The sequence below is a fragment of the Oculina patagonica genome, chromosome 4 (assembly GCF_052425735.1).
Source record: "Oculina patagonica isolate OP01 chromosome 4, crgOcupat, whole genome shotgun sequence".
In the NCBI taxonomy this organism is placed as follows: Eukaryota; Metazoa; Cnidaria; class Anthozoa; order Scleractinia; family Oculinidae; genus Oculina; species Oculina patagonica.
In genome coordinates this window covers 21,822,419-22,110,776 of record NC_135761.1, presented here as the reverse complement: position 1 = coordinate 22,110,776, position 288,358 = coordinate 21,822,419, and the positions used below count along the sequence as shown (strand labels likewise).

Here is a 288,358-nt window from a genome sequence, read left to right as displayed (position 1 = left end):
TAAATGTACCCTATAAGATACCCCTTTTCTCTTTCAAACTATTAAACGAACAATATTTAACTACATTTATCAATAAATAACTAAATAGATATCTATATATTACATTATTTGCCTATGTTTAAATTACTTTATAAATTTATGAATAATTATGTTACTAGATTTAGTCCGTCGTGGCACGGACTCCCTGGGTTTCGACAACTTTTCTTCTTCCATCTAATGTGCCCTCGATAAAAGCATCTTCCGTCCTTTCAACAAGAATATTCCCCCAATGGAGATCGCGGTGTTAGAATTCAAGACTGTCCTCGGCCACGGCCAGTGCAAGGGCTGTTTGTTCTAATGTACTCCACGCTTCTGAGATTGATCTAAACTGAAATTTTTCTAGTTCAATTCCAGCCTTGTTGTTTTCACTCATTAGAGGGTTAAAGAAGCTGTTTATGTTCCAGTTATCATAAAAAAATGTTACTTCCAGATTTTTAAAAGCATAGTTTATGTTTCATGTTTTGCTATTCTCCATTTTAGCCATAATCACAGTTCCGCTCCCTGAATCTTGCTCCTACTTACTTTCCGATGCACTTACTTTGTGTGCCCACAGTTTTCAATCCACAACCCAATTCAGAAACTTAGCTACATGGGCTATGCCGTACCACATTTTTTTCAAATGCTCTTTCTCTGTTGTGCAGACATTGTGTAGACATAGTGTGATATATATTTTGGACAACACACGTTTCATTTAGAGTCCATTTTCTCTGTCAAGCACATTGCAAGATAATCAAGAAAGTCAAGGGTTTTTTGCCATGCAACCACTTAATAGACCAACTGTATGGATCAAATTGTTTATTGTGTTGCATGTTTGATAAAAAAGCAAAAACAATCACTACAGTGTTCGTACTGGTCATGGAAAACCTGAAAAGTCATGAAATTTTAGACCTTCATTTTCCAGCCCTGGAAAGTCATGGAATTTCAAAAGCTCAGTAAGCAGTAAGCAGTCATTGGCACAAACATGATAGACAACCGCTGGAACAAGAAAAGGCTTAATTATGCTGTAAGCGTCTTGGTAAGAAGTTGGCATAAGGTTTCCCTCGGTTAGAATTGCCTCTTTACCCAATGATGGGTGGAAGGAGTACATGTCAAACAAGTAAACAATTGCCCAAAAATAATGTAATGATACGGCTACTATGAAGAGGAGGAGGACTTTCTGCCATGGCCTCGACAATATCAAGTGACAAGTTTCCTGACAAAATGGCAGCAGTTATGTCTGCAGCTTCTGCACTTGTTTCAACTTTCATAAAAGTCTCATTATCATCCTTCAATTTAATTGGAATGATAATTAACCTTTGAACGGTCTCATAATTTGAAAATTTGACTGGTATCAAATTGTTTAAGTACTGTACATAAGTGTACGTTGTTTAAATTTGTTAGAAGAATGCATTGATATATTTAAAAAAAAAAAGTTTATTGCTGCTGTTGCAAACTGCACATACTTTTATGCTCAGCAGTCTTTTACATTTGTAACTTAAGCGTTGAATTTATGAAGAATACATGTGCTCGGTATGGCAAGAACAGAGCATGTACATTTATAAATGTACCCTATAAGATACCCCTTTTCTCTTTCAAACTATTAAACGAACAATATTTAACTACATTTATCAATAAATAACTAAATAGATATCTATATATTACATTATTTGCCTATGTTTAAATTACTTTATAAATTTATGAATAATTATGTTACTAGATTTAACAATATATATCTAAAGTAACTATTATATATTACAATATTTCCTTAAACAATAAATGTATAAATAAACAAATAAATATGCTAATAAATAAATAAAATAAATAAATAAATATGTGTAAGGAGTACACTTGAAGTGAAATCTTGAAAAAGGTTTATAGAGCAAAATGGAAAAACTTTACTGCTGCGGCAAACAGGAACACATATACAGTGGATATAGGCACGAAGGAAAAACACATACCGTGCACCATTTTGTAGAAGACAATGCGTCTAACACTAATTAGACCAATCATGGTGAGAAAAACTGTTCAACAACTTGTATGGCAGAAGTAAAATCCGTGCCACTTGATTTAAACTCCTCCAATTTTTTTAAAAATTTCTATTGTTTCTTCTATATCTCTTTGTTTCTAATATCTTTTTCGCAAGATAATGAAGCCATAGTACGTTTGTGTACGCTTTAAATGGTTTCCAGCTATCTCTGTCAACAAAATACAAAAAAACATTTTAAAATAAACAGAGCACTTCATACTTTACAGCAAGTACCTTTCTTTATCCGTGAGTGGGTGAAGTTGATGATCGTGGCACGCCGACTCCCTGGGTTTCGACAACTTTTCTTCTTCCATCTAATGTGCCCTCGATAAAAGCATCTTCCGTCCTTTCAACAAGAATATTCCCCCAATGGAGATCGCGGTGTTCGAATTCAAGACTGTCCTCGGCCACGGCCAGTGCAAGGGCTGTTTGTTCTAATGTACTCCACGCTTCTGAGATTGATCTAAACTGAAATTTTTCTAGTTCAATTCCAGCCTTGTTGTTTTCACTCATTAGAGGGTTAAAGAAGCTGTTTATGTTCCAGTTATCATAAAAAATGTTACTTCGAGATTTTTAAAAGCATAGTTTATGTTTCATGTTTTGCTATTCTCCATTTTAGCCATAATCACAGCCTTCTACACTTTCCGCTCCCTGAATCTTGCTCCTACTTACTTTCCGATGCACTAACTTTGTGTGCCCACAGTTTTCAATCCACAACCCAATTCAGAAACTTAGCTACATGGGCTATGCCGTACCACATTTTTTTCAAATGCTCTTTCTCTGTTGTTCAGACATTGTGTAGACATAGTGTGATATTTATTTTGGACAACACACGTTTCATTTAGAGTCCATTTTCTCTGTCAAGCACATTGCAAGATAATCAAGAAAGTCAAGGGTTTTTTGCCATGCAACCACTTAATAGACCAACTGTATGGATCAAATTGTTTATTGTGTTGCATGTTTGATAAAAAAGCAAAAACAATCACTACAGTGTTCGTACTGGTCATGGAAAACCTGAAAAGTCATGAAATTTTAGACCTTCATTTTCCAGCCCTGGAAAGTCATGGAATTTCAAAAGCTCAGTAAGCAGTAAGCAGTCATTGGCACAAACATGATAGACAACCGCTGGAACAAGAAAAGGCTTAATTATGCTGTAAGCGTCTTGGTAAGAAGTTGGCATAAGGTTTCCCTCGGTTAGAATTGCCTCTTTACCCAATGATGGGTGGAAGGAGAACATGTCAAACAAGTAAACAATTGCCCAAAAATAATGTAATGATACGGCTACTATGAAGAGGAGGAGGACTTTCTGCCATGGCCTCGACAATATCAAGTGACAGGTTTCCTGACAAAATGGCAGCAGTTATGTCTGCAGCTTCTGCACTTGTTTCAACTTTCATAAAAGTCTCATTATCATCCTTCAATTTAATTGGGATGATAATTAAGCTTTGAACGGTCTTATAATTTGAAAATTTGACTGGTATCAAATTGTGTAAGTACATAAGTGTACGTTGTTTAAATTTTGTTAGAAGAATGCATTGATATATTAAAAAAAAATAGTTTATTGCTGCTGTTGCAACTGCACATACTTTTATGCTAAGCAGTCTTTTACATTTGTAACTTAAGCGTTGAATTTATGAAGAATACATGTGCTCAGTATGGCAAGAATAGAGCATGTGTTTAGACGGGTCTTCGAGACGGGTGCAACTTGATTTAACGACGACGAAACGGTTAACTTGAAATTACAAAACATCAACAACACGAGTTCAAAGCGATTGCAAAGGTCATTGCGTGACACGCAGATCACGTGTTAATATGTTCAGTTTTGGCGCGAACATCCTCCCCCCGTGTTCGACGGCGGGGCGAGGCGACGAACACTACTGTGCACCTTCTAGTAAACACAGTTTGACTGTGTATGTAGGTCCCACTCTTGGTACGGACTTCAGCTGCTCTGACTCTTCCGTCGTCTCCGGGAAGCACTCTTAGTACACGAGCTAGTGGCCAACACCTGCGAGGGGAATTCTCATCGACGACGAGGACGAGGTCTCCTTCACGAACATTGCGGGCGTCATTTGTCCACTTTCGGCTGGAAGCGCTGGAAGATATTCGTGGAGCCAGCGTTTCCAGAAGTGCTGGGTCATTACTTGCGCGTGCTTCCACCTCTTACCACTACACAAGTCCCTATCATTGACGACATCTGGCGGGACGTTAGGGTTTCCTTGGCCGAGCAAAAAGTGACGTTTCATCATTGACATCATCATCAGTAACGTTTCATCATTGACACACTTCTTTCCTGCCACCACCTTTAGCGCTCTTTTGGCAGATTGAACGAGGCGCTCCCAAACGCCTCCAAAGTGTGGCGAGGACGGGGGATTAAAGTGCCACTGCACGCCGTCGGCAGAGAGTTGGTCACCAATTTGCTCGCTATCTAGGCGCTTGACAGCTTCTCGAAGCTCTTTCTCGGCCCCAACGAAGTTGGTACCGTTATCCGACCAAATATTGGCTGGCTTTCCACGTTTGACCTTCATCCTTCTTAAAGCCATCAGGCAAGAGTTAGTGTCTAGTGAATGAGCGATTTCAAGATGTACCGCACGGGTGGTTAAACACGTAAAAAGCACTCCGTAGCGCTTTTCCGTCTTCCATGGCATACGAGCATGGGGCTAAAGTAATCAACACCAGTGTTCGTGAACAGCGGTTGCTGATAACCCAGTCTCGAACTGGGAAGGTCAGCCATGACGGGCGGTTCCGGTTTTGCCCGTAGTCTTCGACACGATGGGCAACTGGACGAAATCTTCTGAACTGTGGCTAGCCCTTTCAGGATCCAGTATTTCTGTCTCAGCTCATTCAAGACATGCTTGTTACTTGTGCAGTACAATCGAAGATGGTGGTGCATCACAATAAGGCGAGTTATTTCGTGCTTCGGGTCCAGTATCAAAGGATGTCGTGTCTCTCCAGGAACGGGAGCTTTACGAAGACGACCACCTACCCTCAAGCATTCTGCTTCGTCAATGTATGGCCTGAGCGCACTGAGTCGGCTCTTAACTGACAGATGCTTGTTTGCCTTTAAGGCTTCAAAGTCTAGACCAAAAGAGTCTCTTTGACTTTTCCGTACGGCAATCAACTCTGCGTTGCTGATTTCTGCAGTGGTTAGAGACGAGAGGATGCGGTCCCTTTCTTTTACAGTTTTTTACAAATCGACATATCCATGCAAGGACGCGACGGAATCTTGTCCAAGAGGAGAACTTCTCTGGGTCTGGAAAGTATGCCCTTGGATCAGTAACAGATGCATGGCCTGACCACTTCGTGTTCTTCACTTCGTCATCATTTTCACGGAGAGGACCAGTAAACGTGTCTTGAGGCCACTGTTCTTCGGGTTTGGACAAGAAGGCGGGGCCGTTAAGCCATCGGCAGTGTTTATCCAAATCTGCCGCCCGAAGGCCTCGGGTGTAATCATCAGCAGGGTTCAAATGGCCAGGGACGTGTCTCCACTGCGTCGGGTCGGCTCCATTATGAATCTCTGACACCCGGTTTGCTACAAATGTGTGAAAGCGTCGGCTTTCATTAGATATGTATTGCAACACAGTTTTTGAGTCACTCCAAAAGATGGTGTCTTTGACAGTAACAGACAACTCTTGCTTGACCAGGTTGTATAATCTTACGGCTAGGACTGCAGCTTGAAGGTCTAGACGAGGGATGCTTAACTGCTTTAAGGGCGCAACACGATTCCTTGCCATAACAAATGAAACCTTAATCGTACCATCGAGAAGCGAGTATCTAGCGTAACACAGCACCAAACCCCATTTCAGAGGCTTCAGCAAATACATGAAGTTGTATCGACGCTTCAGGACATGTGTCAACAGAGAAACAGCGGGGCAGCTCAAATTCACTCAGTTTCACCAGATCACCAAGCCAATCTTCCCAAATTCTCCGGTCTTGTTCATCTAAGGGCTCATCCCAGCCTTTGCTCTTAAGACATTTTGCAGGCAGCATGTATGGAGCCAACAGTCCTAGTGGGTTGAACAGGGTTGAAACACGGCTTAGGACGCCTCGCTTGGTTGGCTCATACATCTGACTTGAGCAAACAGAGAAACGGAAACAATAAGTTTCAGTGTTCCATTTCAAACCCAGTGTGCGCTCAATTGGAAGTTCATCAGTTAACATCAACCAACGGGCTAGCTTTCTCTTCAGGAGGGATCTGTGACAGGACTTCACGCGAGGAGCTGATCCACTTGGTCAACCTGAAACCTCCCCGGGACAAGAGAGAAGTCATTTCATGGAACATTTGCACTGCTGTGGCTTCGTCACATACGGATTTTAGAAAGTCATCCATGTAGAAATTCTTCTCTACTGATTTGATCGTATCTTCAGAAAACAAGACGTCTTCTCGGTTGTCAAGTGCTCTCTTTCTCAATACAAAGTTTGCAGTGCACGGGGAGGACGCAGCTCCGAAAATCATGACGAGCATCTGATACACATCAGGTGGGCGTTGCAGTTCCAAGTTCCACCACAGAAACCTCAGAGCAGGCCGATCTTCTTCTATGATTTGAACTTGGTGAAACATGGCCTCGATGTCGGCGGCTAGGCCAACACGCTGTTCTCTGAATCGCAACAGCACACCCACAAGGCTATTCAGGAGGTCGGGCCCGATGTGAAGTCAATCATTTAAAGACACTCCATCATGTTTGGCAGCAGCATCCATGACAATGCGGACTTTGTCGGGCTTATTGGGGTTACGGACTGGATGATGCGGCAGAAACCACTGTTTTGGGGTCGGGACGGCTGCCTCTTCAGGGCTAAGTTTTCTAGCGTAACCCTTGTCAACATAGTCCTCAATAATGGCACAATACTTTTTCGCCAGGTCTTCGTCACGCTTTAGTTTCCTTTTGGTGGACTCCAGTCGCTTTACAGCCATGAGGCAGTTGTCAGGAAACTCTACTTCTTACTCTCTCCATAACATTCCGGCTTCGTATCTGCCCAACACATGCTTCACTGTTCTTTCTAATGTCTCAATAGCTCTTTTATCTTCAAGAGAACGGGGTGTTACGTCTTCATACTTCGTGCCAAAGGATTCCGTCCGCCACCAGTCTTCTACTTGCTTGTTTAATGATTCTTCAGCGTTTAGGACACGGTGAACATGCGTGACATGTACACGCTCAGGTTTGACAACCGATTTAACTGAACCGGCGAGGGTCCAGCCAAAGGCTGTGAGAATTGCAACAGGCTGCCCTGGACGAATTGCGGTTGTTTCGCCTACGAGTTGTTTCGCTAACGACCAGTTCGCTAACGAGTTAGGTCGATTCGCTAACGTCTAAAGTCGTTTCGCTAACGAGCTGTAGGTCGTTTCGCTAACGTATAAAGTTAATACCCTGACGTCTCTTTTAGTTATTTTTCATCAACAGATTAAGACAATCAATGTAAAAACAAAAAGAAAATATCACACTTTTCAAGGGCGAGGCACTAATTTGCTTTCTTTATCCAGAAAGTCACAAGTATAAACAATAGAAAAGTCGATAACTTACATGTAAACTGTGAACAAAATGAAATTATGGTGCCTGGCAAACTTTACTTTATGTTAACATTAAACTTGTTCGCCTGGACGAAACCTAATATCAACAACACACACAAGAGGTCTGTCAATTCAAAAAAAATAAACGCACTCAACTCTTATTGCACGCGCTCGATTAAATACTCACTAAACATTTCAATGAGAAAAACGTTTAATCGTTTTATATGAAGACGCCTACAATCATTGACAAAAGTGTTGACACATTGTCAATTTACGCCCTTTTTTATTGTAATATGGACCAATTTCATCCTTTTGCCCCACCTTTCCAACCCCCTCCCCCAATCAATGTTGTAGTTTGTTTCTAAGAGTCCTTTGCTACCATTTTACAACATTGGATGGGGGGAGGGGGTATTTTAGCAGAGAGTCATGAAATTTATAAACTAGTGGTAAATTTGTCATAAAAACCGCAGATCGAAGTCAATGTGTCAACTACTTTTGTCAAAGATTGTCTGAGGTCTATTTGAGTGAAAAGAAAGAATACCCGTTACCTATCTTAGCTCTAACAGGATTATTTCTAGAAAGCACGCTAAATGTGTGGTGTTAGAGTAGTTTTGATTATTTGAAGTTAAAAATAATGTCTTCAGTTGAGAAAATAAAGACAAAACGGGTTCAGATCCCGTGCATGGTTCTTAGCGCGTGACTATCTAGGGTCGTATTATTTCTTTTCTTGTTTAAAAGTGTTAAGCGGGGCCTCCGCAGTGATATTCCAGTTAACTATGTTCGTTTCATTGTTACAAAGCAGCCGGCTCATTTTAAGAAAAAGCAGCAATACACGTTCTCTCTAGCGCGAAACAAAATTCCCGGGCGGTTGAGATTAATGTTTAACAAGATCTACGATATCGTGAGGCTAGAAAATACTCCCATTTGTCGCTGAAATTCCCTAAGAAAACCAGAGGTAAATGACTTTTTGTCAAAATTATCTCGCTAGAATGTTTCTTGGCCACACAATTCGCGAAAATGTGTAAATTTGAATGATTAACCACGGTTAACCACGGTTAACCATCAGTCTAGAAAGGATTAGGAATGTTCTTTGTTTACTGATGGTTAACTGTGGTTAACCGTGGTTAACCGTGAATTTTCAAAAGGTAGACACCTTTTGGGCTTGCTGAAGGCTGTTTATAGTAGAAAAAGAGACAATGAAGACTTTCGTATCTTAAGTTAGCTTTTCATGTTTAAAGAAATGCTTAAAACAAGCGTCAATAAAACATGAAGTAACAACAATTGGAGCTGTCACGCGCACTTGTCACGCTTCATCCAACTGCGTTGGATATGTCACAAGGTATATTACATTGCATAAGCGCATTGTTACTTTGACATAACAGTTATTCGCCTAACGGTGAAATTTCTTTCATTATTCCATAAAATGGCATTTGGAAATGAAATGGGCAGTAAACACGGGCTTTATATTTCTTTGCTCGTCTCGAACGATGATTTGCGTGCGTGACCTCCTCGCAGTTTAATGTCTTCAGACACCTCTATGCTATATGCCAAAGGCTAGGAAACGTGTCATTAGTTCAACATAATTTCCTTCTTTTTCAACCATTTTCACATCAGAAATAAGCAGGTAAATGCAGGAGTTTCTTCATCAATTACAGCAGCGGTAAACATTTTGCCTCAGTTTATTCCATTTTTGACCCTTTGATTGCGTTATCGTCAAATTCGTTAATGACCTCTAATTAGAAACCAATGAATACAGCATCAATGCCGATTGGACAATTGAAAACAACCGATGGTAGAAATAAATTTATGTCATAACCGATTAATCATTATGCGCTGTTCTTAAAATATATTCCGTTTTCCACCTCAGACAATCATTGACAAAAGTGTTGACACATTGTCAATTTACGCCCTTTTTTATTGTTATATGGACCAATTTCATCCTTTTGCCCCACCTTTCCAACCCCCCTCCCCCCAATCAATGTTGTAGTTTGTTTCTAAGAGTCCTTTGCTACCATTTTACAACATTGGATGGGGGGAGGGGGGTATTTTAGCAGAGAGTCATGAAATTTATAAACTAGTGGTAAATTTGTCATAAAAACCGCAGAGCGAAGTCAATGTGTCAACTACTTTTGTCAAAGATTGTAGCTTTTATTCGAAAACCTTGCCAAACTTTAATTAGTTATGGAGTCGCTTTGATTACAAAACCTCGCTAAACATTCAATCGATTGTGAAGATGCTTAGCTTCGATTACAAAACCTCGCCAAACTTTTATTCAATTATGAAGACGCTTTGATTACAAAACATCGCTAAATTACTGATGATCATACTGTGATGTCGCTTTGCTTATAAAACTTCACTAAACTTTAAGTCTTTGTAATTTGCATATGTTCAGTTAGCCGGCCCGAATTGTTCGATTGTTGAAGAAAAGCTGGGTGAAATAAACTTTTGATCACGTATACTTGTCTACAAACATGTTGATCAGTCTTTTATGTTACGCGGAGGACTGGGACTTGACTTCTAGCCCTTTTTTGGACAAACAATGGAGACATATTTAGCTATGGTATGTTTTAAACTGTCGTGTTTACGTCGCTGAATGTGATGTCATCGTCAAACTCAACGGGTTTTTAATGCGGATTGATTTGTTATTGTTATGTTCTATTTAACAATTAGACTACGAGCCCAAGTTTTCTATGAGCAAATAGTCAACGAGGCGCAGCCGAGTTGACTATCGCTCATAGAAAACGAGGGCGAGTAGTCTAATTGTTTTAGTAGAAACTCTAAAGGATTGCAGTCCAAAACCTACAATTTGTGCACTTTGAAGACAAAAATCAAGAAAATTTACCCGCTTAAAGAGCTACGCGAGCGCGCGACTGTTTTCTATCGGCGAATAGAAATCAGTGGGAGAACCAATCAGATTCGCGGATTTCCATTAGAACACAGCTGAGTTTCTACTAATAGTACATATAAAATATGAATCTTCATAATACGTTAGCGAAACGACCTACAGCTCGTTAGCGAAACGACTTCAGACTTAGGCGAATCGACCTAACTCGTAGGCGAAACAACTGGTTACCCCCTGGACGACCTCTTCGCACATCATGCTGTAATATCGCATCCAAAACGTTTGCTCCCAGCAGAACTGTCACGTCTTCGGAGTTTACTTCAAGAACACTCAGATTGTTCAGGTGCGGGAAGTCCTGTATCATGGCACGAGTAACCTTTTGTGGGGGCAGGTTTAACTGTGGAACAGTCCAAGCTTCTTCTACGGCTATCTGGGCACTGGCTTCTGACCCCCCGGTGGCACCAACATGAAACGACACCTTTCTCGAACGTACGGGTTTGCCAGACGAGTTTATGGTACCAAGCTGTAACGGGCCATTCTCACCATCAAGGCCAATAGCATCAGCAAAGTTTTTTCAGGATAAGCGAAGTTTGGCTGCCGGAGTCTAGCAGCGCAAAAGTACTTATTTTAACCCCTTTGGGGGTCGCAACTACTATCGGTACGATCTGCAGCAAGACAGCAGTGGGGACGCAGTTAACGGATGAAGCTCCAACAAAGACAGGTGCTGCTGCATTCAAAGACGGGACGGGAGACGGATTGTTCACAGATGGCATTCCGACGAAAATCAGGAGCTGCACCATGGATTAGTGGGTGGTGGTATTTGTCACAGCCTTCCATGTCGCATCATTTCTTGCGTGTACAGTCACGAGACTGGTGGTCCGTTGACTCAAAACAAGAAAAGCACAACCTCTTTTCTTTACCTAGTTGCGCTCTTTGGTTGACATCCATTGCCAGGAATTTCTCACACTTCTCAATTGCATGCTTGCTGTTGCACACCAGACAGTTCTTACTTGTGGGTTGGGACTGTTGGCCTGTTGTGGCACCCATGGCCAAGGTGGAAAATCTGTGAGGCTAACGAATGCTATCGCCATGTCGCTCTTCCTTTCGCGGTGGTCTACTAAAGCGAGCTCTTCCACCTCTCGATGGCTTACCAAAGCTGGGTAAGGGTTCACAGACTGTGGTCTTTGCACGAAGCCTGGCACGGAGCCATTCATCAAGATCGGTAAGAGTGGGAATGGCCGGTTGCATCTCAATCTTTCTTTCACCCCACTTTTCCTTTAAAGGTTCAGGTAATTTCTGTAACACAGCACGAGTGTTGGTTGAAGACATCAAATCGTGTGAGTATCCCAAGCCCTTCAGTGTGGCGACTGCATTATGTAGGGTGTTGTAGAATGAACGAAGTTGAGCTATGTCTCCCTCAACGACAATCGGGTGATCAAGTACAGTTTTCATAAAGGCTCCAGCAACAATTTCTTTGTTTCCGAATTGTTCCTCAAGTTCTGTTAGGGCTGCTTTAAAGAGATGACCATGGTTGAGCATCCCTCCAACCGCTTTCTTTGCATCTCCCGTCAAAGCTCTTTGGAGGTAGGTCATTCTCTGCGTATCGGTGAGTGGTTGGTCATGAATTAAACACTTAAACAGGGATACAAACTGAGGCCACTCAAGCGGATCCCCAGAAAAACGCGGCAATTCTAGACGTGGTATCGATTTAAAAAACGCTAGTACCTCTACTTTTCCTGCACTATTTGTCAGACTCTGCTTAGCTGAGATTTCCTTGATCCAAGAAACATCAAGGCGCTCCTCCGTGTCACAATAAGCTTGGTCAGACTTAGGAGACTGCTTGTTTAACCTAGATGATTTAATCGGGGGTGGCAACTTTACATTTTGCAGAGGTACACGTAAAGAGTCATCATGATTATTATCGCCACCAACACTGTCCTTTACTTTGGGTTTAATGTCACGGTAAACAGTTTCAATTTCAACATCTTCAAAGTCACGTAAACGGTTCTCTATATCCTCTGGATCTCCTTTAATTTTATCAGGAATGACAAGCTGAGCTTCTAACCGCAATCTTTCAACCTCATATTCAAGTTCTCTTATACGGCGATGTTCTTGTAATTGTCTTTCCTGTTCGAGGTTTTCGGCTCGCTTACGTTCCTCCTTTAGTCGGCGTTGAGCCTCTTTCTTTGCTTGTTCCATTTGCAGATCCATCACGCGTGCACGCCTCTCGCTTTCACTCGCGCGCGAGGGTGAGCTTTGACCGCTGGCCGCCTCAAATTGGAGCGAAGGCGCGTATTCACTACTAGCTTCTGAGGGCGGTTCGTTTTCCCTTTCGTTTAGCGAAATTTCAATGCTTTCCAGGCATAGATTTGCTCTTTCAATGGCCTTTTCCGTTAGCTCCAGGTGTTCCTGTAATCCTTCAAGTTCCAAAAACGATTCATATTCTTCTCTGACACGCTCAAGTTCTCTCAACGCTTCCTCAATTTTGCCAGCCAGCTCGCGTAATTTTCTTCGACTTCCATGTGACTTCAAAAGACTCTCAGCCACGTTAATATGCCTCGTAAGCATCGCTTTGCGACGAGGTAACTTGCTTTTGGCCTTCTCCTTTCGTAAGCTGAAGTTTTCATAGCGGCTAGGCCCAACGGCGACCCGCATTTCTTCTTCATTTACATACTGCAACTGCACGTGGTCGGCTTCACTTTCTTTCGACATTTTCAAAACACTTCATTTCAAGCTTTCAAAACACTTCATTTCAGCAAAACACACAATGTTTACGTACCGCAAAAGCCTCACTCTGCTACCAGATGTTTAGACGGGTCTTCGAGACGGGTGCGACTTGATTTAACGAAGACGAAACAGTTAACTTGAAATTACAAAACATCAACAACACGAGTTCAAAGCGATTGCAAAGGTCGTTGCGTGACACGCAGATCACATTCATGTTCAATATGTTCAGTTTTGGCGCGAACACCAGCCATTACTTTATGAAGGAAAACGTATATCGTTAGGAGTTTCAGTCTTTCGGTGTTGATGATATTCCCCTCGAAAACTTCTAACTGTCCATTTTAATCTAACTTAGGTGAAATAATGAAAAAAAAGGCTTACCTTCAATCTTTAATCGACTGGCTGCCTCTTTGTCTAAAACTGCATCGTAATGTTCACCAATTTTGCAGAGATAGATTGTTCCTCTAGGTGTCGCCGGTGGGATTAGCAGGGTACGGACTTGACCTTCAAGAACTGAAAACACCAATACGCATACGTGTAGCATCAAGTCAACCACACAGGAATTGTATTTATTGGAGATGATGTAAGAATCGAGTTCTGCAACAAAGTCCACGTCACCCACAAACAGAGAATAGAAATCAATATCTCCCAAGAGCTCCTCTCTGATCTTAGGTAAAAGCGATGTTACTTTGTTGTCACTGTGATCCTCTATCTCTCTAAGTCCGAGGCTAAATGCGTGTAATATGCAGTGCCCATCGCCTGGGACTGGTTTTCTCTGTTTCCCCCAGTTGCTGACATGGATGTCGATAAGTTTTCTTTGCTGGATGAGAGCTTGCTGGTCATTCATGGAATCCTCTACAGCACACACAAAACACTCACTTTTCTTTACTTTAGCTTTTCCCAGGGAATGTCTGAAGGAACAAAACCAGAAGGAAATAAATGCAAATAATAGGAGCCGCTTGGGTCTGGAACGATTTATCGTCAAATATCGACAAAATAACGCGCCTAGATTATGAAACGGCTTCGAACAGTTAATAAGTGTCAGATCATATAACTTTACCTTATACAGTATGTTTTGCTGTCGTCCAATGGCTCAAATTTACTTGCAGTTGCGCGGCCACTAAAAGTATATAAACGTACATGCGTTAGATGTTAGCTAACTGAAGACAGCTGGCGTTGGTGCTTTTATTACTCTTTCAATTCAAATTGACAAATGAAATTGAAACAGTTCTTAAACTGATTCAGCGAAACTGGTTTTACATAAAAAATGAAACATGTCCAGCCGTAATTAAAAAGGCGAACACAATTGTGTGGGTTCACATTATTAAACATGTACAACTAGATGTTAAGACATTGGAATTATTTTACCTGGATATGGTCAAAGAAAACGCAAAGGTATAACGTAGGTGGAGTTATGAGTTCTGGGCTTATACAATTTCGTAAGGGGTTTTGAGTGGGCTTATAAACAGAGGGGCGCTTATATGGGGGGAGCTTATAACCAGAATTTTACGGTATTCATGCAGGGAAAAAAATAAGCATCTGGAGGCCAACACTTGGGATGAAGCATTCTTCGTAGTGGGATATGTGCCTTCCATCCTAAATAGAACATCAAAATTTACCTAATTTAGTCCTCCTTTGTGGAGTTCATTGTATCTTCATCCTCAGCACTGGAAATAACGATCACTTCATCGGCAGGTGTTGATGGCCTCTGTGGCTTTTCGTTTTGTCTTTGGATTAAAAAGAAAGTTGGGAGCCGTTGCCCCACATACTTCCCGTTTTTGCAATCTTCAGTTTAATACCGCAAACAAAACGTTACAAAGTAAGATGACCACCTTTCGGTTTTCTTTAGAAATACAGAACGCTTGGCATTTTTTTGGAGAAACAAACTAAACAGTATGTAACCCTTACCTTTTTCGCTTTCTTGAGTTGTCATTTTCTTCATATTCTATCAAAAAGGAATACAGGTTACCGTGAGTCCAAATCCTACGTTAACGTCATCACGCTGATTATAAAATATAGTATAGTAAGATTCATATTTTACGTTAAAACGTTTGCCAAATAAACGTATACTGCCAAACCATTTTTAAATTTACTAGACATTCTGACAGTAGACAACATCTATCGTCCCCCGGGTAGGGGGGGGGAGTTACTCCCGTTCTTAAACCCCTACCCTATTTAAGGAAAGAGAGAGCGAAAATTGATACCCTCTGTAAGGCCCAAAACCGAGAAATGACCTCGAAGTGTTGAAATTCGTAAATTCATTGCATAATTATGGCCTTCTTATTATTATTTATATTATTTTATTTACTGCGCAGCAAGTACTTTGGGAGAAAATATAAGTTGTCCATGTCATTACTTAATCCAACGATGGTTATTTTTGTATACAGCAACTAACACAGTTCTATTTACTCGAATATACTGATGACTTATAACATGCGGCTCTTGTATTCCTGGCCAATTTTTTCAAATTAGTGTCGGTCAAAAGTAAGTTTTAGTCAAACGCTATCAAAAGAGCTTAAAGATTAGATATTCGTATGATCGTTGTCAGGGCTATCGCTAAGACGTCGTAAAAATAGTGATAGTTAACAAATTGTGACGATCGGGCGATCGCAGAGATCACATTGAAACCAGGAGTAACACACGGTCGCTGTTATGCATAATTAATGTCTTATAAATGATGAAAGTAAAACAGCCCTTACCATAACACTGACGGTTGCCCTTCATCCGCGAACGTAAATACAGGCCGCGAACGTAAATAGCCGGCAAAAGAATATTAATGATGAAAGTAAAACAGTGCTCACCATTACACTGATTGCTGCATACCGGCCGGAGTTTCTATTTTTCCCACACCTTGTAAAACCGCAAACCGCAAAATAGTACACGCGCACGTGCAGGCCGCTTCTTGCGTCTGGGAAAATCCAAATCCGTTTTCTTGAACCTGAAAACCCTTAAAATGGATTATCAAAGCAAAGAATCTGCACTTTAGGTGGACTCCAACTCTTAATCTGCATTTCAAGAATTCGTGATTCGTCCGATTCTTGAGAAAGTATTTAAAAAATGACCAATTGCCCTACGGTAATGGCTCTGATAATAGTACACTGGAGAGCGCCGATTATATAAAGAGAAAAAACATTACTATGATACATTTTCGATCAAGGATTATATTTGTACGTGTTCACATTCACAGAAAAACATGAAGTGTGAAGTTTTATTTTTTTCTAGAACAAGCGCTGTAGAAAACACTCTTTTTCAAGTCTGATGTTTGCTCTACTACTCCGATATAGATAAAAGAAAAACAAAATAAATAAGCCCAAAAAGTCAATCACACCCGATGTGTTCGAAGAGGTTATTTTTTGGGCAACTTCAAATTTATTTGTTAACACCTACATTTTAATTTTTTTTTGTTGTTGTTGTTGTTTTGCATATGTTGACCAAAGATTATCTTGTATTAGTTATTATTCCGTGTTTAGCGTAAATCGTTCTAGCGTCATCAAAAGAAATAAAGTACCTAAAAATCAAAGCGTAGTTTAATTTTTTCTTTCTTAACTGTTTGGCCATTCCGCGTTTTAGGATATTCCGTCATTCCGCCGTGCCGTTACGCCATTCCGCCATTCCGCCATTCCGCCGAATAGGGTCATCCCCCCAAACGAGGTCAATATATATAACTTACCAACCAAGTAAGACAATAATCCAGTAGAAGGTCAATAGGCTGCTGTCAGCTATTATGAGTTCCATAAGGAACTCACCAACCCAATAGGACAGAACAATCCAGTACGAGGTCTATAGGCTGCTGTCAGTTTTTATGAGTTCCATAAGGAACTCACCAACAAAATAAGACAGAATAATCCCTAACGAGGGATCCCTTACCAGGTTAATATATATAACTCACCAACCAAGTAAGACAGAATAATCCAGTACTAGGTGAATAGGCTGCTGTCAGTTACTATGAGTTCCATAAGGAACTCACCAACCAAATAAGACAGAATAATCCGTTACGAGGTCAATATTCTGCTGTCAGTTATTATGACTTCCATAAGGAACTCACCAACCAAATAAGACAGAATAATCCAGTACGAGGACAATAGGCTGCTGTCAGTTAATATGAGTTCCATAAAGAACTTACCAACCAAATATGACAGAATTATCCAGTACGAGGTCAATCGGCTGGCGTCAAATAACATGGGTTCCATAAGGATGTTACAAACCAAATAAGACAGAATTATCCAGTTCGAGCCAATAGCCTGCTGTCAGTTATTATGAGTTCCATAAGTAAACTCACCAACCAAATGAGACAGAATAATCTAGTACGAGTTCAATAGGCTGCCGTCAGATAACATGGGTTCAATAAGGAAGTTACAAACCCAATAAGACAGAATTATCCAGTTCGAGCCAATAGGATACTGTCAGTTATTATGAGTTCCATAAGGAACTTACCAACTAAATAAGACAAAATAATCCGGTACGAGGTCAGCTATTATGAGTTATTGTGAATCAGTTATTATAAGGTCAGTTACTATGAGTTCCATAAGGAACTCACCAATCGAATAAGAGAAAATAATCCACTGCGAGGTCAATAGCCTTCTGTCAGTTACTATTAGTTCCATAAGGAACTCACCAACCAAATAAGACACAATAATCCGGTACGAGATCAATAATGCTGACAGAATAATCTGTTACGAGGTCAATAGTCTGCTGTGAGTTATTATGAGTTCCATAAAGAACTCACCAACCAAATAAGACACAATAATCCCGTACGAGGTCAATAGGCTGCTGTCAGTTATTATGAGTTCCATAAGGAACTCACCAACCAAATAAGACAGAATAATCCCTTACGAGGGATCCCTTACCAGGTTAATATATATAACTCACCAACCAAGTAAGACAGAATAATCCAGTACGACGTGAATAGTCTGCTGTCAGTTATTATTAGTTCCATAAGGAACTCACCAACCAAATAAGACAGAATAATCCAGTACGAGGGCAATAGGCTGCTGTCAGTTATTTTGAGTTCCATAAGAAACTCACCAACCAAATAAGACACAATAATACAGTACGAGGTCAATAATGCTGACAGAATAATCCGTTACCAGGTCAATAGTCTGCTGTCAGTTATTATGAGTTCCATAAGGAACTCACCAACCAAATAAGACAGAATAATCCCTTACGAGGGATCCCTAGACTGCAAAACAGTCGTATCTTTTGCGAACGCGCTCGGTGTTGAAACGAGAGCGAGAGGTCTGGAGCCAATATCAAAACTATTGGTGAGACTGGGGAGAGACCCAATAATCCAGTACGAGGTTAATAGGCCGCTTTTAATTATTATGAGTTCCATAAGGAACTCACCAACCAAGTAAGACAGAATAATCCAGTACGACGTGAATAGGCTTCTGTCAGTTACTATGAGTTCCATAAGGAACTCACCAACCAAAAAAGATAGAATTATCCAGTAAGAGGTCAATAGGCTGCTGTCAGTTATTATGAGTTCCATAAGGAACTCACCAACCAAATAAGACAGAAAAATCGAGTACGAGGTCAATAGGCTGCGGTCAGTTAATATGAGTTCCATAAGGAACTTACCAACCAAATAAGACAGATTAATCCAGTACGAGGTCAGTTATCATGAGTTTTTTTTATTTTTTTTATTAATGCTTACAACAATGCTTACAACAATACAATACACACAAGGAAGAAAAAAAAAATACAATGTAATAAAGTAAAGAAACAAAACGAAATGATGTATTACAAATCTCTACACTAATTAACCGAAGGAAAATAATAAGCACAAGAACGATAAAGGGGCAGGAAAAAGAGGACGAAATCAATATGGTGGCAGAAATTAAAAATGCAGGGCTGTTGGTGGCATTGCCAAGGCAAGTGGGGGTAGAAAATGGAATGTCAGGGGATACAGGGGTTTTCTTTGGTTATTTGACCTTTTTAAATGAAATTTTTCAAAAGTTCCCATTTCTTCGGAGTAGTGGTTTTTGTTATCTGTTCTGTTTCATATGCAAGTTTAAGATATCGCCGAAAACCATCTATGTGGGGGGTAGTTTCTTTTGTATGGCAAAGCCAAATAAAGTGTCTGGCAAGCAGGCAACAGAAATTGATTTGATTGTAGTATGGAGATGAATCTGGTGTTAAACCGATAGCAACATTACACTCCATTGAGTTGTTATTTGGATTAATTTTGCACTGCGTCATCCTTGATGTCACATCGGCCCAGAAGGATTCCGTTTTAGGGCATTTCCAGAAAAGATGAATTAATGTTTCTGGCACCTCACGGCAGAAGGAGCACTTAGAGTCATCTTTAATTCCTATTTTATACAAGAAATCGTTTGTTGAAATTCTTCGGTGCAAAAATTTAAATTGAAACTCTTTCAGTCTGGTGCAGTTATCATGAGTTATTATGAGTCAGTTATTATAAGGTGAGTTACTATGCATTCCATAAGGAGTTCACCAATCAAATGAGGCAGAATAATCCAGTAGAGGTTAATAGGCTGCTGTTATTTATTATGAGTTCCATGAGGAACTCACCTACCAAAAAAAACAGAGTAATCCCATTCGAATTGTAAATTTTAGTTTCTAACAACAAGAAATAGGCAACACCGATATTTGTCTTAAAAGGGATTTTCTACATACAAGAGTCTGTTTATGCCATATGTTTTAGCCATGGCCTGAGTCCAGTGCTTTTCTACTCGTCTTCACCTTCGTCGTCGTCATTAACATCGTCATCTCCATCTTTAAAGTCTGTTGCATTGTTCATGCAATTTTCAGAGCAAGTACAAGCTTCTGTGGAAGGCAACCCTTAACCGACACATGAACATCGCCTCGTTTGGCGAATGCCGCGGCACCCACAGCAAACTGTTTCCATCACAACCTGTGGAGATGGCGCCAGGTCTGTCCAAACGATCTCATGGCGTCCTTCCTTCAGTTTCCATCCATGGCTTACCGGTTCTTGCTCAATTCCTGGCTGTAAGGCTTTTTTCCACAGAAAAACTTGATAGTTGGCTCGCTTAAGGTGGTATCGGAGGGCAGCGCTTGTTGGCGGGAGTTGGTGAGACTGCACGTTTTTGCCCTTGCAAAACATTTTGTTACGGAGGTCATTGACCAGCTTGCACCGAGTATCGTTGTACAACATGCAAACCACTTCTTGCAACCTGGTAATGCTCTGCCCGCTCATGGTAAGGTTCTCTCCAATAACTTGGGCACTGTCAGTCATGCCTTGGCTGTCTCTGACCGTTTCAAACGCTCTTTTTTTACCCTTGCCTGCAAATGAAGTCATAGCATCACAACCATTAACGCATGCAAACTAGGGAGGACTCAGCATACCCTGGGACCCAGCTTCTCCCACGTTAACATCTGTATCCGGTTAGACTATGGCGACCCATGTGAAGAAGCGTGTTTCGCATGGAGGAACATCCGTGTATCAGATTCCTCCTGATCGGTATGCAGTTCTGTTTCGTCAGTCACTGTCATATATATGTCCATCTATGACTACAAGGTTGGTGCAGTGATTGCCATGGGTAACATACATTACACGGCTGCCGATCCTTTCAGCATATTCTTCCTTCGACCTGTACTCAGAAAGGAGCCTGAGAAGACGCACTTTGTTGCCACCGCATAACAAGTACTTCTTCCACTGGCTTAGACAGAACTGCTGGGAGCTAGTTATGACGACGGCTAGTTGACCGGTATTGCTTCTTCTTTCCCTCTCTATGTTTTTTTATGGAGATGCATGGGTTCTGATCTCAAACAAAGTGAACTCTTCTTGTTTCCCCTGCCTGCATCAGTACTCTCTTGAAAATCATAACTGCCAAGTCGGAGAATCTCTGTGGTATCTTCCTCACCGTTTGAAACATTGCCATTGCGTCGATAATGACTGCTGGTGTTTGAGCTGGCAAGCCCTGACGACTCTCTACCCCAACCTCTAGAAGTTTGCCGCTTTGTTGGTTTTCACTAGCGCGCCAGCGACCGTGGAAGCGAGCCCAGCTCGTGGACTGGCAACTGTCGAAGATCCATTTGCCTGCTTTGACCAATAACGAGTAATCATAATAATAAAGATATTTTAGCAGGGAGCCCACGTCACAAAAAGGTGGTTTTCAGTGGGGCCCTGCATAAAATAAATAACAAATATGATAAAAATGGTTAAAAAGTGAATATTAAAAATAGAAGATGAGAAAGATTTATTTTCTGTTGTTATAATGGCATTACTTCCTCCCTTTAACACGGTTGTCTTCCTTTGAACATCACGGAACGTACCAAGCTTCAACTTGAAGAGTGTCTCAAAGAAACCTACAGAATCACTCAGCAGTCTGTCCTCACAAACGCTGTCAGAGTTACTGTTCCTTTCCTTTTTGGGGCAAGTAAATCTAACTTGTTGGTTTCAGTCGCTACACAGCCAGAACTAAGACTGGCGAGTTCCTCTGATGGTTTAAATGGATCCGTCCAAATGCCGACAACCTCCATTACTTTTCTTACATGATGATCGCGTTTCATCCGAGAGTTCCCAGCTTTCTTGTAAAGACGATCTTCTTCTTTCTTGCCTGTCAGCCTACGACACTTGTCAACAAACAGGCACGGAAAATCGCAGGTAAGATTCATCGCTGTACCGCATTCTTTTTGAGACTGAAGCCAACTATTCCACCTTTTATTTTCGTACTTCTGTTTAAAGTCTGTTTTATGGTCTGGTCAACGGAAAGTTGAGCAAATCCATGTTTAGTGTTCCTCTGGACGCCAAAGTCTCCATTCTCTGACATCATTTGAGCTTCAAGGTGGGTTTCTGGTAGCTGGATCAGGTAAACAGGTAGGTAACGAACACAATTTACATGGTCGTAGGCGAAATACCATGGCAGTATTTCCCTAATGCACTCAAGATGGAGGGGCCAGTTGCCTTCTCTGGTTGCTCTGATAACTGTCAGTAGCAACGAGATCAAGTACGATCTCCAGAACTTTTTCACTAAAATTATAACTTGAAAATATCAAGAATCTCTTTTCTAATAATAGATAATATCCACTATGGCATTAGTGAGTTTTAAGTAGTTGGTTGGGTGACCGTTGTTCTGAAGCCACGACTTGAATCCTCTCCACTGTAGCCGCTGTAGTGCTTAAAATAAGTGATTGCCCTATTACATGTTGCAAATTGTTTTAAAAATGTCTCACAAATACCAGGATGGTTATAAGACAAACTACTACACTAGAAACTGATTAAAAGATATTTGGAGACTATTTTGCGAAATTGAGGCAATTTCTTGCCTTCTGCTGATTCAGCAAATTTCTAAGATGGCGGACCCTGCCATGTGGTTGCTAAGTGCATGACGGGACGGGGGCTCGAAATGCTTTGTGGTACAAACAAGGCAAGGAGATTGAAAGGGGAAAACATGAAAACAATTTATTTTTTCATGATAATTGGGTTGTAAACATAAGACAACGACATTTGTAATCAAGAAAATAGCAGGAATGAGTTTATTTACGGTTTCCATGGCAACGGGTGGAAAGCAACAAACATAAAAAGTGTGAAATGTGACAAAATACTAATTTTAAATATGTTTGTAAAAAACTTTATTAACTTTGGGCGCGTATTTTGCGATTTGTATTAGAGATTTGACATCACTTGTATTTACAAAGCAAAACTTATCTCCACTTTCCCCCCGTAAAAAGCATGTCATATCTCCCTTATGCACCACTTACCGTCCTGGTAACAACTGGATTGAGAAAATTCAGGCTTTCAGCTTTAATTTGATACCAATTTCACTAGGTATTAAGGGGGGTGCTACGAAAACCTATTTTTAGGCCCCTTTTGAAATTTGGCTCATGGACTATTATTATAAGTTCCATAAGGAATCCACCAACCAAATAAAATTAAATGAAATTTTTCAAAAGTTCCCATTTCTTCGGAGTAGTGGTTTTTGTTATCTGTTCTGTTTCATATGCAAGTTTAAGATATCGCCGAAAACCATCTATGTGGGGGGTTCGAGCGGCACCGAATATTGTTCTGCCTTTTTTATAAGCATATTGGTCAGTGCTGATTATATGCGGTAGAACCTTTTCAAGGCGTAAAGCAATAGCTCTTGAGGCAATTTTGACGTCAACATTCAACAGTGAAATGGGTCTCCAGTTCTTTATATATCTCCGGTCCCTTTCTTTCTTTTCTATCAGTTTTATTATGGCCTGTTTTTGGGTGTTTGAGAGTTCCCCGTGCAGGTATGAATAGTTTAATGTGTCGGTCAACTGTTGCCCTAGGAGATCCCAGAAAGTTTTATAAAACTCTGCGGTTAGCCCATCATTTCCAGGTGACTTGCCGTTAGAAAAAGTTTGCAGAGCATTGTAACATTCTTGAGTGGACAGAACACCTTCACAGAGCAATTTTGTGTCTTCCATCACTTTCGGCAAAGTTGTATTATTAAAAAAATCAGCATAAATGTCGTCAATATCTTGGTAATCTTGATTTCTGTACAAATTTTGATAAAAGCTTCTAAGTTCGTCCAATATAAGCTGCGAATTGACTATTATTTTCCCTTGACTATCGAACAGTCGGCGAACACAAGTTTTACCACTTCTATTGCTCTCAAGATTAAGAAAGAATTTAGAATTTTTTTCCCCTTTCTCGTACCAGGTTGCTTTAGATCGAATGATTCTACCCTGAATAATATAGTCATAAAGAGACTCATTAATGCTCCCAACCCATGACATGAAAACAAGACAACAAGTTCAGTGGGAGAAAAGGGGTAAGGGGTGAAGTGCTCGAGTTGCCAATAGGAATCATGCAGAGTATTACAGGTAAGTTGGTTGGCAACGAGAGGTTGGGAACAAACACAACAACATTCCCTGGTTCCCAAGCAACTGGGGTCCTAAGACCCTTGGGAACAAACACAACAACACTCCCTGGTTCCCAAGCAACTGGGGTCCAAAGACCCTTGGGAACAAACACAACCACATTTCTGGTTCCCAAGCAACTGGGGTCCTAAGACCCTTGGGAAGAAACACAACCACATTCCCTGGTTCCCAAGCAACTGGGGTCCTAAGACCCTTGGGAACAGTTCCCAAGCAACTGGGGTCCTAAGACCCTTGGGAACAAACGCAACCACATTCCCTGGTTCCCAAGAAACTGGGGTCCTAAGACCCTTGGGAACAAACACAACCACATTCCCTGGTTCCCAAGAAACTGGGGTCCTAATCTCCAGGACCCTTGGGAACAAACACAACAGCCAACAACAGCAACACTGGGGGCCCACTCTACAGGGAAAGCTGACCCTGTGAGGCTATGGGGCAAAAGGGCGAATTGTATGGAGCACTTCACCCCTTCCCGTGGTTTATTTACTTTAACAAAAAACAACACTTAGGTAAGATGTTCTTAACCTATCGAAGAAGATCATAAATAAAAGTCAGTAAACGAATAACAGAATGGTTGAGTTAGTATGTGCCAGCTTGACACTTAATGAAACAGTTATATCAATGTCTCGAGAAGAAGAGATATTGCTCAAGGTAGGCCAACAGCTGTAAGCTTGAGTTGGCATACAAAATGTTAACAATAGTAACATCTTAATAAGCAGACATGCTGCTTCAGTCCATAAGCTTTAAGCCTGAGTTAGCATACAAAATGGAAACAATATAAAACCAATGTCTCTATAAGCAGACATGCTGCTTCAGTCCATAAGCTCTAAGCCTGAGTTAGCATACAAAATGGTAACAATATAAAACCAATGTCTCTATAAGCAGACATGCTGCTTCAGTCCATAAGCTCTAAGCCTGAGTTAGCATACAAAACGGTAACAATATAAAACCAATGTCTCTATAAGCAGACATGCTGCTTCAGTCCATAAGCTCTAAGCCTGAGTTAGCATACAAAATGGTAACAATATAAACACAATGTCTCTATAAGCAGGCATGCTGCTTAAGTCCATTAGTTCTACTGAAACTTGAGTAGCATGCGAAAGGTAACAATTATAATAGTGTCTATATAAGCAGACTTTCTGCTTTAGTCTATTGGCTCTGGCTAATGTGTGAAAATAATAATAATCATAATCATAATAAAGGACAACCCTCTACATGGCAGTATTTGTGTGTAGAATTTTAACATTGCCTAGATGTCTACAAGTACTATGCTAGAAGAAAACCAAAGAGGGTTGGGTGGGTGGGAATTATTGTCAGAACCATTCTAGAGCTCAGAGAATTTGAAGTAAAATTAATGATGTCTAGATGAAACCGCATGGTCTTGATTGACATGATAGAATAGGGGCAATATGATTGGCCAGCCCGAAATTGCACAACGTACTGGTGCAGAGGTGACTTTGACCTTTGAATGTAATGCAAGAGTGTTAGTCTTGCAGCCTATTGCGTGACAGATCTGTATATTTGACTGGGGTGCTCTTTTTACTTCTCTGATCTCACATTCATGGTTGTGGCATTAACTTAAATTTATATTACACATAAATTGGCATTAATATTCCATATAAATTCGCTTATTCCTGTTTCGACCGCTCTAATTCTGCAGAGGTATCTTCAGAAGGCGATGCGGTATACTTCATTTCACAATTTTTTACTTTTTCTTCTGCTTCAGCCAAGCGAGCTTTACGTTTTTTGCTTTTACTCTTACTATAGCGAATTGTTACTTGTCTTATTCTGTACTTAATTAGGTCCCATAAGACACGTTTGTCAATGACATCCGCAAATTCAGCAAGCCAAATAGGATATTGTGATGTTATCATACTAACATATTCCTCATCGTTGAGAAGACTGCAGTTGAATTTCCAGTACGATGGCCCAAAAGGGCGATCTTTGAAGCTGTTTAGATTAAGGATTATGGCTGAATGGTCTGACTTAATTGCAGGAATAATATTAGTTTTAGAGATGTAATCTTGAATAGAGTCACTTATAAGCCAGTAGTCTAGGCGACGCTTAATGGGAGGGTTTTTTTGAGACCAAGTGTATTGCTTGGTTTCGGGGTTTTGTAGTCGCCATATATAGACCAGATCATGTGCGAGCATGAGTTCTTTAATGTTTTGGACTGAAGATTTGGCAACCATCCTTCCTCCTAGATTATCGAGAGCCGAATTAAAATGAACGTTAAAATCACCACCCAATATGATATTGTAACTGGAATCTGTATTCATATCTTCCAGAACTGATGATATTATTTCGAAAAAGTCGCATTGCTCTGAGCATTTTGTAGGCGCGTATAAATTAAGCAATAAGAAGGGCGCTTCCTGAATAAGAGCTTGTATAGCGACAAAACGGCCGTTGATATCTTCTTTCAAACATATTAGATCAAATTGAAGTGTCTCACTAATAAGTACAAGAACTCCTCTACTATGGTTAGAGCCGTGAGAGTAAAACATTTGTCCTCTGTACTGAAATTTCCATTCGTTGACAACTTCCGGTGTGCTGTACGTTTCTTGTAGGAACGCAATATCTGCTTTTTGTTTTTCAATCCAAGTAAAAATTGATTTTCGCTTATAAAAGTCACGAATCCCTCGAGCATTCAAAGAAACCATCTTAAAATCTACCTCCGCCGCTTCGAAGTTTTGACAATAATACAATAGAATAGAGTGGCAACGACTGAGAACATTATAAGCGAGTAAAGGCAAAAGGGAACATACCTATGCGCATTTCGAGTTAAAATAACAAGGTCAGAGTCAACAAATATTCCCCAAAGGGAGGAACATAAATAAAGATTCAAAAAGTAATTACAACACAAAGAAACACATATAATATACTTGGACATTCTACTCACCAACAGCCCCAAAGCGCGATGTGTGGGTATCCTATTAACTCTTACCGAGTGGCGTGCTAGATGGTATGCTCCATCGAGGTGGCTTCTTATTTACAAAAGAATATTTCGCCTAGCCTATTAATTAACATTATCATTTTTACGAGGTGTGTTCTATTAGGTGCTATCTAATTTGAATTGAAACAAAAATTGTTTCTGGCAAAATTAAGAAATTACCATAGCAGAAAGGAAAACAAAACACAGTAAAGTCAGAAAATCTATGAAATAGGATCGTCCGGAGCAATATATTTACCATTTACAAAAAGTTTGTCCGGTTGAGACTTGCTGAAGCGAGCAGAGAAACCATTCTTCTTTGCTTGTTTGAACTTTTCTAATTGCTTCTTCCTCAGGTCGTACAGATCTTTTGGCAGGTCATCGTACACATACAAATCTTTCTCTTTCAATCCCGGATTCGCGCGGGCTTGACTCAAAACTTCTTCCCGGTCGCTGAACCTCAAAAATCTGGCGATGATGAGTCGCGGACCCTTCCAACTCGGCTTCCCCAGCCGGTGAATTCTCTGAAATTCAATACGGTCTCGCGGATTGGCAATTTTTAGTTCTTTCTCCAGGAACTCGTATACTAACTCTTTAGTGTTTTCCATCTGTTGACCTTCAGGAATATTTTCCTGTATTCCAGCAAACTTCAAATTCTCTCGCCTACTATAGGCCTCCAGATACAAAACTTGCTTTCTTAGTTCTTCAGTATCGAACTGGGCTTTCTTAGTGTCGCGCTTGATGTCAGAAAGTTCTGTTTCATTAAATTGTGCACCTTCCTCGAGTTCGTTGACCCTCTTCTCGGTCTTACTGGTCTTCTTCTTCAAAGTTGAAACGTCTTTATCGAGACGGCCGACAGTTTCTTCGATGCTGGAGATAGAGGCAATCACGCTGTCCAGGCGTGTCAAGAGCGGTGAGCACTTCGTCGTTCTCACTAACTTCGCCGAATTCTTCTTCTCGTGTCCTTTTTTCCTCCGGAGAAGACTTAACCCCGTTAGGTGAAATCAAACTGACTTTTCTTTTACCAGATAGTGAAGGGCTGTCCATAGGCTAGGATAATTTGAGCGATAAATTTCGAGAAACCCGAGGAGCTTTAAAGTCGCGTCTACTCGGTAGCCATTCCTCACCAGTCTCTCTTTGGAACTCACCAACCAAATAAGACAGAATAATCCCTTACGAGGGATCCCTAGACTGCAAAACAGTCGTATCTTTTGCGAACGCGCTCGGTGCTAAAACGAGAGCGAGAGGTCTGGAGCCAATATCAAAACTATTGGTGAGACTGGGGAGAGACCCAATAATCCAGTACGAGGTTAATAGGCCGCTTTTAATTATTATGAGTTCCATAAGGAACTCACCAACCAAGTAAGACAGAATAATCCAGTACGACGTGAATAGGCTTCTGTCAGTTACTATGAGTTCCATAAGGAACTCACCAACCAAAAAAGATAGAATTATCCAGTAACAGGTCAATAGGCTGCTGTCAGTTATTATGAGAATAATCCGATTATTCTGACAGAATAATCCGTTACGAGGTCAATAGTCTGCTGTCAGTTATTATGAGTTCCATAAGGAACTCACCAACCAAATAAGACAGAATAATCCCTTACGAGGGATCCCTAGACTGCAAAACAGTCGTATCTTTTGCGAACGCGCTCGGTGTTGAAACGAGAGCGAGTTGTCTGGAGCCAATATCAAAACTATTGGTGAGACTGGGGAGAGACCCAATAATCCAGTACGAGGTTAATAGGCCGCTTTTAATTATTATGAGTTCCATAAGGAACTCACCAACCAAAAAAGATAGAATTATCCAGTAAGAGGTCAATAGGCTGCTGTCAGTTATTATGAGTTCCATGAGGAACTCACCAACCAAATAAGACAGAAAAATCGAGTATGAGGTCAATAGGCTGCGGTCAGTTAATATGAGTTCCATAAGGAACTTACCAACCAAATAAGACAGATTAATCCAGTACGAGGTCAGTTATCATGAGTTTTGTTTTTATTTTTTATTTTTTTTTATTAATGCTTACAACAATGCTTACAACAATACAATACACACAAGGAAGAAAAAAAATTACAATGTAATAAAGTAAAGAAACAAAACGAAATGATGTATTACAAATCTCTACACTAATTAACCGAAGGAAAATAATAAGCACAAGAACGATAAAGGGGCAGGAAAAAGAGGACGAAATCAATATGGTGGCAGAAATTAAAAATGCAGGGCTGTTGGTGGCATTGCCAAGGCAAGTGGGGGTAGAAAATGGAATGTCAGGGGATACAGGGGTTTTCTTTGGTTATTTGACCTTTTTAAATGAAATTTTTCAAAAGTTCCCATTTCTTCGGAGTAGTGGTTTTTGTTATCTGTTCTGTTTCATATGCAAGTTTAAGATATCGCCGAAAACCATCTATGTGGGGGGTAGTTTCTTTTGTATGGCAAAGCCAAATAAAGTGTCTGGCAAGCAGGCAACAGAAATTGATTTGATTGTAGTATTGAGATGAATCTGGTGTTAAACCCATAGCAACAGTACACTCCAATGAGTTGTTATTTGGATTAATTTTGCACTGCGTCATCCTTGATGTCACATCGGCCCAGAAGGATTCCGTTTTAGGGCATTTCCAGAAAAGATGAATTAATGTTTCTGGCACCTCACGGCAGAAGGAGCACTTAGAGTCATCTTAAATTCCTATTTTATACAAGAAATCATTTGTTGAAATTCTTCGGTGCAAAAATTTAAATTGAAACTCTTTCAGTCTGGTGCAGTTATCATGAGTTATTATGAGTCAGTTATTATAAGGTGAGTTACTATGCATTCCATAAGGAGTTCACCAATCAAATGAGGCAGAAAAATCCAGTAGAGGTTAATAGGCTGCTGTTATTTATTATGAGTTCCATAAGGAACTCACCAACCAAAAAAAAAACAGAGTAATCCCATTCGAGTGATCCAAAACGAGGTCTATATATATAACTCACCAACTAAGTAAGACAGAATAATCCAGTACGAGGGCAATAGGCTGCTGTCAGTTATTTTGAGTTACATAAGAAACTCACCAACCAAATAAGACACAATAATCCTTTACGAGGTCAATAGTCTGCTGTCAGTTATAATGAGTTCCATAAGGAACTCACCAACCAAACAAGACACAATAATACAGTACGAGGTCAATAATGCTGACAGAATAATCCGTTACCAGGTCAATAGTCTGCTGTCAGTTATTATGAGTTCCATAAGGAACTCGCCAAACAAATAAGACAGAATAATCCCTTACGAGGGATCCGCTACCAGGTTAATATATAACTCACCAAGAAAGACAGAATAATCCAGTACGACGTGAATAGGCTGCTGTCAGTTATTATAAGTTCCATAAGGAATCCACCAACCAAATAAGACACAATAATCCAGTACGAGGTTAATAGGCTGCTGTCAATTATTATGAGTTCCATAAGGAACTCACCAACCAAAATAAGACAGAATAATCCCATACGAGGGATCTGAAACTAGGTCTATATATATAACTCACCAACTAAATAAGACAGAATAATCCAGTACGAGGTCAATAGGGTGCTGTCAGTTATTCTGAGTTCCATAAGGAACTCACCAACCAAATAAGACAGAATAATCCTTTACGAGGTCAATAGTCTGCTGTCAGTTATTATGAGTTCCATAAGGAACTCACCAACCAAATAACACACAATAATCCAGTACGAGGTCAATAATGCTGACAGAATAATCCGTTACGAGGTCAATAGTCTGCTGTCAGTTATTATGAATTCCATAAGAAACTCACCAACCAAATGAGACAGAATAATCCAGTACGAGTTCAATAGGCTGCTGTCAGTTACTATGAGTTCCATAAGGAACTCACCAACAAAATAAGACAGAATAATCCTTTACGAGGTCAATAGTCTGCTGTCAGTTATTATGAGTTCCATAAGGAACTCACCAACCAAATAAGACACAATAATCCAGTACGAGGTCAATAATGCTGACAGAATAATCCGTTACGACGTCAATAGTCTTCTGTCAGTTATTATTAGTTTTATAAGGAACTCACCAACCAAATAAGACAGAATAGTCCCTTACGAGGGATCCGTTACCAGGTTAATATATATAACTCACCAACCAAGTAAGACAGAATAATCCAGTACGGCGTGAATAGGCTGCTGTCAGTTACTATGAGTTCCATAAGGAAACTCACCAACCAAATAAGACAGAATTATCCAGTACGAGGTCAATAGGCTGCTGTCAGTTATTATGATTTCCATAAGAAACTCACGAACAAAATGAGACAGAATAATCCAGTACGAGTTCAATAGGCTGCTGTCAGTTACTATGAGTTCGATAAGGAACTCACCAACCAAATAAGACAGAATTATCCAGTACGAGGTCAATAGGCTGCTGTCAGTTATTATGATTTCCATAAGAAACTCACGAACAAAATGAGACAGAATAATCCAGTACGAGTTCAATAGGCTGCTGTCAGTTACTATGAGTTCCATAAGGAACTCACCAACAAAATAAGACAGAATAATCCTTTACGAGGTCAATAATAATGACAGAATAATCCGTTACGAGGTCAATATCTGCGGACACTCGACATCATTTAGACTCATATACATCCGCAGTTCAATATGAAAGTTATATACGTTACATCAGTCTGCTGTCAGTTATTATGAATTCCATAAGAAACTCACCAACCAAATGAGACAGAATAATCCAGTACGAGTTCAATAGGCTGCTGTCAGTTACTATGAGTTCCATAAGGAACTCACCAACAAAATAAGACAGAATAATCCTTTACGAGGTCAATAGTCTGCTGTCAGTTATTATGAGTTCCATAAGGAACTCACCAACCAAATAAGACACAATAATCCAGTACGAGGTCAATAATGCTGACAGAATAATCCGTTACGAGGTCAATAGTCTGCTGTCAGTTATTATGAATTCCATAAGAAACTCACCAACCAAATGAGACAGAATAATCCGTTACGAGGTCAATAGTCTGCTGTCAGTTATTATGAGTTTTATAAGGAACTCACCAACTAAATAAGACAGAATAGTGCCTTACGAGGGATCCGTTACCAGGTTAATATATATAACTCACCAACCAAGTAGACAGAATAATCTAGTACGGCGTGAATAGGCTGCTGTCAGTTACTATGAGTTCCATAAGGAACTCACCAACCAAATAAGACAGATATCCTTTACGAGGTCAATAGTCTGCTGTCAGTTACTATGAGTTCCATAAGGAACTCACCAACCAAATAAGACAGAATTATCCAGTACGAGGTCAATAGGCTGCTGTCAGTTATTATGATTTCCATAAGAAACTCACGAACCAAATGAGACAGAATAATCCAGTACGAGTTCAATAGGCTGCTGTCAGTTACTATGAGTTCCATAAGGAACTCACCAACCAAATAAGACAGAATAATCCTTTACGAGGTCAATAGTCTGCTGTCAGTTATTATGAGTTCCATAAGGAACTCACCAACCAAATAAGACACAATAATCCAGTACGAGGTCAATAATGCTGACAGAATAATCCGTTACGAGGTCAATAGTCGCTGCTGTCAGTTATTATGAATTCCATAAGAAACTCACCAACCAAATGAGACAGAATAGTCCAGTACGAGTTCAATAGGCTGTCTGTCAGTTACTATGAGTTCCATAAGGAACTCACCAACAAAATAAGACAGAATAATCCTTTACGAGGTCAATAGTCTGCTGTCAGTTATTATGAGTTCCATAAGGAACTCACCAACCAAATAAGACACAATAATCCAGTACGAGGTCAATAATGCTGACAGAATAATCCGTTACGAGGTCAATAGTCTGCTGTCAGTTATTATGAATTCCATAAGAAACTCACCAACCAAATGAGACAGAATAATCCAGTACGAGTTCAATAGGCTGCTGTCAGTTACTATGAGTTCCATAAGGAACTCACCAACAAAATAAGACAGAATAATCCTTTACGAGGTCAATAGTCTGCTGTCAGTTATTATGAGTTCCATAAGGAACTCACCAACCAAATAAGACACAATAATCCAGTACGAGGTCAATAATGCTGACAGAATAATCCGTTACGAGGTCAATAGTCTGCTGTCAGTTATTATGAGTTTTATAAGGAACTCACCAACCAAATAAGACAGAATAGTCCCTTACGAGGGATCCGTTACCAGGTTAATATATATAACTCACCAACCAAGTAAGACAGAATAATCCAGTACGGCGTGAATAGGCTGCTGTCAGTTACTAACTATGAGTTCCATAAGGAACTCACCAACCAAATAGGACAGAATTATCCAGTACGAGGTCAATAGGCTGCTGTCAGTTATTATGATTTCCATAAAAACTACGAAAAATTAGACAGAATAATCCAGTACGAGGTCAATAGGCTGCTGTCAGTTACTATGAGTTCCATAAGGAACTCACCAACCAAATAAGACAGAATAGTCCCTTACGAGGGATCCGTTACCAGGTTAATATATATAACTCACCAACCAAGTAAGACAGAATAATCCAGTACGGCGTGAATAGGCTGCTGTCACTTACTAACTATGAGTTCCATAAGGAACTCACCAACCAAATAAGACAGAATTATCCAGTACGAGGTCAATAGGCTGCTGTCAGTTATTATGATTTCCATAAGAAACTCACGAACCAAATGAGACAGAATAATCCAGTACGAGTTCAATAGGCTGCTGTCAGTTACTATGAGTTCCATAAGGAACTCACCAACAAAATAAGACAGAATAATCCTTTACGAGGTCAATAGTCTGCTGTCAGTTATTATGAGTTCCATAAGGAACTCACCAACCAAATAAGACACAATAATCCAGTACGAGGTCAATAATGCTGACAGAATAATCCGTTACGAGGTCAATAGTCTGCTGTCAGTTATTATGTATTCCATAGGAAACTCACCAACCAAATGAGACAGAATAATCCAGTACGAGTTCAATAGGCTGCTGTCAGTTACTATGAGTTCCATAAGGAACTAGCCAACAAAATAAGACAGAATAATCCTTTACGAGGTCAATAGTCTGCTGTCAGTTATTATGAGTTCCATAAGGAACTCACCAACCAAATAAGACACAATAATCCAGTACGAGGTCAATAATGCTGACAGAATAATCCGTTACGAGGTCAATAGTCTGCTGTCAGTTATTATGAATTCCATAAGAAACTCACCAACCAAATGAGACAGAATAATCCAGTACGAGTTCAATAGGCTGCTGTCAGTTACTATGAGTTCCATAAGGAACTCACCAACAAAATAAGACAGAATAATCCTTTACGAGGTCAATAGTCTGCTGTCAGTTATTATGAGTTCCATAAGGAACTCACCAACCAAATAAGACACAATAATCCAGTACGAGGTCAATAATGCTGACAGAATAATCCGTTACGAGGTCAATAGTCTGCTGTCAGTTATTATGAGTTTTATAAGGAACTCACCAACCAAATAAGACAGAATAGTGCCTTACGAGGGATCCGTTACCAGGTTAATATATATAACTCACCAACCAAGTAAGACAGAATAATCCAGTACGGCGTGAATAGGCTGCTGTCAGTTACTAACTATGAGTTCCATAAGGAACTCACCAACCAAATAAGACAGAATTATCCAGTACGAGGTCAATAGGCTGCTGTCAGTTTTATGATTTCCATAAGAAACTCACGAACAAATGAGACAGAATAATCCAGTACGAGTTCAATAGGCTGCTGTCAGTTACTATGAGTTCCATAAGGAACTCACCAACAAAATAAGACAGAATAATCCTTTACGAGGTCAATAGTCTGGTGTCAGTTATTATGAGTTCCATAAGGAACTCACCAACCAAATAAGACACAATAATCCAGTACGAGGTCAATAATGCTGACAGAATAATCCGTTACGAGGTCAATAGTCTGCTGTCAGTTATTATGAGTTTTATAAGGAACTCACCAACCAAATAAGACAGATGCCTTACGGGGATCCGTACCAGGTTAATCTCCAGTAAAAGTTATCGTACGGCGTGAATAGGCTGCTGTCAGTTACTTATGAGTTCATAAGGAACTCCAAAAAAGAAGAATTTCCAGTACGAGGTAATAGGCTGCTGTCAGTTATTATGATTTCCATAAGAAACTCACCAACCAAATGAGACAGAATAATCCAGTACGGGGTGATAGGCTGCGGTCAGTTACTATGAGTTCATAAGGAACTCACCAACCAAATAAGACAGAATAATCTTTTACGAGGTCAATAGTCTGCTGTCATTTTTATGAGTTCCATAAGGAACTCACCAACCAAATAAGACACAATAATCCAGTACGAGGTCAATAATGCTGACAGAATAATCCGTTACGAGGTTAATAGTCTGCTGTCAGTTATTATGATCAAAGGGCGCTGCTAGTGAGTTTTATAAGGAATACCAAATAAAAGTAGGCTTACGGGGCGTTACAGTATATTACTCACCAACCAAGTAAGACAGAATAATCCAGTACGGCGTAATAGGCTGCTGTCAGTTACTATGAGTTCCATAAGGAACTCACCAACGAAATAGGACAGAATTATCCATTACGAGGTAATAGGCTGCTGTCAGTTATTATGATTTCCATAAGAAACTCACGAACCAAATGAGACAGAATAATCCAGTACGAGTTCAATAGGCTGCTGTCAGTTACTATGAGTTCCATAAGGAACTCACCAACAAAATAAGACAGAATAATCCTTTACGAGGTCAATAGTCTGCTGTCAGTTATTATGAGTTCCATAAGGAACTCACCAACCAAATAAGACACAATAATCCAGTACGAGGTAATAATGCTACAGAATAATCCGTTACGAGGTCAATAGTCTGCTGTCAGTTATTATGAGTTTTATAAGGAACTCACCAACCAAATAAGACAGATATCCCTTACGAGGGATCCTACCAGGTTATATATACTCCCAACCAGTAAGACAGTAATCCAGTACGGCGTGAATAGGCTGCTGTCACTTACTACTTGAGTTCCATAAGGAACTCACCAACCAAATAAGACAGAATTATCCATTACGAGGTCAATAGGCTGCTGTCAGTTATTATAGTTTAAGAAACTACGAAAAATTAACAATAATCCAGTACGAGTTCTAGGCTGCGCGTTATATGAGTTCTATAAGGAACTCACCAACCAAATAAGACAGAATAGTCCCTTACGAGGGATCCGTTACCAGGTTAATATATATAACTCACCAACCAAGTAAGACAGAATAATCCAGTACGGCGTGAATAGGCTGCTGTCACTTACTAACTATGAGTTCCATAAGGAACTCACCAACCAAATAAGACAGAATTATCCAGTACGAGGTCAATAGGCTGCTGTCAGTTATTATGATTTCCATAAGAAACTCACGAACCAAATGAGACAGAATAATCCAGTACGAGTTCAATAGGCTGCTGTCAGTTACTATGAGTTCCATAAGGAACTCACCAACAAAATAAGACAGAATAATCCTTTACGAGGTCAATAGTCTGCTGTCAGTTATTATGAGTTCCATAAGGAACTCACCAACCAAATAAGACACAATAATCCAGTACGAGGTCAATAATGCTGACAGAATAATCCGTTACGAGGTCAATAGTCTGCTGTCAGTTATTATGTATTCCATAGGAAACTAACCAACCAAATGAGACAGAATAATCCAGTACGAGTTCAATAGGCTGCTGTCAGTTACTATGAGTTCCATAAGGAACTCGCCAACAAAATAAGACAGAATAATCCTTTACGAGGTCAATAGTCTGCTGTCAGTTATTATGAGTTCCATAAGGAACTCACCAACCAAATAAGACACAATAATCCAGTACGAGGTCAATAATGCTGACAGAATAATCCGTTACGAGGTCAATAGTCTGCTGTCAGTTATTTTGAATTCCATAAGAAACTCACCAACCAAATGAGACAGAATAATCCAGTACGAGTTCAATAGGCTGCTGTCAGTTATTATGAGTTCCATAAGGAACTCACCAACAAAATAAGACAGAATAATCCTTTACGAGGTCAATAGTCTGCTGTCAGTTATTATGAGTTCCATAAGGAACTCACCAACCAAATAAGACACAATAATCCAGTACGAGGTCAATAATGCTGACAGAATAATCCGTTACGAGGTCAATAGTCTGCTGTCAGTTATTATGAGTTTTATAAGGAACTCACCAACCAAATAAGACAGAATAGTGCCTTACGAGGGATCCGTTACCAGGTTAATATATATAACTCACCAACCAAGTAAGACAGTATAATCCAGTACGGCGTGAATAGGCTGCTGTCAGTTACATATGAGTTCCATAAGGAACTCACCAACCATAAGACAGAATTATCCAGTACGAGGTCAATAGGCTGCTGTCAGTTTTTATGATTTCCATAAGAAACTCACGAACCAAATGAGACAGAATAATCCAGTACGAGTTCAATAGGCTGCTGTCAGTTACTATGAGTTCCATAAGGAACTCACCAACAAAATAAGACAGAATAATCCTTTACGAGGTCAATAGTCTGCTGTCAGTTATTATGAGTTCCATAAGGACTCACCAACCAAATAAGACACAATAATCCAGTACGAGGTCAATAATGCTGAAGAATAATCCGTTACGAGGTCAATAGTCTGCTGTCAGTTATTATGAGTTTTATAAGGAACTCACCAACCAAATAAGACAGAATAGTGCCTTACGAGGGATCCGTTACCAGGTTAATATATATAACTCACCAACCAAGTAAGACAGTATAATCCAGTATGGCGTGAATAGGCTGCTGTCAGTTACTAACTATGAGTTCCATAAGGAACTCACCAACCAAATAAGACAGAATTGTCCAGTACGAGGTCAATAGTCTGCTGTCAGTTATTATGATTTCCATAAGAAACTCACCAACCAAATGAGACAGAATAATCCAGTACGGCGTGAATAGGCTGCGGTCAGTTACTATGAGTTCCATAAGGAACTCACCAACCAAATAAGACAGAATAATCCTTTACGAGGTCAATAGTCTGCTGTCAGTTTTTATGAGTTCCATAAGGAACTCACCAACCAAATAAGACACAATAATCCAGTACGAGGTCAATAATGCTGACAGAATAATCCGTTACGAGGTTAATAGTCTGCTGTCAGTTATTATGAATTCCATAAGAAACTCACCAACCAAATGAGACAGAATAATCCGTTACGAGGTCAATAGTCTGCTGTCAGACATTATGAGTTTTATAAGGAAGTCACCAACCAAATAAGACAGAATAGTGCCTTACGAGGGATCCGTTACCAGGTTAATATATATAACTCACCAACCAAGTAAGACAGAATAATCCAGTACGGCGTGAATAGGCTGCTGTCAGTTACTATGAGTTCCATAAGGAACTCACCAACGAAATAGGACAGAATTATCCATTACGAGGTCAATAGGCTGCTGTCAGTTATTATGATTTCCATAAGAAACTCACGAACCAAATGAGACAGAATAATCCAGTACGAGTTCAATAGGCTGCTGTCAGTTACTATGAGTTCCATAAGGAACTCACCAACCAAATAAGACAGAATAGTCCCTTACAAGGGATCCGTTACCAGGTTATATATATATAACTCACCAACCAAGTAAGACAGAATAATCCAGTACGGCGTGAATAGGCTGCTGTCACTTACTAACTATGAGTTCCATAAGGAACTCACCAACCAAATAAGACAGAATTATCCAGTACGAGGTCAATAGGATGCTGCCAGTTATTATGATTTCCATAAGAAACTCACCAACCAAATGAGACAGAATAATCCAGTACGAGTTCAATAGGCTGCTGTCAGTTACTATGAGTTCCATAAGGAACTAGCCAACAAAATAAGACAGAATAATCCTTTACGAGGTCAATAGTCTGCTGTCAGTTATTATGAGTTCCATAAGGAACTCACCAAAAATAAGACACAATAATCCAGTACGAGGTCAATAATGCTGACAGAATAATCCGTTACGAGGTCAATAGTCTGCTGTCAGTTATTTTGTATTCCATAAGAAACTCACCAACCAAATGAGACAGAATAATCCAGTACGAGTTCAATAGGCTGCTGTCAGTTACTATGAGTTCCATAAGGAACTCACCAAAAAATAAGAAGAATAATCCTTTACGAGGTCAATAGTCTGCTGTCAGTTATTATGAGTTCCATAAGGAACTCACCAACCAAATAAGACACAATAATCCAGTACGAGGTCAATAATGCTGACAGAATAATCCGTTACGAGGTCAATAGTCTGCTGTCAGTTTTTATGAGTTTTATAAGGAACTCACCAACCAAATAAGACAGAATAGTCCCTTACGAGGGATCCGTTACCAGGTTATATATATATAACTCACCAACCAAGTAAGACAGAATAATCCAGTACGGGTGAATAGGCTGCTGAACTTTGAGTTCCATAAGGAACTCACCAACAATAGGACGATTATCCAGTACGAGGCCAATAGGCTGCTGTCAGTTATTTTGAATTCCATAAGAAACTCACCAACCAAATGAGACAGAATAATCCAGTACGAGTTCAATAGGCTGCTGTCAGTTACTATGAGTTCCATAAGGAACTCACCAACAAAATAAGACAGAATAATCCTTTACGAGGTCAATAGTCTGCTGTCAGTTATTATGAGTTCCATAAGGAACTCACCAACCAAATAAGACACAATAATCCAGTACGAGGTCAATAATGCTGACAGAATAATCCGTTACAAGGTCAATAGTCTGCTGTCAGTTATTATGAATTCCATAACAAACTCACCAACCAAATGAGACAGAATAATCCAGTACTAGTTCAATAGGCTGCTGTCAGTTACTATGAGTTCCATAAGGAACTCACCAACAAAATAAGACAGAATAATCCTTTACGAGGTCAATAGTCTGCTGTCAGTTATTATGAGTTCCATAAGGAACTCACCAACCAAATAAGACACAATAATCCAGTACGAGGTCAATAATGCTGACAGAATAATCCGTTACGAGGTCAATAGTCTGCTGTCAGTTATTATGAGTTTTATAAGGAACTCACCAACCAAATAAGACAGAATAGTCCCTTACGAGGGATCCGTTACCAGGTTATATATATATAACTCACCAACCAAGTAAGACAGAATAATCCAGTACGGCGTGAATAGGCTGCTGTCACTTACTAACTATGAGTTCCATAAGGAACTCACCAACCAAATAAGACAGAATTATCCAGTACGAGGTCAATAGTCTGCTGTCAGTTATTATGAGTTTTATAAAGAACTCACCAACCAAATAAGACAGAATAGTCCCTTACGAGGGATCCGTTACCAGGTTATATATATATAACTCACCAACCAAGTAAGACAGAATAATCCAGTACGGCGTGAATAGGCTGCTGTCACTTACTAACTATGAGTTCCATAAGGAACTCACCAACCAAATAAGACAGAATTATCCAGTACGAGGTCAATAGGCTGCTGTCAGTTTTTATGATTTCCATAAGAAACTCACGAACCAAATCAGACAGAATAATCCAGTACGAGTTCAATAGGCTGCTGTCAGTTACTATGAGTTCCATAAGGAACTCACCAACAAAATAAGACAGAATAATCCTTTACGAGGTCAATAGTCTGCTGTCAGTTTTTATGAGTTCCATAAGGAACTCACCAACCAAATAAGACACAATAATCCAGTACGAGGTCAATAATGCTGACAGAATAATCCGTTACGAGGTTAATAGTCTGCTGTCAGTTATTATGAATTCCATAAGAAACACACCAACCAAATGAGACAGAATAATCCGTTACGAGGTCAATAGTCTGCTGTCAGACATTATGAGTTTTATAAGGAAGTCACCAACCAAATAAGACAGAATAGTGCCTTACGAGGGATCCGTTACCAGGTTAATATATATAACTCACCAACCAAGTAAGACAGAATAATCCAGTACGGCGTGAATATGCTGCTGTCAGTTACTATGAGTTCCATAAGGAACTCACCAACGAAATAGGACAGAATTATCCATTACGAGGTCAATAGGCTGCTGTCAGTTATTATGATTTCCATAAGAAACTCACGAACCAAATGAGACAGAATAATCCAGTACGAGTTCAATAGGCTGCTGTCAGTTACTATGAGTTCCATAAGGAACTCACCAACCAAATAAGACAGAATAGTCCCTTACAAGGGATCCGTTACCAGGTTATATATATATAACTCACCAACCAAGTAAGACAGAATAATCCAGTACGGCGTGAATAGGCTGCTGTCACTTACTAACTATGAGTTCCATAAGGAACTCACCAACCAAATAAGACAGAATTATCCAGTACGAGGTCAATAGTCTGCTGTCAGTTATTATGAGTTTTATAAGGAACTCACCAACCAAATAAGACAGAATAGTTCCTTACGAGGGATCCGTTACCAGGTTATATATATATAACTCACCAACCAAGTAAGACAGAATAATCCAGTACGGCGTGCATAGGCTGCTGTCACTTACTAACTATGAGTTCCATAAGGAACTCACCAACCAAATAAGACAGAATTATCCAGTACGAGGTCAATAGGATGCTGCCAGTTATTATGATTTCCATAAGAAACTCACGAACCAAATGAGACAGAATAATCCAGTACGAGTTCAATAGGCTGCTGTCAGTTACTATGAGTTCCATAAGGAACTCACCAACAAAATAAGACAGAATAATCCTTTACGAGGTCAATAGTCTGCTGTCAGTTATTATGAGTTCCATAAGGAACTCACCAACCAAATAAGACACAATAATCCAGTACGAGGTCAATAATGCTGACAGAATAATCCGTTACGAGGTCAATAGTCCGCTGTCAGTTATTATGTATTCCATAGGAAACTAACCAACCAAATGAGACAGAATAATCCAGTACGAGTTCAATAGGCTGCTGTCAGTTATATGATTCATAAGAACTAAAAAAAATAAAAGAATAATCTGTACGAGGTCAATAGGCTGCTGTCAGTTAGTATGAGTTCCATAAGGAACTCACCAACCAAATAAGACACAATAATCCAGTACGAGGTCAATAATGCTGACAGAATAATCCGTTACGAGGTCAATAGTCTGCTGTCAGTTATTATGAGTTTTATAAGGAACTCACCAACCAAATAAGACAGAATAGTCCCTTACGAGGGATCCGTTACCAGGTTATATATATATAACTCACCAACCAAGTAAGACAGAATAATCCAGTACGAGTTCAATAGGCTGCTGTCAGTTACTATGAGTTCCATAAGGAACTCACCAACAAAATAAGACAGAATAATCCTTTACGAGGTCAATAGTCTGCTGTCAGTTATTATGAGTTCCATAAGGAACTCACCAACCAAATAAGACACAATAATCCAGTACGAGGTCAATAATGCTGACAGAATAATCCGTTACGAGGTTAATAGTCTGCTGTCAGTTATTATGTATTCCATAGGAAACTAACCAACCAAATGAGACAGAATAATCCAGTACGAGTTCAATAGGCTGCTGTCAGTTACTATGAGTTCCATAAGGAACTCACCAACAAAATAAGACAGAATAATCCTTTACGAGGTCAATAGTCTGCTGTCAGTTATTATGAGTTCCATAAGGAACTCACCAACCAAATAAGACACAATAATCCAGTACGAGGTCAATAATGCTGACAGAATAATCCGTTACGAGGTCAATAGTCTGCTGTCAGTTATTATGAATTCCATAACAAACTCACCAACCAAATGAGACAGAATAATCCAGTACGAGTTCAATAGGCTGCTGTCAGTTACTATGAGTTCCATAAGGAACTCACCAACAAAATAAGACAGAATAATCCTTTACGAGGTCAATAGTCTGCTGTCAGTTATTATGAGTTCCATAAGGAACTCACCAACCAAATAAGACACAATAATCCAGTACGAGGTCAATAATGCTGACAGAATAATCCGTTACGAGGTCAATAGTCTGCTGTCAGTTATTATGAGTTTTATAAGGAACTCACCAACCAAATAAGACAGAATAGTCCCTTACGAGGGATCCGTTACCAGGTTATATATATATAACTCACCAACCAAGTAAGACAGAATAATCCAGTACGGCGTGAATAGGCTGCTGTCACTTACTACTATGAGTTCCATAAGGAACTCACCAACCAAATAAGACAGAATTATCCAGTACGAGGTCAATAGTCTGCTGTCAGTTATTATGAGTTTTATAAGGAACTCACCAACCAAATAAGACAGAATAGTCCCTTACGAGGGATCCGTTACCAGGTTATATATATATAACTCACCAACCAAGTAAGACAGAATAATCCAGTACGGCGTGAATAGGCTGCTGTCACTTACTAACTATGAGTTCCATAAGGAACTCACCAACCAAATAAGACAGAATTATCCAGTACGAGGTCAATAGGCTGCTGTCAGTTATTATGATTTCCATAAGAAACTCACGAACCAAATCAGACAGAATAATCCAGTACGAGTTCAATAGGCTGCTGTCAGTTACTATGAGTTCCATAAGGAACTCACCAACAAAATAAGACAGAATAATCCTTTACGAGGTCAATAGTCTGCTGTCAGTTATTATGAGTTCCATAAGGAACTCACCAACCAAATAAGACACAATAATCCAGTACGAGGTCAATAATGCTGACAGAATAATCCGTTACGAGGTTAATAGTCTGCTGTCAGTTATTATGTATTCCATAAGAAACTAACCAACCAAATGAGACAGAATAATCCAGTACGAGTTCAATAGGCTGCTGTCAGTTACTATGAGTTCCATAAGGAACTCACCAACAAAATAAGACAGAATAATCCTTTACGAGGTCAATAGTCTGCTGTCAGTTATTATGAGTTCCATAAGGAACTCACCAACCAAATAAGACACAATAATCCAGTACGAGGTCAATAATGCTGACAGAATAATCCGTTACGAGGTCAATAGTCTGCTGTCAGTTATTATGAATTCCATAAGAAACTCACCAACCAAATGAGACAGAATAATCCAGTACGAGTTCAATAGGCTGCTGTCAGTTAGTATGAGTTCCATAAGGAACTCACCAACCAAATAAGACACAATAATCCAGTACGAGGTCAATAATGCTGACAGAATAATCCGTTACGAGGTCAATAGTCTGCTGTCAGTTATTATGAGTTTTATAAGGAACTCACCAACCAAATAAGACAGAATAGTCCCTTACGAGGGATCCGTTACCAGGTTATATATATATAACTCACCAACCAAGTAAGACAGAATAATCCAGTACGGCGTGAATAGGCTGCTGTCACTTACTAACTATGAGTTCCATAAGGAACTCACCAACCAAATAAGACAGAATTGTCCAGTACGAGGTCAATAGGCTGCTGTCAGTTAGTATGAGTTCCATAAGGAACTCACCAACCAAATAAGACACAATAATCCAGTACGAGGTCAATAATGCTGACAGAATAATCCGTTACGAGGTCAATAGTCTGCTGTCAGTTATTATGAGTTTTATAAGGAAGTCACCAACCAAATAAGACAGAATAGTGCCTTACGAGGGATCCGTTACCAGGTTAATATATATAACTCACCAACCAAGTAAGACAGAATAATCCAGTACGGCGTGAATAGGCTGCTGTCAGTTACTATGAGTTCCTAAGGAACTCACAGAAATAGAAGAATTATCAGTACGAGGTCATAGGCTGTGTCAGTTATTATGATTTCATAAGAAACTCACGAACCAAATGAGACAGAATAATCCAGTACGAGGTCAATAGGCTGCTGTCAGTTACTATGAGTTCCATAAGGAACTCACCAACAAATAAGACAGAATTTGTACGGGTCATGGCTGCTGGGAGGGGGGATGTGTAGTTATTTGAGTTCCATAGGAACTCACCAACTAAATAAGAAGAATAATCAGTACGAGGTCGGATTTGGGTTGGTAGTTATTATGAGTTCCATAAGGAACTCACCAACAAAATAAGACAGAATAATCCTTTACGAGGTCAATAGTCTGCTGTCAGTTATTATGAGTTCCATAAGGAACTCACCAACCAAATAAGACACAATAATCCAGTACGAGGTCAATAATGCTGACAGAATAATCCGTTACGAGGTCAATAGTCTGCTGTCAGTTATTATGAATTCCATAAGAAACTCACCAACCAAATGAGACAGAATAATCCAGTACGAGTTCAATAGGCTGCTGTCAGTTACTATGAGTTCCATAAGGAACTCACCAACAAAATAAGACAGAATAATCCATTACGAGGTCAATAGGCTGCTGTCAGTTATTATGAGTTCCATAAGGAACTCACCAACCAAATAAGACACAATAATCCAGTACGAGGTCAATAATGCTGACAGAATAATCCGTTACGAGGTTAATAGTCTGCTGTCAGTTATTATGAATTCCATAAGAAACTCACCAACCAAATGAGACAGAATAATCCGTTACGAGGTCAATAGTCTGCTGTCAGACATTATGAGTTTTATAAGGAAGTCACCAACCAAATAAGACAGAATAGTGCCTTACGAGGGATCCGTTACCAGGTTAATATATATAACTCACCAACCAAGTAAGACAGAATAATCCAGTACGGCGTGAATAGGCTGCTGTCAGTTACTATGAGTTCCATAAGGAACTCACCAACGAAATAAGACAGAATTATCCAGTACGAGGTCAATAGGCTGCTGTCAGTTACTATGAGTTCCATAAGGAACTCACCAACAAAATAAGACAGAATAATCCTTTACGAGGTCAATAGTCTGCTGTCAGTTATTATGAGTTCCATAAGAAACTCACCAACCAAATGAGACAGAATAATCCAGTACGAGTTCAATAGGCTGCTGTCAGTTACTATGAGTTCCATAAGGAACTCACCAACAAAATAAGACAGAATAATCCTTTACGAGGTCAATAGTCTGCTGTCAGTTATTATGAGTTCCATAAGGAACTCACCAACCAAATAAGACACAATAATCCAGTACGAGGTCAATAATGCTGACAGAATAATCCGTTACGAGGTCAATAGTCTGCTGTCAGTTATTATGAATTCCATAACAAACTCACCAACCAAATGAGACAGAATAATCCAGTACGAGTTCAATAGGCTGCTGTCAGTTACTATGAGTTCCATAAGGAACTCACCAACAAAATAAGACAGAATAATCCTTTACGAGGTCAATAGTCTGCTGTCAGTTATTATGAGTTCCATAAGGAACTCACCAACCAAATAAGACACAATAATCCAGTACGAGGTCAATAATGCTGACAGAATAATCCGTTACGAGGTCAATAGTCTGCTGTCAGTTATTATGAGTTTTATAAGGAACTCACCAACCAAATAAGACAGAATAGTCCCTTACGAGGGATCCGTTACCAGGTTATATATATATAACTCACCAACCAAGTAAGACAGAATAATCCAGTACGGCGTGAATAGGCTGCTGTCACTTACTAACTATGAGTTCCATAAGGAACTCACCAACCAAATAGGACAGAATTATCCAGTACGAGGTCAATAGGCTGCTGTCAGTTATTATGATTTCCATAAGAAACTCACGAACCAAATTAGACAGAATAATCCAGTACGAGTTCAATAGGCTGCTGTCAGTTACTATGAGTTCCATAAGGAACTCACCAACCAAATAAGACAGAATAGTCCCTTACGAGGGATCCGTTACCAGGTTATATATATATAACTCACCAACCAAGTAAGACAGAATAATCCAGTACGGCGTGAATAGGCTGCTGTCACTTACTAACTATGAGTTCCATAAGGAACTCACCAACCAAATAAGACAGAATTATCCAGTACGAGGTCAATAGGCTGCTGTCAGTTATTATGATTTCCATAAGAAACTCACGAACCAAATGAGACAGAATAATCCAGTACGAGTTCAATAGGCTGCTGTCAGTTACTATGAGTTCCATAAGGAACTCACCAACAAAATAAGACAGAATAATCCTTTACGAGGTCAATAGTCTGCTGTCAGTTATTATGAGTTCCATAAGGAACTCACCAACCAAATAAGACACAATAATCCAGTACGAGGTCAATAATGCTGACAGAATAATCCGTTACGAGGTCAATAGTCCGCTGTCAGTTATTATGTATTCCATAGGAAACTAACCAACCAAATGAGACAGAATAATCCAGTACGAGTTCAATAGGCTGCTGTCAGTTACTATGAGTTCCATAAGGAACTAGCCAACAAAATAAGACAGAATAATCCTTTACGAGGTCAATAGCCTGCTGTCAGTTATTATGAGTTCCATAAGGAACTCACCAACCAAATAAGACACAATAATCCAGTACGAGGTCAATAATGCTGACAGAATAATCCGTTACGAGGTCAATAGTCTGCTGTCAGTTATTATGAATTCCATAAGAAACTCACCAACCAAATGAGACAGAATAATCCAGTACGAGTTCAATAGGCTGCTGTCAGTTATTTTGAGTTCCATAAGGAACTCACCAACCAAATAAGACAGAATAATCCAGTACGAGGTCAATAGGCTGCTGCTTGTTCCATAAGGAACTCACCAACCAAATAAGACAGAATAATCCAGTACGAGGTCAATAGTCTGCTGTCAGTTATTATGAGTTTTATAAGGAACTCACCAACCAAATAAGACAGAATAGTCCCTTACGAGGGATCCGTTACCAGGTTATATATATATAACTCACCAACCAAGTAAGACAGAATAATCCAGTACGGCGTGAATAGGCTGCTGTCACTTACTAACTATGAGTTCCATAAGGAACTCACCAACCAAATAGGACAGAATTATCCAGTACGAGGTCAATAGGCTGCTGTCAGTTATTATGATTTCCATAAGAAACTCACGAACCAAATTAGACAGAATAATCCAGTACGAGTTCAATAGGCTGCTGTCAGTTACTATGAGTTCCATAAGGAACTCACCAACCAAATAAGACAGAATAGTCCCTTACGAGGGATCCGTTACCAGGTTAATATATATAACTCACCAACCAAGTAAGACAGAATAATCCAGTACGGCGTGAATAGGCTGCTGTCACTTACTAACTATGAGTTCCATAAGGAACTCACCAACCAAATAAGACAGAATTATCCAGTACGAGGTCAATAGGCTGCTGTCAGTTATTATGATTTCCATAAGAAACTCACGAACCAAATGAGACAGAATAATCCAGTACGAGTTCAATAGGCTGCTGTCAGTTACTATGAGTTCCATAAGGAACTCACCAACAAAATAAGACAGAATAATCCTTTACGAGGTCAATAGTCTGCTGTCAGTTATTATGAGTTCCATAAGGAACTCACCAACCAAATAAGACACAATAATCCAGTACGAGGTCAATAATGCTGACAGAATAATCCGTTACGAGGTCAATAGTCCGCTGTCAGTTATTATGTATTCCATAGGAAACTAACCAACCAAATGAGACAGAATAATCCAGTACGAGTTCAATAGGCTGCTGTCAGTTACTATGAGTTCCATAAGGAACTCACCAACAAAATAAGACAGAATAATCCTTTACGAGGTCAATAGCCTGCTGTCAGTTATTATGAGTTCCATAAGGAACTCACCAACCAAATAAGACACAATAATCCAGTACGAGGTCAATAATGCTGACAGAATAATCCGTTACGAGGTCAATAGTCTGCTGTCAGTTATTTTGAATTCCATAAGAAACTCACCAACCAAATGAGACAGAATAATCCAGTACGAGTTCAATAGGCTGCTGTCAGTTACTATGAGTTCCATAAGGAACTCACCAACAAAATAAGACAGAATAATCCTTTACGAGGTCAATAGTCTGCTGTCAGTTATTATGAGTTCCATAAGGAACTCACCAACCAAATAAGACACAATAATCCAGTACGAGGTCAATAATGCTGACAGAATAATCCGTTACGAGGTCAATAGTCTGCTGTCAGTTATTATGAGTTTTATAAGGAACTCACCAACCAAATAAGACAGAATAGTCCCTTACGAGGGATCCGTTACCAGGTTATATATATATAACTCACCAACCAAGTAAGACAGAATAATCCAGTACGGCGTGAATAGGCTGCTGTCACTTACTAACTATGAGTTCCATAAGGAACTCACCAACCAAATAAGACAGAATTATCCAGTACGAGGTCAATAGGCTGCTGTCAGTTATTATGATTTCCATAAGAAACTCACGAACCAAATGAGACAGAATAATCCAGTACGAGTTCAATAGGCTGCTGTCAGTTACTATGAGTTCCATAAGGAACTCACCAACAAAATAAGACAGAATAATCCTTTACGAGGTCAATAGTCTGCTGTCAGTTATTATGAGTTCCATAAGGAACTCACCAACCAAATAAGACACAATAATCCAGTACGAGGTCAATAATGCTGACAGAATAATCCGTTACGAGGTTAATAGTCTGCTGTCAGTTATTATGAATTCCATAGGAAACTCACCAACCAAATGAGACAGAATAATCCAGTACGAGGTCAATAGGCTGCTGTCAGGTACTATGAGTTCCATAAGGAACTCACCAACAAAATAAGACAGAATAATCCTTTACGAGGTCAATAGTCTGCTGTCAGTTATTATGAGTTCCATAAGGAACTCACCAACCAAATAAGACACAATAATCCAGTACGAGGTCAATAATGCTGACAGAATAATCCGTTACGAGGTCAATAGTCTGCTGTCAGTTATTATGAATTCCATAAGAAACTCACCAACCAAATGAGACAGAATAATCCAGTACGAGTTCAATAGGCTGCTGTCAGTTACTATGAGTTCCATAAGGAACTCACCAACAAAATAAGACAGAATAATCCTTTACGAGGTCAATAGTCTGCTGTCAGTTATTATGAGTTCCATAAGGAACTCACCAACCAAATAAGACACAATAATCCAGTACGAGGTCAATAATGCTGACAGAATAATCCGTTACGAGGTCAATAGTCTGCTGTCAGTTATTATGAGTTCCATAAGGAACTCACCAACCAAATGAGACAGAATAATCCAGTACGAGTTCAATAGGCTGCTGTCAGTTACTATGAGTTCCATAAGGAACTCACCAACAAAATAAGACAGAATAATCCTTTACGAGGTCAATAGTCTGCTGTCAGTTATTATGAGTTCCATAAGGAACTCACCAACCAAATAAGACACAATAATCCAGTACGAGGTCAATAATGCTGACAGAATAATCCGTTACGAGGTCAATAGTCTGCTGTCAGTTATTATGAGTTTTATAAGGAACTCACCAACCAAATAAGACAGAATAGTGCCTTACGAGGGATCCGTTACCAGGTTAATATATATAACTCACCAACCAAGTAAGACAGTATAATCCAGTACGGCGTGAATAGGCTGCTGTCAGTTACTAACTATGAGTTCCATAAGGAACTCACCAACCAAATAAGACAGAATTGTCCAGTACGAGGTCAATAGTCTGCTGTCAGTTATTATGATTTCCATAAGAAACTCACCAACCAAATGAGACAGAATAATCCAGTACGGGGTCAATAGGCTGCGGTCAGTTACTATGAGTTCCATAAGGAACTCACCAACCAAATAAGACAGAATAATCCTTTACGAGGTCAATAGTCTGCTGTCAGTTTTTATGAGTTCCATAAGGAACTCACCAACCAAATAAGACACAATAATCCAGTACGAGGTCAATAATGCTGACAGAATAATCCGTTACGAGGTTAATAGTCTGCTGTCAGTTATTATGAATTCCATAAGAAACTCACCAACCAAATGAGACAGAATAATCCGTTACGAGGTCAATAGTCTGCTGTCAGACATTATGAGTTTTATAAGGAAGTCACCAACCAAATAAGACAGAATAGTGCCTTACGAGGGATCCGTTACCAGGTTAATATATATAACTCACCAACCAAGTAAGACAGAATAATCCAGTACGGCGTGAATAGGCTGCTGTCAGTTACTATGAGTTCCATAAGGAACTCACCAACGAAATAGGACAGAATTATCCATTACGAGGTCAATAGGCTGCTGTCAGTTATTATGATTTCCATAAGAAACTCACGAACCAAATGAGACAGAATAATCCAGTACGAGTTCAATAGGCTGCTGTCAGTTACTATGAGTTCCATAAGGAACTCACCAACCAAATAAGACAGAATAGTCCCTTACGAGGGATCCGTTACCAGGTTATATATATATATACTCACCAACCAAGTAAGACAGAATAATCCAGTACGGCGTGAATAGGCTGCTGTCACTTACTAACTATGAGTTCCATAAGGAACTCACCAACCAAATAAGACAGAATTATCCAGTACGAGGTCAATAGGATGCTGCCAGTTATTATGATTTCCATAAGAAACTCACGAACCAAATGAGACAGAATAATCCAGTACGAGTTCAATAGGCTGCTGTCAGTTACTATGAGTTCCATAAGGAACTCACCAACAAAATAAGACAGAATAATCCTTTACGAGGTCAATAGTCTGCTGTCAGTTATTATGAGTTCCATAAGGAACTCACCAACCAAATAAGACACAATAATCCAGTACGAGGTCAATAATGCTGACAGAATAATCCGTTACGAGGTCAATAGTCCGCTGTCAGTTATTATGTATTCCATAGGAAACTCACCAACCAAATGAGACAGAATAATCCAGTACGAGTTCAATAGGCTGCTGTCAGTTACTATGAGTTCCATAAGGAACTCACCAACCAAATAAGACAGAATAATCCTTTACGAGGTCAATAGTCTGCTGTCAGTTATTATGAGTTCCATAAGGAACTCACCAACCAAATAAGACACAATAATCCAGTACGAGGTCAATAATGCTGACAGAATAATCCGTTACGAGGTTAATAGTCTGCTGTCAGTTATTATGAATTCCATAAGAAACTCACCAACCAAATGAGACAGAATAATCCGTTACGAGGTCAATAGTCTGCTGTCAGTCATTATGAGTTTTATAAGGAAGTCACCAACCAAATAAGACAGAATAGTGCCTTACGAGGGATCCGTTACCAGGTTAATATATATAACTCACCAACCAAGTAAGACAGAATAATCCAGTACGGCGTGAATAGGCTGCTGTCAGTTACTATGAGTTCCATAAGGAACTCACCAACGAAATAGGACAGAATTATCCAGTACGAGGTCAATAGGCTGCTGTCAGTTATTATGATTTCCATAAGAAACTCACGAACCAAATGAGACAGAATAATCCAGTACGAGTTCAATAGGCTGCTGTCAGTTACTATGAGTTCCATAAGGAACTCACCAACCAAATAAGACAGAATAGTCCCTTACGAGGGATCCGTTACCAGGTTATATATATATAACTCACCAACCAAGTAAGACAGAATAATCCAGTACGGCGTGAATAGGCTGCTGTCACTTACTAACTATGAGTTCCATAAGGAACTCACCAACCAAATAAGACAGAATTATCCAGTACGAGGTCAATAGGATGCTGTCAGTTATTATGATTTCCATAAGAAACTCACGAACCAAATGAGACAGAATAATCCAGTACGAGTTCAATAGGCTGCTGTCAGTTACTATGAGTTCCATAAGGAACTCACCAACAAAATAAGACAGAATAATCCTTTACGAGGTCAATAGTCTGCTGTCAGTTATTATGAGTTCCATAAGGAACTCACCAACCAAATAAGACACAATAATCCAGTACGAGGTCAATAATGCTGACAGAATAATCCGTTACGAGGTCAATAGTCTGCTGTCAGTTATTATGTATTCCATAGGAAACTAACCAACCAAATGAGACAGAATAATCCAGTACGAGTTCAATAGGCTGCTGTCAGTTACTATGAGTTCCATAAGGAACTCACCAACAAAATAAGACAGAATAATCCTTTACGAGGTCAATAGTCTGCTGTCAGTTATTATGAGTTCCATAAGGAACTCACCAACCAAATAAGACACAATAATCCAGTACGAGGTCAATAATGCTGACAGAATAATCCGTTACGAGGTCAATAGTCTGCTGTCAGTTATTATGTATTCCATAGGAAACTAACCAACCAAATGAGACAGAATAATCCAGTACGAGTTCAATAGGCTGCTGTCAGTTACTATGAGTTCCATAAGGAACTCACCAACAAAATAAGACAGAATAATCCTTTACGAGGTCAATAGTCTGCTGTCAGTTATTATGAGTTCCATAAGGAACTCACCAACCAAATAAGACACAATAATCCAGTACGAGGTCAATAATGCTGACAGAATAATCCGTTACGAGGTCAATAGTCTGCTGTCAGTTATTATGGTTTTATAGGAAACTCACCAACCAAATAAGACAGAATAATCCAGTACGAGTGGCTGCTGTCAGTTATTATGTATTCCATAGGAACTCACCAACCAAGTGAGACAGAATAATCCAGTACGAGGTCAATAGGCTGCTGTCAGTTACTATGAGTTCCATAAGGAACTCACCAACAAAATAAGACAGAATAATCCTTTACGAGGTCAATAGTCTGCTGTCAGTTATTATGAGTTCCATAAGGAACTCACCAACCAAATAAGACACAATAATCCAGTACGAGGTCAATAATGCTGACAGAATAATCCGTTACGAGGTCAATAGTCTGCTGTCAGTTATTATGAGTTCCATAAGAAACTCACCAACCAAATGAGACAGAATAATCCAGTACGAGGTCGATAGGCTGCTGTCAGTTAGTATGAGTTCCATAAGGAACTCACCAACCAAATAAGACACAATAATCCAGTACGAGGTCAATAATGCTGACAGAATAATCCGTTACGAGGTCAATAGTCTGCTGTCAGTTATTATGAGTTTTATAAGGAACTCACCAACCAAATAAGACAGAATAGTCCCTTACGAGGGATCCGTTACCAGGTTATATATATATATTACTCACCAACCAAGTAAGACAGAATAATCCAGTACGGCGTGAATAGGCTGCTGTCACTTACTAACTATGAGTTCCATAAGGAACTCACCAACCAAATAAGACAGAATTATCCAGTACGAGGTCAATAGGCTGCTGTCAGTTTTTATGATTTCCATAAGAAACTCACGAACCAAATCAGACAGAATAATCCAGTACGAGTTCAATAGGCTGCTGTCAGTTACTATGAGTTCCATAAGGAACTCACCAACAAAATAAGACAGAATAATCCTTTACGAGGTCAATAGTCTGCTGTCAGTTATTATGAGTTCCATAAGGAACTCACCAACCAAATAAGACACAATAATCCAGTACGAGGTCAATAATGCTGACAGAATAATCCGTTACGAGGTCAATAGTCTGCTGTCAGTTATTATGAATTCCATAAGAAACTCACCAACCAAATGAGACAGAATAATCCAGTACGAGTTCAATAGGCTGCTGTCAGTTACTATGAGTTCCATAAGGAACTCACCAACAAAATAAGACAGAATAATCCGTTACGAGGCAATAGTCTGGTCAGTTATTATGACTAAGTCACCAACCAATAAACAGTACGAGGTCATCTTGTTACGAGGTCAATAGTCTGCTGTCAGTTATTATGAGTTTTATAAGGAACTCACCAACCAAATAAGACAGAATAGTCCCTTACGAGGGTCCGTTACCAGGTTAATATATAACTCACAACCAAGTAAGACAGAATAATCCAGTACGGCGTGAATAGGCTGCTGTCAGTTACTATGAGTTCCATAAGGAACTCACCAACCAAATAAGACAGAATATCCGTTACGAGGTCAATAGGCTGCTGTCAGTTTTAGGTTACTGGACAGAATAATCCAGTACGGGTAATAGGCTGCGAGTGTTAGAATGAAGAATAATGAGTACGAGTTCAATAGGCTGCTGTCAGTTACTATGAGTTCCATAAGGAACTCACCAACAAAATAAGACAGAATAATCCTTTACGAGGTCAATAGTCTGCTGTCAGTTATTATGAGTTCCATAAGGAACTCACCAACCAAATAAGACAGAATAATCCAGTACGAGGTCAATAATGCTGACAGAATAATCCGTTACGAGGTCAATAGTCTGCTGTCAGTTATTATGAATTCCATAAGAAACTCACCAACCAAATGAGACAGAATAATCCAGTACGAGTTCAATAGGCTGCTGTCAGTTACTATGAGTTCCATAAGGAACTCACCAACAAAATAAGACAGAATAATCCGTTACGAGGTCAATAGTCTGCTGTCAGTTATTATGAGTTCCATAAGGAACTCACCAACCAAATAAGACACAATAATCCAGTACGAGGTCAATAATGCTGACAGAATAATCCGTTACGAGGTCAATAGTCTGCTGTCAGTTATTATGAGTTTTATAAGGAACTCACCAACCAAATAAGACAGAATAGTGCCTTACGAGGGATCCGTTACCAGGTTAATATATATAACTCACCAACCAAGTAAGACAGAATAATCCAGTACGGCGTGAATAGGCTGCTGTCAGTTACTAATATGAGTTCCATAAGGAACTCACCAACCAAATAAGACAGAATTATCCAGTACGAGGTCAATAGGCTGCTGTCAGTTATTATGATTTCCATAAGAAACTCACGAACCAAATGAGACAGAATAATCCAGTACGAGTTCAATAGGCTGCTGTCAGTTACTATGAGTTCCATAAGGAACTCACCAACAAAATAAGACAGAATAATCCTTTACGAGGTCAATAGTCTGCTGTCAGTTATTATGAGTTCCATAAGGAACTCACCAACCAAATAAGACACAATTATCCAGTAGGAGGTCAATAATGTGACAGAATAATCCGTTACGAGGTCAATAGTCTGCTGTCAGTTATTATGAGTTCCATAAGGAACTCACCAACCAAATAAGACAGAATAATCCAGTACGAGGTCAATAATGCTGACAGAATAATCCGTTACGAGGTCAATAGTCTGCTGTCAGTTATTATGATTTCCATAAGAAACTCACCAACCAAATGAGACAGAATAATCCAGTACGAGTTCAATAGGCTGCTGTCAGTTACTATGAGTTCCATAAGGAACTCACCAACAAAATAAGACAGAATAATCCTTTACGAGGTCAATAGTCTGCTGTCAGTTATTATGAGTTCCATAAGGAACTCACCAACCAAATAAGACACAATAATCCAGTACGAGGTCAATAATGCTGACAGAATAATCCGTTACGAGGTCAATAGTCTGCTGTCAGTTATTATGAGTTCCATAAGGAACTCACCAACCAAATAAGACAGAATAATCAGTACGAGGTCTTGAATAATCCGTTACGAGGTCAATAGTCTGCTGTCAGTTATTATGAGTTCTATAAGGAACTCACCAACCAAATGAGACAGAATAATCCAGTACGAGGTCAATAGGCTGCTGTCAGTTATTATGAGTTCATAAGGAACTCACCAACCAAATAAGACAGAATAATCCTTTACGAGGTTAATAGTCTGCTGTCAGTTATTATGAATTCCATAAGAAACTCACCAACCAAATGAGACAGAATAATCCGTTACGAAGTCAATAGTCTGCTGTCAGTCATTATGAGTTTTATAAGGAAGTCACCAACCAAATAAGACAGAATAGTGCCTTACGAGGGATCCGTTACCAGGTTAATATATATAACTCACCAACCAAGTAAGACAGAATAATCCAGTACGGCGTGAATAGGCTGCTGTCAGTTACTATGAGTTCCATAAGGAACTCACCAACGAAATAGGACAGAATTATCCAGTACGAGGTCAATAGGCTGCTGTCAGTTATTATGATTTCCATAAGAAACTCACGAACCAAATGAGACAGAATAATCCAGTACGAGTTCAATAGGCTGCTGTCAGTTACTATGAGTTCCATAAGGAACTCACCAACCAAATAAGACAGAATAGTCCCTTACAAGGGATCCGTTACCAGGTTATATATATATAACTCACCAACCAAGTAAGACAGAATAATCCAGTACGGCGTGAATAGGCTGCTGTCACTTACTAACTATGAGTTCCATAAGGAACTCACCAACCAAATAAGACAGAATTATCCAGTACGAGGTCAATAGGATGCTGCCAGTTATTATGATTTCCATAAGAAACTCACGAACCAAATGAGACAGAATAATCCAGTACGAGTTCAATAGGCTGCTGTCAGTTACTATGAGTTCCATAAGGAACTCACCAACAAAATAAGACAGAATAATCCTTTACGAGGTCAATAGTCTGCTGTCAGTTATTATGAGTTCCATAAGGAACTCACCAACCAAATAAGACACAATAATCCAGTACGAGGTCAATAATGCTGACAGAATAATCCGTTACGAGGTCAATAGTCCGCTGTCAGTTATTATGTATTCCATAGGAAACTAACCAACCAAATGAGACAGAATAATCCAGTACGAGTTCAATAGGCTGCTGTCAGTTACTATGAGTTCCATAAGGAACTCGCCAACAAAATAAGACAGAATAATCCTTTACGAGGTCAATAGTCTGCTGTCAGTTATTATGAGTTCCATAAGGAACTCACCAACCAAATAAGACACAATAATCCAGTACGAGGTCAATAATGCTGACAGAATAATCCGTTACGAGGTCAATAGTCCGCTGTCAGTTATTATGAATTCCATAGGAAACTCACCAACCAAATGAGACAGAATAATCCAGTACGAGTTCAATAGGCTGCTGTCAGTTACTATGAGTTCCATAAGGAACTCACCAACAAAATAAGACAGAATAATCCTTTACGAGGTCAATAGTCTGCTGTCAGTTATTATGAGTTCCATAAGGAACTCACCAACCAAATAAGACAGAATAATCCTTTACGAGGTCAATAGTCTGTGTCAGTTTTTATGAGTTCCATAAGGAACTCACCAACCAAATAAGACACAATAATCCAGTACGAGGTCAATAATGCTGACAGAATAATCCGTTACGAGGTTAATAGTCTGCTGTCAGTTATTATGAATTCCATAAGAAACTCACCAACCAAATGAGACAGAATAATCGTTACGAGGTCAATATCTGCTGTCAGACATTATGAGTTTTATAAGGAAGTCACCAACCAAATAAGACAGAATAGTGCCTTACGAGGGATCCGTTACCAGGTTAATATATAAACTCACCAACCAAGTAAGACAGAATAATCCAGTACGGCGTGAATAGGCTGCTGTCAGTTACTATGAGTTCCATAAGGAACTCACCAACGAAATAGGACAGAATTATCCATTACGAGGTCAATAGGCTGCTGTCAGTTATTATGATTTCTAAAACTCACGAACCAAATGAGACAGAATAATCCAGTACGAGTTCAATAGGCTGCTGTCAGTTACTATGAGTTTCATAAGGAACTCACCAACCAAATAAGACAGAATAGTCCCTTACAAGGGATCCGTTACCAGGTTATATATATATAACTCACCAACCAAGTAAGACAGAATAATCCAGTACGGCGTGAATAGGCTGCTGTCACTTACTAACTATGAGTTCCATAAGGAACTCACCAACCAAATAAGACAGAATTATCCAGTACGAGGTCAATAGGATGCTGCCAGTTATTATGATTTCCATAAGAAACTCACGAACCAAATGAGACAGAATAATCCAGTACGAGTTCAATAGGCTGCTGTCAGTTACTATGAGTTCCATAAGGAACTCACCAACAAAATAAGACAGAATAATCCTTTACGAGGTCAATAGTCTGCTGTCAGTTATTATGAGTTCCATAAGGAACTCACCAACCAAATAAGACAGAATAATCCAGTACGAGGTCAATAGGCTGCTGTCAGTTATTATGAGTTCCATAAGGAACTCACCAACCAAATAAGACACAATAATCCAGTACGAGGTCAATAATGCTGACAGAATAATCCGTTACGAGGTCAATAGTCTGCTGTCAGTTATTATGAGTTTTATAAGGAACTCACTAACCAAATAAGACAGAATATCCCTGGTCCGTTTACTCACGAAGCAAGTAAGACAGAATAATCCAGTACGAGTTCAATAGGCTGCTGTCAGTTACTATGAGTTCCATAAGGAACTCACCAACAAAATAAGACAGAATAATCCTTTACGAGGTCAATAGTCTGCTGTCAGTTATTATGAGTTCCATAAGGAACTCACCAACCAAATAAGACACAATAATCCAGTACGAGGTCAATAATGCTGACAGAATAATCCGTTACGAGGTCAATAGTCTGCTGTCAGTTATTATGAATTCCATAAGAAACTCACCAACCAAATGAGACAGAATAATCCAGTACGAGTTCAATAGGCTGCTGTCAGTTACTATGAGTTCCATAAGGAACTCACCAACAAAATAAGACAGAATAATCCTTTACGAGGTCAATAGTCTGCTGTCAGTTATTATGAGTTCCATAAGGAACTCACCAACCAAATAAGACACAATAATCCAGTACGAGGTCAATAATGCTGACAGAATAATCCGTTACGAGGTCAATAGTCTGCTGTCAGTTATTATGAGTTTTATAAGGAACTCACCAACCAAATAAGACAGAATAGTGCCTTACGAGGGATCCGTTACCAGGTTAATATATATAACTCACCAACCAAGTAAGACAGAATAATCCAGTACGGCGTGAATAGGCTGCTGTCAGTTACTATGAGTTCCATAAGGAACTCACCAACCAAATAGGACAGAATTATCCAGTACGAGGTCAATAGGCTGCTGTCAGTTATTATGATTTCCATAAGAAACTCACGAACCAAATGAGACAGAATAATCCAGTACGAGTTCAATAGGCTGCTGTCAGTTACTATGAGTTCCATAAGGAACTCACCAACAAAATAAGACAGAATAATCCTTTACGAGGTCAATAGTCTGCTGTCAGTTATTATGAGTTCCATAAGGAACTCACCAACCAAATAAGACAGAATAGTCCCTTACGAGGGATCCGTTACCAGGTTAATATATATAACTCACCAACCAAGTAAGACAGTATAATCCAGTACGGCGTGAATAGGCTGCTGTCACTTATTATGAGTTCCATAAGGAACTCACCAACCAAATAAGACAGAATAATCCAGTACGAGGTCAATAGGCTGCTGTCAGTTACTATGAGTTCCATAAGGAACTCACCAACAAAATAAGACAGAATAATCCTTTACGAGGTCAATAGTCTGCTGTCAGTTATTATGAGTTCCATAAGGAACTCACCAACCAAATAAGACACAATAATCCAGTACGAGGTCAATAATGCTGACAGAATAATCCGTTACGAGGTCAATAGTCTGCTGTCAGTTATTATGTATTCCATAAGAAACTCACCAACCAAATGAGACAGAATAATCCAGTACGAGTTCAATAGGCTGCTGTCAGTTACTATGAGTTCCATAAGGAACTCACCAACAAAATAAGACAGAATAATCCTTTACGAGGTCAATAGTCTGCTGTCAGTTATTATGAGTTCCATAAGGAACTCACCAACCAAATAAGACACAATAATCCAGTACGAGGTCAATAATGCTGACAGAATAATCCGTTACGAGGTCAATAGTCTGCTGTCAGTTATTATGAGTTCCATAAGGAACTCACCAACCAAATAAGACACAATATTCCAGTACGAGGTGTTAATCGTTACGAGGTCAATAGTCTGTTGTCAGTTATTATGAGTTCCATAACAAACTCACCAACCAAATAAGGGAGAATAATCCAGTACGAGGTGAATAGGCTGCTGTCAGTTACTATGAGTTCCATAAGGAACTCACCATCCAAATAAGACAGAATAATCCTTTACGAGGTCAATAGTCTGCTGTCAGTTATTATGAATTCCATAACAAACTCACCAACCAAATGAGACAGAATAATCCAGTACGAGTTCAATAGGCTGCTGTCAGTTACTATGAGTTCCATAAGGAACTCACCAACAAAATAAGACAGAATAATCCTTTACGAGGTCAATAGTCTGCTGTCAGTTATTATGAGTTCCATAAGGAACTCACCAACCAAATAAGACACAATAATCCAGTACGAGGTCAATAATGCTGACAGAATAATCCGTTACGAGGTCAATAGTCTGCTGTCAGTTATTATGAGTTTTATAAGGAACTCACCAACCAAATAAGACAGAATAGTCCCTTACGAGGGATCCGTTACCAGGTTAATATATATAACTCACCAACCAAGTAAGACAGAATAATCCAGTACGAGTTCAATAGGCTGCTGTCAGTTACTATGAGTTCCATAAGGAACTCACCAACAAAATAAGACAGAATAATCCTTTACGAGGTCAATAGGCTGCTGTCAGTTACTATGAGTTCCATAAGGAACTCACCAACCAAATAAGACACAATAATCCAGTACGAGGTCAATAATGCTGACAGAATAATCCGTTACGAGGTTAATAGTCTGCTGTCAGTTATTATGAATTCCATAAGAAACTCACCAACCAAATGAGACAGAATAATCCAGTACGAGTTCAATAGGCTGCTGTCAGTTACTATGAGTTCCATAAGGAACTCACCAACAAAATAAGACAGAATAATCCTTTACGAGGTCAATAGTCTGCTGTCAGTTATTATGAGTTCCATAAGGAACTCACCAACCAAATAAGACACAATAATCCAGTACGAGGTCAATAATGCTGACAGAATAATCCGTTACGAGGTCAATAGTCTGCTGTCAGTTATTATGAATTCCATAACAAACTCACCAACCAAATGAGACAGAATAATCCAGTACGAGTTCAATAGGCTGCTGTCAGTTACTATGAGTTCCATAAGGAACTCACCAACAAAATAAGACAGAATAATCCTTTACGAGGTCAATAGTCTGCTGTCAGTTATTATGAGTTCCATAAGGAACTCACCAACCAAATAAGACACAATAATCCAGTACGAGGTCAATAATGCTGACAGAATAATCCGTTACGAGGTCAATAGTCTGCTGTCAGTTATTATGAATTCCATAACAAACTCACCAACCAAATGAGACAGAATAATCCAGTACGAGTTCAATAGGCTGCTGTCAGTTACTATGAGTTCCATAAGGAACTCACCAACAAAATAAGACAGAATAATCCTTTACGAGGTCAATAGTCTGCTGTCAGTTATTATGAGTTCCATAAGGAACTCACCAACCAAATAAGACACAATAATCCAGTACGAGGTCAATAATGCTGACAGAATAATCCGTTACGAGGTCAATAGTCTGCTGTCAGTTATTATGAGTTCCATAAGGAACTCACCAACCAAATAAGACACAATAATCCCGTACGAGGTCAATAATGCTTACAGAATAATCCGTTACGAGGTCAATAGTCTGCTGTCAGTTATTATGAATTCCATAAGAAACTCACCAACCAAATGAGACAGAATAATCCAGTACGAGTTCAATAGGCTGCTGTCAGTTACTATGAGTTCCATAAGGAACTCACCAACAAAATAAGACAGAATAATCCTTTACGAGGTCAATAGTCTGCTGTCAGTTATTATGAGTTCCATAAGGAACTTGTTACGTTACCGTTGCGTTACTCGCGTTATGATTACATCATCTGATCCCGAGTTCCCGGATGAACTCGTGCTCGTGTAATTCCTAGAGAATAAAATAGTCAACATGGCCGCCGGCGTGTCCTCATTTATTCATCGATAGAACCGAGCATAACATGGTGTCAGAAGCGGTTTAGCTTAGCATCTAGTCTCAACTCTTCTTTTTCTTTTCTACCGAGCGAGCTACTCGTCGAAAGCGCTCCAACAAATACGTCAAGAACAACTGAAAGCTTCAACAGCATTGCATCACTCGCGCCATGCCAAAACACGACAAGCCCATCCTCGATGTACAAGCCGTGCGATCTAATCGTGACCACTACCGACACTGGGAAACCCGGTTCCACGACTACTGCTTACTTGAAGGGTACAGAAACCCTGCTAAAGACAGACTCACCGAAACGACCGATCATTACATCCCCGCGAAGAGACCCTTCGAACTAGCTGTCCTTCGTAGTGCAATTCCTGCCGCTGAATGGAACACTCTAGACGACGTTATCGCGTCCAAGATACCAGCCGACGACGCTGGAAAACCCTGGGTCTGGCTCCAAAAAATCAAGGAGCATTATGTTGGCGCTAGCACCTTGATGCAGGATCGTTACCACTTCTGGACGAAAATGTCACAAGCACAGCAAACCTCCATTTCAGAGTGGGAAACCGCAGTACGTACCGCCGCAGGCCGCTGTTCTTTCGGTGCACACGCAGACCAATTCATGAGGGACAAGTTTCTTTTCGGCCTCAACGAATCTTTTAGCCGTTTCCGAGAAGATATCTTTTACAGAGATGGCCAGCGGAAACCTGAGGACCCACCTTTCACCCTGGCATTTGTGGTGAGTCAAGCCATCTCATTTGAAGCCGCACAACACACAAACACGCTGTTGGCTAGCTCAACCATAGAAGAACAGGTCCACTACACCACATCCACGTTCCTTAACAAAGGCACCCACAGCTATCCTAGCAGATCTACTAAACCTCCCAACAGGCCCTGTTTTTTCTGTGGCAGCAAACAACCACACTCCCGTAACATGTGCCCAGCTTCAGGACAAACCTGCAACTACTGCCGCAAAACAGGCCACTTCGCAAACGTCTGCCAACAGGCTGCCAAAGACCACCGGAGCTCGAAACCAACCTCCCAAAAGCCTATTCCACCGGACCCCAGGCAAGCGCACATTCGGATGATTGATCAAGAGGAAAGCTCCTACGCTCCTTCTGAGGAAGGCATTCAATATGAGAACTGCTTCACCCTCTCAGACCAGCAACCAGGTTCTAATGCTGACACCACTCCATCGGCACCGCCCCCTCTCCACCGGGCCCAGGCTGACAAAGGCCATTTCGTTTTACTAGACTTGACAAGCCCAGACTCTGGCCATAGCACACAGGTCCCCTTCCAGATAGATTCAGCAGCTTCCTGCAACACACTGCCATCCAGCCATCTCCCAAACATGCCCTGGGCTAAAGTTCTGCCAACCAAAACTGTGATACTACCCTATGCCAGTCCACCAATCAAGCCTGTTGGTCAGGTCACTCTTAAAACCAGTAAGGGCAGCAAAACATGCATCCTCACCTTCCAAATCATCAACACAGACCAACCAGCCCTACTCAGTACAGAGGCCAGCAAAACACTTGGCGTGCTTACTCTAAATGCTGAATTCATAAGGAAATGCTCCACAAGCACCACTCCACTTCCCCCAATGACTGGCCCTGAAACGTCTCAAGAATCGGCAGCTGGGCCACCCCCGGCGCCCCCCAACACTTCAATGCGGATCTGGCCTAAGCTAGGAACTTTAACACTGGATTTCATTTCAAAGAACTGCACCTCGCTCTTTCAGGGACTTGGCTACCTCGGCCCACCTGTTGATTTTGACCTGGATCCAAATGTCAAACCCTCTCATGCCCCTATCCACCGCCAACCCATCTCAAAGCTGAACGCTATCAAAACGGCACTGGATAACTACGAGGCCACCGGCCAGCTAGTACGAGTCTCCCAGCCAACAGACTGGATCTCCAACATGGTCATAAGAGAGCGAGAACCAACCCCTACCAAGCCGGGGAAAATTCGGATCTGTTTGGACCCATCACAGACCCTGAACAAAGCCATACGACGCCCCAAATACATCATCCCAACCTTGGAAGAAAACCTTCACAAACTGCATGGGGTAAAATACATGTCAGTGATCGATGTCAAGGAAGCCTTTCAAAACATCCCGTTGACATTGCGATCTTCCCTGATGACCACCATGTTCACACCATGGGGCCGCTACAGATGGACAAGACTTCCATTTGGCATATCGTCTGCATCCGAAGAATGGCAGCGTCGCATCCATATGGTCCTTGAAGGACTCCAAGTAATCAGCATTGCCGATGACATTCTCATCCCGGGCTGCGGCGCCACCGACACCGAAGCCAGAATGGACCACGACCGTAACCTCATTGCAGTACTTGAGCGGTTCGAACAGCATCATGTCAAGCTGAATGTGCACAAAATGAAATTTCTCGTCCGTGAAGCAACCTTCATGGGTCATGTTATCACCACAGATGGTCTTCAGCCCAACCCGGTCACCGTTCAAGCTATAGTCTCCATGCCCACTCCAACCGACAAACACGGAATCCGCAGATTCCTAGGAGCTATCAACTACCTCAGTAAGTTCTGTCCGCAGCTCAGCAGCGTCACCCAACCCCTACGCAACCTCACCAGGGAAGACACGCCATTTTTATGGTCAACAAAACACCAACAAGCCTTTGACGAAGCCAAAGCTCTCGCCACCTCTGCACCATGCCTGGCATACTATGACGTAAATGCACCAGTTGTCCTTAAAGTGGACGCTTCAGATTATGGTCTTGGAGCAGCACTCCTGCAGCCCAGTACACAACATGGTGACAGCATCCTTGACGAGTCTTCTCTACAACCCATCGCATACAGCTCCAAGAGCCTAACCCCGACCGAGCAGCGTTATGCACAGATTGAAAAAGAGTGCCTGGCCATAGTTGAAGCTTTTAACAAATTTGACCAGTGGCTTCTGGGAAAATCAAACATCACCGTCCACACTGACCACCAACCCCTTCAGTCAATCTTTCAGAAGGACCTCGCCTCAGCGCCGAAACGCCTGCAGAAAATGATGCTTTTCCTACAGCGTTACAATTTTACTGTGGTGTACCGAAAAGGTTCTTCTTTACACTTAGCAGACACCCTGTCCAGAGCCCCGTGTCAAGACAACCCCGCCACCCCCTCCATACCGGAAACCTTTCAAGTCTTTCGAGTGCATCTTTCTCACTTGGACCCCACCTCGCCAGCCCTAACTGACATAACTCGCGAACAGCTACGCAAAGCCACAGCATCATGCCGAGACATGCTACTGCTAGAACAGTACATCGTACATGGTTGGCCACCAACTAAAGAACACCTACCCCACCAACTTCAGGCTTTCTGGCATTTTCGTGAAGAGCTCAGTGTTTCAAATGGTATCCTCCTCAAGTCTACTCGTGCCATTGTACCTACTGCCCTACGGCCAAGCATGCTGAAAAAGATCCATCAGTCCCACAGATCAGCTGAATACTGCCTTCGTTTTGCTAGAGAAGCAGTTTTTTGGCCAAACATGTCCAAAGACATAGAAACATTTTGCCAGATGTGCCCTACTTGTGCCCAGTATGGAAAGCAAGCCACCACTGAGCCTATGCTCTCACATCCTACCCCCACACTACCTTGGCAATTTGTCTCACAAGACATATTCGAATTTGAGCAAAAGCAGTATTTGGTCACTGTGGACCATTTCAGCGATTTCTATGAATTGGATCCGCTGATCAACACTCAATCCACCACCATTGTTGAGATCACCAAAGCCCACTTTGCCCGTCACGGCATACCTCTGCGTTGTCTCACAGACAATGGCCCCCAGTTCATCTCAAACGACTACAAGAAATTTGCCCAGACGTATGGGTTCGAACACATTACCTCGTCACCCTACTGGTCCCGCAGCAACGGCAAAGCTGAGGCAGCTGTACATGATGCCAAATCTACTCTTAAGAAGTCCCACGATGTTTACCTGGCTCTACTCAACATACGAAATACGCCTCCTCGTGGCTATTCCTTCTCCCCAGCCCAGAGGTTAATGGGCAGACGTACTCGCTCCACACTCCCAACTTCAGAAAACCTGCTCAAACCCGAGCCTGCAGATCCTTCGACAGTCAGCTCCGAAATCACTCTCCGCAGAGAAGCCTCTAAATCTCAATATGACAAGTACGCACATCCTCCTCTACCGCCACTACCATTAGGCTCCCATGCCTATGCAAAGCCTCGCCCATCTCAACGGGGGGCTCCTTGGCTCTATGGTCGGATCATCGACAATCCATCGCCACGTTCGTACAACATAGACACAGGCAACGTCATCCTCCGCCGAAACCGGGCTCAATTGCGACCAGCGGCGTCTCCACGAAATATCCCTCAGCAGTCTCCAGCATTGCCGTCCTTCCAGCCTATCCTGCCAGAAACACCGATCACTCCTGCTGCCCCCACTCCGCATATGCCAGATCAGCCAACAGCAGCAATCTCCCCTCAAGCTCAATGCCACACCCCTCCGCCCGTCACGGAGTCTACCCCTCAGCACCAAGAGCAGCAACCAAGTGAGAGCTCTCCCAGTCCTGGCCCACAGACCCAAGAGATGCAGCAAACTACTAGATCAGGAAGGCCAATTCGAAAGCCAAAGAAATTTGAGGACTTTAGTCTTTACTAGAAAACATAGTAACTGATTTGTTCCACACAAAAACAGTGCTTAAGCTACCTCACAGGAGGAACATTTTTATTACCTCACAGGAGGAACATTTTTATTACGAGTGTTTCCTTTTCATATCTCTGAGACACTGGTTTGCATTCGTGTCAGATTCCAGAGACGTTCTTTGTATTGATTTTTTTATTCGGAGAGGGGGGGGGGGGTGTTACGTTACCGTTGCGTTACTCGCGTTATGATTACATCATCTGATCCCGAGTTCCCGGATGAACTCGTGCTCGTGTAATTCCTAGAGAATAAAATAGTCAACATGGCCGCCGGCGTGTCCTCATTTATTCATCGATAGAACCGAGCATAACAAACTCACCAACCAAATAAGACACAATAATCCAGTACGAGGTCAATAATGCTGACAGAATAATCCGTTACGAGGTCAATAGTCTGCTGTCAGTTATTATGAATTCCATGACAAACTCACCAACCAAATGAGACAGAATAATCCAGTACGAGTTCAATAGGCTGCTGTCAGTTACTATGAGTTCCATAAGGAACTCACCAACAAAATAAGACAGAATAATCCTTTACGAGGTCAATAGTCTGCTGTCAGTTATTATGAGTTCCATAAGGAACTCACCAACCAAATAAGACACAATAATCCAGTACGAGGTCAATAATGCTGACAGAATAATCCGTTACGAGGTCAATAGTCTGCTGTCAGTTATTATGAGTTCCATAAGGAACTCACCAACCAAATAAGACACAATATTCCAGTACGAGGTCAATAATGCTGACAGAATAATCCGTTACGAGGTCAATAGTCTGCTGTAAGATATTATGAATTCCATAACAAACTCACCACCCAAATGAGAGAGAATAATCCAGTACGAGTTCAATAGGCTGCTGTCAGTTACTATGAGTTCCATAAGGAACTCACCAACAAAATAAGACAGAATAATCCTTTACGAGGTCAATAGTCTGCTGTCAGTTATTATGAGTTCCATAAGGAACTCACTAACCAAATAAGACACAATAATCCAGTACGAGGTCAATAATGCTGACAGAATAATCCGTTACGAGGTCAATAGTCTGCTGTCAGTTATTATGAATTCCATAACAAACTCACCAACCAAATAAGACACAATATTCCAGTACGAGGTCAATAATGCTGAAAGAATAATCCGTTACGAGGTCAATAGTCTGCTGTCAGTTATTATGAATTCCATAACAAACTCACCAACCAAATGAGAGAGAATAATCCAGTACGAGTTCAATAGGCTGCTGTCAGTTACTATGAGTTCCATAAGGAACTCACCAACAAAATAAGACAGAATAATCCTTTACGAGTTCAATAGGCTGCTGTCAGTTACTATGAGTTCCATAAGGAACTAACCAACAAAATAAGACAGAATAATCCTTTACGAGGTCAATAGTCTGCTGTCAGTTATTATAGTTCCATAAGGACCTCACCAACCAAATAAGACACAATAATCCAGTACGAGGTCAATAATGCTGACAGAATAATCCGTTACGAGGTCAATAGTCTTCTGTCATGTATTAATAGTTTTATAAGGAACTCACCAACCAAGTAAGACAGAATAATCCAGTACGGCCTGAATAGGCTGCTGTCAGTTACTAAGAGTTCCATAAGGAACTCACCAACCAAATAGGACAGAATTATCCAGTACGAGGTCAATAGGCTGCTGTCAGTTATTATGATTTCCATAAGAAACTCACGAACCAAATGAGACAGAATAATCCAGTACGAGTTCAATAGGCTGCTGTCAGGTACTATGAGTTCCATAAGGAACTCCCCAACCAAATAAGACAGAATTATCTAGTACGAGTTCAATAGGCTGCCTTCAGATAAAATGGGTTCAATAAGGAAGTTACAAACCCAATAAGCAGAATTATCAAGTTCGAGCGAATAGGCTGCTGTCAGTTATTATGAGTTCCATAAGGAACTCACCAACCAAATGAGACAGAATAATCCTTTACGAGGTCAATAGTCTGCTGTCAGTTATTATGAGTTCCATAAGAAACTCACTAACCAAATAAGACACAATAATCCAGTACGAGGTCAATAATGCTGACAGAATAATCCGTTACGAGGTCAATTGTCTGCTGTCAGTTATTATGAATTCCATAAGAAACTCACCAACCAAATAGGACAGAATAATCCAGTACGAGTTCAATAGGCTGCTGTCAGTTACTATGAGTTCCATAAGGAACTCACCAACAAAATAAGACAGAATAATCCTTTACGAGGTCAATAGTCTGCTGTCAGTTATTATGAGTTCCATAAGGAACTCACTAACCAAATAAGACACAATAATCCAGTACGAGGTCAATAATGCTGACAGAATAATCCGTTTCGAGGTCAATAGTCTGCTGTCAGTTATTATGAATTCCATAACAAACTCACCAACCAAATGAGAGAGAATAATCCAGTACGAGTTCAATAGGCTGCTGTCAGTTACTATGAGTTCCATAAGGAACTCACCAACAAAATAAGACAGAATAATCCTTTACGAGGTCAATAGTCTGCTGTCAGTTATTATGAGTTCCATAAGGAACTCACCAACCAAATAAGACACTAATCCAGTACGAGGTCAATAATGCTGACAGAATAATCCGTTACGAGGTCAATAGTCTGCTGTCAGTTATTATGAATTCCATAACAATTTCACCAACCAAATGAGACAGAATAATCCAGTACGAGTTCAATAGGCTGCTGTCAGTTACTATGAGTTCCATAAGGAACTCACCAACAAAATAAGACCGAATAATCCTATGATTCTGTCAGCATTATTGACCTCGTACTGGATTATTGTGTCTTATTTGGTTGGTGAGTTCCTTATGGAACTCATAATAACTGACAGCAGACTATGGACCTCGTAAAGGATTATTCTGTCTTATTTTGTTGGTGAGTTCCTTATGGAACTCCATAAGAAACTCACCAACCAAATGAGACAGAATAATCCAGTACGAGTTCAATAGGCTGCTGTCAGTTACTATGAGTTCCATAAGGAACTCACCAACAAAAATAAGACAGAATAATCCTTTACGAGGTCAATAGTCTGCTGTCAGTTATTATAGTTCCATAAGGACCTCACCAACCAAATAAGACACAATAATCCAGTACGAGGTCAATAATGCTGACAGAATAATCCGTTACGAGGTCAATAGTCTGCTGTCAGTTATTATGAATTCCATAAGAAACTCACCAACCAAATAAGACAGAATAATCCAGTACGAGTTCAATAGGCTGCTGTCAGTTACTATGAGTTCCATAAGGAACTCACCAACAAAATAAGACAGAATAATCCTTTACGAGGTCAATAGTCTGCTGTCAGTTATTATGAGTTCCATAAGGATCTCACCAACCAAATATGACACAATAATCCAGTACGAGGTCAATAATGCTGACAGAATAATCCGTTACGAGGTCAATAGTCTGCTGTCAGTTATTATAGTTCCATAAGGACCTCACCAACCAAATAAGACACAATAATCCAGTACGAGGTCAATAATGCTGACAGAATATTCCGTTACGAGGTCAATAGTCTTCTGTCATGTATTAATAGTTTTATAAGGAACTCACCAACCAAATAAGACAGAATAGTCCCTTACGAGGGATCCGTTACCAGGTTAATATATATAACTCACCAACCAAGTAAGACAGAATAATCCAGTACGGCCTGAATAGGCTGCTGTCAGTTACTATGAGTTCCATAAGGAACTCACCAACCAAATAGGACAGAATTATCCAGTAGGAGGTCAATAGGCTGCTGTCAGTTATTATGATTTCCATAAGAAACTCACGAACCAAATGAGACAGAATAATCCAGTACGAGTTCAATAGGCTGCTGTCAGTTACTATGAGTTCCATAAGGAACTCCCCAACCAAATAAGACAGAATTATCTAGTACGAGTTCAATAGGCTGCCTTCAGATAAAATGGGTTCAATAAGGAAGTTACAAACCCAATAAGCAGAATTATCAAGTTCGAGCGAATAGGCTGCTGTCAGTTATTATGAGTTCCATAAGGAACTCACCAACCAAATAAGACAGAATTATCCTTTACGAGGTCAATAGTCTGCTGTCAGTTATTATGAGTTCCATAATTAAGGAACTCACTAACCAAATAAGACACAATAATCCAGTACGAGGTCAATAATGCTGACAGAATAATCCGTTACGAGGTCAATAGTCTTCTGTCATGTATTAATAGTTTTATAAGGAACTCACCAACCAAGTAAGACAGAATAATCCAGTACGGCCTGAATAGGCTGCTGTCAGTTACTATGAGTTCCATAAGGAACTCACCAACCAAATAGGACAGAATTATCCAGTACGAGGTCAATAGGCTGCTGTCAGTTATTATGATTTCCATAAGAAACTCACGAACCAAATGAGACAGAATAATCCAGTACGAGTTCAATAGGCTGCTGTCAGTTACTATGAGTTCCATAAGGAACTCCCCAACCAAATAAGACAGAATTATCTAGTACGAGTTCAATAGGCTGCCTTCAGATAAAATGGGTTCAATAAGGAAGTTACAAACCCAATAAGCACAATTATCAAGTTCGAGCGAATAGGCTGCTGTCAGTTATTATGAGTTCCATAAGGAACTCACCAACCAAATAAGACAGAATTATCCTTTACGAGGTCAATAGTCTGCTGTCAGTTATTATGAGTTCCATAAGGAACTCACTAACCAAATAAGACACAATAATCCAGTACGAGGTCAATAATGCTGACAGAAAAATCCGTTACGAGGTCAATAGTCTGCTGTCAGTTATTATGAATTCCATGACAAACTCACCAACCAAATGAGACAGAATAATCCAGTACGAGTTCAATAGGCTGCTGTCAGTTACTATGAGTTCCATAAGGAACTCACCAACAAAATAAGACAGAATAATCCTTTACGAGGTCAATAGTCTGCTGTCAGTTATTATGAGTTTCATAAGGAACTCACCAACCAAATAAGACACAATAATCCAGTACGAGGTCAATAATGCTGACAGAATAATCCGTTACGAGGTCAATAGTCTGCTGTCAGTTATTATGAGTTCCATAAGGAACTCACCAACCAAATAAGACACAATATTCCAGTACGAGGTCAATAATGCTGACAGAATAATCCGTTACGAGGTCAATAGTCTGCTGTAAGTTATTATGAATTCCATAACAAACTCACCACCCAAATGAGAGAGAATAATCCAGTACGAGTTCAATAGGCTGCTGTCAGTTACTATGAGTTCCATAAGGAACTCACCAACAAAATAAGACAGAATAATCCTTTACGAGGTCAATAGTCTGCTGTCAGTTATTATGAGTTCCATAAGGAACTCACTAACCAAATAAGACACAATAATCCAGTACGAGGTCAATAATGCTGACAGAATAATCCGTTACGAGGTCAATAGTCTGCTGTCAGTTATTATGAATTCCATAACAAACTCACCAACCAAATAAGACACAATATTCCAGTACGAGGTCAATAATGCTGAAAGAATAATCCGTTACGAGGTCAATAGTCTGCTGTCAGTTATTATGAATTCCATAACAAACTCACCAACCAAATGAGAGAGAATAATCCAGTACGAGTTCAATAGGCTGCTGTCAGTTACTATGAGTTCCATAAGGAACTCACCAACAAAATAAGACAGAATAATCCTTTACGAGTTCAATAGGCTGCTGTCAGTTACTATGAGTTCCATAAGGAACTAACCAACAAAATAAGACAGAATAATCCTTTACGAGGTCAATAGTCTGCTGTCAGTTATTATAGTTCCATAAGGACCTCACCAACCAAATAAGACACAATAATCCAGTACGAGGTCAATAATGCTGACAGAATAATCCGTTACGAGGTCAATAGTCTTCTGTCATGTATTAATAGTTTTATAAGGAACTCACCAACCAAGTAAGACAGAATAATCCAGTACGGCCTGAATAGGCTGCTGTCAGTTACTAAGAGTTCCATAAGGAACTCACCAACCAAATAGGACAGAATTATCCAGTACGAGGTCAATAGGCTGCTGTCAGTTATTATGATTTCCATAAGAAACTCACGAACCAAATGAGACAGAATAATCCAGTACGAGTTCAATAGGCTGCTGTCAGGTACTATGAGTTCCATAAGGAACTCCCCAACCAAATAAGACAGAATTATCTAGTACGAGTTCAATAGGCTGCCTTCAGATAAAATGGGTTCAATAAGGAAGTTACAAACCCAATAAGCAGAATTATCAAGTTCGAGCGAATAGGCTGCTGTCAGTTATTATGAGTTCCATAAGGAACTCACCAACCAAATGAGACAGAATAATCCTTTACGAGGTCAATAGTCTGCTGTCAGTTATTATGAGTTCCATAAGAAACTCACTAACCAAATAAGACACAATAATCCAGTACGAGGTCAATAATGCTGACAGAATAATCCGTTACGAGGTCAATTGTCTGCTGTCAGTTATTATGAATTCCATAAGAAACTCACCAACCAAATAGGACAGAATAATCCAGTACGAGTTCAATAGGCTGCTGTCAGTTACTATGAGTTCCATAAGGAACTCACCAACAAAATAAGACAGAATAATCCTTTACGAGGTCAATAGTCTGCTGTCAGTTATTATGAGTTCCATAAGGAACTCACTAACCAAATAAGACACAATAATCCAGTACGAGGTCAATAATGCTGACAGAATAATCCGTTTCGAGGTCAATAGTCTGCTGTCAGTTATTATGAATTCCATAACAAACTCACCAACCAAATGAGAGAGAATAATCCAGTACGAGTTCAATAGGCTGCTGTCAGTTACTATGAGTTCCATAAGGAACTCACCAACAAAATAAGACAGAATAATCCTTTACGAGGTCAATAGTCTGCTGTCAGTTATTATGAGTTCCATAAGGAACTCACCAACCAAATAAGACACTAATCCAGTACGAGGTCAATAATGCTGACAGAATAATCCGTTACGAGGTCAATAGTCTGCTGTCAGTTATTATGAATTCCATAACAATTTCACCAACCAAATGAGACAGAATAATCCAGTACGAGTTCAATAGGCTGCTGTCAGTTACTATGAGTTCCATAAGGAACTCACCAACAAAATAAGACCGAATAATCCTATGATTCTGTCAGCATTATTGACCTCGTACTGGATTATTGTGTCTTATTTGGTTGGTGAGTTCCTTATGGAACTCATAATAACTGACAGCAGACTATGGACCTCGTAAAGGATTATTCTGTCTTATTTTGTTGGTGAGTTCCTTATGGAACTCCATAAGAAACTCACCAACCAAATGAGACAGAATAATCCAGTACGAGTTCAATAGGCTGCTGTCAGTTACTATGAGTTCCATAAGGAACTCACCAACAAAAATAAGACAGAATAATCCTTTACGAGGTCAATAGTCTGCTGTCAGTTATTATAGTTCCATAAGGACCTCACCAACCAAATAAGACACAATAATCCAGTACGAGGTCAATAATGCTGACAGAATAATCCGTTACGAGGTCAATAGTCTGCTGTCAGTTATTATGAATTCCATAAGAAACTCACCAACCAAATAAGACAGAATAATCCAGTACGAGTTCAATAGGCTGCTGTCAGTTACTATGAGTTCCATAAGGAACTCACCAACAAAATAAGACAGAATAATCCTTTACGAGGTCAATAGTCTGCTGTCAGTTATTATGAGTTCCATAAGGATCTCACCAACCAAATATGACACAATAATCCAGTACGAGGTCAATAATGCTGACAGAATAATCCGTTACGAGGTCAATAGTCTGCTGTCAGTTATTATAGTTCCATAAGGACCTCACCAACCAAATAAGACACAATAATCCAGTACGAGGTCAATAATGCTGACAGAATATTCCGTTACGAGGTCAATAGTCTTCTGTCATGTATTAATAGTTTTATAAGGAACTCACCAACCAAATAAGACAGAATAGTCCCTTACGAGGGATCCGTTACCAGGTTAATATATATAACTCACCAACCAAGTAAGACAGAATAATCCAGTACGGCCTGAATAGGCTGCTGTCAGTTACTATGAGTTCCATAAGGAACTCACCAACCAAATAGGACAGAATTATCCAGTAGGAGGTCAATAGGCTGCTGTCAGTTATTATGATTTCCATAAGAAACTCACGAACCAAATGAGACAGAATAATCCAGTACGAGTTCAATAGGCTGCTGTCAGTTACTATGAGTTCCATAAGGAACTCCCCAACCAAATAAGACAGAATTATCTAGTACGAGTTCAATAGGCTGCCTTCAGATAAAATGGGTTCAATAAGGAAGTTACAAACCCAATAAGCAGAATTATCAAGTTCGAGCGAATAGGCTGCTGTCAGTTATTATGAGTTCCATAAGGAACTCACCAACCAAATAAGACAGAATTATCCTTTACGAGGTCAATAGTCTGCTGTCAGTTATTATGAGTTCCATAATTAAGGAACTCACTAACCAAATAAGACACAATAATCCAGTACGAGGTCAATAATGCTGACAGAATAATCCGTTACGAGGTCAATAGTCTTCTGTCATGTATTAATAGTTTTATAAGGAACTCACCAACCAAGTAAGACAGAATAATCCAGTACGGCCTGAATAGGCTGCTGTCAGTTACTATGAGTTCCATAAGGAACTCACCAACCAAATAGGACAGAATTATCCAGTACGAGGTCAATAGGCTGCTGTCAGTTATTATGATTTCCATAAGAAACTCACGAACCAAATGAGACAGAATAATCCAGTACGAGTTCAATAGGCTGCTGTCAGTTACTATGAGTTCCATAAGGAACTCCCCAACCAAATAAGACAGAATTATCTAGTACGAGTTCAATAGGCTGCCTTCAGATAAAATGGGTTCAATAAGGAAGTTACAAACCCAATAAGCACAATTATCAAGTTCGAGCGAATAGGCTGCTGTCAGTTATTATGAGTTCCATAAGGAACTCACCAACCAAATAAGACAGAATTATCCTTTACGAGGTCAATAGTCTGCTGTCAGTTATTATGAGTTCCATAAGGAACTCACTAACCAAATAAGACACAATAATCCAGTACGAGGTCAATAATGCTGACAGAAAAATCCGTTACGAGGTCAATAGTCTGCTGTCAGTTATTATGAATTCCATGACAAACTCACCAACCAAATGAGACAGAATAATCCAGTACGAGTTCAATAGGCTGCTGTCAGTTACTATGAGTTCCATAAGGAACTCACCAACAAAATAAGACAGAATAATCCTTTACGAGGTCAATAGTCTGCTGTCAGTTATTATGAGTTTCATAAGGAACTCACCAACCAAATAAGACACAATAATCCAGTACGAGGTCAATAATGCTGACAGAATAATCCGTTACGAGGTCAATAGTCTGCTGTCAGTTATTATGAGTTCCATAAGGAACTCACCAACCAAATAAGACACAATATTCCAGTACGAGGTCAATAATGCTGACAGAATAATCCGTTACGAGGTCAATAGTCTGCTGTAAGTTATTATGAATTCCATAACAAACTCACCACCCAAATGAGAGAGAATAATCCAGTACGAGTTCAATAGGCTGCTGTCAGTTACTATGAGTTCCATAAGGAACTCACCAACAAAATAAGACAGAATAATCCTTTACGAGGTCAATAGTCTGCTGTCAGTTATTATGAGTTCCATAAGGAACTCACTAACCAAATAAGACACAATAATCCAGTACGAGGTCAATAATGCTGACAGAATAATCCGTTACGAGGTCAATAGTCTGCTGTCAGTTATTATGAATTCCATAACAAACTCACCAACCAAATAAGACACAATATTCCAGTACGAGGTCAATAATGCTGAAAGAATAATCCGTTACGAGGTCAATAGTCTGCTGTCAGTTATTATGAATTCCATAACAAACTCACCAACCAAATGAGAGAGAATAATCCAGTACGAGTTCAATAGGCTGCTGTCAGTTACTATGAGTTCCATAAGGAACTCACCAACAAAATAAGACAGAATAATCCTTTACGAGTTCAATAGGCTGCTGTCAGTTACTATGAGTTCCATAAGGAACTAACCAACAAAATAAGACAGAATAATCCTTTACGAGGTCAATAGTCTGCTGTCAGTTATTATAGTTCCATAAGGACCTCACCAACCAAATAAGACACAATAATCCAGTACGAGGTCAATAATGCTGACAGAATAATCCGTTACGAGGTCAATAGTCTTCTGTCATGTATTAATAGTTTTATAAGGAACTCACCAACCAAGTAAGACAGAATAATCCAGTACGGCCTGAATAGGCTGCTGTCAGTTACTATGAGTTCCATAAGGAACTCACCAACCAAATAGGACAGAATTATCCAGTACGAGGTCAATAGGCTGCTGTCAGTTATTATGATTTCCATAAGAAACTCACGAACCAAATGAGACAGAATAATCCAGTACGAGTTCAATAGGCTGCTGTCAGGTACTATGAGTTCCATAAGGAACTCCCCAACCAAATAAGACAGAATTATCTAGTACGAGTTCAATAGGCTGCCTTCAGATAAAATGGGTTCAATAAGGAAGTTACAAACCCAATAAGCAGAATTATCAAGTTCGAGCGAATAGGCTGCTGTCAGTTATTATGAGTTCCATAAGGAACTCACCAACCAAATGAGACAGAATAATCCTTTACGAGGTCAATAGTCTGCTGTCAGTTATTATGAGTTCCATAAGAAACTCACTAACCAAATAAGACACAATAATCCAGTACGAGGTCAATAATGCTGACAGAATAATCCGTTACGAGGTCAATTGTCTGCTGTCAGTTATTATGAATTCCATAAGAAACTCACCAACCAAATAGGACAGAATAATCCAGTACGAGTTCAATAGGCTGCTGTCAGTTACTATGAGTTCCATAAGGAACTCACCAACAAAATAAGACAGAATAATCCTTTACGAGGTCAATAGTCTGCTGTCAGTTATTATGAGTTCCATAAGGAACTCACTAACCAAATAAGACACAATAATCCAGTACGAGGTCAATAATGCTGACAGAATAATCCGTTACGAGGTCAATAGTCTGCTGTCAGTTATTATGAATTCCATAACAAACTCACCAACCAAATGAGAGAGAATAATCCAGTACGAGTTCAATAGGCTGCTGTCAGTTACTATGAGTTCCATAAGGAACTCACCAACAAAATAAGACAGAATAATCCTTTACGAGGTCAATAGTCTGCTGTCAGTTATTATGAGTTCCATAAGGAACTCACCAACCAAATAAGACACTAATCCAGTACGAGGTCAATAATGCTGACAGAATAATCCGTTACGAGGTCAATAGTCTGCTGTCAGTTATTATGAATTCCATAACAATTTCACCAACCAAATGAGACAGAATAATCCAGTACGAGTTCAATAGGCTGCTGTCAGTTACTATGAGTTCCATAAGGAACTCACCAACAAAATAAGACCGAATAATCCTATGATTCTGTCAGCATTATTGACCTCGTACTGGATTATTGTGTCTTATTTGGTTGGTGAGTTCCTTATGGAACTCATAATAACTGACAGCAGACTATGGACCTCGTAAAGGATTATTCTGTCTTATTTTGTTGGTGAGTTCCTTATGGAACTCCATAAGAAACTCACCAACCAAATGAGACAGAATAATCCAGTACGAGTTCAATAGGCTGCTGTCAGTTACTATGAGTTCCATAAGGAACTCACCAACAAAAATAAGACAGAATAATCCTTTACGAGGTCAATAGTCTGCTGTCAGTTATTATAGTTCCATAAGGACCTCACCAACCAAATAAGACACAATAATCCAGTACGAGGTCAATAATGCTGACAGAATAATCCGTTACGAGGTCAATAGTCTGCTGTCAGTTATTATGAATTCCATAAGAAACTCACCAACCAAATAAGACAGAATAATCCAGTACGAGTTCAATAGGCTGCTGTCAGTTACTATGAGTTCCATAAGGAACTCACCAACAAAATAAGACAGAATAATCCTTTACGAGGTCAATAGTCTGCTGTCAGTTATTATGAGTTCCATAAGGAACTCAGCAACCAAATAAGACACAATAATCCAGTACGAGGTCAATAATGCTGACAGAATAATCCATTACGAGGTCAATAGTCTGCTGTCAGTTATTATGAGTTCCATAAGGATCTCACCAACCAAATATGACACAATAATCCAGTACGAGGTCAATAATGCTGACAGAATAATCCGTTACGAGGTCAATAGTCTGCTGTCAGTTATTATAGTTCCATAAGGACCTCACCAACCAAATAAGACACAATAATCCAGTACGAGGTCAATAATGCTGACAGAATATTCCGTTACGAGGTCAATAGTCTTCTGTCATGTATTAATAGTTTTATAAGGAACTCACCAACCAAATAAGACAGAATAGTCCCTTACGAGGGATCCGTTACCAGGTTAATATATATAACTCACCAACCAAGTAAGACAGAATAATCCAGTACGGCCTGAATAGGCTGCTGTCAGTTACTATGAGTTCCATAAGGAACTCACCAACCAAATAGGACAGAATTATCCAGTAGGAGGTCAATAGGCTGCTGTCAGTTATTATGATTTCCATAAGAAACTCACGAACCAAATGAGACAGAATAATCCAGTACGAGTTCAATAGGCTGCTGTCAGTTACTATGAGTTCCATAAGGAACTCCCCAACCAAATAAGACAGAATTATCTAGTACGAGTTCAATAGGCTGCCTTCAGATAAAATGGGTTCAATAAGGAAGTTACAAACCCAATAAGCAGAATTATCAAGTTCGAGCGAATAGGCTGCTGTCAGTTATTATGAGTTCCATAAGGAACTCACCAACCAAATAAGACAGAATTATCCTTTACGAGGTCAATAGTCTGCTGTCAGTTATTATGAGTTCCATAATTAAGGAACTCACTAACCAAATAAGACACAATAATCCAGTACGAGGTCAATAATGCTGACAGAATAATCCGTTACGAGGTCAATAGTCTTCTGTCATGTATTAATAGTTTTATAAGGAACTCACCAGCCAAGTAAGACAGAATAATCCAGTACGGCCTGAATAGGCTGCTGTCAGTTACTATGAGTTCCATAAGGAACTCACCAACCAAATAGGACAGAATTATCCAGTAGGAGGTCAATAGGCTGCTGTCAGTTATTATGATTTCCATAAGAAACTCACGAACCAAATGAGACAGAATAATCCAGTACGAGTTCAATAGGCTGCTGTCAGTTACTATGAGTTCCATAAGGAACTCCCCAACCAAATAAGACAGAATTATCTAGTACGAGTTCAATAGGCTGCCTTCAGATAAAATGGGTTCAATAAGGAAGTTACAAACCCAATAAGCACAATTATCAAGTTCGAGCGAATAGGCTGCTGTCAGTTATTATGAGTTCCATAAGGAACTCACCAACCAAATAAGACAGAATTATCCTTTACGAGGTCAATAGTCTGCTGTCAGTTATTATGAGTTCCATAAGGAACTCACTAACCAAATAAGACACAATAATCCAGTACGAGGTCAATAATGCTGACAGAATAATCCGTAACGAGGTCAATAGTCTGCTGTCAGTTATTATGAGTTCCATAAGGAACTCAGCAACCAAATAAGACACAATAATCCAGTACGAGGTCAATAATGCTGACAGAATAATCCATTACCAGGTCAATAGTCTGCTGTCAGTTATTATGAGTTCCATAAGGATCTCACCAACCAAATGAGACACAATAATTCAGTACGAGGTCAATAATGCTGACAGAATAATCCGTTACGAGGTCAATAGTCTGCTGTCAGTTATTATAAATTCCATAACAAACTCACCAACCAAATGAGACAGAATAATCCAGTACGAGTTCAATAGGCTGCTGTCAGTTACTATGAGTTCCATTAGGAACTCACCAACAAAATAAGACAGAATAATCCTTTACGAGGTCAATAGTCTGCTGTCAGTTATTATGAGTTCCATAAGGAACTCACTAACCAAATAAGACACAATAATCCAGTACGAGGTCAATAATGCTGAGAGAATAATCCGTTACGAGGTCAATAGTCTGCTGTCAGTTATTATGAGTTCCATAAGGATCTCACCAACCAAATAAGACACAATAATCCAGTACGAGGTCAATAATGCTGACAGAATAATCCGTTACGAGGTCAATAGTCTGCTTTCAGTTATTATGAATTCCATAAGAAACTCACCAACCAAATGAGACAGAATAATCCAGTACGAGTTCAATAGGCTGCTGTCAGTTATTATGAGTTCCATAAGGAACTCACCAACAAAATAAGACAGAATAATCCTTTACGAGGTCAATAGTCTGCTGTCAGTTATTATGAGTTCCATAAGGAACTCACCAACCAAATAAGACACAATAATCCAGTACGAGGTCAATAATGCTGACAGAATAATCCGTTACGAGGTCAATAGTCTGCTGTCAGTTATTATGAGTTTTATAAGGAACTCATTAACCAAATAAGACAGAATAGTCCCTTACGAGGGATCCGTTACCAGGTTAATATATATATAACTCACGAAGCAAGTAAGACAGAATAATCCATTACGAGGTCAATAGTCTGCTGTCAGTTATTATGAGTTCCATAAGGATCTCACCAACCAAATAAGACACAATAATCCAGTACGAGGTCAATAATGCTGACAGAATAATCCGTTACGAGGTCAATAGTCTGCTGTCAGTTATTATGAGTTCCATAAGGATCTCACCAACCAAATAAGACACAATAATCCAGTACGAGGTCAATAATGCTGACAGAATAATCCGTTACGAGGTCAATAGTCTGTTTTCAGTTATTATGAATTCCATAAGAAACTCACCAACCAAATGAGACAGAATAATCCAGTACGAGTTCAATAGGCTGCTGTCAGTTATTATGAGTTCCATAAGGAACTCACCAACAAAATAAGACAGAATAATCCTTTACGAGGTCAATAGTCTGCTGTCAGTTATTATGAGTTCCATAAGGAACTCACCAACCAAATAAGACACAATAATCCAGTACGAGGTCAATAATGCTGACAGAATAATCCGTTACGAGGTCAATAGTCTGCTGTCAGTTATTATGAGTTTTATAAGGAACTCATTAACCAAATAAGACAGAATAGTCCCTTACGAGGGATCCGTTACCAGGTTAATATATATATAACTCACGAAGCAAGTAAGACAGAATAATCCATTACGAGGTCAATAGTCTGCTGTCAGTTATTATGAGTTCCATAAGAAACTCACCAACCAAATGAGACAGAATAATCCAGTACGAGTTCAATAGGCTGCTGTCAGTTATTATGAGTTCCATAAGGAACTCACCAACAAAATAAGACAGAATAATCTTTTACGAGGTCAATAGTCTGCTGTCAGTTATTATGAGTTCCATAAGGAACTCACCAACCAAATAAGACACAATAATCCAGTACGAGGTCAATAATGCTGACAGAATAATCCGTTACGAGGTCAATAGTCTCCTTTCAGTTATTATGAATTCCATAAGAAACTCACCAACCAAATGAGACAGAATAATCCAGTACGAGTTCAATAGGCTGCTGTCAGTTATTATGAGTTCCATAAGGAACTCACCAACAAAATAAGACAGAATAATCCTTTACGAGGTCAATAGTCTGCTGTCAGTTATTATGAGTTCCATAAGGAACTCACCAACCAAATAAGACACAATAATCCAGCTGTACGAGGTCAATAATGCTGACAGAATAATCCGTTACGAGGTCAATAGTCTGCTGTCAGTTATTATGAGTTTTACAAGGAACTCACCAACCAAATAAGACAGAATTATCCAGTACGAGGTCAATAGGCTGCTGTCAGTTATTATGATTTCCGTAAGAAACTCACGAACCAAATGAGACAGAATAATCCAGTACGAGTTCAATAGGCTGCTGTCAATTACTATGAGTTCCATAAGGAACTCACCAACCAAATAAGACAGAATTATCCAGTACGAGGTCAATAGTCTGCTGTCAGTTATTATGATTTCCATAAGAAACTCACGAACCAAATAAGACACAATAATCCAGTACGAGGTCAATAATGCTGACAGAATAATCCGTTACGAGGTCAATAGTCTGCTGTCAGTTATAATGAATTCCATAAGAAACTCACCAACCAAATGAGACAGAATAATCCAGTACGAGTTCAATAGGCTGCTGTCAGTTACTATGAGTTCCATAAGGAACTCACCAACAAAATAAGACAGAATAATCCTTTACGAGGTCAATAGTCTGCTGTCAGTTATTATAGTTCCATAAGGACCTCGCCAACCAAATAAGACATAATAATCCAGTACGAGGTCAATAATGCTGACAGAATAATCCGTTACAAGGTCAATAGTCTTCTGTCATGTATTAATAGTTTTATAAGGTACTCACCAACCAAATAAGACAGAATAGTCCCTTACGAGGGATCCGTTACCAGGTTAATATATATAACTCACCAACCAAGTAAGACAGAATAATCCAGTACGGCCTGAATAGGCTGCTGTCAGTTACTATGAGTTCCATAAGGAACTCACCAACCAAATAGGACAGAATAATCCTTTACGAGGTCAATAGTCTGCTGTCAGTTATTATGAGTTCCATAAGGAACTCACCAACCAAATAAGACACAATAATCCAGTACGAGGTCAATAATGCTGACAGAATAATCCGTTACGAGGTCAATAGTCTGCTGTCAGTTATTATGAGTTTTATAAGGAACTCATTAACCAAATAAGACAGAATAGTCCCTTACGAGGGATCCGTTACCAGGTTAATATTTATAACTCACGAAGCAAGTAAGACAGAATAATCCAGTACGAGTGCAATAGGCTGCTGTCAGTTACTATGAGTTCCATAAGGAACTCACCAACAAAATAAGACAGAATAATCCTTTACGAGGTCAATAGTCTGCTGTCAGTTATTATGAGTTCCATAAGGAACTCGCCAACCAAATAAGACACAATAATCCAGTACGAGGTCAATAATGCTGACAGAATAATCCATTACGAGGTCAGTAGTCTGCTGTCAGTTATTATGAGTTCCATAAGGATCTCACCAACCAAATGAGACACAACAATTCGGTACGAGGTCAATAATGCTGACAGAATAATCCGTTACGAGGTCAATAGTCTGCTGTCAGTTATTATAAATTCCATAACAAACTCACCAACCAAATGAGACAGAATAATCCAGTACGAGTTCAATAGGCTGCTGTCAGTTACTATGAGTTCCATTAGGAACTCACCAACAAAATAAGACAGAATAATCCTTTACGAGGTCAATAGTCTGCTGTCAGTTATTATGAGTTCCATAAGGAACTCACCAACCAAATAAGACACAATAATCCAGTACGAGGTCAATAATGCTGACAGAATAATCCGTTACGAGGTCAATAGTCTGCTGTCAGTTATTATGAGTTTTATAAGGAACTCATTAACCAAATAAGACAGAATAGTCCCTTACGAGGGATCCGTTACCAGGTTAATATATATAACTCAAGAAGCAAGTAAGACAGAATAATCCAGTACGAGTTCAATAGGCTGCTGTCAGTTACTATGAGTTCCATAAGGAACTCACCAACAAAATAAGACAGAATAATCCTTTACGAGGTCAATAGTCTGCTGTCAGTTATTATGAGTTCCATAAGGAACTCGCCAACCAAATAAGACACAATAATCCAGTACGAGGTCAATAATGCTGACAGAATAATCCGTTACGAGGTCAATAGTCTGCTGTAAGTTATTATGAATTCCATAAGAAACTCACCAACCAAATAAGACAGAATAATCCAGTACGAGTTCAATAGGCTGCTGTCAGTTACTTATGAGTTCCATAAGGAACTCACCAACAAAATAAGACAGAATAATCCTTTACGAGGTCAATAGTCTGCTGTCAGTTATTTTGAGTTCCATAAGGAACTCACCAACCAAATAAGACACAATAATCCAGTACGAGGTCAATAATGCTGACAGAATAATCCGTTACGAGGTCAATAGTCTGCTGTCAGTTATTATGAGTTCCATAAGGATCTCACCAATCAAATAAGACACAATAATCCAGTACGAGGTCAATAATGCTGACAGAATAATCCGTTACGAGGTCAATAGTCTGCTTTCAGTTATTATGAATTCCATAAGAAACTCACCAACCAAATGAGACAGAATAATCCAGTACGAGTTCAATAGGCTGCTGTCAGTTATTATGAGTTCCATAAGGAACTCACCAACAAAATAAGACAGAATAATCCTTTACGAGGTCAATAGTCTGCTGTCAGTTATTATGAGTTCCATAAGGATCTCACCAACCAAATAAGACACAATAATCCAGTACGAGGTCAATAATGCTGACAGAATAATCCGTTACGAGGTCAATAGTCTGCTTTCAGTTATTATGAATTCCATAAGAAACTCACCAACCAAATGAGACAGAATAATCCAGTACGAGTTCAATAGGCTGCTGTCAGTTATTATGAGTTCCATAAGGAACTCACCAACAAAATAAGACAGAATAATCCTTTACGAGGTCAATAGTCTGCTGTCAGTTATTATGAGTTCCATAAGGAACTCGCCAACCAAATAAGACACAATAATCCAGTACGAGGTCAATAATGCTGACAGAATAATCCGTTACGAGGTCAATAGTCTGCTGTCAGTTATTATGAGTTCCATAAGAAACTCACCAACCAAATGAGACAGAATAATCCAGTACGAGTTCAATAGGCTGCTGTCAGTTATTATGAGTTCCATAAGGAACTCACCAACAAAATAAGACAGAATAATCTTTTACGAGGTCAATAGTCTGCTGTCAGTTATTATGAGTTCCATAAGGAACTCACCAACCAAATAAGACACAATAATCCAGTACGAGGTCAATAATGCTGACAGAATAATCCATTACGAGGTCAATAGTCTGCTGTCAGTTATTATGAGTTCCATAAGGATCTCACCAACCAAATAAGACACAATAATCCAGTACGAGGTCAATAATGCTGACAGAATAATCCGTTACGAGGTCAATAGTCTGCTTTCAGTTATTATGAATTCCATAAGAAACTCACCAACCAAATGAGACAGAATAATCCAGTACGAGTTCAATAGGCTGCTGTCAGTTATTATGAGTTCCATAAGGAACTCACCAACAAAATAAGACAGAATAATCCTTTACGAGGTCAATAGTCTGCTGTCAGTTATTATGAGTTCCATAAGGAACTCACCAACCAAATAAGACACAATAATCCAGCTGTACGAGGTCAAAATTGCTGACAGAATAATCCGTTACGAGGTCAATAGTCTGCTGTCAGTTATTATGAGTTTTACAAGGAACTCACCAACCAAATAAGACAGAATTATCCAGTACGAGGTCAATAGGCTGCTGTCAGTTATTATGATTTCCGTAAGAAACTCACGAACCAAATGAGACAGAATAATCCAGTACGAGTTCAATAGGCTGCTGTCAATTACTATGAGTTCCATAAGGAACTCACCAACCAAATAAGACAGAATTATCCAGTACGAGGTCAATAGTCTGCTGTCAGTTATTATGATTTCCATAAAAAACTCACGAACCAAATAAGACACAATAATCCAGTACGAGGTCAATAATGCTGACAGAATAATCCGTTACGAGGTCAATAGTCTGCTGTCAGTTATAATGAATTCCAAAAGAAACTCACCAACCAAATGAGACAGAATAATCCAGTACGAGTTCAATAGGCTGCTGTCAGTTACTATGAGTTCCATAAGGAACTCACCAACAAAATAAGACAGAATAATCCTTTACGAGGTCAATAGTCTGCTGTCAGTTATTATAGTTCCATAAGGACCTCGCCAACCAAATAAGACATAATAATCCAGTACGAGGTCAATAATGCTGACAGAATAATCCGTTACAAGGTCAATAGTCTTCTGTCATGTATTAATAGTTTTATAAGGTACTCACCAACCAAATAAGACAGAATAGTCCCTTACGAGGGATCCGTTACCAGGTTAATATATATAACTCACCAACCAAGTAAGACAGAATAATCCAGTACGGCCTGAATAGGCTGCTGTCAGTTACTATGAGTTCCATAAGAAACTCACCAACCAAATAGGACAGAATAATCCTTTACGAGGTCAATAGTCTGCTGTCAGTTATTATGAGTTCCATAAGGAACTCACCAACCAAATAAGACACAATAATCCAGTACGAGGTCAATAATGCTGACAGAATAATCCGTTACGAGGTCAATAGTCTGCTGTCAGTTATTATGAGTTTTATAAGGAACTCATTAACCAAATAAGACAGAATAGTCCCTTACGAGGGATCCGTTACCACGTTAATATATATAACTCACGAAGCAAGTAAGACAGAATAATCCAGTACGAGTTCAATAGGCTGCTGTCAGTTACTATGAGTTCCATAAGGAACTCACCAACAAAATAAGACAGAATAATCCTTTACGAGGTCAATAGTCTGCTGTCAGTTATTATGAGTTCCATAAGGAACTCGCCAACCAAATAAGACACAATAATCCAGTACGAGGTCAATAATGCTGACAGAATAATCCATTACGAGGTCAGTAGTCTGCTGTCAGTTATTATGAGTTCCATAAGGATCTCACCAACCAAATGAGACACAACAATTCGGTACGAGGTCAATAATGCTGACAGAATAATCCGTTACGAGGTCAATAGTCTGCTGTCAGTTATTATAAATTCCATAACAAACTCACCAACCAAATGAGACAGAATAATCCAGTACGAGTTCAATAGGCTGCTGTCAGTTACTATGAGTTCCATTAGGAACTCACCAACAAAATAAGACAGAATAATCCTTTACGAGGTCAATAGTCTGCTGTCAGTTATTATGAGTTCCATAAGGAACTCACCAACCAAATAAGACACAATAATCCAGTACGAGGTCAATAATGCTGACAGAATAATCCGTTACGAGGTCAATAGTCTGCTGTCAGTTATTATGAGTTTTATAAGGAACTCATTAACCAAATAAGACAGAATAGTCCCTTACGAGGGATCCGTTACCAGGTTAATATATATAACTCACGAAGCAAGTAAGACAGAATAATCCAGTACGAGTTCAATAGGCTGCTGTCAGTTACTATGAGTTCCATAAGGAACTCACCAACAAAATAAGACAGAATAATCCTTTACGAGGTCAATAGTCTGCTGTCAGTTATTATGAGTTCCATAAGGAACTCGCCAACCAAATAAGACACAATAATCCAGTACGAGGTCAATAATGCTGACAGAATAATCCGTTACGAGGTCAATAGTCTGCTGTCAGTTATTATGAATTCCATAAGAAACTCACCAACCAAATAAGACAGAATAATCCAGTACGAGTTCAATAGGCTGCTGTCAGTTACTTATGAGTTCCATAAGGAACTCACCAACAAAATAAGACAGAATAATCCTTTACGAGGTCAATAGTCTGCTGTCAGTTATTTTGAGTTCCATAAGGAACTCACCAACCAAATAAGACACAATAATCCAGTACGAGGTCAATAATGCTGACAGAATAATCCGTTACGAGGTCAATAGTCTGCTGTCAGTTATTATGAGTTCCATAAGGATCTCACCAACCAAATAAGACACAATAATCCAGTACGAGGTCAATAATGCTGACAGAATAATCCGTTACGAGGTCAATAGTCTGCTTTCAGTTATTATGAATTCCATAAGAAACTCACCAACCAAATGAGACAGAATAATCCAGTACGAGTTCAATAGGCTGCTGTCAGTTATTATGAGTTCCATAAGGAACTCACCAACAAAATAAGACAGAATAATCCTTTACGAGGTCAATAGTCTGCTGTCAGTTATTATGAGTTCCATAAGGAACTCACCAACCAAATAAGACACAATAATCCAGTACGAGGTCAATAATGCTGACAGAATAATCCGTTACGAGGTCAATAGTCTGCTGTCAGTTATTATGAGTTCCATAAGGAACTCACCAACCAAATAAGACACAATAATCCAGTACGAGGTCAAAAATGCTGATAAAATAATCCGTTACGAGGTCAATAGTCTGCTGTCAGTTATTATGAATTCCATAACAAACTCACCAACCAAATGAGACAGAATAATCCAGTACGAGTTCAATAGGCTGCTGTCAGTTATTATGAGTTCCATTAGGAACTCACCAACAAAATAAGACAGAATAATCCTTTACGAGGTCAATAGTCTGCTGTCAGTTATTATGAGTTCCATAAGGAACTCACCAACCAAATAAGACACAATAATCCAGTACGAGGTCAATAATGCTGACAGAATAATCCGTTACGAGGTCAATAGTCTGCTGTCAGTTATTATGAGTTTTATAAGGAACTCATTAACCAAATAAGACAGAATAGTCCCTTACGAGGGATCCGTTACCAGGTTAATATATATATAACTCACGAAGCAAGTAAGACAGAATAATCCATTACGAGGTCAATAATCTGCTGTCAGTTATTATGAGTTCCATAAGGAACTCACCAACAAAATAAGACAGAATAATCTTTTACGAGGTCAATAGTCTGCTGTCAGTTATTATGAGTTCCATAAGGAACTCACCAACCAAATAAGACACAATAATCCAGTACGAGGTCAATAATGCTGACAGAATAATCCATTACGAGGTCAATAGTCTGCTGTCAGTTATTATGAGTTCCATAAGGATCTCACCAACCAAATAAGACACAATAATCCAGTACGAGGTCAATAATGCTGACAGAATAATCCGTTACGAGGTCAATAGTCTGCTTTCAGTTATTATGAATTCCATAAGAAACTCACCAACCAAATGAGACAGAATAATCCAGTACGAGTTCAATAGGCTGCTGTCAGTTATTATGAGTTCCATAAGGAACTCACCAACAAAATAAGACAGAATAATCCTTTACGAGGTCAATAGTCTGCTGTCAGTTATTATGAGTTCCATAAGGAACTCACCAACCAAATAAGACACAATAATCCAGCTGTACGAGGTCAATAATGCTGACAGAATAATCCGTTACGAGGTCAATAGTCTGCTGTCAGTTATTATGAGTTTTATAAGGAACTCACCAACCAAATAAGACAGAATTATCCAGTACGAGGTCAATAGGCTGCTGTCAGTTATTATGATTTCCGTAAGAAACTCACGAACAAAATGAGACAGAATAATCCAGTACGAGTTCAATAGGCTGCTGTCAATTACTATGAGTTCCATAAGGAACTCACCAACCAAATAAGACAGAATTATCCAGTACGAGGTCAATAGTCTGCTGTCAGTTATTATGATTTCCATAAGAAACTCACGAACCAAATAAGACACAATAATCCAGTACGAGGTCAATAATGCTGACAGAATAATCCGTTACGAGGTCAATAGTCTGCTGTCAGTTATAATGAATTCCATAAGAAACTCACCAACCAAATGAGACAGAATAATCCAGTACGAGTTCAATAGGCTGCTGTCAGTTACTATGAGTTCCATAAGGAACTCACCAACAAAATAAGACAGAATAATCCTTTACGAGGTCAATAGTCTGCTGTCAGTTATTATAGTTCCATAAGGACCTCGCCAACCAAATAAGACATAATAATCCAGTACGAGGTCAATAATGCTGACAGAATAATCCGTTACAAGGTCAATAGTCTTCTGTCATGTATTAATAGTTTTATAAGGTACTCACCAACCAAATAAGACAGAATAGTCCCTTACGAGGGATCCGTTACCAGGTTAATATATATAACTCACCAACCAAGTAAGACAGAATAGTCCCTTACGAGGGATCCGTTACCAGGTTAATATATATAACTCACCAACCAAGTAAGACAGAATAATCCAGTACGGCCTGAATAGGCTGCTGTCAGTTACTATGAGTTCCATAAGGAACTCACCAACCAAATAGGACAGAATAATCCTTTACGAGGTCAATAGTCTGCTGTCAGTTATTATGAGTTCCATAAGGAACTCACCAACCAAATAAGACACAATAATCCAGTACGAGGTCAATAATGCTGACAGAATAATCCGTTACGAGGTCAATAGTCTGCTGTCAGTTATTATGAGTTTTATAAGGAACTCATTAACCAAATAAGACAGAATAGTCCCTTACGAGGGATCCGTTACCAGGTTAATATATATAACTCACGAAGCAAGTAAGACAGAATAATCCAGTACGAGTTCAATAGGCTGCTGTCAGTTACTATGAGTTCCATAAGGAACTCACCAACAAAATAAGACAGAATAATCCTTTACGAGGTCAATAGTCTGCTGTCAGTTATTATGAGTTCCATAAGGAACTCGCCAACCAAATAAGACACAATAATCCAGTACGAGGTCAATAATGCTGACAGAATAATCCGTTACGAGGTCAATAGTCTGCTGTCAGTTATTATGAATTCCATAAGAAACTCACCAACCAAATAAGGGCATGTACTAAAACCCGAAACAACGAAACGAAACCACCGAAACGAAACGACCGAAACTAGCGAAACCACCGAAACCACCGAAACGAAACCGCCGAAACAACCGAAACGGCCAAAACGAGCGAAACGAGACGAAATCACCGAAACAAGCAAAACCCATTACAATTATTGAGAGCTAACCGAAAACAGGCTAACCGGAGTGCATAGTAGGCTAAACTATGTGAAACGTAGGCTAACCGGAGTGTGTAGTAGGCTAACCGGGGTTTATAGTAGACTAATCAGAGTGTATAGTAGGCTAAACGGGGTGTATAGTACGGTAAGTGGCGAAAATCTTGAAGTTTTGCTTGTTTCGGTGGTTTCGCTCGTTTCGGCCGTTTCGGCGGTTTCGTTTCGCTCGTTTCGGTGGTTTCGGTCGTTTCGTTTCGGTGGTTTCGTTTCGTTGTTTCGGGTTTTAGTATATGCCCCAAATAAGACAGAATAATCCAGTACGAGTTCAATAGGCTGCTGTCAGTTACTATGAGTTCCATAAGGAACTCACCAACAAAATAAGACAGAATAATCCTTTACGAGGTCAATAGTCTGCTGTCAGTTATTTTGAGTTCCATAAGGAACTCACCAACCAAATAAGACACAATAATCCAGTACGAGGTCAATAATGCTGACAGAATAATCCGTTACGAGGTCAATAGTCTGCTGTCAGTTATTATGAGTTCCATAAGGATCTCACCAACCAAATAAGACACAATAATCCAGTACGAGGTCAATAATGCTGACAGAATAATCCGTTACGAGGTCAATAGTCTGCTTTCAGTTATTATGAATTCCATAAGAAACTCACCAACCAAATGAGACAGAATAATCCAGTACGAGTTCAATAGGCTGCTGTCAGTTATTATGAGTTCCATAAGGAACTCACCAACAAAATAAGACAGAATAATCCTTTACGAGGTCAATAGTCTGCTGTCAGTTATTATGAGTTCCATAAGGAACTCACCAACCAAATAAGACACAATAATCCAGCTGTAAGAGGTCAATAATGCTGACAGAATAATCCGTTACGAGGTCAATAGTCTGCTGTCAGTTATTATGAGTTCCATTAGGAACTCACCAACAAAATAAGACAGAATAATCCTTTACGAGGTCAATAGTCTGCTGTCAGTTATTATGAGTTCCATAAGGAACTCACCAACCAAATAAGACACAATAATCCAGTACGAGGTCAATAATGCTGACAGAATAATCCGTTACGAGGTCAATAGTCTGCTGTCAGTTATTATGAGTTTTATAAGGAACTCATTAACCAAATAAGACAGAATAGTCCCTTACGAGGGATCCGTTACCAGGTTAATCTATATATAACTCACGAAGCAAGTAAGACAGAATAATCCATTACGAGGTCAATAGTCTGCTTTCAGTTATTATGAATTCCATAAGAAACTCACCAACCAAATGAGACAGAATAATCCAGTACGAGTTCAATAGGCTGCTGTCAGTTATTATGAGTTCCATAAGGAACTCACCAACAAAATAAGACAGAATAATCTTTTACGAGGTCAATAGTCTGCTGTCAGTTATTATGAGTTCCATAAGGAACTCACCAACCAAATAAGACACAATAATCCAGTACGAGGTCAATAATGCTGACAGAATAATCCGTTACGAGGTCAATAGTCTGCTGTCAGTTATTATGAGTTTTATAAGGAACTCATTAACCAAATAAGACAGAATAGTCCCTTACGAGGGATCCGTTACCAGGTTAATATATATATAACTCACGAAGCAAGTAAGACAGAATAATCCATTACGAGGTCAATAGTCTGCTTTCAGTTATTATGAATTCCATAAGAAACTCACCAACCAAATGAGACAGAATAATCCAGTACGAGTTCAATAGGCTGCTGTCAGTTATTATGAGTTCCATAAGGAACTCACCAACAAAATAAAACAGAATAATCTTTTACGAGGTCAATAGTCTGCTGTCAGTTATTATGAGTTCCATAAGGAACTCACCAACCAAATAAGACACAATAATCCAGTACGAGGTCAATAATGCTGACAGAATAATCCATTACGAGGTCAATAGTCTGCTGTCAGTTATTATGAGTTCCATAAGGATCTCACCAACCAAATAAGACACAATAATCCAGTACGAGGTCAATAATGCTGACAGAATAATCCGTTACGAGGTCAATAGTCTGCTTTCAGTTATTATGAATTCCATAAGAAACTTACCAACCAAATGAGACAGAATAATCCAGTACGAGTTCAATAGGCTGCTGTCAGTTATTATGAGTTCCATAAGGAACTCACCAACAAAATAAGACAGAATAATCCTTTACGAGGTCAATAGTCTGCTGTCAGTTATTATGAGTTCCATAAGGAACTCACCAACCAAATAAGACACAATAATCCAGCTGTACGAGGTCAATAATGCTGACAGAATAATCCGTTACGAGGTCAATAGTCTGCTGTCAGTTATTATGAGTTTTATAAGGAACTCACCAACCAAATAAGACAGAATTATCCAGTACGAGGTCAATAGGCTGCTGTCAGTTATTATGATTTCCGTAAGAAACTCACGAACCAAATGAGACAGAATAATCCAGTACGAGTTCAATAGGCTGCTGTCAATTACTATGAGTTCCATAAGGAACTCACCAACCAAATAAGACAGAATTATCCAGTACGAGGTCAATAGTCTGCTGTCAGTTATTATGATTTCCATAAGAAACTCACGAACCAAATAAGACACAATAATCCAGTACGAGGTCAATAATGCTGACAGAATAATCCGTTACGAGGTCAATAGTCTGCTGTCAGTTATAATGAATTCCATAAGAAACTCACCAACCAAATGAGACAGAATAATCCAGTACGAGTTCAATAGGCTGCTGTCAGTTACTATGAGTTCCATAAGGAACTCACCAACAAAATAAGACAGAATAATCCTTTACGAGGTCAATAGTCTGCTGTCAGTTATTATAGTTCCATAAGGACCTCGCCAACCAAATAAGACATAATAATCCAGTACGAGGTCAATAATGCTGACAGAATAATCCGTTACAAGGTCAATAGTCTTCTGTCATGTATTAATAGTTTTATAAGGTACTCACCAACCAAATAAGACAGAATAGTCCCTTACGAGGGATCCGTTACCAGGTTAATATATATAACTCACCAACCAAGTAAGACAGAATAATCCAGTACGGCCTGAATAGGCTGCTGTCAGTTACTATGAGTTCCATAAGGAACTCACCAACCAAATAGGACAGAATTATCCAGTACGAGGTCAATAGGCTGCTGTCAGTTATTATGATTTCCATAAGAAACTCACGAACCAAATGAGACAGAATAATCCAGTACGAGTTCAATAGGCTGCTGTCAGTTACTATGAGTTCCATAAGGAACTCACCAACCAAATAAGACAGAATTATCTAGTACGAGTTCAATAGGCTGCCTTCAGATAAAATGGGTTCAATAAGGAAGTTACAAACCCAATAAGCAGAATTATCAAGTTCGAGCGAATAGGCTGCTGTCAGTTATTATGAGTTCCATAAGGATCTCACCAACCAAATAAGACAGAATAATCCTTTACGAGGTCAATAGTCTGCTGTCAGTTATTATGAGTTCCATAAGGAACTCACTAACCAAATAAGACACAATAATCCAGTACGAGGTCAATAATGCTGACAGAATAATCCGTTACGAGGTCAATTGTCTGCTGTCAGTTATTATGAATTCCATAAGAAACTCACCAACCACATGAGACAGAATAATCCAGTACGAGTTCAATAGGCTGCTGTCAGTTACTATGAGTTCCATAAGGAACTCACCAACAAAATAAGACAGAATAATCCTTTACGAGGTCAATAGTCTGCTGTCAGTTATGTGACCGAGGCAGGTTCTGGTGTTTCATGTAGATATAATGTTTCAGAAACTACATATGCAATGTTCTTCTGGATACAATTTGGATATGAATCAACAGAGGATTCAAACAAAGACTAGACAATTGGCTTAAGATAAGTACATGTTGACTGAAGTATTGAACTAATAAACCTAAACTGTAAACATAATAACAAGGTCAAACGTGACATACCAAAATCCTGAGTGAAATGAATCACTGACTTAGGTCACAAGGAATAGTACTGTACTTGACCAAGGGGTCCTCAGCTTGTAAGTGGCAGGTCTTGAACACTTTGAACTACTGAATTAAACTAACTAACTGCACTTCTTTTATAAGGAAACAAACAATAGAAGGAAATTCTTATAATTCTAATACAAGGTGTGGTGGTGTGACATATGGGAAATTCATGATGTAAATCCTGTGTGGTTAGATTATGTGGGTTGATTCAGTAAAGAAAGGAAATAGTTTCTACTAAACTGTAATTCTAAATTTATACTAAAAATGCAGTGTCACGTTTTTGTGAACCTGGTCACACACTCCCCTGCTTAACACTGTCGTCCACGACATGTGTGCTAATGGTTAATAATTACGTACTAAATTCTAAATATATAGTCCATACAGAATTAATAAAGTCGATATTACTAAATATATTGAAAGTTCATTGACTGTAATAGTTATGGAACTGGTTACTGCAGTTTTTGGTTCCTTAAACTTGTTCTTGTGTTTTCCAGCTGTTTTCCTCTTTGTTCGTCTCGGTGGTATAGGTATAGTTTCTGGAACGGGGACTTCTGCTGAAGGTAACGGCTCTGTATCATTTTGGACGGTAGGTACTCTCTCCTCTGGGGAGGCTGGGTCTGCATTGGTTTGGTCTGTAGGCTCTGGTCCATCAGGAGGTATTGGGGCTGTCTCTGTGCATTCTTTGGGTAGAATTAACACAAGCTCCTCATCTGAATCATCCTCCTCAACAGCTGCATTGCTAGGATATAGGGATTTAGATTTACTCACAGGTTTGGGTACTGGGTCCTTCTGTTCCATGTGTGGATTGTTCGTACTCAATCTTAGATTGCTTCTGTGCACCTTCTTGGTCTGGCCAGGGGCACTGACAAGTTCCACTGTGTAAACTGAACCGTAAAGGTCTGCTGGAACATCAACAACTTTATGTGGGGTAAAATCCCAAGCATCTTGTATCTTGTTACGTCCACGTACATGGTTTCTTAGGTACACTATCTGACCTTTCTGGATCGGGATATCATACTCTTTCTCATTGTGGTGTTCACGTCGCTTCTCAGCTTGGAGCTGGAGATGCTCCCCTGCTCTTTGGTAAGCATCTCTCAACCTCGTCTGATGGGCTGCTAACCAATCAATTGGACTGTCGTCAACATCTTCATCCTCTCCAAGGAGTAAATCAATTGGAAGTCGAGCTTCTCTTCCAAACATTAGATAATGGGGGCTGTACGTTGTTGATGAATGTGGCGTGGCATTGTAAACATACAATAACTCTGGTAGGTGTTCTGGCCACTTGCGCTTCTTAGATGGAGGGAGAGTTCTTAGCAGATCATGCATCGTTCTGTTAAACCTCTCACATTGTGCATTACCTTGGGGGTGATAAGGTGTAGTACGAGATTTCTTGATCCCACAGAGTCTGCAAAGTTCTGAAATAACTTCACCTTCAAAATTTCTTCCTTGGTCCGAGTGAATTCTAAGGGGAATTCCGTACCTGAAGAACCATTCTTTCACTAGGACTTTAGCTGTTGTAGTAGCTTTCTGGTCTCTTGTTGGGACTGCACAAGTAAACTTTGTGAAGACATCCGTCATAACAAGAACATTCTCTCTCCCATCAGTTGCTGGCTCAAGGACTGTGAAATCTATTGCTAGTATTTCAAGTGGTTTAGTTGCCAATAGATTTCCCATGGGTGGTCGGATCCTGGGGTTTGGCATCTTTGATAAGGTACACCTTTCACAGTTCTTGATCCAGCTCTCTACATCTGAGTACATTCTAGGCCAATAACATCGTTCACGGATCAGCTGAAGGCTTCTTTCTAATCCTTGATGTCCCATATCATCATGCAGGCTAGTGATAACTTTGTTCTTCAGAGTGGCTGATAACAGAAGCTGTTTCAGTTCTCCAAGTTTGGGATCCTGGACAATTCTGTACATTAGGCCTTGTTCTCTGGTGATTCTATCCCACTGTCGTAACAGGGTGACACACTGGTGGGAAAGCTGCTTTCTTTCTGCAAAGGTAGGTTTCTTATCTCTCTCCCAGAACTTAAGAAATTCTTTAATTGTAGGATCAGCCTTCTGCATGTTGATAAGTTCTTCTTTCGTGTGAGTGGGGAATGATGTAGTGGCAATTACTGGCTCGTCTGTTGTTGGTTTCTTATTGGCATCGTTAGTTGACTGGTCAGTTGCTGGTCATTACGGATGGGCGCCAATTGAAACGCGTCGCCCGGGAAAAGTGGGGTACCCATGACGTTTTGCGGGCACCGAGCCTTGGAAAAGAGACTGCAAAAGCTGCCGACAGTTTCGGTTTCTTTAGATCTTTAAGTGACAAATTCCCAAAAGGGAGTTGAACGCTATGCCCCTGAGTCCTTTAGAGGACAATGCCGATTGTTTGGAAGTGTCGGCAAGCTCTTTTTATCGAACAGTTTATGCAAAACCTCGAAAGTAATATTTCACGACCAAAATTCGAAGCGCCGTACACATTGTGCGAATTTTGGAAATCCAGTCTGTTATCAGCAACTTTCCAAGTCAATCTTGTTGTTTAAAGCTCGGATTTCTGTGAAGAAGGCAGTTTTTATGTCAACAAGAGAAAGCGGTTCTAAACCGAATGAAATTTGCCACGCGATACGCAGGTCATATTTTAACACGAGTTTTGTATAAAGTTGTTTATATTTTAGCGGCCGATTACGCGTGAATATCGTGAACGTACATTCCAAGTTTTGTTTGAGGTTTGCTCGCTAAAAGCCATGAAAATATCTTTGTTGTAGCGAAAATTTCGACGAGAATTATTGTTTAGTTTAAAGCGAAACAATTTCGAAAGAAGGCAACCGAATATTTCGTGGCTCTCGCCGCTTTGGCACGCGTTGTAAACAATTTGCCGCTTTAATTTGCTGCATGTGTTATTTACTTTCATTTTATCGGGAAACCTTATTTAAACCGATTAGAAATCATTTTCACAAGAAAGATAACAACTTTTTAGAGAAAGGGCAATCAAAAGAGTGAAAATTCCACCGAGCAAACGTGTAAACAACAAATTTCTATTAAATTGCTAAATTTTCTAGCCTCCCGGGACTAGCCACAAATTACCGTCTATTATTTCCGCCGTCTTAGCAAAAACAATGGTTAAGAAATCGACCTACACAAGGGATTACTTGATTGACAGTAAGTTACGCATGCTCTGTGTTTCATTTTAAGCTTATTTGCATTTTCCCGTGCGACGCTTTTCAATGGGCGCGTTTCCGTAATGAAATCGTGGTCTGATTCGTGTGCTGCCATTCGTCTTACTTCAATTGGGATATGCGTCTTCACAATAGCATGGCTCAGGTCAGGTGGTACAGGAGTTGCTAGGGTAACTATAGACTCGATGTGTAATAATTCATCTTCCTTTGAATCTTCTACTTCAGGTGTCACTGATTCATGAGGCTGGCGTGATAAAGCATCAGCATTTGCATTAGATCGTCCGCTTCTGTAGCTGATTGAGAAGTCAAATAAGGCCAACTGAGCTGCCCATCGCTGCTCCAAGGCACCAAGCTTGGCAGTGGTCTGTAAGTACTTCAATGGGTTGTTGTCGGTGAAAACTTCACATTTAGAACCAAGAAGATAGGTTCTGAATTTCTCAGTTACTGCCCACTTCAATGCTAACAGTTCAAGCTTCATGGAGCTGTAATTTCTTGGGTTCTTTTCACTTGGTCTCAATCTTCTACTGGCATAAGCAATGACTTAGCGCTGGCCATCCTGATCTTGTGATAAGACTGCTCCAAGTCCTACATGACTGGCATCTGTTTCTACGATAAATGGCTTGCTGTAGTCTGCAAATCCAAGTACTGGGGGATGGGTCAATTTCATCTTCAATGCATCAAATGCGGTTTGACATTCTGAATTCCACCTCTTCACAAATGGGACTTTAAGCTTCTTTTCCACTTTCAGCTCATGCAGGCAGTTGTTAACTAGTTGGTGTAATGGTCCGGCAATCCTTGCAAAGTCTTTGACAAATCTGCGATAGTAACTGCAGAATCCAAGGAATGATCTCAGTTCTTTAACAGTTGTTGGCAGTTTCCATTCTGACACAGCTTGAGTCTTCTCAGGGTCTGTCGTGATACCATCAGAAGAGATCTGATGACCAACGTACGTGACTTTACGCTGAAGGAAGTGACACTTCCCTGGTTTGAGTTTTAACCCATGTTCTCGGAGTCGTGTAAAGACTCTGTCAAGTCTCTCAATGTGCTCATCATAGGTATTGGAATACACAATGATGTCGTCAAGGTACACGAGCAGTATTTGAAAGATGTAATCGCTCAAACAGGTTTGCATAAGCCTCTGAAAGGTCCCGGGACTGTTGGTTAAGCCCATTGGCATTCTGTTGTACTCGAAGATTCCGAACGGCGTAGTGAAGGCGGTCTTGTGCCTGTCTTCCTCGTCCATGGCAACCTGGTTGAACCCACTCGCGAGGTCCATCGTTGAAAACCATTTTGCACCTCCAATAGCATCAATGGACTCTTCAATTCTTGGTAAAGGGAACTGGTCTCTTACTGTCTTGGTGTTAAGACGTCTGTAATCAACGCATAGCCTCAGGGATCCATCCTTTTTTCTGACAAGTACAATAGGTGCGGCGTAAGGACTACGGCTTTCTCGAATAATGCCACCATCCAGGAGCTTTCGTATATGGTCCTTTGCCTCTTGAAACTGGTTTGGTGGGATTCTTCTGTACGGCTGTGCAACTGGTACTTGGTCAATAGTCGGGATCTTGTGCTTGATTGTTTCTGTGTATCCAAGGTCATTCTCATTCTCTGTAAAGACACTTGCATGTTTCTGGAACAGAGTCTCAAGCTTCTCTCTTTGCTCAGGTGTACACTCTACAGCTGACAGATCAATTGGACAGGCTGAGGGCTGTGTTCGCTCTTGTTCTGTTGTGGATTCTCTGACAAACACCATCTCTTCATTAATTGAAACTCTCTTGAAGTCAACAGTGTTTTTAGTATCCATAACATCATTAATCTCATGAAGTACTCCTATTCTTGTATGGGGTTGAAGCCAGACATCTTCACCAGTAATGTTTGCAACTCTTACATGAAGTTGTCCATTAACTACACAGGTAACTGTATTTATGACAATCAAGTTTCCCGGAGTTTGTCCACTTAATGGCTCCACAAGCGCAGCTGTGTTGCTCGTTTGGGGTCCATGCCATCCAGTTATTCGGACAACAGAAACAGATCCGGCTGGAATTCTAACCTGGGATTTGCCGGCTACTTTCGCAAAACCACGTACTGAAATAGGTTTGGCACAGGAAACAATCTTCAGTACTTTACTCCATTCGGGGGAAATTTCCGTTTTTCCATTTTTGTATGGTCCTTGCAGTTGGGAAATAATGTTCATTCCAATTAATCCAGGGGTTATCTTCTTACGTTGCCTGGCCTCTTCACTCGCTGGACTCTTAACAACTAAAATTCCTCTTTGTGGGATCATGACTCCCAAGGCTTCAACGTCCAGTTCTACGTATCCGACATATGGAATCTCCAATCCATTCGCTGCTGTCAATCTTAACCAATCGCCGGTAGGTAAAAGTGTTTTTCCTTGAGGGCGAAAGTGTTCATTGAAAAACTCTTCTGTGATTGAGAGTGATAAATGATCGTCGCAGTGAATTTCCAATTTAAGCAATTGGAATAAAGAAGCCTGAAAAAAAAAATTCAGGGCTTCAACGGGATTCGAACCCGTGACCTCCGCGTTACCGGTGCGATGCTCTACCAACTGAGCTATTGAAGCCACACATGGGAGCGAGGTCAATTGTGAGTTCATATTTTCCCGTGAGAGGAGTGAAATGATGTAATGTATATGAAATGATTCATATATGAACTGCGGATGTATATGAGAGTGATAAATGATCGTCGCAGTGAATTTCCAATTTAAGCAATTGGAATAAAGAAGCCTGAAAAAAAAAAAATTCAGGGCTTCAACGGGATTCGAACCCGTGACCTCCGCGTTACCGGTGCGATGCTCTACCAACTGAGCTATTGAAGCCACACATGGCTTCAATAGCTCAGTTGGTAGAGCATCGCACCGGTAACGCGGAGGTCACGGGTTCGAATCCCGTTGAAGCCCTGAATTTTTTTTTTCAGGCTTCTTTATTCCAATTGCTTAAATTGGAAATTCACTGCGACGATCATTTATCACTCTCATATACATCCGCAGTTCATATATGAATCATTTCATATACATTACATCTCTTCTGTGATTGTGGATACTTCAGATCCTGAGTCCAAGAGGCAAGGTACGTCTACTCCATCCAGTCGTACTGAGGTCACTGGGCACTCTCCAACTGCTTTCTCGTACATTCTTGACATATCCATATTTGAGCCATTGTTGTCCCCTGCTGTCACTTGGCTCCTTGTGGCAGAGGGAGTTAGTTTGACGACTTGTCAGGGCGCTGTCTTCCTTGTGGTGGTCCTCTCCTGACAAAACGGTCATCATTCACCTGGCAGTTTCTGGCAATGTGTCCCTTCTTGTTGCAATTGAAACAAACAATATCAGGGCGCCGTCCACTCCATTCCTTGGGCGGGATATGGGTCCTTGGCTACTTGATATCTCTAATCGAACTCGTCAGTTCTTCTAGGGACTTCTGCTGCTTGAGCAGGACCTCCAATACCTTATCCATGGGGGTGGCGGTGGAGCTAGCACTACACTAAGAACTCTCATCTGGGATGTCAGCCGCTACTTCCTGTGATGATTGGGGCCTGGGCATGATACGCTGTCGTCTTTCCTCCTCTTCTGACCAACGTAATGCTTCCTCCCTCAAATGTAAGAATGGGGGTTGACGCTCTCTGATGAACTTCTTCAGTTCCTTCCTAAGAAAGGGATCCCTCACATTGTCTGCAAATTGGTCCCGTAGAGTCTTCTCTGGGTCGGGGACTGCCTTTGGATCTGCTTTAGTGGCGCGCTTGAGTAGTTCATTCAATCTGTACGAGTACCCTCGAAGTGTTTCGTTTTCTTTCTGCTTGCGCTCATAGAACATCTTCAGGAGTTGGGAGCTGGACCTTTTCTCTCCAAATGCTTGTGCCAGAACATCTAGAAGAAAGTCTGGGTTGCTTCGCTCCTTCTTGCTGTACATTCGTATCTCTTCTTTAGCTGGTCCATCCAGGTGAGACATTATGAAGTCCACTTTCTCAGGTGAGGTCATTTCTCTCGCTTCGAAGGTTGTCCTGAGTTCTTCTATAAAGTCTTCAACTGGTTGGTCGCCTTCTGTCTTTTTCCCAGTGAAGTTCTTAATCTTCTTGTCCCGGGGAAAGACAACAATTTGTTTCTGCTTTGTGCCACTTCCTGTTGCTGGTTTTGAGGATGACACTTGAGTCGGGTTGGTAGATTCCTTCTGGGCCTTTAGTTCTTCCATTGCCTCTTTGTACATCTTAGTCAACTCATCCACTTTGGTTGATAACTCCTCTGTAGTCATGGTGATTTGATCCTTGTGTTGTTATTGCAACCACCCTTTTTTTAAAATTGCTGATTTTTTTAAATTGGTTTCTTTTTGTATCCTGCTCGCAGCGCCAAATGTGACCGAGGCAGGTTCTGGTGTTGTTAGTGAACAACGAATCAGACTTATAGCCACAATAAAATTTATTTATGCAGGAATACAGATTACAAAAAGAAAAAGGGTGATTGCAAACTGAAAAGAATAAATTACAATAACAAATCACTAAAAATATTACAATAAAATAATCAAAATATAATACAGAAATAATAGTACAACTAGAGTCTTGCAAATGATCATTCACTAAATTCCTACAAAGTATTGCATGACGAAACAATAAACATTGCATGACACTAAGTAAAATATTAATCCTCTTATCTAGAAATAAAACTGACACTTATTAGAGAGCTATTCTTAGAACTAAATGTGAATGAACTAAAAACAAGTGTTATATACCGAATAATAGCTCAACATAGCAAAACAATGAAATAAACTAATCTTGATGGTGATTTAAATGATTCTTTGACACAAAACTAAGAAAAACTGTAAACTTGTGACAGGACAACATCTGTCGTCATAGCTGGATTAAACAAAGCTAGACTAACAGTGAAATATCTAATTTCAACAATGAACTCTTGCAGTATTGTGTAACAAAATGAGTTTCATGTAGATATAATGTTTTAGAAACTACATATGCAATGTTCTTCTGGATACAATTTGGATATGAATCAACAGAGGATTCACACAAAGACTAGACAATTGGCTTAAGATAAGTACATGTTGACTGTAGTATTGAACTAATAAACCTAAACTGTAAACATAATAACAAGGTCAAACGTGACATACCAAAATCCTTAGTGAAATGAATCACTGACTTAGGTCACAAGCAATAGTACTGAACTTGACCAAGGGGTCCTCAGCTTGTAAGTGCAGGTCTAGCTTGAACACTTTGAACTATTGAATTAAACTAACTAACTGCACTTCTTTTATAAGGAAACAAACAATAGAAGGAAATTCTTATGATTCTAATACAAGGTGTGGTGGTGTGACATATAGGAAATTCATGATGTAAATCCTGTGTGGTTAGATTATGTGGGTTGATTCAGTAAAGAAAGGAAATAGTTTCTACTAAACTGTAATTCTAAATTTATACTCAAAATGCAGTGTCACGTCCCGGGGGGGGACTCCCATATGAAACGGACGGGGATGCTCGTCGGAGATTTTGAAAAGAACCCCTAAAAGAGACCAATCTGGGTGTGGCTCAAGCCTTTCTTGACCCCTAAAAGATACCAAAAAAATAAGAAAGAAGTTTATATTTGTATATTTCTTCGTGTGTAACCCTAAACGAGACAATTATGGCTAAAAATATTGGCGTTTTGGGCGATTTTTCCCAAGACACCCTAAGCGAGACCAAAAGTCCGTAATTTACACCCCTAAGCGAGACGACGAGCATCCCCGTCACTTTCATATGCGAGTCCCCCCCCCGGGTGTCACGTTTTTGTGAACCTGGTCACATAAGACAGAGTAATCCCATACGAGGGATCCGAAACGAGGTTTATATATTTAACTTACCAACCAAATGAGACAGAATAATCCAGTACGAGGACAATAGGCTGCCGTCAGATAACATGGGTTCAATAAGGAACTCACCAACCAAATAAGACAGAATAATCCTTTACGAGGTCAATAGTCTGCTGTCAATTATTATAAGTTCTATAAAGAACTAACCAAGCAAATAAGACACAATAATCCAGTACGAGGTCAATAATGCTGACAGAATAATCTGTTACGAGGTCAATAATCTGCTGTCAATTATTATCAGTTCCATAAGGAACTCACCAACTAAATAAGTCAGAATAATCTAGTGCGAGGTCAGTTATTATGAGTTATTGTGAATAAGTTATTATAAAGTCAGTTGCTATGAGTTCCATAAGGAACTCACCAACCAAATAAGACAGAATAATCCACTACGAGGTCAATAGCCTTTTGCCAGTTACTATGAGTTCCATAAGGAACTCACCAACCAAATAAGACAGAATAATCCAGTACGAGGTCAGTTATTATGAGTCAGTTATTATAAGGTGAACTACTATGCATTCCATAAGGAACTCACCAACCAAATAAGGCAGAGTAATCCCATACGAGGGATCCCAAACCAGGTCTATATATATAACTCAACAACTAAGTAAGACACAAAAATCCAGTACGAGGGCAATAGGCTGCTGTCAGTTATTTAGAGTTCAATAGGAAACTCACCAACCAAATAAGACAGAATAATCCTTTACGAGGTCAATAGTCTGCTGTCAGTTACTATGAGTTCCATAAGGAACTCACCAACCAAATAAGACACAATAATACAGTACGAGGTCAATAATGCTGACAGAATAATCCGTTACCAGGTCAAAAGTCTGCTGTCAGTTATTATGAGCTCCATAAGGAAGTCACCAACCAAATAAGACAGAAAAACCCCTTACGAGGGATCCCTAGACTGCAAAACAGTCGTATCTTTTGCGAACGCGAACGGTGTTGAAACGAGAGCGAGAGGTCTGGAGCCAATGTCAAAACTATTGGTGATACTGGGGAGAGACCCAATAATCCAGCACGAGGTTAATAGGCCGATTTTAATTATTATGAGTTCCATAAGGAACTCAGCAACCAAATAAGACAGCATAATCCCTTACGAGGGATCCCTTACTAGGTTAATATATATAACTCACCAACTAAGTAAGACAGAATAATCCAGTACGACGTGAATAGGCTGCTGTCAGTTACTATGAGTTCCATAATGAACTCACCAACCAAAAAAGATAGAATTATCCAGCAAGAGGTCAATAGGCTGCTGTCAGTTATTATGAGTTCCATAAGGAACTCACCAACCAAATAAGACAGAAAAATCGAGTACGAGGTCAATAGGCTGCGGTCAGTTAATATGAGTTCCATAAGGAACTTACCAATCAAATAAGACAGATTAATCCAGTACCAGGTCAGTTATTATGAGTTATTATTAGTCAGTTATTATAAGGTGAGTTACTATGCATTCCATAAGGAGTTCACCAACCAAATGAGACAGAATAATCCAATAGAGGTTAATAGGCTGCTGTTATTTATTATGAGTTCCATGAGGAGCTCACCTACAAAAAAAAAAAACAGAGTAATCCCATTCGAGTGATCCAAAACGAGGTCTATATATATAACTCACCAACTAGGTAGGACAGAATAATCCAGTACGAGGGCAATAGGCTGCTGTCAGTTATTTTGAGTTCCATAAGAAACTCGCCAACCAAATAAGACAGAATAATCCTTTACGAGGTCAATAGTGTGTTGTCAGTTACTATGAGTTTCATAACGAACTTACCAACCAAATGAGACAGAATAATCCAGTACGAGGACAATAGGCTGCCGTCAGATAACATGGGTTCAATAAGGAACTAACCAACCAAATAAGACACAATAATCCTTTACGAGGTCAATACTCCTTTGTCACGCAAGTGTTTATTAAAGTCTACAAGACCTCAGCTTCTACGTTCGCAATTAGAAAGATCAACTAAACGGATCCAGTGTTTCTGTGATCAGGAGTATATTAAGCCCAATTAATGCGAAGTCGGCAGAAAACATTTTTTGCGCGACTGTTAAATTAGGGCTGGTTTAAACTGATCATATGTAAATTTCCTTCAAGTTGTAACTTAACGCTTTATTGATTTTGTGATTGTTGTTTGATTGAAGGAAGTTTAGCGCTGACAAGAATGTCCTTGAGAGATTTTTCCTTCTTATAAGATACAATCGGTTGCTGGTTAAAGATTTGTTTGAGTTTAGGCTGTTGTTGAATAATGTGCCAGTGTTTCATAAGGATCTTTTTAAGATTCGGTGCGGCCGGGTTGTAAGTCGTGACAAACGGTAGAATCTCTTTAGTTTGTTTTGTTTTGTTTCGAAGCGCCTCTTTCCTGTCGGTGAACTGTATTTCAGTCAAGATTTTATGAACGAGTGTTAAAGGGTAGCCTCTTTCGCAGAGTCTTTGTTCGAAGTCTCGTTTGCTTGTTTCAAAGTTTTCTTTGACTGAGTTTGTTCTCAAAAGACGCAATGCTTCTCCTTTGATAAAACCCTTGTTAGTGTTAAAAGGGTGGCAAGATGAGAAGTCCGTATATTGAAACGTTTCAGTGGGCTTAAAATGTGTTTTTAAGTCAAGGATTTTGAGAGTTGTGAGTCGAGGTCCTTTAAAAACCTCGGTGTCAAGGAAAACCGCGTGCTCGGATGACATTTCGCAAGTGAATTTAATTGTAGGGTGGAAGGAGTTTGCGAAGTTAACGAAATCGGTAACTTCTTTCATGGGAATCTTCCACAGAGAAAATATGTCATCAATAAATCGTTTCCAGACAAGAGGTTGAATAGGGCTAGCCTGAAGGAGTCGCTTTTCAAGATCTGCCATAAAAATGACAGAAAAAGCGACCGCCATCTTAGTTCCCATAGCAACGCCGTGAGTTTGTATGAAATGTCTTTCGTTGAATTTGAAAGAATTTTCTTCGAGTATGAGCCGCATGAGTTCCCGTAAGTCGTTTGTGGGAATCGGTAGGTTGTGCTCATAGTGTTTTTCATAGTAACGGCAAATCACTTCGATTCCTTCTGATTGAGGAATGTTAGTATAAAGAGAACTTACGTCGAGTGTGGCTAGAATCACATCGTCTGGAATGTGCGTGTTTTCAATGAAATTGATAAAATGGGTAGTGTCTTTTAAATATGACTCTTGTTTCACGGCGATGGATTGTAAAAGTGAGTCAACAAAACTTGAAATGCGCTCTGTAGGACCGCTACTACCAGAGACAATTGGTCTGCCGACTGGAATTTTCTTATGTATTTTAGTCATCGTGTAAAATTCTGGTATGCGTCGGTTGTCTAAGACCGATTGTCAACCATTTGTGAGTCATTTGATCGATGTTGCCTGAACGAAATAGTTTGTTAACTATGTCGTTTACTTTTTTGGCGGTTTCAAGCACAATAGGGGATGTTAGAGGCTTGTAAAAGTTATCATCAGATAATTGTTTTAAGCCTTCTTCTATTTTTTGTGCCGTGTCCATAATGACTGTTGTCGTTCCTTTATCAGCTCGTTTGAGGTTGAATTCGCTGTTGCGTTTGAGTGAGAAAATAGCTTTTCTTTCGTTCGCTGAAATATTATCGTTTTGAGAGCGGAAAACTACTGAGTCTAGTTCTAGTTTTGTCTCTTCCAGGTATTTTTCACGAGCAACCGAGTTTTGAATAGGTGGTTGCCATGTAGATTTGACATGGAAGGGATGAGGAGTAGTTTTCTTTTTGTCTGCGAACATGTATTTTAAACGCATTGTTCGAGCGAAATTATTAAAATCCTTTAGTAAGGATTTATTAGAGCTAGGAACTGGAGGGGTTGGTATGAATTTGAGACCTCTAGAAAGAAGTTTAACCTCGTCGTCTGAAAGAGCTTTATAAGAGAAATTTTTGATGTATTTCTCGTTCTTAGCTCTAGTGTTGTAGGTTAATGAGGTTTTGAGGTGTTTGCGTCTTTGAGAGCGTTTCTTATGACCCTTTGTAATATTTCGCGTGGAACCCTTGGAGTCAGAGAGATTTGACACACCAATATACTGTTCAACTCTGCCTTTATTTACATTGTTTGCCTCACTTATTTTACATAACATTTTCTGTAGCTCAGGAAGCTGAGCTTGTACGGAAGCGAGATCACGATTACAATTTTTTTGTTGAACATTGTTCTGTAATGTCTTTGACTTAGGCCTGGGTCTAGGTCTGGCTCTGGCAGCGTGATTTCTGTAAGCCTGGGAACTGCTTGGCTGGTCTGGGCACAGGTTCTGGAGCAGCTGCTGTTGTTTCAGGATTGCCTGGTTGTCTGCAGCTAGGTTAGTTTCCTGTTGTTGGATCATAAGCGCGAGTAGTTCCGCCTGGGCGTTACGGCTGATCTGGTCCAAGGCTGTCTGGAAGGTCTGGTCGAACCGTATGTGTGGTCTCGGTCTGTACTGGAGTCCGTAGGGACACGTAGAGTTCTTTGCGTGTTCTTTTAGGACTTGGAGTGACCGTTTAACTTTGGCTCGTCTGGTTTCCAGTGCTGTGAGGCGATTCCGGATGGTTTTGGCGCCCTCAGATTCTGGTCTCTGCTTTTTGTGGGCCGGTTGTGGTTCAGGAATCTCTGGACTTTCAGCGTCACGTGTTCGTTTAGGTGACTTGACTGGTGATATTGCGGGAGGTGAACTGTCCGCCATGTCTGCTAAAATGGCAACCATCTCCTGGTCGGAAACTGCTGTCGCCATGGTAGAGTTCTGAAGAGAACTGTTTTTAAGCTTGTAGTGCAAGACCGGTTTCGGAACCAAACAATGGGATCCTTCGTCAGTTGCTTTTTAGCTTTTTTCGAATAGCTCTCGATGGGAGCTTGTTCATAGTGGCAGGTATGGAGTCAGGTCTCTTTATATAGCATACTTGATCCAGCAAGTTGTTTCTGATTGGTCGTTAAAGAGCGAAGCTGATTGGCCGAAATTAATTGACCACTCGTGTGAAGGTGAATTTGGATCCTGTTAGGTGTGAAGCTAACACGTTCAATGTGCCGTGTAATTAGCGTGAAAATATGCAAACAGAACTTTTATGTGTTTTTCTGATTCCTTCGATAAAACACTCAAAAAAGTGTTGTAAAGGAATTTTTTCGAGAGGTTTAGCAGTTCTGTTTTGCATTAGTTGATCAGAAAGTGACGTTGGATAAAGATCCGTTGTCTTTGTTGAAACGTAGAGATGGCCTCGAGGCTAGCCGTGCATCATTTGAATTTCCAAGATGGAGCACTATCATTGTTGTGTTCCTTTGTGTAACAACGACCAACGTAAATCATCTGCTACCGGAAAAAATTTGAAGTTTTTTAATTTCCCGAAGGATGGACAGCTAAGAAAGGCTTGGATAATTGCCATACGACGTGATGAAGGCCCTTTGTTCAAGGTAAAAATCGTGCATAAACAGCATACAAATTAAATAGGTTGTTTACGATTGATCGCTGTTCTTGACTTTGCTTGACTTAGACCTAAACATAAGCTCAATAAACGTTGATTTTTGCAGCAATAGTGAATTATGTAATTATGATTAGTTTCCTTTGTGGAGTTTTTCACAGTATAAACAATCAATTTAACATTGGATCGATCGGCGATTGTTTACAGATAGAAAAAGACTCCACGTTGGTTTGCTCAGAGCATTTTAAAACAGATGAAATTCAAACCACGTTGGCTGGAAGGAAGCGGTTAAGGGATCAAGCAGTGCCGTCAGTTTTTGCATGGACCAAAACAACACAGCAGCGGCCAGAGAATGTGTTCCAACGACGTAAAAAACTTCGGTTTGAGAAGAATGCATCCAGTTCGGTAAACTCAGAACCAACCGCTGAAGAACAGTTGAAGAATCATATAGCACAACTGGAGGAACAGAAAAGGAAAAAAGATCGAAAGCTGGTCATCACGGTGAGATGACGAAGATTTGTAGCCGTCTGGACGAAGTGCTCAAGGATTATCGCCATGCTGGCGAAGTAATGGAGCTTAGTCGTCGATTGAAGGATCAATGGTCAAAGTATTGTTTTGTACACGAGCAACTGTACTTATGAAGCATTTGCCTGGTGAGAGAGAAAAGGCGAATGAAAGCGATCGTTTTGATGATCGAGCTCGAGCTTACGAAAGATACAGTTTTCTGATCGAACAATTCATGACTCGTACTAACTTTACGAATAGAGGAACGGAAACAGTTGTTACTAAAGACCGTTCTAATCGTGTGGAAGATGCACGGAGTTCTGTTTCGGGCGGTTCTCGGAAATCCAGGCGTTCAAGTCGTAGTTCAAGTTCAAGGTTACGTGAAAACGCTGCAATTGAAAGCGTAATGGCCGAAGTGAGATTGGCGCAATTAAGGAGAGCAAAAGAGAGAAGATTGGAACAGCAAATGTTGCAGTTGGAGAATGAAATAGCTGACGCTGAAGACGAGGCCGAGTTAGCCCGAGTAAAAACCCGATTTTATGAGCAATTGGATTCATAAACGTCGAGCATCGATGATCCACTCGCTGAGCTTGAGGTAGAGAAGGGAAGGCAGCATCTCGATCAAAGAAAGGATATGCCTGAGCCTCAGCCGCGCGTCTTTGCCCCAAAACCAATACCCCCTGAAAAGATCTCAAGTTCGACTAAGGATCCCAATGTCCGCCCTCTTGCTCAGCCTAAAAGGGAGTATGGTGGATCGTCTGAGAAAGTTACAAACACGTATTCTTCAGAGTGTTGTCACCAATATGAACTTGATTGCGACCGGGGCGACCCTACCCCCACTGGAGGTAGTTAAGTTTTCCGGAGATCCAAGCGAGTTCTTCAAATTCAAGGCGCGTTTCCATCAAATGGTGGACTCTCAGAATCTGTCTGATTCGCAAAAGATGTCTCGTTTATTGCAGTTCCTCGAAGGCAAAGCGAGAAAAGCAGTGGAAGGGTTTGAAGGCATGCCCGGTGGAGTTAGGAAGGCCGTGCGATTACTTGAGGTACGTTTTGGCCAGCCTCACATGATAGTGAAAGCATGCGTTGATGGTTTAATTGAAGGACCAAACATTTCGAACAGTGACAAAGAAGGCTTAAGAGAGTTTGCGGATCGTAGCAGGACCTTGTATGAGACTTTGGTTGCAATGAATGCTTTGTCTGAGATGAATCTCACCAATCTGGGAAAAATGGCGGGAAAGCTTCCTACTGCGCATCAAGCTAAATGGAGGGACGAGGCTCAGCGGATCCGTGAGCGAGGGACACTACCAAGTTTCAAAGATCTGTTGGAGTTCATTGAGAAACGCGCAGATGCTATAAACGATCCAATCTTTGGTCGAATTGGAGAAACAAGCAGAGCTCCGATCAAACCTGGCAGGAAAAATCCCAAAGTACCTAGCGCGCCTGGAGCCGAAGGTAAAGTGACAACGCTAGCAACGCAGCTCACATCTGGTTCACCTCAGCAGAAGGATCCACGCAATACAGGTCGATCAGCAAAATGTATGAACTACCAGGAATCCCACTACTTGGAGGATTGCGGTAAATTTAAGAAACTAACTCTGAGACAAAGAAAGATTTTCGTTCGAGGAAGAGGGCTTTGTTTGAATTGCCTGAGGAAAGGACATTTGGTTACTCAATGTGTTTTCAAATCGAAGTGTAACCTGTGCTCACAGAAACATCATGTCCTCTTACACAACGCTGCGTCGGATTGTGTTGATTCCCCTTGCCAAAGCCAGGAACAAGTATCTGCCAGCGTAATGACGGGCGATGGTAGAACCTCAGGTTCTCCTAGTCAAAACCATGATCAAGTTAAAGTGTCTGCGAACGTAATGACAGCTGAAAGTGGTACATCCAGTGTCCCCACCTTTGACCAAGCTGCCAGCGGCATCGCAACGGTCAGCGTGGTGAACTTTGCTAAGTCTGCATCTTACAAAGCATGCAGCCAGACAGCCTTTAAGTCGCATAAAGTTGCCCTGCAAGTGGTACCTGTGAGACTGGAGGGGGAGAATGGGCAAACGGTGAACACATGGGCATTGCTCGACACGGGAAGCGAGGATTCGTTTATTGCCAAACCTACCGCTGACCAGCTAAGTTTGAGAATAAAGAGTTTCGAGTCGTTGGTGGTGTGTACCTTGACTGGCGAGACAACTGTGCGTGTAGGCAAAGTGGACCTAGTAGTCTTACCAATAGAAGATTCAGAAGGCCACCGAATTCAGATTCACGACGTCAAGGTTGTTGAGAATCTCAATGTGAGCTCGTCCAGACCACAGGACTTGTCGAAATGGGAACACCTAAATGGGATAGCAATGCCAGAGATTGACGAGGAAGAAGTTACCTTGCTTATAGGAGCAAACGTCCCTGAAGTTCAGATACACGAAGAAGTTCGCGTTGGAAGAGCCGGAGAACCGTATGCTGTCCGGACCCTTTTGGGGTGGTCCATTCTGGGACCGCTTAACAGCAGCATTGGAATAACATCTGACAAAGTAAACGTGAACTTTCTAAAGTATGGTAGCCAGATGTTGGACCAACAGATGAATCATTTTCTTGGATTTGAAAACATTGAATGCATTAGTAGCAGTAAGAAGGGGATGTCAGTCGAAGATCGAGAATCTTTACACAAGCTGAACAGTTCTGTTCGCCTAGTAGACGGCCGTTATGAGGTCAGAATGCTCTGGAAGTACGAAAATCCGTGGTTGCCAAACAACAAAATGACCGCCGAAGCTAGACTTCGCTCTCTGAAAAGAAAGTTGTGCAAAGAGGAGCAGTTGCTATGCAAATACCGGGACTTTATGGACGACCTTTTGGTAAAAGGCTATGCTAGAAAGCTGACCGAGGTGGAGGCGGAGGCTCGAAGTCCCAGGACGTGGTATCTACCGCACCACGGTGTCTTTCACCCGCAAAAACCGGGGAAAATTCGAGTAGTATTTGATGCAGCAGCAAATCATGATGGAGTCTCCCTCAACAGCCAGTTGAATCGAGGGCCTGATTTAACGAACAGTCTGTTTGGTGTGTTGCTGAGATTCAGACAGGAACGCATCGCTCTTGTTGCAGACATACAATCCATGTTTCTTCAAGTGAAAGTACCTGCTGAAGACGCTGACGCTCTCCGTTTCTTGTGGTGGGAGGAAGGCGATCTAAATAGACCTCCTGGGGAGTACCAGATGGTCCGTCACATCTTTGGCGCTAAAGATTCTCCGAGCTGTGTAAACTTTTGCCTGAAAAGAACCGCTGAAGATAACAAGAACGACTTTAGCGAAGAAGCCGTTAGGGCTGTCCAAGAAGATTTCTACGTTGACGATTTGCTGAAGGCTGTGGAGACGACCAGTAAGGCAATTTCACTGGCGCACGAATTGATGTCTCTTCTCGAGAGGGGCGGATTTCGTCTGACTAAATGGACAAGTAATTCTCGTGAGCTGTTAGCCAACATACCTGAAGATAAACGAGCACAGCCAACTCTCAACCTGGATTTGGATCAGCTGCCGATCGAGAGAGCGTTGGCAGTCCTGTGGAATATCGAAACAGATGTTTTCCAGTTTAAAGTCTTAAAGCCAGACAAACCAGCTACGAAACGAGGTATCCTGTCGACTATTAGTTCCCTTTACGATCCTGTGGGTTTCGTTTGTCCAGTGGTGCTAGAAGCAAAGAAGATTATACAGCGGCTGTGGAAACTGCAGTTGGATTGGGACGATCCTGTCCCAGAGTTTGAGCTGGCCCACTGGGAACGTTGGAAGTCTGAATTATCAGCTTTATCGCAAGTTCAAATACCAAGATGCTATCTCCAGCTACAAGGAGAAGTAAAGGAAATCTCTCTCCACCAGTACTCAGACGCGTCAGACGAGGGTTACGGCATGTGCTCCTATCTGCGGTTCGTTTATGAAGATGGGTCCATTCAGTGCTCGTTTCTGGTTGGTAAATCAAAGACGATGCCAGTGAGAGCTATTTCAATCCCAAGGCTCGAGTTACAAGCTGCAACGTTATCTGCCAAGATTTATCAAGTTTGCAGGGATGAGTTAACCTACAAGATTGACAGAGTCGTATTCTGGACCGATTCTCAAACTACCTTGCAGTACATCAAGAATGAAACAAAGCGTTTCAACACCTACGTAGCTAACAGAATTGCTGAAATTCGTGAGATTACCAGGCCGGACCAATGGAGACACTGTCCTGGAAGGTTGAACCCAGCCGACGACGCCTCGCGTGGCTTAAAGCCTAAAAGGTTATCAAGTCAGCATCGCTGGTGGAAAGGACCAGAGTACTTGTGGCAATCGGAGAACAACTGGCCCAAAACTGAGATTGGCGAAGTTCCACATGACGATCCTGAAGTTCGAAATGAAGCACAAATTCATTCAATCAGGACTGTAAACCCTCACGTTAGAGTTCACTCAGATGCTCGTTGCGCGAGCAAACCGACCGTTTACGAGATGATATCGCACTACAGCTCTTGGTTTAAGTTGCAACGTTACGTTGCTTGCTTGGCTAGTGCGATTCTGCTACTGGCTAAGGTCCCGGGAAGTCTCCCCAACGACACGAACACTAACCACGGAAGAGTTAGAAGAGGTAACACTGTTTCTCATGCGGTTGGTTCAGGCTGAAAGCTTTGCAGAAGAACTGAGAGACCTCAAGGCCGGCAGGGAAGTAAAGACGTCGTCCAAACTTGTAAAGTTGAAACCGGTACTGACGGAAGGAATTCTTCGTGTCGGAGGTCGCTTAGAGGAGGCAGTAGTGCTGTCGTATAACGAAAGACATCCCGTAATACTTCCAAGGAACCATCACATCAGTCAGCTGATCGTCCGTCATTGCCACGAAAGTTTAGCCCATGCCGGCAAGGAGCAGACCCTGGCTCAAACAAGGAAAATGTTCTGGAGGCAGAGGTTTAGCAAAGAGCACCATTAGAAATTGTGTGAAGTGTCGCAGATTGAACGAGAGGCCTATGAAGCAGATTATGGCTCCCCTTCCTAGAGAGAGATTAGAACCGTACAATCCGCCCTTCACGTTCTCTGGTGTCGACTTTTTCGGTCCACTAATGGTTACGTGGGGCCGCGGTTTAGCAAAGCGCTGGGATGCATTTTCACTTGTCTGTCCACGCGAGCTGTTTTCCTCGAACTTGTGCCCTCACTGGAAACTGACGATTTCATCATGGCCTTGCGACAGTTCATTAGCCGAAGGGGTCCTCCCAAGGAAATTAGATCAGATAGATAGAGGCACTAACTTTGTTGGCGCGGAGCGCGAACTCAACGAAGCCATCGATAGGTGGAACCACGTAAAAATTTGCCAAGAATTGCAACAAAGAGAAGTCAAGTGGACCCTTCATCCCCCAGCAGCACCTCACATGTCCGGGGTCTGGGAGCGACTAGAGCAGACTACCAAAAAGCATCTGAAGGCTGTCGCAGGAGATAGATTGCTCGGTGAATTTGCGTTGCGAACACTGCTAACTGAAGTGGAATCCATTATGAATAATCGTCCAATCGTAGAAGCATCAGATGACTCTGCCGATTTGGAAGCATTGGCCCCCAATCACTTCTTGCTGCAAAGGAAGGTGTCTGGGTTGCCACCAGGGCTTTTCGTCAAGGAAGACCATTTGGGCAGGAAACAGTGGAGAAAGGTCCAATACCTAGCCGACGTCTTCTGGAAGAGGTGGATTAATGAATATCTACCGAGTCTGAGTGAAAGAGGAAAGTGGTTAAGAGACCAAAGGAAGGTTAGAGTGGGCGACCTGGTGCTCGTTTTGGAAGAGAATGTCCCTCGCAACAAGTGGACTGTGGGTCGTGTAACTGAGGTCTTTGAGGGAAGAGATTCAAAGGTGCGATCCGCTAAGGTGAAGACTTCAAGCAAGGAGTTGCTTCGTCCAATCGTAAAGCTGTGCCTATTAGATGGACAGGAATGAAAGACACTTACGAGGATTAACAAACGCTTAAACTTTGACGTTTGTGGGGCCGCTGTCGTGTCTTTCGTGCTTAAATGCACGTGGGCGCGATTGGCAACGTAACTCTGAATAATTCCGTGTTTTGCATGCACGTGACATTTTTTGATTGTGGGAACGAGTATTTTTGACTTTGTAGTTAGATTGGGAGCGGTTAGTTAGTTCGCGAAGTTCGCGAAGAAAGTTACGAATTTTCAGAGAATTTCGAAGCGAAACGTAGGACGAAATAATAATAATAATAGTAATAATAATACTTAATTGACCACTCCCCCAATGGGGCTTTTCAGGGCCAATATGAAACAAATATATTAAATGAACATAACATAACATGGTTAAAAATCCCAACTGGCAGGAGGCAGACCAGTTGGCTACTTACAAGCGTGGCCGAGGAGTTGAACTCGGGACTACCGAGAACAAATCCAGCTAGTGGTCAGAACGGGACTTGAACCCGCGACCTCCGGATTACAAGTCCGGCGCTCTAACCACTCGGCCACGCTGCCTCCACCAAATGTAGGGCTGCGTAGACACGCATGGCTTAGAGATGTACGTTGGCTAAGAAACTCTGATACGGACTGGACTGGCCGTGAAATTCACACCTACCAAATAAGACAGAGTAATCCCATACGAGGGATCCGAAACGAGGTTTATATATATAACTCACCAACTAAGTAAGACAGAATAATCCAGTACGAGGGCAATAGGCTGCTGTCAGTTATTTTGAGTTCCATAAGAAACTCACCAACCAAATAAGACAGAATAATCCTTTACGAGGTCAATAGTCTGCTGTCAGTTATTATGAGTTCCATAAAGAACTCACCAAGCAAATAAGAAACAATAATCCAGTACGAGGTCAATAATGCTGACAGAATAATCTGTTACGAGGTCAATAGTCTGCTGTCAATTATTATGAGTTCCATAAGGAACTCACCTACCAAATAAGACAGAGTAATCCCATACGAGGGATCCGAAACGAGGTCTATATATATAACTCAACAACTAAGTAAGACAGAATAATCCAGTACGAGGGCAATAGGGTGCTGTCAGTTATTCTGAGTTCAATAAGAAACTCACCAACCAAATAAGACAGAATAATCCTTTACGAGGTCAATAGTCTGCTCTCAGTTATTATGAGTTCCATAAGGAACTCACCTAGCAAATAAGACGCAATAATCCAGCACGAGGTCAATAATGTTGACAGAATTATCTGTTACGAGGTCAATAGTCTGCTGTCAATTATTATGAGTTCCATAAGGAACTCAGCAACTAAATAAGTCAGAATAATCCAGTACGAGGTCAGTTATTATGAGTTATTGTGAATAAGTTATTATAAGGTCAGTTGCTATGAGTTCCATAAGGTACTCACCAACCTAATAAGGCAGAATAATCCACTACGAGGTCAATAGCCTTCTGTCAGTTACTATGAGTTCCATAAGGAACTCACCAACAAAATAAGACAGAATAATCCAGTTCGAGGTCAGTTATTATGAGTCAGTTATTATAAGGTGAACTACTATGCATTCCATAAGGAACTCACAAACCAAATAAGGCAGAACAATCCAGTAGAGGTTAATCGGCGGCTATTATTTATTATGAGTTCCATTAGGAACTCACCTACCAAATAGAACAGAGTAATCCCATACGAGGGATCACAAACCAGGTCTAACTCAACAACTAAGTAAGACACAAAAATCCAGTACGAGGGCAATAGGCTGCTGTCAGTTATTAAGAGTTCAATAGGAAACTCACCAACCAAATAAGACAGAATAATCCTTTACGAGGTCAATAGTCTGCTGTCAGTTATTATGAGTTCCATAAGGAACTCACCAACCAAATAAGACACAATAATACAGTACGAGGTCAATAATGCTGACAGAATAATCTGTTTCCAGGTCAATAGTCTGCTGTCAGTTATTATGAGTTCCATAAGGAACTCACCAACCAAATAAGACAGAATAATCCCTTACGAGGGATCCCTAGACTGCAAAACAGTCGTATCTTTTGCGAACGCGCTCGGTGTTGAAACGAGAGCGAGAGGTCTGGAGCCAATGTCAAAACTATTGGTGAGACTGGGAAGAGAGCCAATAATCCAGTACGAGGTTAATAGGCCGCTTTTAATTATTATGAGTTCCATAAGGCACTCAGCAACCAAATAAGACAGCATAATCCCTTACGAGGGATCCCTTACTAGGTTAATATATATATATAACTAATCAACCAAGTAAGACAGAATAATCCAGTACGACGTGAATAAGCTGCTGTCAGTTACTATGAGTTCCATAAAGAACTCACCAACCAAAAAAGATAGAATTATCCAGTAAGAGGTCAAAAGGCTGCTGTCAGTTATTATGAGTTCCATAAGGAACTCACCAACCAAATAAGACAAAAAAATCGAGTATGAGGTCAACAGGCTGCGGTCAGTTAATATGAGTTCCATAGGGAACTTACCAACCAAATAAGACAGATTAATCCAGTACGAGGTCAGTTATCATGAGTTATTATGAGTCAGTTATTATAAGGTGAGTTACTATGCATTCTATAAGGAGTTCACCAATCCAATGAGGCAGAATAATCCAGTAGAGGTTAATAGGCTGCTGTTATTTATCATGAGTTCCATGAGGAACTCACCTACCAAAAAAAAAGTAATCCCATTCGAGTGATCCAAAACGAGGTCTATATATATAAGTCACCAACTAGGTAGGACAGAATAATCCAGTACGAGGGCAATAGGCTGCTGTCAGTTATTTTGAGATCCATACGAAACTCACCAACCAAATAAGACACAATAATCCTTTACGAGGTCAATAGTGTGCTGTCAGTTATTATGAGTTCCATAACGAACTTACTAACCAAATAAGACACAATAATCCAGTACGAGGTCAATAGGCTGCTGTCAGTTATTATGAGTTCTATAAGGAACTAACCAACCAAATAAGACAGAATAATCCTTTACGAGGTCAATAGTCTGCTGTCAGTTATTATGAGTTCCATAAGGAACTCACCAACCAAATAAGACACAATAATACAGTACGAGGTCAATAGTGTGCTGTCAGTTATTTTGAGTTCCATAACGAACTTACCAACCAAATAAGACACAATAATCCAGTACGAGGTCATTAGGCTGCTGTCAGTTATTATGAGTTCTATAAGGAACTAAACAACCAAATAAGACAGAATAATCCTTTACGAGGTCAATAGCCTACTGTCAGTTATTATGAGTTTCATAAGGAACTCACCAACCAAATAAGGTGCAATAATACAGTTCGAGGTCAATAATGCTGACAGACTAATCCGTTACCAGGTCAATAGTCTGCTGTCAGTTATTATGAGTTCCATAAGGAACTAACCAAACAATTAAGACAGAATAATCACTTACGAGGGATCCCCTACCAGGTTAATATATAACTCACCAAGAAAGACTAAAGTTACTGCAGTCGTGTACCTAGACATGAGCAAGGCCTTCGACAGTATCAAGCATGAAATTCTAATAAAGAAACTCAAGAACATTGGCATCTCCTCATCTGCGTTAACATGGTTTTCTAGCTATCTGTCCCAAAGATCTCAGGTAGTTCGCATAAACTCAACGCTATGAGACGCTTTACCCGTTACTTGTGGCGTCCCTCAAGACAGCGTACTCGGGGCTATGCTGTTTAGTATCTATGTAAATGACCTTCCAGCAACCAGCCAAACTTCATTTGTCTTTCAAAGTTGGTGATGCTGACGAAGCAAAGGACACTATTCAAAAAGATTTACATCTAATCCGTAACTGGTGTTTTGATAATTGTCTTCTGCTTAACCCTGAAAAGACAAAGCTCATGATCTTTGGCAGCCGCCCGATGATCCGTAGACTATCTGATTTCAAGCTTTCGCTGCTCGGAAAGGAACTCTTGCCGTCAGAGTCCATCAAAGATCTTGGTGTAACATTCGACCCCACTCTGTCATTTGAAAACCACATTTTAGCGACAGTTTCATCCTGTATGAGTAAATTAGCTCAGATTAATCGGGCAAAGCACGCATTTAACTCCGACCTATTAGTGACTATCATCAACGCGCTCGTTTTCAGTAAGTTGTACTATTGTTCTACTGTATGGTCCAGCACCACTGCCTGCAATGTGCAAAAACTTCAACTCGTTCAGAATTTCGCTGCTCGGATAATTAGTGGTACATTCAAATTTGAGCATATAACTCCATCACTCAAGAATTTGAGGTGGCTTCCCGTAAAAAAGCAGCTTTACCTCCGAGACGCTGTTTTCGCATTTAAGTGCATGACGGGCTGTGCCCCGACCTATCTGACTTCGCAATTTGTCAAAAGGCAACAAATATAAAGCAGAACCACAAGAAATTCACAACAACTGAATATTCCCCTGTGCAAAACCACTGCTGGCCAGAAGTCATTTTATTACAGAATAGTAAAGCTATGGAACTCTTTAGACAAAGACTTAAAACTATGCAAGAGTCATACAATTTTTAAGAAAGCTCTGAAGACAAAGCTTCTCAGCGAGTTTTTAAATTAATTTTTTTCTTATTTCTTTCATTTTTCTTTCTGTTTCTTTTTATTTTGTTTTTATAATATATAACTAGTGTACACATCTTAAATTTTACATTTTATTCAACTTCATGTATTGTTCACTGAAAAACCTCTTTAGGAGTGTTCAATAAAATTTTATCTTATCTTTATCTTAAAGACAGAATAATCCAGTACGACGTGAATAGGCTGCTGTCAGTTATTATAAGTTCCATAAGGAATCCACCAACCAAATAAGACACAATAATCCAGTACGAGGTTAATAGGCCGCTGTCAATTATTAAGAGTTCCATAAGGAACTCACCTACCAAATAAGACAGAGTTATCCCATACGAGGGATCCGAAACGAGGTCTATATATATAACTCACCAACTAAGTAAGACAGAATAATCCAGTACGAGGGCAATAGGGTGCTGTCAGTTATTCTGAGTTCCATAAGAAACTCACCAACCAAATAAGACAGAATAATCCTTTACGAGGTCAATAGTCTGCTGTCAGTTATTTTGGGTTTCATAAGGAACTCGCCAACCAAATAAGACACAATAATACAGTACGAGGTCAATAATGCTGACAGAATAATCCGTTACCAGGTCAATAGTCTGCTGTCAGTTATTATGAGTTCCATAAGGAACTCACCAAACAATTAAGACAGAATAATCCCTTACGAGGGATCCCCTACCAGGTTAATATATACTCACCAAGAAAGACAGAATAATCCAGTACGACGTTAATAGGCTGCTGTCAGTTATTATAAGTTCCATAAGGAATCCACCAACCAAATAAGACACAATAATCCAGTACGAGGTTAATAGGCCGCTGTCAATTATTATGAGTTCCATAAGGAACTCACCTACCAAATAAGACAGAGTAATCCCATACGAGGGATCCGAAACGAGGTCTATATATATAACTCACCAACTAAGTAAGACAGAATAATCCAATACGAGGGCAATAGGGTGCTGTCAGTTATTCTGAGTTCCATAAGAAACTCACCAACCAAATAAGACAGAATAATCCTTTACGAGGTCAATAGTCTGCTGTCAGTTATTATGAGTTCCATAAGGAACTCACCAACCAAATAAGACACAATAATACAGTACGAGGTCAATAATGCTGACAGAATAATCTGTTACCAGGTCAATAGTCTGCTGTCAGTTATCATGAGTTCCATAAGGAACTCACCAACCAAATAAGACAGAATAATCCCTTACGAGGGATCCCTAGACTGCAAAACAGTCGTATCTTTTGCGAACGCGCTCGGTGTTGAAACCAGAGCGAGAGGTCTGGAGCCAATGTCAAAACTATTGGTGAGACTGGGGAGAGACCCAATAATCCAGTACGAGGTTAATAGGCCGCTTTTAATTATTATGAGTTCCATAAGGAACTCAGCAACCAAATAAGACAGCATAATCCCTTACGAGGGATCCCTTACTAGGTTAATATATATAACTCACCAACCAAGTAAGACAGAATAATCCAGTATGACGTGAATAGGCTGCTGTCAGTTACTATGAGTTCCATAAGGAACTCACCAACCAAAAAAGATAGAATTATCCAGTAAGAGGTCAATAGGCTGCTGTCAGTTATTATGAGTTCCATAAGGAACTCACCAACCAAATAAGACAGATTAATCCAGTACGACGTCAGTTATCATGAGCTATTATGAGTCAGTTATTATAAGGTGAGTTACTATGCATTCCATAAGGAGTTCACCAACCAAATGAGGCAAAATAATCCAGTAGAGGTTAATAGGCTGCTGTTATTTATTATGAGTTCCATGAGGAACTCACCTACCAAAAAAAAAACAGAGTAATCCCATTCGAGTGAACCAAAACGAGGTCTATATATTTAACTCACCAACTAGGTAGGACAGAATAATCCAGTACGAGGGCAATAGGCTGCTGTCAGTTATTTTGATTTCCATAAGAAACTCACCAACCAAATAAGACACAATAATCCTTTACGTGGTCAATAGTGTGCTGTCAGTTATTATGAGTTCCATAACGAACTTACCAACCAAATAAGACACAATAATCCAGTACGAGGTCAATAGGCTGCTGTCAGTTAATATGATTTCTATAAGGAACTAACCAACCAAATAAGACACAATAATACAGTACGAGGTCAATAATGCTGACAGAATAATCCGTTACCAGGTCAATAGTCTGCTGTCAGTTATTATGAGTTCCATAAGGAACTCACCAACCAAATAAGACAGAATAATCCCTTACGAGGGATCCCTAGACTGCAAAGCAGTCGTATCTTTTGCGAACGCGCTCGGTGTTGAAACCAGAGCGAGAGGTCTGGAGCCAATGTCAAAACTATTGGTGAGACTGGGGAGAGACCCAATAATCCAGTACGAGGTTAATAGGCCGCTTTTAATTATTATGAGTTCCATAAGGAACTCAGCAACCAAATAAGACAGCATAATCCCTTACGAGGGATCCCTTACTAGGTTAATATATATAACTCACCAACCAAGTAAGACAGAATAATCCAGTACGACGTGAATAGGCTGCTGTCAGTTACTATGAGTTCCATAAGGAACTCACCAACCAAAAAAGATAGAATTATCCAGTAAGAGGTCAATAGGCTGCTGTCAGTTATTATGAGTTCCATAAGGAACTCACCAACCAAATAAGACAGAAAAATCGATTACGAGGTCAATAGGCTGCGGTCAGTTAATATGAGTTCCATAAGGAACTTACCAACCAAATAAGACAGATTAATCCAGTACGAGGTCAGTTATCATGAGCTATTATGAGTCAGTTATTATAAGGTGAGTTACTATGCATTCCATAAGGAGTTCACCAACCAAATGAGGCAGAATAATCCAGTAGAGGTTAATAGGCTGCTGTTATTTATTATGAGTTCCATGAGGAACTCACCTACCAAAAAAAACAGAGTAATCCCATTCGAGTGATCCAAAATGAGGTCTATATATTTAACTCACCAACTAGGTAGGACAGAATAATCCAGTACGAGGGCAATAGGCTGCTGTCAGTTATTCTGAGTTCCATAAGAAACTCACTAACCAAATAAGACAGAATAATCCTATACGAGGTCAATAGTCTGCTGTCAGTTATTATGAGTTCCATAAGGAACTCACCAACCAAATAAGACACAATAATACAGTACGAGGTCAATAATGCTGACAGAATAATCCGTTACAAGGTCAATAGTCTGCTGTCAGTTATCATGAGTTCCATAAGGAACTCACCAACCAAATAAGACAGAATAATCCCTTACGAGGGATCCCTAGACTGCAAAACAGTCGTATCTTTTGCGAACGCGCTCGGTGTTGAAACGAGAGCGAGAGGTCTGGAGCCAATGTCAAAACTATTGTTGAGACTGGGGAGAGACCCAATAATCCAGTACGAGGTTAATAGGCCGCTTTTAATTATTATGAGTTCCATAAGGAACTCAGCAACCAAATAAGACAGCATAATCCCTTACGTGGGATCCCTTACTAGGTTAATATATATAACTCACCAACATAGTAAGACAGAATAATCCAGTACGACGTGTATAGGCTGCTGTCAGTTACTATGAGTTCCATAATGAACTCACCAACCAAAAAAGATAGAATTATCCACTAAGAGGTCAATAGGCTGCTGTCAGTTAATATGAGTTCCATAAGGAACTTACCAACCAAATAAGACAGATTAATCCAGTACGAGGTCAGTTATCATGAGTTATTATGAGTCAGTTATCATAAGGTGAGTTACTATGCATTCCATAAGGAGTTCACCAACCAAATGAGGCAGAATAATCCAGTAGAGGTTAATAGGCTGCTGTTATTTATTATGAGTTCCATGAGGAACTTACCTACCAAAAAAAACAGTAGAGATTAATAGGCTGCTGTTGGTTATTATGAGCTCCATAACGAACTTACCAATCAAATAAGACAAAATAATTCCATACGAGCGATCCCAAACGTTAGTTGGTGAGTTATATATATATATTTTTTTTTTTTTTTTGTTTGCAAACATTTATTGAACAGTTCAAAAAATAATTTACATTTAGTTACTATTTACAACCACGAATAAACAAAAGGACGGCTTAGATTACATTGACTTGTAAGTTACAGACTAAAATAAAGAAAAGGAAAAAAATTCAATACAAGAATGCAAAAGTCAAATAAGGGCTTCTATCTGGTAAGATTTTTTTTTTTTTTTTTTTTTTGTGATAACATGGTTTGCCGGACAAATTGTAATACAAGTTTGTTTTTTACTTAGTTACATTTGTAGGAAATGGTTAGCTTACGTTTTATTTAAAGAATGATTTGTGATTTGCACGTACTCTTTTCAATAGATAGTTTACTTTTGAGGAAAGCAAGGAAGGCTTCGAAATAGTACTGTTCTTGTTCTCTTGAAGCAGAGTAGATGTAATACTTGGCGATTATCAGGCAGAGGTTTAAACCAAGTTGTTGGCCAAAGTTGTTTGTGAAGCCGTATATTATGGTTTTGTCGTTCAAGTCAATAAAATCGTCGTTTTTAACATTCCACCAGTGGGAAAAGGTTTGCCAGAAAGATTGCACGTCCGGGCAAGAAACAAAAAGATGTTGTAAGGTTTGTTTTTGCTCGCAGACATGACATTTATCATGTTGAATGATCTTATCTCTGAAAAGGGTTGCATTAGTTGGCAAGATATAATGTATAATTTTGAATTGGAATATAGCGAGCCTAATATCCTTGGTCACTTTAAAAGGAATGCTGTATATAGTTTTAATAGTTTTCTTATCAAAGTTTGCTTGCCACATTCTTTGTTCTGCTGTGGGAGGTATGAATTTCAGCCCGATTAGAAGTTTCGAAGCTGATTTACATGAAAGCTTGTCTAAAGGAATTTTCTCTGCATATTCTAAACAAGTGGGTGCGTCGGTGTCAAGTTCTTTTAACAAGCGGATCCAGTTTTGGGGGATAGAGTTGCATAAGCCATAATAAGTAAGAAAATTTGTTTTGATGGCGAACTTGCGGCAAAATTTATCAAATGTCAGGAAGTTGTTTTCGTAGAAAATGTCTTTGATTTTGGTTATTCCTGCAGCATGCCAACTATGGTAATAAACAGAGAAGCCTTCGATCTTAATAAACCGATTGTTCCACAGAATTTCATTGAGAATCTGTTCTTTGTTTGCTGGAGTATGATTATTTATGATTTGCCAAATGCTTAAGGCATCCTTATAAAATTGTATAGGTATATCTAGTTTGAGGTACTTTAAATCATAGTTGCATTCTAGTAGGAAAATACCTCCTACCTGTTTTAATAGTGTGAGAGGTATATGGCACCAGCTTGCATTTTCATTGCTTTCGTGCAGCCTTCTTACCCAAGTGACTTTCAGAGCGTTGTTCATTATTTCGAAATCTGGCAGATCTAAGCCACCCTTAACTTTCGGGCCTATCATGGTGGTATGTTTAATTTTAGGTTTGTTGTTCCAAACAAACTGAGTAATGGTTGCTTGAACTGAAGATTCAAATTCTCGGGGAAAAGTAAGTACCGATGTATTATAGACTAGCTTCGAGAGAGCGAGGCTTTTAAGAATGGTTATTTTACCGTACAACGTGAGGTTTCTTGATTGCCAAAGATTAAGAAGGTTCTTCATAGACAGTAGTTTTTGTTCAAAATTTTTTTTGAAAGCTTCAGCTTCGTCATAAGAGAAATAGATTCCTAGTGCATATATCGGCTCTGAAGGCCAAGCTATATCAAAAGGTGTCGAGGCGTCCTTTCTCCGTGACCCTATCCACATTCCTTCAGTTTTGGACTTATTTATTTCTAGTCCTGAAATCTCTTGAAAGGCGCGTAATGTTTCGAACAAGTTCTGCGCTGACAACGCGTCGGATACAAATGCAGTAGTGTCATCTGCATATTGTGATATTTTGTATTCTTTGTTATAAATTTGTATTCCTCTAATATTCTTATTATTCCTAACTGCGTTCGCTAAGATTTCTGCACAAAGTACAAACAAGATTCCAGATAAGGGACAGCCTTGTCTGACTCCTCTTTGTAAGCTGAAAAATTCGGAGGCATGTCCATTGTTGATAACACAGCTAGTAATGTCGGTATAGAAAGTTTTAATCCAGTCGCGAATTTGTGGCCCAAAGTTAAACGCTTCTAGAACTTTGGATAAAAACTGCCAATCAACCGAATCAAAGGCTTTTTTAAAATCGACGAATATTGCCATGCCTGGTATATTTTCTAAAGATGTTATTTTCATTATGTCTTGTATCAGCCTAATATTTTGGCCAATGTATCGCCCCTTGACGTAACCGGTTTGGTCGTCATGGATAAGTTTGGGGAGAAAGTTGGCGATTCTGCTTGCTATGGCCTTTGTTATTATTTTATAGTCAGTGTTTAATAAAGATATTGGTCTCCAGTTTTCTAAGTATAGCTTGTTTTTCCGCTTTTTTGGCACAACTTTGATAATTCCTTGTCTCTGAGTTATATTTAGACATTTGTGTATTAGAGCATAATTAAAACTTTCAACCATTTCATCTCCTAAGACGGACCAAAAATGTAAATAGAATTCTACAGTGAATCCGTCGCTTCCTGGGCATTTGCCTTTGGCACTTATTTTAAGCGTTTCAAAACATTCTTGCTTGGTGAGTGGCAATTCTAGCTTCTCTAGGTCAGCGTCGTTTAATTTTGGGAGGTTTGGGTCTTCAAAAAATAATTTATCGTGCCGGTTCTTTCGAGGTACCTCTGTGTAGAGGTTTAGTTATAGAGTTATATATATTGACCTCGTAAGGGAGCCCTCGTGAAAGATTATTCTGTCTTATAATACTGTACGAGGTCAGTTATTTTGAGTCAGTTATTTTGAGTTTCATAAGGAACTCACCAATCAAATAAGACAGAATAATCCGTTACGAGGTCAACAATCTACTGTCAGTTGTTATGAGTTCCATAAGTAACTCACCAACCAAATAAGTCAGAATAATCCATTACAAGGTCAGTTATTTTGAGTTATTATGAGTCAGTTATTATAAGGTCAGTTACTATGAGTTCCATAAGGAACTCACCAACCAAGTAAGACAGAATAATCCAGTAGGTGGTCAATAGGCTGCCGTCAGATAACATTGGTTCAATAAGGAATTTACAAACCCAATAAGACAGAATTATCTAGTTCGAGCCAATAGGCTGCTGTCAGTTATTATGAGTTCCATAAGGAACTCACCAACCAAATAATAATAATAATAATAATAATAATAATAATAATTTTTTTTTTAATTTTTTTTTAAAAAAAAAAAAAATAAAAAAAAACACTTTATTTACCAATTTATTTACTTTATTTTCCTTGAGGAACGCCGACTTGGATCGGTCTCAGCAAAGCACGTTTTAAACCTCTATTATCTTCATTAATAAGAAGTCATGCAAATTGCTTATAAGGATAAATACATCAATAAGAATAAGTATAGATACATTAAATCAATGATAAATAGTGAAAGCAAAACATGAAAATGTGAGAATTAAAAAATAAATTTAGATCAATATGGTGTAATTGATGGTAAGGTAGATCTGTTTGAATATGAATAGATTAAAAGCTGAGAGAGGCGTGATGTAAAAATTGATATGAAAGCAACCGATTAAACACTAGCTTAAGGAGCGACAATGTTTAAAATTCTGTAGATGCTTGAAATATGAGAGCCTTTATCACGTGTGGAAAAATGTCGGGTTGTTTCGCTGACATAACAGGCTTCAAAGCTCGAACATGCAAACTTACAAACTACACATGCACGCGAGCGAAGCCAACCGTGATTCGGGTCTTTCGATTCACGCCAAACAAACTACAACTTATTACAACTGGGCAGTAGATAGTGGGGGCTGACAATGATGCTTTTTTGGAAAAACAACCCCTTTCCATAAGATCTTGCTGAAAATAGAAAAGAAATAAATGAAATAAAAATAAAATCAAGAAGACTGCCACTAAATTCAAGTTCATTAACATTGCAAGAAATTAAATAACCATTTTCCCTTCATTATGTTGTGTTGCCACTTTTTTTTCATTGGCGTTCATTAAATTATTTTTCTCGAAAGAACCCCAACATAACCCTCGAGGGAGGGGGAGTGACAGAGAAAGCATTCAATCATAAATAATAAAAAAGTCCGAGAAAATAAAAACATTTCTGGAACGCTCTGTCATTATAAAAATCCGGACGAAAAAGGTTTTTTTCTTTCAACTTAGCCTCAACGAGGAAAATGAGAGACGTGTTTATTGATGGGCAATTTCTAACCTGACCCTTACGCCGAGAGAAAAATGACGCCTCATTGCAGGTGAGGAAATTTTCAAACCTGTGATCTGAAAAATGCAACCAACAGTAATTCTTGTGAGCGATATTTAATGAGACGAACAGGGTAGTATCGACAACAAAACAATCTTACGCTTTAAAGTGAATATTTGGTGCTATCATCTCGAATTTACCTAAACTTTATCAAAAAGCTCTTTTTCACAATGCAGCAAAATTTTGATAAAGGTTTCATGCAAAAATGTACAATATTTCACATAGGTGAAGGCGCATAAGCCAACATTTGTTTTATGTTTTTTCTTGTACCGATCCGATTATTTTTCTTGCTCCATTTTGTCTTACTGCTCTTCATATCCTTACTTTTGTCAGAATAAGATTTGACTTAACCATTGGAAAACCCTGAGAAAGGGAACCTTGATCAATTGCAGGTGTATTGGCTTGTTTAAGCACGGGTTTTACAACAAAAAAGGATCGTTTTTCATAAGGAACTAATCTTATCTAAGACCAGAATAAAAGCTTTTACTAGATTACTGAGTCTTACATTTCATGTGGAACTCCCTCTATCATATACCAGTATATTAACCACGTGCTAGATTATTTTGTGTTACTTTTTTGCCGAGTAGGTTTCTTTTTTCTTTCTAACGTCGTGAGTTCCTTGTGGAACTCATGTTATATAAGGGCAGTATATTGACCTTATGCTAGATTATCCTGTCTTACTTACTCGCGTGCTTTGATCATTCGTTCTTACTTGGTTGGCGAGTTCCATCAGATATGGAACTCACTTTATCATAGATCAGAATATTAACCTCGTGCTAGATTATTTTTGTGTTACTTTTTTGCCGGGTAAGGTTTCTTTTTTTCTTACGTAGTGAGTTCCATATGAAACTCATGTTATATGAGGGCAGTATATTGACCTTATGCTAGATTTTTATTTTCTTACTTATTGGATTATTCGGTATTTCTAGGTTTGCGAGTTTCTTATGGAAGTCACGTAAACTGACGGCAGGCTGTTAACAGAAGGCAGCCTAATGACCTCGTACTTGATAATTCTCTCTTATTTGGTTGGTGAGTTCCTTATACTTATGTTATCTCACGACAGCCCATTGACGTCGTACTGGAATTTTCTGTCGTGGTTGGTTAGTGAGTTCCTTATGGAACTTGTTATCTGACGGCAGCCTATTGACCCCGTAATGGATTATTCTGTCTTATTTGGTTCGTGAGTTCCATATACTCACGTTATCTCAAGACAACCTATTGACCTTGTACTGAAATTTTCTGTCTTATTTGCTTGGTGAGTTCCTTATTGAACTCACATTATCTGACGGCAGACAATTGACGTCGTACTCGATTATTCTGTCTTACTTGGTTGGTTAGTTCCTTATGGTACTCATGTTATCTGACGACAGCCTATTGACCTTGAACTGGATTATTCTGCCTTACTTGGTTTGTGAGGTCCTTACGAAAGTCATGTTAACTGACGGCAGGCTGTTAACTGAAGGCAGCCTAATCACATCGTACTTGATAATTCTCTCTAATTTGGTTGGTGAGTTCCTTATGGAACTCATGTTATCTGTCGGCAGCCTATTGACCTCGAACTGGATTGTTCTGTCTTGTTTGGTTGGTAAGTTTCTTATGGAACTCATGTTAATTGACGGCAGCCTATTGACCTCGTACTGGATTATTCTGTCTTATTTGGTTTGTGAGTTCGTTATACTCATCTCACGACAGCCTATTGACCTATTGGCCTATTGACCTTGCACTGGAAGTTTCTGTCATTTTTGGTTAGTGTGTTCCTCATGGAACTCATGTTATCTGAGGGCAGGCTATTGACCTCGTACTGGATTATTCTGTCTTATTTTGGTTGGTGAGTTTCTTATGGAACTCATGTTATCTGATGGCAGCTTATGACAACAGCTTATGTGGTTTGTGAGTTGCTTATGCACATGCTATTGACCTCGTACTGAATTATTCTGTCTTAATTGGTTGGTGATATCCTTATAAATCTCATGTTATCTGACAGGGGCACCCATCGAGAATATAGTTCAAAACCACTTAAAGATAGCACCGTTGAACGTATTTTAGTATTTAAACGGTAGATATAGGCATATTTTTATCCCCTAAAAAAATTTTATCTGTTCGGATTTCCTAGCTGAAAGTCTAGTGATCCGAAAGTTATAGGGATCAAAACTTACCTTTTCGAAAATTCCAGCCAGAGAAAGGCTCCCGAAAATTCTAGGTGACCTTTTTAAGTAAAAAATCCGTTAAAAATGAACAATTATACCATTTTTTAGATATTCGAAAATCCTAGGAAAGGCAGGCAAGCAAAAAAAATTACAATGAATGTTCCGAAAATTCTAGATCTCAAATCGTCTTCCGAACAGATATTTTAACGAAATATTCCGTTGGGTGCCCCTGATCTGACGACAGCGTATTGATCCCGTACTGGATTATTCTGTCTTAGTTGGTTGCTGAGATCGTTATTGAACTCATGTTAACTGACGGCAGCCTATTGACTTCGCACTGAATTATTTTGTCTTATTTGGTTGGTGAGATCCTTATACTTATGTTATATCACGACAGCCTATTGACCTCGTGCGGAATGTTCTGTCTGGTTTGGTTGGTGAGATCCGTATGGAACTCATGCTATGTGACGGCAGCCTATAGACCGCGTACTGGATTACTCTGCCTTATTTGGTTGCATGGTGAGTTTCTTATACTCGTGTTAACTCAGGACAGCCTATTGACCTCGTACTGGGATTTTCTGTCTAATTTGGTTGGCGAGTTCCTTATGGAACTCATGTTATCTGACGTCAGACAATTGACGTCGTACTGGATTATTTTTTTTTTATTTTGTTGGTGAGTTCTGTATGCTCCTCAAGTTATCTGACCATGAAGACAGCCTATTGGTATCGTACAGGAATATTCTGTCTAATTTAGTTGGTGAGTTCCTTATTGAACTCATGTTATGTGACGACAACATATTGACCTCGTACCGGATAATTCTGTCTTATTAATTTTGGTTTGTGAGTTTCTTATGGAACTTATGTTATCTTAGGACAGGCTATTAACCTTGTACTAAAATATTCTGTTTTAATTCGCTTTTTAGCTTTTTTTATAACTTATGTTATCTGACAACAGCCTATTGATTTAGCACCAGATTATTCTGTCTTGTAGGGTTGGTGAGTTCATTATGGAACTCATGTTATCTCAGGACAGCCTATTGAACTCGTACTGGAATTCTCTGTCTTATTTGGTTGACGAGTTTCTTATGAAACTGAAACTCATGTTATCTGACGGCAGACAATTGACGTCGCACTGGATTTTTTGTCTCATTTAGTTGGTGAGTTCCTTATTAAACTCATGGTTAGTTACTATAGCATATTGACCTCGTAATAGATAATTCTGTCTTACTTGGTTTGTGAGTTTCTTATGGAACTCATGTTATCTTAGGACAGACTATTAACCTCGTACTGAATTATTCGGTCTTAATTCTCTCCTCAGTTCCTTATAAAACTAATGTTATCTGACAACATCCTATTGACTTCGCACTGGATTATTCTGTCTTGCTTGGTTGGTGAGTTCCTTATAAAAATCATGTTATCTAAGGACAGGCTGTTGACCTCGTACTGAATGATTAATCAAAGGAATTCAAGTAAGCAGTTCTTGAACCCAAGGAGCTCCATTGCTGGGCTATTTCCTGCTACATTCCTCTACAAATATAGAAGGATGCATTCCTGTACAAGTTTTATCTACTTGATACAATAAAATCACATTACTTTTTTTGCCTATTGTTGTTATTTGGTTGCCTGAATTATGGTGTAGGGGAAAATAAAAATTAAGCTTTTTTTTTAAATGTTAAATTGAAGAAAAATTCAGAATATAACATTATTATAAAACAGATTTAAAACCAACATGCAACCTGGGCATGCAATATTGTTTTCTCACCAGGAAAATATAACAAGCTTTATCAGCTAAAAAATATTGTGTCCGAAAGTCAAAGGGTCATTACAATTTATCCATGTTTACCTGCTCAAGGGAGAAGTGAATGATGAGGGGTAAAGTGCAACAAAATATGGTGTATGCACCAAATTTAGCACAATGCCCCATACTATCGTGGCGTCCATCTCCGGCTATGACCAGTGGCTGACCCAACTCCTTTAACTTGTTGATAAGTTTCTCTTGGTATGACTTCCAGTACAAGTGCACGGCTGGAAACAGTTTTTCCTGGATTTGGATAATAATAATTCCTGGTTTGATTGTAAAACTAGTTGTCGATCTGCATCACAATACTATCACTCACATTATCCTCTTTCACTAAAATAACTAAATAAACGGGGAATCCCCTCCTTGGCCATTTCATCTAGGTGGCCTGACAGTGGGGGCAATACTGTGGTTACTTCTTGAAAGTAGACATTGACAGAGATTATAAATTGGCATTGGGATTGCATCCTATTATCTTTATATGAATAACTTACACGTTGGTGCTTGAAGAATGTCTTCAGGGAAAAACAAGCTACTCCCATGTGCTGAAACAGCTGCAATACTTTTGAAGCCGAGCTGCCAGATAGTAGGATTGCCATGCATAAAAGGAAATTTCCAGCAGGCATCTTAGTACCAGGCATGTTTGGCTGGCTTTTCCAAACTGTGTCCTTTCTGCCGCAGCTTGTGTTTGTACAGGTGGAGGTAACCACAGCCATTGTGCCAACTTGCCTTGTTTCTACGAGTGGATTATGTGACTTGCAAGAATGGCAAAACTTGAAGAGGAGAAGAAGCTGAGACAGGAATACTATAAATTTGGGTTGCTTGCGCAGATTGGTGTCATTGATATTCACTCTGCAAGGGGATGGAAAAGTGACAAAACAGACATTTTTAAAACAGAATATTTCGAAAATTTACTCATGATCCCTTACCTCAATGTGTTTTTTTTTATTCTATTAAAGGGGGGAGGTGGTGATTTCATTCTCTCAACTACATTGTATTTAATGTGTGAAAGCAGAATATAATACACTTGGGTAAACAGTTAGAATTGTATACTTATTTTTGAAAACCATCGCTGAAAGGAAAACAAAAATAGAAAACAAATAAATTCACCTGTCGCCTGCAGAATCCAGGTCTTCTTCATGCTCCGAGGCAGTGTCCATGTCAGTTTCTGGTTCATAGTATCCATCAGAAGAAAAGTCAGGTTCTTCTTCTGTTGTTTCATCCGGTAAACTTTCAGTGTCCTCATGTTCGTTTTCTTCATCATTATGTTGTTCATTGTCATCAAAAATTTTCTCAGGTGGGACATCTATTCCTGATTAATAAAAAATTGTAAAAGGAATACTATTGTAGCTATTTTTCACATAAGCTTAAACTTTTAATCAGCATGATGAAAAATAATAATACATGACAAAAAAATACCTGGTCTGTTTTCCTCCAATTGTTTCTTAAGTTTCTTTATTTCCAGTCTGCAGTTGTTTAGTTTGGTTTTTGCAGTAATAAGGTGGTTTTTCAGCACCCGGTTTCGTTTGTCCAACTTCTTGCATTCAACACATTCTGGCATGGAAGCTGTAACTGTTGATTGTTCTTGATTCTATATGTATAAAAAATACACACTAATATTATTATACAAGCTTACGCTAAGTAAGAAAACAGACTGTGAAACACAAGTTCGAAACGAAATATCCACAAACTTTTACATGTAAATGATATACTCAACCTTGATTGCATGCCCTAGTAGTCGGCATAAATCCTAGAAAGTACCCATAGGCGAATTTCTCGGCGTCCGATTGTAATACACGGGCAAAAAGTAGCAGATTGGCCTTAAAACACTGCAAAGTTACTTACCGAATACTGAAACTCAGTCACACTATTTGCGTCGCATTGTTCGACTGCTATGAAGCTGTTGTCAACAAGCGCTTCTGGACTTTCTAGGACTTCTGGCTCTTCCGGTTGTACTGCCGGTAATTCGCCGCTACACGTGGAAGATGCCGACTGATCATGAGTTGTTGTAAAACTCTCCATACGCCTTTTTGCATTCTTGAGCGTCTAAAGAAATTAAAGACTTGATTAATGCTTTTAGGAAATTTCAGTGGCTGTACAAATGAATCGAGAAGTTAAAAACAATTGACAGAAACATTGCTTAACAGTCTGTTGCCCAGTTTCCGGCCGGTACCAGTTTCCGGCCAAAAAATACATTCGTCGGTTATTTTCGTAGTTATCTTTTATTTTCGTCCACCGAAGCTTTCCTACAGAAAAAGGAACATTTCCGCTACAAATTGATGGTTCTGGCAGGCTTTTTGGTCAAGAAACGGACGAGCAAGGTCGATCTTTGTTTACGCGAGTAAACGTTAGGCGACTAATTTTTGCGCTTTTCACTGCACATCAAAGCTACCGTACATAAACAAAGAGCTCGTTTCGTAGGAAACTTTTCGAGAAGCTTCGTAATTTTTTGACAGAATTTAGATTAAAGATGAAAGTGATTAGGGGTTCTGTCATTACAAGCCAGAATTCAGCTGTTTCTGAATTTCAGAAGTCAGAGTTTTAACAAAGATTTGGACTCGCTGTGCCAGTTTCCGGCCACCAAGTAGCACATTGTTCAAAAGCATTTTTATTAAGTGAAATAACTGAATTTTAGTATCTCCTGCTCGAGAAATTTATGAAATGAATATCTAGCAAAGAGTACAAAAGCGGCTAAAGCAAGCATAGCGTGATAAACTACAACATTTATATGTATACACTGCCAATGCATCCTAATAAGCGAAACTGGCGAAAGAAAAGGTAACGGGTCATTGACGAGGAAATATTCCATAAAACGGCAGGCGAGAAAGCAAATTAGAATAAACTGATATTGAAACTTACTTTTCGTTTGTCAAGGGACTTACAAGTCGGTTTAAGTCGAGCGGTTGTAGGGGAAAATGTGTTTTAGTTCGACGGCCGGAAACTGGACCACCTGGCCGGAAACTGGGCAACTTACTACTTCTGCAAAAAATGGCATAATTTCTTTAATACTTGTCGTGCACAACCAATTTTTGTACATTTTTAAGGTAAGTAAATGAACTGTCTTTGAACAAAAAATGAGTAACTTTCCGTGCATAAATGAGAAGTTATAGCGATTACAAACTAAAGTGGCCGGAAACTGGGCAAGATACTGTACCGCTCGCTCAAGACGACGTTTGGCACTCTCACTCACAACTGGCTTTTTTACCACTGCTTCGGCATGAACGGTTGGATATGCAGTTGGACCTAAATCGTCCCGTTTTAACCTTGGCATGATCGGTTTGTTTGACAAACTGTCTGCGAAGGTGAAGCGACGCATATAGTCATCTTAGGTAAAGTGCTTTGAGCAAATGGAAGAGTTGGGAGTCGGGTTCCATTTGGCTCGCTTTTCCTTCACAAAATCGACCCATTTCTTTCTTCTTTTTTTAGCTTCAGCTCTTTCATCGCCTAAGAACGGTATAGCATGTAGAACTATACCGTTTTTAACATCTGGAACTGAGGAGCAACCACCTACCACACATCTACCCGGCATATTTTCCCTTGTTTTACTACAGTAAATCGAGTGATGAATCGTGAATGAGATACCGGGTCGACGTCACAAGCAAGTTAGTACCCAGTCTCCCAATTGCTCCCTTCTTTGTTAAATATGGCGGAAAATAGGCTTAAAATGAGGATTTTGCTCGGCTGATAAAAAAATGAAGAAACACAGAATACGATTTATTTTTTCGTAAAATGCTTAAAAAATACAAAGACTTTCGAAAAATAATATTACTGGATAAGGGTGATAGGCACTTTAAGGTTTGCACACAACTATTTAAATGCCGTTTTTGTCGTCCATTTTATAGCGGAGCTCCTTAGCGGCCCGTAAGGGCCGCAGAGCGGAGCACCATACCCATAAAAAAAACACATGAAAAAAAAAAAACACATGAAATAAAATAGGTAACCTATGCATCCGAGTTTTCATGGTCATCATGGCTAGCGGCATGCCTCGCGGGCGCGTACGGCGTACGGTGTTGCGCACATCCGGGATCTTGAAAGGTCTTGACAACTCGCGCAGTACTGGCGCGAAATAATTTTGCAGTGTGAGGTCTCTTGGCAAAGAAATTTTCAAAATTACTACGTATTTTTAAATCCTATTCAGCTAGTCTGAAAGTTAGAACTTGAGACAAACATATTTATTTTGGCTCCTTGTTATGCCGATGACTACAAACGAGAGCAGGGTAAACTTAACTTCGAGGAAACAGGGTTTAAGCGATTTGCGACGGGAAAGAGATCGCGAGAGATCCAGAAAACCCGGACAGAAAGGTAAATATACTGTAAATAATTTTACGTTCTAATTCGCTACGCTCAAACGAACGTAAATTATTTTCTTCTTCAATACTGCAAAAAATGCACACCAAGGGAATGATGGTTGGATGCTCAGGCAATCCAAGCTGACATTTATTGATACATTTCATACAGTGAAAAAGGAACGTTTAGAGCTAATGTTGACGCCTACCAGAAAAAATAGAAGTACCAAAATACTTATTAAATCAGTTAGGATAAGGTGAGCAGTTATTTCAAAATAATTATATGTACAATGTAATAAAAGTAATCGTTGTGATAAATTGGCGCTACTTCTAACCACGGATGTAGCTTCTTCGAGCTTATGCTATCAATGACAATAAAATTCTCAGAGCAAGATCCTTTACAGTTCTTCAACAGCTCGCTACATCTTGCGCACAACAGCTTAGTACCATTCTGCTAGACGGTATTGAAAAACCACAAAAAACTTATTGATCCAATAATGTTAAGCGGTTGTTGAGACGAGATAATATAGTTACATAACCTCTTAATTTAAACATTAGTCCCTTCACTGTAAACATCAGTAGATTTCCACATGTACGTAAGGAACAAATAACTAGAATGAACAGCCAAAATGCCAAAAGCTAAGCTTAAGGTAACAAACTATTCAATACATCATTTCGAAGAATCTTTCGCTACCTAACAAACATATGCAAGCTAAGCGCAAGTCCTTCAGGCTTGTTGATGGAGCAGCAAACTTATCGATGATTTTATTAGCAGAGATAAACACCCTAACAAACGCTGAACCGCTATTAAAAAACTATTTCAAATTGAGCTACCCGGCCAAATAATTAATGATAATGCGGACATGAATAAAAATAAAAGCAGCATAAGACTTGAAACTACGTAAGATGCGCATGCGGCTTGTAAAGCGATACAACCTAAACTGAGACAGTATGAGGACAAGATACCGCATCTTATAAAGAACTTGACGATTTTTTTTTTTTTTTTTTTTTGAATATCTTTTTGCTGTGAAGTAACCTTCATAAACAACTTCAGGACGTCCTTCGTGCTTGGTTTCTTGCTAGCTGGGGGCTCCTCTGATAACCTTGAATAGTTAACATCTATAATGAAGAAAAAAGAGAAGTGACAGGCATTTTTATCCATATAAACCTACATGGAAGCGAGCGATCACATAAACTGAAATAAATTAACATAAGCTGAATGCAGGCAAATTGCTCTGCAAAATCAGGCCAGCGCCTCCTTTCTGAAAGGTGAACGGACAAGTGACCCAAAATGAGGCCAGCGCCTCCTTGCTGATGAGTGAATGGACAACCGTCCAAAAAACAGGCCAGCGCCTCCTTCTGATCGATGAGTGAATGGACAAGCGTCCCAAAGTCAGGCCAGCGCCTCCTTTCTGATAACGTCAATCAATCTTAACCAAACATAAATAGAAACTGGCCCAGCGGTCTTGTAATCAGCGAAAACTTTATACAAACAGCTACCAATGTTGAAATGAAAGAATCTGCTCGAAGTAAAACAGTATTTCGCCGATGTTCCAGTACACTCTTGCTATAAAGACTATAAACAGCTTGCCATCTATTGCAAAACGAGCAATTATTCTGAAAGCTTAGGTAAAAACGAGACGAGGTCCAGAACAGGACGATAAATGTGGTAATGGCCTCGCATGTATACGAGCAGTGAATACCTAGTGAATTAATAAATCCACTCCGTAAGTCCTGCATGGATTTCAAAAACTAAAGTGAAAACATACCTAGTTGTTGCCAAACTGACAAAGTAGACCACTATATGGGATTCCCACCCATATTCAATGCTTGAAAACATGATGAGTTGTAATTAGTCAACCATTTATGTATAAATAATGCGACTTTATAATCCTCACAACGAGCTCCGTACGGGAAACCATAGCATACAATTTGACACCGCTGTCAATAGGAGCTGAAAATTTTGGGCTCTATAACATGTAAACTTCAACTTCGTGCTACTCGAATGTAATGCTCTGCAAACGAACAACTATCTAAAACCAACTTAACATAAGAGCCTTGCTGAAATGACAAAAACTTTTCCAGACAAGTCATACCACAAACGTGTATACATGCACCCAGTTATCATTATGGCGCACTTGTTCACTGTTACCTAAATGGACGCCACATTCTGTGGCACTAGCATCTGAGCTAACAATACAATAAGACGGGCCAATCCATAATGACTTTTCAAATTCATCCTGTCCAGTCCACTTCAATACTCAACATGTTTTCTTAGAGAATAAATTGGGCCAAAGTAAACGTCTAGTGAAATCGTAATCCTGCGCAGCCTCAATGTCCTTGTTGTAATAACTAGTCATAATTCGGGAAATGTCCTCAAATACTACACTAATGGAAACAAATTTCCTCCAAGCCAGGCTAAACAATTCCCCATAAACTTTTTTCTGAAACAATTATGAAGACATACAGAAATGCGAAGTAAAAATAACCGTCTATCCAAAATAGGAATTGTTCTATAGATAGTGTTCTATACTATACCATTCGAAAATTAACAAGGGTCTACTAAAACTTCCCGCCATAGCTAAAAAATAAATCTGAACTTCCGTAAACTGAATCTAAGACTGCACAAGAGTAATAATCAATATGGATCAACTTCTCCTCGTCCAGGAATAGAACAATGTTGACCCCCTTAAAATCCTTCAATATTCAGTTCGAGCGACTTGAGGCATGGAATAAAGATCCAACCCAAATGGAAATACAGTAAACAGAAAAACACCTAAACTAAGCGTCACCTAACGAAAAGCAAGCGAAAACCTAACAATATAAATGTGCGATGATCAGGGTGTGAATAGCTATATAGGTGATAGGTAATAGCCACTTGGACCAAACAAAACCATAAATACTCCCTTTTAGAATAGGGCAAAGTGATATTCCCGTTTCCCCCCCAAATCCTTGTTCATAAAAATGTTTATCTCTTCTTCCATAGGGTTAATTCGAAACACTAAAGGGTAAACCATATAAGAAGGAGCCTTAACTTCTGCCAACCCGGTAAAATGTAAAGGCCATAAATAGCTTATCTACAAATACAGAATGATGCAAAGATGACACATAGCTTTTGAAAAATTTCTGAGGGAATCTTCTTGAAAGGAAGACGAAACCCATCTAAAACAACTGATACAATAATCTCTGAGACGCCTAAAAATAACAGAAATGAATATTTCTTCCCAGACTGCCCTTTAATAACTTGCAACACACCTGGTCTAGTAGAAACTTCACGCTCATATCTGATTTTTGTGTTACCTCATTCAATTCGTCAAACAGATCGACATTACCAATATCATTTCGATGCCCCATCATTGCGTGCTCCTGATGCCGGCGGGCTTAGTGGAAGCGGCGCTGCTCCAGTAATTAATGGGAAGTTCAACTACTTTAGTTTTACTGCAGTCTGCAAAAGTTTCCGAACCTGCAGTCCTTAGCCCACTGTCCGCTGTTTGAAATAAAAACTAACACCTGCAACACATTCTGTTCGGACAAAAAAACATGTATAAAATTGACAAGCAATCAATAAGACAAGATAACAAAAAAAAAAAAAAAAAAAAAAACGAAATGGGCGGGCGGGCGGGCGGGTTTACAACTTCAATGTCAGCATGGAATGCGAAAGCGAGAGGACTGAACAACTCTGAACAGTCTATAAATACCTTATCAAACCAATCAGAGATACCCAAGGAACACGCCCAAGCGGCGTGTCATACACAGCGAAATAAATAACCAAAAACCTGTTAATAAACTGTATTGACTGCATACCAGTAGAAAATACATTTACGTTCTAATTCGCTACGCTCAAACGAACGTAAATTATTTTCTTCTTCAATACTGCAAAAAATGCACACCAAGGGAATGATGGTTGGATGCTCAGGCAATCCAACCTACGCGAGACATCACAAAGTAAAAAATATAAGATCTTACCGCGAGAAGGCTAAATTGCTAGTTGGTTAGAACCTCTTGAGAATACTGCGAAATTAGCGTCCGAATCCGCCTTCTTCTTTTCGGCCGACAGTCAATTCTCTTTGCATCTTCTGACAAGCAAGCTCGTCCGACTCGTACACATGTAGAGCCGACCACTCGTCTTTGCTTCTATCCGCGAGATTTATCGCCTTCTGCCGCGTCGTTGTGAGCTGTCCTCCTTCCGTTACCAGCTTGCAGACTTCTGACGGTTTATCCAGGCTGATCTCTAGCTGAGCGAACGTTCAACTCAAACAGCTTATAATTACTATGAATTTAAACTACAATGCTTCAATGTCGATTTTCGACTTTCCTCTGAATTCTAATTGACTATCCGAACTAGGACGACAGGTAATTCTTGAACAGGGAGGACACTTAATTGACTAACTCTGGATTTGAAGACTCTTGCTGCAACCATAGGATTACTCACAACTTCGGGTTTACAACTTCAATGTCAGCATGGAATGCGAAAGCGAGAGGACTGAACAACTCTGAACAGTCTATAAATACCTTATCAAACCAATCAGAGATACCCAAGGGACACGCCCAAGCGGCGTGTCATACACAGCGAAATAAATAACCAAAAACCTGTTAATAAACTGTATTGACTGCATACCAGTAGAAAATACATACTGTCGCGGGTTCAGCATTGGTGCTCGGTTTTCGTCAGTTAACCTGAGTTCCATAAGGAACTCAGCAACCAAATAAGAGAGAATTATGAAGAACGGGGTGATTAGGCTGTCTTCAGTTAACAGCCTGCTGTCAGTTAACATGACTTCCATAAGGAACTTACCAACCAAGTAAGACAGAATAATCCAGTACGACGTAAATTGTCTGCCGTCACATAACGTGAGTTCCATAAGGAACTCACCAACCAAATAAGACAGAAAATTTCAGTACGAGGTCGAAAGGCTGCCGTCAGATAACATGACTTCCATAAGGAACTCACTAACCAACCACGACAGAAAATTCCAGTACGACGTCAATGGGCTATTGTGAGATAACACGAGAATAAAGAACTCACCAACCAAATAAGGCAGAGTAAACCAGTGTGCGGTCTATAGGCTGCCGTCAGAGAACATGAGTTCAATACGGAACTCACTAACAAAACAAGACAGAAAATTCCAGTACAAAGTTGGTAGGCTGTCGCGACATAACATGAGTATAAGGAACTTACCAACCAAATAAGACAAAATAATCAAGTACGAGGTCAATAGGCTGCCGTCAGTTAACATGATTTCCATTAGGACCTCACAAACCAAGTAAGACAGAATAATTTAGTACGAGGTCAGTAGCCTGTTCTAAGATAACATGAGTTCAATAAGGAACTCACCAATCAAAAATGACAGAACAATCCAGTACGAGGTCAATAGACTGCCGTCAGATAACATGAGTTCCATTAGGAACTCACCAACCAAATAAGAGAGAATTATCAAGTAACTCACAAGTCGTAAAATAAGGAAAAAGACTCCCGCCTGGCAAAAAAAAAAGTAACACAAAAATAATCTGGCACAAGGTAAATATACTGGACTATGATAGTAAAAAGACGACACATCGGCAAAATAGTAACACAAAATAATCGGGCAAAAGGTTAATAAATATTATTCTGATCTATGATAAAGTGAGTTCCACATGGAACTTACAAACCAAGTGAGACCGAGTAATCCAAACACGCAAATAAGTAAGAAAATGAAAATCTAGCATAAGGTCGATATACTGCCCTAATATAACATGAGTTCCATATGGAACTCACTACTTAACAAAGAAGTAACCTTACCCGGCAAAAAAGTAACACAAAATAATCTAGCACGAAGTTAATATTCTGATCTATGTTAACTTGAAAGTGAGTTCCATATGGAGCTCACCAACCAAGTAAGAACGAATAATCCAAACACGCAAGTAAGTTAGGATAATCTAGCACAAGGTCAATATACTGCCCTTACATAACACGAGTTCCACAAGGAACTCACGACGTTAGAAAGAAAAAAAGAAACCTACGCGGCAAAAAAGTAACACGTAATAATCTAGCACGTGGTTAATATACTGCTATATGATAAAGTGAGTTCCATATGAAATGTAATCTAGTAAAAGCTTAATATGCTGGTCTTAGATAAGATTAGTTCCTAAAAACACGATCCGTTTTTGTTGCAAAACCTGTGCGTAAAGAAGCCAATAAACCTGTAATTGATTAAGGTCCCCTTTTCAGGTTTTTCCAATGATTAAGTCAAAACGTATTCTAACAAAAGTAAGGATATGAAGAGCAGGAAGAAAAATAATCGGATCGGTTCAGGAAAAAGTATAAAACAAGTCCAAATGTTGGCTTATGCGCCTTCACCCATGTGAAATATTGTACATTTTTGCATTAAACATTTAGCAAAATGTTGCTGCACTGTGGAAAAGTGCTCTTTTGATAAAGTTTAGGTAAATTCAAGATGATAGCACCAAATTTCACTTTAAATCGTAAGATTGTTTTGTTGTCGAGACTACGCTGTTCGTCTCATTATACATCGCTCACAAGAATTACTGTTGGTTGCATTTTCCAAATCACAGGTTTGGAAATTTCCTCACTTGCAATAAGGCGTCATTTTTCTCGCGGCGTAAGGGTCAGGTTAGAAATTGCCCATCAATAAACACGTCTCTCATTTTCCTCGTTGAGGCTAAGTTGAAAGGAAGAAAAAACGTTTTTCGTCCGGATTTTTATAATGACAGAGCGTTTGAGAAATATTTTTATTTCTCGGACTTTTTTATTATTTTTGATTGAATGCTTTTTCTGTTACTCTCCCTCCTTCGAGGGTTACGTTGGGGTTCTTTCGTGAAAAATAATTTAATGAACGCCAATGATAATAAAGTGGCAAAACTTAACATAATGAAGGGAAAATGGTTATTTAATTGCTTGCAATGTCAATAAAATTTAGTGGCAGTCTTGTTGATTTTATTTTTATTTCATTGATTTCTTTTCTATTTTCAGCAAGATCTTATGGAAAGGGGTTGTTTTGCTAAAAAAAAAAGGCATCATTGTCAGCCCACACTATCTACTACCCAGTTGTAATAAGTTGTAGTTGTTTGGCGTGAATCGAAAGACCCGAATCACGGCTGGCTTTGCTCGCGTGCATGTGTAGTTTGTAAGTTTGCATGTGCGAGCTTTGAAGCCTGTTATGTCAGCGAAACAACCCGACATTTTTCCACACGTGATAAAGCCTATCATATTTTCAAGCATCTACTGAATTTTAAACATTGTCGCTCCTTAAGCTTGTGTTTAATCGATTGCTTTCATATCAATTTTTTACATCACGCCTCTTCCAGCTTTTAAGCTATTTATATTCAAACAGATCTACCTCACCATCAATTACACCATATTGATCTAAAATGATTTTTTAATTCTCACATTTTCATGTTTTGCTTTCACTATTTATCCTGGATTTAATGTATCTATCCTTATTCTTATTGATGTATTTATCCTTATTAGCAATTTGCATGACTACTTATTAATGAAGATAATAGAGGTTTAAAACGTGCTTTACAAGTTTTGTCGTATGATTGAAAATGATAACTCGTCTTCTATTTAACATAAAGGCGTATTGCTTATGACTCTTCTCTTCAGATCTTTGCAAAACCTTCTTCTTACTGCTTTGAGAACATTCTCCAGTACTTTCTTTGGAAGAATTTCTCTTGTACCATGCTAAAATAAAGAATTCTGTTCTTTACTTGAAAATATTTTTTTCCAGAAGATCAAACCTCCAGAGCACGGTGGTTGATAGGCTCTCGCGCTTTTCCGTGTAACATTAAAAAAAACACACACACACAAATAGCTTGTCCCGGCCATTGTTCGTTAATACAGTAAGAAGTTTTTAGATCTTTGATAAACATAAAGAGTTAAGAGAAGTTTGTATGTGCAGAGAAAAATGTGCCAGGCCAAGGCAAAGTGCTAGTGTTTATACTCGTTATGTTTGACTCCCATTATTTTACTCTCTAATGACCTCGTCGTGTGGACAAAGGGACCAAGGGAGTCATGCAATTTCTGAACATGTCTGCCATGATATTAACATTTACATAACTGTCATCTGCCTCTGAATCGCTCTCAGGGTCTCCTGAGGTACATAGCGAGTTGTTCGGGTACCCAGAGCCCTGGTAAAAAAAACTCCGCAGTGATTCCTCTGGCAAGACGTCTCTCGTTGGGGAAGGGACGCCCCTGGGGAAGTAAGACTGCAGGGGTTTCATCGGAGGGAGATTGTTCCGATGGATGGGATCAAATCCATCTTCTATGACCGCGTTGGGAACATCGCTGTTTGGACGTGACATAGGATTCCCGTTTCGAGTGCCGCGTTTAAAGTGGTGTTCGTCTATTACAACTTTCACGTTTTTGGGACGCGAATGGCGAAATCGTCGCCACCATTTCTGCTAGACCTGTCAGACAAAAGTACATGAAAAAAAGTTAAGACAGAGTCCATCAGGACCCAGTTGTACAAATGACGCAATCCACCGGATAAATCACTATCCATAATTGTTATACAAAACCTTTTTTGTTATAGACAAGAGAGTGATCTATCCGGTGGATAGCGTTATCAACCCTTTGAACAACTGACGCCAGGATACAACAACAATTTTAGTCATACTTCGCTATTTTCTACTTTTTTTAAAGCAAAAGATTGAAGTAAGTAGTGAGGAAAGGACCGAATTAGCCGTTTATTTGTGGAATTAATTATTTTTTTGTGGAATTAATTAAGTGAGTGACGTCATAGAGGCGTCAGTGACGTCATCAAAAATGGGGCGTAAATGACGTCATAAAATGGGGTGTAATCTAAAAATAGAAAAATTACGTCATTGGGGTGTAATCTAAAAATAGAAAAATTACGTCATTGGGGTGTAATCTAAAAATAAAAATTACATCATATCGGAGGGTAACCCCGCCTTGACCAATAGCCATAAAAGAAGCTGCTTGTAGTTCAGTCTATTCTCAGAGTTTACACCGTTCAGATCACAATGTACAGCAGTTATAATCAATTCTTTCAAGAGGGTTATGGAAATATCATATTACCCGATGACAGTGGAGATGAAAGCGATGATGAGAGCTCACAGGAAAGTGAACAGTCATTTAGTCAAGATTCTCAATCGAGCGAAGAAATAGACTCTTCCCAAGAACAAATGGAGCATATAGATCCCTGGTCGCGCATTCAAGATGAAGTCACTAGTCGTCACGAAGCCAAGCTCGAAACTCTGATAAACGAGTATGAACAACATGGAGATGTGTCTGAAGTGGCCCGTGTTAAGGCTGAAAATGCTCTGCTACCAGTATACAGGAAGGAGCTGAGAAAAGTTCTTTTGGAGTATTTACAGTGGATGCATGCAATGAGGAAAGATTCGACCTTCCGTAAAGTGATAGAGACCAAAAATGAATTGAAAGATACAGAGGGATATGATTGGTTAGAATCGACAGAACTCGCTATCGATAAGCGAAAATTCTTACTCAATCGGTTGTTTGTCAAACAAACTGTTCCCGAACACTAAGTGAACTGTGCCTGTTAATCTTTTCTGGTGACACCTCTGTCAATGTTTTTAATAATCAATAAACGTATTTTAAAAGAGAAAAAACCTTCCTTCTTGTGTCTCGCGGTGCGCAACTTGTCTATATAAACGCCTATAGATGCTAATTTCTTAAGCAAACTCCACCAAGTTTATACCGTAATTCGCTTAAATGCTCATACGCGTTCTCTACCGTTTGAATTAAGATAAAACCAAACATGTGAAACATAGGTTTACAAGTCAAAAAAGTTGTACATTGATCAAATTTTTTTCACAAAATCGGTTCACTGAGCTGGTCTTACAATTTATTTTACTCGTAACTGCTCAATAACTCCATATTGCCAATGTAGTATTGCCGTATTGGCCGCTACGAATTTTTTGCTGTTTGTAATAATTGCTATTTGATTTTCTTGGTTGCTCTTTGTCACTCAACTGGTTAAATGATTTATTGATCTTATGAACTTAACGTAATAAGAAATTTTGAAATGGAAAACTTTTAGAAAGTTTTGACAGTAAGAAAGTTTACTTTAAAGAAATGTAAATGAACTGTTGACAGGTTTGAGTGTGAATTTTTCGCTCCGATAATAACCCTTGGGAAAAGCATGTTAGTAATGCCTTTGTGTTAAGCGAAACCCCTAATTCTGGAAAAGTTTAATGAATTTTTATGAAGTAAATAATAAGAGTTTTTTAAAGGAAATAAACTGAAGAAAATCACTTAATTTCCTCTTTTAATACACTGTTATTTATACAATAGCCGTTGACATTACATTCTTTTAAACAAAGATTGCAAAAACAGACTTAAACCTATATGTCCGTGTCATCCAACAGCAAATGTTTATGCAAAAACATTACAGAGAAAGCCACCGTGGATGTTGACGTGTTGTTATTTTAGACCGTTTGCTAGTCTTGTCTGTTTTTCGAATGCTTTTACTTCTGTTTTTCAATAAATCCTTTGATTTTCTTGGTGTGGATAACTGGTAGTTAATGTCAATGCCTTGTTGTTGAATAGACGGAGGTATGGTACACGCTTTAAGTTTTTGGCTGTTCTCAGTGTTTTGATAGATGATTACTTTAACTTTAGGTTGTAGTTTTGCTTCTTGTAGCCACTTTCTTCTTTGATTGTGATCCAGCTGATGAACATTAGTAAGATGGTTAGATAATTTCACGAGATATTTTGCTCCACATCCCGGAACCGGACAGTCTCGGCAAACTCTTCTAACCATGTTAACGGCATGAAATATTGACGCAAATGAGAGAGTTTTGTTAATATCCTTGTGTTATATAGACGCTACTGAAGGTCAAAAAGGACAAAATGAGGTCAAAAAGGACAAAATAAGGACAACAAGGACAAAACAAGGACTAAAAGGACAAAAGGAGACACGAGGGACATTTAAGCTATATGTTTCGCTGCAAACGCGCGTGGAGAACGCGCGTGGAGAGAGCGCGCGCGTGTCATTTGAGAGATTTTTTTTTTCTTATCTATGTAAAAATCACTGAAAAATAAGTTAATAATTTCACGATAAAGGAAATCTCTAATTTCTCATTTCCAGAAAGATAGAACGATGTTCGCTCTTGTTTTCCTAACGTTCATATTATTTCACTATTCTAACGCCTGTTTAGAGGGAAACTGTCGCTGCTATGAAGCTATGGAAGTAATCGACTGCTCACACAGAGATCTATATTCATTACCATACCCAAAGTTTGCCCTGGTGAACTATACCTCGATTTTACTGCGTGACAACAACCTTCGACACCTGAATTTAACCCATCTATTCAAAGTGTTTCCACGAGTGATGGTTTTGGATTTGCGTGACAATGATCCGGTGTTGTGTGATGATATAGAAAGGTACCACAACTCCAAGTCGATTATTATAATCTCTGATTGTAATTCTACTAATACCGGCACAGAGATTACGACAGCCGTCCTCTCAACAAATTCGCCCACCCATCGTCAAAACAATCTCACTTATACTTCAAGCACTGGGAGTTATCAAAAGCCTTCAGATCGCAAACAGACCATGAAAATGAGGGATTATCATCGCACAATACCGGATCATTGTCACGCAAATCCAAAACCATCACTCGTGGAAACACTTTGAATAGATGGGTTAAATTCAGGTGTCGAAGGTTGTTGTCACGCAGTAAAATCGAGGTATAGTTCACCAGGGCAAACTTTGGGTATGGTAATGAATATAGATCTCTGTGTGAACAGTCGATTACTTCCATAGCTTCATAGCAGCGACAGTTTCCCTCTAAACAGGCGTTAGAATAGTGAAATAATATGAACGTTAGGAAAACAAGAGCGAACATCGTTCTATCTTTCTGGAAATGAGAAATTAGAGATTTCCTTTATCGTGAAATTATTAACTTATTTTTCAGTGATTTTTACATAGATAAGAAAAAAAAAATCTCTCAAATGACACGCGCGCGCTCTCTCCACGCGCGTTCTCCACGCGCGTTTGCAGCGAAACATATAGCTTAAATGTCCCTCGTGTCTCCTTTTGTCCTTTTAGTCCTTGTTTTGTCCTTGTTGTCCTTATTTTGTCCTTTTTGACCTCATTTTGTCCTTTTTGACCTTCAGTAGCGTCTATATAACACAAGGATATTAACAAAACTCTCTCATTTGCGTCAATATTTCATGCCGTTAACATGGTTAGAAGAGTTTGCCGAGACTGTCCGGTTCCGGGATGTGGAGCAAAATATCTCGTGAAATTATCTAACCATCTTACTAATGTTCATCAGCTGGATCACAATCAAAGAAGAAAGTGGCTACAAGAAGCAAAACTACAACCTAAAGTTAAAGTAATCATCTATCAAAACACTGAGAACAGCCAAAAACTTAAAGCGTGTACCATACCTCCGTCTATTCAACAACAAGGCATTGACATTAACTACCAGTTATCCACACCAAGAAAATCAAAGGATTTATTGAAAAACAGAAGTAAAAGCATTCGAAAAACAGACAAGACTAGCAAACGGTCTAAAATAACAACACGTCAACATCCACGGTGGCTTTCTCTGTAATGTTTTTGCATAAACATTTGCTGTTGGATGACACGGACATATAGGTTTAAGTCTGTTTTTGCAATCTTTGTTTAAAAGAATGTAATGTCAACGGCTATTGTATAAATAACAGTGTATTAAAAGAGGAAATTAAGTGATTTTCTTCAGTTTATTTCCTTTAAAAAACTCTTATTATTTACTTCATAAAAATTCATTAAACTTTTCCAGAATTAGGGGTTTCGCTTAACACAAAGGCATTACTAACATGCTTTTCCCAAGGGTTATTATCGGAGCGAAAAATTCACACTCAAACCTGTCAACAGTTCATTTACATTTCTTTAAAGTAAACTTTCTTACTGTCAAAACTTTCTAAAAGTTTTCCATTTCAAAATTTCTTATTACGTTAAGTTCATAAGATCAATAAATCATTTAACCAGTTGAGTGACAAAGAGCAACCAAGAAAATCAAATAGCAATTATTACAAACAGCAAAAAATTCGTAGCGGCCAATACGGCAATACTACATTGGCAATATGGAGTTATTGAGCAGTTACGAGTAAAATAAATTGTAAGACCAGCTCAGTGAACCGATTTTGTGAAAAAAATTTGATCGATGTACAACTTTTTTGACTTGTAAACCTATGTTTCACATGTTTGGTTTTATCTTAATTCAAACGGTAGAGAACGCGTATGAGCATTTAAGCGAATTACGGTATAAACTTGGTGGAGTTTGCTTAAGAAATTAGCATCTATAGGCGTTTATATAGACAAGTTGCGCACCGCGAGACACAAGAAGGAAGGTTTTTTCTCTTTTAAAATACGTTTATTGATTATTAAAAACATTGACAGAGGTGTCACCAGAAAAGATTAACAGGCACAGTTCACTTAGTGTTCGGGAACAGTTTGTTTGACAAACAACCGATTGAGTAAGAATTTTCGCTTATTTTTTTTATCGATAGCGAGTTCTGTCGATTCTAACCAATCATATCCCTCTGTATCTTTCAATTCATTTTTGGTCTCTATCACTTTACGGAAGGTCGAATCTTTCCTCATTGCATGCATCCACTGTAAATACTCCAAAAGAACTTTTCTCAGCTCCTTCCTGTATACTGGTAGCAGAGCATTTTCAGCCTTAACACGGGCCACTTCAGACACATCTCCATGTTGTTCATACTCGTTTATCAGAGTTTCGAGCTTGGCTTCGTGACGACTAGTGACTTCATCTTGAATGCGCGACCAGGGATCTATATGCTCCATTTGTTCTTGGGAAGAGTCTATTTCTTCGCTCGATTGAGAATCTTGACTAAATGACTGTTCACTTTCCTGTGAGCTCTCATCATCGCTTTCATCTCCACTGTCATCGGGTAATATGATATTTCCATAACCCTCTTGAAAGAATTGATTATAACTGCTGTACATTGTGATCTGAACGGTGTAAACTCTGAGAATAGACTGAACTGCAAGCAGCTTCTTTTATGGCTATTGGTCAAGGCGGGGTTACCCTCCGATATGATGTAATTTTTATTTTTAGATTACACCCCAATGACGTAATTTTTCTATTTTTAGATTACACCCCAATGACGTAATTTTTCTATTTTTAGATTACACCCCATTTTATGACGTCATTTACGCCCCATTTTTGATGACGTCACTGACGCCTCTATGACGTCACTCACTTAATTAATTCCACAAAAAAATAATTAATTCCACAAATAAACGGCTAATTCGGTCCTTTCCTCACTACTGAAGTATAGTTATTCATGATTGCACCAACATAATTTCTTATCAGTGCCCTATAACATGATTTCCAAATTCCATAAGAACTACGAGAACGTACATTTTCAGATGAAGATTGTTTGGTTAAATTTTCTTTTAAGCGTTCAGTGCACCTCGACGTTTGGTAAAATGATATCTTTTCATAAGTTTTTTCAAACAGTGACACAGAAGTTTCTGAATAAGATGTAAATAATTTTGTTACAAAACCGTGTCCTTTTAATACTCGAAGTCCTGCCTGATTCCGTCTTAAATTTAATAAAAAGACGACACGTTTCACAACATAAGGTAAGTTAGCCGTCTTCTTCTTCCTCCGTGCAGAACAAAACAAAATAAGTGACCGCTGTGCGCATGCTGAAGGTAAGTACGAAAGTAAGGCGTCACTTAAGGCGAAAAAAAAATTAAAAAAACGTATATTGAAACAGTGAAAACCTGTACCGTACCTATGGATTGTGCAATGGCCGTTAAATCTCACATACAGCCAACCAAGACAGGAGGGTTCAATTCCCCAATAAACGTTCTTGTAGCGTCCAATGCAACAGACAGCTCTGTAGAAGTTAAAGGTAGTTTGTATCACTAGAGGCGAAAAATATGTATGAAGATTTAGAAACAGAGACAACCCAGACCATCCTACACAATACCTGTGAATCTTGCGATGGCCGTTAATCTCACATACAGCTAGCCAAGGCTGGAGGGCTCAATCACCCGATGTACGTTCTTGTAGGGTATAAAATAAACAATTTGTGCTCTGCGTGAAGATGTTCTAAAAGTATGAAAGAAAACAATCATGTTTACTAATTAAAGCCAAATAACACATAGTTCTGTTCGCAGAATTTCTTTCATTCTCACGGTGCGCTTCTGAAGCCTTGTGGGATCGTGTGACGTTCTAACTAATTAAATCTGTAATCTTAATTGAAAGGAAAACGGTACTAAAGAATGTGTGACAATCAAACCTGTCACAGAATATCCATCGCAATCACTGTCCACGGTGAGCGTCTTTCCTTCACAACGTTTATATTGTGCTAGTAACCGTGCCCATGTTAAAACTGTTTAGTTGTAATAACGGTTTTAGGTTCTGAAGCTGTTCGAGACAATGATTTTACTCTCCTAATCCCCGTCAGTATAATATGGTACCACCTAACCAGGTAAGAGACAGGAAAACTGGTTCAACTTTCAACGCAAGGCCAAGAACAGGAAATCTGACAACAAACAGACTGTCGAAATAAAAGAATTTTAAGGACGAAACTCCCTTTCCCCTCCTTAACTATTTCTACCTTGAAGTTACAGTGCAATTTAAGTAAACAGCTCTCTCGTCCGCAGAGGCTCCTTTAGTGGCGGAAGGCGAAAAAAACCGGAGGGAGGAAGACGATTTCCCTCGCGCGCTTTCGTTTCGATTCTCTCCAGGCTCCGCGCGCTTACCTTTTACCCCTCCCCATTTCCCACCCCGTAGGGAACACGAAAGAGACCTCTGCGGAGGCTAGGAGAGAGAGTAAACAGTGCTGCACACGAGTTACCTGGAGTGAAAATAAATCGGCCTTCTTCACTTCCGGAATTGAGCATCAGCACACCACCGTCAGGGTCACGTGTTATTCGGATCTGCATTTGTCTTTCAATTGATTGCTAAACGGGAAAATAAAGATAAATCTGAGGCGAGGGGAAGAAATTGATTATTTATTGATTAATTAAGTACCGAAAGATTACTATAAGTAGATAAAAAATATCGCCAGTGTTTCAACCAATCAAAAATAAATGAAAAGTGATGTAATGTATATGAAATGATTCATATATGAACTGCGGATGTATATGAGAGTGATAAATGATCGTCGCAGTGATTTTTCAATTTAAGCAATTGGAATAAAGAAGCCTGAAAAAAATTCAGGGCTTCAACGGGATTCGAACCCGTGACCTCCGCGATACCGGTGCGATGCTAAATGAAAAGTATTCGTGACTCGCTGGCTCGCACATGTTTCTCTGTGTCTTGTGTCGTGTACGAATTGTGGTCAGTTTACTGGATTGCCTGAGTCCTTTGTGAAAAGCTAGAGTGATTGGAAATGTAAGCATAGATCGGATCCCACCAAATTAGTGGATGGAAATTTTAATTGATCATTAGCGGTTTAAAAACCGCTAATGATCAGTAAAAACTAGATTGTTTGAGGTGCAAGCAGAAAGGAAGCACTCGAAGAACGGTGAGAACTAGCATTGGACTCCAGGGTTTTTTTTTACTGGATTATAAGTGACGGAGTTATACGCAATAGAATCCGTTCTGTTTCTACCTACTCGAATTCTGTCGAACATATGACTCCGCCTTCGACTCCAATTTTCGATATTTTCATTGGGCCGTAAGCTGCATTTTTGAGTATGACACAAAAGTATAACGACTGGATGTGGTTAATGTCATTCTGGACCCTTTATGAAATCCATTTATTCACATTTTATCACACACATAAAAGTTACATCATTTTAAGAAACGTTGGAATTGTTATTCTTACCTTATCGTATCATTTGTCTTTGACGGCTCTGCGCCTTCTTCCCCGCGTCACTGGTGCTCCCTTACAGTAACACGCAAAAACTAAAGGAAAAGAAATCAGAAATTAATCATGATTTTAATCATCCTACCACGAAAGTATCCTTCATTTTACACAAGACGGACGCCCACGTATAAAATTCGTTCGAGTTACCTTTTTTCCTATTCCTAAATCATAGTCAGAAACGTGTTGATTGATTGATTGATTGATTGATTGATTGATTGATTGATTGATTGCAGACGTTTCGCGTATCCCGAAAACCGGTTTTTGTTTCCCGTCGAAGCATTTATACTGAGATCAAGACGAAAATATCAAAGTTACTGCAACTATAAATTTGCTTCAAAAGTCCCCGTCGCTTTAAAATCTCACCTAGAGTATGCTTGATAGTATGCTCTCGTCGCCGGCAATGTCCGAAATGATTTATACCTCTTGAAAAAAAGGTTTACTTTACCGTATTTAGAAACCCTTGTAAATCTCATCTTTGTTACAGAACACTGCTTGAAGTTAATGGTCGTGTTCCCGTACGTTTCGTGTCGTGAGCTTAGGGTAGTTTAAATTACTTTATTGAGTGTTAACATTTTTATTTATCTGTACGTTAACAGAATGTGACAGTGGAAGTCGCTTCACATCCCACGTAATCTGCCTTTGGGCGTCTTGTTTATATGACAAAAACAAGTCACTTCGTGCTATGACTGCTTTTAAATGGATACCCTTTAAGTCCAAATATCCACATAAAATTCCTCTTACTGATAGTCTTAAATAGGAGAATTTGTTAACAGATCAAAGCAGCTTTCCCTTGTGATCTCTATACTTATTATCAGGGACCACTTTTTTTTTTTCTGGCCCCCGGCATAGTTATCAATCCTGTTCACCCACTGATCACCATCATGAAAGAAATCAATCAATGTCACTAAGAAGAAAAGACGCGTTAGAAAATAAATTAATATTCGTGCACATCTCCAAGTAAGAAAACGTTGTGAAATGTGAATCATACCGGTACTAAGAAAATAAACTCTAGCAGCTTGCTATCAAAATCCCGCCTTCCATGGCTCATCATTGGCTTAAAAGTTGCCAGTAACTTGAAAGATCTAGAATAGATAGATATATATCTTGTAAATGATTTGAAGCATTATTTTCATGTACACTGAAAGCTACACCAGCTAAAGATCAAAGAGCTTTTAGTATAAAACTACTAGCGTTCTATCACGAATGCTGTTCTCTGATTGGCTACGCTACGCTACTCACTATCTATTCTATTTTAAAAAGTGAGTAGAGAAACAGCGTGCGATTGTCAACAGAATGGCCGCCAAAATTTACGATAAGGAAAAGCATAGCGTAAAATACAGCGACTTAGAATAAAGCTCAAACTACTATCACACATCTAAGGAACAACACAATCACACCTACTTGTTAAACTTTCTCATCAGGGAAGCACATTAAACTGACACGTCCACTCCTTAATCAGTGACAAGGACTCATCCTCTTCTAAGTTTCGAAACATGAGCATCACCCAATCTAAAATGAAAGACATAAAAACAAAGAGATCCTCCCTCAGTGATCTTAGAATTAAATCATAGTACGTATCAGTAACTTGACCGGAGTTTATCAAGTTGTGATGAGTTGTCTTGAATCAAGTGGACTCGAGTTTACCTTAGGTCTAGTAGAGATAGGCTTAGCGTACAATACAGTGACGATATAAGAATTTTTTTCAAATTTCTATAACACGATTAACAAACAACACCATCCCACTTACTTGTTATCATCAGGAGATGCGCATTCAAGTGACACATGTAATCTTCTTTATCAGTAAAAAGGACTCATCATTTGTTAAGTAATAATTGAAAAAAAAGATCATCACACCATCTACAGGAAAAGACGTAAAAATCAAAAAAAAAATTAAGTGAAATCCCTGAAAAAAGAAATCACATCGTACACATGCAAGCAGGGTTTATCCAAGGAGTTCTTACTCCTTTAAAGGTACCTGCCAATAATTGAAGAAGGGCGCAGGTGTTAACCTAGCCCTGGCTTTTATAACAAAACTTGCTGGGTACCGGACCATCTCAATAAATGTGTTTGGTACATTAGCAGTGGCGGATTTACGGAAAGGGGCCCAAGGGACCCAGGCGCCCACCTTATTGTTCGGTCAAACTGAAGCTCAAAGGGCCGAGAAACAGTAATTTTTGAGAGCGGACCCTCCTCTTTTTACGTGGTCTGGATGATCGGGGGACCCACTTATCTGAAGATCTGGATCCACCACGGAATTAGCCTCCAGGAGATTTTTCAATATCAATTAAAGTTTAACGTTATATTCCCTAAGCAAAAAGTGTCTATTTTAATTTAAGCGTAGGATTCTCCATTTGACCCCTCTCCAAACATTTATCTTCTCAAAGAATATTAAGATTTTCAAACAACACTGAATAACAAAGTAAACGAAACACAGTCACACTTACTTGTAAACTAATCAGTTGATACACATTAAGCTGCTAATCTTCAACACTATTAAACAAGGTTTCATCCTTTTCTGCAACGTACGTAATAAAACAGCATCACACCATCTAAAGTGAAGAACATACGAAAAACAACATTTTGATTGAGTCGGTACGACTACTTTATACGGGTAGTGTTTCATAAATTCGACCCGACTCACTGGAAGTCAAGGCACGTTAACCAGCATTAAATAAAGGAACGATGTAAGGGAGGCTAGAAAAATTAGAGAACTAGACTACACGCGATGAAGCTGTGACCACTCGTGTTACCTGAAGCCCAAAGAGTTTTTAGAGGTCTAGTTGCAAGACACTTAGCATACCAAAAGGCTACGATACGAGCAAGGGTATTAAAAATCGGCAACTTGACCCGACTCAATCAAGTTGTGATGAATTGTCTTGAATCAAGTGGACTCGAGTTTACCTGAGGTCTAGGAGAGAAAGGCTTAGCGTAAAATACAGTGACCATGTAAGAAATATTTTAAAAATGCTATAACATGTTTAACGAACAACAAAATCACACTTACTTGTAGAACTTGTTATCAGGAGATACACATTTAACTGACACATGTAATCTCCTTTATTAGTAACAAGGACTCTTCCTCTCCTAAGTTTTGCTGAAAAACATTAGCATCACACCATCTAAAGAGAACGGAAAGATGTAACAATCAAAAACGGAAAAAGTAAGTGAAATCCCTTTTTGTGGAACCTCCCCCAGTGATCTTGGAAATAAATTACTTCGTACCCATGAAAGCAAGGTTTATCAAAAGAGTTGGTACATATCAATAATTGTACAAGGGCGTGGGTTTTAATCTGGCCGTGGCTTTTATAAAGAAACGTTGCTGGTACCCGACCAATTCAATAAAGATTTTTGGTACATCACAGGCGGCACGGGACTCGACCTTATTGTTCGGTCAAACGGAAGCCCAAAAAGCCGAGAAAAGTAATTTTTGAGAGCGTCCCCCATCTTTTTTCCAGGATCTGGATGATCGGGGCCCCACTTATCTGAAGGTCTGGATCCGACACGGATCCAGATCAATATAAATTAAAGTTAAACATTATATTCCCAAAGCAGGTTTAGTTTTTTTTTTTTTTTTTTTTTCAAATTTGAGCTCCGGGTTCTACATTTGACCCCTCTCCAAACATAAATCTTGTCAAAGAATATTAAGATTTTCAAACAACACTGAATAACAAAGTAAACGAAACACAGTCACACTTACTTGTAAACTAATCAGTTGATACACATTGAGCTAGTGATCTTCTACACTATTTAACAAGGTACGCAATAAAACAGCATCACACCATTTAAAGTGGAGAACCTACGGAAAACAAAATTTTGATTTAGTCATGACAACTAGTGATTCATAAAGTCGACCCGACTCACAAGAAGTCTAGGCACGTTAAACAGCATTAAATACAGCAATGACATAAGGAAGGCTAGAAAAAAATAAGAACTAGACTACATGTGATGAAGCTGTGACCACTCGTGTGACCTAAGCGTTTTTGGAGTTCTAGTTGGAAGAGACTTGGCATACCAAAAGGCGGGGATAGGAGCAAGGGTAGTACAAATCGGCAACTTGACTCAAGTCAATCAAGTTGTGATGAATTGTCTTGAATCAAGTGGACTCGAATTTACCTGAGGTCCAGTAGAGTTAGGCTTACAGTGACGATATACGAAATATTTTCAACTTACTATAACAAAATTAACGAACAATACAATCACACTTACTTGTTGAACTTTTCATCAGGAGATACACATTAAACTGGCACATGTAATCTCCTTTATCAGTAAAATAACTCATTCTCTGCTATGCTATGCTATGCTATGCTAAAAAACATGACCATCACACCATCTAGAGAGAAAGACGTAAAAATCAAAAACAAAAAAAGTGGAATCCCTATTTGTGAACGTCCATCACTGATCTAAGAAATAAGTCTCTCACTTCGTACACATGAAAGAAAGGTTTGTCATGGGATTTCTTTTTCCTTTAAAAAGGTACATGTAAATAATCACACAAGGGCGCGGGTTTTAACTCGGCTCTGTTTTTACTTACCACCTTGTTCGGTACATAACCCCCAGAATAGTTTTCAATATATACATAATAACATTCTGTCGGGTTTTTTTTTAAATTTAAACAAAACGCTTTCCCTTTGGCATCCCTCCAAAAAACATTTCCCAAAAATGATTGATATTCTTGAACAACTTTGACACAATTAAAGATTCAAGCGCAGCCAGTATGAGACATAATAAAAAGCGATTAAAAAGTATCACTGGCTAAAATATTAAAAGAAAGAGCTTCCGGTTGTTGCTCTATACAAAACAAAAACAAGTCACACTTACTTGTAACCTCGTCAGTTGAAACACATTAAATAAGTTGTCTCATACTATAAAACAAGGTAGTCGTCTTCTAAGTAAAGCATCATAAAGAATACTTCATCACACCATCTAAAGTAAAGGACAAACGAAAAATTAAAATTCTTGATTAAGTCGCGTCGTTCTGGATGTGTAGTTTTATTCACTGATATGGTACGCATTTTACTTCAATTATTATTCATTGCATTACTTGGTTTATTTAACTGTAATCATATACTAACGGTTTCAAATACTGAAAGGTTTATAATAAAGTGCGTATTAAGTTCATATTGGATTGATTTTTTGTTATTTTAACACCCTTTAAAAAATGCAGACAAGTTCTGTTAGCCCCCTATATAAAGAAACTTCTCATTCCCATCACAAAAGATCACTTTACGAATTCCATGGGAAATTCCAGGAAGTTGATACAACTTGATTCAAGTCGCTGGTTTTTTTCTTTTTTGTCTGGATAGGGTTATGCGAGTTTATCATTTAAAAAAGTAATACAAAATCTTGGTTTTAAACCTGTTCGTGTTGTGACGCAAAGTAAAGCTAAGAACAAGGAAAATTTTTAAAAACGAGGTTGCGTGGGGGGAGGGGATGGCTAGTGGGATTTGACGATTAGCCACTACTTCGTTGAATATTTAACCTGCCTTCCAAAAGGAACGACTATTTCTATATGATAATTAGTTACATTGCAAACTTTTCAGGTCTCTCAAATCACATTCAATCGGGGCAGTGTTAAATGCGCGACGCTCACTTCGTTTGTATAATTTTCACCTAGAAGTAACAAGCTCCTCCTATTCAACTTTGAAAAAATGCTCCCAAGGACCTAGCCTGCTACAAAGAACCAAGGCTCCCAAGCACCAAGTTAAGACAGTTATACTTATAATTACATCTTCCATACCTTCTCAGTTAAAAAAGTCTTTCAAAAACTCCTTGGCCGACGAGCTATTCTGCGCACGCATGGCAACCCTCTCTAACTTTCTTGCCGTTCGTCTGTCTTTGTTCTTGTAATTTTTGTCTTTTAACAATTTTTTGGCAATGTAAGTTAGCCAAAGGGCATTGCTTGAACTTGTAAACTTTTCCCAGTCATTTCTGTCAATGACATACAAGACACTTGAAAATTAAATAACCAGTGCAACCTGACACAATAACACCCTCACTAACATTTTTTGCTGACTTCATGCAAAGTGCCAACTCTCAGTCAGAGAAACGTACATTAAATGTACAAACAAGAATTTGAGGCATCTTAGTATTCCAGTTTCTTGGTCATCACTTTCAAGTCTTGCCTCTTCTTACTCAAATTGTTTCTTGCCTTTCTAGTGTGTGGATCTTGAATTTGTTTTGTGAGTTGTTAAAAAAGATTAGCAGGGTCTTTCTTTTGACCTTCTCTTTTGACACCTGATTGAAGAATCGTTGACCCATGAAAAGCGTTAACCATAAACGATTTGACACAAATGTTTCCTGGGACATCGAAAGAAATAATCGTCGTCTCTGACAGAATAAACACGATAATCAGACAGGCTGCATAAATCATGCTTAAAAGGATCTGATAGAAAGAAAATATCTTGACTATCAATAAAAGGAGTATTACTAAGCTTACAAAGGCTGTCTACCCAGAATTCCATTCGGTTTTATGGTGTATGCTTTATGGTTGTCACAGGGTCAACGTTTCTTCAATAAGGTATATACTAAACGGTGTTAATGCTTGGAATTGGGGTCTAATCTGACATGGGCTTGACCTTTCTTTGAACCTGTAAAACTTTTCCTAACAAGAATAGTTCCAATAAATATGAAACAACAAAGAAATCACACTTACTTATTGGACTCTTTCATCAGGCGATACACGTCAAACTGAAAATCATCTTTTCCCTCAAACAACGCTATTTCGTTCGCCAAATTACAGAACATCGCAACACCATCTAAAAATAAAATAACATTTAAAAGTAAAACCGAAAACCCAAACTCAGGGTCTCATGAGGGTAACCTATTCCTTTTTGAAAAAGTGAATTATGTACCAATACAGTTTTCCTTTTCATGCATCACAAAAAGGGGACACAATGCTTTACTCTCATGTTAACAATAAGGCAGTCATTTTTAAGACTGTTTGGCTCAAAACACGATAAATTTAAGTTCATCTTAAGTGGGAAGCACGGTTGCCTAATGGTTAGTGCGCTAGACACCGGATCGAGCGGTCTGGGTTCGAGCCCTGGCCAGGATCACTGTGTTGTGTTCTTGGGCAAGACACTTTACTCTCAAGGTGCCTCATCCCACCCTGATGTAGAAATGGGTACCGGCGATATAATGGTGGGGGAATACCCTACGATGGACTACCATTTCGTTCAGGGGGGATTCCTAGTCGCTTAAACAAGAAGTTCTGGCATAAAAGGGGCCTGGCCTGGCCATTCTCACACCTAGTTGTCAGTCAATCATTAAACCGTAAACAACTGGCAAACAACCTGCGTATTTTCCACCTCTGTTACTGATATAATGCTTTTCATTTTCGCTAGGAATATTCTGTTAAACGTTAGGAAGTAATTTCTCATATTTTTATATTTTTGTCAATGATATATCTGGTTTTCATGAGATTTCAAAGCAAGGTAAGCTTGAAGGATGCTCGGCACCACAACGTGCCACGAATGCAAAAGTACAAATTTGCATTTCGCGCCCGAGAAGTGTGAATTGTGGGAGGTGTCATCCCTTTTTTTGGCAACTGGAGCGCATTACATCAGTCCTTTCACCGACAATAAAAGTAAGAGTGGAACATGAACGGCTGCAGCAAGCAGTTAAGTACCCCTGCTGTGTGCAACTTTTGACATTACCTTTCTTTATTCGTGAGAGAGTGAAGTCAATAATGGATACATGGACGCCATGACTCTCTACCATATGTTTTTCTCCAAGCAATGTGAATTCAATGAACTCTTCTTTTGTTCTGCTAATCAAAAGATTGCCCCAGTGGAGGTCACGGTGCTCGAATTCAAGCGCCTCCTCAGCAACGGCAAGTCCAAAGGCTGTCTGGTGTAGAACGCTCAAGGCCTCTGACATTGAAATAAATTGGAACTTTTCCAGGTCTACCCCACCATTTGAAAATTCAAATGTAACAAAAAATTGGTCGTTTGGGAAGACATCTGAAGAGAGATTATAGGAGAAAAATATTACAAAAATAATATAACAATTTAAGTTTATTAGAGCAATGTTTGGTTGGATATGTCTTTAAAAAAATCCAATACCAATTAAAAAAAAAACAGACAATCTGGTAAACCCGAATCAAAACTCAAAGCTAAATGCATGAAGCTGAGGTAGAGAACGAAAAATAAACTTGTACAAGGGAACCAAAATTGGCGTTGGATACCTTTCTTACTGATGATGAAGAGAGTAAAATAATAATGGAAAAATCGCACAGCTAAGTCAAGCTGGACTTTATAATTAGGTTTCCTGTAAATCAGACATAGAGGATATTCGAGTGTTCAAATCGCAATTTGGAAAAAAATGCGCAATATGGCAAATTGGATCCTGGTTTGTGGTAATCAACACAAAGAACTTGACATCTACCAAGAAATGCAGGACAACAAGGTTGAGCCAGATAGCCACAACGTTTCCTCATTGTTGGCTGCCTGCTGTTTTGATAAAAAAAATCCTGTCGAGATACGTGCCAGTGCCACAAGCAAAAAAAGGGGGCATCAGTTGCAAGTGTCCCCCATGCAACATTCATGCACGGCAGTGCCCAAATAGACTTTACAACATGGATGCTCAATGGCAATTAGATAGAAAACAGATAATCAGCTTAAACAACAACAGTCTGCAAAGTAAGCGAGAAAATAATCAAGTTATAAAATTATTAGTTATGTACCTGGTCTATCGTTCAATGACTCGTGTTCCTTATTCCATTTGTCCCATTCCTTTAACAACTCTCTCTGATATTTATCTCGAACACACCTTACACTATAAATGCACAAAATTGACAATCATTTAGTACTTAAAAAGCGTTTAAAATGTTTTGATGCAAATTAATACACACAGTCTGCGTTGCAACTCTGGCAAATCTTTCAAAGAGAATAAAAAGGAAGCAGTACTAAACATAGCTAAAATACGAACTGCAAAGGCGCAGAGGTAAGCCGAGTAAACAGACCAACAAAGCAGTCAAGAAAAGTGCAAGAGAAAAAAAGGACAAAAGAAAGTGAAAGCATAGCTTGTCGAACTTTTTTAATAACCAAGCAAGGAAAACATATACTTAACATAAAACCAAAATATTGAAGAAGTTGTTCCACGAATGGCCAGACAACAAAAAGGTTAAAAAAGGAATAAGCACAAGTGTTGAAAATGTTTGAATATCATAAGATTAGGTTTTTATGATACTGTAAGATTACAATAATAATCTCTCCTTTTTAAGGCCTTCTATCTGGCTCTCCCCAACACCCCCCTCCCCCCCCAGAAATTAGCCCCCTCTGCTCTGTGACAGCACTACAGTAATGAACAGATTTACTGTTGTTTATCAAGACCTAATTATTCCAAAACGTAATTAATACTTTTATCGTGGCTCGTTACGACGTGCGTTTTAAACACCCTCCCCCCCCCTCCCAACACACACACACACTTCCCATATGAGCCATTTCTTTTATAAAAACACATAATCAACTTACGAATTGATAAACCCTAGTACTTTACAGTATCAGGAATAGTCAAAATCTTTGTTGCTGTAAACTATCAGCCAGTCTTTCGAAACCGTTTATTTATCATCATTATCATTATTGGTTCTGCTTTACAGAAAAAGCTATTGTATTCAAACCTGCGCAGCGTGATGAATGCGCCAGTCATATTCATTGTTGTCTCCTACAAAAGAGACAAAACCGTTAAGGTTGCTTACCACGCACAGTTTTGAGGGGGTGAAAAATAGGATGACTTCGAAACGTCGTAGTTTTGTTTCGCTTATTTTTATAGACAAGTGTGCATGCTTGAAAACCTGCTTTGAGTCAAAGAGTGCTTTTGTGTTAAATTAACATGAAATTTTATGGGAGACATGAAAGTGGCGAATAGGTAAAGAGCGTTTATGGATCTCTAACAGATTATTAGGATGACAATCAAGAAGAAGGAAATAGGCAAGAGATTTTTGAACACAGTATTTACTTACGTTTTCTGCAACCTGTCCAAGTAAACTCAGTTCCCTATAGTAATAAGAAGAATAGGTTTATCTGTTTTGTAGTTAATCAGAATTTTAATTTTATTTTACTTCTACAATGTTGATTGTTTAAAAACAATCAACATTGTGTTTTAATAATATGGATGAGTGGATAAATTATTAAAGTCATGTACATGTATTGTTAAAGAACATACTTGGAAATAACCATTTCTGCTAGGATTTCTTCAAAGGTTTTTTGATTCTCTCCATTAACCTTAAATTGTCCTTGTACTGGCAAAATCTAAAAAGGATACATATCAACTGAATCTAAGGTGTCTGGAAAACCCGAATAAAGATCACAAATAGTTACAATTGCAAAGAATCAATACTGATGGATAAATGTAAAGAGAAATGGCAACTTGGATTAAGTTAAAGTAAATGAAGCAGCGTTTTCAAGTTGAATACTCGGAAAAAAGATTTTCCGAGTTCCCCCAACGGGAGTCGAACCCATGACCTTCCAGGATACCGGTTGGACGCTCTAACCACGAGTCCCCCATAGCTCAGTGGTTAGATAGAGCGTCCAACCGGTATTCTGAAAGGTCATGGGTTCGACTCTCGTTTGGGGAACTCGAAAAAACCTTTTTCCGAGTATTCAAATTGAGAACGCTACTTCATTGACTTTCACAATACTAATGGATCATGGGAATATCTGCAAATGAGTCATAAGAAATGTACTATCCTCGGTTTTATATAGTAGCAAAAGCGCATTCATTAACTACTTGTTGTTTAGAGAGCCTATTTCAATTAATTTTGACTTTTCAAAGCCGTTGCAATATATTGAATAAAAAAAAACAATTATTGAATTTGGCTTTTATATGATATGAAGAAGTATGCAGATCGAGAAAGGCTGGTCATGTTTGTTCGTCAAATTGGCTCTATAACTTGTCAAAACAAACTGATTTTTATTTTTTTAGGAACCGGTAATTTTAGAGGTTGGAGATGACTGGTGCCAATTGGGGGAGGATAAATAGTTTTTATAAACACAGTACTTTTTGTGGGCACTGAGAATAATGAGGATTATGGGGTGAGTGGTTAAAAGGGGGGCCGGCCCAAAAAAAAAATATGCAAATAGAATAAACAAATCTCAGAACAGATAAAAACACGTTTGTACTGAAATTTATTCGAAACAATGTACTTAACTTAAAAATAAATTGAATCAAAACAGATACCTTCAGCGCAATGGCCTGCCCGTCCTCATTCTGTGCCCCAAATATCTCGCCATACTGGCCTTCGCCCAGTTTTTTACAAGTTTTCAACAGACTGTTATTTGACATGAATAAAATAAAATAACAGATAAAATATCACGGATAACATGTACAATAAACTCATATCAATACAGTATGAAATCTAATAGAAGGGTGGTTGTCAAACAATGGCAGTTGATAATGACAGTTGTTTTTGGTTATGTCAGTGGTTATCTCTCTGCAAGAATTCTTTTTAAGAAATTTAGATCGTATTGTATTTATCAGAGTTAAAACCAAGAATGGACATTTAGTTGCACCTTTCCTTTATTTTGTATGCTGCTTTTATGGAACCAGATTTACCTTCTCAGACCACAGACTTTTTACCCTATGGTTGTTATTCTTATTGTAAATATTTAAGCTTTCAATCTTCTTTTATGGCTGTGTATTTACAGTAAAATGGAGAAAAAATATTTTCTTATTATTAAAGTTTGCTTTTATTCCGTTCTCTTTGGCAATTTGAAGCATGCGAAAAAAGTTCTAGAATTTTATTTTTTCAGAATACAAAAAACTACACAATGCACACAATTTCGACTTCAAGGAATCAGGTACTGCCTCTAGAATGTAGCTATATAAGATAAAATAATTATTTTTCGAGCGCGCGCGTTCGATATGAGATGGTAGATATATAGCCAACAAGGCGCGTAGTGCATCCAACAAGCGCGAGTGAAATACTTATTTATTTATTATTATATGGCTACAATAGTACGCGCGCTCTGATTGGCTGCTGAGCGGGCATTATTTTCTTGTAATGACCGGGCATTATGAAAATTTTTCTCGGCTCGACGGTTTTTTGAGTTGTGAGTAAAAGATACTAGCGAGGGGGCAAAAACAGCAAAAAATAGGTCACCAAGGGTGACATGAGTCTAATGCCGTATGGCATAGTGATACAGATTGCGCGGTTTTCGTAAGCCGGTTAAAATTGGTTAGAGGTTTGTGTTCGGGAGTTTAATTTAAAATGCTTATAGCAAGCTAGGGGCATCGTGGATGATTATGGATGAAAACGAAACAGTCATAAATGTTATATGCTTCACAAAATTTAAAGTATGAACAGGAGTTGATGTTACTTCTTCCGTATTGTCCGTAAAAGCAGAAACGATTAAACATTTGGACAAGATTGCGTGACGATTTACAAAAAGCATGTTCATTACAACAAGGGTTGAAGAACTTCACATCGTTTTCTTTCAGATTTTTCACCATTTTGATGATGACTCTTGAAACAGATTTTGCAATAAAAGCACTTGAAATAGTGACTGTTACTCCATTGTACTGTAAGCACTAAGTGACAGATTTTCCTAAAAACGGGTGTAAATGCTCACGTCAATATAATGATGACCTTTTGAACGCTGGAAACTAGGCAATTATTATCGAGCTACCATACACAGGAGCGAAGACTGTTTATCATGATGTACAAATTTCGCGAATCATCACTTCCATATCAATGTAACCATTTTATGATTTTTCTAGCTGTAAGAGGAACTTAAGATCTCTGAGAGTCGTAAAAGCATGAAATTCGATTTCAGTGTATGGCAAAGGCCGGGCGGGACAGTGTTATACTGCAAAGCGGCCAAACAAACGCATTTTGATTTAGTCGCGTAACTTGATTTACATTTATCCATGAACATCTTTTATTTTTGAAGGTTTTTGTTTGCACTGTAAAGAAAAAATTGGTCAAAATTCGAATGACTTAAATACAAAATACGAGGTAAAGTTTTCTATTTTTTAAAACAAAATAAATATTTGGTCGCATTGTGTAAATAAACGCGAGTCGCCGTCGAAATATTTTTTCTCAAAGACGTCTTGCTTTTTAAGCAAGACGAAAACACAAGTGCTTAACTGAACTGAAAACGAAGATTTATTTTCACAAAAAGCTTACAAATGTCTTAACTGGAAAATTATTACGTCCTGTTCAAGTGTTGAATAATCGTGACTTGAGAAAGAACTTTTAATTATGCGTGGGAACACGTGTCGCTGATTGGCTGTTTTTAATTGAAACTAATCGTGCGTGTCCGTACGGAGTCCGTCTTGCAGCTGATCATTGTTTTCTACATTACAGCGAACGATTATCGATCCCGAACCATTCCCTTGGGATTGCTAACAGCTTTTTTTCATATAACAAAGAGTCTAATGCGCATGCGCAAAGCGCACGCAAGCATTAGACTCAAAAATGCTGACAAAATATTACTATCTTTTCAATAACTGAAAGAAAAATATAAGGCATACCGATTTTTTTTTAGTATGAGCGACGAAGAGAGCCACAGAGAGCGAGAGTGAGAGCGAGTTTTACCTCCAGTGTTTTTTTCCCTTGATTATACTCTTTTTTTGAATAGTGCTTTAAGGCCATATAATAAATAACTTATTAACCTCGTCCGTTCGGTCATTACAGGGGAATCTCAGACCTCAACATTGATGTATTGACCTCGCTGTCGCTCGGTCAATACATCAAGGCCTCGGTCTGAGATTCCCCTGTAATGCCCTCACTGTCGGTTAATAAGTAGTATATAACAAACGCCAAAAGAAATGCAATATTTGAGATCCCCAGCTGTTTTCGTTGGCGCGTATCGACTACAATACTTGTAGTCAATGGTACAATGGTAATGGTAAAAACCTATCATTTAAGAACCTGTCAGGCTAAAATGACCGACTAAGGTACCATTTTTATAAGAACCTATTTAGCCTGCAATTTGGAAACAGGTTCTTAATTTGAAATCTATTCGAAATCCGCTACCATTGATTTTTATTCGCCGATAGAAAACAATCGCGCGCGTGTTGCTCATTTAAGGGCGAATTTTTATTGATTTTTGGCTTTAAAGTACATAAAGTACTGCAATTTTTTAGAGTTTCTACTAAAACAATTCGTTATGTATCTATAAGCGACAGTCAACTCGGCTGCGCCTCGTTGACTATACGCTCATTGAAAACTCGGGCTCACAGTCTAATTGTAAATCAAAAATGTTTTCTTTTGGAAAATATGACATGATTAGTGCATCATTTTTCACATAAAATAATTAATACTATGTGGTATGCAAGTTTTATACAAGAAAAAGGCTAAAAACCTCTATAACAACACTGAAATTTGTTCTTCAGAAAGTAAAAACCTATTAAGAACCTTATTAGCCTAAATTTGTGTTAATAACCCTTTATGTAAGAACATGTTTAGGCTAACATGAAATATAATAGGTTCTTACTCGCGGGTTTTTACTGTACAATATAAGCGCATATAAGGCGATTATAACACTTGGATTAACGATTAACACTTGGATAAGAGAAGGTCGAAAATACCCACAGGAACATGTATGTCAGTTTGCAATTTCTGTAGCCTATTTTACTTCACTGACAGAGTTACTCGAGTTAATTTCACTTTATTAATCCTGAAATTTTTTTAACTTCTGTACTTGCGGGTAGTTTGCAATTTCATCTTTTATTAGTGTTTTGACTAAATGCTCTTTTACTTCAAAGATCTCAAAATTAATTCCCTTTACTGCCTGCCATAAAATGTTTGTTCTGAAACTTCTTGCATGGTTCTACTCGAGTTTAACAGATTTCCAGAGCTTTTCAAGACAACTTGACTTTTTCCAGGTCTTTACAGTCATGAAAAGCGCCGCAATAAGATTCTAGTACTTTCCGTGTTTTCTAGGACCCATACAAACCTTGCATACATTTAAGTTTGCTCTTTTACTTTTTATTCTTATCAAGTTTTTGACTGTTCTATTCCTTTACTTAGGCAAAATCAGTCATGGTTTTGTTCCTTTAGATTGCTCCCATGCTGGTCTATATATTTAAATAACAGTCCTGTCAATCCTTCTAAAAGAATAATCTGAAGTTACTCATGAAAAAATACTGCAGATTCTGCAAAAGTAGTATTTTACCCACATCTTATATTAAACAATTCCCTTTTTTCTTGGGGCGCTCAGTTGATTGCTTTCCTCCGCTGTGCATGAACTTGTAGAAATTATGAATGCAATCAAGTTTCTCTTTATGCAGTTCAGAAATGTTTTATTCATCCGCTGCATAAAATTGCCGAACAGAGGTCTAGAAACTTGACCAAAAAAATGAACAAATCAGACAGTTCAGTACGAAATGTAATATTGTAGGGTTCTGCGCTATTTAAACTACATACCGTTTGTCCAGAAAATCATTAAATTTTACAGGCCCTTTTTGTCCGCACATTTCCAACACTTGCTCAAATGGAGTCAAGGCTTCCTGTAAAACAAATAAAACTTTCTCATTTAAGAAAGAGGTGTAAGAAGTTTAAGATTTCATACAACCGAGGTAGTTGATCAATAAGATGACCAATAACAAAGATAAACCTATCTGATTGGCCATTCCAATATTTCTATGTAGTTGGACCGTATGGATACATTGTCCAAAATGTTCCTGAGCAATAGTACTCCCTGTTTAGTGGAATCTATAATGGTTTGAGCCTGATTGTCTTAGTTTTCCTTTGAGGGTGCGAGCTCAGGCAGTAAGGCGCACGATCCATTCCAGTTTGCTTAAATAGCACTTCGGTTAACTTACAGTTAGCTTAGATAGCTTGCGTTTAGCCTTTTTAATTTGAAGTAGGGTTTTCTGCATCGCAGGCTTCACTGCCTCTCCTCATATGCATCGCTGCCTTGCGCCTTTTTTGACTATTCCTTTTTCATATAAAACCCACCACTCTTTTTATCCTTTCATTTTCCATGCATTATGGCCAAAAATTCGGGTCAATGCAGGACCTAAGCGAGCTTAAGAACGTTCGCAATAATTGTTTATGCTTATCTTTGTTGTTCACGTAATTCACAACGTAACGCTAACAAAACTAAAGGTTACTATTGTTAGCGGCTACTAATTGTAACGAATTTAGCGAGTTGGGCCAAAATAGCTAAATTTAATAGTCGGTAAATCTTGCTCAGAAAAAATTGCTAAAATTAGTAGTCGCTAAAAATAGTAACCTTAAGGTATTTTCTGTATTATGCCGCCTTCGCCTGCAATTTTCTCTTTTTAATTTAACGGTCGGTGACTACCAATAAATCCCTACCGATTGACAAGAAATGAGCCAAATAATTGGTATATTAAAAGTTAATTATATTTTAATTTTCTCTTCCCGCGCGCGATCCACAGTCACATTTTGCAGCATTTTGCTGTTCTGCAAACGTTTACAAATGCAATTGATCCCCCTTTCAGTCATATTGTTTTATTTCTGGACCAGAGGTTGTTAACAAGCTAACCCATGTTTTTATTTTTTAATGAGGGTGATAAGAAGAGAAGTTGCCCCTTTACCTTTTAGTCCTGCTTTAATTCAACTCTGTGAATAATTTTCAGTTAATACTTACACCAGAACATGCCTCTGCAGGTTTACTTTCTTCCGTCTTTTCATCTTCAGAATTCGAATCTTCATTCAGTTCTGGCACTTCTTTTCCAATTTCTACAATTTCAAAATAGATTCAAAACAACAAAAAAGTTACAAATAAGTACATGTACAAAAGACGTGTTACTGTATAAGCTAGAGATTTCTATGTTGAAGTCCTGCTGATATCTTCATCACCAGTCCTTGTGGCGCCATTGGACACACAAGGCGACTCCCTGCTGACGTACTTCTGTTTTATTGAACATTTTCAGTTTTTGCTTTTAAGTGTTCGTAGCTAGAGCGGCAGTAAACAAACAATTTGGCACTAACATAATTAAGAACTATTGGACGAGGTTAAGCTAAGGGCCTGTTTATATGGAAGAGAGTTGTCCCTGGTAGGAGGGTTACCCTCTCCCCCGCGCTATCTTTTACCAAGCGTTTATATGAGAAAGTTGTCCCTGTTGACCGAGCCAAAACTTGGCCCTCTCGGTTAAAAAGACTGGCGAGAGTTGTTTTGAAACATCCATTATGTCTGCCTTTTATTAAATAAGGAACGCTGAAACATCGACCACGACCATTTTTTGGACAAATTTACCGCCGAATTCGATTTCAATGTATCTGCAATTTTGTTTTGGTCGACTGCAGCGTTTGCGCATGCTCTGTATGTGTCAACTTGTCCCCGGTAGGCGAGGCGAAAATAACCAAACTGTTTATATGGAAAAAAGTTGGCTCGCTCCCCAGGGTCACCCCACCTTCAAAGCGAGTGACCCTCCACCCAGGGTCACCCTGCCCCCCGAGCCAACTTTGCAATTTCTCATATAAACAGTTCGCAGCTATTTATAAAGAAACGTATGAAAAGCTATCTCGCCCGGGGTGGCTCGGTATGGAGGGTAACCCTCCTACCAGGGACAACTCTCCTCCATATAAACAGGCCCTTAATGTCGTTATCTGTCGAAGACGAGCACATCGACTGAGGCAAACAATTGATTTCGGAGACATCGCCAAATGAAACGCGTGCTACCTTAAATAAAACTCAATCTATAAATTTACTTTGTTTTACGAGGGTTGCAGTTAAGAGTCTTTTGACTGACAAACCTGCTGCCCTCGGACTCCGTATCGACTTTGAATTTAGAATAAGAAAAACGGGAGAACTCGTTAAATAACCCTCGGAGTGAGGACGAGTAACCAACAACAAACTCAACCCACATAATTATGACGCCGGTTCCCGGAATCGAACCCGGGCTGCAATAGTGAGATGCGAGTGCACTCACCACTGCGCTACCCTGCTCCTTCGCTTACTTCTTACTGAAGTGATACAGAAGAAAAGTATAACTTTGCCTTCGACCCATGATACGAGCTGGGTTTGAATATAACATTAGGGGAAAGTTTTGTTGCCTTCTTTGTATTCACGCTGTTTATTATCTGAAAGAGTTATAGACAAATCAAAAAGCTCCCGCACAACTATGAATCAAAGATCTCTTCGAGATATCGACTTTTTTTGCATAAAGTTGGTATGAGTAGAAGGTTTTCCTGGGCATTGTTGTTCGAACATATCATGGAAGAATTCAAACGTCTTTCAGTTTAAGCTTTTTTTTTCTTATTTTCGCGGAGGCCGGCCAGGTCTCGAACCAGGGCTGTTCGACTCGGAGCCAAGCGCGCTAACCATTAGGGCACCGCGCCTCCCACTAGCAATATAGGGTCGGAAAAAAGAAAGCATGCACTCATCTTTAACTGAAGATAAGGGCCAAAGTAAGTTAAATCAACTTTACAAGTCAAGTGAAAAAAAGAAATTCAATTATATTAGGAATGAAGTCTTTAAAAAGATGAATGGGTAAAGATTAAGGCAGCAAATAAATCTTTAAAAAATGTAAATATTCCCTATTCCTACCCTGAGCATCGCTCCTACTAACCTTTGTTGTGCACTAATCTTGTGTGCCTTTTTAGATTGCACTTCCTATTGCACTTGTACATGCACTCCTCGCATTGAAATGGCTTTTCATCGCCATGTATCATTACATGGTTATCAAGGTGGTTTTGTCTTGTAAATCTTTTTCCACATATAGTGCACACATATTTTTTCCTGCGACACATGTGCAAACAAGATAAGAATGAAAATAAAATGGTCAGAATAATTGATTTATAATACACCTGTCATAGAAAAATAAATATGAATGAATCAGATTTATGGTCATAACGTGTAGCATTAAGTGGAAACTTACAAGTTTATATTTGTAAATTGCTTTATGCATGTGTATTGTGAGTCGTTTTAAAATTATTTCTATCAGATTTTTTGTTAACATGCGGTCAATTAACTTCTATTTGCCTTTTGACGTGTTTTTAATGATTTTGATAACAACCCTGTTGGAAATAGGTGTAATCTCGAACATTGTGGAGTTACATTTTAAAAATCAGCGATCAATCAATCACAGTCAATAAAAAACCCTTTTTTACTAGCAGGAAATTTACTCAAGCCCCCAAGTGTAAGCTCGCGATGCGTTGTATATTTATTCCAATGTAATTAACAACCTTTAGCGTTTAAGTTATTACGACGTGGGAAGTTCTTGAGTGCTTTGAAAAATTCGCAAGTGCAACATAACTCGCTATAGCGCTGTAATGCTTGCGTTTTTGCCTGCGCCCGGGATTCCCGAGAGAGGTTCAGTCAAAGAATTCGAGCGGACAAAAGATCACGAGAAAACGCCTAGGGACAAGGCTTGTTCAAATGAACAGTTCGTTGTGTGGTAACGTAATAAATTTAAGGCTGGTGCCTGAATGACTTTCATTATACCGCTTTTTGTGTTTTTTCCTCTTTCAACCTCTCAAAATAGTCATTTAAACTCAGGTGAATCTGAGCCTTAAGAAGCTTATCTTTGAAAGACTGTCAGTGTATGCTGACTTATCTCAAAGTACCTTTCATGTTCGTCGCCTTCTCCTTGGTCGTCCTCTTTGCGGCTTTTTTGTTGTCTTTCAATCTCTACGAATTCAAAAAAGAATCAACAACAAAATTACAAAACGGAGTGTTACAGTATGAGCTAGAGATTTCTATGTGAAAGTCCTGCCAACATATATTTTCGTTTTGTAAATAATAAAGATGGTAAATTTTAAGCTCCGTGATAAATAAGTAAATTAATCTTTATTATTTATCACCGAGCTTAAAATTTACCACCTTTATTATTTACAGCACACTTGATGATTTCGACATTGCTGATCCTAACAGTATACAGTACGCGTGTCACATATCAACCTAGTATAATGGCCCAGCTCATAACGAGTCTCTCGTAGCTCAGTTGGTTGGAGCGCCCAACCGGTATCTGGGAGGCCATGGGTTCGATTCCCGTCGGCGGGGACTCAGAATTGTTTCTTTGTCCCATGCTCGTGTCATTGTTGAAAAATTCATCTTTTATTATATTTCCGTTTTGATTGCAATATTTTCTGCTTTTTAGTGTCTGTAGCTAGAGCAACAGTAAAATCAATTTGGCATTGAAAGCATGATTGAGCATGTTCAGACCATTCTCAAACTATAACGTCATCCGTTAGCCTGCCTGGGCACATGCTTTCTGTACTGGATGGCGTTGGATCTGCTATGATAGTCAAATGCCGTTATGGCTCCCAATTCAGCTGCAGAGGTATTGTTTTTTTGTGGAAAAAAAAAACAAGAGAACCCGGGTAACAACCCTTGGAGCAAGGATGAGAACCAACAACAAACTCAACCCACATATGACGCCGGTCCCTGGAATCGAACCCGGATTACATTGGTGCAGGAAGCGAGTGCTCTCACAACTGCACTATCCCTGCTCCTTTCCTTACTTCTTGCTGAAGTAATACAGGAGAAAAGTATAACTTCGCTTTTAATAGTACGAGCTGGTTTTGCATATGACCTAAGGGGAAATGTTTGTTGCCTTCTTTTCATTCGCGCTGTTTATTTTCTTACAGACAAATATAAAAAAATAAAGCTGCTGTTTTTTTGTACAATTAGACACAACAAAGCATGAGTAGAATATTATTTGCAGCGAAAGAAATGTCAGACGGAATCAAAAACTCGTGTAAAATTGTGACTTCAAGATTCAGTTTCTGAAAGTCTTTGAACATTTTGAACATTTGTATCATTCTTGTTTTAAAAGTTCCTTCGCAACTTTTACCGGCGTCTTTTGTTTTTCGCGCTTTTTTCAGTATTTTTTGCTGTTGTTGTTAATTTTTTGCTCGGAGAGAAGAGTTTAATTATCGAACTATAAATTTGGCATTTGTTTTCAAATGAAATGCCTGTCATCGGAAAAATCGAAAAATCGTGGAAAACAAAACGATTCGCGATAATTGTAAAAACGGAACAATCGGCAAGTTTCATATTTTGCTATTCTACGATCGAGACATACCGTATTTATTCGATTAAGCACCCTCCGCGCTTATTAAATTTTTGGACCGTGAGGGTTGGCGCTTATTCGAGGCTCGTCGCTCATTAAATTTTCACCATTTTTAGCAAGTAGTAGTGCGTTTATTTTGCAACAAAACAAAGTATAATAACTAAACGTGAAAGAGTACAAAAGCTGAAAAAAGCTGAAAAAAACTTGGTCTAGATCTTCGGGATAGTCTCTTAGTAGTACTTAGTCAATTTAATCTCAACTTTAACAATATTCAAAATTCCTCTTGTGCCTTCATTTAAGGGGGGTGGAGGTGGGCGCTAATTCGAGGCTGAGCGCCTATTAACTTTTCCTACCTACAGGGTGGGCGCTTATTCGAGATTTGTCGCTTAATCAAATAAATACGGCAATCACACTCTTGCGCCCTTTCCTACTCCAAATATTGCTCCTTCTTACCTTCACCATGCACTAGCTTCCTGTGTCTTTTCACATTTCCCTCTCTGTTGCTCGCATAATCACACTGGTCACACATATATGGTTTTTCGTCCTTGTGGATCATTTCGTGAGTTTTTAAGTGACTGGGCCGTGAAAAAGAAACACCACAAGTCAGGCAGGTGAACCGTTTGGTACCCGACATTTTCCTACAAACAAACAAAATACAAATATATCAGTCAAATTCATTAATTTAAATACAGTTTATTGCAATAATGTTGTCATATAAAAAATGAATAGGAAACATATACAGTAAGTTGATTCAAGTCCACGTTACTTTTGCAGATGAAGAGTACAAAAGGTATGCATTTGTTTCAGAAAGCACTTTGCTCTCCTTATGGTACTATTCGTTCTGGAACAAAATACTTTGCGCTAAACGCATGCGCAGAGTATTACTCTCACGAATGTGGCGTGCTTCTTCCTGCGGGAGCATTCGTGTAGACTCCTCGCCAAGTTAAAACTGAAAATTAATTAAATTACACTTTTGGATGTCACTGCGGTTTGTGTCAAATAGTTCTTGATATGGCAACGCTGTTTTTTTTAGAAATGGTGACCTTGCATCTCATAATCTGAAAACCCATTTCTTTTATTAATTGATAATATCTGTGTTTAAATTGATGTCGCCCAGTTTGCTGAAAATGTATCTTTCACGTCACCTACATTTTCGACAAAAACAAAATTATCATGTTAAATACATTTGAGACAAAAACAAACGTATCGTTACATTTGTTTGAACTGAAGGGGAAATGTATCACGTTTTCTGTTTTACTGCATGTCTTATTTTGGAGTTGTATTTTAATGATCAGCAATCAGTCAATAACCTCTATGATGACGTTCTTTCACGCGCTCTGGTAACTAAAACTCTTATTTACTATTGCAGGAAACGCAAGCCCCCGAGCGTAACAAGCGATGCGTTGTATATTTTATTTTTTATCAATTTCAGTTTAGTTTTACCTTAGATGTTATGCTTGAAAAATACAAATATCTTTTATTGTTTTTAACGTTTACTTTTTGACATGATTGTGTAAAACAGTAGCTTCATTAACATCTAGATTAACGAACATAAATCCTCTGCAATTTCAGCAACGTTGTCACAAAATACTTCAAACTGGACAGAAATTTCCGTGTTAAAGAAACGCCAATGAAAATTGTATTGTTTAATTCACAACTTGTTCCTTATCCATAAGTGAACAAAGACCCAAAATCACGCAATCGGACTAAATACATGCGAAAGTATTTATTTCAAATACAGCACGCACTAGCGATGTAAAGAATTAAAACGCATTACATACATACATACATACATACATACATACATACATACATACATACATACATACATACATACATACATACATACATACATACATACATACATACATACATACATACATACATACATACATACATACATACATACATACATACATACATACATACATACATACATACATACATGGTTTATTTAAAATGCATGTTCGAATATGCTCTGTCAACTTGATTACTGTGTTTGAATTGAAAACTACAACCGTTATCTCCCTACTTGAGAAGTAGTAAAGATGACTTCGAACAGTTCGAAACGTCGAAGTTTTATCATTCGTTCGTTTTCACAGTTAACTGCTATTTTTTTATAATAAACTATGACAGATGATACTTAAACTATGGAAAAACTATACTTGAAATAATTGTAGGAAATAACGGTTGCCGGCGTAATGAGTTATTACCAAACCTTCAGATTTGACTACGGGTACAAGATCGAGTACGAGTGCGACTTTGGAATTTTGACACGATCATATCCCCCAAACTATACTCTACCCTGTTGCTGACTAACACATAAATAAACTTTTGTGCTACGATTTGTGTGATAAGTGATCGTAGGAGGCACACGAATTTAGTTTGAAAACTCGTACTCGTACTCAATCTTGTACTCGTGGTCCAATCTGAACGGTCGCTATTATCTCTACCTGTCAACTTACTTTGAATTGTAAGCTTCTTTACTTTGAACTGTCGGCTCCTTGACTTCCTTGACTTTTGAACTCCGATCCGTTGAATTACTGCGTTAGATTACCACCTCAAAATAGAAGAACTACCGCCAAAGCAACATCGAAAACGCAATTCGCGCTAAACTGTTCACTTCGCACTTTCGAATCTTTAATAAGAAGTTCTTTTAATTCTTTAATCTTTTGTTTGTTACTCTGCAAGTGATACCCATAGCACACACAAATATTTTGTTTCACATTTTTGATAATTGTTTTAACTTTCACTTGTTTTGCGGACTTGATAATGAGGTAGAGTAAAGCCGACATCTCCATCAAAGAATTGAAGATCATAAAACTCTTATTAATTTGTAAGACATGGTGTCACAACCCCTGACCAAACAATTTTTTTCGTGTTAAAGAAATGCCAAGAAAAACTGTATTGTTTCTTATTCTTAAACGAAGACAAACTACACGCACCCATTCCGATTCAATACGCGCAAAAGAATTAATTAAAATACGACACTTACTGGCACTTTTGGACGCTAATGAACGCCACGCACTTTTAAAATATTCCAATGTGCTCTGCCAACTTGACATGAATTTAAATTTAAATCTGCATATCCGTTATCTTGGCTTTAGTTGCTTTCGAGTGGCCGCGTTCCATAGAGAAAACAACTCACGAGCAAAATGACGAATTATATTGCGCGACTAGAAACTGTCTCGTGGATAGTTCCACTCCAGTTTACTTGCAATTTGTTTCACTCTGGTTTGCTTGCGTTTTCCTTTAGTTTTTAGTAAAGGCAATAACTGTATCACTCGCATATTACTTCTTTATCGCCGATGAAGGACTTTAGCCCGAAATGTTTGGTTTAAAATGAACTTAAATTTGCAAACGCTTATTTCCAATTTTCCATTTGCGTGTACGCCGTTTTGGCTTTTTTTGTTTCTCTAATTATGACTGTCAGCTGCTTTTGTGTCCATAAACTATACGAAATGTTATTAAAAACAAAGGGAAAACGAATGTAGACAAAATTATAAACAATTAATGCAGAGTTATTTCTTTTCTCTTCGTTGCGACAGGTGCATACATGTAAGAGGCAGAAAATATCCCCCTACCCTCCCCTTCCATGTCTTTATAATCGGTCACGTCACTGATTAGTAAGGTGCGCTGTTTCATTAAATGTTTAGCGCCATTAATTGGAGAAAACAAACAAACCGGACCTGACCAATTTTTTTAGAGAAACAGTCGACTTAAAACGAAGCTATAGGCGCCTAAAGACCCCGTTTTAATAGACTGCTTGCAGTCCGTTTTTCTCTAGAAATGTAGTAAGGGAGTTCGAAGTTTGGCGAGGGTTTAACATTCACGGTTATGTAGTTTTAGCAATTTTTCTTGTTTAGTTATGGTTGAATCTTTTACTCAGTCCATAACGTAGATATGACATCATCGGGCCACGCCCATGATCACGTGACCAATAAAGAAATGATGTTTTGCATGTTATCAGAAAATCATTCATGGTGTCATGATCTTTATTTGTTTTTGTATCTTGGTAAGTATGGGTTTCATTTCATTATGAAAAATAAAATTTTTAGAGAGATTTAAAATATTAATTTGTCTATAAAATTTTTTATTAAAAATGATTTACTCAAATGAATACTTAGTTGTGTTCCCGACACAGGTCGGAAAAATATAAGGTCGAAAAAAAGTGAATCAAATGAAAGACCGCCAAGTATTTAGATTTTTTCTGCAAACCGGAAATCATTTTGTTAACGCATGCGTAATTCATCTGACAAGAGAACAGTGCGCGCGCTAGTTGTACGCGTACGCTTTTGAGATTGTAGTTTGTTGAAGGTTTGTCGCTGACTGTGTTTTTGATGTTATTTTCCAAGACGTTTCGGCTATTGCTTAAGCCTTCATCAGTTAAAAAATCAAAGCTTTCACACGCGATTTAAAATAGCAGCACGTTAGCGCGCGCTTTAAAACATAACGTGTAAAAGTTTGAAACAAAAGAAAACGTGGCGCGAAACTCATGCGCGTGACAAGGACTTGTAAACCTCTGGGATGACAGCATGGTCGTTCCCAGAGTGCGGATCCTTAATGGACAACCAGGCTTCCAAAAAGAGTCGCTTGTGGTAATTTGGCTCATGTCCAACTACATTGACGGCATTGAAATCCATGTGGTGATTATTGTCATGTACATGACAGGAGATCTTTGAGTCATGGTCGAACATGGCCACTGCCCGTTTGTGCTCCGCAATCCGGGTCTTTAATGGTCGCTCCGTTTGACCGTAGTATACAAAATTACAGTTGGTGCAATTGATTTTGTAAACTACGCCAGATCTTGGGCGGTCAACATCATTTTGAGCCTTTGGGCGCGGAAACAAACTGTTATAGCTGACCTTGTAATCAGTGTAATAGAAGAGATTGAAGAAATTGCGATCACCACAGCTCATCACCCTCCTAAGTGGTGGTTCCGCTACGTGGATGACAGCCACGCATGCCTCAAAAAGGAACACGTAAATGAGTTTCATCAACATCTGAACTCCATAAATCCCAGTACACAATTCACTGTTGAACTTGAGGACACCACAGAGCAGGGACTACCCTTTTTGGATACTATCACAACAAGGAGTGGCACACGAATTGAGGTGAATGTCTACAGGAAGTCAACACATACAGACCGATACCTTGACTTCAATTCTCATCACCCGGTGTGTCATAAGAGATCTGTAGTTTGCACACTGCTACGAAGTGCAAAGAACATTCCTTCAACACAAGAAGGGAAACGAAAAGAAACAAAACGAGTAAAGTCGGTGTTGCGCGAGAACAACTATTCACCATCTTTTATTAACAAGTGTGAAAGATCCCTATCAAAACCACCAGCAGATTTACCAACTAATGGCTTTGTGGTACTCCCTTATGTTCAAGGCATTTCCGGAAAGATTGGCCGCATTTTGAGACAACAAGAGATCAAAGTCGCCTACAAACCGCTAAAAACTGTGAACAGTTTGTTTCCGCGCCCAAAGGCTCAAAATGATGTTGACCGCCCAAGATCTGGCGTAGTTTACAAAATCAATTGTGACAATGTTACTTAAGTCAAAGAAAACCTTGCTTCGTTTTGTTAAGTAAGAGGTGACATTGCTCAAGAAACTTTGTTTAGTTGTTTCGAACTGAGTCTGACATGCAGCTAGGTTATTTGTACAATCAGGAAGACTCACAAGGAATGTCTTAAATCTTTATTTCTTTTTTTTCCTATGTAACTTGTGTACAACATATCTCAGTGGAGGGGTGTTATGGTTCATTACGTCATACCATATTAACCATATTATGTATTGCCCGGAAGTGAGCCCACGATCTTGCACACGTGCTCGAATAAAGTTTGAGTTCCGCCATCTTGCGTGTTGCTGTTGCTGTATTCCTAGTTTCTCCCTTCGAAAACATAACAAGTTCCATAAGGAACTCACTAAAAAAACAAGACAGAAAATTCCAGTACGAGATTAGTAGGCGGCCGTCAGTAAACATGAGTTCCATAAGGAACTCAACAACCAAGTAAGAGAGAATGATTCATTACACGGTCAATGGCCTGTCCTAAGATAACATGAGTTCCATAAGGAACTCACCAACCTAGCAACACAGAATAATCAAGTACGAGGTCAATAGAGTGCCGTCAGATAATATGGGTTCTATAAGGAACGTACCAACCAAAAAAGACAGAACAATCAAGTATTAAGTTAAAAGAGTGCGTCAGTTAACATGAATTCCATAAGGAACTCACCAACAAAGTAAGACAGAATAATTGATTACGAGGTCAATATTAAAATGAATAATGTCCTTATAATCCAAACAAATAAGACAGAATAATCCAGTACGAGGTCAATAGATAACACGAGTACAAGAAACTCACCGACCAAGTACGTAAGACAGAATAATCCAGGACGAGGTCAATAGGTTGCCGTCCAATAACATGAGTTCCATAAGGATCTTAGCAACCAAACCAGACAGAAAATTCCAGTACGAGGTCAATAGGCTGTCGCGAGATAACATAAGTATAAGGATCTCACCAACCAAATATGACAAAATAATTCAGTGCGAAGTCAATAGGCTGCCGTCAGTTATTATGAGTTCCATAACGATCTCAGCAACCAGACAAAACAGAATAACTCAGTACGGGATCAATAGGCTGTCGTCAGATAACATAAGATTTAATAATAATAATAAAGTATTTTTCGTTTGTCTCACGACGTAGTCACGTGTGATGGAGATCGCGACAATTCGACCGCACACTGCTAGCCTTCATCAGGCAATAAGGTCGACTGGTTGTGCGTTAACCAATAAAGCACACTGTCGCGATGTGATTGGTTGGTTATCAACAGCTGTGATTGATGCATTTCGATCCTCGCTGTTTCTGTGTCCTGTTGTTTCCTCAGCGGTCCGCTGACGTACAGTCCTCCTGTAATTGTGTATTTTAATCGTGGGCATCCATGCTTCAGGAATTTCAATTCCATTATCCCTGTTGATATTATTAAGGGTTAGGTCTTATGTGAATTGCCTCTTTGACGCTGCGTTTGTACCAGTGTGGGTCACGATCAATAAACTTTACCTCATTCCAAAGCGGGTAGTGTCCGGTGTTGTTGGTGTGTTCTGCAACGGCGGAGGTCTGGGTACGGGCGAGTCGGATGTCCCAGTCGTGCTTTTTGATCCTGTCTTGCTTAGATCTTTCCGTCTCACCGATGTAAACTTTTCCACATTCACAGGGAATCCTGTAAACAACGCCATCTTGTTAAGTGGAATTAACAGCGTCTTTCGGTCCTACTAGGTGTGATCGTAGTGTGGTTTCCGACTTGAAAACAGCGCGCACCCCTTGTTGTTGTAGGCAGCTGCGAAGACGTTCGAAAAGACCTTTGACGTAGGGCAAAACCGCAGTGGATTTAAACTCGGTCGCGGGTTCAGCATTGGTGCTCGGTTTTTGTCATTTAACCTGAGTTCCATGAGGAACTCACCAACCAAATAAGAGAGAATTATTAAGAACGAGGTGATTAGGCCTGACTCGTCCCCAGTCGTCTGTTCTGTCTCTCCTCTGTCGAGGGAAACTGGGTCAAACTAAAAACGGAGGGAATCATGGGAAGGAAGAGAAAAACCCTTCGGGCTCCCCGGCTCCCCGCGCTTCTCACGTTAATATTAATAGGCGAGACTGAGAGACGACTGGGGACGAGTCAGGTGATTAGGCTGCCTTCAAGTAACAGCCTGCCGTCAGTTAACATGACTTCCATAAGGAACTCACCAACCAAATAAGACAGAAAATTTCAGTACGAGGTCAATAGGCTGTCGTGAGATAACGTGAGTATATGGACCTCACGAACCAAATAAGACAGAATAATCCATTACGGGGTCAATCAGCTGCCGTCAGATAACATAAGTTCCATAGGGAACTCACTAACCAACCACGGCAGAAAATTCCAATACGAGGTCAATGGGCTGTTGTGAGATAACACGAGTATAAAGAACTCACCAACCAAATAAGGCAGAGTAAACCAGTGTGCGGTCTATAGGCTGCCGTCAGAGAACATGAGTTCAATACGGAACTCACTAACAAAACAAGACAGAAAATTCCACTACAAAGTTGGTAGGCTGTCGCGACATAACATGAGTATAAGGAACTTACCAACCAAATAAAACAAAATAATCAAGTACGGGGTCAGGACCTCACAAACCAGATTGAAGATTTTTCAGTTTTTCTGCTGACTAGTAGCCTGCGTGGCTAACTGCGTGGCCAGCGTTCAAAGGGGAAGGAGAGGGAAAGTTCTAGTGGTAGTCTCATGCAACGTATATGGTAACACCTCCATCCGAGGTCTTTGAATGAGTGATATCAAATTTTCGGCCTTGTTAAGCGTCACACATTTTTAGGTAAATTTAAAATCCAGAGAAAGCTGGTAACTCGGCTTATACACGAACGACCCACGACCCACGACCCACGACCCACGACCCACGACCCACGACCCACGACCCACGACCCACGACCCACGACCCACGACCCACGACCCACGACCCACGACCCACGACCCACGACCCACGACCCACGACCCACGACGCACGACCCACGACCCACAACCCACGACCCACGACCCACGACCCACGACCCACGACCCACGACCCACTACCCACGACCCACGACCCACGACCCACGACCCACAACCCACGACCCACGACCCACGACCCACGACCCACGACGCACGCCAATTAGACAATCTCGTTCCATAATTAAGGTACTCACTAACCAAGTAAGACAGAATAATTAAGTACGAGGTACATAGCTTGTTCTAAGATAACATGAGTTCCATAAGGAACTCACCAGCCAAAAAGGACAGAAAATTTCAGTACGAGGTCAGCAGCCTGTCCTTAGATAACATGAGTTCTATAAGGAACTCGCCAACCAAGCAAGACAAAAAAATCCAGTGCGAAGTCAATAAACTGTTTTCAGATAATATAAGTTTTATGAGGAACTAAGAAGCGAATTAAGACACAATAATTCAGTACGAGGTTAATAGAGTGCCGTCAGTTAACATGAGTTCCATAAAGAACTCACAAACCAAGTAAGACAGAATTATTCAGTACTAGGTCAATATGCTATCGTCATGGTCAGATAACTAGAGGAGCATAAGAAACTCACCAACAAAGTAAGACAAAATAATCGAGTACGACGTCAATAGACTGCCGTCAGTTAACATGATTTCCATAAGGAACCCACCAACCAAATAAGACGGAATAACCCAGTACAAGGTCAATAGGCTGTCCTAAGATAACATGAGTTCCCTAAGGAACTCACCAACCAAAAAAGACAGAACAATCAAGTACGAGCTTAAGTGTAATACTCCATAATTTTCGAGCTTTTTTAAAAGTTCGCGGACACCGTACCTCACCGATTTCGCTGAAAATTGGCATGCAGTCTTGTTTTAGGGTCCTAACTACCAAATGGATATTAAAAAGTTTCAATTCTTTCTATTTTGGAAAATATCGAGAAGGCCGATTTGAAGCGTCCGTGACGGCCCGCCAACATGGCGGATCAAAGGTGTTCTTGTTACTTCGACACTGAACCTGCCGTCACAGTTTCTCGATCATACTTGGTATAGTTATAAAGAACTATCTTTCTTCTTTCTATATATCAAAATAGATTCGGCAAATGTTGAGTTTGGATGATCAACGGCCAAGAAGTTCGAAGGTATGTTAACGATGTTTTGAACAGTCTCAAATTTACTACAAAATGAAAGGCTTGTAACTCCACTGTTATCTCGATTTAGAACAAGCCATTTACCATGAACAAAGCTTGTTCATTGGTGAATTGATTCCATTAATAAAAAAATTGGGGAAATGTAACCGTTAAGAATAAAAAATTATGGAGCCTCTAGTAAATTGGCCATTTTAGCGCCATTTCAGCGGATTAGCTCATTTAACAGCAAATAATCGGGAGAAACATGAAAGGGTTACAGTCGTTTATCATAAGCAGTTTTCAGGTATTCTTTGCTTATCTTAAACAAATACATGATCTTTGCCAAATATATGGCGATTTTTGAGCGTACGATCGTTTCTCCAAATTTTTAGGTCGGCAACTTTATTTTATTTGTTGTCGAGATTATACGTTGTTGTTATTCAAGTATTCGTTTCACAAGAACTTCTGTTGCTCGCATTTCCCAAATCACTGTTTAAGAAATTGCCCATTCCGTAACAGGGTCATTCTTGCTTTTTCTTTAAAAATTACTAGGAAAGCAAGAATGTCATAGAACGGTTTTATACTAGTGAAAATACCTGTCAGACATAACTTAAACTGTTTGTGTTATCTGGCTGTTTTCACAAATATGCAAATTAAGGAATTCTTAAAGTGCCTATCTTTAACTATTTCACGCTTAAAGATTCCTCTAAATCTTTTCGCCTACCTTTTGGCGAAACGAAGTTTTGTGTCTCCAGGCAGAATGCTCGTTATCAGCAATGAAAGTCGAAGAGATACAGAAGCTCGAGTAAAATTCTAACTGCTGTGAAATGAACATCGTTTGAGCTTGATGTGTATTTATAGATTGCGCTCGAGCTCCGTTAATTAAGTTTATTCATTTGACGATCAGATAAAAATCAATGAATGATCAGAATTATTTCTAAGTCCATTTCTAAGCACGGGAGACACGGAAGTTTGTTTCAGAAGCATTTATGCATAGAAATACCTGTTTATTTTTGAGCGGTAAATCTGCATTTATAATAGCTGGGAGTTTGGGGTGTTTTTTTTTGTGTTGTTTTTTTTTTTGAGGGGGCTCGAGGGGGGAGGGGGTGTGGAAGTGGTGCCTTCGTATCCTCTTTTGTTCTTTTACAGTGGCCTGAATTTGGAACAGTTCGGGGACTGGATTATCAATTACTCTTCGTTATGCCATGTCACCCCTTAATGTGGGAGCGCCGCGCCTCAATTCACGATAAAAAATTTATGGCCGCCCAGTCCATTTATGTAGTTCTCCGCCAGGTCTCTCAATAGGCAGGTTACGAGCCTAGTGGCCATCAGGCCGGAGCTCATACCGGTTTCCGCAACGTGAAGCGACAACGAGTATTTTTTACTCCACCCGGATGGGATGCTATTCCATCGCAGGGTTACCTCCCTTCCCGAAAAGCTAAAGATTGACTGGTAATCATTTTTACACCTGGGTAAGGAAAGGGACTCTGGGAGTTGAGAGGCTTTCCAAAGAACTTTTAAACGCATTGTCCCCCAAAAGCTCTATCCAGGACTGTTTGGTCCAGAGTCCAGCGCAGTGACCATTATTAGGCCATCACGCTCCCCAACCGTGTAAGAAAGTGCAAAAATCTGCTTGGGGTAAGCCCTGGGGTTGTACAGTTTGGTACGAAATGTGGGCTTTTAACTGTGTTAATTAAGTTTATTCATTTGGCGATCAGATAAAAATCAATGAATGATCAGAGTTATTAAAGTCCATTTCTAAGCACGAGGGACACGGAAGTTTGTTTCAGAAGCATTTATGCATAGAAATACCGGTTTATTATTGACTGACGCGGTTAAAAAATACTCGGCTTCTAGCGGTAAATCTGCATTTATAATAGCTGGGAGTTTGGTTTTTTTTGGTGTTGTTGTAGGAAGGCGGGGGGAGGGGGGCGGAAGTGGTGCCTCCGAATCCTCTTTAGATCTCTGACACAGTGGTCTGAATGTTGAACAAAAGAGCTCATCTGTTAATAAGCATAATGCGAGCTGATTTTGAAATGAACATGACTTTACGTTTATGTTTTTCGTTCTGTATATATTTTTACATTTGTAATTTATTTTCTCGGCATATTAGCATATGTTTTGCTAGGGGCCTAGCCAGCCCCCGTCAGCTCCGAGGGTAAATAAATTTTATTGATTGATTGATTGATTGATTGTCATCAGTAATTATCGTGTTCGAAGAAGGCGTGGCTTACTCGCGGCAAGAACAACATAATAACAGTGAAGCTAACACATTTTCCTCATTGATTTGAAATGAATTTCGAATCAATTATTTTTAGGGCAAGTTAAAAGATACAAATGTTTTTCGTCCAGATTTTTACAAAAAAAAAAAGGAGGTAAGAACTTAGCTGTTTTTGTTATTTCGGACTTTTTTTTTATTAAAGTCGAACCTCTCCATAAGGACATCTCTCGTGATGTGTCATGACTTACATCACGTATGTCCTTATCGCCGACCTAGGTGTAGAAAGGGACTACCGTAATTACTCCAATAAGCGCCGCGGCGCTTATTAAATTTTTTACGCCTCCAGTGCGGCGCTTACTAGAGGGCGGCGCTTATTAGAGGGCGGCGCTTATTTGAGGGCGGCGCTTATTAAAAAGTTTGACGCCACAAAGAATCTAATCCTTTACATTTATTAAAATAGGGTCCCCTGATTGCCAAAAGTCGTCTCTTGCTGAAGATTGTACTGAAGAATGTTCAATAGAAAAACTGAGCGGTAAAACAAGCACTTTGAACTGCAGAACGTCGCTTTTGATGGAAAGAAATATCCAAGTTTGGAGTTGCTTTGTAGTTCTGTTTCTAGTTAAACAGATTTCCTTGAATAAGCGCCGCATCGGGACTGCGGCGCCGGGGGCGGCGCTTATTAACTTTTTTGTCCGAAATGCGGCGCTTATTCGAGGGCGGCGCATATTCGGGGGCGGCGCTTATTCGAGTAAATACGGTATCATATTACAGAGGCTTTCCGAAGAACTCAACGCAATATCCCCACAATTCAAAGCCCGAACCGGGATTTAAAAATCTCAAAAAAGTGTTAATATGAATTGTAAATCCACTCATAGTGGTCTGGCCTTACCAAAACCTGGAGAGAGAAAAAGACAGTGGGCAGATAAATTCGAGAGTACGCTGTTGAGCAGATTCTGTGAAATTCCCCTTTTTATCCTTTTCTCTCATAAGCCCTCCCAATTCAAGGCCCATATATTTCTTCCAAGTCAACTGTCAAAGTTTAAGGCCACTTTTTTCCTACCAGGTTACCGTCTTGAGAGTTTTAAATTTTATTAAATCTTGGTGACACTGTCCTTTTAATTCATTAATGTAATTCAAATCAGTTTATGAAAACGTTTTTTAATGTCGCTTTAAGCCACCGCACCCCAACCACGGATATAAGACCTACCACATTTAAAAGCCCACATTTCGTACTAAACTGTACAACCCCAGGGCTTACCCCAAGCAGATTTTTGCACTTTCTTACACGGTTGGGGAGCGTGATGGCCTAATAATGGTCACTACGCTGGACTCTGGACCAAACAGTCCTGGATAGAGCTTTTGGGGGGCAATGCGTTAAGTTCTTTGGAAAGCCTCTCAACTCCCAGAGTCCCTTTCCTTACCCAGGTGTAAAAATGATTACCAGTCAATCTTTAGCTTTTCGGGAAGGGAGGTAACCCTGCGATGGAATAGCATCCCATCCGGGTGGAGTAAAAATACTCGTTGTCGCTTCACGTTGCGGAAACCGGTATGAGCTCCGGCCTGATGGGCCACTAGGCTCGTAACCTGCCTATTGAGAGACCTGGCGGAGAACTACATAAATGGACTGGGCGGCCATAAATTTTTTATCGTGAATTGAGGCGCGGCGCTCCCACATTAAGGGGTGACATGGCATAACGAAGAGTAATTGATAATCCAGTCCCCGAACTGTTCCAAATTCAGGCCACTGTGTAAAAGAACAAAAGAGGATACGAAGGCACCACTTCCACACCCCCCCCCCCCCCGAACCCCCCCTAAAAAAAAAACACCAAAAAACACCCCAAACTCCCAGCTATTATAAATGCAGATTTACCGCTCAAAAATAAACAGGTATTTCTATGCATAAATGCTTCTGAAACAAACTTCCGTGTTTCTCGTGCTTAGAAATGGACAGAAATAACTCTGATCATTCATTGATTTTTATCTGATCGCCAAATGAATAAACTTAATTAACGGCGCTCGAGCGCAATCTATAAATACACGTCAAGCTCAAACGATGTTCATTTCACAGCAGTTAGAATTTTACTCGAGCTTCTGTATCTCTTCGACTTTCATTGCTGATAACGAGCATTCTGCCTGGAGACACAAAACTTCGTTTGGCAAAAAGGTAGGCGAAAAGATTCAGAGGAATCTTTAAGCGTGAAATAGTTAAAGATAGGCACTTTAAGAATTCCTTAATTTGCATATTTGTGAAAACAGCCAGATAACACAAACAGTTTAAGTTATGTCTGACAGGTATTTTCACTAGTATAAAACCGTTCTATGACATTCTTGCTTTCCTAGTAATTTTTAAAGAAAAAGCAAGAATGACCCTGTTACGGAATGGGCAATTTCTTAAACAGTGATTTGGGAAATGCGAGCAACAGAAGTTCTTGTGAAACGAATATTGAATAACAACAGCGTATAATCTCGACAACAAATAAAATAAAGTTGCCGACATAAAAATTTGGAGAAACGATCGTACGCTCAAAAATCGCCATATCTTTGGCAAAGATCATGTATTTGTTTAAGATAAGCCAAGAATACATGGAAACTGCTTATTATAAACGACTGTAACCCTTTCATGTTTCTCCCGATTATTTGCTGTTAAATGAGCTAAACCGCTGAAATGGCGCTGAAATGGCCAATTTACTAGAGGTTCCATAATTTTTTATTCTTAACGGTTACATTTCCCCAATTTTTTTATTAATGGAATCAATTCACCAATGAACAAGCTTTGTTCATGGTAAATGGCTAGTTCTAAATCGAGATAACAGTGGAGTTATTAGCCTTTCATTTTGTAGTAAATTTGAGACTGTTCAAAACATCGTTAACATACCTTCGAACTTCTTGGCCGTTGATCATCCAAACTCAACATTTGCCGAATCTATTTTGATATATAGAAAGAAGGAAGATAGTTCTTTATAACTATACCAAGTATGATCGAGAAACTGTGACGGCAGGTTCAGTGTCGAAGTAACAAGAACACCTTTGATCCGCCATGTTGGCGGGCCGTCACGGACGCTTCAAATCGGCCTTCTCGATATTTTCCAAAATAGAAAGAATTGAAACTTTTAAATATCCATTTGGTAGTTAGGACCCTAAAACAAGACTGCATGCCAAATTTCAGCGAAATCGGTGAGGTACGGTGTCCGACCAAAGTTCGAATCTTATAGACTATGACAATTAATAGAGTGCCGTCAGTTAACATGAATTTCATAAGGAACTCACGAACAAAGTAAGACAGAATAATTGAGTCAATAATCGAGGTCAATAGCATGTCCTAAGATATCATGAGTTCCATAAGAAACTCACCTTACAAATAAGACAGAAAAATCCAGTACTAGGTCAATAGGCTGCCGTTAGTAAACTTGAGTTCCAGAAGGAACTCACCAAACAAGTAAGAAAGAATAATTCAGTACGAGGTCAATAGCTTGTCCTAAGATAACATGAGTTCAATAAGGAACTTACCAACCAAGTAAGACAGAATAATTCATTATGAGGTCTATTGCTGGTTTTCACTGTCACGCAATCAAAAAATAACTTCGAAACCATTCAACTACAGAAGCTATGAATTTTTAAATATTATAGATGATAAATAGATAAACACTTTTTTTGAGTTTCGGGTCTGTGCGGTCTACCGTTCGCGAGTTATTTTCCAAACCTTTTTACGCAAATTTATTAAGCTTAGTATGGAGCCGCCATAACTGTGTCCTGCCGAGGGACACAGTAATGGCCACCGTGATGTCAGAGAAACCATCTGGAACTCAATTCTGTTTACAACAGCGGCCATCCTTGGCTTAAGAGCTAGTACACTTTCACATAAACACCACTTATTATATCTGAAATGTTCATTCTGCAAAAAATGGAAAGGAAAGGCCTTTTTTAAACAAAACAGCTTTGTCACGGCACTCAACTTGATGTCACAAACGACGGAGAACTCAAATAATCAAAATGCTCTGTTTTAAAAACGAATGACACTATCGATCTGGAAATTTGCAAAAGTATACACTTTTTGTTGTTTTCTATCGCCTAATAACAACGAAAATTTAGCAGGCCTAGTGAATTTTGATTTCAGAATTTTATGACGTAACATAAAAAGCAAGAAGGCTGCTGGCAAATAACAATACATGAGCTCCATAAGGTACTCACCAACCAAATAAGACAGAATAATCCAGTACGAGGTCAATAGACTGCCGTCCGTTAACATGAGTTTCATAAGAAACTCACCATTCAAGTAAGACAGAATAATTCATTACAAGGTCAATAGCCTGTCCTAAAATAACATGAGTTCCATAAGGAACTCACCAACCTAGCAGCACAGAATAATCAAGTACGAGGTTAATAGAGTACCGTCAGTTAACATGAATTCCATAAGGAACTCACGAACAAACTAAGACAGAATAATTGAGTACGAGGTCAATAGCATGTCCTAAGATATCATGAGTTCCATAAGGTACTCATCAACTAAATAGGACAGAATAATCCGGTACGAAGTCAATAGACTGCCGTCAGTTAACATGATCTCCATAAGGAACGCACCAACCAAGTAAGACAGAATAATTCATTACGAGGTCTATAGGCTGCTGGCAGATAACATGAGTTCCATAAGGTACTCACCAACCAAATAAGACAGAAGAATCCAGTACGAGGTCAATAGGCTGCCGTCAGTTGAGAAGAGTTCCATAAGGAACTCACCAACCAAGTAAGACAGCATAATTCATTACAAGGTCAATAGCCTGTCCTAAAATAACATGAGTTCCATAAGGAACTCACCAACCAAAAAAGACAGAGTAATCCAGTACGAGGTCAATAGGCTGTCCTAAGATAACATGAGTTCTATAAGGAACTCACCAACCAAAAAAGACAATAATCAATAATAATCAAGTACGAGGTTAATAGATTGCCGTCAGGTCACATGAATTCCATAAGGAACTCACGAACAAAGTAAGACAGAATAATTGAGTACGAGGTCAATAGCATGTCGTAAGATATCATGAGTTCCATAAGGTACTCACCAACGAAATAGGACAGAATAATCCGGTAGGAGGTCAATAGACTGCCGTCAGTTAACATGATCTCCATAAGGAACGCACCAACCAAGTAAGACAGAATAATTCATTGCGAGGTCTATAGGCTGCTGGCAGATAACATGAGTTCCATAAGGTACTCACTAACCAAATAAGACAGAATAATTCAGCACAAGGTCAATAGCTTGTCCTACGATAACATGAGTTCAATAAGGAACTTACCACCCAAGTAAGACAGAATAATTCATTACGAGGTCTATAGGCGGCTGGCAGATAACATGAGTTCCATAAGGTACTCACCAAGCAAATAAGACAGAAGAATCCAGTACGAGGTCAATAGACTGCCGTCAGTTAACATGAGTTTCATAAGGAACTCACCAACCAAGTAAGACAGAATAATTCATTACAAGGTCAATAGCCTGTCCTTTAATAACATGAGTTCCATAAGGAACTCACCAACCTAGCAACACAGAATAATTAAGTACGAGGTAGAGTGCCGTCAGATAATATGGGTTCTATAAGGAACACACCAACCAAAAAAGACAGAATAATCAAGTACGAAGTTAATAGAGCGCCGCCAGTTAACATGAATTCCATAAGGAACTCACCAACAAAGTAAGACAGAATAATTGAGTACCAGGTCAATAGTCTGTCCTAAGTTAACATGAGTTCCATAAGAAACTCACCGACAAATAAGACAAAAAGTATGCAGTACGATGTCAATAGGCTGCCGTCATATCACAGGGGGCCCAGACAAACTGTTTGTGTGTGGCCTGTGCACAGTTACATTTTTATAGAGAATGTATGGAATTTACGGAATGGTTTGTAGGATTGCGTATAATGGTGCAAAATATATCAAATTTGTGCTGAATAAATGTTAAGTTTCCTACCTTTTGTTTAGTGTCGTTCTTTTGGCTCGAAATGGCGAATTTGAGTCGATTGAAGGGTATTTTACTTTCGCTGTTTACTATACATCTAATTATATGGAAAGGGTGGAAACTCCAACAGCTCCAAAGAAGAACACTTCCAGCGCTGAGCCGATTTTCGACCTGATAATCCCATCGCACAACTTTCAAACTACGCACCAAAAAATAGGAAGGCTTGACGAATCTTCTCGTATCATTTGATCGAAAATTTATTCAAACGGTCAGGAACAAGCCCTGAAACGAAAACGGGTATCCAAAATTTTTAAGCCGTCCGAATGCGTAGCACCAATTTGTGGTGCCGAAGGGAAACGCTATTACTCCAACCTTTTTGTGATTGGATACAACTGAACAATAGTCGTTCAAGATTTTGTTTCGTGGATAGGGAGGCAAAGGCAAAACCAATACTCAATAGTATAGGTAGTGATGTCAATAGTGCGACACAACCTTAGGACCCTCGCGCAAATGGCAATTACGACGGCGATGCCGAAAGCGATGCAATCTCGCCAACCAAATAAGGCAGAATAATCCAGTGCTAAGTCAATAAGGATCCGTTAGATAACTAAGTTTTATAACAAACTCGCCAGCGAATTAAGAGAGAATTATTCAGTACGAGGTCAATAGCTTGTCCTAAGATAACATGAGTTCAAGGAGGAACTTACCAACCAAATAATACAGAATAATCCAGTACGAGGTCAATAGATCGCCGTCAGTTAACATGACTTCCATAAGGAACTCACCAACCAAGTAAGACAGAATAATTCATTACGAGGTCTATTGCTGGTTTTCACTGTCACGCAATCAAAAAATAACTTCGAAACCATTCAACTACAGAAGCTATGAATTTCAAATATTATAGATGATAAATAGATAAACTCTTTTTTTAAGTTTCGGGTCTGTACGGTGTACCGAGACAGAATAATCAAGTAGGAAGTTAATAGAGTGCCGTCAGTTAACATGAATTCCATAAGGAACTCACCAACAAAGTAAAACAGAATAATTGAGTACGAGGTCAATAGCCTGTCCTAAGATAACATGAGTTCCCTAAGGAACTCACCAACCAAAAAAGACAGAATAATCCCGAGTGCGAGGTTAATAGAGTGCCGTCAGTTAACATGAATTCCATAAGGTACTCACGAACAAAGTAACACAGAATAATTGAGTACGAGGTGAATAGCATGTCCCTATATATCACGAGTTCCATAAGAAACTCACAAGACAAATAAGACAGAAAAATCCAGTACGAGGTCAATAGGCTGCCGTTAGTAAACTTGAGTTCCATAAGGAACTCACCAACCAAGTAAGACAGAATAATTCATTACGAGGTCTATAGGCTGCTGGCAGATAACATGAGTTCCATAAGGTACTCACCAACCAAATAAGACAGAACAATCCAGTACGAGGTCAATAGACTGCCGTCAGTTAACATGAGCTCCAAAAGGAACCCACCAACCAAGTAAAACAGAATAATTCATTACAAGGTCAATAGCCTGTCCTAAAATAACCTGAGTTCCATAAGGAACTCGCCAACCTAGCAACACAGAATAATCAAGTACGAGGTCAATAGAGTGCCGTCAGATAAAATGGGTTCTATAAGGAACGCACCAACCAAAAAAGACAGAATAGTCAAGTACGAAGTTAATAGAGTGCCGTCAGTTAACATGACTTCCATAAGGAACTCACCAACGAAGTAAGACAGAATAATCCAGTACGACGTAAATTGTCTGCCGTCACATAACGTGAGTTCCATAAGGAACTCACCAACCAAATAAGACAGAAAATTTCAGTACGAGGTCGAAAGGCTGCCGTCAGATAACATGAGTTCCATAAGGAACTCACTAACCAACCACGACAGAAAATTCCAGTACGAGGTCAATGGGCTGTTGTGAGATAACACGAGAATAAAGAACTCACCAACCAAATAAGGCAGAGTAGACCAGTGTGCGGTCTATAGGCTGCCGTCAGAGAACATGAGTTCAATACGGAACTCACTAACAATACAAGACAGAAAATTCCAGTACAAAGTTGGTAGGCTGTCGCGACATAACATGAGTATAAGGAACTTTCCAACCAAATAAGACAAAATAATCAAGTACGAGGTCAATAGGCTGCCGTCAGTTAACATGATTTCCATTAGGACCTCACAAACCAAGTAAGACAGAATAATTTAGTACGAGGTCAGTAGCCTGTTCTGAGATAACATGAGTTCAATAAGGAACTCACCAATCAAAAATGACAGAACAATCCAGTACGAGGTCAATAGACTGCCGTCAGATAACATGAGTTCCATTAGGAACTCACCAACCAAATAAGAGAGAATTATCAAGTAACTCACAAGTCGTAAAAAAAGGAAAAACACTCCTGCCTGGCAAAAAAAGTAACACAAAAATAATCTTGCACAAGGTAAATATACTGGACTATGATAGTAAAAAGACGACACATCGGCAAAATAGTAACACAAAATAATCGGGCAAAAGGTTAAGAAATATTATTCTGATCTATGATAAAGTGAGTTCCATATGGAACTTACAAACCAAGTAAGACCGAATAATCCAAACACGCAAATAAGTAAGAAAATGAAAATCTAGCATAAGGTCGATATACTGCCCTAATATAACATGAGTTCCATATGGAACTCACTACTTAACAAAGAAGTAACCTTACCCGGCAAAAAAGTAACACAAAATAATCTAGCATGAGGTTAATATTCTGGTCTATGATAAAGTGAGTTCCATATCTGATGGAGCTCACCAACCAAGTAAGAACGAATAATCAAAGCACGCGAGTAAGTAAGACAGGATAATCTAGCATATTAATGTCAATATACTGCCCTTACATAACACGAGTTCCACAAGGAACTCACGACGTTAAAAAGAAACCTACGCGGCAAAAAAGTAACACAAAATAATCTAGCACGTGGTTAATATACTGCTATATGATAAAGTGAGTTCCATATGAAATGTAAGACACAGTAATCTAGTAAAAGCTTAATATGCTGGTCTTAGATAAGATTAGTTCCTAAAAACACGATCCGTTTTTGTTGTAAAACCTGTGCGTAAAGAAGCCAATAAACCTGTAATTGATTAAGGTCCCCTTTTCAGGTTTTTTTCCAATGATTAAGTCAAAACGTATTCTGACAAAAGTAAGGATATGAAGAGCAGGAAGAAAAACAATCGGATCGGTTCAGGAAAAAGTATAAAACAAGTCCAAATGTTGGCTTATGCGCCTTCACCCATGTGAAATATTGTACATTTTTGCATTAAACATTTATCAAAATGTTGCTGCACTCTGGTAAAGTGCTCTTTTGATAAAGTTTAGGTAAATTCAAGATGATAGCAACAAATTTCCACTTTAAATCGTAAGATTGTTTTGTTGTCAAGACTACGTTGTTCGTCTCATTATACATCGCTCACAAGAATTACTGTTGGTTGCATTTTCCAAATCACAGGTTTGGAAATTTCCTCACCTGCAATAAGGCGTCATTTTTCTCTCGGCGTAAGGGTCAGGTTAGAAATTGCCCATCAATAAACACGTCTCTCATTTTCCTCGTTGAGGCTAAGTTGAAAGGAAGAAAAAACGTTTTTCGTCCGGATTTTTATAATGACAGAGCGTTTGAGAAATGTTTTTATTTCTCGGACTTTTTTATTATTTTTGATTGAATGCTTTTTCTGTTACTCTCCCTCCTTCGAGGGTTACGTTGGGGTTCTTTCGTGAAAAATAATTTAATGAACGCCAATGATAATAAAGTGGCAAAACTTAACATAATAAAGGGAAAATGGTTATTTAATTACTTGCAATGTCAATAAAATTTAGTGGCAGTCTTGTTGATTTTATTTTTATTTCATTGATTTCTTTTCTATTTTCAGCAAGATCTTATGGAAAGGGGTTGTTTTGCTAAAAAAAAGGCATCATTGTCAGCCCACACTATCTACTACCCAGTTGTAATAAGTTGTAGTTGTTTGGCGTGAATCGAAAGACCCGAATCACGGCTGGCTTTGCTCGCGTGCATGTGTAGTTTGTAAGTTTGCATGTGCGAGCTTTGAAGCCTGTTATGTCAGCGAAACAACCCGACATTTTTCCACACGTGATAAAGCCTATCATATTTTCAAGCATCTACTGAATTTTAAACATTGTCGCTCCTTAAGCTTGTGTTTGATCGATTGCTTTCATATCAATTTTTTACATCACGCCTCTTCCAGCTTTTAAGCTATTTACATTCAAACAGATCTACTTCACCATCAATTACACCATATTGATCTAAAATGATTTTTTAATTCTCACATTTTCATGTTTTGCTTTCACTATTTATCCTGGATTTAATGTATCTATCCTTATTCTTATTGATGTATTTATCCTTATTAGCAATTTGCATGACTACTTATTAATGAAGATAATAGAGGTTTAAAACGTGCTTTACAAGTTTTGTCGTATGATTGAAAATGATAACTCGTCTTCTATTTAACATAAAGACCTATTGCTTATGACTCTTCTCTTCAGATCTTTGCGAAACCTTCTTCTTACTGCTTTGAGAACATTCTCCAGTACTTTCTTTTGAAGAATTTCTCTTGTACCATGCTAAAATAAATAATTCAGTTCTTTACTTGAAAATATTTTTTTCCAGAAGATCAAACCTCTAGAGCACGGTGGTTGATGGGCTCTCGCGCTTTTCCGTGTAACATTAAAAAAAAACACACACACACACAAATAGCTTGTCTCGGCCATTGTTCGTTAATACAGTAAGAAGTTCTTAGATCTTTGATAAACATAAAGAGTTAAGAGTAGTTTGTATGGGCAGAGAAAAATGTGCCAGGCCAAGGCAAAGTACTAGTGTTTATACTCGTTATGTTTGACTCCCATTATTTTACTCTCTAATGACCTCGTCGTGTGGACAAAGGGACCAAGGGAGTCATGCAATTTCTGAACATGGCTGCCATGATATTAACATTTACATAACTGTCATCTGCCTCTGAATCGCTCTCAGGGTCTCCTGAGGTACATAGCGAGTTGTTCGGGTACCCAGAGCCCTGGTAAAAAAAACTCCGCAGTGATTCCTCTGGCAAGACGTCTCTCGTTGGGGAAGGGACGCCCCTGGGGAAGTAAGACTGCAGGGGTTTCATAGGAGGGAGATTGTTCCGATGGATGGGATTAAATCCATCTTCTATGACCGCGTTGGGAACATCGCTGTTTGGACGTGACATAGGATTCCCGTTTCGAGTGCTGCGTTTAAAGTGGTCTTCGTCTATTACAACTTTCACGTTCTTGGGACGCGAATGGTGAAATCGTCGCCACCATTTCTGCTAGACCTGTCAGACAAAAGTACATGTAAAAAAGTTAAGACAGAGTCCATCAGGACCCAGTTGTACAAATGACGCAATCCACCGGATAAATCACTATCCATAATTGTTATACAAAACCTTTTTTGATATACACAAGAGAGTGATCTATCCGGCGGCGGATAGCGTTTTCAACCCTTTGAAAACTGACGCCAGGATACAACAACAATTTTAATCATACTGCGCTATTTTCTACTTTTTTTAAAGCAAAAGATTGAAGTAGTTATTCATGATAGCACCAACATAATTTCTTATCAGAGCCCTATAACATGATTTCCAAATTTCATAAGAACTACGAGAACGTACATTTTCAGATGAAGATTGTTTGGTTAAATTTTCTTTTAAGCGATTCAGTGCACCTCGACGTTTGGTAAAATTTTAAGTTAGCCGTCTCCTTCTTCCTCCGTGCAGAACAAAACAAAATAAGTGACCGCTGTGCGCATGCTGAAGGTAAGTACGAAAGTAACAGCTTTATTCATGGGTGTACTGCTAAATTTATAAATTACTAAAAACTGAACTATGCCACCTACCACTTGAATCTTCAGCAACGACCACAACACCTTTCACTTCACAGAGTGCGCTCTTTAAAGCCAGCGGGCCTCGTAAAGAATTTACTGTCGTCTTTATCATCATATCCTTCAACACAGTGTACCGCCGCCAGGTGCAAAAGCGAGACAAGCACACAAACTTCCGCCATATGTCTCCACACCATTCCGAGCCATGCATGGGTTGGGTTCAAAAACATGTCTTGCACTACAGCCTTCAGTAGCACCTACAAAGGAAATGTGAAACTTAAGAACAAGACGTCTAACAAGGAGCTGATTACAAAAGACATAATTTGTCGGGAAGCTTTCATCTTAATCAACTTTAATAACTTTAGCGCATTAATACAGGGACCGCAAAGGACGAGTTTGAGTGGGCGAGCTTAACTGCGAGCGTGCAAGCGTAAACCAACTTTTTTTATTATTTTCTTTTAAATATTTTATTGAAGAGAAAAGATTCACCGCATATAAAAAACTTCACCATAACATTAATACAGAGTGTAAATTACGCCATTTAACTTCATATAATTAAAAAGTTTGTTTACAATAGATCATTCCAGCGCTGGAAAGATCTCCTTGACTCGATTTGCTTCTTCACCGAATTGTTTTATTGCCTTCCCCACTTGGGAGCTTGTTAGAAGGATATTTACTTACAAACAGACGGCTCTATGGAAGTTAAAAGTACTCCCTGTCACTTAAGGCGAAAAAATAAAAAACGTATATTGAAACAGTGAAAACCTGCACCGTACCTATGGATTGTGCAATGGCCGTTAAATCTCACATACAGCCAACCAAGACAGGAGGGTTCAATTCCCCAATAAATGTTCTTGTAGCGTCCAATGCAACAGACAGCTCTGTGGAAGTTAAAGGTAGTTTGTATCACTAGAGGCGAAAAATATGTATGAAGATTTAGAAACAGAGACAACCCAGACCATCCTACACAATACCTGTGAATCTTGCGATGGCCGTTAATCTCACATATAGCCATCCTCGGAGACCCAGGGGCTGTTAGTGGGGCAAGAGAAACGCGAAAAAGCGGGTAAAAAATAGCGTGAAACTGCCAGTTACATAAATCAGCATATAAAAGTTCTATTGACTGAAAGTGCCCCTGGGGAAAGAGTCTTACCAGGCCAGTTCAAAAAGCTCTTTGAATACTGCCTCGTGATTGGGCAGAAAAATATTTTGTTTTCCCATTGTATTATTCTGCCCAATCGGCGAACAGCTAGCCAAGGCTGGAGGGCTCAATCACCCTATGTACGTCCTTGTAGGGTCCAGAATAAACAATGTGTGCTCTGCGCGAAGATGTTCTAAAAGTATGAAAAAAAAAACAATTATGTTTACTAATTAAAGCCAAATAACACATAGTTCTGTTGGCAGAATTTCTTTCATTCTCACAGTGCGCTTCTGAAGCCTTGTGGGATCGTGTGACGTTCTAACTAATTAAATCTGTAATCTTAATTGAAAGGAAAACGGTACTAAAGAATGTGTAACAATCAAACCTGTCACAGAATATCCATCGCAATCACTGTCCACGGAGAGCGTCTTTCCTTCACAACGTTTATATTGTGCTAGTAACCGTGCCCACGTTAAAACTGTTTAGGTTTTAGGTTCTGAAGCTGTTCGGGACAATCATTTTACTCTCCTAATCCCCGTCAGTATAGTATGGTACCACCTAACCAGGTGAAGGACAGGAAAATTGGTTCAACTTTCAACGCAAGGCCAAGAACAGGAAATCTGACCACAAACAGACTGTCGAAATAAAAGAATTTTAAGGACGAAACTCCCTTCCCCTCCTTAACTATTTCTACCATGAAGTTACAGTACAATTTAAGTAAACAGCTCTCTCATCCGCAGAGGCTCCTTTAGTGGGGGAAGGCGAAAAACACCGGAGGGAGGAAGGCGATGTCCCTCGTGCGCTTTCGTTTTGATTCTCTTCAGGCTCCGCGCACTTACTTTTCACCTCTCCCCATTTCCCACCCCGTAGGGAACACGAAAGAGACCTTTGCGGAGGAGAGAGAGTAAACAGTGCTGCACACGAGTTACCTGGAGTGAAAATAAATCGGCCTTCTTCACTTCCGGAATTGAGCATCAGCACACCACCGTCAGGGTTACAGGTTCGAATAAAGATAAATCTGAGGCGAGGGGAAGAAATTGATTATTTATTGATTAATTAAGTACCGAAAGATTTGCGTTTGCTGGTTTTGCATAACAACTATAAGTAGATAAAAAAATATCGCCACTGTTTCAACCAATCAAAAGTAAATTAAAAGTATTCGTGACTCGCTGGCTCGCACATGTTTTTCTGTGTCTTGTGTCGTGTACGAGTTGTGGTCAGTTTACTGGATTGCTTGAGTCCTTTTTGAAAAGCTAGAATTAGTGGATGGAAATTAAACCGCTAATGATCAGTAAAAACTAGATTGTTTGAGGTGCAAGCAGAAAGGAAGCATTCGAAAAACGGTGAGAACTAGCATTGGACTCCAAGGTTTTTTTACTGGATCATAAGCGACGGAGTTATACGCAATAGAATCCGTTCTGTTTCTACCTACTCGAATTCTGTCGAACATATCACTCCGCCTTCGACTCCAATTTTCGATATTTTCATTGGGCCGTAAGCTGCATTTTTGCGAATGACACAAAAATATAACGACTGGATGTGGTTAATGTCATTCTGAACCCTTTATGAAATCCATTCATTCACATTTTATCACACACATAAAAGTTACATCATTGTAAGAAACGTTGAAATTGTTATTTTTACCTTAGCTTATCATTTGTCTTTGACGGCTCTGCGCCTTCTTCCCCGCGTCACTGGTGCTCCCTTACAGTAACACGCACAAACTAAAGGAAAATAAATCAAAATCATGATTTTAATCATCATCCTACCACGAAAGTATCCTTCATTTTACACGAGACGGACGCCTACGTATAAAATTCGTTCGAGTTACCTTTTTTTCCTCAATTTTAGTCAGAAACGTGATTGATTGATTGATTGCAGACGTTTCGCGAATCCCGAAAACCGGTTTTTGTTTCCCGTCGAAGCATTGTTTACTGAGATCAAGATGGAAATATCAAAGTTAACTGCTACTATAAATTTGTTTCAAAAGTCCCCGTCGCTTTAAAATCTCACCTAGAGTATGCTAGACAGTATGCTCTCGTCGCCGGCAATGTCCGAAATGATTTATACCTCTTGAAAAAAAGGTTTAATTTACCGTATTTAGAAACCCTTGTAAATCTCATCTTTGTTACAGAACACTGCTTGAAGTTAATGGTCGTGTTTCCGTACGTTTCGTGTCATGAGCTTAGGGTAGTTTAAATTACTTTATTGAGTGTTAACATTTTTATTTATCTGTACGTAAACAGAATGTGACAGTGGAAGTCGCTTCACATCCCACGTAATCTGCCTTTGGGCGTCTTGTTTATATGACAAAAACAAGTCACTTCGTGCTATGACTGCTTTTAAATGGATACCCTTTAAGTCCAAATATCCACATAAAATTCCTCTTACTGATAGTCTTAAATAGGAGAATTTGTTAACAGATCAAAGCAGCTTTCCCTTGTGATCTCTTTACTTATTATCAGGGACCACTTTTTATCTGGCCCCCGGCATAGTTATCAATCCTGTTCACTCACTGATCACGATCATAAAAAAAATCAATTAATGTCACTAAGAAGAAAGGGATGCCAAGACGCGTTAGAAAATAAATAAATTTTTGTGCACATCTCAAAGTAAAAAAAAGGTTGTGAAATGCGAATCATACCGGTACTAAGAAAATAAACTCTAGCAACTTGGCTACGCTACTCACTATCTATTCTATTTTAAAAAGTGAGTAGAGAAACAGCATGCGATTGTCAACAGAATGGTCGCCAGAATTTACGATAAGGAAAGGCATAGCGTAAAATATAGCGACTTAGAATGAAGCTCAAACTACTATCACACATCTAAGGAACAACACAATCACACCTACTTGTTAATCTTTTTCATCAGGGATCGGAAGCACATTAAACTGACACGTAAACTCCTTAATCAATGACAAGGACTCACCCTCTGCTAAGTTACGACCACGAAAAGTATCCTTCATTTTTCACGAGACGGACGCCAACGTATAAAATTCGTTCTAGTTATCTTTTTTCCTATTCCTGAATCATAGTCAGAAACGTGTTGATTGATTGATTGATTGATTAATTGATTGATTGATTGATTGATTGATTGATTGATTGATTGATTGATTGATTGATTGATTGCAGACGTTTCGCGTATCCCGAAAACCGGTTTTTGTTTCCCGTCGAAGCATTGTTTACTGAGATCAAGACGGAAATATCAAAGTTAACTGCAACTATAAATTTGCTTCAAAAGTCCCCGTCACTTTAAAATTTCACCTAGAGTATGCTTGATAGTATGCTCTCGTCGCCGGCAACGTCCGAAATGATTTATATCTCTTGAATAAAAGGTTTAGTTTACCGTATTTAGAAACCCTTGTAAATCTCATCTTTGTTCCAGAACACTGCTTGAAGTTAATGGTCGTGTTCCCATACGTTTCGTGTCGTGAGCTTAGGGTAGTTTAAATTACTTTATCGAGTGTTAACATTTTTATTTATCTGTACGTAAACAGAATGTGACAGTGGAAGTCGCTTCACATCCCACGTAATCTGCCTTTGGGCGTCTTGTTTATATGACAAAAACAAGTCACTTCGTGTTATGACTGCTTTTAAATGGATACCCTTTAAGTCCAAATATCCACATAAAATTCCTCTTACTGATAGTCTTAAATAGGAGAATTTGTTAACAGATCAAAGCAGCTTTCCCTTGTGATCTCTTTACTTATTATCAGGGACCACTTTTTATCTGGCCCCCGGCATAGTTATCAATCCTGTTCACCCACTGATCACCATCATGAAAGAAATCAATCAATGTCACTAAGAAGAAAGGGATGCCAAGACGCGTTAGAAAATATATTAATATTCGTGCACATCTCCAAGTAAGAAAACGTTGTGAAATGTGAATCATACCGGTACTAAGAAAATAAACTCTAGCAGCTTGCTATCAAAATCCCGCCTTCCATGGCTCATCATTGGCTTAAAAGTTGCCAGTAACTTGAAAGATCTAGAATAGATAGATATATATCTTGTAAATGATTTGAAGCATTATTTTCATGTACACTGAAAGCTACACCAGCTAAAGATCAAAGGGCTTTTAGTATAAAACTACTAGCGTTCTATCACGAATGCTGTTCTCTGATTGGCTACGCTACTCACTATCTATTCTATTTTAAAAAGTGAGTAGAGAAACAGCGTGCGATTGTCAACAGAATGGCCGCCAGAATTTACGATAAGGAAAGGCATAGCGTAAAATACAGCGACTTAGAATAAAGCTCAAACTACTATCACACATCTAAGGAACAACACAATCACACCTACTTGTTAAACTTTCTCATCAGGGAAGCACATTAAACTGACACGTAAACTCCTTAATCAATGACAAGGACTCATCCTCTGCGAAGTTACGAAACATGAGCATCACCCAATCTAAAATGAAAGACATAAAATCAAAGAGATCCTCCCTCAGTGATCTTAGAAATAAATCATAGTACGTTTCGGTAACTTGACCGGAGTTTAACAAGTTGTGATGAGTTGTCTTGAATCAAGTGGACTCGAGTTTACCTTAGGTCTAGTAGAGAAAGGCTTAGCGTACAATACAGTGACGATATAAGAATTTTTTTCAAATTTCTATAACACGATTAACAAACAACACAATCCCACTTACTTGTTATCATCAGGAGATGCGCATTCAAGTGACACATGTAATCTTCTTTATCAGTAAAAAGGACTCATCCTTTGCTAGGTTATAATTAAATACAAGATCATCACACCATCTAAAGGGAAAGACGTAAAAATCAAAAACAAAACAATTAAGTGAAATCCCTATTTGCGGAACCCCCCACAGTGATCTGAGAAAAAAATCACTTCGTACACATGCAAACAAGGTTTATCCAAGGAGTTCTTACTCCTTTAAAGGTACCTGCCAATAATTGAAAAAGGGCGCGGGTGTTAACCTAGCCCTGGCTTTTATAAAAAAAACTTGCTGGGTACCAGACCATCTCAATAAATATGTTGGTACATTAGCAGTGGCGGATCTACGGTAAGGGGCCCAGGGGGGCCGAGCTCCCACCTTATTGTTCGGTCAAACTGAAGCTCAAAGGGCCGAGAAAAAGAAATTTTTGAGAGCGGGCCCTCCTCTTTTTCCGGGGTCTGGATGATCGGGTACCCACTTATCTGAAGATCTGGATCCACCACGGAATTAGCCTCCAGGAAAGTTTTCAATATAAATTAAAGTTAAACGTTATATTTCCTAAGCAGCAAGTAACTTTTTAAATTTAAAAAATTTGACCCCTCTCCAAACATTTATCTTCTTAAAGAAAATTAAAATTTTCAAACAACACTGAATAACAAAGTAAACGAAATACAGTCACACTTACTTGTAAACTAATCAGTTGATACACATTAAGCTGCTAATCTTCTACACTATTAAACAAGGTTTCATCCTTTTCTGCAACGTACGTAATAAAACAGCATCACACCATCTAAAGTGAAGAACATACGAAAAACAACATTTTGATTGAGTCGGTACGACTACTTTATACGGGTAGTGTTTATAAATTCGACCCGACTCACTGGAAGTCAAGGCACGTTAACCAGCATTAAATAAAGGAACGATATAAGGGAGGCTAGAAAAATTAGAGAACTAGACTACACGCGATGAAGCTGTGACCACTCGTGCTACCTGAAGCCCAAAGAGTTTTTGGAGGTCTAGTTGCAAGAGACTTAGCATACCAAAAGGCTACGATACGAGCAAGGGTATTAAAAATCGGCAACTTGACCCGACTCAATCAAGTTGTGATGAATTGTCTTGAATCAAGTGGACTCGAGTTTACCTGAGGTCTAGGAGAGAAAGGCTTAGCGTAAAATACAGTGACCATGTAAGAAATATTTTAAAAATGCTATAACATGTTTAACGAACAACAAAATCACACTTACTTGTAGAACTTTTCATCAGGAGATACACATTAAACTGACACATGTAATCTCCTTTATTAGTAACAAGGACTCGTCCTCTCCTTAGCTTTGCTGAAAAACATTAGCATCACACCATCTAAAGAGAACAGAAAGATGTAACAATCAAAACACAAAAAAATAAGTGAAATCCCTTTTTGTGGAACCTCCCTCAGTGATCTTAAAAAAATCACTTCGTACCCATGAAAGCAGGCTTCATCAAAAGAGTTGGTATATGTCAATAATTGTGCAAGGGCGTGGGTTTTAACCTGGCTCTGGCTTTTATAAAGAAACTTTGCTGGTACCCAACCAAATGAATCCAATAAAGTTTTTTGGTAGATTAAACCTCAGTGGCGGATCTAGGGGAGGGGTCCAAGGGCCCAGACTCTACCTTACTGTTCGGTCAAATTGAAGCCCAAAGCGCCGAGAAAAGTAATTTTTGAGAGCGTGCCCTCCTCTTTTTCCGGGGTCTGGATGAACGTGGGACCCACTTATCTGAAGGTCTGGATCCACCACGGATTAGCCTCCAGGAAATTTTCAATATAAATTAAAGTTAAACGTTATATTCCCTAAGCAGCAAGTGTCTTTTTTAATTTAAGTGTAGGATTCTCCATTTGACCCCTCTCTAAACATTTATCTTCTCAAAGAATATTAAGATTTTCAAACAACACTGAAAAACATAGTTAACGAAACACAGTCACACTTACTTGTAAACTAATCAGTTGATACACATTAAGCTGCTAATCTTCTACACTATTAAACAAGGTTTCATCCTTTTCTGCAACGTACGTAATAAAACAGCATCACACCATCTAAAGTGAAGAACATACGAAAATCAACATTTTGATTGAGTCGGTACGACTACTATATACGGGAAGTGTTTCATAAATTCGACCCGACTCACTGGAAGTCAAGGCACGTTAACCAGCATTAAATAAAGGAACGATATAAGGGAGGCTAGAAAAATTAGAGAACTAGACTACACGCGATGAAGCTGTGACCACTCGTGTTACCTGAAGCCCAAAGAGTTTTTAGAGGTCTAGTTGCAAGACACTTAGCATACCTAAAGGCTACGATACGAGCAAGGGTATTAAAAATCGGCAACTTGACCCGACTCAATCAAGTTGTGGTGAATTGTCTTGAATCAAGTGGACTCGAGTTTACCTGAGGTCTAGTAGAGATAGGCTCAGCGTAAAATACAGCGACCATGTAAGAAATATTTAAAAAATGCTATAACATGTTTAACGAACAACAAAATCACACTTACTTGTAGAACTTGTCATCAGGAGATACACATTTAACTGACACATGTAATCTCCTTTATTAGTAACAAGGACTCTTCCCCTCCTAAGTTTTGCTGAAAAACATAAGCATCGCTCTCGACTTTACCTGAGGTCCAGTAGAGTTAGGCTTACAGTGACGATATACGAAATATTTTCAACTTACTATAACACAATTAACGAACAATACAATCACACTTACTTGTTGAACTTTTCATCAGGAGATACACATTAAACTGGCACATGTAATCTCCTTTATCAGTAAAATAACTCATTCTCTGCTATGCTATGCTAAAAAAACATGACCATCACACCATCTAGAGAGAAAGACGTAAAAATCAAAAACCAAAAAAGTGGAATCCCTATTTGTGAACGTCCATCAGTGATCTAAGAAATAAGTCTCTCACTTCGTACACATGAAAGAAAGGTTTGTCATGGGATTTCTTTTTCCTTTAAAAAGGTACATGTAAATAATCACACAAGGGCGCGGGTTTTAACTCGGCTCTGTTTTTACTTACCACCTTGTTCGGTACATAACCCCCAGAATAGTTTTCAATATATACATAATAACATTCTGTCGGTTTTTTTTAAATTTAAACAAAACGCTTCCCCTTTGGCATCCCTCCAAAAAAAACATTTCCCAAAAATGATTGATATTCTTGAACAACTTTGACACAATTAAAGATTCAAGCGCAGCCAGAATGAGACATAATAAAAAGCGATTAAAAAGTATCACTGGCTAAAATATTAAAAGAAAGAGCTTCCGGTTGTTGCTCTATACAAAACAAAAACAAGTCACACTTACTTGTAAACTCGTCAGTTGAAACACATTAAATAAGTTGTCTCATACTATAACACAAGGTAGTCGTCTTCTAAGTAAAGCATCATAAAGAATACTTCATCACACCATCTAAAGTGAAGGACAAACGAAAAATTAAAATTCTTGATTAAGTCGCGTCGTTCTGGATGTGTAGTTTTATTCACTGATATGGTACGCATTTTACTTCAATTATTATTCATTGCATTACTTGGTTTATTTAACTGTAATCATATACTAACTGTTTCAAATACTGAAAGGTTTATAATAAAGTGCGTATTAAGTTCATATTGGATTGATTTTTTGTTATTTTAACACCCTTTAAAAAATGCAAACAAGTTCTGTTAGCCCTCTATATAAAGAAACTTCTCATTCCCATCACAAAAGATCACTTTACGAATTCCATGGGAAATTCCAGGAAGTTGATACGACTTGATTCAAGTCGCTGGTTTTTTCTTTTTGTCTGGATAGCGTTATGCGAGTTTATCATTTAAAAAAGTAATACAAAATCTTGGTTTTAAACCTGTTCGTGTTGTCACGCAAAGTAAAGCTAAGAACAAGGAAAATTTTTAAAAATGAGGTTGCGTGGGGGGAGGGGATGGCTAGTGGGATTTGACGATTAGCCACTTCTTCGTTAAATATTTAACCTGCCTTCCAAAAAGGAACGACTATTTCTATATGATAATTAGTTACATTGCAAACTTTTCAGGTCTCTCAAATCACATTCAATCGGGGCAGTGTTAAATGCGCGACGCACACTTCGTTTGTATCATTTTCACCTAGAAGTAACAAGCTCCTCCTATTCAACTTTGAAAAAATGCTCCCAAGGACCTAGCCTGCTACAAAGAACCAAGGCTCCCAAGCACCAAGTTAAGACAGTTATACTTATAATTACATCTTCCATACCTTCTCAGTTAAAAAAGTCTTTCAAAATCTCCTTGGCCGACGAGCTATTCTGCGCACGCATGGCAACCCTCTCTAACTTTCTTGCCGTTCGTCTGTCTTTGTTCTTGTAATTTTTGTCTTTTAACAATTTTTTGGCAATGTAAGTTAGCCAAAGGGCATTGCTTGAACTTGTAAACTTTTCCCAGTCATTTCTGTCAATCACATACAAGACACTTGAAAATTAAATAACCAGTGCAACCTGACACAATAACACCCTCACTAACATTTTTTGCTGACTTCATGCAAAGTGCCAACTCTCAGTCAGAGAAACGTACATTAAATGTACAAACAAGAATTTGAGGCATCTTAGTATTCCAGTTTCTTGGTCATCACTTTCAAGTCTTGCCTCTTCTTACTCAAATTGTTTCTTGCCTTTCTAGTGTGTGGATCTTCAGTGTGAATTTGTTTTGTGAGTTGTTAAAAAAGATTAGCAGGGTCTTTCTTTTGACCTTCTCTTTTGACACCTGATTGAAGAATCGTTGACCCATGAAAAGCGTAAACCATAAACGATTTGACACAAATGTTTCCTGGGACATCGAAAGAAATAATCGTCGTCTCTGACAGAATAAACACGATAATCAGACAGGCTGCATAAATCATGCTTAAAAGGATCTGATAGAAAGAAAATATCTTGACTATCAATAAAAGGAGTATTACTAAGCTTACTAAGGCTGTCTACCCAGAATTCCATTCGGTCTTATGGTGTATGCTTTATGGTTGTCACAGGGTCAACGTTTCTTCAATAAGGTATATACTAAACGGTGTTAATGCTTGGAATTGGGGTCTAATCTGACATGGGCTTGACCTTTCTTTGAACCTGTAAAACTTTTCCTAACAAGAATAGTTCCAATAAATATGAAACAACAAAGAAATCACACTTACTTATTGGACTCTTTCATCAGGCGATACACGTCAAACTGAAAATCATCTTTTCCCTCAAACAACGCTATTTCGTTCGCCAAATTACAGAACATCGCAACACCATCTAAAATTAAATAAAATAACATATAAAAGTAAAACCCAAACTCAGGGTCTCATGAGGGTAACCTATTCCTTTTTGAAAAAGTGAATTATGTACCAACACAGTTTTCCTTTTCATGCATCACAAAAAGGGGACACAATGCTTTACTCTCATGTAAACAATAAGGAAGTCATTTTTAAGACTGTTTGGCTCAAAACACGATAAATTTAAGTTCATCTTAAGTGGGAAGCACGGTTGCCTAATGGTTAGTGCGCTAGACACCGGATCGAGCGGTCTGGGTTCGAGCCCTGGCCAGGATCACTGTGTTGTGTTCTTGGGCAACACACTTTACTCTCATAGTGCCTCATCCCACCCTGATGTAGAAATGGGTACCGGCGATATAATGGTGGGGGAATACCCTACGATGGACTACCATTTCGTTCAGGGGGGATTCCTAGTCGCTTTTAAGCAAGAGGTTCTGGCATAAAAGGGGCCTGGCTTGGCCATTCTCACACCTAGTTGTCATTCAATCATCAAACCGTAAACAACTGGCAAACAACCTGCGTATTTTCCACCACTGTTACTGATATAATGCTTTTCATTTTCGCTAGGAATATTCTGTTAAACGTTAGGAAGTAATTTCTCATATTTTTATATTTTTGTCAATGATATATCTGGTTTTCATGAGATTTCAAATCAAGGTAAGCTTGAAGGATGCTCGGCACCACAACGTGCCACGAATGCAAAAGTACAAATTTGCATTTCGCGCCCGAGAAGTGTGAAATGTGGGAGGTGCCATCCGGCCCTTTTTTTGGCAACTGGAGCGCATTACATCAGTCCTTTCACCGACAATAAAAGTAAGAGTGGAACATGAACGGCTGCAGCAAGCAGTTAAGTACCCCTGCTGTGTGCAACTTTTGACATTACCTTTCTTTATTCGTGAGAGAGTGAAGTCAATAATGGATACATGGACGCCATGACTCTCTACCATATGTTTTTCTCCAAGCAATGTGAATTCAATGAACTCTTCTTTTGTTCTGCTAATCAAAAGATTGCCCCAGTGGAGGTCACGGTGCTCGAATTCAAGCTCCTCCTCAGCAACGGCAAGTCCAAAGGCTGTCTGGTGTAGAACGCTCAAGGCCTCTGACATTGAAATAAATTGGAACTTTTCCAGGTCTTCCCCACCATTTGAAAATTCAAATGTAATGAAAAATTGGTCGTTTGGGAAGACATCTGAAGAGAGATTATAGGAGAAAAATATTACAAAAATAATATAACAATTTAAGTTTATTAGAGCAATGTTTGGTTGGATATGTCTTAAAAAAAATCCAATACCAATTAAAAAAAAACAGACAATCTGGTAAACCCGAATCAAAACTCAAAGCTAAATGCATGAAGCTGAGGTAGAGAACGAAAAATAAACTTGTACAAGGGAACCAAAATTGGCGTTGGATACCTTTCTTACTGATGATGAAGAGAGTAAAATAATAATGGAAAAATCGCACAGCTAAGCCAAGCTGGACTTTATAATTAGGTTTCCTGTAAATCAGACATAGAGGATATTCGAGTGTTCAAATCGCAATTTGGAAAAAAATGCGCAATTTGGCAAATTGGATCCTGGTTTGTGGTAATCAACACAAAGAACTTGACATCTACCAAGAAATGCAGGACAACAAGGTTGAGCCAGATAGCCACAACGTTTCCTCATTGTTGGCTGCCTGCTGTTTTGATAAAAAAAATCCTGTCGAGATACGTGCCAGTGCCACAAGCAAAAAAAGGGGGCATCAGTTGCAAGTGTCCCCCATGCAACATTCATGCACGGCAGTGCCCAAATAGACTTTACAACATGGATGCTCAATGGCAATTAGATAGAAAACAGATAATCAGCTTAAACAACAACAGTCTGCAAAGTAAGCGAGAAAATAATCAAGTTATAAAATTATTAGTTATGTACCTGGTCTATCGTTCAATGACTCGTGTCCCTTATTCCATTTGTCCCATTCCTTTAACAACTCTCTCTGATATTTATCTCGAACACACCTTACACTATAAATGCACAAAATTGACAATCATTTAGTACTTAAAAGCGTTTAAAATGTTTTGATGCAAATTAATACACACAGTCTGCGTTGCAACTCTGGCAAATCTTTCAAAGAGAATAAAAAGGAAGCAGTACTAAACATAGCTAAAATACGAACTGCAAAGGCGCAGAGGTAAGCCGAGTAAACAGACCAACAAAGCAGTCAAGAAAAGTGCAAGAGAAAAAAAGGACAAAAGAAAGTGAAAGCATAGCTTGTCGAACTTTTTTAATAACCAAGCAAGGAAAACATATACTTAACATAAAACCAAAATATTGAAGAAGTTGTTCCACGAATGGCCAGACAACAAAAAGGTTAAAAAAGGAATAAGCACAAGTGTTGAAAATGTTTGAATATCATAAGATTAGGTTTTTATGATACTGTAAGATTACAATAATAATCTCTCCTTTTTAAGGCCTTCTATCTGGCTCTCCCCAACACCCCCCTCCCCCCCCCAGAAATTAGCCCCCTCTGCTCTGTGACAGCACTACAGTAATGAACAGATTTACTGTTGTTTATCAAGACCTAATTATTCCAAAACGTAATTAATACTTTTATCGTGGCTCGTTACGACGTGCGTTTTAAACACCCTCCCCCCCTCCCAACACACACACACACTTCCCATATGAGCCATTTCTTTTATAAAAACACATAATCAACTTACGAATTGATAAACCCTAGTACTTTACAGTATCAGGAATAGTCAAAATCTTTGTTGCTGTAAACTATCAGCCAGTCTTTCGAAACCGTTTATTTATCATCATTATCATTATTGGTTCTGCTTTACAGAAAAAGCTATTGTATTCAAACCTGCGCAGCGTGATGAATGCGCCAGTCATATTCATTGTTGTCTCCTACAAAAGAGACAAAACCGTTAAGGTTGCTTACTACGCACAGTTTTGAGGGGGTGAAAAATAGGATGACTTCGAAACGTCGTAGTTTTGTTTCGCTTATTTTTATAGACAAGTGTGCATGCTTGAAAACCTGCTTTGAGTCAAAGAGTGCTTTTGTGTTAAATTAACATGAAATTTTATGGGAGACATGAAAGTGGCGAATAGGTAAAGAGCGTTTATGGATCTCTAACAGATTATTAGGATGACAATCAAGAAGAAGGAAATAGGCAAGAGATTTTTGAACACAGTATTTACTTACGTTTTCTGCAACCTGTCCAAGTAAACTCAGTTCCCTATAGTAATAAGAAGAATAGGTTTATCTGTTTTGTAGTTAATCAGAATTTTAATTTTATTTTACTTCTACAATGTTGATTGTTTAAAAACAATCAACATTGTGTTTTAATAATATGGATGAGTGGATAAATTATTAAAGTCATGTACATGTATTGTTAAAGAACATACTTGGAAATAACCATTTCTGCTAGGATTTCTTCAAAGGTTTTTTGATTCTCTCCATTAACCTTAAATTGTCCTTGTACTGGCAAAATCTAAAAAGGATACATATCAACTGAATCTAAGGTGTCTGGAAAACCCGAATAAAGATCACAAATAGTTACAATTGCAAAGAATCAATACTGATGGATAAATGTAAAGAGAAATGGCAACTTGGATTAAGTTAAAGTAAATGAAGCAGCGTTTTCAAGTTGAATACTCGGAAAAAAGATTTTCCGAGTTCCCCCAACGGGAGTCGAACCCATGACCTTCCAGGATACCGGTTGGACGCTCTAACCACGAGTCCCCCATAGCTCAGTGGTTAGATAGAGCGTCCAACCGGTATTCTGAAAGGTCATGGGTTCGACTCTCGTTTGGGGAACTCGAAAAAACCTTTTTCCGAGTATTCAAATTGAGAACGCTACTTCATTGACTTTCACAATACTAATGGATCATGGGAATATCTGCAAATGAGTCATAAGAAATGTACTATCCTCGGTTTTATATAGTAGCAAAAGCGCATTCATTAACTACTTGTTGTTTAGAGAGCCTATTTCAATTAATTTTGACTTTTCAAAGCCGTTGCAATATATTGAATAAAAAAAAACAATTATTGAATTTGGCTTTTATATGATATGAAGAAGTATGCAGATCGAGAAAGGCTGGTCATGTTTGTTCGTCAAATTGGCTCTATAACTTGTCAAAACAAACTGATTTTTATTTTTTTAGGAACCGGTAATTTTAGAGGTTGGAGATGACTGGTGCCAATTGGGGGACGATAAATAGTTTTTATAAACACAGTACTTTTTGTGGGCACTGAGAATAATGAGGATTATGGGGTGAGTGGTTAAAAGGGGGGCCGGCCCAAAAAAAAAATATGCAAATAGAATAAACAAATCTCAGAACAGATAAAAACACGTTTGTACTGAAATTTATTCGAAACAATGTACTTAACTTAAAAATAAATTGAATCAAAACAGATACCTTCAGCGCAATGGCCTGCCCGTCCTCATTCTGTGCCCCAAATATCTCGCCATACTGGCCTTCGCCCAGTTTTTTACAAGTTTTCAACAGACTGTTATTTGACATGAATAAAATAAAATAACAGATAAAATATCACGGATAACATGTACAATAAACTCATATCAATACAGTATGAAATCTAATAGAAGGGTGGTTGTCAAACAATGGCAGTTGATAATGACAGTTGTTTTTGGTTATGTCAGTGGTTATCTCTCTGCAAGAATTCTTTTTAAGAAATTTAGATCGTATTGTATTTATCAGAGTTAAAACCAAGAATGGACATTTAGTTGCACCTTTCCTTTATTTTGTATGCTGCTTTTATGGAACCAGATTTACCTTCTCAGACCACAGACTTTTTACCCTATGGTTGTTATTCTTATTGTAAATATTTAAGCTTTCAATCTTCTTTTATGGCTGTGTATTTACAGTAAAATGGAGAAAAAATATTTTCTTATTATTAAAGTTTGCTTTTATTCCGTTCTCTTTGGCAATTTGAAGCATGCGAAAAAAGTTCTAGAATTTTATTTTTTCAGAATACAAAAAACTACACAATGCACACAATTTCGACTTCAAGGAATCAGGTACTGCCTCTAGAATGTAGCTATATAAGATAAAATAATTATTTTTCGAGCGCGCGCGTTCGATATGAGATGGTAGATATATAGCCAACAAGGCGCGTAGTGCATCCAACAAGCGCGAGTGAAATACTTATTTATTTATTATTATATGGCTACAATAGTACGCGCGCTCTGATTGGCTGCTGAGCGGGCATTATTTTCTTGTAATGACCGGGCATTATGAAAATTTTTCTCGGCTCGACGGTTTTTTGAGTTGTGAGTAAAAAATACTAGCGAGGGGGCAAAAACAGCAAAAAATGCTGACAAAATATTACTATCTTTTCAATAACTGAAAGAAAAATATAAGCATACCGATTTTTTTTTAGTATGAGCGACGAAGAGAGCCACAGAGAGCGAGAGTGAGAGCGAGTTTTACCTCCAGTGTTTTTTTCCCTTGATTATACTCTTTTTTTGAATAGTGCTTTAAGGCCATATAATAAATAACTTATTAACCTCGTCCGTTCGGTCATTACAGGGGAATCTCAGACCTCAACATTGATGTATTGACCTCGCTGTCGCTCGGTCAATACATCAAGGCCTCGGTCTGAGATTCCCCTGTAATGCCCTCACTGTCGGTTAATAAGTAGTATATAACAAACGCCAAAAGAAATGCAATATTTGAGATCCCCAGCTGTTTTCGTTGGCGCGTATCGACTACAATACTTGTAGTCAATGGTACAATGGTAATGGTAAAAACCTATCATTTAAGAACCTGTCAGGCTAAAATGACCGACTAAGGTACCATTTTTATAAGAACCTATTTAGCCTGCAATTTGGAAACAGGTTCTTAATTTGAAATCTATTCGAAATCCGCTACCATTGATTTTTATTCGCCGATAGAAAACAATCGCGCGCGTGTTGCTCATTTAAGGGCGAATTTTTATTGATTTTTGGCTTTAAAGTACATAAAGTACTGCAATTTTTTAGAGTTTCTACTAAAACAATTCGTTATGTATCTATAAGCGACAGTCAACTCGGCTGCGCCTCGTTGACTATACGCTCATTGAAAACTCGGGCTCACAGTCTAATTGTAAATCAAAAATGTTTTCTTTTGGAAAATATGACATGATTAGTGCATCATTTTTCACATAAAATAATTAATACTATGTGGTATGCAAGTTTTATACAAGAAAAAGGCTAAAAACCTCTATAACAACACTGAAATTTGTTCTTCAGAAAGTAAAAACCTATTAAGAACCTTATTAGCCTAAATTTGTGTTAATAACCCTTTATGTAAGAACATGTTTAGGCTAACATGAAATATAATAGGTTCTTACTCGCGGGTTTTTACTGTACAATATAAGCGCATATAAGGCGATTATAACACTTGGATTAACGATTAACACTTGGATAAGAGAAGGTCGAAAATACCCACAGGAACATGTATGTCAGTTTGCAATTTCTGTAGCCTATTTTACTTCACTGACAGAGTTACTCGAGTTAATTTCACTTTATTAATCCTGAAATTTTTTTAACTTCTGTACTTGCGGGTAGTTTGCAATTTCATCTTTTATTAGTGTTTTGACTAAATGCTCTTTTACTTCAAAGATCTCAAAATTAATTCCCTTTACTGCCTGCCATAAAATGTTTGTTCTGAAACTTCTTGCATGGTTCTACTCGAGTTTAACAGATTTCCAGAGCTTTTCAAGACAACTTGACTTTTTCCAGGTCTTTACAGTCATGAAAAGCGCCGCAATAAGATTCTAGTACTTTCCGTGTTTTCTAGGACCCATACAAACCTTGCATACATTTAAGTTTGCTCTTTTACTTTTTATTCTTATCAAGTTTTTGACTGTTCTATTCCTTTACTTAGGCAAAATCAGTCATGGTTTTGTTCCTTTAGATTGCTCCCATGCTGGTCTATATATTTAAATAACAGTCCTGTCAATCCTTCTAAAAGAATAATCTGAAGTTACTCATGAAAAAATACTGCAGATTCTGCAAAAGTAGTATTTTACCCACATCTTATATTAAACAATTCCCTTTTTTCTTGGGGCGCTCAGTTGATTGCTTTCCTCCGCTGTGCATGAACTTGTAGAAATTATGAATGCAATCAAGTTTCTCTTTATGCAGTTCAGAAATGTTTTATTCATCCGCTGCATAAAATTGCCGAACAGAGGTCTAGAAACTTGACCAAAAAAATGAACAAATCAGACAGTTCAGTACGAAATGTAATATTGTAGGGTTCTGCCCTATTTAAACTACATACCGTTTGTCCAGAAAATCATTAAATTTTACAGGCCCTTTTTGTCCGCACATTTCCAACACTTGCTCAAATGGAGTCAAGGCTTCCTGTAAAACAAATAAAACTTTCTCATTTAAGAAAGAGGTGTAAGAAGTTTAAGATTTCATACAACCGAGGTAGTTGATCAATAAGATGACCAATAACAAAGATAAACCTATCTGATTGGCCATTCCAATATTTCTATGTAGTTGGACCGTATGGATACATTGTCCAAAATGTTCCTGAGCAATAGTACTCCCTGTTTAGTGGAATCTATAATGGTTTGAGCCTGATTGTCTTAGTTTTCCTTTGAGGGTGCGAGCTCAGGCAGTAAGGCGCACGATCCATTCCAGTTTGCTTAAATAGCACTTCGGTTAACTTACAGTTAGCTTAGATAGCTTGCGTTTAGCCTTTTTAATTTGAAGTAGGGTTTTCTGCATCGCAGGCTTCACTGCCTCTCCTCATATGCATCGCTGCCTTGCGCCTTTTTTGACTATTCCTTTTTCATATAAAACCCACCACTCTTTTTATCCTTTCATTTTCCATGCATTATGGCCAAAAATTCGGGTCAATGCAGGACCTAAGCGAGCTTAAGAACGTTCGCAATAATTGTTTATGCTTATCTTTGTTGTTCACGTAATTCACAACGTAACGCTAACAAAACTAAAGGTTACTATTGTTAGCGGCTACTAATTGTAACGAATTTAGCGAGTTGGGCCAAAATAGCTAAATTTAATAGTCGGTAAATCTTGCTCAGAAAAAATTGCTAAAATTAGTAGTCGCTAAAAATAGTAACCTTAAGGTATTTTCTGTATTATGCCGCCTTCGCCTGCAATTTTCTCTTTTTAATTTAACGGTCGGTGACTACCAATAAATCCCTACCGATTGACAAGAAATGAGCCAAATAATTGGTATATTAAAAGTTAATTATATTTTAATTTTCTCTTCCCGCGCGCGATCCACAGTCACATTTTGCAGCATTTTGCTGTTCTGCAAACGTTTACAAATGCAATTGATCCCCCTTTCAGTCATATTGTTTTATTTCTGGACCAGAGGTTGTTAACAAGCTAACCCATGTTTTTATTTTTTAATGAGGGTGATAAGAAGAGAAGTTGCCCCTTTACCTTTTAGTCCTGCTTTAATTCAACTCTGTGAATAATTTTCAGTTAATACTTACACCAGAACATGCCTCTGCAGGTTTACTTTCTTCCGTCTTTTCATCTTCAGAATTCGAATCTTCATTCAGTTCTGGCACTTCTTTTCCAATTTCTACAATTTCAAAATAGATTCAAAACAACAAAAAAGTTACAAATAAGTACATGTACAAAAGACGTGTTACTGTATAAGCTAGAGATTTCTATGTTGAAGTCCTGCTGATATCTTCATCACCAGTCCTTGTGGCGCCATTGGACACACAAGGCGACTCCCTGCTGACGTACTTCTGTTTTATTGAACATTTTCAGTTTTTGCTTTTAAGTGTTCGTAGCTAGAGCGGCAGTAAACAAACAATTTGGCACTAACATAATTAAGAACTATTGGACGAGGTTAAGCTAAGGGCCTGTTTATATGGAAGAGAGTTGTCCCTGGTAGGAGGGTTACCCTCTCCCCCGCGCTATCTTTTACCAAGCGTTTATATGAGAAAGTTGTCCCTGTTGACCGAGCCAAAACTTGGCCCTCTCGGATAAAAGGACTGGCGAGAGTTGTTTTGAATTATCCATTATGTCTGCCTTTTATTAAATAAGGAACGCTGAAACATCGACCACGACCATTTTTTGGACAAATTTACCGCCGAATTCGATTTCAATGTATCTGCAATTTTGTTTTGGTCGACTGCAGCGTTTGCGCATGCTCTGTATGTGTCAACTTGTCCCCGGTAGGCGAGGCGAAAATAACCAAACTGTTTATATGGAAAAAAGTTGGCTCGCTCCCCAGGGTCACCCCACCTTCAAAGCGAGTGACCCTCCACCCAGGGTCACCCTGCCCCCCGAGCCAACTTTGCAATTTCTCATATAAACAGTTCGCAGCTATTTATAAAGAAACGTATGAAAAGCTATCTCGCCCGGGGTGGCTCGGTATGGAGGGTAACCCTCCTACCAGGGACAACTCTCCTCCATATAAACAGGCCCTTAATGTCGTTATCTGTCGAAGACGAGCACATCGACTGAGGCAAACAATTGATTTCGGAGACATCGCCAAATGAAACGCGTGCTACCTTAAATAAAACTCAATCTATAAATTTACTTTGTTTTACGAGGGTTGCAGTTAAGAGTCTTTTGACTGACAAACCTGCTGCCCTCGGACTCCGTATCGACTTTGAATTTAGAATAAGAAAAACGGGAGAACTCGTTAAATAACCCTCGGAGTGAGGACGAGTAACCAACAACAAACTCAACCCACATAATTATGACGCCGGTTCCCGGAATCGAACCCGGGCTGCAATAGTGAGATGCGAGTGCACTCACCACTGCGCTACCCTGCTCCTTCGCTTACTTCTTACTGAAGTGATACAGAAGAAAAGTATAACTTTGCCTTCGACCCATGATACGAGCTGGGTTTGAATATAACATTAGGGGAAAGTTTTGTTGCCTTCTTTGTATTCACGCTGTTTATTATCTGAAAGAGTTATAGACAAATCAAAAAGCTCCCGCACAACTATGAATCAAAGATCTCTTCGAGATATCGACTTTTTTGCATAAAGTTGGTATGAGTAGAAGGTTTTCCTGGGCATTGTTGTTCGAACATATCATGGAAGAATTCAAACGTCTTTCAGTTTAAGCTTTTTTTTTCTTATTTTCGCGGAGGCCGGCCAGGTCTCGAACCAGGGCTGTTCGACTCGGAGCCAAGCGCGCTAACCATTAGGGCACCGCGCCTCCCACTAGCAATATAGGGTCGGAAAAAAGAAAGCATGCACTCATCTTTAACTGAAGATAAGGGCCAAAGTAAGTTAAATCAACTTTACAAGTCAAGTGAAAAAAAGAAATTCAATTATATTAGGAATGAAGTCTTTAAAAAGATGAATGGGTAAAGATTAAGGCAGCAAATAAATCTTTAAAAAATGTAAATATTCCCTATTCCTACCCTGAGCATCGCTCCTACTAACCTTTGTTGTGCACTAATCTTGTGTGCCTTTTTAGATTGCACTTCCTATTGCACTTGTACATGCACTCCTCGCATTGAAATGGCTTTTCATCGCCATGTATCATTACATGGTTATCAAGGTGGTTTTGTCTTGTAAATCTTTTTCCACATATAGTGCACACATATTTTTTCCTGCGACACATGTGCAAACAAGATAAGAATGAAAATAAAATGGTCAGAATAATTGATTTATAATACACCTGTCATAGAAAAATAAATATGAATGAATCAGATTTATGGTCATAACGTGTAGCATTAAGTGGAAACTTACAAGTTTATATTTGTAAATTGCTTTATGCATGTGTATTGTGAGTCGTTTTAAAATTATTTCTATCAGATTTTTTGTTAACATGCGGTCAATTAACTTCTATTTGCCCTTTGACGTGTTTTTAATGATTTTGATAACAACCCTGTTGGAAATAGGTGTAATCTCGAACATTGTGGAGTTACATTTTAAAAATCAGCGATCAATCAATCACAGTCAATAAAAAGCCCTTTTTTACTAGCAGGAAATTTACTCAAGCCCCCAAGTGTAAGCTCGCGATGCGTTGTATATTTATTCCAATGTAATTAACAACCTTTAGCGTTTAAGTTATTACGACGTGGGAAATTCTTGAGTGCTTTGAAAAATTCGCAAGTGCAACATAACTCGCTATAGCGCTGTAATGCTTGCGTTTTTGCCTGCGCCCGGGATTCCCGAGAGAGGTTCAGTCAAAGAATTCGAGCGGACAAAAGATCACGAGAAAACGCCTAGGGACAAGGCTTGTTCAAATGAACAGTTCGTTGTGTGGTAACGTAATAAATTTAAGGCTGGCCCTGAATGACTTTCATTATACCGCTTTTTGTGTTTTTTCCTCTTTCAACCTCTCAAAATAGTCATTTAAACTCAGTTGAATCTTTGCCTTAAGAAGCTTATCTTTGAAAGACTGTCAGTGTGTGCTGACTTATCTCAAAGTACCTTTCATCTTCGTCGCCTTCTCCTTGGTCGTCCTCTTTGCGGCTTTTTTGTTGTCTTTCAATCACTACGAATTCAAAAAAGAAACAACAACAAAATTACAACACGGAGTGTTACAGTATGAGCTAGAGATTTCTATGTGAAAGTCCTGCCAACATATATTTCGTTTTGTAAATAATAAAGATGGTAAATTTTAAGCTCCGTGATAAATAAGTAAATTAATCTTTATTATTTATCACCGAGCTTAAAATTAACCACCTTTATTATTTACAGCACACTTGATGATTTCGACATTGCTGATCCTAACAGTATACATAACGCGTGTCACATATCAACCTAGTAAATGGCCTAGCTCACAACGAGTCTCTCGTAGCTCAGTTGGTTGGAGCGCCCAACCGGTATCTGGGAGGCCATGGGTTCGATTCCCGTCGGCGGGGACTCAGAATTGTTTCTTTGTCCCATGCTCGTGTCATTGTTGAAAAATTCATCTTTATTGTATTTCCGTTTTGATTGCAATATTTTCTGCTTTTTAGTGTCTGTAGCTAGAGCAACAGTAAAATCAATTTGGCATTGAAAGCATGATTGAGCATGTTCAGACCATTCTCAAACTATAACGTCATCCATTAGCCTGCTATGGGCACATGCTTTCTGTACTGGATGGCGTTGGATCTGCTATGATAGTCAAATGCCGTTATGGCTCCCAATTCAGAGGAAAAAAAAAAAAACAAGAGAACCGGGTAACAACCCTTGGAGCAAGGATGAGAACCAACAACAAACCAACCCACATATGACGCCGGTCCCTGGAATCGAACCCGGATTACATTGGTGGAGGAAGCGAGTGCTCTCACAACTGCACTATCCCTGCTCCTTTCCTTACTTCTTGCTGAAGTAATACAGGAGAAAAGTATAACTTCGCTTTTAATAGTACGAGCTGGTTTTGCATATGACCTAAGGGGAAATGTTTGTTGCCTTCTTTGCATTCGCGCTGTTTATTTTCTTACAGACAAATAAAAAAAAATTAAAGCTGCTGTTTTTTGTACAATTAGACACAACAAAGCATGAGTAGAATATTATTTGCAGCGAAAGAAATGTCAGACGGAATCAAAAACTCGTGTAAAATTGTGACTTCAAGATTCAGTTTCTGAAAGTCTTTGAACATTTGTATCATTCTTGTTTTAAAAGTTCCTTCGCAACTTTTACCGGCGTCTTTTGTTTTTCGCGCTTTTTTCAGTATTTTTTTTGTTGTTGTTAATTATCGAACTATAAATTTGGCATTTGTTTTCAAATGAAATGCTTGTCATCGGAAAAATCGAAAAATCGTGGAAAACAAAACGATTCGCGTTAATTGTAAAAACGGAACAATCGGCAAAATTCATATTTTGCTATTCTACGATCAAGACATACCGTATTTATTCGATTAAGCACCCTGCGCGCTTATTAAATTTTTGGACCGTGAGGGTTGGCGCTTATTCGAGGCTCGTCGCTTATTAAATTTTCACCATTTTTAGCAAGTAGTAGTGCGTTTATTTTGCAACAAAACAAAGTATAATAACTAAACGTGAAAGAGTACAAAAGCTAAAAAAAGCTGAAAAAACTTGGTCTAGATCTTCGGGATAGTCTCTTAGTAGTACTTAGTCAATTTAATCTCAACTTTAACAATATGCAAAATTCCTCTTGTGCCTTCATTTAAGGGGGGTGGAGGTGGGCGCTCATTCGAGGCTGAGCGCCTATTAACTTTTCCTACCTACAGGGTGGGCGCTTATTCGAGATTTGTCGCTTAATCAAATAAATACGGCAATCACACTCTTGCGCCCTTTCCTACTCCAAATATTGCTCCTTCTTACCTTCACCATGCACTAGCTTCCTGTGTCTTTTCACATTTCCCTCTCTGTTGCTCACATAATCACACTGGTCACACATATATGGTTTTTCGTCCTTGTGGATCATTTCGTGAGTTTTTAAGTGACTGGGCCGTGAAAAAGAAACACCACAAGTCAGGCAGGTGAACCGTTTGGTACCCGACATTTTCCTACAAACAAACAAAATACAAATATATCAGTCAAATTCATTAATTTAAATACAGTTTATTGCAATAATGTTGTCATATAAAAAATGAATAGGAAACATATACAGTAAGTTGATTCAAGTCCACGTTACTTTTGCAGATGAAGAGTACAAAAGGTATGCATTTGTTTCAGAAAGCACTTTGCTCTCCTTATGGTACTATTCGTTCTGGAACAAAATACTTTGCGCTAAACGCATGCGCAGAGTATTACTCTCACGAATGTGGCGTGCTTCTTCCTGCGGGAGCATTCGTGTAGACTCCTCGCCAAGTTAAAACTGAAAATTAATTAAATTACACTTTTGGATGTCACTGCGGTTTGTGTCAAATAGTTCTTGATATGGCAACGCTGTTTTTTTAGAAATGGTGACCTTGCATCTCATAATCTGAAAACCCATTTCTTTTATTAATTGATAATATCTGTGTTTTAATTGATGTCGCCCAGTTTGCTGAAAATGTATCTTTCACGTCACCTACATTTTCGACAAAAACAAAATTATCATGTTAAATACATTTGAGACAAAAACAAACGTATCGTTACATTTGTTTGAACTGAAGGGGAAATGTATCACGTTTTCTGTTTTACTGAATGTCTTATTTTGGAGTTGTATTTTAATGATCAGCAATCAGTCAATAACCTCTATGATGACGTTCTTTCACGCGCTCTGGTAACTAAAACTCTTATTTACTATTGCAGGAAACGCAAGCCCCCGAGCGTAACAAGCGATGCGTTGTATATTTTATTTCTTATCAATTTCAGTTTATAATTAGTTTTACCTTAGATGTTATGCTTGAAAAATACAAATATCTTTTATTGTTTTTAACGTTTACTTTTTGACATGATTGTGTAAAACAGTAGCTTCATTAACATCTAGATTAACGAACATAAATCCTCTGCAATTTGCAAGCAACGTTGTCACAAAATACTTCAAACTGGACAGAAATTTCCGTGTTAAAGAAACGCCAATGAAAATTGTATTGTTTAATTCACAACTTGTTCCTTATCCATAAGTGAACAAAGACCCAAAATCACGCAATCGGACTAAATACATGCGAAAGTATTTATTTCAAATACAGCACGCACTAGCGATGTAAAGACATAAAACGCATTTAAAATGTTCGAATATGCTCTGTCAACTTGATTACTGTTATCTCCCTACTTAAGAAGTAGTGAAGATGACTTCGAACAGTTCGAAACGTACGCGTCGAAGTTTTATCATTCGTTCGTTTTCACACTGAGTTAACTGCTATTTTTTTATAATAAACTATGACAGATGATACTTAAACTATGGAAAAACTATACTTGAAATAATTGTAGGAAATAACGGTTGCCGGCGTAATGAGTTATTACCAACCTTCAGATTTGACTACGGGTACAAGATCGAGTACGAGTGCGACTTTGGAATTTTGACACGATCGTATCCCCCAAACTATACTCTACCCTGTTGCTGACTAACACATAAATAAACTTTTGTGCTACGATTTGTGTGATAAGTGATCGTAGGAGGCACACGAATTTAGTTTGAAAACTCGTACTCGTACTCAATCTTGTACTCGTGGTCCAATCTGAACGGTCGCTATTATCTCTACCTGTCAACTTACTTTGAATTGTAAGCTTCTTTACTTTGAACTGTCGGCTCCTTGACTTTCTTGACTTTTGAACTCCGATCCGTTGAATTACTGCGTTAGATTACCACCTCAAAATAGAAGAACTACCGCCAAAGCAACATCGAAAACGCAATTCGCGCTAAACTGTTCACTTCGCACTTTCGAATCTTTAATAAGAAGTTCTTTTAATTCTTTAATCTTTTGTTTGTTACTCTGCAAGTGATACCCATAGCACACACAAATATTTTGTTTCACATTTTTAATAATTGTTTTAACTTTCACTTGTTTTGCGGACTTGCTAATGAGGTAGAGATCGTAAAACTCTTATTAATTTGTAAGTTTTTTCGTGTTTAAAGAAATGCCAAGAAAAACTGTATTGTCTCTTATTCTTAAACGAAGACAAACTACCCGCACCCATTCCGATTCAATACGCGCAAAAGAATTAATTAAAATACGACACTTACTAGCACTTTTGGACGCTAATGAACGCCACGCACTTTTAAAATATTCCAATGTGCTCTGCTAACTTGACATGAATTTAAATTTAAATCTGCATATCCGTTTTCTTGGCTTTAGTTACTTTCGAGTGGCCGCGTTCCATAGAGAAAACAACTCACGCGCAAAATGACGAATTATATTGCGCGACTAGAAACTGTCTCGTGGATAGTTCCACTCCAGTTTACTTGCAATTTGTTTCACTCTAGTTTGCTTGCGTTTTCCTTTAGTTTTTAGTAAAGGCAATAACTGTATCACTCGCATATCATGACAAGCTTAGCCCTCAAAAAAAATTCTGTCCAGGAGGTCTTTTAATCTTGTACATAACTTGTCACCGCATGCCAGGAAATGTGAGATGAAACCGGTCCTAGCTATGTGTACGTGATCTGTTTCTTGTGTCACGCAGTTTCTGCTTTCGCGGTTTCGAAACGTGCCGGTGTATCTTCTTTAAGAATATTCTTTGCTAAACTGTCGATATCGGCATTGTTTGCGACCTTAAATGATTCAGTCCTGTTTCATAAGTTTTCTTGGCTACACGGTCAAGTTTGAGGCGGCGTTTTGGTGTTTTTGTATCAGCGATACGACATTGGATATATATCCGACGGACAACCGCAAGTATGAGTCGACTTTGGTAAGTTATAAATGTAAAAGCGAGTCGACAAAAATGATATCGGTAAGAGCGAGATCAACAGTAATTCTGCACGCAGAAAAAAAGTTGAATGTGTGAAGATTGGGGCTTTCAAGGAGTCGATTGTTGTAGCTAGTCTTCACGACATGAATAATTTGAGTAGCATTGTTACCAATTTAAGAATATTTTTATTTCATTTTTTGCTACATGTTCCTCGCTACCCTGCAAAACTCGTGTGGATGAATGCGAAACAGGAAAGCCCTGTAAGATTGTGCAAGGGTTTCGGCTAATAAACGAAAAGAGATTCGGCATTTTCATCTAAATGATTACTGTTACCGGGTTAATTTATTCTGGCGGGAAATAATAAGGTAACGCAAAGTTCGCAAACAGCGCGGCCCGCCGTTCATCCAAGATAGAAGCAAGACAAACACCGCACAATGGTAAGTTTTATTTTTTTTTTTAGTTGTGGAATATAAAATTTAACTTGGCTTTTCAATTTCACAATGATCACTTATGTCAAGCGCTGCAATAACAATCAGCTTGCGGTGCCGGTTAAACCTTGCTAATTGCGCACTGACTTATTTCGCTTTACTGACCTCGCGCTAAATGTTTTCTGCCTTACTTAGGTGGTGAGTTCTTTACTGAGCTCTTGTTATCTGTGGGCAGAATATAACCTCGCGCTAAATTATTCTGTCTTACTTAGGTAGTGAGTTCTTTACTGAGCTCTTGTTATCTGTGAGCAGAATATTAACCTCGCGCTAAATTATTCTGTCTTACTTAGGTGGTGAGTTCTTTACTGAGCTCTTGTTATCTGTGGGCAGAATATTAACCTCGCGCTAAATTATTCTGTCTTACTTAGGTGGTGAGTTCTTTACTGAGCTCTTGTTATCTGTGGGCAGAATATAACCTCGCGCTAAGTTATTCTGTCTTACTTAGGTAGTGAGTTCTTTACTGAGCTCTTGTTATCTGTGGGCAGAATATTAACCTCGCGCTAAATTATTCTGTCTTACTTAGGTGGTGAGTTCTTTACTGAGCTCTTGTTATCTGTGGGCAGAATATAACCTCGCGCTAAATTATTCTGTCTTACTTGCCTCGATGTTTGCTGTTAGGCAACCCCGTACTCCAGTTAATATCTTTTTTTCTTTCTCTACAGAGAACCCGCGACGTTTATGACTGACACTTCACTGTACGTTGCGGTAGTTCAACGTGCTAACTACGTTCTTATGTTACCAATCTTAATTACCTTAGCGGAGATTCAATCTCCGCTAAGCTAATTTGCATATTTTTTTTCGAAAGCCTAAGCTCCTCATGCTTCTTTATCGCCGATGAAGGACTTTATCCCGAAATGTTTGGTTTAAAATGAACTTAAATTTGCAAACGCTTATTCCCAATTTTCCATTTGCGTGTACGCCGTTTTGGCTTTTTTTGTTTCTCTAATTATGACTGTCAGCTGCTTTTGTGTCCATAAACTATACGAAATGTTATTAAAAAACAAAGGGAAAACGAATGTAGACAAAATTATAAACAATTAATGCAGAGTTATTTCTTTTCTCTTCGTTGCGACAGGTGCATACATGTAAGAGGCAGAAAATATCCCCCCTCCCCTCCCCTTCCATGTCTTTATAATCGGTCACGTCACTGATTAGTAAGGTGCGCTGTTTCATTAAATGTTTAGCGCCATTAATTGGAGAAATCAAACACATTTTTTCAATCATTGTTTGTTTTTATTATCTATTTTTTTGCTCAATCTGGGGGCGAATAAGCTTTAATTTACGTAGTAGCATTTCAACAGGAAAGAAAAACATCTTCCTTTTTTCAGCGAATGTCGGGAATTAAACCTCTGCATTTTCGGTTGACAATAAAATTGACCAATTATATAAAAAAAATTGACCAATTATCTGTTTTGTTTTCTTTATCGTTTTGTATTCGCATTTAAAGTTTTGCCTTCGTGTAGCTCTTTTCTGGGTCTGGGTCATAAAAATTACAACGGTATTTCGGAATACCATCGCGTTAGAACGAGAGAAAAAAATTGGTCCGGACCTGACCAATTTCTTTAGAGAAACAGTCGACTTAAAACGAAGCTATAGACGCCTAAAGACCCCGTTTTAATAGACTGCTTGCAGTCCGTTTTTCTCTAGAAATGTAGTAAGGGAGTTCGAAGCTTGGCGAGGGTTTAACATTCACGGTTATATAGTTTTAGCAATTTTTCTTGTTTAGTTATGGTTGAATCTTTTACTCAGCCATGACTGTCGGATTTCGATCCTTCTTGTTTATATCGCACATCAAAAAATGGACTGCCAAAAAGCGGGTATGAGTGCTGAGAACGTAGCGATTAAATGATATACACAAGCTCGTAAAAAACGTCCACTTGGAAACCAAAATGTTTTTTAGAATCGGTTAGCATTTCAAAAACAGGCATCGAAATCTCTAATAAAGACAAATAAAGATATTCAACCATTTAATTGTTTGCGTGAGGTTTTCTGTTTCAATATTTCTTACTTCGCACTTTCCCATCTTTATTATATACTCAAATTCAAATATTTCGTCAACCAGAAAAAAATAGTTTTTGGCATCTCTTTTAATTTCTAAACAAACATCTGACGCTCTCAAGAAGTTTCAAACATTTTATTGGATATTTTGTGAAAATGTCGTGTTTGTCTGCAACGAGGTCCTATTGTGACGAGAAGGCTCGGCTTCCAAATCAAGCCTGGTTTCCAAGCTCCCAAATGAAATCATTTTTTTTCGCATGGCGGTCATAGCCAACTTGAGAAAAAAAAGCCAAATCGAGCGGATGTTACAAGAATCCGGGGGAGACTATAATGAAGTAGTGGAGTACTTACATGTAACCTTTCCTAACGTGAAAAGGGGCATTTCGTTGAGAAGCTTGAAACGATACTGCCAGCAAGAGAACATAAGGGTCCCCGTCAGAATCTATACTGACGGCAGAGGTTCAGACGGTAAATTCGTCCGTCGCACTGCAAAAGGTAAGTTAACTGATTTAAACCTTTTCTTGCGAACACCTTTCCATAACGGACAATTTCCGAGCCCCGACAAAATCCTCTTACAAACGTGAAACCTCAATTTAACGAAGTGCCAAGGGAATGTTGAAATCGTTCGTTGTATCGAGGGTTCGTTAGATCGAAAAATTCGATATAACCGGTTATGAATTTGGAAAAGCAACAAAAATGTTCGTTTAATTATAGAGATATATATATGCATGCTGCATCTCAATCATTATTTTCCACGCCGTTACGTTGCACTGATCTGAACTTATGTCAAAAATAACTTTTGAGCTAAAGATGTTTAATATTCACATAGACATTGACATATGTCTTTGAATGATACGAAAGATATTTAATAAAATTGCAGCCATGATTTATGAAATTGACAATACGTACAAACGTTTTAAAACTGACGTCTTATACACGTAAAAAACAACGTTTTGTAAAAATGCTAAAAGTAAGAAGTTTCGACGTAAAAGCAAAGTCTTTATCGGTTTGGTGGAATAAGAAAGCTTTTAAGTCGCAAATTATGCAGATATGCCAGCTTGCGTGCGCGAAGTCAGCAGATAAACGAAGTTAGGCGTAAATGTCCGGAATGTCTACGTGGTGATTCCCTGAGTTGGAATCTCTTTGGGAATACCATGCTTTCAAAAAAAGTCGTTTATGATAATTTCGTTCTCTGTCAATAATCTTAATGTTTTCAAAGTCCATGTTGTGGGCGTGTTGATGTACGTGCTGCGCGATCTTCGAAACAGCATCGAATCGAAAGGACGGACGACTCTTCTATGTTGTTTCAAAATCTATATCTTGAGCACATTTATGGTCGCGTGTTATAATTAACTATAATTCGTTATATCAGAATAAATTTCATGTTTTGGCTTCCAGATTGTGTTGGTTAAAACAAGGATTTCTTTATATCAATGTTCGTTTTTTAAGATATTGTTCCTCTCGTTTTACTGTAATTTCGACCGGGCTGAAGAATATCGTTTGTTATACCGAGGACTTCGTTATATAGAGGATCGTTAAATCGAGGTACCACTGTATACACATGCTGGTCTGACAAATATGTGGCAATTTCATATTTTGTTGGTATTTTGGCTTCATGCGAGTTTAGCTTAAATTTGCCAAAGTTTGTTGTGTTCTTTTAATTTTTTTTCGTCAATTTTTTGGTCCTCCGTTCAGAATTTTCAGCCGAAATTGATCATTCGTTCTGTAAATTGCAATTGTTTGTATAATCGGTCTTAATACCGGCTATATCTTCGGATTCAACTGAAAAGTTGTTGTTAGTCGATGTTATTAAAAGTCTGTTTCGTTTGAAACTGATTTATCAGTTTTGCCGTGATGATATGGGCTGTAATTTGTCAATAGTAATGGTGAGTTTCGATACGTCGATTGTTAGTCAAATTAAGTTGTTCATTTTGCAGTGGGTCTATAAGTTTTACTTCGTGAATACGTCGTTTGTAAGTTGCTGGTAGTTGTTGACATCTGTTGATAGGCGATTTAGGGGCACTCAACAGGCCGTTTCGGTAAATATTTGTTTAGAAGACCTAAAATTACCTACGATTTTTGGGATAAGGTATGATAAAAAAACTTTCCTGGTAGAGAGAAATGTTGTTTCAAACACGAAAAAAGGCCTAGGCCAGCTAACGATTTTCGAGAAGGCAATATCGGCTCGTAAATTTGGTTAATTACATTTCGTTCCCTAAAATTCTCTGACGTTTGACATTTGAGCTAGCGTATCCGAAAAGATACTCTTTTCTTAGCGTTTAAAATAAGGATTTAAAACGCACGAAAAAGCGCTTGTGTTCAAAACTGTGATTGTTGTCATCGAAATTTCTCGTCGCAAAAGTGTTATGCTGGGTTTCCACTGACGCGTATTTTTACGTTCGTTTGCGTGCATGAAAAAATTTAGAGGCAATGTATGAACGGCTTGCGTACCAAGTCGTTCATACATTGTACCCTCCACACCCAGGAAGGAACGCTGTTGGTCTTTCAACGTATAACTTTAAGTGAAATAAAGTTGATAAACTTGAAACATAAAACTAAAAATTAAAAAAAACTTGCACCGGAATTTTCGGGGTACATGTAAATGCCCGAACAACCAACAACAAATCGTCTGGACGGACGTCTTGGTGTGAAAACGGGACGAATAGAACACGAATTTGGACGTACAAGTCGTCTTAACTCGTCCGTCGATTTGGCAGTCTCGGAAGACGACTTTTCAAGTACCTTTTTTTTTTTAATTCACACTAGACGAACAAATCATCACACGGCCTGTCCGTCTAGACGATTTGTCCGTCTTCTAGTGTGAAATAGACCATTGAAATAGTTGTATACAAACCTTGCCTACTTAGGAAACGATAATTAATTAATTTCGTGGCGTTTTCAGAAGGTGTCAATGAACTGAATCCGTTTTCTACGGAAATAGTTTATTTATTCACTCTAGTTCAGCAAATAATAAAGTATTTTGGGGGAGCCAATTTACATTGTTTTCCGTCATTCGAAAGTCTTACAAAGCGTGTGAAACATTCAGGAATGCATACGTATGAATGGGTTAAAGTATATCGTTAGAAATTAAAAACTTAATATTTGAATCAATAGCATTCATTAGCTCCATCACATTTGAAACAACTTTGTTTCACGGTCTTACACTAGAACTACCGCACGCTAACGTTGAAGCAATTACTAAAACTGATTGCAACTTAATCAAACTGGAAAATGACGCAGAATTTGCGATAAAAATCACGCATGATTATAGCAATTTGCGAGAGGAAACGAAAGCAGATGAATGAGAAATTTGCTTTTTAACCACAAATTTCATTATATTTAAAATACTTTTTCTGTTAATGTAATTCGATTTGAATAAAATGTTGCCAAAAAAAATTTGGGCTGCAGCCCCCTTAAACCTTAAAACCATATTTTTTGGAACTATTTACTTCGTACATCTTTCTTCTTATGTAAAACAGTTTCTGTGCCTTTTCTGTAGCACAAAACCACAACTCAAAACGAAAAAAAATACACCATTGTATTCCAAACTAAACCCATATTACCTTCTTACGAAAACAAATTTTAAATCACAAAGCCAATTGTTCCCTTAAAATAACACAAAGATCGTACCCGGCACATGCACAAAAAAGTTGACCCATGACATGAACTTCTCATACAGGACGACCAAAGACACCTCAACAATTAAAACATGCTGAAGTATCCGTGGATGATAGTGAGGAAGAAGGCGAAGGTGAACAAGAGTTACCGGAATCTCAAGAACCTGGGGCGGACACAGAAGAGGGTTCTGAAGTAAGTGAACGAGATAAGAAAACCAGCTCAGGGTCCAGTACAAGTGAGAGTTTGAAACCATTGTCTGCGCGTACAGAAGGAAATCTTACTAATTTGGAAGATGTAGGGAAGGGGAAAGGTGGCGTAGTCCAAGTGGATGGAGAAGATGTGTTTACAGAAGATGGTCTGTTGGATCAGAGGGAAATAAACGCTGATGATGAAGTTGTTCCAGTTAAACGAGAAAGTCCTGAGTCAGCACATGCACTGCCTGTTGATAAACTAATATCATCCAGTGGAGCAAGAAAGCGACCCTCGTCAATCTCAAGGTAAATACAATAATAAAATCGTGAATCGTTTTAAATAGGTTACTATTCAAGTTGTGAATCTATCTTTCTTTGAATATTTACCGAGCGGTCTTTGCTGACAGCATTGTTAAGACACAAAACACAGACGCAAAAAAAATGAAAAAATGTGCACATTTAATTATTGTGTTAAGTATAAAAGGAAATGCATTGAAAGGCTGATTCAAACAGCGTATTGTTAGCAGGCAAAGCTTTTTTAATTGTCAAGTTTTGCCACACTTCCATATAAATATTAGTAAATTTTATGTTTTTCATAAAACGAGGTGACTTATTTGAATGATTCTAAAAATTGATGGCACGGTTATGATCACTTTCGTTGAATCTTTACTGCTGCCTGGGTAAACAAAATGTTTGGAAAAATTTGTTACTTGGGAAAAGAACCAGCTGCGGAAGAGCCTTTCTAAATCATTAAAGTTATGTTATTTCTTTCTTCTCAATCTTAGGGTTGTTTCCACACCTGTACATGTGACTACAACAGATAACCCTCCACTTCATCTCCAAAGAACCATGGTAAAACGACCTAAGATCTATTGATTAATTATTACCTGGTTACGTTTAATACTGTAATAGAAAACTAGCTATGCAATAGGCTGTCCAATTCAAGCTGGAACAAGTGTGTGCAGCCATACGCAGAGCAGATTTATAAGAGTCATGTTTTTAGTTGTTGTTGGGACAATGTATTTTGTCATGAAAGTTTTTCTACCCATTTTGCAACACCATTACAGGGTCGTAACGAGGTTTGTGGGATCGGGGATCAAGGGGGCGGGATCAGGGATCAGATATTCGTACAACGTCGAAAATAACTATTTCCTCGGTGATTACTTTTAATACGTGGCAGCACTTTCTTTCAATACAGTGAGAAGTAAGAGCAAAATCCAATCGTGGTCATTCACACACAATTCTCTGCACTATGTGTCGGTTTTAACCTTGAATTTCAGTTAGTTAAGTGGGTTGTCTTGATTTGCTTGTGAGATAGGCCTGAGCAATTGCTTCAGTTTTGGTTAAATGACACACGAAAACTGTTCTGTGGTCATTTGTTGTTTTCGTTTTTTTATTTCATTAAAAGAAAAATCGAATGTCTAAATTGTAACTGTACTTTGCAGGTCTTGCAGGACGGTAGTATGTTGTCATCACCTAAAGAACTCTTGAGTTTAGTTAGGTCACTACAGACGGAGAACAGTGTACTACGTCAGCAGCTTCGGCAGCTTACCCACTATATACATGTATATCAGGCTGATCAAAAACAAAAGACGGCTTCAGTAATGCATGATGAACAGTTGGTTAAAGAGATGGTCTCTACTAGATTAGGAAGCACACTGACTGAATTTTCCAACGACGAATGTATCCAATTTATTTACCATTCTTTATACTGTCTTCCTATGTTTACTCTTACATTGCCACTCTCTAGCCAGATCACCCATTGATTCTAGGCTTTTTAGGCGATAGACAATGAATCATATCGACTCGCCTTGTCTTAAAAACTATTGATAGGGGTGGTGTTTATAGTGGACAAGCACACAAGCAAAATTTCCCATTTGGTAGACAGTATTCAGCTTAGGCATTGTGTTGTAAGACAGTGAAGAAAGTACCCAAAGAGGATAAGTGGGAGGACGAAATTCAAAACTTAACGAGAAAGCTTTAAAAAAGAATAATAATTTATACATTTATATAGCGCTAAAACTATAAATATTCTAAAGAATAAATAAGTGCGTTGCTTCCTAAAAAGAAGGAACAGTGGCCTAATGGTTGGTAAAATTAACTTCAGTTCAAGCTGTAAGGGTGCAAGAATTGGCTGCTGCCTCTGTATTGTGTTCATGACCTATCATGGACAAGATACTTTTTTCTGCCTGTCTCCACCCAGGTATGTAAATAGGTACTTTGTAGGATCTCAGGTAGCAAAGGCTATTGACATTTAGTTTTCGTAGAGTATAAGAATAAGGCTTGACTTTAGTTGTAGTCCTACAATAATTGTGATAGCTATATTGATTTGTGTAGCTGAGGCGTAGTTTTTAAAATTCAAATACCTTGACTAGCTGTTTAGCTCAGCTACCAGAAAATGCCATACATGAGCATCACCAGAGTACTCTATCACAAACTCTCGCCACCACCCTGTCAGGACACTCGGGCAAGGCTGTCAAGGTTAACGTTAAGAGTGCAGTGGTACCATCAGTACAGAACATCGCTGGGTCTCAGAAGCAGGAACCTGATTCTAGTCCTGTTTCAAGTCCCCACGCAGGATCAATTGAAAATCGGACGAGTCCGACACTGTCAGGTTTTGAGCCTTTTGTGTCAGTAATAAAAACTGAAACTCAAGCTGCTGCATATAGTTTGTTAAATACAGGTGAAGAAAATGGTTCAAGGCGTAAAGGGAGAAGATCAGGTAGTCCTGACAGTACAAAAAAAGATGATAAAGTTGCTGAAGATACAAAGAAGGAAGGCGCAGTGGCAAAATGGTAAGCGCTCTTATGGCTCTGGAATCCGAATCGGGGAGATTGTGTTGTGGTCTTAGGCACGTTATTCCCATTGTTCCTCTCTTCACCTAGGTGTATAAATGGGCACCGGTGAAACATGGTGTGTTTGTGTGTGTGTGTGTGTGTGGGGGGGGGGGGGGGTATGGTAACCTTACAGTTCACTGGCATCTCATCCTGGGGGGACAAGAAATACTCCTAGTCGCATGACTGAAACCAAGTTAGCTACGGTTTTTTGACAGCAATAATAACAATAATAACAATATTAATAATAATTATAATACTACTACTACTAATAATAAAAATAATTGCTTTTTGTAAGTTCTGATTTGGATAAGATATGTCAGAAACGAGGAAAGCACGATGCAAGAAAAGATTGCCTTTTATTAGGCTCACTTGTTTTCTAATAGCATTCTTGTTCCCAGAGTCCATGAACCCTGTAGTCTGCGTCTGCGACAGGGATCGAGACATCTGGCCAGTCCCGATTTATGAGTCTGCGCACTCGTTCTAAATTTTTAAGCCAATTAGATTTAGCAGATTTGACAATGAGTCCATGAATCGCAGCTTCCGGTGCTGGAGCCAGCCAGAAGTCCGATCGCTGGCACTGATCAGAAGGATCGTGGGGGGTTAATGAGAAAAATAAGTTGATATTATTTTTTCCTTTTCAATTTTAGTTTTGTTTTCACGCCCGTAACAACAACAACAACAATTCCCCCGCGGCAAGTCCAAGTTATCGTGGTAAGAAGATAGCTACGTTGCATTCTATAGAGAGACACAATTGGTGGCTTTGTTATTGCAGCAGCTATTTGAGTTGGGTGCAAGCGTTTGCAAGCCATAAATAATGCAGACACACTATTTATGGTGTTATAATGTTTTTCTACCCATTTATACACAATATTAACACCATTTAGTTTATAGAGCAGTTGTCATTTAATTGTCTGAAGTGTTTCGTAATTTCTTTGGTTTTGCATTACTGCAACCGAAACCAGTCATGGCTCATTCACGCACGTTTTCCTGCACTTTGCACTGGCTACATGTATTACCTTCGAGGTCTGATTATTTATATGTATATATGTCTGAATTTATCAAAACCGGGTCAAAGAAAAGTGACGTCAGTATTCTTGAACAAGTACGTTACTGCGCGAATTGGCTTAAAACGCCACAAGAAAGGGGAAAAAAAAAAGAAATACAGCGCTGAAAGGTAGAGAAGAGAGAGGAGAAGTGAAAAAAAGACTGACATTCCCTTTAGTTTTTATATCATGGAGTTTGGAGATAGTTTCTGGCGAGAAAAAAACGCGTTTACAGCGATTTGCGCTTAAAACGGTGGAAATTTCCTTGACCTGGTTTTGATAAATTCAGACATATGATTCAATAGTATGACCGGAAAGGCCAAGAATGAGCTTCTCGAGTTACAATCAATCATTTTCTATGCATCTAGAGTGATATCTAGGCTTTCCCTGCTCATACTATTGAATCATATGTCTGAATTTATCAAAACCGGGTCAAAGAAAAGTGACGTCAGTATTCTTGAACAAGTACGTTACTGCGCGAATTGGCTTAAAACGCCACAAGAAAGGGGAAAAAAAAAAAAGAAATACAGCGCTGAAAGGTAGAGAAGAGAGGGGAGAAGTGAAAAAAAGACTGACATTCCCTTTAGTTTTTATATCATGGAGTTTGGAGATAGTTTCTGGCGAGAAAAAAACGCGTTTACAGCGATTTGCGCTTAAAACGGTGGAAATTTCCTTGACCTGGTTTTGATAAATTCAGACATATATATGGACTGCCTTTCATAATTGGCTAGAGATATAACTTCAGTTTAGGTTAAACAACATTCATTTGTGAACCGCTCTATGGTCATTTGTTTTTCCTTTTACTTACGTAAATAAGATAACCATTTTCTAAATGTTACTAAACTTTACAGGAATCACTTGAAGAGCTATTGAGCTTGGTCAAGTCAAAAAAGACGGAGATCAGTGGACTCCGACAGCAGCTTAATATATATCAGGCCGATAAAGAACAGGAAATGACTTCACTAATGCATGAGGTATAAATAATAAAAAAGAGAGCTTCTACCATATTAGGAAGCACACTCACCCGGCAGGAAGAAATGTATCCAATTTATTGTACTATGTTTCATAGGTGCTGTGCTATGGTGACTCTTACATCTTACTTACTACTTCTCGGCTCTCTCACATTGATTCCCCTAGCCTCAGAAATAATGGACAATGGCAGTGTTAATAGGGGACAAGTAAATGGAAGTTCCAGAGAAATTGCCCAACCAACCGTTTTGACTTCAATACTAAAAAGAAAAATTCTTGCTTGTCACGTTTTCAATAAAGACGTTATAGCCAAACAAAGTCGGCCTCCGTCGGTTCTTAGAAAACCAACTGACCGACGGCTGTTTAACGGTTCACAGTTCTGCCTGTATTACGCCAGCGAAAGATAGCAACCGCTGAGACAATACGAGGGACTTGTTGTCTCTCGTAGCCGCATTGCTGTCTTGATAATTTAGAAATAACTATAAAAATGCCATGTCAGCAAATAAAAAAAACTCTAAAAAAATAACAGAAATGCATCTCGTGGATATGGAATACATAGTTTTGGTGTCGAATGTTTCGAAAGAGAGATGGCAGGAAATTTATATTCCTATCTTGTACCTTTCTCAAGTTTATCGTTAATTGGTATTTTGTTTTGTTTAGAAACTAACTGCTGCAAATACAGTTTTGAAGGAAAGCATTGCTATGATGGTGAAAAGTAAGGTAAGATGTCAAAAAAATAAGTTGCTACTTTTGTTAATTTACATCTACAAAATATCAGGTACCTGGCTCGGCCAGCGCTCTTAAGCTGGATAACGCTATTCACTGGATAGTAGTCAGTAATTTAATTGTTGGTGTGAACCACCAGACTCTGGAACAAACGTATCTTTTCATACAACTAACACCAGTGAAAAGGGGTTTTAAAGTAATGGAACCAGACACAGGATTACAAAAGAGGAGTACTTGCGCGTGTACAGAAGTCGAACAACTTGTGGGTATCTGTGAGTTACAAGACTCTGAACCAATCTTTCTAACAAACCACATATTTAATAAAACTGAACTTGCTACGTGGAATGGATGACTTGGATGTAGTAGATGTCCAGTCTGTCCGAGAATACATCCCACTCGATATTATTACGAGTGATTGCCAACAACAATAACAAGTAGTAGCAGTAGCAGTACAACACTTTGACAATGTTATGACGGAATTTATCATCAATAACAGGACAGACGCATAAAAAACCGATGTCAATTTGTTAACCTCATTCGATAAATAAAAACTTGTCACATTGTTACTTTTCTCTGTGAACAGGGAGTAGTAGATGCTATAGGTGGGGCTGCGGCAGGTGCACTTCAAGGTCCTATCCAGGTGACTTACCGTGAGGCGTTCCAGAGCACTATAATGCCGTCATTTGAGAGAGCGTGCCAGAACATGTTCCAACAAATCAATGAATCTTTTCATAAAGGAACTCACCAATGTAGGTTTTTTTCAAGTGTTTGTTTTGTCAATTCGCTTGTTGTTTTTCTATAGCTTTATTGATATTTTTCTTTGCCTTTTATTGAAGTTGGCTTGATTAAGTCTATGTAGCTTGATTGTTATTTTACTGAAAATCTTACTCTTACACAGACCTGCATCAGGTCACCACTGCTCTGGATAATTATACAAAGGAAGAGGAAATTTATCTTGAACCTGTAATGCAACAACTGGAAACACAGATACAATCATTCCAGGCTGACTTTGAGGTCACGTTACAAAAACAGTTGTTATCATCAACAGAAAAGTAAGTATACATAAATGTACAACAAGAAGATAGAGGCATGTTGCTGCCATTGGATAGACATTAATATATCTATCTATAAGTCAGTGGCTTGTCAGTTTCACTTTGCGAGTTGCACAGACTGCACGTTTTTGGAGATTTGACATTACGAAATCCTCTATATGTGGGGTAGGCTTTTGGCTTGCATCATACAGGGGCACCTTAGGAGAACATTTTACTGTAGGTGTCGGTAAACCCGTTTTACGTTATAATAAGTGTCCTACTTGTTATCATGTGAAACCGTTAAAAAGCCGTTTTTTATGCCATGATAACAACCGAAGAAGACTGTACAGGCCCGCAAATGATCCCGGCCCGCAAATGATCCCGGGACCGCAAATGATCCCAAATTGGACCGCAAATGATCCCATTACCGGAAATGATTTGTGTAAATGATACAACAGAATACTTGGAATGGCGTGGACTTTATGAATCGTCTATGGATGTATTTTTATAAAAGACCAAGTGCCTCAGGCATAATAAAACGCAGTGAAAATAACGCGCGAAATAACAAAATTAACATGTGACCATCTAAGTTTTTCATTTAGAAAACACACCTAAAAAATGAACATAAATCTTTGAAGACGTCTCTGCTGTCTAATTACCACTTCCTGTACAATGCTGCCTTGGTAGTAGGCTTTTGTACATTATACTAGCATTTATTCGAGCATTTTAGTGAGGCAAAAGCATTGAGCATTATTTGAGCATTTTAGTGGTATTTTCCTGGAAAATACCACTAATTGACAGTAACTGTCAATTAATCTGTACTGAAAGCTACGCGAAAATGAAGTCAGTTTTTGAGAGAATTTTCAGTTGCCTGTGTCAGAATTTATTTCAGTGACTTGATGAAGACATTTAAAGAAAAAAATAACCACAGATTTTGAAAGAGAGTAGCTCGATAACAAGAGTCGGAGATCGATATGATAGAAATCAGCAACAAAACTCAACTTTCTTCCAGACTTTACGTCTAGACATTTATAATGTCGCTATGAACGCTGCGTGACTGCGTGTGAATGGCTATCAGCTTAAAGCATTTCGCCGCAAATAAATCATTCCTTGATTGGAGAGAGTTCATATTTCTGTTGGTTGGATTGTTAAACTTTATGTCACGTTTTAGGTTACTAATCGGAGCATATTTATCAGCTATATCATGATACAGTTGTGGTTTTGAATTTACTTTAGTAAATCGTTCAAATACGGTACATTCTCTCGCGTTAATTGTTTTTCTAATTGTTGTATTATTAATAAAGAAATGGATTAAATAAATTTAAATCCCCTGTCCAAATTCTTTAGTCCACGCACATCCAACTTTTACGGTTAGGCGACTGTTTCCGGTCCGAGGATCATTTGCGGTTCAATTTTGGGATCATTTGCGGTCCCGGGATCATTTGCGGTCCAATTTGGGGATCATTTGCAGTCCCGGGATCATTTGCGGGTCGGGATCATTTGCGGGCCTGTACAAGACCGAAGATTCTCGGTCGAAACGTCTTGAGTACATTATGAGCGTTGTTTACGCTCGAATAAGTCAGCGTCAGAATTTATAAAGAGTATTAAGTGTCCTACTTGTTCGTTTTTAAGCCTTATTTTTAACCGCTGAGAAAAGTGTCTCTTCCGGATACGATAGCTGAAAATTTTAGGGAACAAAATATTATTACCTGAATTTACGAGCCGCTGTTGCGTTCTCGAAAATCGTACCTGACCTTTTTTCATACCCAAAACGACATTTTTCTCTCTCCGAAATCACACTTTAATTCGAAATTCGAAGGCGATAATAGATCTTCCAAGCAGATAGTCACCGAAACGGTCTGCTGGGTGCCCCTGATCATAGGTGGATAGAACGATAATCTTTATCAGATTAAAACACGGGCAACTACACTACACAGGTTACTTTCTCTATTTCAGTTCCTGTTGGCTTATAAAGGCCAAAGATCAGATTTATTACCAAATTGTTTGTATTTTAATTATTATGCTCACATTCTTGTCCAATTCTTAATTATCACTAGTTTGCGTGAGGATATTTTGTCGCTGCTGTTGACGGAAGTCTTAGCTTCTGTCCAGGACGCAGTGCAACAAATAAAGGGATTGGACTTGGAAATTCTACGTCATCAGCTAAGTGAAATGATAGCGTCATCAACAGAAACTACTTCACCGCAGGCTCCTGATACAGCCCGTACTCAGGTTGGTGATTATGATGCACGTTTTCATTCTAAACTGTATTTTCTATAACTCTACATGTTCATTCTTAGTTGTACACTTCTACGCCTTTTCTTTGTCATTCTTAACACTACACTTCTACGGCTCTACGTTTTTGTTTTAAACCATAATCTTTTATTTATACTCTACATTTTAGTTCTAAACTGTACGCTTAAAAAGGCTCTACACTTTCTGTTGAAGATAATACAAAATAATTTAGCAATGCAAACATACACAACAACAAGTTTGGAGATCGGCAAAATTTTATTATTAAAGTTTCAAAAAAGAGTGTAAAAGTAGAATTGAAAGACATACAGTTTAGACCAAAAACGTAAACCCCTACAAGCGTCGAGTTTAAAATGAAAAGAATACACTTAAAGAAGCGTATATTTTAGGAGGAAATCTAAGCGTCGTAGACGAAAAGCCATAGAAGCATAGTGTTTAGTGCCGTAACTTCACAGAGGCGTACAGTTAAGAATAACTTTTTGTTTACTATGTTTTTGTAGCATGTATGTAACTAAAACATGTGTCCACTTAGACTATTATAATGTAATTCTGTCGCCTTAGTCCCTCTTGTTGCACTTTTCAGAAAACTCTGCATGTAAAAAGGATAAACATAGATACACTTTTATTTTAAGCAAATGAAAGATCATCGCATTACTGTACACTACTGTGATGATCTTTCATTTGCTTAAAATGTATATCTGCAGTACAAATATATGAATTTCATATATTAATTTCATATACACCTTTATGTTTTAATATCATATCTTTGTTTTCATGTAAAAAAGTACCCTCTTAATTTGAATTTTGTGAAAATGTGCTATTGAAACGTTACCAAGATGGTTCTTTGCGCTTTGTCATGGGCTGCATCCCATTTAAGGAAGCCAACTGATGGTTCACCCGAACTGTGTACAGATCTTATTTTCTATCTTAAAAGTCAATATTCCATTACACAGGCGATAGTTTCAAGACTGCTGGAATCTGGACAATTTGCAGAGGCATTTCAAGAGGTAACTAGAATGTGTTGTGCTGTGTGCCTTTTAGCTATCCTTTGCACAGTTTTCCCTTTCTCTTGTTAGTCGCAGATTAAAAAGCAAGAAATCATGATGATGTTGATTATTGTTCTTGGACAAGAAACTGAAAAAGTGCCTCTATCAACCAGGCGTATGAATAGATACCAATGACACTGTAACGCTGTGATGGCCTAACATATTTATTCTATTAAACGCCTCCTCGAAAAAAAAGTTGTATAGCAAATCACCGGTTCTGCAACTACTTTTTACAAGAATGTTTCAGAATTTAACCAGACTATCATTTAAACTGAAAAATGTAGTTCTGTCGTATAAATCTACTGTAGGTAACATAGGTAAAGTCTGTATCCGAGCCAAGTGGCCCGGTTTCCGTAGCATTAAGCGAGTAGGAGTATCTTAACCCCCCCCCCCCCACCCCCTAGATGGGATGCTAGTTTATCGCAGGGTTACCCCAGCAGTATATTTGCCGGTACCAATTTATACACCTGGGTGGAGAGACGCACTGTGAGAGTAAAGTGTCTTGCCCAAGAAAACAACGCAGCGCCCCGGCCAGGGCTCGAACCCAGGCCGTTCGAATTGGAATCGAGTGCGCTAATGATACGGCCACCAAGCCTCCCAATCTACTCTGGTTAACCCAAATAATGTTTAATAATCAGCTTTGTAATCTGCCAATGTCAAATAATCTTACTGTGCATTAATAGAACGAAATCCTTGGAGGAGGGATGTTATATTCGTCACACTTGTACCACAGTAGGGCTATCAACTTGTATGTGCGTCAGAGAGTTATACTAAATGTCAAGTTTCTTGACAGTTCTTATGACACTTACAGAACCGTGTTTTTATCTTAGGCACTGACAGCAGCAGATCAAAGTGTTGTGATGTACGTGTGTGAGAATGCAGATGCTGAGAATGTCTTATCCCAGTCACCTTGTCCTCTCTCACAACCTGTATTACTGTCTTTAATACAACAACTCTCTGTGGATTTTACTATCAATACAGCACTCAAGCACAAGTAAGTACAACTGTAAATGCACTTGTAGAAGTTATATCATTTTTAATTTATTGCTGGGATTGTATGTTGCTGAAGATTCGTCTAGATCTGGTTTCTGATTCCACAGTAAATTCAGTGAAAAAGTATTGGTAAGCAAAATGGTATTAGGCAAGACTCATGCAACCTTTATCTACAAGTTGCATGGAATTCGTGTAGGTTAATTATGGCTCTTGTGCCAAGAACAACCTCTCTTGTTTATGTTTATTTCTAGTGTACATGAATAGTTAATCCCAAGATCAAGCGTTAAATTTAAGAAGGCTCTTATATTTTAATGGGTCAGTACTACAAATACTAATGAGATGCTGCTGCAATTATAACATTAAACAAATGTCCAATCATTGCTGAACAACTTTCTTTACCTTTTACGTCACTGATAACATAACCATAGCTACAGTAGAGCACGACCGTAGGGAGGGGGTGCGATAGGTGCGTCCGCAACCAACCCCCCCCCCCCTCCCACGAGCCTTGGAAGTCCGCTCATTGTGACAAAAATACATCAAAACAAATAAATACGGTTAATAAAGGGATGGTATTCATGTACTTTACCTGCCTACATTCAATTTGGGTTGAAAATCCACCATTTGAAGATTTCATGTGGTATATTTTTTACCAAATTGTATGATTCTAGGTTAATTTCAACGATAAATTCTACCAAATGCCTTTCATAGTCTCGATTTACCTGCCTTGTTTCCTTACAAACTGTCTTCAAAATGCACGAGATGCTGCCTTAGATAACCTTTTTTCAAAATTTCCTGGAGAAAGATACCACCATACCCCGCTACGTTTTCGCGCTAGTGGCGCTCGAGAGTTCGCACCGGAAGACATACGCACTCGCCCATTAAAAATCCTGTTTACGGGTCTGTAGAGTCTGTTAACAACACCCTTAATTTTCGCTTTACCCCACTTTATGACGGAATAATGATTCGCATGTTAAGGAACAATTGTGGGCAAAGTTTTAAAAACAATCTCTACGTAAAGATCAGAGCAACCTTAAGTTTTCAAAAATTTAAGGTTGTTTTGAGCCCCGTGTACAGATTTTTTAAAAACTTTCCCAAAAAGTTGTAATCTACCATGCTGATCTCATCATTATATATTCAGTCATGAAACACGCGGCAAGGTTATAGCGTTTGCTATGGTAACTTGTTATGCTGTGATTGAGCATCTGTTTTAAACCAAAAATTGTTGTGTTAACTATAAAAGAGTTCCAGTATTGATTCGTCAAAGTTGCGATGCTGAAAAATTCAGGGAAATGTTTAGAGCCACCCTAAAAGAAAGCATAAAATATTTTATATTTGTTTTTCACCGAAGGAAGACGCGCGGCCATTTTGTTTCTCTTCGGCTGCTCGGAGGTGAATAGTACTTTGCTAATCACCTCCTAGTGAGTTAGCCAAACAGAGCGCGCCAAAAGTACTATTCACTTGTGTGGTATATACTAATGAATTTTATTTCCCTTCAGCAGTGCTTGTTGTAATCAGGCCCTAATCACTTGGCGGTTAATTTGGTGTTCTATATTAAATGTTACAGGTACATAGAACAGGCTCTTATAGCCCTGGACGTATGCGATGAGGACACAACAGAACAAATGTCAGCCGTTCTTGAGGAGTTGTGCCAGCAGCTTCAATCAGCTATTCAAGAAGTATCAAGTCCCATGAAACGGTCTCTAAAGGTGTTACAAATTGCTGCAAGGACGTTTCTACGATAGCCAGCCATAAGCCTTCACCAAACGTACCCGTGGTGGAGAATCAGAGAGTAACACCTGTGCCATGATGTGTGAGAAAGATGGCATCTAGCTACAGTATAAGAGACCATTGTGAACTTAGCCTGACGAGTTCCTAGCAGTAGACTCGAGCCAAGACTTACAAGATGTTGTGTTAATGTTTTATAGAGACCAATTAATGGAAAAAGAACCTCTTTATTAATAGAACTTGTATTGTTACTGTAATGTTTAAAATTCTCGTTTCACACTCTTCACATAGTAATAGATGAAAAAGTCAGCGTTTGCACTTGGTGCTGGCATTTGTGCACATTTAAAACTGTAAATCAGCACTGAAGTGACTATGAGGAAGTCAGTTAATTAACTGGTTAGTAAACCTACCATCAGAAATAAATCAAAGATGTGTGGCATGAGCATCGGATTGTGCTCATGTATGTTAACCGCTTGTTGTCATGGTGTTCTGGTTTAAAAGAAGCCTGGCCAAGCCATGTTTACACTCAATAGTCACACCATCAAAGTGAAAACAACTCAAGTTTACCGCACCGTTTTGAATTTCTATAATGGTACAGGCGACCTTCTCCTTATGGACACCACTTACAACACAGATACCTCCCTATAACAGACAATTTTTGTTTCAAAGGAGACCGAAATTCATATGAACTTTCCTTTGTAATACAAACCTCCATACTACAGACACTCGTCCTTGCCTTTTTGACCACAATAGCGAGAACCTTGCCATTACCCTTCAAGCAATGTAACAAACACGACGCGCAGCCTAGTATTTTGACGAACGGTGTTTGGATAGCCGATGAAACACTGTCTTGATAAATCTCAATAAAAAAAACTAACTGATCGAGGTAAACGGAGAAATTAAATCGTTAAAAACTTTGCTTATTAAGACCGGGTACCCAAACTCTTTATATTATATCTCTTTATATCAAAACTGCCAAACATCGTCTGAGCACTGGGACCAAAGCCGCAAAGGAACTAACATTGTTTGCCTAAAACTTTTCTACGCTTTCTTGATGATGACCTAGAGTCGAAAACGTTTTGATTTTAAGAACTTTTCAATATCCTTTTTATCCTTTTTAGAAGTATTTCTTGCTTTTTTGTTGCATTCATAAATAACACAATGTGTACACGCAAGAAAGTGTAGCAGGGATGGGAGCTTTGAAGCTGTCCTGTCACTGCGTCATGTTGCACAGAATTCAGCTCGTTGAACTCGTTGAAAAAATGTTGCAGGATATTCGTGCTGAATTCACGATTGAGAGGGGATGTTTCGTTCGACATGTCGCTGTAGCATGTCCCCGCTACAGTTACTTGTTGCACAGATTTTGTTGCTGCTACATGTTCCCGCAACATGACCCTGGTATAATTATAAGTCCGCTCTGTGTAAAGAACACATGATTTTGTCGCTGCTACATGTTCTTGCGACACTGATGTTCCTGCGTCTTGAACCCACGTGTCAGTGCGGAAACCTTTCGAGACCTATGCTTTTACAGCAAAATAATCCTATCAACGTACTCACGCCCAAGCAAAATCAACTCACGACGTCCGAACTATCATTACGGAAATGAAAATCAACTCACGACTCAAGAAAATCGACTCCTGTGGTTTTGAAAGCGACCTCGCGATGACGAAACGCTTGATTCATCAGAAACTATCAGAAGGTAGAAACATAAAATTATTTTTATCATTGAAACTGGGCTAAGAAATTCATAAACAGTGAAGTTCGTTGATTCTGAGTTTATCTTCTTTTTAACACAACCATGACAAGTTATCTTTAAAACCCGAGAAAAACTATTTTATTTGACTTAAACCAGGTGTAAAACTTTAAAAACATTTTTCAAGGTTTGCGGTTTTTACCTCTGCTGTTTGTCACAATTTAAGCAGAGAATAGTTGAAGAAATACTTTAGAGGAAGCATCCGTCTCACTCGGCGCTTTTCGTCGCGTTCATTTAACTCCTTTCGGGGGAACAAGTCCCAGTTGATGGCGGCATCACTTCTCCGAGAAGTGACTGAGCCCGCAGTTTTCGTCCTAGAAGTTGCCAAGCAAAATGACGAATTTGTACGCGCGATTGCTTTCGAAATACAAGCATTCGCTCGCGCTGGTTTTTCATTGGATGAAATAATTCGGAAACTCTTCGAATGCTTCAACGAAGATTTGCCAAAACCGGTTCGTATTCTCCGGACTGAACTCGCGCGGTTAACAAAGCGAAAAAATGAGTTTTTGCTAATTGTTAATGCGCATCCTTACTGCGCAGGTAATTCATTTCTCAACGCCATGTCACGTCATACCTTGAGCGCCCGCGCTGGTAAACTTCCCATAGGTTAGGTTGCCGTTCCGCCAACTTCGCTTGCTATTAGCTTGGTGAATACTACTTTTTTCTGTTAATCAATATCCATGTTTTGCGAGAGACTTAAAAAAAATTATCAAGTGGAAGTTTGTTTTTTGTCACACTGACGTTTGAATTCCAAATTTTGAGCTTTTCTTTTTTAGCCGTACGACAGCTTTAAGGTGGCCCGCGGGTAGGGCTTTCCACAAGTTGCTCGAGATTTCCAAAAAAGTTGCCCGTAATTTCTCAAAAAGTTGCTCCAAAAATCCAAAAAGTTGCTTCTGATAATAAAAGTTGCTCGAAAGTTGCTCCAAAAAATCCAGAACGCTGCTTCCAATCAAGAGAATTTCTTTAAATATACGCTAATTTCCCTTTGAGACTTAGATTTCTAAGCAGTTTTATGAAGTTTTACAACAAAAGAAGTATCTAAATAACATATTAAGGGGAAAATTTGTTAAATAACAATGATTTCTTTAATTGAGAAATATAGTGAAGATATCAATGACGTCATTTTTGCTGTAGAGTTTTGCAGCCGAAAGTTGAAATGTCTTCAGATGGTCCTCGAAAGTCTTCGGCAAACTTCGTAAATCTTCGGAAACGTTCGTATTGCTTTTGAACAACCCTCGGATAATGTTCGGAGATCTTCGGTCTGGAAATTGCTCAAAATTCAACAAGTTGCTCGAGAGGAAAAAAGTTGCTCGAAGGGGAAAAAGTTGCTCGAATCATGAAAAGTTGCCAAAAAGTTGCCGAGCAACTTGTGGAAAGCCCTACGGGACGCGGGTATTTATGAGGCTGACATTTCCCTTTTTAAGCGCGTTTTAAAACGGGAAAATGTAAAGCGATTGCTTAGAATCTGAAAGAATAAAGCTTAAATTATATAAAATGATAAATTTTGTGGCGATCAAACGCGATTTGTTTAAGTTATGAGCGATTTTCGGAAGCCTTCGTTTTTAATAAAATCAATCCATCTTTATTGACTGCTAACATTTGATGTCTATACACGATCTTTTTAACTTTTACACACAAGATTAAGGTGACATCAGCCTCAAAACTGGCTGGTACTGGGTTATTGTAAGTATCACATTTATGCGACGGTCAAGTCAGACGCATAACACAACAGTTTTTAAAGGCAAGATAAAAATGTCGATCGTTCAGGAAATCTACGAAGTGGACTTTCCTGTAAGTTGTTGTAAGTAAACTTCAACTGTTTGGCAGGGTTTTGGGGTAATAACAAAAAAATTCACCTTGGCATTTTAAAAATAATCGCATTTTATTAAAAACGAAGGCTTCCGAAAATCGCTAACAAAATCGCCACAAAATTTATCATTTTATATAATTTAAGCTTTATTCTTTCAGATTCTCAAAAATCTAAGTAATCGCTTTACGTTTTCCCGTTTCAAAACGCGCGAAAAAAGGGAATGTCAGCCTCATAAATACCCGCGGGCCACCTTAAATGCCTTTTTTATTTCCAGGGTTAACTCTTGGCAAGATTAATAATTATTTACGCAACATACACACACTTTTCTAAAATGTGACTAAGATCGTTTGCCTCTGTTTACTTATCTTCAGTATTTTTATTTGGATATATATACCACACAAGTGAATAGCGCTTTACGCGCGAGCAAAATAGCAAAGTACTATTTAATTTATTTACCTCCGAGCAGCTAAAGAGAAACAAACTGCCTTCGCGCGTTGCTTACTTTACCAAAAGTGATGCTTTGGTCCGCAAGTTATTCAACTTGTGCGGTATATACTAAAACCTCATTGTCGGTGAAGTGGTGAATATTTACAAAGCAATACTTAACAATTATTCCACGAGCGCGCGTTGGATATCAAATGGTAGATAGCCAATTAGGCGCGTAGCGCGGAGTTGGCTATAACGATCTCATATCCAAGACATCCAACAAGCGCGAATGGAATAATTGTTTTCTTTAAAACGAGCAAAGTATTGCAATATTTTAGCTCCCGAGCTGTTTTTTGTGGACGCGTATCGGCTTCCATAATTATGTGTTAATGGTAAACCGTAAAATTCCGGTTATAAGCCCCGGGCTTATACAACTTCATAAGGGTTTTTGAGTGGGCTTATAAGTGGAGGGACTTATATCCGGGAGGGCTTATAAAGGGAATAAAAAAATTTCCGAAACGGGCCACGAGAGTGTTGATCGAAGTGCGTTTTTAAGCAACATTCAGCCCTTTTTAGTACTCTCATCCGGCAGAGGGGGGCTTATAATCGGATGTATTTTTTTGTTTCCAGGTAGATGGGCCTATAACAGGTGGCGGTAGGCTTATAACCGGAATTTTACGGTATGAGCTCATATACCACTGCCTGTTAACCAATCAAAACGCAGGAATTGCAATATACCATTGCTAGCTTTTATAAATCACCAATATTCACTTCCACTTCGCCAAATAATTGTTATCTATAAACCCCGTAAACCATGCTGAATTACGTGTGCCAATTTTTAAAATCAGGGTAGTTTTCCACACGCCTTATCTCTGAAACAAAGTCGGTGACCCCATCGCATTTCCCGCAAGAAGTAACTTATTGTCTGGCCGCAGTAAAATTAATAAAAAATCAAGTAGAAAATTTTTGCGCCAACATCCTTAACCGCTGTTTGACTTTGTGTGTTTAGAGAGCTCGCAAATGACTTAAGATAAAATAAAAAAAAAAACAAGTAAAGCAGGTGGCAGTTCTATATTTTTAATATCTTGATCAATTTTAAAACAATATTTTCCGATGAATAAATTACGATTTTTAACTTTATTTATTACCAAAAAACTAAAACATTACTATATCTTTACTTCATAACTAGTAACTATATTATATTGTATATAGCCTACGAACAAAGCGCGCAATATCACATCATAGTTAAAGGGAGCCTTTTTAAGAAAAATAACTTAAATTCGTAGGTATGTCACATTTAGGAAGCGTTCATTAATCGTTTATAATCTACGCTAAGGTTTTTTCACCGAAATAAAAACTAAAGAAAATCTGATTTGGAGGCTTTTCAGATGAAAGATACTTTCATAAATGAAATGGATGTTTTGTAAAATCAAATTTGGTTTGCAATAATATGATATAAAGAATGGCAATATGTAGGAACGTTAACGGGCCATGAGGCGCCTTCCCAGATCCATCCCACCCGATTTTTACAAGTTAGCAAGCAAACCTCAGGATCTCCTCGCTGAACCGCGGTATATTTTTCCTGACAAGAATCAAGGATTCTATCTTCACACTGTTAAGACCAATCATGGACTTTCTCATTAAAAAAAAATTCTACAAATTGTTTGTGTAGCAGAAGATGATTTTGTAGCACTTGATTTGAATCGCTGCAGTTATATTTTATTTTCCTGTCTACGACAATATTTCTTCTCCTCTATCATTTTTCTGGCGAGGTAGTGAAGCAATAGCACGTTCGTGTAAGGTTCAAATGATTGCCATTTATCTCTGTCAACAAAATACAAAAAAGACGTTTTAAAATAAACAGAGCACTCCATACTTTAAAGCACCTATAGCCCAAATAGCTTTTTTTTTTTTTGGGGGGGGGGGGGATGCCGCCACAATGTTTAAGAATTTTCAAAGTCGAAAAAAATCGTAAAAATAAGAAAAATGCTCAAGTTCTGATCCGTTTTATAATAAGAGCTTGATAGTTTGTTACCATATTAACAAACTGGTTTCTAGACCTCCAAATGCTAATAGCTTTCTGGTCATTTTTGAGTTTTGTGGTCTTTGATTTTAATTTTAACATGGGCTTCTCTCTGGGCCTCTTTTCGAAGTTTTACTCTCCCAAAAGCGTAGCCTGCGTAGCTGGCGCTCGCGGGATTTGCGATCGAGTGCGTGTGCTTTGCTTGACCAGCATCTTTCTTGCACTGTGCTAATCCCACTAGCTACGCCGGCTTCCAAAAGCAAAGTAAATACATTATTTTCAAAGAAAAATGACGTTATGCTTATAATACAATCACACTTACTTATTAGATACTCTCATCAGACGATACACGTCAGACTGGTAATCACCACAATCTGTAAACAGATCTTCGTCCCCTGAGAAGTTATTATACACCCCGTATACAAAGTCACACAATCTAAAGTGAAAGAAATAGAAAAAGAAAACAGAATAAAAATTTGTACGGTTAGAAAGAGTGAGCCGGAGATGTTTTTGTTTTGCGCAAGTAAAGATTTCACAAGAAGGAGGAGCGGGTATTGGGAAGTTCTGTTTAGGCATTGCAAAATAGATGATTGGTCATTGAATAACGGAAAGAAGGAATTAAAAGTCAAATGAACAAAAATTTCAAATTTTTGTTATTTTTGCCCTTGTGTTTATTAAGAGCTAAATAAACATATCCCGAAGTTTTAATGTAATGGGACATTGCATCGCAGAGATATTGCAAGTTGAAAAAAGCTTTTGTAGGCCTTCATAATCGTACAGTACTCGAAAAAAAAAAGAAGGGGAAATTAAAAATTGTCGGAAATAAAAACTTGTGACGTCAAAATTGGTTTTTGATGACGAACGCACACCGATCCGGCAGACGGCACCTTAGAATTGAAATAAATGTGTTAAGTGACATTTCAAGCAGTTATTTCTTTCTGTTCGGCCGTTTTTCAGTTGATTGCATGTTGGCTGTTGTTCAGAGACGTGCATTTTTTCAAATAAAATAGCTAAAACTCAAAAATAGCTTAAAGTTTTGTTTGCTGTCGTTTTGCATAGATGAACGCAATGCACGCTGGTATGAAAACAAATCAGGAATCTCTATTGTTCTTGTTGACGTTGCCGTCGGCTGGTCTGCGGAATCGGTCTGCGGTCGTCTTCAAAAACACCAATTATGACGTGAAAAACTCGTTCCATTCCTTCCATTTCAGTGCGCGGTCATTCAAAAACGTTTTCGTGAAGCCTTCGGAAATCTTCGGGTTTTTTGCTGTAATTCACGCTTTAAGGCTCGGAAAGCAAACATTTTTCTTAATTGCACGCAATAATGTATAGTTTTAGCGTTTGGTTGGTTAAAATGACATTTTGAAATTTCTGTTCATTTGACCTTTAAGGAACCAACGAACGGATAGACAGACAGTCGGATGAATGAAAGAAGAAGAAAAAAAAGCTCACTAGTTTTTCTAGTTTGAGCACTCTGGCATGGCTTAGATGATACCACAAGTGTGGGATCATTTGGGGTAGCTATACAGCTTAACCTCCATCCTTGTCATTTACAAGCCGTCCGGAGTACCCCCCTGGGCCCACATTCCCAGCCCGAATATAACCCATTTTATTTCTTCTCGCCCTCTACTAACCAAAGAAACCAAAGTTCAATGGTAATATAAAGGAAAGAAAAATTTGAAATAATTAAGACGGATTCCGCTGAAAGTTCGAGCAATGAGTGCGAAAATTAAGTACCAAAAATCTACTCATTGCACGGCAACATTTTGTATACTATTTAAAAGATCTCATCGAAATTCATTTGTCTTAGTGACCCCGCAATTAAATTCTTAAGCATTCTCGAGAAAATTAAAGTCAAACCTCGAAAAAATGTATTAAACGCGCGCCATTTTGTTTTGAACTGGCGCAAGACGTCCGTTTTAACTGAAATAAAGACAAATTGAAATCCATCTTTCTCTCGCGGGGTCAGCTTGAGTGCTAAATTTTTGGCAGGTTTTTGTTAGCTGTACTAAAACTGTTGCCATGCTAAGAGGTCTTTTTGGTAACTTTATTTTTGCCTGTATTGCTCGAAAATTGTGCGGAAACCATCTTAAACTATGAAAGTTCGCATGATGACGTTTTCTCAAACTGTTCACACTCAGAATGCAAGAAAATAATGAACAAGCAACATTGAGACCCACTTCTTAACACAAATTGGCCACTCTTTGTCTTTTCGAATTTAATAGCCCTTATGCATGTTTACTTCAGACTGGCCTCATGAAAACTGCATGAAAGTGGAGAAAGGTTGCGAATAATTTGTGTAAACAAGGCTTGCTGTTGGTGGTGAATTTTGAGCTGAATGACGTTATCATGCATTTTTAAGGCCTATTTAAAAAAGGATGAGCCACCAAGTGGGTCGGTTAATTAAAAAAATCCATCATCATTATCGTCATCATCATTGTTATTATCATTATTCTTTTACCGTAACAAGCCTGTGGAGAGTTACAAAAGTTTTGGACATGTTGTCCATTGGTGTGTCCTATAAAAATATGTAGAAAACCAAAGTTAGTCAAAACTGAAATACAGTAATTACCTTGATTTTGAATGACAGAACAGGCAACTGTTATATTGACTAATTTCGGCTGCAAATTATAAACTGAGGAACTGATTGTCTGATTGACAGACTGCTTCACTTATCAAAATTGACTACCTGTATGTTTGTCAACCAACTGACTGATACAGTGACTGACTATGTACATTAGCTGAAATGACGAAATAACCGGTTTGCTTAGCCGGCCGTACACCATATATAGTAGTTGACTGATAGATTGATAAACTGCATGTTTGAGCAGCTGACAAACTGTTTTTGGGTGAACGTCTGATTCACTTTTTGACTTATGCTGACTGACTGATGACCAGCTAACCACCCAAACGCTACTCAGGAATTGACTGTGCTCAGAACATCTTCTATTAAATATGCATGTGACTTAACGACTGGCTTACAAGTTGATTGACAAAGAACATGACACCTGAATAAAACTTTGCTGGGTACCCCCTTAATTGGTTATCAACGTTATCAATGGTTAAATGCTAAACTCGTATCCCAAACATGGTATTAGGTATTGCTCTTAAAACCAATAACAAAAGAAGGAAAAGGCAAAAAGATCTTGGAATAGTTTACTCACATTTTTCTTGACATCTCCGAGCAAACTCAGCTCCCTGGTAAAAAAGGATAATGAGAGAATCAGTTTCATTGTGTGAAAGTAATATTGTTGAGATTGGATAAATTAATTCATACCAATATTGCAGGGAAACATACTTGAAAATGAGAATTTCTGGCAAGATTTCTTCAAATGTCTTTTGTGGACTTCTGAACACTATAAACTCACCCTCCACAGGAATTAATCTAGAATAAAAAGATATCAATTTTTTGGTAAGGAAGAGATGAAGAGCGAATAGTCGAAAATTGGACTGAAAGCCCAAGTTTGCTATGAGCGAATAGTCAACAAGGCATAGACAGGTTGACTATTGCTCATAGTAAACAAGGGTGCAGTAGTCTAAAATTTTGTCATTTAAAGCCAAAAAATAGAATTATTGTCCCTTTAAAGAGCAACAGGTGCGCAATCCTGTTCTATAACCTGGCTACTGCATGTGTTGTGATTGGTTGATTGCTGTCATCCATTAGAGTACAGACGAAAAGATGATGTCACTGCCTAGTGTGCCTCGCGGCCATGATCAGAGTTCATAGTCCAAATCAGTTTTGACAACAAAATTTTTCAAACATTGCGGGACACAACAAAACAAAAAAGTTAATTGTAAATCTACAGTAAATGAAAGTGTTTGTCTGATTTTGAGCAGTTGGACTACATCACGGGAAACAAATAAATGCAGGTGGTTGAACCCAGTGGCTGATCTATAAAGCACACGCCAGATTTGACTTTTTGAAAGATTTGTTGGTAAAATTTAGCGAAAAACTGAGCACCTGGGGGGGGATACTCAAAAAAGTTTTGTACGGGGAGGCTCCGCCCCGAGCTCTTACCCCTTACCCTTTTATATACCATTTTGCCAGAAATTGTACCCCTTTCATATACTTATTAATAAAAAAAGGTACCCCTTTCATATACCTGAAAGTCATGGTATAGACTTAAAACATGACGTTTTCTTGTCATTTTCAAGAAGCGCTTAATAAATTGAAATAATACAGCCATAAATTGCATCTGTTTGAAATATTTTGATTAAAAGCCGTTTCAAAAAACCTAAATGACAAATTTCTATACCCCTTCGTATACCTAAACTTGAGAAATCCCTTCCCTTTTATATAGCTGAAGCCTGAAAAAGGTACCCCTTTCAGGCGGAGCCTCCCCGTATAGGTCATTATAGGGAGTACCCCCCCCCCCCCCCCGGGCTGACCATGTGCTGCCGGCGGGAGCCGTCTAACAGCGGATCGATAGAAGGCACCTGTGTAGCCAATCAGATCACTCATTGTGCCAATAGACAGCCACTGGGCCATGCTATTAGAGTACAGAATGATGCACAGATGACATCATTGGGACTGTAATCACTGCCAAGATTCCATAACAGGACAACAAATTTCACGACGCTCAAAACCTCTTTGTTGAAAAGAAATTAATTTTGTTCTTGCTGTGATAGTTGGACATGCTGTCTACCAATACTGATCTTCAAAATTTAATAAAACTAACTACTAAACTTCACTGAAAGGTTGAGCACGTTCGAGAACACATCTTAATTAATAAACGAATGCGTAACTTGCCAGTACAAACTGATATGTGTTTCGTCTCGGAGATTATTCAACAATAATCACTTCGCCTTCGGCGAATAATTGTTAAATAACCTTTAAAAAGGAATATATTACAGCCAATACCAATACCTCAATACAGCAGAGCGCCCATCTCTATATTCCACAGTAAAAACTTCACCGTAAAAAGGCACCCTCCACTGTATATATGATCCTGAGCAGTTGATGACTTTTCAAAAGTCTAATGCCACAGCAGTTAAGCTTTCCAATTTTGTAGCTATAAACCTTCTTCAAAAGACCATCCCATGTGTACTTTTTGAAAGTTTTAATGATGATGATGATAACATAAAAAATAAAAAATAAAGATAAGATGTTCTACATGACACGAGCATGGGACAAAGAAAAATTCTGAGTCCCCGACGGGAATCGCACCCATGGCCTCCCAGATACCGGTTGGGCGCTAGAGACTCGTTGTGAGCTGGGCCATTTTACTAGGTTGATATGTGACATGCGTCCTGCATACTGCTAGGATCAGCAATGTCGAATTCATCAAGTTTTATAATAAAGATGGTAAATTTTAAGCTCGGTTAATAAATAATAAAGAGATGTTCTCCATGACACGAGCATGGGACAAAGAAAAATTCTGAGTCCCCGACTTGCATTTCTTTAACCACGTAAACTTGCATTTCTTTAACCACGTAATAGACGTAGTTTTTGGGTTGAAAATTTACATGCTGAGTATTTTTTGGGGTCAAGAGATCCATTACATATTTTTTTAGGTCTTAAAAAACTGATATGCATGTTTGGGGCCTTATCTCCAAGTGAACTTTTTGGCTCGAAAAATATTCTTTCAAACTTTTTTTCAGCAAATAATGTGCATTAGAAAGTTTTGCTTAATTCAATAAATCAGTATTGAGGTATTGATGTCTTGTATTTTTTTGGGTTGGAAATTTTGATGCCAGGTATTTTTTTGGGTCTTAAATTTCAGGCTTGTGTATTTTTGGGGGGTTTGCAAATTATGCAATATGAAGCTCTGTCAGATCCCCCCTTCATCATGTGTACTTTGAGTACCCACCTTGGGCTGATTGAGGACACTGTAAATTAGGAAACAAGTGTTGTAATTAAATTCGAAACATAAACTTATAATTATTAGAAATCAATTCTTACAGGAGGCTGACTAGTTGACTATAAATATTATTTAGAAAAATATAGAGGTACATGTAGTCCAAAAAGTAGTAGTTGAGAACCGGATGCTGCCATCTTGGAGAAATTAATTAGGCAGCCTGCATGCGATCTAAGTGTGATGTCAATTAATGAGCTCACAACTTATAGTATCCCTTGCAGTTTTTTTCTGCAAAATGATGCATAACAAAGCCAATACAAACTTAAAGTGCTTATGAAGTAAAAATTAATTAATGCTTATTTGAAAGACTTTTACAAATAAAGAAGAATGGTGATTACTGTTTTGAAAGATCTTGTTTCGTTTAGGAGATATTCACATTTTTTGTTATGCAAATGAGGAAAGCGATGACGTCATAAATTGAAGAGCGGCGGGAATAAACGGCCCCTGGACTTTCTGACTAAATCGAACATTATCGAAACAGCTCCAAATTGCGCATGCAGGTTTGTTTACGTGTGCTTAACAATGTCCTGTCTTTCATTTCACTGGTCTTTGTTTCGTTTTTGAAAAATTACACATGCAAAAAGACAAGGTTTTTGCTCGCGCGGCTTCTTTTGTCTTTTCTTTTACAAACGATAAACAAAGGAAACCTTTTGTTTCTCAAAACGATGAAGTCAGCTAAAGTTTTGGGATTACAGGCCTAGCCCCAACCCCTTAGCTTAACCCTAGCGAAAAAAGCTTAACCCTAAACCCCAAGGGTTAGGGTTAGGGTCTGACGCTAGGGTTTCATTTCAAATTTAGGGTTAACAAGCAGCTATTTCAAAAAGAAATAGTGTTTCGTTTCCTGATTGCGGAAGGGTAAGAATAGTGTAACACTTAAGGAGAGGTGGGTTTGGGGTTTACTTTAATTTGGAGAAGGTCCTAGTGTATGTTAAATTTGCCGAATTTATGCACGAGTGCAGAATGAAAAGAAGAACTTCATATTCAGTAGTAACTTAAATTCTCATTTTACACCTACTGTCGATTTTATGTAAAGGAGACATTACGTTTAGCTTTCAAGAGTTCAAGTAACACATAAATATTTCTCTTTATAGAAATAGCATATGTCTTTATCTCCAAATTAAGTTAAGTGAAGGGAGCTTGCCTTATCGTTTTTACTCATCCAGTGGAAATTAAAATGATTTTTTTTATTTCTGCAGAACACTTTTTTGCTTAAAAATGGCACCCGATAGCATAACTTTGGATGTTACATGAATGGAAAAATAACTTACAGAAAATATTTAAATATATTCCTATCAATGTGGGGAAACATGAAACCACAAGAGTAAAATGCAAGATCAGAGTAATGCAATTAATTTTAATGGTTTATTTTTTGAAACAAACAATCCTTAAATAAATCAGTTCCATAAATAAAGTGTTTTGTGACTACTGATCTCTGATAAAATGCAAAACAACACTTTAATCGAAGATGAAATTATTACCTTTTGACAAAAAGCTTGAGGTATATACTTCTCTGAGTTGATCACATGCTCAAATCAAATAAATGCCAAATTCATACAAACCAAAACCCTGGTCGACAAGAACAGAGATAAGCACACTGTTTCGAAGCCATTTCTTTAAAATGAAATGCCTGTTGTCACTTTACAAAGACACGTAAACAACCAAAGCAAATTAATGTAAAAAGCTACCATACACTAGCCTGCGAACAGGCTCCCGAGTGGGGTTACGCGAGCGAAGCGAGTGGAAGAGGGGAAGTACGGGGGCGCGGGAGGCCTGTGGACAGTCCTTTGAAACCGCCGATCCATGATACCAGATTCTGGTATCATGATCTGATTGGTCAGACCGCTAATTTTTGACAACTGCGCGATGAATATTGACAGATGCTGTCAACACAAAGTATTGCGCTACAAGTTTGCTTTTTTCTTGGCCGCCGTTTCGCTCTTCGTTGCGGGACGGGAATGAGAGGCGGCTGTATTCGCAGGCTAGATCTCCGATTCCTTTGATAACGTTTTCCCTGTCCATCTACATTTGCCGCGGGAAGTTTAGGGAACTCCTTCAAGATTTTTCCGCCACATTCTCTTTGTTGCTTAAGGGTCAATCTTATTGGCGTTGGCGTTTTGCCGAAGGTGTTTCACCTTTCGGTGATCGTAGTGCCGAAGGTCGTTTGGAGCTTGGCGGAGTCGTACATTCAGAAGAATTCTCCGGCTGTTCCAAAGGTTTATTGCAACGGCCGGTAATCATTGCATAGGAATTAGAAAGTCGGACAAGTTGTCGAGCACAAGAAAGACATGACAATTCAAAATAATTTTCTCCACGCGCAAGCGGTCCAAGCGGTGTCCCAGCTTTTCAATTTCCGCAGCTAAAATCACATTTTCTTGCTTTCTTGGTCAAGAGCCACGAGCAATTCTTTGTTTTTCAGCGTGTTGAATACTCGTTTGCCCGATGGCAAGATCAGTAAAAATTATTTTAACAGAAACGGCAAATCAGCTCAAATCTATTCCCGTCTAAATGTTATGAGAGCCTGTGCATTTGAGCGTAAAAAAATATAATTTTCAACAGGTCTAATTACCTTACTGATAGATTTGTTACAGGATACATTACAAGTGGGCGGATGGGCGGAATCAAACGAAGTCTACAGGCTCCCCCTCAGGCCTCGCTCTTCCGCTCGCTTCGCTCGCGTAACCCCACTCGGGAGCCTGTTCGCAGGCTACCATACACAGATTTTTAACAAGGATTTTTAATTAAGCAAAATTCAAGTTTAAAGAAAGTTATATGTTATATATAGTCGTACCAGGATTGTATTTTGCTCGATCCGCGCTGCACGCTCTCCCGGCAAATATAAAATTATCTCCACAGAATAAGACACAGCCAAGTTGCATCTGTTGTCAGTGTAACAGCCTTGCATTGGTAACACTGATAATAACGATTTGCATTTTTGGCGATACTGTGGAGTTTCGATCAGACCGCGATGGCTTTGAATAATCCAAATAATGTTTATATCATTAATTTAATCTCAGAAATCTGCACCAGCAGTTGCAACGGTAGTTAATATTGAGCGTTACAACATTTAAGGAGACGAATTTAGTTCGACACGGCAGTTGCACACCTTGCTATACGATACTGTCCATACAAAATTTAAACTTTGAGCAGAACTTATTTATCAACTTTCCGTGCAGACTCGAATGTTTTTGCGACGCCGACGTGACACTGATCACGCAATTCCGGGTACATCCACGCGAGAACCCACGCAATTTTGCGTGTATTCGCGCTGTTTGTGACGTCGAAGATGCCGTGAAATTTTCCTGTACAAATAGAATAGGGCAATCTCCCACATTTATACATTCCTCTGTTACATGAAGTGAAATTAACTTTGTAAGTCACCTGCAAATATGCACTTCTCTTAATTGTAGCGCACTTGCTCTACCGTGCGATCAAACACGAGATACGCCAAGTCATCCCGTTTTTCTTTGCGCTTGTAAACACTGATTGGTGGAAATTTACTTCCGTTTCAGAATAATATTAAACGCTACGAGAGCTTTCTCTAGTTTTCTTACAATACATCGCTTTAGTCAAACTTAAAACCATTGCAGTCGTTAGATATTTCTGTTTGCAACGAATCTAAATTTTTTTGGTCATGCTGAGGAATATATTTCCGTTATTTGAAGAACATGACTGTTTTTACGAAATTAATTGCCATCGGTCATACGTATTTACTTTGTGGTTACGACCGTTCTTGTGATTGGATAGCAGCCCCCCGTGCGAGCAAACACGACAAGTCATCTCTTTTTTGTTTGCGCTTGCAAACACTGATTGGTGAAAATTTACTTCCGTTTCAGAAAATCGCTAGAATGTTTACTTAACAATTAAACGCTACGGGAGCTTTCTCTAGTTTTCTTACAATACATCGCTTTAATCAAACTTAAAACCATTGCAGTTGTCAGATATTTCTGTTTGCAACGATTCTCAATATTTTTTTATCATGCTGAGAATATCTTTCCGATATTTGAAGAACATGTTTTTACGAAATTAATTGCCTTCAGTCAAACGTATTTACTTTGTGGTTACGACCGTTCTTCTGATTGGATAGTAGCCCTCACTGTGTAAATAGTTCACATCGAAGCCAAAATAATACCGTATCGTTTCTGAGGAAACGAAACAAAAAGCTAAACCCAAGTTTAAGGGTTAGGGTTAGCGTTAGCGTTTCAAGCGGCTAGCTTTCACTGCAGTCTGCTTGCGGTTAGCTTCTTTTTGTTGTTTCGGGCAAGACTATTGTAATCTGTTACCGTTAGCTGTAATTTTGAGGTGAAAGTGAAATAAAGACTGATTGTTGATTGAATACGTTTGCTCGTGTTGTCACATTATACTAGTTTTGCTTTCAGTTAAGTGCCGCCGGCTTGCTCTCACTTCTATCTCCACTCCTTACATCATCACACATCTACAAAATCCCGCGAAAACAAGATAAACTAAGGCACGAATCGATTGATTGATTGATTTATTGATTGATGAATATTTAATGAGGCACAGAAAATAATTTTGCAAGGGGAGGTCCCCCCCCAAACCTATAAAGAATTTTTTAAAGTCTAAAACCAGGTCACTTCTCGGCAACTTTGTCGCGGCAGAACCCAAGCGGACCCTGTAAAACTCGCGTTGACGAAGTTCCCGGCAAGAAACCTCTTGTTTTAGGCCTTCTATGTGGCCAGGCTCAAACTACCTTGTTTGCAACGTTTTTTTCCGAAGTGCTAAACAGCGCTGTTGTACAAAACAAAGGCAGAAACATCACTCAGTTCTTCGAGCGATGCTGTAAACTTACGGGTATTCAGACTTAATGATGTCCTTCAACCACCTGGCAGCCGCAATCGAGCTTAAACTATAAACTTTTCCGTTTTACTTTCACAGACACGCCATTTCGCTTAATTCAAACTCTTCCGCCTCTAACATGTGACCTTACGTCACAATGCAGTATCCAGTCCTACGCTACTCAAATCAACAAAAGACATGCGCAGCGAGTCGAAGAAATGCTTGTTAAATGGTTTCTCGTCTTCCGTAGACGCTTAGAAAACCCTACAGGGAAAGATGTACACGCGATGCGTTGGAAAACTCAGACTGCTAGCTGACTGGGAGCACGTAAGCTTGCAAAATGCCTTTTTTTTTTGCATACATAATTTCTGAAAAACGAAGAAAAGACCAGCCGAATGCAACACAGGACAGTTTTTAGCACACGTAAACAAACCTGCATGCGCAATTTGGAGCTGTTTCGATAATGTTCGATTTAGTCAGAAAGTCCAGGGGCCGTTTATTCCCGCCGCTCTTCAATTGTTCCACTAAAAGACAGATCACAAAATCAAGGATATCTCTTAAAATATAAAGGTGATATTTTTGAAACTTGGCATCAGTAGTGACCTTCCTTAAAGGTGCAAGATGACTCATACTATGATGTAACCATGGCAACACTCTTGGTTCCAGGCTCCTTCTATCATAAGCCAAATATCTCAATTTGCAACCCTTTTAAGTGGGACAGAGGGTCCAGCTTGGAACACACATAATGCCCTATTACCCTAACTCTCCTCAATAGCTTGTTGGGGGTGGATCATCTTTGATTATTATAATAAGCAAAAACTAGGGATATTAGTATTAATTAAAATAGGTATTTGCTGCAACACTGTTGTCATGGCAATGGCACAACAGGTGTCATTTTGTGTCTTTTGTGGTGTACATTAATCGTGCCAAGTTTAAAGAACATAACTCAAATATTCCAAGAGATATTTTTGATTCAGTGCTTCATCTTTTTGCGGAACAATTAATGACGTCATCACTTTCCTCATTTGCATAATACAAAAATGTGAGTACGGTATCTCTAAAACCAAAAAAGATATTGCAAAAAGGAAAACGCCATTCTTCTTTATTTTGAAAAGCTTTAAAAATAAACAGCAATTATTTTTTACTTCATAGGCACTTTAACTAGCATCCTTAATTCATTTTATTTTCTTCAATGCCGATATGCCATGCAAAAATAGAAAAACAATGGGGAACAACAAGTAGACACAGATCACAACAAGGGCCCAGGGGGGTACTCCGTCTTGTAAATGACGGGGATGATCGAATGAAGGCAAAATGCAGGACCCAAAAAAATCCCTAAGTCTTCCGACATTACCCAAAAAAATCCCTGGACCAAAAAAAAAAAAACCCAAAAATCTCTTGTCAAATTACCCCTAAATTGCCAGGAGCAGCAATATCATAACACAAAGAACGCTTGTTTTGTTTATTCATCATACCATAAAAACGCCAAGGCTGCGCCAAGGCACTTTAGTTCGTTTTTAATACCCCAAAAATCCCCTATCTTAATCAAGTCACCCAAAAAAAATACTTGCCAAATTTTCCAACCCAAAAAAATCCCAGAATCGAAAATTTCAACCCTAAAAAAATCCTTCGATCATCCCCGTCATTTACAAGCCAAAGTACCCCCCCTGAGAACAAGAGCTGTCATGCGATTTAAATTCAAAATAAATCAAGAGCTAATCAGACTTATCTATAGTTAACTGCATTGGTGTGACCGCTGAGATGACCGTCTAACTATTGCTACTAGGTATGACGTCATGTAACTTGAGACTATATAACTATAGTAAGTAGAAACTCAGTCGTGTTCTATTTGAAATCCGCGAATCTGATTGGTTCTCCCATTGATCTCTATTCGCCAATAGAAAACAATTGCGCGCACAGTGCTCTTTAAAGAGCGAATTTTTCTTGATTGGGCAATTCCAGAAAAATTTTCTGGACATAAACCATGACGGACGGCTTCAATATTTTAAGCCCCCCTTGCCTTCGGAAATTCCAAAATGCGTTACCCCCCCCCCCCCCATGCCCTCGGAATTCCATAATCCTTAACCCCCCGCCCGTTCGGATTTTTCCTTTTTTCTTTAAGTCCTTTACAATTCCCGACAGGGTTTGCAAATATGCCCAATTTGGCGCATTTTGCATCAAATTATTTCAAATGACAAGATCTGTAACAGAGGCTGGGATGAAATGGTAAAAAAAAAGAGTTTTCTCCTTACCCTTGTTCAACAGATACAACCTACATTAACTTTACATTTCCCCAAACTGGTACAGAACATTAAAATAACAATATCGTGTTATGTACGTGTGTACTTTCGGAAGATAATACGATCGAGTGCACTGACATATCCGCCATCTTGAATTTGAGCCTTCGGGGTCAGCAGTTACTCCCAATCCCACATGCTTCAAAATGGCATCTCAAAGCGTGGCAAAAAAGTTTCGCGCTCCACTGAATGTGCTGAATATGTTGTGGATCCGCTTTGACAAGAAAAAAGAGTGAATGAAGACATTCATCAACGTTAAGGCCTCTGGAGCTTGATGTACAACCCACATTTTATTGGTTTTCTTTTGTAAATGAACGCAAACACATGCCTGATCGATCGATACTTGTCTTGTATCCACTAGTATCCTGCTTCTGCTATGCGGTCGTCAGTTTGTGCTTTATTTACAAATGAGCAATCCACAAAATTAGCATTTCAAGAAATACACTTTTGTCTGTTTCCTCTGGAAATCCAAGATCTGGAACCCCCCCATGCCTTCGGAATTCCAATCGTAAGTATCCCCCCCCCCATGCCCTCGGAATTCCAAAAAGCCGTCCGTCGTGGTGTATGGATATTTTCTGGAACTGCCCATTTTTGGCTTTAAAGTACATAAAATTGTAGGTTGGAGCAACTTCAGAATACCCGGCCACTTCATGTACATGTGTCGGGACCTTTTGTAGAACGAGGCATAACACAATGGATTCTATTCTTATTCAATGACATGTAAATAAGTGGCCTGGTATTCTGAAGTTTAGCTAAAACGAAAATACTAAAATCCGGAACACATAATATATATTGTGTAACCCTTACAAATATAAAGAGCTAAAGAGCGAGGTGAATAGTAGGCAGTAGGCTAACCGGAGTGAGCCCCCAGAGGCAATGTACGTAAGGAACTAGAAAATCAAAATAATTTTAAACTGTTATAATCTCTCACCAAAATTGCCTATTATAGCATTTTGAGCACGGTATGTATTTTTCCCCTTGTCCCAGTGTGGATAGTTGACCTATCAAGAGAGAAAAAAGATGATGTGTTTTCAAATTTACCCAGACTTCAGATGGAAACTCTCCCCAAATTTAAAGAACATCATACCTGTAGTAATAGCCAGAAATGAACCAAACGTCCATAACGGAGACCAAGAAAAGTGCCATTAATTTCTAAAGAAGGATGCCAGAACCATGCAGAAAGTCACTTTGGAAGCGCTTCATCTTCGTCCACATGGCACGACAGCTGTTGGATGGTAAACACATGAACGGCTTCGAGCCTTTCCAAGGGAAACCGCTGACATAGACAGTCAAGAATAATGTCCATTTTTGGAAACGCGCCAAATCGAAAGCAATATTGCGTTTGGTAGCAGGAGGGCATTTTGCGGGCGCATGCGTGCAACCGCTGTACATAGACCGCGTGATCTTGGGAATAAAAATGGCGCGGAAGATTCAAACTTTGTTTTTTGTACTGTTTATCGTCACATAATTTAATATAGACGTAAATTTCGCTAAGAAAAAGAGTTTTGTGTGTGGCAAGGCTCTTACAAAGCAGATTTTCTGGCCTGCTTCGGGATCGTTGTTGAAAATAATGGGAAAGTATGTGGGACAGGTAGGAAAGCCTTCACCGACAAAAATCAAACAGGCCGTAAAAAGAGGAAAACATTTATTCGTGTGCTGGAGTGTGATATATTAGGATCAAAACTTCAAATCAAATCAATTGCTAGCTGTAATACAAGCAGAGTGCGAGCAATATTATAGCTTGTCGGGAGATTTTTTGCCTAAAGGGACGGCCACCAAAGAAAAGGGTTTTCCCTGAGGGAAAAAGACATGTTTGGGTGTTCTGCACATGATAATGCAGCTCACTGATGACTCTAAAGCAAGGCCAACTTGCCCTCGACTGGCAAATAGGGTTTCCTGGAAAAAGACTGCAGTTCGTTAAATCACATTTAGGCGACACAGAAGTAAAACAGTCGTTATAACAGAACGAACATCAATCTTAAAGAAACAAACGTTGAAATGAAAATTTGAAAATAACATTGTTTATAGTTAAAAATTATTTCTTAAGACATTTTATGCAGCAGTTATTAGAACGTTTCTGAAAAATATATATATCGCTTGTTCGTTTCATGCTATTTTTTGACTGGTGATCAAGGCTAGATTTTGATAAAGGAGCCAAAAATGTACTAATTAACATAGTAAAATGTAAACAAATAGTCTACCAGCAAAGAATTACCATAACACTTTAAAATTAAGACCGATCTCAGCAATTCTTTTCTTGTTCAACGGAATAATTGTGGTACATCGAAATGTGAAGTTATTTTGACCAATGCTTAAGTTTAAGGAAATAATCACAAACGATAGTTTCTCTGTTAGAATAAACCAGCGAGAACGTACGTTAAAGAAAGCTAAAAATTACCACAATAGACCATTTTTTAACGCTACCTTCGCAGCATTAGACGATAGTTCAAGTACTTCAGGCTCCATATATCATCGGTAGACGCTGGAGATCAAGGTTAGATTTTGAGATTTTTGCATCGCGAGAACGATGAAATTGCAGTTTTATGAAAAATCTGAACAAAATCATGACCACTCGCGCAAACCCGGGATACTTGATTATAACATCGTATAGTTAAAACTGCTGTTTTATATTTTAGTACTAAGTAGCCGTAGCGCTTTGTCCGTTTAGATCTCCCAGCTATTAAAAACATGGGCAAGCTATTACGGTTCTCGACATTCGGTCGCCATTTTGTCCACGCGCAATGTTTAATACACATAGCCAAAGTCGATGAGATAAACGGCACGCCGACACCAAAGTATGCTTGTTGTTGTCAGAAGATAAAGCAAGGACTCTTAGTATCGTATACAGCAAATAAAACTTAAAACACCTTTTATTTTGAGCTGAAAATTAGGCCATAAATTGTGAAAAATATGTAAACAATCGATAGCAGAACTTCTCTGTCGAGCGCACTAGCCCATATCGACGCATGCGCACGCAAAATGCCCTCCTACGCTTCGTGATTGGTTTAAAAATCTCGCGCCTCTTTGTTAGCCAATCAAAAGTGAACTAAAACCAATGACTCGCTCACCCACGCTTTCCCGCGCTTCGTGCCTACGACATGTATTTGCTGTCTTTGCTTCGCGGAGTTATGATTGGTTAACTGGTTGGTCTGTGTTTTTTTGTTTTGGTAAAAGGTATACGAAAGGGGTGCTTTTTCTGTTAAAATGGTATAAAAAAGGGTAAAGGGCGAGGCCTTTCCACAAGTTGCTCGAGATTTCCCAAAAAGTTTCCCGTAATTTCTCAACGCGTTGCTCAAAAGTTGCTCCAAAAATAAAAATAAAAAGTTGCTTCTGGTTATAAAAGGTGCTCGAAAGTAGCTCCAAATAATCCAAAACGCTGCTTCTAATCAAGAGAATCTCCATGATCTCTCAAAATATATGCTTATTTTTCCTTTGAGACTAAGATGTCTAAGCAATTTTACAGCAAAAGAAGTATCTGAATAACATATTAAAGGAAAATTTGTTAAATAACAAGGGTTTTTTTAACACATGCTTGAGATAAGTGCAAGCTTGTCAACTTATATTTATCACTGTTGATGCAATTATTTCAGTGTAGAAATAATGTTATTGATTGATTGATAGGAAGCAAGTGTCAGGTCTGATAGCGGGAGGGGGGTCCGGTCCCCCCAGATTCCCCTGGATCCGCCACTGAGAGGGAGGTGTATCACGTCTAATAAAAACTTTCCAATTTAGGGGTTTTTATACATGGCGTTAATTTGAGAGTTCTTTAACCGGCCAAAAATTTATCCGTTAGGGCTAAAAATGGAACATTCTAACCGTTAGCCAGTGTAAAACAGGTTAACCGTAAAAAAATCGGTCAGTACGGCCCTCGATATGTATATGGATTAATACCGACGTTCGAAGTATTTATCCGACCCTATTTTTATATAATTCCCGAGGGATCATTATATAAAGCGCGTTTCATCAGGACAAAGCTGTCTAATTAGTGATCTTTCGGCTTCGACCGTAAACAAGTTCGCCTTTGTGCGGCTTTCTCTGAATGGACTAATCGTGCGATTTTCACGGTTTCGCGACTCATTGTGACTTGTCAAGCTCATTTCAATAACACAAGACTGTTTTGATGTTTTGAACATTTGTTTTGCTCTGCGTGAAGTTCATGAGGAGCCGGTTAATGTATTTTGTACAGCGTTCATAACGTACGAAGAAAAACCTCCAGATCAATTGCAAGAACATTTTAAGTTGAACCAACTACAGAAACATCAGAAACATGGTCACTATGGGCAAAGCTCCTCAGCGGAACTGAATGTCCAGTTACCGGTAAGTTGTTAGGAAACGTTTAGGAATGTACTATAAAATGTTTTTTTTTTTATATAAAAAGTGCGGAATGTTGTCTCGTTTTTCGGGAGTAAACCCTTCATCAGTAGCAAAGTTCAAATTGAAACGGTTTTTTTTTTATCTGTTTACTTTTTATCTTTTATTTTTATCAGTTTTAATGTTCAGGAATGCCATGTTTTTAAGAATGAGACGCGCGTTGTTGTATTCAAATGGGATAATCCTGAGCAGCATGAATTCCAAAATGACTTTAGAATCGAAACAGAAAAAGGTTTTTTAATTTCAAAAGACTTTTAAGGGCCCGTTTATATGGAAGAGAGTTGTCCCTGGTAGGAGGGTTACCCTCTCCCCCGAGCCATCTTTTAACGAGTTTATATGAGAAAATTGTCCCTGTTGACCGAGCCAAAACTTGGCCCTCTCGGTTCAAAAGACTGGCGAGAGTCGTTTTGAAAAATCTATTATGGCTGCTTTTTCTAAGATCAGGAACGCTGAATCGTCGACCAAAAACATATTTTGAATTAATTTTCCACCGACTTCGTTTTCAATTTATCTGCAATTTTGTTTTTGCTGATTTTAGCGTTTGCGCATGCTCCGTATGTGTCAACTTGTCCCTGGAAGACGAGGCAAAAATAATCAAACTGTTTATATGGAAAAAATTTGGCTCGCTCCCCAGAGTCACCCTACCTTCAAAGCGAGTGACCTTTCACCCAGGGTCACCCTGCCCCCCGAGCCAACTTTGCAATTTCTTATATAAACAGTTCGCAGCTATTTATAAAGAAACGTATGAAAAGCTCACTCGCCCGGGGTGGCTCGGTATGGAGGGTAACCCTCCTAGGGCTTTCCACAAGTTGCTCGAGATTTCCAAAAAAGTTGCCCGTAATTTCTCAAAAAGTTGCTCAAAAGTTTCTCCAAAAATACAAAAAAGTTGCTTCTGATAATAAAAGTTGCTCGAAAGTTGCTCCAAAAAATCCAAAACGCTGCTTCTTATCAAGAGAATTTATCTAAATATATGCTAATTTCCCTTTGAGAGTAAGATTTCTAAGCAGTTTTATGCACTTTTACAGCAAAAGAAGTATCCAAACAACATATTAGGGGGAAAATTTGTTAAATAACAAGGAATTCTTTAACTGAGAAAAATCGTGATGATATCGATGACGTTATGTTTGTGACGAGTTTTGTAATGTTTTACTATGCAGAATAAGCCGAAAGGTGGAACGTCTTCAGATGTTCCTCGAGAATCTTCGGCAAACTCCGTAAATGTTCGGAAACGTTCGTATTGCCTTTGAACAACACTCGGATTATCCTCGGAGATCTTCGGTCTGGAAATTGCTTAAAATGCAAAAAGTTGCTCGTGAGAGAAAAAGTTGCTCGAAGGGGAAAAAGTTGCTCGAAACATGAAAAGTTGCCAAAAAGTTGCCGAGCAACTTGTGGAAAGCCTTTAACCCTCCTACCAGGGACAACTCTCCCTTACTCTCCTCCATATAAACAGGCCCTAAGTCTTTTTAAAAAAAGATTTATGGTTTGAAATGTAAAGTTAAATTTGTCCAGACAAGGGGTTTGATTTAATCAGGAAACGATTAGAGGTTTAACAAGTTATACAGAAACTTCCCTCTGTTAAGGTATTAATTTGTTTTAATCCCGGAATTTTTCAGATAAATTTCGAAAGGATGGATTTATGCAAATTTATGCAGAAAAAGTGGCGTGGACATAATTATATCCATATCAGCGGTTTCCTTTAAAAAGGCGCGGAGGCTCTGCTCTGGCGGCAAACAGCAACTCACTCTCCAGAGCTGTCATGTGGATGATGTAGAGGAAAGTGAACCGTTTGCACACTGACGTTTTTCATGGTCCAGGCATTCTTCTACAGAAATGGCGTTTTCTTGGTCTCTGTTATGGACGTGTCAGGTTAGGTTCATTTCTGGCTAATACTACAGTATAATGTTTTACGCGTCCACTACGCCATATATGTAGTTAGCAGTTTGCGGGTTACGTTTGAGCGATTAGAGATTTGTTTTTAACTGTTAATGTGAGCCATTTCAGAGTATAGTGTTTAATGGTTACTGATATGTTGTTCTTTCGTTGTTTCCGCTATTCCTGGCTAAGTTTGGTGCATTTCTCGCTTCTACAGTCCACGCAAGACTCTCCCACAACCAGCTGCCGCGTTAATTATTCTGCAAGATGTTCCACGAATCGACCTAAGCTTGATGTAAGGTAAGGTTTGAATGTTGTTGTATAAAACTGTTTTTATAATATATGAAGAACGGAACAAGTCAGATATAAGCAAGATATTACGTGTTATCGTGGTTTTAACGAGTCGCGCTGGCTGTGCTTAGCGCTTGAAAGGTGTCATATTTTTCCACGTGGGAGTAAGCTTTCAACAAAACTTGTCTAGGATTTTATCATCAGCGGACACAAGTCATATTCTTTCTGTTCATGTTATAAGCAACAGCAAAGATAAACCTAGAGAAACAAAAAACAGTTTATTACCCCTGCGAAATTGGCGCTCTGGACTTCGAAGTGCTAACGATATTTACATGTAAAATAAAACCAAGTTAAAAAAGAAACAAAAAACAAACGTTTCTCGTCCGGATTTTTGTTATATTTTATTTATTATTTTGTTGCATTCCTTTTCTATGTTGTTCGAAAATCCATGTTTTTTCCTCCATTGTCAAATTCTCTTAAAACGAATTTCCAAAACTTATTAAACCTGCAAGCCAATTGACCAATCCAGTATGGACCCGTTGTATCAAGGCTTAAAAATTTTGGCCTAATTCGTATGTAAATGCAGGCAAAAGCCATTGCTCACAAAATTTTCATCTATGCACAAATCTACATAATAAAAGTTTACAACGCCTGTTGGTTTTTGTTCATTCCACCTTTCTCAACGTGAGAAGCTGCCTCAAAAAAAGTGCTGGGGAAGAGGGTGGGGTGGGGGGTTGTATGTGCGGCTATTTTTAACTTGGTCTAAAAGTATCATTTCAAAAAATGTAATGTTATTTATATGGTGGAGGTGGAGGGCTGGCTCTGAGTTATGGTTCTTATTCCCATGCCCTGCTTTCCACACTGTGAAATTACATTTTGCTTTTGGCATTATAGATTATATTTGATTTCTGCCCATTTTTAACTTGGAAATGAATTACACAAAAGCTATATATTTGTTTTTGAAAACCTACTGCTCTCCTAATGGTGTTGTCTTTCCAAACTCATGGAAGTATGGGCTAAACGCATGCGCAGTAGACTTACAGACTCAAACAAGAAATCAACTTTTCTAAGATAGTTTCCAATGCGAAAAACACCAAGATGTAACTAGATTACTAAGAGTTGCTCCGTTCAGGTGATTAGTAAAATCTACTTTTGTAGCCTCGATAAGCAGCTGAAAGCCCTCTAACATTTTCTTATAACAAGCCTGCAAAGTTAATAATTTTTGGCCAAGGACAAGTTTTCACCTGACAAGAAGCCAGTCTGGTCAGTCAAAAGTTCTTTGTTATTTGGAATTAAAAAGGAGACATAAAAGAAATTATAAAGCCAGTCGCCAGGAGGCAACTAGCTTCAAAATGTTGTATGATTTCTGGTTAAAAATTCTGTCCTAAGGCCGTAAAATTATAAATTCATTTTGTATTTGGCACAGCGGCATGAAACAGTAAATGAACACAATGCTTTCACCTTTAATCCTGGGGGGGGGGGGAACTCCCTTAAATTTAGTATGGAGTGTGCCCCTGAGTCTCTGAGACTCTGGACCTGTTCCAGAGAAAAAAGGCTGAATTTGCAACCCTGTTCCAGACAAACATTGCAAAATAGGTATCCTGTTCCAGACAATATCCACAATGGAAATATATGAAGATAAATATTAAAACTCTAACGTACAATGTATATCACAAAGCACTCACTTGACTGCCTCTGTGGCTCAGAGATAAAGCGATGAGAGGAGCGGAGTTTCATAGCTAAACTCGATCATGTTAATCAGGATTCTGAGAAAAAAAAATCAGCCCTGTTCCAGAGTCAAAAGGATGATTTGTATACCCTGTTCCAGAGTCAGAGAGGCAAAAAGCATACCCCGTTGATTGGCACATACCCATGTAGGCTTTAATGTTAATGAAAATACACCTCTGTTTTTTTTTTCTGATTGCAGAAGCAGTGTAATAATAATATTTTCTAAATCCAAACCCCCGCAAAAACTGAACTCAAAACAGCTATTAAATAAACGTAAACTATATATTCCCAGACAAGATGCGTCTCAGATAACAAAGGGGTTTCAAATCTCGGGTTCGCTTAGAAAAAGTCAACATTACCGAACTAAAGATTAAACTAGAATCAAACTTTGTTTAGAATTTCACTTCATTCAATATGAAGGCAAGAAATGTATTCCAAAGCTTCAAGTGTTGAAGGCATACAAATTTGCATGCGTAATTGGTTTATGTCTGGGTTAGATGACAACATGGAAACGGATTTGGTGTCTTGGAATTCATTGATCAAAAGAGACCTATCGTTTCTCAAATTTGATAAAATTAATGTCCTATACTTCAATTTTTTCCTGAATTGCAACCGGGCCTATAATTTTCCAAAAAACATATTTTGCGGCATCTCAGACGACCAAACAAAGACGTCACGCATTAGGTCGCATTGCGCGTGATAAATTAATTCTCAGAATGAAATAAAAACGAAAGCTATAACAAAGCATTTCTGTGTTGTATTGTGGTAGTATAATAAGGTAAACTTGTTCTATAGACATCTTTCATAAATGGCGGGTCTCATTGTTATTCTTTTATGTGCATGTAAATTAGCCTTCCAAGCCTCGTCAACATGTGTAAAAATAAAAGAATTTTTAGTCAAAAACAAGGCTAGGAAGGCTTATTTGCATGTACACAAAAGAATAATTATTATGCTTGCCATTTATGAAAGAGGTCTATATTTGACCACAAACTTGTCCAACCTGGCTTTTACCTTTCAAAACCTCAAAAGTTTTTTGGATGTTACAGTATGTGTTGAGTGGATTGAAAGTTCAAAATGATACTGTTTGTTTTGGCAAATCTTTGTAAAAGTTTGCTTTTTGTTTCCTAATTTATTTACAGAGTTCATTTGTACATAGCCACTTTGATTGTCTTTGAGGTTAAATAAACTTTTGATCTTTTGGGTTTGCCATAGTATGATAAACCTGACATGCAAATCCATTAAGAAGTTTAGTTTATTATGAACTGTGTATTAAGCTTTTTGTTATCCTCGAGTACATGTAGACTAACTTGAGGAATATTTACTTTCCCATAATAGATGCAGTAACACCGGACACTGCAGTTTTATATACAAAGAATAAACTGGGAATACTTCACACTACAACAGTCCTTTGCAAGAACTTGGTAAGTGTGATTGATTACACATTAGTGTACTCTAATGTTGGCTAAACTGCAGAATATTATTTTGCAACTGAAGCTGTTCCACATTGTTTTTTTTTTCATAATTTATTTTCAGAGTTCAATAGCAGATAGCCACTTTGATTGTCTTTGAGGTTTAATAAACTTTTGATCTTTCCGGTTTGCCATAGTATGATAAACCTGACGTGCCAATCCATTAAGATGTTCAGTTTGTTTATGAACCGTGTAATTTTTTTGTTATCCTGGGAGTAGAGTAACTTGATAAATGTTTTCTTTTCAGTAACACCGGACACTGCAGTTTTGTATACAAGGAATAAACTGGGAATACTTCACACTACAACAGTCCTTTGCAAGAACTTGGTAAGTGTGATTGATTACACATTAGTGTACTCTAATGTTGGCTAAACTGCAGAATATTATTTTGCAACTGAAGCTGTTCCACATTGTTTTTTTTCATAATTTATTTTCAGAGTTCAATAGCAGATAGCCACTTTGATTGTCTTTGAGGTTTAATAAACTTTTGATCTTTCCGGTTTGCCATAGTATGATAAACCTGACGTGCCAATCCATTAAGATGTTCAGTTTGTTTATGAACCGTGTAATTTTTTTGTTATCCTGGGAGTAGAGTAACTTGATAAATGTTTTCTTTTCAGTAACACCGGACACTGCAGTTTTGTATACAAGAAATAAACTGGGAATACTTCACACTACAACAGTCCTTTGCAAGAACTTGGTAAGTGTGATTGATTACACATTAGTGTACTCTAATGTTGGCTAAACTGCAGAATATTATTTTGCAACTGAAGCTGTTCCACATTGTTTTTTTTTTCGTAATTTATTTTCAGAGTTCAATAGCAGATAGCCACTTTGATTGTCTTTGAGGTTTAATAAACTTTTGATCTTTCCGGTTTGCCATAGTATGATAAACCTGACGTGCCAATCCATTAAGATGTTCAGTTTGTTTATGAACCGTGTAATTTTTATGTTATCCTGGGAGTAGAGTAACTTGATAAATGTTTTCTTTTCAGTAACACCGGACACTGCAGTTTTGTATACAAGGAATAAACTGGGAATACTTCAAACTACAACAGTCCTTTGTAAGAAACCTGGTTAGTGTGATTGATTATATATTAGTGTACTTTAATGTTGGCTAAACTGCAAAATATTCTGCAACTGAAGCTGTTTCACATAGCCACCACCAGTCCAAGCAAACACTAGTGCTAGAAGCAAAAGTAGTAAGAATAATTTTCTGACTCGTAAATGTACAGTCTTTAATCCCTGATTTAAATTTTATCAGGTATACTTTGTGATTAATTCCACTGCAGTTTGCTTGCAGTTAGTTTCAGTGGGTTTCTGTAAAAAGCTGGAACACCCAGGAACTCCCCAGAACACCAATTGTTTTGTAATACATTACTAAAAATTTCAAAATGAATAAAAATAAATAAAATGAAAAAAATTGTTTTTGAATAAAATTTTGCTGGCAAGGCTATTCTTTATAACAACGAAAAAGAACCAAAATATGTCAGATATGCGAGTTCGGAGACAAGACTGATTGCATTTTATTACCGGGGTAATCCGTGTGGAAAAAATGCATGTTTACAGTATTGTGAATAAGTAATGCACCCAAATTTCTGCCTGCGCTTTTCGAGGAAATTTCACTTGGAGCAATATTGCTGCAACGTTTTGCGCTGTTTCGTCGTATTTTTGTTGTATTCCTAAAAAACAAAAGTAATGAGACTTGCTAAAAAACAGGCCTTTTCCAATAAGCTACATTGTATTCTCAAATTCAGTGTTCATATAAATGACACATCAAAAAGGTCAGGGAGGCAATAAAAAAACTTTTTGTTTCTTTTTCTACAAAACCTCTTTCAACATCAAATTATCCTAAACGTAAAAAGCTAGTGAGAATAAAAACTTATAAAAAATTAATTACTGTAACAGAAGTGACGTTGTGTCTAGCAGATAAAATTGGCAAATGTGCATGCATAACTTTACCGCTTTATATTTTTCGAATGATATCCCGGATAATAACAACAACAGAGGCGCGCAAAGGACACTGGTTGACAATGCCCCTTTAATTTATGACTGCATCTTTCCAACTCCCGAACTCGTGGTGCATCTTATAACGTAGTGTTTTGGTAAAATTTTCAGTTCGGAAACTTAGCATGATAAAGTCAAAATTGCTAAGTTTGGGTCCGAGTGCACCTTTTAACCAAGAAACTATGGTAAATGTTTTTTATTCCCTGTGATTCAATTTTGGTTCAAACAAATTATTTACTGAACAATTTTATTTTGATTTTATTTCTCCAATATCGCGCTCAGAACTGACCTACGAGGGTTCAGAATAGCCGGCGCAGTATTTAGAATAGCCGGTAAAATGGGCCTGTTGCCAGCTTATTTTGATAACCCTGCGTTTGCTGCATGAATGCAAATCTTGAAGATATATACTTTTGCTGCATGAATGGAAATCTTGAAGACAACACTGTCTTGTTGCCTACTAAAGCATCTTTTGGTTGCACTTAATGTGACAGAAGAGTTGTCTGATTAAAAAAGAGTGCGAAGGCCTTGTTGTTGTAGGCAGTAACAAAGAACCTCCAATGCCTTTAAAGGAGCAGCAATTCTTATACATTTTGGTGTTAACTATAATAGAATAATGAGGGTGCACTCAGTGTTTAAAAAAAGTTACATGTAAGCCTTTGATCAACAAAGAAAGGCATAATTCATTCTAAAAGGTATGAATATTAAAATTCAATATATTTCTTGCTAACAATAGTATAGAAACTGAACATTTGAATTTAAAAAAAAAAAACAGAAACATGTTTTTGTGCTTGTCTGAAAAGTCATTTTCAATATCTTAAAACATTGTTACAATCAAAGTAAAATATATTTTTAGGCTTGCTCAAACTTGATTATTCTTGGATTTGCTTTTTGACTCTATTATTATTTATACCAACACCTTGCATTTTCATGTAGCACTAAATCATGGAGACTTCGTCCCTTTAATGTAGGGTAAAACCACACTAGATTTAGTTTCCTGCAGTTTTTTTGTTGGTCTGGAGGTCGTAGTGAGTTTTCATACGAACAAAGAAGGATGCCCGTTAGAAACAAGCACTGACGATAATAGTATCTTTTCTTTGGAGATAACTAATGGTTTTGTTATGAGGTAATTGGTTTGGTCATCATGTTAGAAGAAAAAGTGGGCTGTTGGTTATTTCAGATGTTGTAAAAAGCTGTTGACTTGGTCTGGATCAAAGATGATAGTAAAAGACTTTGCATACACTGTATCCCTTCCAGATTTTAGGCTTAATTGCAGGCCCCTAAAAATCTTTTCATGAAGATGTTATCTATAACTGCAGAGACACCTCCCCTGTTGTTGGTAAATCAATCTATTGTATTGGAAAATAATGTGGATCGTAGTACAAAATTAAAAAGGTTGGCAATTTGTGTAAGTGTTAGGTTTGTGTGGTCGGCAAAGCTGGAAGATCATTTTCTAGTTTGGGAATTGTGGCCTTTATGGCATCTTTCAATTGGCATGATCATTCAGTGTACATGTAAATAAAGATTTTACATGTACATGTACAGATGATGTTGGGATGATTTCCTTTTCTTGTATTCTTTCACACATGTAGTTAATGGTAATCACAAAATGTGTAGAGCTGGTAACTGTGTACAGCCAAATGAGCAAGCAAAGGTGTACAATACACAATATACATTGTAGGTCTCAATGGTACATTTGGCTTTTGTATCTTAGGCTGAGGGTAGATCCTAGGTGGCTGGTGTTGGGCCTGATCTTGTTTTAGACAGTTTCTGATAGATGCAGTCCACTTCATCTTTTAGGAGAAAATAAATGAAATGAGCAACAAGGGCTCAATAATTAAATAAAAACATGAGCAACAAGGGCTCATCAAAAATAAAAACATGAGCAACAAGGGCTCAATAGGTATTAAAATAACTCAAATGAGCAACAAATGTTTAATAATAAAATAAAAACATGAGCAACAATGGCTCAATATATACTATATACAAGGCTAAAAAGAGTTAAAATGGTAAAATTAATATGATAAAACCAAACGTTTTCGGCTGTTTGCCATCATCAGGGTTGAAGAGACCGTCCGCACGCATGCATTTATATCTTATGTAATTCCCGTTGGGAAAAGTTTACTGACATAAGAAATGACTTGTTTGTTCAAACTGGGGCGGAATTGTTGGATCATTAGACCCTCAACGATTCTACGCTTGTGGAATGTCTGTGCTGAAGAGAGAACACGCCAGGTGAAAGAATGCGATGGGTTTTCCCGCAGGTGTTTTGCAGGTTCAGAGGTGTGAGCAGGATTTGAATGTTCCGCAATTCGCACTTCTAAATTTCGCACAGTCTCGCCAATGTAGTCAACCCCACAAGAACAATCTCCTTTGTAAACAACTTTGGATCTGTGAGTGTTTTTGTCTTTGTTATTAAAGAGGCTTTTGATGCGCCTTGTTTGCCACAGGATTACAAAGATGAAGTTGAAATTAGTAAACTTGTTGAGTTTAGCAATAAACGTTTTACTAAGTTTTTCGTTTTTGCCGCAAAACGGGAGCCTTTGTTATTAAAGAGGCTTTTGATGCGCCTTGTTTGCCACAGGATTACAAAGATGAAGTTGAAATTAGTAAACTTGTTGAGTTTAGCAATAAACGTTTTACTAAGTTTTTCGTTTTTGCCGCAAAACGGGAGCAAATCCTGCTCACACCTCTGAACCTGCAAAACACCTGCGGGAAAACCCATCGCATTCTTTCACCTGGCGTGTTCTCTCTTCAGCACAGACATTCCACAAGCGTAGAATCGTTGAGGGTCTAATGATCCAACAATTCCGCCCCAGTTTGAACAAACAAGTCATTTCTTATGTCAGTAAACTTTTCCCAACGGGAATTACATAAGATATAAATGCATGCGTGCGGACGGTCTCTTCAACCCTGATGATGGCAAACAGCCGAAAACGTTTGGTTTTATCATATTAATTTTACCATTTTAACTCTTTTTAGCCTTGTATATAGTATATATTTTATAAAGCGAACATTATGGACATCCCAATGGCTCAATAGGTATTAAAATAACTCAAATGAGCAACAAATGCTCAATAATAAAATAAAACAAATGAGTGACAAGGGCTCATCAAAAATAAAAACATGAGCACAAATGCTCGACAACAAAAAGAAATCAAATGAGTAACAATGGCTCAATTATAATAAAATAACTCAAATGAGCAACTAGGGATTAATAAAAATAATAAATCAAACGAGCAACCATTAGGCTCATCAAAAATCAGGAATGTAGCTAAAAAAACACTAAGCCGGCTTGTGAACAACAAGCCCAGCTGGCTTTTCTGGCCTTGGTAGCTCTAAACGTTTACAGGTCTAAGTCTTTGTTTTCACCTGAAATTTCAGCTGGATTTAAGTTCTATTTCAGTTGGTTAAATTAGCCGGCAGCTGGCCCTTAGCGACATCCCTGAAAAATAAAAACATGAGCAACAGGGGCTCAAAATTAAAAAAAATAATAATAATCAACACTTCTCCAAAATGGAATAAAATGAGCAACAAGGGGTCAATAATAGTGGTTGGCTGACAAATTGTTTGTAATTCAAAAAAGTCTTTGACTACATCCAATGCTGTATAGCATTGTCCAACATTGCTTTTGTTCTTTAGGTTCTCCTTGATTTCTTTGTTTATTTGAGGAAATGCCGTCTTTGTCGCTTTTTCGGCAAGGTAGTGAATCCATAGCACGTTTGTGTAAGGATTAAATGGTCCTCAGTCACCTCTGTTAATTAAATATAAAAGGTGTTCTAAAATTAATAAAGCACTCCATACTGTAAGTGATCAGTAGCACAGTTCTGATGTACAAAGGTGTAACAAAAGGGTGAAATTGAAAAATTTAACAAAGAATTAATTTTTGTTAGAAATATCTCAGAAAGTGAACAAAATTGGTTCCTACATGTATCTTACAATCATGCAATTTTAGTCAAATCAGAGGCATTTCAAGCGAGTTTTCAATTACCAGGTACCCATATTGCATTCTATGCCCTCTTTTGTGAAATGTGCATAAATACAGTTCATTTAGAAAAATGTTAGCAAGAAAGTTAATTCCAAGATACTAAGAATAAAAAATAGTTACAGAGATACGAGAATTTGCTCATGTTCCTCCAAAGGAACTTGATAAATTGGTCTTCACCCTTTTCGCTTTGGTGCAAGTGGTCCACAAATATACTGCACAGTTCCTGGTTAGACTGCTGCCACCTTCTCATCTAATTTGATGTGCAGTCAATTATGTTCTCCCTTAAAAAGAAATTTCCCAGAAGAACAGCTTGTCCTCTGGAATAGATGTTTCCATAAGAGTCATTGAAACCTTCTTTAAGGAAAGTGACTCCATTGCTGGTGATTTTGAGAAGGTAATCATAGTGACTGTCTTCTGTCTTCTTCAGCTGCCACTGCCACAATGCTGCACTTTTTTTTACAAGATCTGCAAGTTTAGTTGAATGTTCAATGGTGCTGCATCTTCTGTAGCTCTGGTTGTAGCACCTGAGGGCTCTCTTGACAGAGATTGAAGATGGTGTAATGGCATCAAAAGCACATTTATCCGCAATATGGCGTAGTGCAGTTGCGTAACGATCAAAGGATTCACCAGGCTCTTGTTGTCGCAAATTAAAACGATAACGCTCAAACGGAACATTCTTTCTTGGGATACAGTAATTGTCAAATCGCTCGATGACAGCATCGATGTCCTTTTTCTCCGTAGCGGTTAAATTCCATGTTTTCAGTCATCCACCCATTCCTTATTTTCACAGTTGTCAAAATTTTTAATCATGCAATCATGGCAGTAACAAGATCTTTCTTTTGTGAAGACTTTCAGCTCTTCACTGCAAGTCCTCGCAGAGTGAAATTGTCAGATGCCTTTGACATTGCAGAATTGTCAATCTGCCTGGTTCTGTGCAACACTCAGCTTGCCAGTAGATGGCAAATAGAAGAAGACACGCCTCCTAAGAACTTGTGCGCAAGAGAGCCAAAGTTGGTTTTGAATGACTTATTGTTAATGAGCGAGAACGTATTGTGCAAGTTTTACGTCATTTTGATTGAAGAAATATCTCACATTATTCATAATTTACTGCGTCTTTTGTTATAGGATTTGTGCCTCTCCTCCCAACAGTCGCCAATTTAAAATTAGAATGCCCGGAAAGCCATCCTAGCAACATCTTACCCTAAAATGCAAAGTTCAATAGTAATATACAAGGAAAGGAAAACATGAAATTAATAAAAGATGAACGTTTGCATGATGTTGTTTTCTCAAAGGTGTTTACACTCAGCATGCAAAAAAAGAACAAGCAACATTAAGATCGTCTTCTTACCACCAATCGGCCACTCCTTTTCTGGAATTTAAATTGAAAAAAAGGACAAGCCACGAGGTGGATCTGTTAAATAAACCATTGTCATCATCATTATCATTTTCATAACTTTTTTTACTGCAACGAGCCTGTGCAGGGTTACAAAAGTTTTTGTCATGTTGTCCGTTGGTGTGTCTTTTAAAATGTACAAACACTGAAGTATAACAATATATATAATGCAACATAAGAAAGAGAAAGCGTAGAATTCAGGATAAAAAAATTAACATAATGTTGAAGAGTTGTAATGTTCAAAACAGACGTTACAAAAAACCCCTTCAATACACAGACATGACGGAAAATCCAAATCAGGGAAGTTTTATACCAAGCAACCCATGATGTGATGGTCAGGATACAGTACAACCATAGCAACATCTCGTATGAATTTTTTCCCCAAAACATGGACAACTCATAAATCCGTTACAACATAGATTCATGAAGTCAATTATCGAAGGAGTTGGTGCTTGTGTATTCTTATGATGAATATGTTAAAAGTTGAAGCTGATCAAGAAGTCTTGAATCTCAATGGTTGTTGTAGATCAAACCGGTTTGGAAGAAATTTCCCAAGATATGTGATCATTTTGAGTAGTCTTTGCAACGACTAGAAGCAGTTTACAAGGGTACATATTAAATTACACAATTTATACACAACTTTGGAGCTTGTCTTTTTCTTTTTCTTTCTCTGGCCATCCCCATCTTTCTCTGCTCTACCTTGCTTCTGGGTTTGTGTGCCTACAGAAAGTAATAGTTTCAGCCCATTAATTTTTTTGGCTAACAATTTTGCTTTTTAACGTTGATGTCAAATATTTGGCGGATTTTTTGACTTGTTTGGTTTTTAATATATTTTAAATTGAGGTTTAAGTGAAGTAGGGATGATGCCAGTGTGTCGCATTACCTTGAGTCTTAAGCACTGGACGCCTGTTATCTGACTTGTGCAGTATGCACCAAGCTTCAGGTATTGATTGAAATTCAAACTTTTCCAAGTCTGTTACATCTTTTTGGAACTCAAAAACGAGGAAAAAATTGGTCACTTGGAAAGATATCTAGTAAGTTGGGATGCACCAGTCATGTTAACAAAATGAGTTTGAAAAAGATGATTTCGGCCAATCACAAAAACACAGCTCTGTTCAATAACATCCTGCTAAACGTATGCAATTACAATTCAACAGTTAGTACGAAAAGGAGTTAATACTTGATAACCCTGTACAAAACGAGTTAGGAGCAGCAATTGTAATGCACCTCTTACAGCCACAGTTGGTTATGGATGACTTTTTTGATGAGTGGGAACGTAGCTTGCAAGTTTTAGTAATTTTCTGGTCTGCCGTTATACGATTCGTACTCCTTCTTCCATTGGTCCTATTTTAATACTAGATTGCCACGATAGCAGTCTCAGCAACAGCCAAGTCCAAGTGCTGTCTTTTGCAATATGCTCCACGCTTGGAACATCAATCTAAACTCACATTTTTCTAGGTCAGTTCCACCATTGTTGTTTTCAAACACAATAAACATTTGATCACTTGGAAAAATATCCGAAAGAAATTGAAATGGATGCAGCAGTCATGTCATCGTGATAATTGATTTAGAGCATATTACCATTCCAGTGCTTTAATTTCCACCATTTCAAAACTCAAAAACTATGTAGTATTGATGAAATTTATCTGAAGAAATTTAAATGGAATAATAGCTTTTGTCTAGAAAGTCGTAAAATTTAACAGGAGCCTCCTGTTCACATGCTTTTAAAATTCTCTTTCAACATTGTAGCGTGAAAACCACGTTCCTTTCCTAGATTCACTCCTCATTGTTCAGGCGTACGTCTATGAGAAGTTTTTTATATTTTGCTATTCTCCAAGCAAACTCAGCTCCCTAAGCTACTAATACCTTTTACCAAAGTTTCCGATTAAAGCATTTGGCGCATGGTACGCCTTCTTTCCCTCATCCTTATGATCACTGTATATGATCCCGAGCAGTTGATGATTTTTCATAAGTCTTGCCACAGCAGTTAAGCTTTCCAATTTTGTAGCTATAAACCTTCTTCAAAAGACCATCCCATTTGTACTCTTTGAACGTTTTAGCGTGAAAACCATGTTCCTTTCCTCCATTTACTCCCCTTGGTTCAGGCGGTTTCAAAAGTGCCTCTCTGAAAGCCTCCGTCTGTGGCCAACAGGTGATAAAGCGTTTAAAATGTAAAAATGACAAAAATATACAAACTAGTACAGTAATACAAATGCTGCAATCTGCTTGGTTGGTTCTTATTACCGGTATATGCCAATTATGTACAATAATCTGGCCCTATCTTCCAGCCAGGTGCAATGCAAGGAAGTACATTTGTACAAGTATCCTTAAAGGGTTGGATTATAAACTTGAGCTTTTGCCGACAGCACTAATTGCCTCGACCTTGATTATTCTGGATATTGCAAAAAAATAAGCCAATAATTGTTTCTTAATATACATTATTTTACAGCTAGAACCTAACAAATGGCTATTTACCATCCTTCTTGCCTTTCAGCCTCTTCCTTGTATTATTCATGGAACAGTTCCTTCATAATTTTGTGCCAACTATCTTGTTTTTCACGTCTTTTAGTGCACTTGAGGATTTTGCGCATTCTACCTAACATATTCATTTGGATGCATTTCCTAAAATTGACATTATCATATCACTGTCTTTAATGCACCATGTTAGAAGATCTTTGTCAAAAGGTCATGGGAATTCATACTGCGTATCAGTGTCATAAGTGCAAAAACATGCACCATATACATCGACACTGTATTGCTATTCTCCGATTAGAATTAGCCATAATCACACTCTTCTGCCCTTTTCCTACCCCAATGTTGCTCCTTCTTACCTTTCCCGTGCACTGATTTCATGTGCCTTGTCAAATTGCCTTGACAGTTACAAGACCAATCACAATCAAGGCACGTAAATGGTTTTTCCCCCTTGTGGATAAGTGCGTGTTTTTCCAAATGATTTGGTCTGGTAAACCTTTTTCCACAAATGGTGCACGGAAATTCGTATGTGCTACCAGACATTGTCTCTTGGAAACAAGATAAAAATTACAACAAAACAGTCAACACGATTAATTTAAATAACCTAGTTCCAATAACGTTGTAGAAAAAAGTGAAAAGGATTCAATTAGTTTTACTATCATAACTGTAGCATTTAGAGAAACCTCACAAGTTTATATCTGTACACTTTAAAATAATAATAATAATAACCATTCATATAGCGCAACTTCTATATGAATACTCAGTTGCGCTTAACAATAAGCTAAAATTAAGAATTGACATAAAAATTAACTTAAGTAATTTACACTCTTTATTCTCTTCCCCATACCCCACTCTTTACAATCTTTATTGTCACTCTAAATTAATCTACAATGCGTCTGTTCTTGTTATCCCAGAAAAAAATTATTAAAGAAATCGAAAAATTTATTTTTCAAATCAGAGCCCACTAGCATGACTGTCTGACCTCGTGGGCTCATTTGCATGTAGCCAAAAATGGTACACCCTTAATTATTAAAGTTATCAATGGTTAAATGCTAAACACGCATCCCCAACATGGCATTATGTATTGCCTTTAAAATCAATGACAAAAGGAAAAGACAAAAAGATCTTAGAATAGTTTACGCACATTTTTCTTGACATCTCCAAGCAAACTCAGCTCCCTAAGCTACTAATATCTGTTACCAAAGTTTCCGATTAAAGCATTTGGGGCATGGTACGCCTTCTTTCCCCCATCCTTATGATCACTGTATATGTGATCCCGAGCAGTTGATGATTTTTCAAAAGTCTTGCCACAGCAGTTAAGCTTTCCAATTTTGTTGCCATAAACCTTCTTCAAAAGACCACCCCATGTGTACTCTTTGAACGTTTTAGCATGAAAACCACGTTCCTTTCATCCATTCACTCCCCAAAAGTGCCTTTCTGAAAGCCTCCGTCTGTGGCCAACAGGTGATAAAGTGTTTGAAATGTAAAAATGACAAAAATATACATACTAGTATACTAATACAAATACTGCAATCTGCTTGGTTGGTTCTTATTATATGCCAATTATGTACGATAATATGGCCCTATCTTCCACCAGGTGCAATGGAAGAAAGTACATCATGTACAAGTATCCTTAAAGGGTTGGATTATAAACTTGGATGCTTGTCGTCTTACTTTGGGGTATACATTTTGGCTAGTTACCTAGCTCGCTTTCTCATGCCGTGATTTTGCGTGCCTCCAAAAATTCCCTTTGTGGTTAAAACTTTTTCTGCAATCACGACACTCAAATGGCGTCTCTCCATCGAGTTTAAGCATATGCTTATGAAATTGATGGGGCCTTGTGCAATCTTGACCATAAATTGTTGATTAGTAGGTGCTCGCAGCGTTGATTTGGTCTTGTAAATGTTTGACCGCAAAATTTGCACGGAAATGAGTAGGAACGCGACATCTTCCCACACAAACAAGGTAAAAAAATAAAAATAAAACAGTCAAAATGATTATTTTTTATTTAAATACACCTTATAAGTGAGTTGTATAAGTTTTAACAATTAAAGGTGTGCATTTAAATTAAGAAAAAATATTTTTTTAAAGTTAGCATTAAAATTATGGTATCTTTAAGGGGTCTAAAATAGATTGGTCCAGCCTTAGATTGGTCTCTTTAAGGGTTCTTTTCATAATTTCTGACGAGTATCCCATCACGTTTACGAGGAGTTTTCCATTTTAACCATAATCACACTCTTCTGCCCTTTTTCCCACCCTGAATCTTGCTCGGCATTCTGTGCTATTATAAGGCGTCTTTTATTATGTATCATCATTTCAATTTCCTGGTGGTTTGGTTGACTAAATTTCTTTCCGCGAATTTCCCAGGGCAATGTGGTGGTGTTAAGTCATCTTCTCTTGCATACAAGATAAATATAAAAATACCCAGTAAAAAAAAAAAACAGTAAATGCTCAATCTAGAACTATTTCTTTGAAATGTTTAACTTAATGAAAATCAATAAGTCAGTTTCTTCAAAATCTGGATGATGTGAATGCATGGTCTGCTTTGACAAAGAATTGCTTCCATTTTCAAACCAAGGGTCAGATTCTTAATATGCTAACTTCGAGCTAGCATAAGTGAATTGAGCTGAAAATTTTCTGAATGAAAGTAAATTCTTTTGCCATTTTGTAATCAGTGATCTGGCAATTTTTATTTTGAAAAAAGATGGTGCTTTTGTCCTATGAAGGCACCTTACCAATGTGTGACCTCCTGAACATTACCTCTGAGATTTCATTACTTCCAACAAAAAACCAGGACTCATTTTGTGTGATATAAGGCCTGTCTCTTAGTGTGGTAAAATATTGCAAATAGGAACTCAATCTCTAGACAGACAGTTTGGGGGAATCAGTGTCATGTCAAAATTACCTGAGTGTAAAGCTGATTGAAAACCTACAGCAGTTTTATGACACTAATGATTCTTTCATCAAGACAACAAATGACATCATTCCTACCGTCGTGCGAATAGATGGTGGAAACAAACCCATCACCTATAATAAAAACCTCAAAAAATCTTGAAACCCTGCATGGACAATGTTGTTATTACAAGACAATTTTTACAGAAACGTGACTGTCTTTGTGCTTTGTTTACTGTGTTAGGTTTGCAAGGTATTTGTGGTGTACAGCCGCCACCTTTCCCCGTATGGTGGATTTTCGTTCTTCCCTGAGGCATACTATTTCTAATTCTGTCTCTTTCCTAGCCCGACCCTTGGGCATACTCACCTTTTTTATGCATTGAATTTGCGTGCCTTATCAAATTACCTTTCCTTGTCCTATAGTGGTTCTCAAGGTGATTCCTCCTTTCGAAAGACTAGGTGCAAATACTGCACTTAAATTTCTTCATACCTGACATCTTTATTTGCAAATAAAATAAAATGGTTTGAATAATCAATTAAATTAATTAAGTTAAGTTATGATCACTGGTAGTTAGATTTTAGTGTCGGGGACGGACCATTTTTTTCCTGGATTGGAGGCAGGGGAAAATTACCTCACCCTTCCAAGAAAATAATGGTCCCTCCTTACCTTTTAGCGATCAGCCAATCGTGTCAGTGAAGACTTTTGGGTCAAAAGGTCATAGGAGTTTATACTGTGGATAAGTGTCTTAAGTGCAACTATGTAAGAAGATTTTTGTCAGAAAGGCATGGGTGTTCATGACAAAATACACATGAACCATATACATCAACACTACCTACAGATGATCGGTGTGGACAATTGGAATTGGAATTGGAACTGCACAAGCTTTTGATTCTATCGATGTGCCTGCATCATACAACTGTTTGGCAAAAAAATACTTTATAAGAACAACCAAACGTTTATAAACCAGGTTGATTTTTATTTTCCATAAACAATGGGAATTAATATAATTATCTTAAATATTGGATCCTGCTTCAAAAAAGCACTAATTAGGCTACAACAAAATTTGAACTGTACTCAATATTTCACTACTGACAGTAAAGATAGCTTTAGCTCATAGCAACTTCTTTCTTTCCTGCTTTCCTTTTTGTCACATGCAAAAAGAGGGATTCTTCATTTCTTTACAGCATTATAAATGTTCTTCAAAATTCTAAAAAGTTATATACCGGCAAAGTCATTTTCATCTAAATTGTCATCTTCAGGGTGATTTAAATTTTAGTGACGTGCACACAACACTTTTTATATCAAGAAATTGCAGAGAAAAGGTGCCACTGTTGAATCATTTTGGCTTTTTGCAGCCTACGTACAGGACTGAAACAGTGTCCCCTTCCCTTTCCCCATGACCAGAGATCTCTTGTTTCTTTATTGTTACTGATGGGGTTGTAGAAAAGAATTTGATTCTCGCATGAAAGCAGTCAACAAACATGGCGGTTGATGTGGTCAAACTTCTAAAACTTTGCCTTCACCACACAAGGACTATGGGTCATGAGCACTAGAGATAGAAAATCACTACAAATCAATGAGGGCAGAACCATTTTAATCGCTATACTGAGCACTTAGAAATCTGTCATCTCTCGCATGAGATTAACCAGATAGCGATTAAGAAGTGGTAACTTAGCTGAAAATCTCCCAGATTTTTTTAAGGTTAGCATCTTTTATTTCTTTTCTGTTGCATAGCGTTATATGCTGCTAGTGTCTTAGTGAGTTAAGGTTCCACAGATCTTCAAAC

At 38.8% G+C, this 288,358-nt stretch overlaps 3 protein-coding genes, 2 long non-coding RNA genes, 1 other non-coding gene and 2 pseudogenes across 7 annotated transcripts; 1 reads left to right on the top strand and 7 right to left on the bottom strand.

Moving 5' to 3' along the window:
- Positions 1-101,812: 101,812 nt before the first annotated feature.
- On the bottom strand, positions 101,813-102,965 carry LOC144649844 (uncharacterized; annotated as a pseudogene).
- Positions 102,966-106,477: 3,512 nt separating this feature from the next.
- Positions 106,478-109,639, bottom strand: LOC144652466 (uncharacterized; annotated as a pseudogene).
- A 7,194-nt stretch (positions 109,640-116,833) lies between these two features.
- Positions 116,834-116,906, bottom strand: Trnat-ugu (transfer RNA threonine (anticodon UGU)). The gene has a single exon. It is a non-coding gene; the product is annotated as a tRNA-Thr (tRNA).
- Positions 116,907-132,803: 15,897 nt separating this feature from the next.
- LOC144648245 (uncharacterized) lies at positions 132,804-134,407 on the bottom strand. The gene is made up of 4 exons (XM_078507863.1): positions 134,257-134,407; positions 133,641-133,998; positions 133,192-133,389; positions 132,804-132,875 (listed from the first exon to the last, which is right to left on the bottom strand). The coding sequence occupies exons 1-4, from the start codon at positions 134,304-134,306 to the stop codon at positions 132,804-132,806; spliced, it is 678 nt and encodes a 225-aa protein (XP_078363989.1). The 5' UTR covers positions 134,307-134,407.
- Positions 134,408-160,001: 25,594 nt separating this feature from the next.
- On the bottom strand, positions 160,002-200,546 carry LOC144648244 (serine/threonine-protein kinase haspin-like). The gene is made up of 14 exons (XM_078507862.1): positions 200,446-200,546; positions 175,645-175,829; positions 173,744-173,807; positions 172,747-172,916; positions 170,823-170,914; positions 169,631-169,713; positions 165,439-165,529; positions 164,425-164,510; positions 164,222-164,255; positions 163,880-163,923; positions 162,944-163,035; positions 161,916-162,221; positions 160,913-161,015; positions 160,002-160,188 (listed from the first exon to the last, which is right to left on the bottom strand). The coding sequence occupies exons 2-14, from the start codon at positions 175,823-175,825 to the stop codon at positions 160,002-160,004; spliced, it is 1,533 nt and encodes a 510-aa protein (XP_078363988.1). The 5' UTR covers positions 175,826-175,829; positions 200,446-200,546.
- LOC144648243 (uncharacterized) lies at positions 179,727-180,752 on the top strand. Its single transcript, XM_078507861.1, has 2 exons — positions 179,727-179,851; positions 179,996-180,752. Exons 1-2 carry the CDS (start codon positions 179,727-179,729, stop codon positions 180,750-180,752), a joined length of 882 nt encoding a protein of 293 aa, XP_078363987.1.
- A 256-nt stretch (positions 200,547-200,802) lies between the features above and the next one.
- Positions 200,803-204,469, bottom strand: LOC144649470 (uncharacterized). Its single transcript, XR_013569903.1, has 4 exons — positions 204,362-204,469; positions 203,954-204,047; positions 201,705-201,784; positions 200,803-201,078 (listed from the first exon to the last, which is right to left on the bottom strand). It is a non-coding gene; the product is annotated as an uncharacterized LOC144649470 (long non-coding RNA).
- A 45,462-nt stretch (positions 204,470-249,931) lies between these two features.
- On the bottom strand, positions 249,932-283,261 carry LOC144652465 (uncharacterized). 2 transcript variants are annotated; one of them, XR_013570543.1, is made up of 7 exons: positions 283,224-283,261; positions 256,010-256,162; positions 254,441-254,527; positions 254,307-254,340; positions 253,604-253,660; positions 251,465-251,578; positions 249,932-250,943 (listed from the first exon to the last, which is right to left on the bottom strand). It is a non-coding gene; the product is annotated as an uncharacterized LOC144652465 (long non-coding RNA). The 2 variants fall into 2 exon arrangements; XR_013570542.1 differs by lacking the exon at positions 283,224-283,261 and having other exon boundaries at positions 256,010-256,437.
- Positions 283,262-288,358: the final 5,097 nt, after the last annotated feature.

Coding starts and splice junctions, on each gene's coding strand:
- LOC144648245 (XM_078507863.1), bottom strand. CDS start 134,306: ATGGACACTGCCTCGGAGCATGAAGAAGACCTGGATTCTGCAGGCGAC. Junction 133,999..134,256: donor CTGGATTCTGCAGGCGACAG/GTGAATTTATTT, acceptor ATCCCCTTGCAG/AGTGAATATCAATGACACCA. Junction 133,390..133,640: donor CATTCTTCAAGCACCAACGT/GTAAGTTATTCA, acceptor ATCCAAATCCAG/GAAAAACTGTTTCCAGCCGT.
- LOC144648244 (XM_078507862.1), bottom strand. CDS start 175,825: ATGTCGGGTACCAAACGGTTCACCTGCCTGACTTGTGGTGTTTCTTTT. Junction 172,917..173,743: donor GAAGGCGACGAACATGAAAG/GTACTTTGAGAT, acceptor CATGTGTCGCAG/GAAAAAATATGTGTGCACTA. Junction 164,256..164,424: donor GCAGAAATGGTTATTTCCAA/GTATGTTCTTTA, acceptor TTATTACTATAG/GGAACTGAGTTTACTTGGAC.
- LOC144648243 (XM_078507861.1), top strand. CDS start 179,727: ATGGTCGTTCCCAGAGTGCGGATCCTTAATGGACAACCAGGCTTCCAA. Junction 179,852..179,995: donor CATGTGGTGATTATTGTCAT/GTACATGACAGG, acceptor AAACTACGCCAG/ATCTTGGGCGGTCAACATCA.